The sequence below is a fragment of the Amphiura filiformis genome, chromosome 12 (assembly GCF_039555335.1).
Source record: "Amphiura filiformis chromosome 12, Afil_fr2py, whole genome shotgun sequence".
Classification (NCBI taxonomy): domain Eukaryota; kingdom Metazoa; phylum Echinodermata; class Ophiuroidea; order Amphilepidida; family Amphiuridae; genus Amphiura; species Amphiura filiformis.
Window position 1 is genome coordinate 25,618,935 of NC_092639.1, and position 226,429 is coordinate 25,845,363.

At 36.2% G+C, this 226,429-nt stretch overlaps 7 protein-coding genes across 7 annotated transcripts; 6 read left to right on the forward strand and 1 right to left on the reverse strand.

The window, feature by feature from the left end:
• Positions 1-1,619: 1,619 nt before the first annotated feature.
• On the forward strand, positions 1,620-20,485 carry LOC140165978 (uncharacterized). The gene is made up of 14 exons (XM_072189339.1): positions 1,620-2,010; positions 3,124-3,383; positions 4,837-5,024; positions 5,808-5,923; positions 7,102-7,361; positions 7,685-7,846; positions 8,370-8,410; positions 9,196-9,305; positions 10,224-10,479; positions 12,232-12,464; positions 14,489-14,910; positions 16,185-16,290; positions 17,190-17,364; positions 19,246-20,485. The coding sequence occupies exons 1-14, from the start codon at positions 1,882-1,884 to the stop codon at positions 19,407-19,409; spliced, it is 2,622 nt and encodes an 873-aa protein (XP_072045440.1). The 5' UTR covers positions 1,620-1,881; the 3' UTR covers positions 19,410-20,485.
• A 15,196-nt stretch (positions 20,486-35,681) lies between these two features.
• On the forward strand, positions 35,682-43,629 carry LOC140165979 (glutathione S-transferase omega-1-like). The gene is made up of 5 exons (XM_072189340.1): positions 35,682-35,994; positions 36,742-36,847; positions 37,785-38,010; positions 40,343-40,469; positions 42,106-43,629. The coding sequence occupies exons 1-5, from the start codon at positions 35,970-35,972 to the stop codon at positions 42,342-42,344; spliced, it is 723 nt and encodes a 240-aa protein (XP_072045441.1). The 5' UTR covers positions 35,682-35,969; the 3' UTR covers positions 42,345-43,629.
• Positions 43,630-46,009: 2,380 nt separating this feature from the next.
• On the forward strand, positions 46,010-51,212 carry LOC140165343 (glutathione S-transferase omega-1-like). The gene is made up of 5 exons (XM_072188673.1): positions 46,010-46,280; positions 47,638-47,743; positions 48,878-49,103; positions 49,487-49,613; positions 50,481-51,212. The coding sequence occupies exons 1-5, from the start codon at positions 46,130-46,132 to the stop codon at positions 50,717-50,719; spliced, it is 849 nt and encodes a 282-aa protein (XP_072044774.1). The 5' UTR covers positions 46,010-46,129; the 3' UTR covers positions 50,720-51,212.
• A 2,141-nt stretch (positions 51,213-53,353) lies between these two features.
• LOC140165344 (glutathione S-transferase omega-1-like) lies at positions 53,354-58,175 on the forward strand. Its single transcript, XM_072188674.1, has 4 exons — positions 53,354-53,475; positions 53,851-54,076; positions 56,290-56,410; positions 57,598-58,175. Exons 1-4 carry the CDS (start codon positions 53,408-53,410, stop codon positions 57,834-57,836), a joined length of 654 nt encoding a protein of 217 aa, XP_072044775.1. The 5' UTR covers positions 53,354-53,407; the 3' UTR covers positions 57,837-58,175.
• Positions 58,176-101,532: 43,357 nt separating this feature from the next.
• LOC140165981 (splicing factor 3A subunit 1-like) lies at positions 101,533-141,600 on the forward strand. Its single transcript, XM_072189341.1, has 17 exons — positions 101,533-101,741; positions 109,762-109,800; positions 112,155-112,324; positions 114,154-114,275; positions 115,679-115,838; positions 116,966-117,119; positions 118,281-118,429; positions 119,184-119,357; positions 120,706-120,850; positions 126,825-126,923; positions 127,559-127,731; positions 129,274-129,335; positions 130,239-130,322; positions 132,120-132,469; positions 136,474-136,703; positions 138,145-138,318; positions 139,676-141,600. The coding sequence occupies exons 1-17, from the start codon at positions 101,633-101,635 to the stop codon at positions 139,775-139,777; spliced, it is 2,496 nt and encodes an 831-aa protein (XP_072045442.1). The 5' UTR covers positions 101,533-101,632; the 3' UTR covers positions 139,778-141,600.
• A 7,227-nt stretch (positions 141,601-148,827) lies between these two features.
• LOC140165982 (uncharacterized) lies at positions 148,828-222,164 on the reverse strand. Its single transcript, XM_072189342.1, has 2 exons — positions 221,982-222,164; positions 148,828-150,407 (listed from the first exon to the last, which is right to left on the reverse strand). The coding sequence occupies exons 1-2, from the start codon at positions 222,095-222,097 to the stop codon at positions 149,192-149,194; spliced, it is 1,332 nt and encodes a 443-aa protein (XP_072045443.1). The 5' UTR covers positions 222,098-222,164; the 3' UTR covers positions 148,828-149,191.
• LOC140165345 (uncharacterized) lies at positions 163,753-212,876 on the forward strand. The gene is made up of 4 exons (XM_072188675.1): positions 163,753-164,086; positions 201,712-201,938; positions 206,457-206,633; positions 211,595-212,876. The coding sequence occupies exons 1-4, from the start codon at positions 163,966-163,968 to the stop codon at positions 211,748-211,750; spliced, it is 681 nt and encodes a 226-aa protein (XP_072044776.1). The 5' UTR covers positions 163,753-163,965; the 3' UTR covers positions 211,751-212,876.
• Positions 222,165-226,429: the final 4,265 nt, after the last annotated feature.

Below are 226,429 nucleotides of genomic sequence, written 5' to 3' on the forward strand. Positions count from 1 at the left end.
TGGTTTCTGTTGCGAATTGCAGGTTTTAAAAAACCGCATTGCGTATTGCTCTTTTTAGACCTGCTATAGGTGTGTTTACCTCAAGATCTGTAGTGACGTATTGTGCGTGTAAAGTTAATCGCGCAAAGTATACGTACATGCACGCGTACTTGAAGCGAACCAATGGAAACTGACCTTTTTTAAGGGGTATGCTATTATAGATATTATGGTAATTCAACTTTTCAAGTAATTCAGGTTTTCTCTTTCACCGACTTATAAATTAAGGTCGTCTTGATTTCTTCTTTACGTCTAAAGCGTCTCGCCTTTTAATTATGAAGAAGTATAAAACCTGTATAGTGTGGGTGACGTTGGAATTCAATGTTGATGTCTCAAACATTTTGAATGCTAAATATTAAAGAAATATGTTTTATATCTACTCCAAATATCTAATTCACACTGGGCAAGTTAGATTGACAGTGCGAGTGGCTAAAGAGATTTCTGAAATAGATAGACTTATGAAACTAAATTATCTTTGTTATTTTGACGTTTTTGACATTTAACTCCCTTGATAATGAACCGCAAGTCAGTTGGGATCCACATGCACGATATCTTTTAAAAAGTCAATTAATTGTCACAAATGTGTGCTCCACACGCACACCATTATTTATTGTGCTACAATTGGTGTACTTTTCAAGCCACTAATAATAATATAATTATGACAATAGCAAAACAATGCAAAATATTTGTGCATTATTTGGAACAATTTGGCCACGTTGGCATATAATTTTTTTAATGGATATTTTGAATAAGATCATAAGAAAGATTGTTCGCCAATTTGTAAAAGGGCTACGTTTACTTGATATAGTAAGTAGATAATATTGAACAAAAAGACGCCTTCAGTGGAAATGTATGACTATCACACGCAACATCTCAATTCCAACTTCAATTATTGGGTTTAATTAAGGGTCATTCTGAACTTCTGTGTAACCCCTGTCCGATCCTGGCTGGACAGGACCACAATGGCCTCATCCCAATGGCATAGTTCAATAACCTCAATTAAGCAATCATAGTGCAAAATTTGACCTCAAGTTGCAGAGTATGAGTTTTAATACCCAAATTTTTAAAAGCCATTCAACATGTTCAATGAATGTACAAATGTATTGGGGTTAAAGAACTGTGCCCCTGATAGATGAGCATGTTGTGGATCCCAGTGATTGACTCGTATCTGAGGAGATATTCATCACAAATCTTTATCTACCTAAGATCTACAAAATTTCAACAATTTGACTTAAATATTTTATTATTATTTTTTTATTTAAAAAAAAATGATCTTGATTAATCCTTTCATGATCTAAATCATCATCATGCCAATTAAGGCAATTGTGATTAAGATTCACCGTGACCTTGATGGTTCGGATTCTCGTTTCTCAAAACAACTTGCGTGACACCCTCAGACATTATATTGTCGTTGTTCCGGAATGATTTTCAGACGTTTCGGTCACTAAGTATTTTTAAGTGGGAGGGTGCGGAGCGTGTGGTTTCAGACGAAATAGGTAACCACACCTACCGTACTAGTGTCGGTGAGATCAGGTTGACGTTTGACAGGATATAAGAGCGTTGCGTTACGCTGTATTTCAAAACGCTCTTAGAATTCAAGCAAGTGGCAACTACTATATTTATGAGCAACCACGTCACTTGCTTTAAGTTTAGTTTTATGAAATATTGAGTATAGACTATCAGTACTTCAAAAAAAGCAATCGGTACTATAATATTTTACAATAAAATTATTTTCATCATTATTATCTTTCATACCACTGTTGAACGGTATTTTCAGAACGTAAACCGACTTCAAGTCAAGGAGGATATATATTTTTGGGGAAACGCCTTATATGAGCATCAAAGATGTGGTGGAGGAATTCTGAGTTTATTTTTGCTATCGGCAGCTTTTGTATTCTATTTTCTGTTGTATTCGGCAAACATTACAGAGGAGGAACTATTTATTGGAGTGCCGTGGATGATAATCCAGACCAGGTAAGATTCGAACTTTTTCTTCTATGTTTATGTGTTTGTTTGTACTTTGTTTTGTTGTTGTTGTTGTTGTTGCTGTTATTGATCCCGTGTTTCGCTTGTTTATTTGTTTGTTTTGTTCAGTATTTTTCAAATTGTCCGTATACCGTCAGTACTATAAATGTGAAATAAATAAAGATGTATGCAAATTGCGATCACAAAATTTCAAAATAAAATCATGTATTGGCAGCCAATGGTTTGCAGCATTTTGGTTATTTCAAATCTTGGCCGGTCGAACAGAGCATAGACTCTGAAGAGAGAGAGAGAGAGAGAGAGAGAGAGAGAGAGAGAGAGTGGTTACAGAGGTCACTATTGTAAGAAGCAGTTAGTTTTGCTTCAGCGACATGATCTAATGATCCATGGGTTCCAAGAAAATAAATTAATGCGGTAAACAGATGGTAAAGTTCTTACGACTGCAAAGTCACCTTCCATTTAATGGCAAAATATGCACTGATTCCTAGACAGGAATCGAACCTGTTACCTTCCGTGTTTGCTGAACTTGAGCTTTTTTTCGCGGTTGTCTAAAACAATCAAGTCTGCTCTATCGGTCGTAGAATCTACCTGTAGGCCCCCTATAGGACATCTTTTTTTACCTTTTTACTTTAAAAAATCACTTAATTTTGTATTTTTGGCGAGGTAGAGGCACTTGCATATTTTGTGACGCGAAACGAAAGATTATTTGTTGCATGCTTAACATTGCCCTCGACGTTTTCAAAAAAGGACTTTGACAGCATCAGACCTGTCAGCAAGGCATGGAGCTTTTATCAATATCGCCCAAAAGTGAAAAATCAATGTTATGAATATCGATCATCAAGTATAAAACCAAGCCTTGCAATTAGAACAATACTTGAAACTCAAACGGCTCTTTTCAGCGCCACTATATCTTCTGGCGTTCTCTCTTATCGACCTATTATAGATGAATCCTTTAAGGCTGTGCTGTAACTGACCTGTGTTTCTATTAACGTGTTTCACACAAAAACGATTAACTATTAACCCAACATTACGAGTATTTTCCACAGCTTTAATTCATTGTTATTATTTTCCCTTGTATTTTTTCATCAATTGTTCTCATAACAGGTTAAAATCACGTACAGATTGGGATTCAAACTCAACCACATCGAACCTGGCCACGATGACTGCACTGTGGACTCAAAAGCAAGCGGTGAATTATTACAAACCACTGGTATCCTCAAATGTGATGAGTGTGATGCTGATGGAAGTGACCAAAAAATCTCGGATTTAGAGTATCAATGTACCGATTACGACTATGCTGGTCAATGGGCTAGTGGAGTGAATACAATCATATATGATGCACCAAGGACGCGCTTTAATGTCAGGTAGGTCGTGGGTCATAAAACTTAATTGTATAAATGTGTTACGCTGACACGTACACAAGCCCTCAGCACACTTTTTAAAGCCATATATTGGAATTCCCCATTTCCCAGGAAAATGGTAAAACAGTAACATGAGTAGGTGTAAATTTAACCTTGAGCACATGGGTAGTCTAACCATTGGGGTCTGGTTTCCCCTATAGACGAATCCAACGAGCCAAGTCATGGTCAGAATTTGGTCGGCCATTTTCGGGTCCCCGCATGCACCAAACAGGTGTTGTGAGTGCCCAATTGGGTGGATTAAACCCGCTTAAAATTCGATGTTAGATTCTTTTGTGTTGTAAACTGTCATCATTCTTTTGTCTACGTGTAACACGGGTGAGAATGCAGTTTAAAATTACCCTTCAAGGCCGCATCATTTCACATTTTAGGTGAGATAGTTGGGTCCCCGTCGCGGCTATGACTGCCATTGAGGTGCAGGAATGCATGAAATTGGATTCGTCTAGTATAAGCCACCCAACTCTCACTTCCATGATCTGTGCTCGGTCTTCCAGGAAAAAACTGATCGATTCTTTCAAGTTCATATTGCTTGCCAAGTTAACTTGGAAAGCAACTTTGAAGTGCAAATGAGAAAAATTGTAGAGATGTTGATTCTTTTCAGGGAAAATAAAAAATGTTAAAAAAAACCAAAAAACGTGGCGGCCATAGTTCCATAACTCCTAATCATCATACTGAATCTCTTAATTCGGTGGACTCTTTCATCATTTGAAAGCTTTCCAGTACATTTAAGGTGCATCAACAAAGAATGTTTTTGAATAACATTGTCGGTAGTAAGTGGGTAGGTAAATTATTAATAAAATGTAGGACAAGGTTCAAAAAGGGCAAATGTAACAAGCAATAAGTCATAGTTAATATCCTTTGGATTCCATTAATAACCTCCGGTGTGATCATCCTCGACAGACAACAACCTCTTTCACCATTTTTGGTGCGACATGACAATGAACCATAGCCGGAAGTAATCTCTGTAAAACAAGAGAAGTTCAACTTATTTGAAAGCGTCTGATTTGGACGCGGTTAAATAAACTTAAACTTAATAAATAAATTAAACGGCTGTATACTAATAATGTCGTTACCAATTTGCAGATATTTGGATTATTTCTGTATAATTATAGAATCATTCATACTTTTGCAACAAAATTAATTTGGATGATGTAACAAATATGATTTTCGCTTCCAGGCTATTTATAAATCAGTTTTAAAGTGGTATAATGGCTGCATAAGAAATCTCACGTGTCGACGCACAAAAGCGGCACGTTGGTATACGTACGTACTGTGTGCATCGCTGTTGCCTAACGTCATCGCTCAGTGGAAGTAAAAAGCACCGTTGTGAGAATGCTTTCAAATCTTTCATGTCCAAATGTAATGACAAAAATATTTATGTTCTCTGTTTTATTAATAGTTACGAGAACTGCTGCTGGATAGCGCTAGTTAGTCATGATCAAGGCTCTGGAAGAGGATGGAAACTAACCTCAGCTATCGATCTCCAAAGACGCCCTGATACAGGCCGCATAAATTCATCTCCTATTTCTGAGGCTTTACCTATACAAATGATGGAGAAAGGGTGCCAATATGCTCTTCAAATACCAGGTAATTGTGGAAAGTTAATAGTGAATACGTTCTTGGCAATATTTTACATCCATAAACAAAAAAGTATTTGACAAGCCTATATAATAGCCGAACATAATGATGCAATTATGCAAATTAATATGCAAATGAGCCAATTATTTGAACCAGGGTCCCACTTACAGGGAACCACTATTGGTTCTTTGTTTTTATTATTATTATTATTATTACTATGACCGTAGCTGTCACTAGCTGTATAGCCTAGGATAAGTCGCTACACAATTGATGCGGAACGAAAACGTTCCGGGTATCTCTTATCTGGCCAGTCGTCACAGTTGAAAAATGTGTCTGTCCGCGACATGGGCCTCAGTCCCGCCTCACGCCGACAGTTCATTCAATGCATAAACGACTGGCGTGCTAGTCTAATGAAAGTTTACCGACACATCCGCGATGGAATTATACTCTCGTGGAAACTTGAAATAGGAGGCTAAAATGGTAGCATGATGACGAAAATATTTATGATTTGCCCGATTGTTTTTCCTTCAAATTTGCCACTGCAAACTGTTATATACCCAAGTGGATCTGTTGGTTGGGCTTTCGTCTCGCATACCACCACACGCAGAATAGGACCCGTCAATTATCTGCACAATGCATCCACACCTCCATATCACTAAAACTCGTTAATGTGCGCACATATCCTGAAAAGAAATTAATACTTGTTAGTATCAATGTGATTTTAATAGATTATAATTTATTGTTGGTGTAATGGGGCACTCATTATTACTCCATATTGTTTTTTCCTTTAAGTGATTGATCCTGATAATGATGTAGTACGGTGCCGATGGCCCGATGACGAGCATGATGAATGTAACAAAGCTAACGATGGAGTGTGTGGGGAAACACCAAAAGCTAGACTTAATAAGGTAAGAAAGAGTCAAACCCTATTCGAAAAGAGAAGGGGGTCCACCCCCCGGTTCTGATATCTGCAATCAATCCTAGGTTCCAGGATCGTGCATAGGAAAACTGTGCACGTTATAAGCCCGTGCGACAATCCCTTATTGAGGTATGCACGTATATAGACGAATCCAATTTCACGCATTCCTACACCTTAATGGCAGCCATAGCCGCGACGGGGACCCAGCTATCTCATCTAAAATGTGAAATGATGCGGATGCGGCCTTGAAGGGTATTTTAAACTGCATTGTATCACCCGTGTTACACGTAGACAAAAGAATGATGACAGTTTACAACACAAAAGAATCTAACATCGAATTTTAAGCGGGTTTAATCCACCCAATTGGGCACCCACAACAAGTTGGTGCATGCGGGAACCCAAAAATGGTCGACCAAATCCTGACCATGACTTGGCTCGTTGGATTCTTCTATAGGAAGAAGAAGAGCTATTGTTGTCAGTGGTCACAATGGAATTCAAACACAATTTAAATCAGAAGTTATAATGATAAACTTATAACGTTAGACGAAGACAGATCAGCTAACATATTAAGCCGAAAGATGGCTTCCAAATTCAATGGCACCACTACCGGTGTGTCAGTATTATCGGTTAGTCTTGAGTCTTGACGATTCATGAAAAATAACGCATTATGTCAGAATACCGAAATACTGACATTTCGACAATTTTCTACTTTTTCGGCAGTTGCCAAAATAATGAAATTTCGGCAATTTGCCAAAATGCCGCAATTTGCCAAAATACTACAATTTCAGCAATTTGTCAAAATGCCACAATTTCGGCAATTTACCAAAATGCCGTAATTTTTAAGCAAAACATCCTTGCTTTTCACTTTTTTCAGCATCAGTGAGCCTGTCTCTGCTCACGGGATGCATACACAAGAAAAAATAATTAAAGCGCCATCATAATATACTATGGTATTATTATGAGGGCGCAATGTGAATGTTGTCAGGGAATGTTGTCATTATCATTGGCAATATACCAACTGACAAAATTCAACATGATTGGCTTATGCAGTATTACCAAAAGACATTAAGCTGTCTGATATGTATTTATTTATTATTCATTTAGTGTTTTATCACTAAATTTTATTTCTATATTTTCATTACTGTTTGCTTAATTCTTCTTCGACAGAACCAATGCACCTTAAAATTCAACACAAAAAAGATGGATGTCGGTTGGCACGCAGTTAACCTAATCATTGAAGATTTTGTCAACGAGAACTCGACCACTCCTCTCAGTAAAGTGTCCCTTCAATTTCTTCTTAATGTACTGGACACAGCTACCTGTAACAAGCCAGAGGTTGTATCCCCGCCTGGTGGACTCTGTAGGACCATACCTGCCGAATCTGAATTCAATTTCCCGCTTGTTGTTAAGGTTACACCGGGCAGACGGTAAGAAATGACAAAATAGTTATTATTTGCTATTTTGATATGATTCAATTAGTGTTCAGACCGAATTCAAAATATATTTTTCGTTAATACGATCTGTGCTCCCCCCCCATTCAGTGGCGTAGCGTGGGTGGAGCATATTGGGGGAGGGGCTAGCAATCATGATGGTGGGGGGAATCGACCATTGGGCAATTTTCATTTTTAAAGCGTAAATCATGCATATTCTAAATAAAGCTAAATGTGGCAGTCTTAAAAGACATTTTCATTCAATGTATCGTTATTTAATAGCTTTTGTTATAAAATATCCATTTTTCTTCCATACACAGTGTCAATTCATTTACAACTTTGAAACCACAAGGCATGAGAGCATCAGAAGTCCGTCAACTACCAGGAACCTACAACCAATTCTACACAATCCTATCATGGACTCCGACAGTGGCCCAAATCGGAAAGCATACCCTCTGTTTCCAAGCTACTGATAATTACAAGTGGGTTTTCTTAATTTATAAATTTAGAAAACTACTACAAATGTCAATTCAATCTTTTTTAAAGATCCTTTACTGGATTTCATGTATAATCGTTATGAATTCGACAGACAGCCGAATCTGGATTCGGCTTTTGGTATTTTAATGTTAAGGGATCAATGTTTTACATAATAGAGGGCAGTATATCAATTTTTTACTGAAGATCAGATGATAACAGCATAATAAATAATCAAAAGAGGGCGACATACAGGGTTAGCTAACGGTGCATCCTAGTACGGCCTACGATGATAAAGCATTGATCCCTTGTTCTCTAATTCAAATAGAATGCATACGTAATATGAATTAACCAAAAGCCGAATCCGGATTCGGCCGTCTGCCGAATTCATAACGATAGGCCTATAGGAAATGCGCATGCGAAAAAAAAAAAAAAAAGTAAAAAAAAAAAAAAAAAAAAAGAATCGCTATATTTTAATGATCCACATCCATGTCTATTATTGCTCATTGTAAATCATTTGTTTCCTCATAGCTCACCGACAGACATGACATGTATGCATCTGAACGTAATGGGTAAGTATGCCTTTACATTCCGTAAGCATTTTAAAAAACGTCGTTACTGATAAAGGGGTAATTATTCTTTAAAAGTTACTCGGAAAATTAGGGCCCACGAACTGTGATAACAAATTCCGTGTAGAAATAATTATGCTCAATGCTCATCAGTACAATAGTTGCAAACTGTTGTTCTATATCTGCCTCGTATGGCTATTATCTATTTTAAAATCACTCCTCTCGTCTCCATTGCCCTATAGACGAATCCAACGAACCAAATCATGGTCAGGATTTGGTCAGCCATGACTGGGTCCCCGCAGCACCAAACTGGTGTTGTGACTGCCCAATTGGGTGGATTAAATCCGCTTATTAGATCTCTTGTGTTGTACACTGTCATCGTTCTTTTGTATACGTGTAACACGGGCGATAGAATGCAATTTAAAATACCCTCCAAGGCCGCATCATTTCACATTTTAGGTGCACCGGTGAGATGGAGCCGACGGGGACCCAAATATGGCTGCCAAAAGGTGTAGGAATGCGTGAAATTGGATTCGTCTATATAAGAGTGAAAATATTTGTGTTTCCTTAGCGTTTTACTATATTGCAAGACAAATCTGCATCCTGAATGACACGTCTCTTTGTGCTATGGGCATATGTTAAAGTAGGCCTAACTCATTCCTCATCCAGTGCCCCTAGCATAACACACTAAATATTTGCTAAGCATGTTGCAACCAACCATGCATTAACTAATAGAATTGACACTTACGATAAACTTTGTATATAACTTTGTATATATAACTTTTCAGAGGGTTCATCAATCGGAAGACTGACCGCTGAGTATATGCCTGCCGTAACAACGGAGAGAGGGGATTTTACTACCAGCTCAGATAGGCTGCGATTCAGATTCAGCGGAGAGGTAAGGCTAATGAAAGTTAATTCCGAGTTTATCGTCCCTTTTTTTTCCCAGGTTGGTGAGGTGACTTTTTCATTTTTCATTTTTCATTATTTCATCAGATTTCATTATTGACCTAAAATGCGTGTTGATCATAAAGCCACACTCATACATGTTATTTATAAACATGTTTTTATATGGGTAGGGACTAGAAAAGTTAGAAAAGAGCCTGGTTTTGCTTCCAAGTTATGAATTTATATGTTTTACAAACAAAAATATATGTTTCCAATTGCTAAAACTGGTGAAAACACTGATACTTTGAAAATAATGAATTATTTTTGGCATTTTTGAAAATTTGACGCGGGTGTTTTTGGTTTCCAAAAAGTGACGCGGGCGGGGGACGATAAACTCGGAATCGACTTTCACTAGCCTAAACGTCATGAATCACAAATGCTCATTTGTCCGATTTGCATATTTACAAAAATAACTCTATTTTGGAAGTTTATCGTTTACGCGTTAGATTAGCAATTTGTCAGTTGGATATTTATGCGAATGTGGCCAATTCCACCTGTTCTCCTAAAATTGTAAAATTAAATTCCTACGACCAAATTTTAAACCATTGTAAGCCTACTTAGTGACAAGTAATATGAAACAATTTGCACACTCAATAGAAAAGATGGTTCTTGACTCTTGTGAATTGAAAGAACCTCAAAATGGTTCTTTTGGGCCTTTCCAGAGTTCTTGTCATGTAGATTTAAAATGGTTCTTTATATATCGCCTTTCAGAACCCTTTTCTATTCTTTGTAAGCCATTTAAGGTTCCACATACAGAGCAGCTCAAGAGCCATTTTAGGTTCTACTAAAGAACCATTTTTTTCTTCTATTAAACTATAGTGCATGTCTGCTACACACCTTCACGCAATTGTAAATTTGAATATTACAGATCCAACAACCGAAAGAAACAGCATTCATCAAAATCCTAACTTCAGACGGATCCGAGCTATACAGAATGGACGTATCTAACAAATCAGCCGATATATCATACAGAGGCAGAATCCTTGATTTTGGATTTCCAGTTCATTTGCTATACAACATGAAAGGGTCTGGTTATCGGTTTGTCTTCGAGGAAGGTGTAGCCAAAGGAGTAGCGAAATGCGGTCTGCAATCAGAACCTATTGAATGGGAACTCAGTCAATTGGGTAAATAAATTTTAGGAGCCAAGCCACTCACACTCAGTGGCGGCGCCATATGGTGGCATGTGGTAAAATACCATATGCCCCCTCCCCCGTTCAAACTTTTCCCCCATCCCCCAGTAAACATGGTAAAAACCCAAAATCACTCAATTGTCCAGTTTCTGCTGCAATTTTGCGAACAAATTGGTTGACTTTTGCAACCCCCATCAGTTCACTTTTCCCTCACCCCCTCGAAAAAAAATGTTGGCGCTGCCAACTGTATTCATTAAAAGCCAAAATGCTCTCATCTCAAATGGCAAAGTTCGTTTAACCTCTATAAACAATCGTAGTTCAAAATTTGACCTCATGTTGTGGGGTGTGAGTTTGTGCGAAGGTCATTCTATGAATGTACACATAATGGGGTTAAAGAACTGTGACCTGGAAGATGTGCATGTCTGATATCCCTCTAACTCTCTCCTTATCGTCATTTATCTATCATCATTTCATCATTATTTATTTATATATTTAAATCAAACATACAAAATATAAAAAGACACCAACTTTGAATGAGGAGCCAGTGCTCAAAAAGTCTGAAGCGAGCATCCCTTACAACATATACAAACAGTGGCGGCGCCACGGGGGGGGGGCATGAGGGGAAAATGCCCTGGTCAGAACTCTTGCCCCCCTGTTGCCCCCCCCCCCCAAAAAAAATTACGAAAATTTCCACTTTTGCTGTAATTTTGCGCAAAATTTGTTGATTGTGCCCCCCTGAAATTCACTTGACACTTTGCCCCCTCAATGCCCCTGAAAAATTCCTGGCGCTGCCACTGTACACAAAATTAAAAGGAAAAAGAAAAGGAGAAACATGTTAATTTTCTCTCTTCGTGTTCTTCTTTTCTATATTTTAGATAAATTCGATTTTAATTATTTACCTGAACACTGCATGGCATCGTTTTCTTAGCCATCGCATCCCATCCGTCATGCGCTTCTCTGCTATTTGCGATGAAGAGTTCAGAAATAAGTCTACTCTTCAATTCGAAATAATGTTCATAAATTCATTCAACATATCCGACACAGTGTTTAAATCAATCTCCTCATGGCTTCCTATCTGCCACCGGGGGGGGGGGGGCTTCAAAACATTTTGTACGGAGGTATGCCTACCTACTTTTTGCTACCCACCCATCAGTATACCAATTTTCAACAAAAATCACCCAAACTTGCCTATAATTGGGCTATTTTAAGGGTACTTTTGCCAAATACGCCCAATTGGTCTTCACTAAAAACCCACCCATCGACATACCAAAATCGCTGAAAAGATACCCCCAAAACCATGGCACATCCCCGTATACCGCCAACCAGAGACCCCCCCCGGGATCTGCCACAGAATTGATCATATATTTATAGGCCTAAGCATTATCCATTATTGAAGTATTTTCTAGATTTCCATTGATACTTCACATCGTTATCTGAACAATCATCCAATCCCACTGTGATCCCAATCCCATTTCTTCTGTTATTTCTTCCTGATACTTCACTATGGACCACAAGAGCCTCATCCCAATGGCATAGTCCAATAACCTCAATTACCAATAACCTCAATTACATAATCATAGTGCAAATTTTGACCTCAAGTTGCAGAGTATGAGTTTTTGTACCCAAATCTTCAACGGTCATTCAATGAATGTACAAATGTATTGGGGTTTAAGAACTGTACCCTGATAGATGAGCATGTTGCGGATCCTAGTGCTTATACTTCATTTAACTTACTCAATTCCACAGACGTGCAACCTGGTAAACGTAAACCTCCAAGCAGCATCTCAGCACCCAAGGATAGAGCCGCTTTTCCAGTATGCTTCTCCAGTTCTATGACCATCTATGTATCGAAGAAGATCGTCGGAGAGATCGATCCAAATCGAATGCATCTAATCGATCCATCTTGCAGAGGAGAACTCCATAATGAGACACACTATGTGATTGGAACCGGGTATGGAATGTGTGGAACTACTTTCGAGGTATGTTTGCAGGCTGTGTGAGATGATACTTTCTGATGGTAAAAATTGATGCCAGGCAAGAGCCTCTGAAACCATTCGGACATCATAATTGCCAGGGGCGTAGCCAGCTTTCTTGGTCAGAGGGGGAAAAATAGTTTGGGGGACACAGACAAAAAACAAAACATACAATATACATATAGGCTACTGGTCTTGTTTTTTAGAGAGACTGCATGCAGGCGGCGGATGGCATGATCGAGCCGGCAACTTGTGAAACCGCCCGGCCGTACGGCATTTTCCAATATAGTCGGTTAGTTTTGTGGGGTTCATTATCGAACCCCAACGGTTTTAGCGTGTATTTATATTATTTATCAACATAGGCCTATTTGTTTGTGATATTTCAAGCGTTTTAAAATTTCAAAATAATCCCATTCAATTACACGGTTGACGATGACAATTTACTGAATTTAGAGAATCCAATGCGGCCACCACCTGACTGCATGTATATACATGTCTTTGAGCTTCCAAATAAGGCTTTATTGTGACGATGTGCGCGCACAGCGAGCAAAGAAATTGTATTTTACACTATTTTGGCCCACGATCGGGGTGCCCTTGCCCCTTATCTTTTCCTTTGCCCTCCAGATTTTCTCTTTCATTTTTTGTCAGAGGAGCACTTTTTTCTTTCATTTGTTGTCAGGGGGGCCCTCTGCCCCCCCCCCCCCCTTGCCACCCCGCTGGCTACGCTATTGATAATTACTGTTCCCACAATATTCCTGCGATATAAAAGTGCATGCTCGAAGTTATCGTATTTTATTAAAGTGTTAGCAAACTGCTTTGGTCGAGTTAATCGGTATATGAAAACAAGTAACTAAAAGTTCCAAATAGAGGGGCATCAAAGATCTCAGGCTTTTTCATACTTTCCTACATGGTCATGATGGTGGTGACTACTAGTGATCCATCCATGTTCTAAAATTCATTGGCTGACTTTCAATCAGATACTGCGTGCGTCAGGAACCTTTTGCAAAAAAAGTGACCTATAAGGTATTTACAGTATTTAAATTATAATATAATGAGTTTTATTCAACACTGTTAATTTTCATAATTGGATCAATTTAAAGATGGACATCTGCATAATTTTATACATAGGGACAAATAGTAGAAGTCCATCCTGTAGAGTTCGTGACCAACTCATAGAACAAAGATTTGAAAGTTATTTTGGGATCTTTGATTGATTCTGAATCAATTTAGCTTGGGCTCACCTCCTGAAACTTCCGGGCATTCCGGGGAGGGGTCATATCAAGGTTACATGGGGACAAATTTTCAGAATGCTCCAATTATGTCAAGTAATAGGGGCCTATATCAAATTACTCGCGTGGTCATGACTCATGAGGATTCCAAAAATGTATAGTTTGTTATGTGTCAGACCTTTCAAGAGGGCGCTATGGCGAAAAATGTTCATAGGTCAACGACCTTTTTGAATTCTGACCAAACAACGTGAAAATTGAGTTACTATAATTATTACATTATACTTGCAATTGGCTTTCATTTACTGAAATCACCAAAGGCCTAGCATACTTGGTTATGAAATTATGAAGTTTTTTGATGTCTATTTTCTTATGTATTTTATTGTTTTTTACTCCTTATTTTTACCTATATCTCAGTTTCAAATTTGCCGCCTTTGGCCCCCATGGACCAGATCGTGTCACATATATATAAAACGCAATAATGTAATTTCTTTGATTTTGAGAAAATGAACAATCTCTTGATTGATTATGTTGATGGATAAAGTGGAACACTAGAGGGCGGCTAATAAATAGGTAATCGGCACTATGCCGAAGTCATGGTGATGTAGCTTGATGTGTATGATTCATAGCCAGGACTTTTCAGGGGGCAAAGGGGTCCAAGAGGGGGCAAAGACTTCTCACATGGGAGACTTTTCAGGGGGCAAAGGGGTCCAAGAGGGGGCAAAGACTTCTCACATGGGTGAATTAACGCCAAATGTTCCATTCCAATACTTACTGTTTTCTTAACCGGCTTCCTATTTGCAGATAAGAAATGATAAGCAAGATGGCAGTCACAAAACTATGGGCAATATCGTATACCTTCCATCAGCACCATACACCAATGGCAGCATCATAACCAGAGAGCACAACATCGAAATACACGTCAATTGTACCATATCATCCGAACGTCTCACGCACGTTGAGTTTGACCCGGATGTTAAAACCCTAATCTATTACGAATCTGGATATGGACACTTTAATTTCTCATTGAAAATGTTCAGAAATCAAGAGTTTAAGAAATATTTCAAGCTTGATGATTTTCCCATTGATGTCAATCTTAAGCAAAGGCTGTACTTCGAAGCTCGCACATGGTCACAACCAGGAACTGAATTGATGTTGGATTCTTGTAGAGCGACCCCTACGGCAAACCCATTCGATGAGCACCAATACACATTCATCAGAGATGGGTAAGTTGTTACCAAGTGCCAACCCAGCAAACACAAAACGTTTTCGACATCATTCGCAAAAGGTTATAAAAGGTTGTCAGAAAACGTTTAAATGTCGGGTTATATAAAGGGTATATTAAGAGTATAAAACGTTTTCATAACCTTAAAAAACATTTTTGATAATCTACTGCTCAGCAAACAAAAATGTTTTACAGAAAACATTTAAATGTCGGGTTATATAAAGGGTATTAAAACGTTTTAATAACATTCCAAAAACATTCTTGAAAACTTGATACAAAACATTCTAAACAAAATGTTATTTTGGGGTTGAAAAAATATTTTGCGAAAAATGTTTGCCCAAAATATTTTCAATAACGTTTTAAAAACGTTTTCATGACCTTTATATAACCCGACATTTAAATGTTATTAAAAGGTTTTGAAAAAACATTTTAAGAACATTTCTGTGTTTGCTGGGTGCAAATATTTTAACATAATGTTATTTAAGTGTTGACAAAATATTTGGCCAAAAATGTTTGCAAAAATAGTTTACAATGACATTTCGAAAACATTTTAAAAATATTGTTGTAGTGTGTTTTCATACAAAACGTTTTAAAACGATTTCATGACCTTTATATAACCCGACATTTTAATGTTATTAAAACGTTTTTACCTAAACCAAAACCCAGAATATAACTAATTTAAAACGTTTTAAAAACGTTTTTGTGTTTGCTGGGAAGGAATCTCAAATCAAAGATCTCAAAGTGTGAGAATTATTATATCAAGCTCTGATCTTGATGGTTAGCATAAGCAAACTAACTGATTGCAGATAGCAGGATCTATATTTTCCAATTTTTCACGTTTTTAGTCATGTAAATATAAGAAATGAGAAAAGCAAGTCGCATTTGTGTTTCCATTATTTTGTCTTGCGGTTCTTGAATTAAGGCCTATATAACATATCAAAACGAAACACTAGGATCCACAGCATGCTCATCTGGGGAAGAGTTCTTAAACCCCAATACATTTGTACATTCATTGAATGACCTTTGAAGATTTGGGTACAAAAACTCATACTCTGCAACTTGAGGTCAAATTTTGCACTATGATTATGTAATTGAGGTTATTGGACTATATGCCATTGGAATGAGGCTCTTGTGGAAAGTTTTTGGGCGTTTCACTATCTATGAAAACAATTCTTGATATACACAACAAATTTAACAGCAAACAGCCTAAGATTTAATTTTACACACTCTTTATTTAATTGTTAATTGTACCTTTGTTTTTTCCTTCATATACAGATGCGAGGTTGATGATACCGTTAAGATGCATCCTATCCGATTTTCACAAAGGAAACGCTTTTCAATTGATGCTTTCGCCTTTCTGGGACATTACATGGAAAATTCGGTAATTATTTTAACATGTTCATGCCTGTCTGGTTTTTGAACACCTGACGCGTTCTGAACACATGTGTTCAAATTAATATTTTCCCCTTTTTATCAAAAATATGTATCGACATTTCTGTAGCGCGCTTTTTCTGAAACGTTTAATAACCGTTTCTAAAACGTTTATTAAACGTTTCACGTATAAATAGTTTTAATACCAAGCATATATATTTGTGGTATTGCAAGTTTTTTAAATTCATGATCTGCGAAGTGTTCAAAAGGTGTTGCATAAAATGCGATAAAGAACACGTTTGGTCACTCCAGAGTGTTGAAAGATGATCAAATATAGTGTTCCAAACAAGAACAATATACCGAAGTGCCAAACGGTGTTCCATACATCATCATGAAAGTGGTAAAAAAAGTGTTGGGTGTTCACTCCTTTAACACCAAGCGTTCAGTAATATGCAATTTAGAGTGCATATTTTAAGGGCATGTAAACGACCATCATTATATTGTTATAGATGGAATTGCTTATCTTAGAAGAGAACAGTTCGCATCATTAATGTATCATTTCAAACATGGCCTCCATCTGTGTGTAGCCGTACATCGTTCAATATTCCAGTTTTCCATTTCTTGTTGCAATCACACGGTGTAAATGTTTTATGCTTGTAATTTTAACGAATTGACACAATAAAATCTACAAACTTTAAACTACAAAAGATAAAAATAATACGGTTGCGTTCAAAATGTATTTCTAGACCCAAAACTCCAATGCGCGTTTTCCGGTTGCCGGGTTCACTTGCACTGTTATCTTTGTTGCGACGTTAGACGCGGAGTGAATTAAGTTATTTAGAAACTGGAATAAAATATTGTCATTTTGTCAGAGTCTAACAATCCGCTGTACCAATTCATATTTTGCAGGTTTTCGTACATTGTGACATGCGTCTCTGTAACCTATTAGACCCCAATTCAAGATGCGCACATTCATGTGCACCAATCAGCAAAAGAAGTCGACGTGACGTCATTGGTGAGGGAACATCGACATCAGCATATCAAGAAACAGACGGACCAATCAGAATAGTGGCATCACCAGAAGGTATATATGTACATTGTACATGTACAATTAATAATAATCTACTGCTACAATGTAGGCCTATATAATCATCACGTGTATAAGCTTGATCTGGATTTCATTTTCCTGAAAAAAAAATCAAACATATGTGACGTGTCATGTCAAAAGGAGACACTTTTGGGCAGGTTATCAATTTTAAGGTTTTTACATATCTTAAATATAGAGATATTTTGTTCCACAATGCCGTTTTCCCCAATGAAATCGGATATTCCTAAGTCAAGATATTGAGTTCGTAAGTTATGGTACTATAAAATTGGAAATTGAGATATTGGCCTTTAAAAATATTATTGACAATGTTGAGAGTAGGAATTACCTTGACATATTTCTCAAAAATACAAGATGCCAGGTATATGCTGGTCTGAAACTATCAGACAATATTTTAAACATTAATAACATCACAAATTCGCAACAATTTACGATCCTGCCCAAAAGTGTCTCCTTTTGACATGACACGTCACATATTTATCTGTATGTCAAATTTATCAGGTATTTATAAATAGTAAAAGTTAAGCTATAATGTCGCAATGCCTAAATGTGCCTTTTGTATAGCACTTGATGTTTTCATTAGCTCACTTTACCTGTACGTTCACTCTAAACACAAGCATGACAAGTGTTAAAAAATGGATAACACTTTTTAACACTTTTACATGTTTATAACTGTGATCTTCATGTAAAAGAAAATGAGGCGTTTTACGATTATTAAAGGCACATTCAGTGATTTGCTCATACGGACGATCGTAAAAATCATCAAAATTCAGATTTTGGTACCCTTGTCATTGTCATAAATATGTAAACATAGCCTGCTAGTGATTCAACCGAAAGCCGTGTATTTAAGACAAAAATAAGGAATTTACATCAATCTGTAATATATATACTGACAGTATCTAAATTAGCTACATGTATTCGAATGGGGCTTCAACTTTGTTAATACTGCTGGGTTTTTTGTGTGTGTTTTGCCAAATTTTTCATTTCAAAAATACCAAATGATAATTTGAATTAGGGGTTCATTCATATATTTTCATGACTAAACGGTTGTTTATGCCCGAGGGGCCGCTTGCATCAAAATAATAACAAAAAAATACAAGTAGCATTATTAAAAAACACGACTTTCCTTCATTTTCCCTATACCCGATGATCGCACATCCGGGATACCGGGCATAAACGCTGTTTATGCCCGGCTCTGGACCAATCACGCGCGCTGTTACATAGCGTGTATGTATGAATGACTTATCATTCACTTTTAAGAAATTTATAAACCATTTTAATTTTTTACACTTTCGTTGGGATCACTGAATGGTCTTTAACACGTTAATAATTAGTGGTAAAAAGACCCTGTAAAATGTGTTGTCCTGCATGTTTATTCTATGCAACGCCTCCCATTTTCACGTGTACACTGCAAAAACAGTGTTTAGAAAGTGAAGGCAAGAATGTGTTTAGAAACGTTGTGTTTAGAATATGGATGTCAGATATTTCGAAATTGAACACCATCACTGACCAATGTTCAGAAATTTGACACATGATGTTTAGCTTCTAAACGTGTTTACAAAGTGAAGGCAAAATTGTGTTTAGAAAAGTGTTTAATTTCTCAACACTGTTTTTGCAGTGTATAAAGTCGGAAAAATAAATGTGTTTAAGTGTTTAAAAAAGTGTTAGCCGTATATTAACACTTTTGTTTAGCGTGTAAATATAACTTCACTATAAACTAGGCTATTGAAGTTATCAGTGAAATTATCGACCAGATGAAGCCCAGTGCTAATGCCAAAAGAAACCTTCACATTTACCTACTTACCATTTTGTAATTTTTGTTTATTCTAATTATTGTACTGAATTTCTTTTACATTTCAGATTTTATAGAAACCAGCAGTGTTTTCAATGTAAACGCAGACCTTATACAAACCACCATGATTGGTGTGGCGATTCTATTGATTATTGTTCTGATGGTATTACATCTACGAGGAATAACATGCAGAAAACCTAAGGACCAAATAAATAGTCCACATTATATTTAATGACTGTAAAAACAATTCCAGTATGAACTATTTAAAAGTCAATGTGGACAAAAACACCATAAAGCCTTTCTTAAGGTCTTTCATTGCCTTTGGTGCTAGAGGTCTTGGGTTCAAAAACTCCGCTGGACCAAATCAAATCAAATTCGCTCTCCCCATGGCTATCTGGAAGAGGCTGACCTCATGACACGTGGTTGAACCATTGTAAAGACCCCATTACAGTAATGCCCGACCTGCTATATAAATGTACATCAGCTAAACCCCCTTCACCAGGTCACTTGGGCTGTTGGTCGAAGAAGTCTCGTTGGCCTTATCTCCCTGATAGCTCCTGATGTCAGCTATTAATGCCTATTATCATGATTGTGCTTGGAAAGGATTTGTTTGTGGGCGATCAAGACCTCAGTTCCAATCTCAATCTCCCCTTTAGGATTTGTTTCAGCTATCGACATTATAGCTTGATGTCATGTCATGGTGAAAGTATCAACAGATTTTACACCGTTCACGAACCCGGGACACAAAGCTTGATGAATGAATCAATGTGAAATGTTCATTTTGTTCAAAGCTGACTTTCTCCCCTTTTACAATTGATATTGGAGCCTATATTTTAGACAAATTTCACAGAAATTTCATAATTTAGGTAGATTTATCTAAAATGTTGAATTTTTAGGATCAATTTTGCTATTTTTTTACAGACTAAGTAGACCTCTTATACCGATTGGGGTGCATTCTTCTCGCATCCCGGCACCCCTGACTACGGGCCTGTTTACATTCCACGTGTATTCATGAAATAATGTCAAGATCATGATGACAATGTTTGGATGCGATAAGATTACAATTTATTGTGTCTTACCTCCGCGTTAAATAAATTTCTATACCTTGATACAATTTTTATGTTTATAATATCAATAAAATTGTATGAGATCTCCAGGAAATAAAGTCCCAAATATTAAATCATAATTAATATGTCATTCTAGATATAAAAATTGTCGACTTAATCGGCATTGCATAATATAATTTATTGACTATTTGATTGTGTGACATATTACTGATTGAGGTATTAAATGATGAAAAAATATGAATTATTTGACTATGTGTCTGCCTTAAGTTATCTTGACCTATTTTATTGGCGGCGATTTTTTTTTCTATTTCAATGTATATTTTTTTTTTACTTATCAGTAAGGCAAATTTATTTTCTTCATCTCACTAGTGGGCGTCTCACTACGTATTCCAGAAAAATACTTGGGGATAAAAAAAACCATTATTCTGTTTTGCCAAATAAAACAGCTAAATCCGAATCCTTTAGGTTGCTCTAATTGGCAATCAAAGTAAAATTTCAATATTTGGCAAATTTTTGGAAATAAGGGCCAAAAACACGTGTTTTTCGCATGCTGTGAAAAACTTGTACTAAGACTAATTTCAGTTTATGCATTCCAATTTTTGGAAAGAATGTTTCATTTTTATAACCAATCAATTTTAAATGATTAAATTTTTTAAATAATTAAAATTATTGTAACACAAAAAGTGAGAATTAGAGCAAAATTTCAGCATAGGCCTACTCAAGATTTTGACTCGATTGTTAGAAAACATGCTAAAATGCATGTTTTTGGCTATTTTTTTTCAAGAAATTAATAAAATAGTGTAGTGCTGTATTTTTCTGGAAGGGGGAGTAGTGGGCGATTTTTTTTTCAAAAAACTCCCATGCCACCCCCTGGAAATCTAATGGTGCGCCCCTTATATCGAATGTCGTAACCAAAGATCCCGGGCCAAAGATATCACAGAGCAAGAGCACCCGGGAACAGGAAAACGCACCTTCGAGGTTTAGCCATTTAGCATGGTCTCCGTACAGTGCGTACGGCCGGTTTTAGGGACCGTTCACAAACACTTGTAAGGGGGGGGGGTCTGATGCAAAAAGGGGGCCCTGAAATTTTTTGACCCTCCTAAGGGGGGCCCTGAAAAAATGACCACAAAGTTTCCTGGGAAAATTGAGTTTATATGCTTTTCTATGGGGTTGACCCATAATTTTCATGTAAAAAAAGGGGGGGGGCCTGACATGTTTGAGGTCTGTAAAGGGGGGGCGATAAATTTTAGCGATATTTTTTTTTTTGCATCAGGCCCCCCAACAAGTGTTTGTGAACGGTCCCTTAGTATCAAAGTGTTCATAAATAGGTCTACTTTGGTATGGAGTAGAAGAATAATTATGTAGGGGGTGCGAAAAATTCTTAGCAAAGAAAAAGCTGGGATCAACTTTTTAACAGTTCAAATGGGGGTCTGTGATTCTTGTTTTCAGTATTATAGCAATGGAGGAACCACCCGGGGAACACACCATGTCCGAACGAGACAAGCCTCCGTCCAGTAGGCCCTACTATGGACTTGCGTATTTTGGCCCATTTTATAACTTTAATAACTTTGTACACAAATTTGTTCCATTCAAGTAATTTTGGGGCTTAGCCAGTCACCAGTGCGATTTTGCTATTTTGTTCCCTTAGAAATTTTGCCCGGATGGCTATACCCAGCAAACATTTTTGAAAACTTGATGCAAAATATTCGTATTCATTATTTTGACAAAATATTTTCGTGCAAAAATGGTTGCAAAAAAAATATTTTGCAATAACACGTTGACAACAAAATGTTTTTGTGGTATTTTTTCATATAAAACGTTTAGGAAATGTTTTCATGACCTTTATGGTTATAATGCGTTTTGGAATTTGTCAAGACGTTTTAAAGGAGGGCGACCTGATCCCGGGACCTGATATGCACGTTTGGGAGTTTTTTCATTAGTTTTAAAGAATTTGATTTGCCTATATCAGGTCGCCCATACCACAGTTAAGATTAATTCAACACTTTTTTGATGATTTCTTCTGAAATATACCGATTTGGAACGCCCCTAATTTCAATATGTTAATGAGAAAAATAAGCTAAAATATGAGCTTTCATCTGTCACAAAATCTGCAATTTTGTTGGGGTTGAAAGGGGGATGAGGATCATGAGGCAGTTAATCAGGTACCCATGCACCTTATTAAACGCTTACGGTGTTTGCTGCATGGGATATATATTGCACAGCCCCTAAGTGGCGCATCATGTGATTTCCAGGGGTGGGAGTTGTTTTTTTCGCCCCATAGTGAGATGAAAAAACATCGCCTCACCTGATGAGTAAAAAAAATCCCCGGAAAAATTCCCACCCAACTCTGTATAAAGGTATACATTAAATGTTAAAAAAAAACCGGAGCCAAAGCGAAAAAAAACTCCCTGACCCCCCCGATAATGTGCGTCGGTCCCTAATAGCTCGATGTATGTAGCCGGGATGTGGTTTCACCTTTCACACATATATGACAAGGCATTTTCTTTCGTTTGCAGTAGGCCTAAATGCGTTGGAGGGGGTGTAACTCTCAGAACACCAAATAAAAAAGGGTCTCCTTCTTATTTTTATTGTATACGCTATAAAAACAGCTCTAAGTAGGAGTATTTACACCAATTTTGCGATAAAAAATAGAAAATAAAAAGCCCCCTCCTCCTCCTTTTTTTCGAAAACCCGGACGTGAAACATGTTTTATTTTTTACTTGGCCTTATATTGTACAGCCCCAAGGGCGCATCATGTGATTTCCAGGTGGTGGGTTTTTTTTCTCCCCCTAGTGAGATGAAAATAAAAAACCCTTTAAAAGGGAGCGCTCAGGCACGATTGGAAAACATGGTTGTGGAATGTAGGTCGGTTGTAATTCACGTTTGTAGGTAGGACGCAGTTGGTCAGTGTGGAATTTATGCACCCTTGTGGCTGTTATGATGGATGTGCAGGCATCGCATTTATTTGAGCTGGAATGGGTATAGATTGAATGAACAGTTGGAGACATTGTTTTTTATCTACTAGGGCGATATTATGTATATTGACGCAGTAAAATGTTTAATTATATAAGGTAACAATAACATAGTCTTTTAGAGTAAAGCAAGAGGCAATGTATCATATGAGGCAATAGTGAAGTAGAATACAGTTATAATAATATGTATGAATTACCTACCTAGAAGAATGGACAGGGTAAATATTCTTTAAAGTGAAACTAATACTAGAGGCAAATGGTGGTCATAGACCACAAACCTAGCTGGGGCATGTTGGTGTTGTGGAGGTATCTGACCCCTGCAAAATGTTCCAAAAATGTTCCCCTGTCATGAGGTTTGTTGTCACCGAGTTTTGAGTCCTGTACTCCTCACAGATGTCCAGAAAATGCAATTCTAAGATTTGACCCAGATGACCTTTGACCAGACCCCTGCAAGATGTTCCATAATTCACCCCTGGTCATGAGTTGTCACTGAGTTTGAGCCCTGTACCTCTTACAGATGTCCAGATAACGCAATTCTAAGATTTGGCCCCAGAACTTAGTGATGTCTTTTGAGCTGACCCGTGCAAAATGTTCCAATATGTTCCCCAGGTCAATTGCAAATCCACAGTAGGGTTGCAAATATACCATATGTCACTCGGAGTGCGACAATTTGTACAGATAAATTTATCACAGGTATTTTTTTTTGTTCTTTATGACCAGAGGAAAAGTTTGACATATCGCACAACTCTGTGGAATATTTGGTTAAAAAGATAGAGGGTTAAGTACACAAAGTACAAAAAGTCACTATATCTCATTAACCAATGATCCTACAGAGATGTGACCACTGACTTTTTCGTTCTTTATGACCAGAGGAAAAGTTTGACATATCGCACGACTCTGTGGGATATTTGGTTAAAAAGATAGAGGGTAAGTACACAAAGTACAAAAAGTGACTATATCTCATTAACCAATGATCCTACAGAGATGTGACCACTGACTTTTTGTTCCTTAAGACCAGAGGAAAAGTTTGACATATCGCACAACTCTGTGGGATATTTGGTTAAAAAGATAGAGGGTTAAGTACACAAAGTACAAAAAAGTGACTATATCTCATTAACCAATGACCCTACAGCGATGTGACCACTGACTTTTTCGTTCTTTATGACCAGAGGAAAAGTTTGACATATCGCACGACTCTGTGGGATATTTGGTTAAAAAGATAGAGGGTTTGGTGCATAAAGTACAAAAAAGTGACTATATCTCATTAACCAATGATCCTACAGAGATGTGACCACTGACTTTTTTGTTCCTTATGACCAGAGGAAAAGTTTGACATATCGCACAACTCTGTGGGATATTTGGTTAAAAAGATAGAGGGTTTGGTGCATAAAGTACAAAAACATGTGCAATTTCACTTAGTTGCCAGCGGAAGAAAACGGGAAGATTACAGTGGTTTGTTGCCAGCGGAAGAACCCGAACGATTACAATACCTAGCTGGGGGGTGTAAACCCCCAGCTAGGTAATTAAATGCGAATGCAGGAGACAGAGTAATATTCAAGGCAATTTTATTCTGTTATAAGCGTGTACTATAAGTCTATTCATGACATTATTTTACTGGTGAACTGTTCAAGAAAAAGTTTGAAATTAAATATATTTGATGACTGATCATTTTTTTCTAGTGATACTGCATTTTGATGTGAACATATGCAGTGTTTTATTGTAGTTGTTCATGTGCTCACATGTTTGAATGAGAATATGATTTTTGTTTAAATAGCGTTACTAATGTGATGCATGCCTCCGCACTAAGCTCCTTTGAATACTGAAACAATATGATATTATTAATAATATCATGCATAGGTGTAGTTTCGCATACCTTCAACTGTTACCCTCCCTTTCATGTTGAAAGGCAGTGTCAATTAATTTTTAGGTAAAGGAACTTTGAGGAAAGGAGTCTTGAGGCAGCTGTCATTCTTGTTAGATGATAAAAATATAAATTTGGGCTGAGTTGTGGGTGAGTAAAAGTTGAAGGTATAGAACTGGGCCTGTTCTACAGTCCATGGTTAATTATTACGATCCACAACATGCTCATTTATAGACGATTCTTATAATTGGCACCTTTTCGCCGTTGATGGCGTTTCCGGCTCGGCTAACTCCAATTTAGCGGAACGGAAAACTGAAGGCGAGGCAGATTGACCTGGAAGAATCAGGTGGTGTATGACGTGCAGTCCCTAAATTCAGTAAATTTTCATCGTCAACCGTGTAATTGAATGGGATTATTTTGAAATTTTAAAACGCTTGAAATATCACAAACAAATAGGCCTATGTTGATAAATAATATAAATACAAGCTAAAACCGTTGGGGTTCGATAATGAAGCCCACAAAACTAACCGAGTATATGGAAAATGCCATACGGCCGGGCGGTTTCACGAGTTGCCGGCTCGATCATGTCATCCGCCGCCTGGGAAGAATATAAACAAAAGTTTCTGGTGAACATCAGTTTCAGAAACGTGAGTATGTTTTAGTACTTTTTAGATATGTGAGCTGCAAACGAATATGCGCAAAATGAATTTTATGTTATCAAGTTACGTACACATCGAAAATTAGTATAAACGGAACTGCCAATCATTCATATGCAGTGTTTTCTTTGTGAATTTGCGAAATGACACGGGTGTCGAATTCGGCAGTTATACTTCAAAGCGATCTTTTAAACAATTGAAACTTCCTTATTCTGTGTGGAATCAACGTCATTAATATCTGAAAAGAGTGATTATCAAGTTCCGATTTAAGGTTTGAATTGTTGATAGCCTAGTGCATGTCAAATTCCGCTTCAGCCAATAGTCAAAAAGAGTTTGCTCAAGTCTCAATCATGTCAATGCGAATCTACCACAGTATAGCACTACCTGCAGGCAGTGAGTGCAGTCATAATGCAGAGCTCGAGAATTGATTTTGTAAGGGTGTAGCTAGCATTCTAGGGATCATTTTGGTACATCACAATATAAGTCAGCTATTACTATAGTTACGCATTCGATGCTAGAGTATGTTTGCTGTCGTTTTTCGGACAGACAGCGTTGACATTATGTGTTAGTATTGTATTAATGTTGACATTTGGATGAAAGTTAATTTAATGAGTCATCTGTATCTTTTGATTAAAATTTGCCTAGATTTTGAACAGTCTAAAATTTTGTTGCAGTGCAATTTAAGGTGGTACTACACCCCTTGCTAAATTTGTGACTATTTTTGCATTTTTCTCAAAAACTAATAAAACACTGGTAACAAAAGTTTTGTATATTATAGGGGCAAGGAATCCAGTTACTACACTGAAATTTCAGTGACTCAAGACAAGTAGTTATTGAATTATTGATCAAATATTGGTTTTCCCTCATTTTTGACTGTAACTCCACAACTGTTGTCTAAGCTAAAATTAAATTTTCAGTGCAATAGTTGTAGTCCTTGCCCCTATAATATACATATCTTACTTGTCACCAATGCGCTTTAATTTGTGAGAAAAATTCAAAAATAGGCACAAAATTGGCCAGGGGTGTAGTACCACCTTAAGCAACATTTTTGATGTGATCGCCCGTCGTGATCGCCCGTCGTGATCGGCTGTATTCATGGGTGTCAATCCTCAATCTTGGGGACAGAGGGAGATGGGGGCGTGTTGCCAGTCTTTTTACTTGGATTTTAAATTTTACTTGGATGATCCAGTACCAATGTATAGGCAAAGTACATTTTTCAGGAAATTTTTTGCCATTTCAGGATTTGTTGACAGCTCTGACTGGCATCTCTGCCCCCCTCAGCAAAATGACCAATTTTTAGTTATTTTCCGCCACTTTTTGACAATTCAGGCCGATTGTCCCCCCCCCCACACACACACACACTTTAAGCCGGATTGGCGCTAATAACTGTGTTTACTTCTGAACTTCCATTGCTTTACACGGTGTCATGCTTCAGCGAATCCAACTAGATTTTGAATACAATGGTCTCGAGCCTCGAATGTGAAGATATCGGTGAGCAAATTCATGGCTAGACTTCTCGAGCAAGTCTGCTTTAATGATAAGTTGTAAATTTTCTTGGGTAAATGGGCATGTTTTCTGTTGCATGTGTATATTAAAAAGAAATAATTTTTTCACTCTCAGTAAACCAAATGTTGGGACAGAAATATGACAAAAAAATGTACATGCAATACACATGTAGAACTGAGGCTGATAGTCACAAAATGTTTTTTGTGTTGTCAACATGCAGCATGTGACCAGTGAAAATGATATTTTCAATTTACACGTAAAAAACTTGTTTGACAATGTTAAAGAATAAAAATATCTTGTTCTATTTCTTTTCAAATTTACAGGTTGCTGTGGTATATTAGCCAAGTGGTTGACTGAAGCCCCTTTTTTTTTGTTCAAGACTCTCTTTACAGCCATGGATTTTGAATACATGTTCATGAAAACCTTAATATCTGCAGCTATCTTTGACGTACAGCCATAGCTAGAGAATCTCCGATAACTTCAGCAGCAGCACTATGCCGTTTACGGGGTTGAGTCTTCAGCTACCTTTGATTACATGTATATCTGTCACCGATAACTTCAGCAGCAGGCAGTGACATAGAGTATGTGGCTCTGGGTGAATACAGGCTTGAATCAAGACTAACCATTAACAAAGACCAGGAAACTTACAGGATTCACCTGGGAGTGAGCAATATGACTATGAAGTCCTGTAAAACACTTTAATTTCACGGCAACTTAATTTCGCGAATTGACAAGAAGTCATGTTTTTGTGGCAATTTAATGTCACAAATTTGCAAATTAGAAATGAACTATTTAGCAGCAATTTAATTTAGCATTTGAAGGCGCTAGTGAAATTAGCAAAATTGCTTGCAAAATTAAATTGTTTATTATGTGTACACTGGTGTACAGCAGTGTAGTGTCATGTGTGGCAACAATAAACAAACAACTTTTGAATTAATGTATTCCAATCTAGAAACTAAATCTAAGCAGTGGACATTATTATAATTACTCAATTGCATTATTTGTGGAGCAAATCAGTGTTTTTGGGTCCAGTTACATTTTTGGGAAAAAAAATCACTTTTTTTTTGCTGAGTGATATGGAGAGCCTATCTGGACTTAGAAACAAATGCTAAAAACAAATGTCCAGAACATGCAGAAAGGGCAACATCGCAATTTGTGTCCAAATTTTAAATGTTGCCCTTTTGAACACAAAATTATAATTTTTGGCATTTTTTAAAATCAATCACTAATGATCCTAGCATTTGTCTCTAGGTCTAATGACTCTGCAAATCGGAGGAAAAATAAAAATATTGTGTGACTGACATTTCTGGCAAGTTTTCCCAGGAATGCGCTTCCTAAGTGTCGCTTTGTATAGATTGGATAGACACTAGCTGAGAGCATTATATCATGCTTATGTTCTTTTACTAGGCTGGGATTGAGCAATTTGTTTGCGCCTGGTCCTATCAGAGCCCATGCATGTCTCTGTCTAGACTGACTGGTTAAATACAAATGTAGAACAAAATTTGTTCTCGGTTCAAGAAAAATCAAGAATCCATCCCCAATTTGTGCCTACTGGGAACTCTTTTAACATAACTCCTTGCTACATAGTACCACCTGTAACTTGGTACAAAAATCACAGCAAAACCATTTGACCATTGTTGGCTCTGTTTAAAGCTTATTTCTATTATTGTAAAGGAAAAGAAAGAAGTATATTCGCAAGTCATACAGCAGAAAAACTCAATGTGGGGTAAAAAGGAACAAAGCGGAGGGAACTCAGTTGCCAGTGGGGTAAACTTTACACAACCATGGTGCGGTACAGCTTTTACAATTCAGTGGGGTATATTTTTTACAACACTATGTTTAAATTACTTTACACCAACTTAATTGCGTAAAGTTTACACAATGATGACCGAGTTCCCTTTATTACCCCGCTGTGTTGTTTTTATATAATTCTGTGTAAAGTTTACACAACAGTGTCCAAGTTCCCTTTTTTACCCCATTGATGTGTAAGTGTTATCAATTCATGCATGCAGGGTACAGTTTTACCCACTGTTGTGTAACCAGGTTTACTCAGAAATGGGTAAAAACATTTTTACACAATATGGTTGTGCAATTATTTTACCCTCCATTGTGCTGTATTTTTAAACGATTATGTGTAATTACTCAATCTGCAAAAGACACAATAAAGATAAGAATACAATAACTTGTGATAAACTCCAGAACTTTTATTTTGCTTCAAAACTTGAAAAAAAGATCATATAGGAATATAACATTGACAATAAGCTATTGGTGGGTCAAACAGTGCCCAAAATTTCATGGGGGGCAAAATCAACAAATTATAATTTTGGGTTTTTACTGGGGGTAACAGGGGGGACAAGAGTTATGACTGGGGGGCCATTTGCCCCCTCATGCCCCCCAAATAAAATTGCAAAGTTTTTGGCTGACTCTGGTTTAATTTCCGGGCGATTTTGTTTTTAAAAAAGCATAGGTATCATACAAGTGCAAATTTGGTGTATTTGCAATTTTGGCAGTGGCGGGGCTACAGGGCAGAATTTTCCCCCAATATTTTTCTTGCCTTCTCCCCACTTTTGAGGCAAAATCACACAAATTTCCACTTTTTGTGGCAATTTTGTGCAAAATTTGTTAATTTTGGATCAGTTCCATCTAATAATACCATAGCATAATTGGCATACAATTACAATGTATTGTAAAAATAAACACACTGTAAAAAGTTCCAAGCCATGTCACTCTCAAGATATTTGAAATGCAATGCTTGTGGAAAGGGATGTGAAACATTGCTCCTAGCTTGGGCTGTTTGGTGTGTAGGGGTGGGTTGGTAGAAATATGTGTGGGGTGTGTATGTGCACAAAATACCTTGTCCACCACAAAATAATAGTTTGCCTGAAATCCTTGTGAAGTAGCTTTTGATAATAAATTGTGCATCAGTATTTTTGTACTTAAATTTGTGGCTTTTATAATATGAAGTTTTTTTGTACTTTTGTGTCTTTTATCCTATAAAAGACACACAAAGTACAAAAATACTGATGCTCAGTTTCTAATACTCATATGACTCTAGAATTTTGCGCATTCATCTTAAGGAACATTTTTGTCATCACCCTTTTACAATTATCACCAAGCATGTGGATCCAATACTTTGGAGAGTCAGTGGATCAGGAAGATAACACTCTGACTGAAATAAGTGAAAATCTCACTCTCCAAACTCATGGATGGCCCTTAAATCATACCTTGAACACTCTTTCAGGATTGATTTTCACTCTTTAACGAGTAGTTTTAACTCTTTTAGGAGTGATTTTCACTCCCTTTGATCCTTGTCACTTTTTTGGAGAATGAGTTTTCACTCTTTCACATTAAGAGAGTAAAAAACACTTCTAGCTTTAAGAATGCTTAGTGAATTACATATAGTGTCACAAATTGATGGGGAAAAACAAGGGTTTACCTTTCATGACAAATGATTCTTTATGTCTTCACTCTTTCATGATTTGCATTAATGTAGTCCATGAACAAATTTCTCACATGATGCCATGAAACAGTCACTCTGCTTTATGTTATAATTTAGAGTCCACTCATTTTAAAAGTTCACCTGCAAAAATGCACTGTTGCAAGCCCATTAGCCCAATATCACACCACATGTAGGCTACATGTATCTATTTGATAATGTCCATGTCCTTTACACCACAGATACCAGGTATGTAGGTAGTCCACTTGGTTCCTTTACCCATCAGATCCCAGGTAGTCCAACTTGAATGTCTCTCATCCAAGCTATACATGTAGTTGCAAAACTCTCTTCCTGTATAAGATCAAAAAGGATATAAAAGAAACATTGTGAGAACAGGGCTCTTGAGAGAAAAACAAGTGAGTATGACAATGTGTGGATTTTGAATGGGATTTAGCAGCATATCCTCATACTCACTTTTGTACTGAACGCTAATTTACCCCACGGGATGCTGACAACACAACTGAATTTGATGTCTCATTTTCCCACAGATCTTGATGATTATTAAAATTCAAGGCAGCATCAAATCGCCACATGTAACATGAAAACACAACATTTTGAAATGTTGCAGGGGCAAGAGTGATTCTTTGTGGTAAAATTGGTTTTTGTGCAAATTAGCATGATTTTTAACAATTTTGCACGCTTGCGCAGAGAAGGACAAAATTTGTGGGATTTCGCCTTCTGATAGCTGTGTAAAGATCCGCAAAAATGTGTTTGCCAGAGAACGAGCGCATAAATATCGCGAACCATTTGACGCGAATGAGCGTAGGAAGATCACAAACATGCGAAACTGCGTATGCCGCAAATGAGTGCAGATGGATCGCAATCTTGTGAAAGATCAGCAAACCCTCATGTGAAAACCATGTGGCCGTACTTTGGTATCCAATTGATACTACATACAAATACACAAACACACTACACACTGAGCGCTGTTCTGTATATAATACACTAAAGTGCAATAATTATGTGTTCCCCCGGGTTGGTGAATTCGCAAAATGACCAGATGCCAAAACTCACTTGCCCCCCCCCCTTTTGGCTCTGCCAACAAATCTTTTCCCCCCTTTTGACATGCAAAAAAACCTTTGCCCCTTCCCCCTTTTGGCGTACGATACCAAAATATCTCTTCTCCGGGGTACACTAAATTATTGCATCACCCCTAAGGAAGAAGAAAAGATGTGCACACTGACTAGCCAAGGTGAAAAATGTAAATAATCCCCTAATAAGGCTTGCTCGAGAAGTCTAGCCACAAATTTGCTCACCGATAGCTTCACATTCGAGGCTAAAGACCATTGCATTCACTTCAGATTTGCTGAAGCATGACACTGTAAAGCAATGGAAGTTTAGAAGTAAACACAGCCAATCACGATGGGCAATCATATCAAAAATGTTGCTAACAAAGTGTTAGATTCCCTTTGTTAGATTGTTCCGGGGATTGTTCAAAATAGGCATTTTTACTCGAAAGATACAGTTGACTCATCGAAATAACTTTTGCAAAAAAGTGTCAACGCTGTCTCATCCTGACCGAAAAAACGATAGCAACGTACTCTAACATTGAATGCGTAGTCGTGTGCACATTTCTCTAGAGTTCTCCACGAGAAACATCCCAATCCCACCGTCGCATTGCGTCCTTTATCATATGGGTGTCTCTGTCGCTACAGTGGGAATTTGTTGTGTACATTTCTCCGATAGCAGACAGGCACACAAATTCAATTACTGCGGGTAAAACCTTCCTGCAGTTCGCCATGTTGGCTCTCAATCTCCAAGCATGCTGTACGGATCATACTTACTGGGGACCATCACGATCTTCCGCTACGTGTTTCAGGGCTATTTATTGTTCAACTTAGTGGAGAGTCACACCGTGTTCCGTTTAAAAAAAAAATGTCAGTGATAACAGTCAATGTCTGCAGACGAAACTAAGTTGGACGTGGACAACTAGAGTTCTTAAGTAAAATAAGGCAGGAACTATTAATATTGTAGGAAACAGTTTGACAACTCTACAATTTTCTTTTATTCAGTCAGCCATCGCATTGGGAGGCTAGTCCTGACTCTCAATCCATACAATACTTTAAACCAATGTAAGCTTGTCCCAGCAGCTTGTGAATGTGACTAGCCAGGGGCCCTGTGATTTCCACATGATTTGACCCTAGCCCTATTCAGTATCCGTGGTTCAAAACCAAGCATCAAAACATGCTTCCGACCCCTTCAGTTTTAAAATCACTCTTTACCGATACTAACGAGGTTGATTTACGTTGATTCCACACAGAATAAGGATGTGGCAATTGTTTGAAAGATGGCTTCGACGTATAAATGCCGAATTCGACACCCATGTCATTTCGCAAATTCACAAAGAAAACACTGCATATGAAGCATTGGCACTTCCGTTTATTCTAATTTTCGATGTTTACGTAACTTGATAACATAAAATTCATTTTGCGCATATTCGTTTGCAGCTCACATATCTAAAAAGTACTAAAACATACTCACGTTTCTGAAACTGATGTTCATCAGAAACTTTTGTTTATATTCTTCCTGGTCAATCTGCCTCGCCTTCAGTTTTCCGTTCCGCTAAATTGGAGTTAGCCGAGCCAGAAACGCCATCAACGGCGAAAAGGTGCCAATTATAAGAATCGTCTATTAGGGCACTGTTCTTCAACCCCAATATGTTTGTACGTTCATTGGATGACCTTTGAAAATTTGGATACCAAACTCATACTTGGCAATTGGAGGTTGAATTGGACACTATATTGTTTAACTGAGATTATTGAAGTATGCCTTTGGGATGAGGCCATTGGGGTATAGTGAGTGCTGGGAAGTTCATTAGTGGCCACTGTTCCGCTATAAAAAGTGAAGGTCTCCAGTGTGTGATGCTTGTAATTTTATGGATCAGTAATTGAGCTAAATAGCCAAAATTGTCTTGGGGCTTTTCTCTCTGACACACAAGACAATAAATTTGGTTCTGGTTAGTCGGCTTGTTCTGTGTATAATTCCCAGGTTAAAGTGTATTACCAATTAGTTAAAAACACAAGTATTGACAGATTTGGCAAATTTTGCATAAATGGGAAGGAAATGGGACCTTGGCAGTGGGGTTAATTTCAACAAGAGAGGGATACATGTAGTAAGTTGAAGGTCTATGGAACTATACCTATTCAGGTATTGCATGTGTGCAATATAATGGAGAAGATACTTAGTAAGCTAAAATATATTGAAACAGGTAGTTTTAGAATTCAATATAATTAAGAATGTTGTTGTATTGGGCGGATCCTGCTGCGAATTTGCACTTCAGCCTATTCAGAATTTTATACCACTGGAAACCTCTGGCAAAATAGTTTCTGTATAAAATAATTCTTGCCGATTAATTCGTTTAACAAGCCTATGGTCAAATTTGTTCCCAAAATAACACAGCAAGTATATGGGCCATATATAAATATACATAGCCTGTATCAAAATGCTACCAATAGCTAGCATACATGCTTATTTATTTATTTATTTATTTGCAAACAAACAATCTGATCCCGGGAATCTGATCAACTGAAGTTGTGAGATTTAAGTTTTTGCTTGTGGATATAAATCTACTTACAAATCTCATAAAAAGTGTATGCTAGGATTGTGAAATACCCCTTTAACATGTCACATTTAGTGATTCGAAACAGACATGTATGCACTTGAATGTTACCCATGAAAATGAAAAGTAAATTTTAAGTTGTACATGTTATAACGATCTGAATAATACAATTCAATTAAAATGTTCCACCACTTTTAATATCACCAATGCATCATTTTCACAAAAAAACAGAACAGTCAGAACACGTCTACTTACTTACCTCTCAATACAAATTTAAGAAGTTCACGGACATTTGGTAAACTTGGTATACCATGCAGGCTGACCTAGCTTGCTGACATTGTCCATAAAACAAAAATCTGTTCATGGCCAATATGTAACTTGCTAACTTCCACACCACTATCAATCTGTCAACATGGTCAACGCTCATAATTATTGAAACTGATTATCATTCCCAGGTAACAAAACCCTCCACTAAGGGCAACAGAACATAGTTTTATTAATAATTTCATGGGAAATGAGGCTAATATTTCATCCCCACCTCTGTTTAAAATCTCACTGCTGCATATATTTATGAACTATGTCATGAGGAGTGAGGTTAATTTTGGAGCTGGCATTAGTCTGCATGTAGTGCATTTCTATTACTGAGATACCATGCATTATTCTGCAAAATATTTTTAGTGATTACAAAGCAAAAGCATTTGCAAAAGAAGCTCGACTTAAAGCTACTTAGGTTCAGAGGTCGATTTTTTTGATTTTTATTCCAAGGTCTAACCTGAATGTATATATTCACTCAGGTGTACCTGAGCGAAAAAACATCGCCTCACCTGATGAGTAAAAAAAAATCCCCGGAAAAATTCCAACTCTGTATAAGGCCAAGTAAAATAAAAATCATGTTTCACGTCCGGGGTTTTGAAAAAAAAGGAGGAAGAGGTGGCTTTTTATTTTTTATTTTTTATCGCAAAATCGGTGTGAATACCCATAATTAGAGCTGTTTTAGCGTATACAATAATCATGAATAATGCCTGGAAAAAAGGAGGAGGCCTCTTTTTATTTCTTGTTCTGAGAGATAGGCCCCCTCTAACTATCACAAAACCTTATAAAAGTGTTTCTTGTATATTAGCAAGGCTATAGAAAGCATCTCTACTTCATAGGCATATTTTTTGAAAAGTTATAACTGAATTTCAAAAAATAAAAATAAAATTGAAGAAACTCAAAAAAGGAAGCGGGAGGGGACGTGAAACCTGTTTATTTTTTTATTTGGCCTAAAGGTATACCGGTACATTAAATGTAAAAAAAAAACCGGAGCCAAAGGCGGCCCAAAAATCTCCCTGACCCCCCCCGATAATGTGCGTCGGTCCCTAATAGCTCCCCGTATGTAGCCGGGATATTCAGCCGATATTACCCTTACCCGCCTCATTTGGTCGCGTGGTTTCACCCTTCACACATATATGACAAGGCATTTTCTTTCGTTTGCAGTACTATGCGTGACATAATGGTACAAAGGTCAATGTCACGGTACCATACACAATCATCAGGCTTTCATCATGATCATAACTAATTTAATCAAGAGAAGAGACGTACTAGCAATCAGCATTTAGACTGGACATTTTTGCACTGGATATTTTGCACAGGCAACTCAAATTCGTCACAATACATACGCAAGTAACATTAAATCATGTCGACTAAACATCTCACTAAAGGTAAGTCGCTTTATACCAGAGAAGATATAATTATGTCAATAATTATCGGCATCTTCTCTGCTCGTATCACCAACATACACGGTGCTGCATGACAACTGTAAAGCTTACGGAATTAATAAAGCTAATAAACACCATGGTACGTCCAAATCCAAGTGTTTCTAAAATGCCTTTAGAATAAAATTTAATTTTAATGCTAATTTATTCAAGTGCACATGTTTAAAGGAAGCCTGGTTACCTTTTTGAAATAGCCGAGTGCGAGGGTTTTCAATGAGATATATTTTGTGTAAAAACTGAAGTATCATATTCATAATATGAAAGGATATGAATATTATACTGTACTTCATGTAGGCCTATAACGATTCGTGATACCCAATTGTGGTACAGTTGATGTGGTTCAGAAGGCAGAGATAGTTAATTTAGTAGAGAGTCAGATGGGCATGTTTCTCCTATGTAATTGATAATTCAAGCTCATGCCGTGTAAAATCTACGGCGATCGATATTTTTGTATGGGTCCCATTTAAAAAAAAACCTGTTTAGGGACCGTTCAATATTTACGCCAGGGGGAGTCTAGTTTTGACCAAAAAATCTGCAAAACAATTCGCGTTCCCACTTTTTCTCCATTTAAAAATTAAAATTCTCCCCTCATGGTTCAGGTAAAAATAAGTACATTCGCCTTAAGAACCCCTCCCCCTCCACTCCATGGACGTAAATAATAAGTCCCTTATTATATATTCTTTATTCTTTCAGGGGACGCTTGTCCACCTTTAGAAGCAGGTGTGCTCAGGATATATAGCATGAAATTTTGTCCATACGCAGAGAGAACTAGACTGGTTTTACAAGCTAAAAATATTCCGTAAGTATTTCTGTGACAGATTACAGGTTCACAACTTAAGGAACCGTTCACAAACACTTGTTTAGGGGGGGGGGGCTGATGCAAAATGGGGGGAATTAACCACAAATTTTCCCGGGAAAATTGAGTTTAAGCTTTTCAATGGGGATGACCCATAAATTTCATGTCGAAAAGGGGGGGGGGGAATTTTTGAGGTCTGAAAGGGGGGGGGGGAGCGAAAAAATTTCGCGATGCAATTTTTTGCATCAGCCCCCCCGCCCGCTAACAAGTGTTTGTGAACGGTCCCTTAATGTATCATATTTCTCTTTAAAAGAAGATCGTCCAACAACCTCATCTCCACATTTTTAAACTATCTTTGGTACAGGACCATTCTGTTTTTGATATCAAAAACCTCAATAATTTTAGAGCCTCAAATACTTGCGTTGACTCACTCACAAAATTAACCCTGAATAGTGAGACATAAAGAAGTTGTGACTTTCCTTGAACCTATAACCTTCAAGTTAGGCCTATTATACGCTTTGTTGGCTTAGAATTATTCATAAATGTATATTTTCCTGGATTAGGCCACGAAAAAAAACCTGTTCTATGGGCCCAACCGACCCAGAATTTGCGTTTTTTTGTTTGTTTTTTTATTCTACTAAAATCATGTAAAATCAGCCGTTTTGGGGCCAAAATGTATTAATTTTGGCAGCTCATTCTTAAACATATACCTTACGCGTGTTGTTTGTGTATTTTGGGCGTGAAAGTGATGGGGTTTTTACTCTAATTTGACCTCAATATAGTCGTCAATAGTCGATTATTATAGTCGCGACTATTTGGTGCCGACTATATATATATAGTCGATTCGTGCAGCCCTAATTTTTTTGTATTTAGTTGTGTGATTGAAGAATTTCATTTACATTGAATATCATATTTTTATTCATCTTGATAACACATGCAGGTATGAATTGGTCAATGTAAACACATGGATTAAACCAGAATGGTTCGTAGACAAGAACCCCAGTGCCTTGGTACCCGTGTTGGAAAAAGATGGTCAAATTGTCTACGAGTCTCTCATCACGTCAGATTACTTAGATGAATTATACCCAGACCAAAGACCAATGTACCCTAAAGATACGTACCAAAAGGCAAAAGATAAGATGGTCATTGGTCTCTTCGGAGATAAGGTAGAGTGCTTGTAAAATGTATTTAAATGCACCGACCCGCAGTGTCATCGCCCCAATATCTTCATGGCAGAAATCGCCATGGTAGGTTGAATCCACAGCCACGCATGGCCATTTTGTTCCGACCTGTTTAATAGTTTTGAGACGCATAATGGGTCGAGGGACATCCGACTAACCTCTGTGTGTGTGAGTGAGCATGGTATACGCCATGATGTCATCTGCTTTTAGACTGCCTCCACGAGTGGCCTACGCTGCGCTGTAGTTCGGCACATATAAAATCAGATTTTTTGTCAGTTTTTGAGCTCAATACGCACGGCTCTTTCTCAATACGCAAGCTAACGACTATCATATCCTTTCAACACATATATTCAAGTGCAAGAAAAAAAATATGGCTTCTTTACAATAAAAAAAAATCCGGGAGATATTCATCATTTTCTACCCCGGTATCCAAAGATTTATCGTCTGAATATCAAATCGTGCATAGCACATTCAGATGTATCGATCCCGGATATAGATTTTAGTGTCTCTGCTGTACAATGTAATTATTAACCAGGCGATGTCGGTGTGACCCAACCTATGTGCTGTCATGAGAGTGTCGAAAAACAAATACGAATAGTTTTGAAGAGTAGCCCTAGACTCAATAAACCCTTCTTTTTATCACTCGAAATTTAAACATGTTAAATCAGGCATTTGCTGCAATATGCCTATAATAATAATTTGAATTTAAAAGAAAACGGCAATGTTGCATGCAAAAGGTAAATATTCATAATTGCATGCAATCACGCGACCGCGGCCTGTTAATATCCATGCATTTTTATTGTACGATTTTTTTTACCAAGTCACCATGACACTGCATTTTCATCATAGTCATCGTACCATGAAAAGTTCAAATGGATGCAAATTATTATTCTTATACAGCGTACAAGTGGCACAAATGCTATTTCTTTTCTTTTTTCCTAAATATTGTACTCGAACCTTATCCATATCGTCCACTTCATCAAGTCACCATGACATAGCATTTTTAGTGTATCGTACCGTGACGACTTTGGAAATAAACTAGATAAACTAATTCAGAAAAAAAGATCCATTGCTTAAATAAGGACTTTTCGGTTCGGATTGTGGGGTTATGGTTATTATGTTTTCTTATTATTTGTAGATTTCCATTTATTACATATGCACAAAACTATCCTTACACTTTGAAACAAAAGCAATTTCTTAATCTAAATCTAAATTACCAAATAAAGTGGTTGATAGATGGGTAATTTTTTTCTGCGTATTTCGAAACCTCATTCGGCACGATGCGACTTAATTTCCCAATTCCCAATTTATACCACATCGCTGAACGATAGCGATTGGTTTTTAGCCAATGAGGTAGCGCGCTTTTTGTTGCGTTTTGTTTCATTGGTCAAATACCAATCGCTCGTCGCTCAGCGATGGAGTATAAATTCAGCTTTATATCTATTTGAATGAACAAAGCGAGTTTTTCAAAGTGACTAAATTTGCATTGTCGTTTCCCTAAAGTACGGATATAATGGACACAGGGCGGCGCATTAGTTTGTCAAGCTGTACCGAGCCCGTTACAAAAGGCGATGGGAAATGCACTTTTGTCACTTTTGAAAGTGGGGGGCGCACCGGCCATGATGGGGAGGGGCACCGGGTCTGATTGAGGGCACAAGCCCCCCCATCAGATTTTTTTTATTTTTTTTTTTTTGAAATTCGCAATTTAATACACATTTTATGTCAAATCATTAAAAATTGATATTTTTGATATTTAAAAGTACTTGAAGTAAACTTTATAAATCTGATGATTTATACTTAAAGTGTATATAGGTGGGATGAAAGCCGACGATCAATTGAAAATTTTAACCATTCGTATTGAAGATATGGATTTTTTTTCCCAAAACACCAAAAAAATTAGGTCTTTTGGGAAAAAAATCCATATCTTCAATATGAAAGGTCAAAATTTTCAATTGACCGTCGGCTTTTCCTCCCTGCTACATACCCTTTAAGAATATGTCATTAGATTTATATAATTTACTTCGAGGACTGTTATATATCAAAAATTTGAAAAATATCAAATTTTTATAATTTGTCATAAAATTTGTATTATATTGTGATTTTCAAAAAATGAAAATTATTTGATATCAGAAAGACATGCTTCGTATTCAGAATGCAATTCGATAGGTCTGAGGTGCTCTCATGTCCCACAAAAATACTGTCGAAACGCAATAAACGCTCATTTTAGATCCCTTAAGCGCAACGCTCTTTGATAGTTGAATCGAGGCAGGTGGTTTTATATAATATAAGCTTTATATCTTGTCAATCCATTATATAGATAAGTGGTGCGTTTTGGAAGTCAGCAATAGGGAGGGGCAAAGACCAAGAAGCAAAGGAAAAACTTATAACAGAACTAGGGAAGCTCGACGCTGAACTCAAGCAAAGAGGGACCAACTTTTTCGGAGGTTTGTTTTGAATTTTCTTTCATTCTCATTTCTTTCTTTTCTCGTCACACAAGCCAGCGTGCTTATAAGCTTTTAAGCTTGGCTTGGGTATTTTGCTTGAGCCAGGTCCCATCAGGACCCAAGCTTAGCGCTTGTTTCCGCCCGGATCGACGGCATAGTTAAACATACAAATATGAAGGAAGAATGCCAGACCTCCAAACTAATTTTGACTGAGAGAAGACGCCTCGCAAAATTAGCAGCAAACAAACAAACGAAGAAGTAAAGAAATAAATCTATAAAATCCTACACATTTTTTGAAAACGATCTTTGGTAGGCCTATATAGAGATTAAAAAATCAAGTCCAATGTCCAAATGAAGTGATATGTACCCGTATATACAGGGTGATTTAAAATGAACTGTACCCAACTTCAAAAATTAAAATTAAATACTTACCGACATTTAAATAATTTGTGTTTATAAGCTGTAATAGGATAGTATGTTTCCTATTATTGGTGAAAAAATCATGTCTTTACCTTAAATGGTTTTGAAGAAAAGTACATGTTTATAAAACACACCAAAAACGATGTTGCACACGGATGAGTATTTTATTCAAACTATCTGTTCTACAGCATTTTGCCTACTCAACTGCCCTCAGACACTTTCAGTTCAACATAAATGGCACATGTTTATTTAAAAATGAAAAAAATTGATAAATAAATACAATTAAAATTAAATACTTACCGACATTAAAATAATTTTAAATTGCAAGCTCTAATAGGGTAGTAGGCTATGTTTCCTATTATTGGTGAAAAAGCAGGTCTCAATAACGAGCGAATGGATATATTTGCACCAGCACCATTTCTATTTGAATTCAAATTTCCCTCTACAATTTCAAATCAACGGGTTTTTGTTCTACATGTATTATTTAACATGTAATCTTTGCAAACCTGACATTGTAATTGAATATCAATATTATTGATTTAATAATGCGAAATAACATTTGTCTTGGTTTTGCTGTACATGTAGGCCTACGTAGTCATGGTAGTTGCATTTTGTTACTGCGGTAGAGAACACGGATAAACTTAGTGCCGTGTGTTGGTCTAAAAATGGGATGATAAATTGAAAATGCGATATCTTCTGACTAAAACCACTTATTATCAAAATCCAAATTTTCTACAATAGAACACTTATAACTGCTTTCTACTATAGTTTTTTGATATGTACAATCTCCGCAAATATATATAAAAAATTGGTTGAAGTTATACAGTTCATTTTAAATCACCCTGTAGTGGTTCATTTACCTTCGGAGGCACATCAACAATTTTTGTGGGTATGCCTAATGTTCCCCCAGAATTTTGTGGTGGTGGGTATCACCTGAAAAACCAGAAATACGAGGAATGGGCAATTTTGGGGTCTTTTAGAGCTGAAATGATCAAAATCAAGGGTCTTTCGGAGCTCCGATATAGGGGGTCTTTCAGAGCTGCAAAATCCAAAAGGGTGGTCTTACCGGGGAAGATACCCGTATGGTCATTTGTGTTAAGTGCCCCCACCGGGATTTACCCTTTTCAACAAAATAGGTATAGAGAAAAGTTAAGACACGCTACTCTTTCAATAAATGAAACATAAAAGAATTATTTAATTATTTTTGTTTTTACAGGGGAACAACCTGGAATGGTGGATTATATGATATGGCCTTTCTTCGCTCGCTTTACAAGTCACTTCGTTTTTGGTGACAATGCAGACCTACCGGACTCTTTGCCTGTCTTACAAGCCTATAAGGCTCGTATGATGGAAGATCCAACTGTGAAAAGTAGCATACTACCAGATAAGGCGTATACCGAATTCATCACTCACTATCGTACGCCTACCACAAAATTTGATGAGATTGAAACCTAAGCGGTTTACGATTCATGATTATAGAAAATAAATAGATATTCTAAATTATTTTTGATTCTCTACACGGTGTAGGCCTATTACAATATATTTTTATAGGCCTGCCTCAAAAATGTTGCAATATACAAACATTGTGGTTTTTTTTCGACCAGAAGAAAATGACCGGTATTGTCCAATCAATGATTGTGATGATGTCGGTCATATTTTTGATGTGATTTCGTGCTTTTGGTTCAAAGTGATATAGTCAATGTATTGATAACATATGCATACCACGCTAATTATACCGGGAAAAGTGAACCAATTTTTTGTTTTTTGTTTTTTCATTTGGTTATAGCCTACATGCCAAAAATTATTACGAAATATAGTCACAACTGTCAAGGTTTTCTGATAATTTTAAGGCGGAATAATGAGGTATAATGAAAGATCTAGATAGCCGCTTAACCGTGGAACTTTATGAAGTAATTGCCGAATAAAACCGGGGATCTATTATTTAAAAAAAAAACACCTACATTTTACTGTATAATAAGCAATCAGACTTAGTCTTTCAAATGGTATTTTAGTACACCATTGGGCATTACAATCATACAAAAATTGAGGGCGTCGCTCTGGAGCAAATCACACATAATGGCTTTCGACTGAGGAATCGAATATATAATTATATGAAAAAATTTCATCAACGACTGCTGATAGGAATCAATCTAAATAGATTGAAAATGTTAGTTGCTGTCCTAGCCTGTAGAAAACACCTTCAAGAGAAAAGGGTTCTCGAACATTGAAAGAACCCCAAAATGGTTCTTTCTGGCATTTCCAGAACCCTTTTCATGTCTAAAATGGTTCTTTCTATCCTTTCCAGAACCATTTTCTCTTCTTTGTAGAACCGTAAGGTTCCACATACAGGACAGCTCAAGAACCATTTTAGGTTCTACTTAGAAATGTTTTTCTAAGACTAAGAGTGTATAGACCTATATGTGTGATTATGTAAAGCAAAATTAATAAATAAGTGCCTCCAACATGTCCAAACGATACTCATGTGTAAGGGGGCTATCATTTTCTTCAGAGGGGGTCCCAAATTTACAAAATGTCGGCATCAATAAAATTGTGACCCCTCCCCTTATTTCGGCAACAACAATTTTATGACCCCCCCCCACCACCGATACACCTTATCCCTAAACGGGCTAAAATTGTATTGAAATCAGTCTTTTTGAATAAAATAAACACTATCTTTTCTTTCCAAAAATGTATGACACCCCTGTATATTTGGGACCCTCCCCCTTCCGGAGAAAATGATAGCCCCTTATATATGGGTTTAAAATAAAAGAATGAAATTACACATTTTACAATCAAACGGCATCTTGGTGTAGATTTTTCATCCAGTAGTTAAAAGCAGTATTTTTTTAATTAATCTAACACTGGGACTAAAAATTGGAACTTACTTTGCTATTATAAACACTTAAAAATAGGTAGTCAAAATTTTGACTAATTTAGGGGGTCAATTTGAAATAACCCTGATGAAGTCAAATTTGACCACCTATAGGGGTCATTTTCAGTTGTTGACATCACATTAAATTGACCCCTAAAAGGGTCATATTAAATTGACCCCATAAAAGGGTCAAATTTAATTTTTTTGACCCACGTTCCGGGGTCATTTTAAAACCGGGTCCCCTGAATGTAGTCATTTCAACTACGTTAGGGGTAATTCTCTAATAATGACCCCCGGATATAGTCATTTTTTGACACTAATAGGGTTATTTTTCAACTGACTCTGTTAGGGGTAAAATCATTTTTTGACCCTAAATGTAGTCATTTTTAACTACAATTGGATCAAATCATTTGACTTCATGTAGGCCTACTGGGTCAAAATGACTTCAATGGGTTTGGTGCATAGTTGACCCTGCATATGGGGTCAAAAATGACTACTTAAGGGTCATTTTTGACTACCTATTTTTAAGTGTGTACGTTGCGTCCGATGATACCACCCGGACTCCCAGTTGTCTTGTCTTCTTACGCCACATCATCATCAATTACATCCCCGATGGTATCGGACTTGATGTAGCAAAGTGCTAACGTTTTAAAAACTTTTTCTGTTTGCTGCACTGCAAATAAAAATGTTTAGGTTTCTGAACACTTTTTAAACACACGAACGCGTTTATTAACGACTGAAAATAGTTCACATCCACATTATCTAGAAATTGCTGGTATTTTCAGAAGCCTCTACTCCTACATATTAGTATTATTACACATACAAAATAAAACCAAACACTTTCATTCCCTTCTTAAATAATAACACTATAAAGTTTATACTTAAACACGGCACCAAAGTGTTATAAACGTTATAAATACTAACGATATAAACACTTCCTTAAACACAATTGTTAGTGTTTAGAGTTAATCTAAAAGTGTTTACATTACAAATGTTTAGGATTTGTCTCAAAGCTCATGAGTGGTTTGAAAATGCGAGTTTTTCTTCTTTTTTTTATTCCCGACTTTTTTATGGTATAGGCCTATGTTGAGAAAAAAGTCTGGTTTTTGCGGAAAAAACATTAAAAAAATGTATTATTAAATAAAAACAATTTCCGCATTTCTTTTTTGTCAAATCGCACGATTTTGCAAATGCGCTCGCAAGCTTTGAGACATCCCTTTTTGGGCCTAATTAGTCCAATAGAATCCCGTATAACCAAGAGTTCCCATAACCATCGTGCAAATCGTGTTAAATTTGCCGAATTTGGCAGAGATATAGTACTATAATATCGTTGCCTTGGTAACACATTAAAATGGGACAATACCCCTTTGAGTTCTGTTGAATCCATAGTTCAAACTATCATTCTTTAGACATATGACGTCACAATGTTACTCTTTTGCCTATAACTTCATATTATTAAAACCGTAGGCCTACATCATAGATAGGTCAAGTAGCCCGTAGCCCTATACTTTTTCTGAATCCTATATATTTGCCAGAGAAACACGATGGTGTGAATAGCTGTGAATTTTGAACAAGTTTGAGTAAATTTTGAACTTGACCTTTTACGCAAAGTTCAATGACCTTCTTCCACTGAATGGGCCAGCTGATAAAATGCCTCCATAGGCAGACGACGGTGGTCGACGTTATTTTAATGTGGCAACAGCCAATATCGCAACCAAAACAGACAATGTGACTGCAACACTGCCTGGACACAATATTTTTCACAGAGCCGTGCGTTTCTTTAGCCCTGTTATAAAACGTCCAGTTTTATTTAAATACGTTTTTACTCCCGGGTTTTTAGGGACCGTTCACAAACACTTGTTAGGGGGGCCTGAGTTTTGACCCTCAAATTCCTGGGAAAATTGAGTTTATATGCTTTTCTATGGGGTTGACCCATAATTTTTCATGGGGCCGGGGACCTGAAATTTTTGAGATCAAGGGGGGCCCTGAAATAAATTTCGTGATGAAATATTTTGCATTAGCCCCCCCAAGTGTTTGTGAACGGTCCTTTACCATAATACTGTACATTTTCATGCGCGAGTTTGTTTACATTATCTCAATAACAGCACGTCACCCAAGCACAATTATAGACTTTCCTGACAAATCCTTGGTTACCTGACCTGTCCTTGTATATATGATAATATATCGCACGATTGTTTTGGTGCTGCATGCCCTTGGCTGGACATCACAGTACAGATCGATCATTTTCTCCGCGCATTTAATATCTGTGGATTCATCATAGCCTAATTTACAACAGGAGATCCTCCATTCCATCACTTGGAGCGTTGACCAGTAGGCTACATGTAGGCCTATAACTCCAACAGGTTGAATGCAGTCAGTGTTTAAAATACTGTTTGGTGTTGCAAAACAAAACACTAGTAGTAGTACTGCATACTGCAAGTACCACATAATATTCTCTTCCTTGTGCACAATATACAAACACAATCGTAAAACCATGTCGGCTAAGCATCTCAAGAAAGGTAAGGGCCCGGGGTAGGCCTAAGGGCAAGACGTTTATAATGCCATAATAATTTTTTATAATAAGTTTTATTCAGACAAATAAAGCTTACACACAAGAGGAATTGTATATGGGTTCTGTGGAGAACCCAAGGCTTGATATTAGGGTGTCATTTATGATTTTACGTAGGCGCTCCACATTGAGGTAAACAACTTGAAATATTTGGGCAAAAATTTGATATTTTCTCTTTAAATCGCACTATTTTGTGGTAATACACAGCAAAAACACTGTTTAAAATGTCGCTGTTTAAAACGATGTTGTTCAAACTTTGAACAACATTGTTTAAAAGACAGTCCTTGAATTTTAAACAGTGCGTGTTTAATTCGTGAATAATACCAAAAATGGAACTTTTAAACAACGTTGTTTAAAAAAGATCGAATTTTGCAAAAGAGGGGTTTCCTTCCTTGAAATCAGGGTAAGATTCATCATAATGGCGGATGACTATGTGATTGACTTGCTCCAAAAGTGGGAAATGCCAGACCTAATTGATACATTCAGGGGTAAGTGTTTGGTTTAAATATTGTTTGATGTGATAGAGTATTATATGAACACACAGTTGTGTGTTGTACTTGTTACAGCTAAATGATGCAAGCTGTGCAGTATATGCAGCCGTGACAATGAGTGTAAGCTTAACCACATCAAACAATATTTAAACCAAACACTCACCTCTGAATGTATCACATTCACACTGCTCATGCAGGGGTGCATTGGGCTGATGTGCATGTTTTACAGTTAGTTCTTCTTGCCCATTCTCCCAAGTAAATTCATTTCAACAAACAAAAATGTTAAAACTTTTAAACAACAAGTTTAAACAACTATGTATGTTTTAAACAATTTTTTTAAACAACAGCCATAAACAGCTTTAAACAACTGCTTGTTTTAAACATTTGTTGTTTAAAATACTTTAAACAACTGTGTACATTTAAACAACTAAAGTTAAACAACCCAGATGTTTAAAAACTGTTGTTTAAAAAATTGTTTAAAATTTTAAACAATTGGATGTTTAAAGTTTAAACAACCCAAGGTTGTTTAAACTTTAAACAGAAGTTGTTAGAGTGACCGGCGTAAACAGTGTTGTTTAAAATTTTTAAACAGTTGTTTAAAATATTTTTACTGTGTAGAATATAGAAATAAAGGGTGCAACATTATCCTTTACACGCAAATATTGTGTCATCGGCAGTAAAAACGTTTAAATAATGGGTTCGGCTGCGCCTCGCCCATTATTTACGTTTTTACTGCCTCGGACACATTATTTGCATGTAAAGGATAATGCATTAGGCCTACCCTTTATTTCTTTAATATTTGTTTATTCGTCACAGGCGAACCATGTCCACCATTAGATCCGGGTGTGCTCAGGATATACAGTTGTATATTTTGTCCATTTTCAGAGAGAGCTAGACTTGTTCTACACGCTAAAAATATTCCGTAAGTAGGCCTAGATGCTTATTTTCTTATTAACAAGAACTGTCTTTTAAAAAAGACAACGTGTTAAGGTTGGTCTGAACCCTGGAATTATGGAAACTTTCGGGCCTCATAACTTCTGAATTGTTGGTCTAAAGTATATAAAAGTATACATATTTAGAATGGCAAAGACTTGATAAGTTCATCTGTGAGGTCAAATTTGGGCCAAAATGGCACTTTTATTTAAAATCCCAAAAATAACGGTTTTGGTCCACTTCTTTTTTTTGCACCATAACAAAAAAAAATTCTTGGGCCAAAATTTAATTTTTATAAAATTTAAAAAACAAGATCAAATTATCTAGGACCCGTTTTTCATTTTTTTGAATTTCGACTAACTTTGAGAAATTTGCGCCAAAAATCGTCAAAAAATGTTGATTTTTCAAATAAATCATAAAAAGCCCGATTTTGGCACAAATTTCAAATATTTTTGGTGAAATTGGTCAAAATTCAAAAAAATGAAAAAACCTTAAGATCATGTTTCATAATAATTTTGCATGCCTAGAATGCTTGCTGGTAATTTGTTTTGTGTGTGGAATAATTAACCGGGTAGGGAAAATTTGACCGTAATTTTTACGTTACCTGGCAACTAAGTTGCCAGCATTCTACTTTAAAAACGACGATTTGGCTAGTATTTCACCGAATAATTAGCATATACGGTATATTACAGTAAAATACGGTAGAATGCCCATAATGCTGTATTAAATACGGTAGAAAGCACATATGTTTTGCGGTAAAATACCTAGCAACTGGGCTACCGTTAAAATTACAGTGCCATATACACTGTGAACTTTTTTTTTATGTTTCTGTGGTTTTTTATTTTTACAAGACTCACACAAAAAAGAATTACAAAGCAATCATAAAAAAAATCACAAAAGATCACCAAAAACAAACAAAAAATTACAGTCTTACGGTAGGCCCTACCGGTACAAACATGCCTATTTTCAGTAAAATGGTAAATCAATTTTACGGTAAATAATCGTGACGTTTGCGGAAAAATAAAGGTATTATATTTTACAGTGTATATAGCATCGGACAGTCCTCTTTTTTATGTCATTGTTGATATTGATGCCATAGGCCCTACTTTTTTCTTGTCCACAGTCATGAACTTGTCAATGTTAACTTATGGACCAAACCAGAATGGTTCGCAGACAAGAACCCCAGTGCAGCAGTACCAGTGTTGGAACAAGATGGTAAAATTGTCTACGATTCTCGTATCGTGGCAGATTACTTAGATGAATTATATCCGGATCAAAGACCACTGTACTCTAAAGATGCGTACCAAAAGGCACAAGATAAAATGGTCATTGCTATCTTCGAAGATAAGGTATAATATAAATACATTAGGCCTACGTTATATCGCTCGCTCTTAACACGAGTGTTAATTCTCGATAACACTATATTAACACTTCAACGCGTTTATTTCCATGATACTTCAAACGTAAAAGTGGAGGCGTTGCTTATACGATTAACACTACAAGGTGTTTACAAGGTGTTTTCTAACAATTATTAACACACTAATATTTTTATATTGCTGATAATAAGATGTTGGTATAATAATTAGTATGAAAAATACACTGCAAAAAGAGTGTTTAGAAATCGGGGACAGAGTAGTGCTTAGAAAGTTAAATGTTTAGCATTAAATTGAATTGAAGCAAATGTACACACATGTTTAATCAGGCTTATTTTATCAATCCATCTTGCATATAGGTGCACGGTGCGTTTTGGAAGTCAAGATCAGCGAAGGGCAAAGACCAAGAAGCAAAGGAGAAGTTTCTTACGGGACTAGGGAAACTCGACGAGAAACTCAAGGATAGAGGGACCAACTTCTTTGGAGGTTGGTTTTAATATCATAATCATTAATCAAAAGGAAGCTAAAAAACAGCAATACAATAGTTTGACTTAAACATTGTTAAAACAGAAATAACTTCACAGAATTACCCAGCAAACACAAAAACGTTTTAAATAAGTTATATTTTGGGTTTTGGTTTAGGTAAAAACATTTTAATAACATTAAAATGTTGGGTTATAAAGGTCATGAAAACGTTCTAAAACGTTTTGTATGAAAACACACTACAACAATATTTTTAAAATGTTTTTCAAAATGTTATTATAAACTACTTTTGCAAACATATTTTGTCAACACTTTAAATGTTAAAATATTTGCACCCAGCAAACACAGAAATGTTCTTAAAATGTTTTTTTAAACGTTTTAATAACATTTAAATGTCGGGTTATTATAAAGGTCATGAAAACGTTATTAAAACATTATTGCAAATATTTTGGGCAAACTTTTGCAAAACATTTTTTCAACCCCAAAATAACATTCTGTTTAGAACGTTATGTATCAAGTTTTCAAGAATGTTTTTGGAATGTTATTAAAACGTTTTATACCCTTTATATAAAATTAACCCGACATTTAAACGTTTGGTGAATGAGTGCCAGACTGAGATGATATGATTCATATAAGATTTTGCCCAGTCTCACGGAAAGACCCCATTTTTGGGCCTTCCCATTGAACCCCCCTTTTTTTTCGGTGTCTAGGCTCACCGAGAGACCCTAGTTTCGAACTGCTGTCCGCACATCCCGTCACTTCCAAAGTCGAATCCCCCCGGGGGAGGGTTACATAGGCCTACAAAAAACCAAGAGAAAAGATAAATGAATAAAAATATTCGTTAATTCTTTGTTTTTATCATGTTTGTAGGAGATCAACCTGGAATGGTCGACTTCGTGATGTGGCCTTTCTTCGCTCGCCTCAAGAGTTACTCTGTCTTGGGTGAGAATGCAGACCTACCGGACTCCTTGCCAGTCTTACAAGCCTGGAAGGCTCGTATGATGGAAGATCCAACGGTGAAGAGTACCATACTACCAGATAAATCGTACAGTGATTACGACTACTATTACCGCAATCCTAACACAACTTTTAACGTTGACGATTACTAAAAGCAAACAATTCTGCCTCTAAAACATACATCTTGAAATCAGTTAATCAGATCAATAACAGTTGTATAAAATGGGAACAAATATATATTATATATATTTAAAGTTTAGATTAAAACCGTAATCAACTTTTTAACGTTTGTCTTCCGTCTGGATGAGACACCTAAATGTCGTCTGGAAGACACCTAAATCGGCGCATCGTGTAATGGGCTATTTCATAAAATAGATGCACAGGAGTTCGGATTTCCGGACTTTTTGTCCAGTAGTGATTGTTGGAAATTGTTGTGACGATAATTCATTCGATAATTGAATATTGATCATAGTGCAGTAAACCATGATAACCATTCATCAAGTGAACGTTTTTATCCGTGCATCAATTGCACGGAGTGAAGCGATATTTTGTTTGTGCGTTAATAAAGACTTCACTCCTTGTTAAGGGATCTAAAATGAGCATTTATTGCGTTTCGACAGTATTTTTGTGGGACATGAGAGCACCTCAGACCTATCGAATTGCATTCTGAATACGAAGCATGTCTTTCTGATATCAAATAATTTTCATTTTTGAAAATCACAATATAATACAAATTTTATGACAAATTATAAAAATTTGATATTTTTCAAATTTTGATATAACAGTCCTCGAAGTAAATTATATAAATCTAATGACATATTCTTAAAGTGTATGTAGCAGGGAGGAAAAGCCGACGGTCAATTGAAAATTTTGACCTTTCATATTGAAGATATGGATTTTTTTCCCAAAAGACCTAATTTTTTTTGGTGTTTGGGGAAAAAATCCATATCTTCAATACGAAAGGTCAAAATTTCAATTGATCGTCGGCTTTTCATCCCACCTACATACACTTTAAGTATAAATCATCAGATATATAAAGTTTACTTCAAGTACTGTTAAATATCAAAAATATCAATTTTAATGATTTGCCATAAAATGTGTATTAAATTGCGAATTTCAAAAATTAAAATTATTTGATATCAGAATGACATTCTTCGTATTCAGAATGCAATTCGATATGTCTGATGTGCTCTAATGTCCCACAATAAATACTGTCCAAACGTTCATACCCCAGCCCTTAACCCTGCAAACGAATCAGACGTGCTTTGGATTGGCTCATGATGATTAGTTAGATTGGTCAACATGATTGATGACGATTATATTGTCATCATGTCTTGCACGTGAATCATATTCAATTATACTAAATATTATGATGCGATGTAACTCTGGTATTAGACTTATACATACATTATATTATTTTGATCAGCTTGTCTGATGATGCAAATTCATAATAAATTGTTATACTTAATTTCTGTTTCATCTGGTTCATTTCGTGATAGTCATTCCCGTTCCCGTTCATTCCCTCATCCCTTGGGACTCCAAATCCTCACTCTCCTTTCCAAAATCCAGACTTAAGTGTTTAAAGCCGAATAAATCCAGTGGAAAACTAGTTCAAAGTCAGAAATCCATAATGGACATGTCCGTGATTTTTCAGTCATTTAATTGCATTTCCAAGCTTTTTCAAGTGACATTGGCAACTGGAATTCCAGTCGTTTTCAGAAAGCAAACTTAGAAATCAGAAAGCAAACTTAGAAATCCAGACATTTCTTTTATTGCGAAGTTACTCCTCTATAGGGGTGCATTTATTTTCTGGAATGGATGTACAAATTGCAATGAGACAGTTCAGTGTCATTGAAAAGATTTTGACCAGCATTTAGAAAAATATTCACCAAAAATGGTTTAAAAAGCTTTAAAATACTTAATTTTTGGTTACAAACAGGTTCTAAAGGTGGAAATAACCAAATAAATATGTTGTCCAAAAATATTGTTAAAATCATGCATTCTTGAACTTTTTTACATATATCTGACGTCATAGTTGAATTCGTCATATTATTGCCATTCTAAATATGTAGGCTATAAGGCCTACTTTGTAAATTTATATCAACAATTTAGGAGTAGTGCGGCCCAAACAAGTTCGCATAATTCCAGGCTTGATATCAACTTTAGACAATTCCCGTATTGTATTATTTTGTGATGAAATGTGTAATGTTTCATTTTATCAATTTCACCTAAAAGTGAATTATTTTTATGCTGACATTTTTGCTGCTTCATTTCATCGTGACTTTGAAAAATTTGAATTCATATATTTTCTATAATTCCCTTTTTTCTGACCAAAATTGTGCCGTATCTATATATCTATTGTTCGTAAGGTCAATGTCAAATCAGCTGAGCATGGTATGTCTATTATATAATTCACAACCGAAGATCCTTCAATCGAGATTGCACAGTGAATGAAAGGCGTTGTTTGGACTGTTTAGTATTTGGCAAAACACTGCTGGAGTTTATACCATAAAGATACCTATCCTTGTACAAAGTCATGTCGGTTAAGCATCTCAAGAAAGGTAAGGCGTGGCGCCAATGTCGTATTATATTAACGTTTATTAAGACAAATAAAGCTGACACACAAAAGGAATTGCATGGGTTCTATAAAGGATATCCCAAGGCTTGAAGAGGTGTATACCTGCCACATGTGCATGATTTTTCTCGGGAGGGGGTGGAACGCTGAAATCTTCGATTTGCGAGTGATTTTGTGGTCTGGACCATTTTTTAATTGTTAATCTAAATATTTCTTTATTCATGCAGGGGACGCATGTCCACCTTTAGAATCGGGTGTGCTCAGGATGTACAGTATGAGATTTTGCCCATTCGCAGAGAGAGCTAGGCTTGTTTTACAAGCTAAAAATATTCCGTAAGTAGGATTATACATTTTATTCCGTAATGTCCGAGGTGTTTCGTGCAATTTGTAGAATACAGAATATGACAATCATCCTTTATGTATGTTGCAAGTCCGTATATTTATAGCCGGACTATCGGTTTTCGTTTTCAGGCAAGAAAACCGAAAAAGACCCGCTATTAAAAAAAAAAAAAGCGCAGTGATTTATAGGCTGATTGCGTCATCACGTCGTGCATGCACGAGCAATAGTTTTAATAGTGAGATTCAGTCAGGGTTAATTAATATTAAAAACAAAAAGGGGCGAGGGGCATAAATTGTTGTTAAGTTGGAAGTCATTCATATGCCATACTGTTTTTTTGTTTTGTTTTTTTGTAATTCTTCATAACACAGATATGAACTTGTCAACGTTTACTTATGGGACAAACCAGAATGGTTCGCAGACAAGAACCCAAATACCGTGGTACCAGTGTTGGAACAAGATGGTAAAATTGTCTACGAGTCTCTTATCGTGGCAGATTACTTAGATGCATTATACCCGGATCAAAGACCACTGTATTCTAAAGATGCGTACCAAAAGGCACAAGATAAGATGGTCATTGCTTTTTTCCAAGATAAGGTAATAATTATATATAATTTTTTTTGGCAAATTCGTCAACTAAAGTAGAGGAGCGGCTGAGCCCCCGGCCGGCCCATTCTCTTTCCTCTGGTTCCGCCCTTGGGCCCTTTGGATCACGGCTGTCTACAAACTTATTACTCTGAAATAAATAAGGCATTTACTGCAACAAACAAGCGTGGCATGGCATGGCATGGCATGACATAATATCACTGTAAAATTAATTTAGAAAAGAAAAATATTCAAAGTTGCATCAATTCTTTTTCCAGGGTCTATGGTTGCATGCAAAAGGTACTGACCTCAGCCCTATTCGGTACCTACAATAGGCTCCCTATTGTTATATCGTGTACTTGTAAATTGACCAAGCAAAAGTATGACACTGCATTTTTAGGTTATCGTACCATAACGGTACATTGTTCTAATGATTTGAACCCTTACTTACTTATTTTCTACTTTATTTATGCCATATTTGTGAATATATATAGTGGATTCATATTTAGTACTTTGTTGTTAAATGGTTTATGGAATGATGTGGGGCCGTAGTGGTCAGCGACAAACTGTAAAGTGTGCTGAGGCTTGTGGATCAACGTCTAGGCGTTGTGCCTGTGTGTAGCGCACTATAAATCGCTGCGCCTTTTTTTTCCTTTCTTTTTTCTTTTACAACTCCCGAGGTGGAAACAACCATAATATGGAAACAGACATAATTATTGGTTCATTTAAAGCAATAGGGCCTACTATATGATTTCGGGCAAATTCTAAATGTTTAACATGTTTAATATTCTTTGCCAAAATTATTATATAATATTAGTAACAACTGTCAATGAGGTTTTCGATCATCTTAAGCTGAAATAATGAGGTGAAATGAAAGAAACCCACCTAGTTGCTTTTACTGTGGAGCTCTATGAGCTTCTATGCGGAAAGTGGCGAATAAAATCGGGGATCCCCGGCCCGGTTTTGTTATAAAAGCTCAAAATTTTATTGTAATAACATGGTATTTTAGTACACCATTGTACATTGCAATTATGCAAAAAGTACAAATTCGAGAAAAATTGAGGGCGTTAAAGGCTTAAATGGCTTTGCTTTAAAGACACTATCAGTAACTTGCAATATATCTAAATCATCAAAAATCAGATTTTGTACAATATAACAAATTTATCAATATAAATTTATTTATGTATTTTATTAGTAGGCCTATATCTTATTTATTTATTTATTTATTTATTTATTTATTTATTTATTTATTTATTTATTTATTTATTTATTTATTTATTTATTTATTTATTTATTTATTTATTTATTTATTTATTTATTTATTTATTTATTTATTTATTGCACGCGCTCTGTGACGAATTGGGCACATATTTAATCTAGACTTCTCCGTAGTCCACTTGCCCATTTTGCATATTACATTTAAGCATAAAACTCTGATTTATATTGATTTGTGTGCAACTGATAGATTTTCACATCTGTATCTGATCTTTTCAGTCACCGCACTCCCTCTGTTTGTTAGCTTCCCAACTGGACTACTGACTTTGCCTTGCGGTTAAGATTTTTATCACGGGACTCTATGGAGAGTTAGGCCAATTTCTGGCCTAACTAAAATTGGCCATGATGTAATGCATCTTTAAATGGATCTGCCTTGTGATTGGTCGCCCATATCTCGCTATGGTTTACATCTTCCGGGCCCGCGCCATTACCATTTAACTACACCGTACACAATTATCTGTGGTATTTGCGGCGCTTTCGCAGTGTTGACGCGAAAGTTAATCTCTCATCAAACATCTAGCGCGTCTTGTACTATACCATGCTTAGTACTTGTGGTTAATGGACTGATAAACAAGTATGCTTGACAGTGTGTTTTTAGAGAGCAAAGTCCCGGGGTAAAGTTCTGCTAAAAATTCAAAGTCCATAGTCGGATTTTCGGGGTTCGCTATCAATAAACTGGTAGATTCCAAAATCAGAATTGTTCAGTATTAAAGTGAGCAATTATAATTGTGCAAGATAATGTTGCATTCAATTACTTTTATTGTCACTAATCATCTGATATTTTAAACTCTTTATGACCATTTTACTATTGAATACTTTAATTTTAATAAACATCAGTATATTTTCGAGTTCAACGAAATGGGTTCATCATGACTAATAATATATTTTAAATAAAATTCGACTATGGCATAGTCTATATTTAATCAGGCTTTTATTCTGTCTATCCATAGGTGATGGGTTCGTTCTTGAAGTTATTGAAGGGCGAAAACCAAGAAGCAAAGGAGAAGTTACTTACAGAACTAGGGAAACTCGGCGAGAAACTCAAGGATAGAGGGACCAACTTCTTCGGAGGTATGTTTTTAATACTATAATCATGAACTTGGCAGAACGATGATACTTCAAGAAAAGGTTTTGATGGATACCAGAGGATGATTTACGGAAGCCACATCATGCACTGCAAAAGTGTTATCACCGAAGATTCAACTGCCACTTAACTTTTCAAATCCCATTGAACTCTGTGCAAAAGATGTTGTTTTAGAATTGTCAATTGTGTGTGTGTCATTATTACTTGGTCGATTTCAGAACAAAAGTGATGTGTGTATGAAGGATAATTCACACCTTCTATAGATAACATAAAATGTGAAATCGACCAGCAAATTAACAGTGTTTTTATTGTAAATATAGCAGTACAAATTCAAATGTTACCATGCATGTCTATGCAGTATAGCAGAGCAGTGATTTCATGTTACTCATACAGCTCTACTCACTGCACATAAACCCCGTGGGGTGTTGGGTAGTGCTTAAATCATCCTCTGGATGGATGCTGTGCACATGAACTTGGCAGAACGATACATCAAAAGAGACCCTAACACCAACACTCACCCTACGCTAGATATTTCTCAATGTTAAGTAAAAAGGGAACAGAGCAACAAAACGAGTGAATAGAATGATTATTATCTTAAATTAATTAACTCAAATAGAAATGAGGGTACCATGATGTGCGGCAAATTCAGGTGCATTTTTAGCCATTTAGACTCGGAGTGCATTTTCAGCCATTTTGGTTCATTTAATGAAAATTTGGTTTAAGAATTAAAGGTGTGTGTTTTTTTTTCAATATTTCCATAATTTCCATAGAGTCAATTTTTCATAGCTTTTTATCAAAATTTTCCCCACAATTGGTATAATTTCGGGTCTGAATTTTTTTTTTCGTCAATTTTGGTTAATTAATAGTCGGATAGTTTTTCAGCGTTCCAGTCGCACATCCTCACCCAAACCGAAGTTGAGACCCCCGGACCATACAGAAAAATGTACAGGTGCGCCGTAGGTTTTGAGGCGCTATAGGTGTCTATGCAAACGCCCCCCCCCCTCACCTGTGAATGATGTTTACCCCTTGTCGCCTCGACGATTGCGAAGGGCTATAGATACTCAATTATGAGAAAGCCACATTCATGATACATAAGTTTACACAGAACAAGACACGACAATTTTATGGATATATAAATATTCGTCAATTCTTTGGGTTTTTTTCATGTTTGTAGGAGATCAACCTGGAATGGTCGACTTCGTGATATGGCCTTTCTTCACTCGCTTCAGGAGTTTCTGGGTCTTGGGTGAGAATGCAGACCTGCCGGACTCCTTGCCAGTCTTGCAAACCTGGAAGGCTCGTATGATGGAAGATCCAACGGTGAAGAGTACCATAATACCAGAAAAATCGTTGAACGCATACGCCAGCAATTACCGCTCGTCTAACCCAACATTTATGGTTGACGATTACTAGTAGAGAAGAGAAATATTTCGACTCTAAAACATTGATCTTAAAATAAATTAATCAGAGCAATAATAAAAGGTATAAAAAGGGGGAAGATATTATATATTTTTATAGTTTAGATCGAATAAATATCGTACTCACCTTGTCTCCGTATGGAAGAAATCTACATCGGTGCATTTACTGGGTGTGCATTGGCTCGGTTGAAATCTTTGGTAGATTATCTTATTAAATAATAAAGCTTGTCATAATTTATTTAATTGTTCACATGTGCACATTAGGCCAATCAAATAAAGGAAAATCAGGGCTTAAACCCATGGCCCACCACAAATTGCCAACAGTAATCATTTAATCACCGTTCATTTCATATATTAAAGAAAATATCAAAAGTCCCCAAAAGTCCAAGTAGTGGAACAGTATCTAATTTGCATTAATTCAAAATGGTCGCTTATCCAGGAATGAAATTTCAAAGTTGGTCAAATCTAATTTAAAACCATACCAATGTCTTGCTCTCATCATAATGATTCAGAAAAAAGTATAGTTTGACCAGATCCGATATACAGTTCTTGAGTTATAGGCAAAATGTCAAAGGTCAAAGTTTGGGGTCCACAGCCATGTTACCAAGGTAACAAACCACTTGAGATATGGCAAACTATTCTTTTTTTAAATTTTCTGCAAGCGGAGCAATATGAAACCATTTTTTAAAATCAAAATCGGAACATTTTTCAATTATTTTCCCCCTGTGGAATCCAAATTTTGACATTTGACCTTTCCCCATAACTCAAGAAAATTAATGTATATCGGAGATAGGTCAAACAATACCTTTTCTGAATCCTTATGACGAAAGGAATACATTAGTATGGGTTTTTAACAACAATTGACCAAATTTGAAATTTCATTCCTGCATAAGCGGCCATTTTGGATTTATGCAAATTAGGCACTGTTCCACTAATTGGACTTTTGGTGACTTTAAAGTTCTTTAATATTCTTTTTTGAAATGAATGGTGATTAAATGGTTTCTGTTGCAATTAGTGGTGGGTGCTTTTTTTTATTTGATTGGCCACCATGGTCATATTTTTGTAAATAAATGGTTCCCCCCCCCCCAAAAAAAAAAAGTCCCCCTAAGAATTGTTGGTATAATCCAAAAACGGCTCGATCAATTCTCTTGTTTTAAATTTTGGAACATAGACTGATTAGTTATGCATCATGTGAACGGGGTTATGTTGTTATCTTTTATCATCTTCACTGAGAAATACAGCCATTTATAAAATTTTCGGCCAAAAAAAAAGTTGCACTTTTCTACATAGGCCTATAGGCTTTTTATGCATGACTTTTGGTTTCAGACCTCTTTCATTTGAAGAAAATTAATCAAAAGGAATGTTTTTATATATTTTTTTGTTTTTTATTAAAATGATGTTTGGTACGGTAATTGTTAATATAGGGAGTTGTATCACCCCCTTAGAAAAGCGTGTGATCAGGAAATATCTCAGCATGGCAAGGGTTAACTTAGGAAGCATAAAAAGTTAGGTCTAAAATATTGTTATATTGTCAAATCGTAACTCGACGTACCCTCATTTTGAAAATGGTATATCATTGATTTACAGAATAGAAAATATTCTCTATTGGAAAATATGGCGAAAATTAACATTTTCTGATTTGTAACGAAAGCAAGATAGGCCTACTGTGTTAAATGACATTGTACATCAAGACGGATAATTACATAATATAGATCATTCCTATAATTGGCATTTCCTGCTGTTGATGGGGTGAACATCGCTGGGGTAAACATCGACACCACATAACGAAAGCGAGGACAAGAATGGTATATATCACGAGTTCACGACTATCACGTGGTTATAAAATAACGTAAGCAAAGTCAAGAAGGGCGTGATATATCGTTCACCCCACAAATGCAGGAAAATAACATAATAGGAATGATCTATATATCATAAATATCTTAAATTAATCTACCTCTTGTGTTGTTAATGTTATAACATTAATTTTATTAATAACATTAATTTACATTAACTTCCATTAATGTTATCAATTTAATAAATTATTGTAATTAATGTTATTAATAATTTTATTAGTTAATGTTATTAATAAATGTAATGCTATTAATTTACATTAATTTTATTAATTTAATAACATTAATGATACTAACATTAATTTTAATTTCACAGTCATATACTTCATTTATGTCCAAAATTAATAAATAAGTGCCTTCAAACGATGTTATGTATAACAGAGACCGGTGTGTAAAATAAATGAATGAAATTTATACATGCAAATCTAATTCCATGAAGTTCGTAATGACTTAAAGGAGTATTTCGTGATCCTAGCATCCTCTTTGTGACAATTTTCAATGATATCCACGAAAAAAAAAAGCTTATCCGATGAAAATGTTTGAGAAAATGGGGGATGAGGCTGTGGATCACAAAATGCCCTTATTATTATTATTTAAATGTATACAGTTTCAGGTAAATAAAAGCATGTTGGCTTATTCTGATATTATGTAACCATTGGTAACAATAAAAGATCCTCAGAGTGTTAAAAGATAGTGCAATCATGGGAAGAATATTATACTGTCTCGGGGTGTTTAAAACCCCTAAACTTTTACAAGATAATACACCAGCCATGCCAGCTTTTCCATTTTTTTTTGGAAACTATTAGAACAAATTCGTTTATTTTGGCTCGTATAATAGATAAACGGTTCAAAACAGACCATTACCATAAATAATCGGTGTCTTGTTGAGGTATGGTTCACATGTTAGTCGCTCGGAAGGCGAGACCCCGGACCCTTTATCTACTACGTAGATGTTGGTAAACAAATCTGCTGTAGGCCTATAGGTAGGTAAACTAATAAGATAAATAATCACGAGATGTTACGTACTAAAACTTGTGAGTCATGACTAGTAGTAGCGCATCAGGGGTCAGTATACACTGAGAGAGTACGGTAGTCCTTTACACCACATTTCGCCATACTGCATTCTAGAAACGCTTGCTGTTAGAATAAGAAAAATTTTAATGCTAAATTATTGCACATTAGGGAAGCGTGGTTACCGTTTTGAAATAACCGAGTGAGAGGGTTTTCAAGAAAATATTTTTCCTGTCAAAACTGAAGCATCCTCTGTATAAAAGAAAATTAACTGCACATCATATATAACGATTCGTGATACCCAATTGTGGCACATTTGATGTCGTTTATGAGGCAGAGAATTTTATTTCAATTTTATATAAAATATTTTTTTAATTGAGCAAGAATAAGGATAGAAAAAACGTTGAAAATTCTATGTATAAATAACATTAGACCCGGCAAAAGATTACTGTTTCGTTTTTATGGTAATCTAATCTTTTATTTCCTGAAGAAACATTTGGGGTCTAAAATGGATTTTTTATGTAATTGATAAAAACATCGAACGTGTATACAAGAAAATGATAGGTTCCTCTATAGTATTTTACTGACCATGGAGATGTACTGACACCGTGCGAGCACATGTCAAAATCGATAAATGTATTGTCCATATAGACGCGCATTTATCATGTTTATTGTCGGATTAACAACAATTGAGCGCTATTAATACACATTAATGTTTTTAGGCAAATAAAATTCCAAAATATGGTACGTTTTCTTCTTTTTCTTGTCACGTGGTAGGCCTATATTGAAGTTGCGATTATATCTTCAAATAAGTTTCAAATGGATTCCATCAAGACAAGTGGCCGAGTGGTCTAAGGCGCTTGGCTCATAGAGTATATCCAAAGCGGGGTGGTGAGCCGTGAGTTCGAACCTCGCCTCTGCCAAACTTTAAAAGAAGTAAAATTAAAATTTAACTTTTTTAAATTTCATTTGGGGAAATGTGACTGGGAGAATTTATGTATGGCGTGGAGTGGTGTGGTAGTCCTTCAAGAATGACTCTCGGCTGACAGAAGTTTAAAATATATCGAGAAGAAGCCGATCGGCAAAATAGGGGGTATTTAATTCGCATGCACTGTCCACGAAATTTGAATAAAAGGGGTACTCTGCATTACATATCAGATAAATCAGATTGACCTGATTGAACTTGTCCTTTAAAGCTTCAAGTGAAAGAATACAATTTTAGTGTTTATAGCAGGCTATCAAGAAATCTCTCATTCGGGGTGGACAAATGCGTCTCCCTTCTGCCCTTTTACCTGTATAGGTCTGGGCATCCTGCACGAGATAGCATAAAGCAAGTTCCGTTTTGTTAATATCGGGGTTAATATGTCACTTTCCGTGTTTTTTCAGTCTTCTTGTGGCTTTGACGGTTTACCATGTTTTGTCCGTTTTACAAGAAATTAAATAAGGATTTATTACAAAGCACTTTTTACACATGTTTTTTTTTTTTTTTTGAACAAAATTCACTTTTTTAATTATTTCAATTTTATTTATATGAAATCATGTTTTCCGTTTTCTATCTCCGATTCTGTGGAATTCGTCCGTTTTCCGTATCACGGAAAACTTAGGCCTATAGGTTTAAAACAGATGATTCTGTTGCCTGTTAATTAAGCATGTATGATTTTATTATAATATAAATATGAAATTGGTTCATTGTTTTCAAACTTCAACAGGGCAATTTTGACATAAAGTCATGACGTAAGTCCCCCTCCGAACTCCATGTACGGCCAAAATAGCCAGTGGGGTTTATTACACTTAAAAAGGGCATTTCGTGATCCACAGCATCACCCCCCTCCCACTTTTCTCAAAAAAAAGTTGTTGAGACTTTTATTTCACTGGAAACCTCTGGATACATAATATTTATGTACAAAAACTGTCTTGCAGATTAATTCGTTCAGCAAAGATATCGTGAAATTTGAAATTCGTTCTAGTATACCAAAACGAAATTACAACAGTGGCCTATGGAGCAGTGTAATACACATAATCATGCAGAAATCGCAAACGCAAAATCGGAATCAACTGAATATTTGGGAATAAGCTTTTTTCGTGAATATCTACTGAAAAATGTCATAAAAGAGGATGCTAGGATCACGAAATGCTCCTTTAATCATCTTGTTATTTCAGCTTAAAATAGATAGAAACCCTTCACTTCAGTTATTACCCAAATATTATTTCAGCATTTTGGGTAAAGAAATTAAAATTTGAAGCAAATCGTACGTAGGAAAAACAAACAGAGCATTTCATCAGAATCGCATTCCTAATGCTTATGAAATAATGTAAATAACAAAGCATAACAATATTTGAATTTCCAACCGCAAGAATTTCAAATTATTGAAACAGCTAGTTCTTTCCACTTTATAATGATATTGACGATAATACATTTGATTATGAAATACTGTAAATTACAAAACATATCAATATTTGAATAATTAATCGCGATAGCTTCAAGTTATTGAAACAGTCGATTATTCTGTTTGATACTGTACTGACTATTATTACTGGGAATAATATCGGAAGTGCATTCCGGGTACAATGACTCTACATGATCTATACAAATTTTGCCGCCCTAGCAAATAAAAGTTTCAAAGTTTTCTATCTGTTGCCCCTCTACACTCATAGAAATTGTTCGTTGGCATTACTCAGTAAGCATGGTAAGTTGATGTAAGTCGTTGCGTCAACTTTCCGAGTAATGCCAACGCGTACAATTTTGAGTAACGCTGACTCGATATCATTATATTGGTCGCGCTCATTTGCACTTACTTTATTGAGTTGTTACAACTCAGAAAATGAAACTAGCCTAGGTTAGCATAATTTTCTAGAGGTGTGCTATAGTATACAAAATTTTGCACTGATTACAAAAATAAATATTTGAATACTGCTAATTGTGCAGAAAATTATCCAATTACGTGAATTAAGTAACAAAGTACCAAATTGGAATAACTCAAAACAATAAGTACCAGTAACTTAATATGAACGAGTTACATCAACTTACATGTTGAGTTACAATAACTCAACTAATTGGTTCTTTGAACCTTGTTTATTTTTCTAAGTTCCCTGAACTTGAATTCAGAAGTTGGCATTACTTAAAAGTTGACGCAACGACTTACATCAACTTTTTAAGTAATGCCAACAAAGTTGATTAGTTGACGGAACTTTTGAGCTTTTTCAGCATTTTTTAAGTTCGGATAACTAAAATGAATTTTGTTTTGTATGGTGTATATCAGCTGAAATGACTAAATCTTACGATCTGCGCATGCTCATTATCCTCTTTAGGGTTGCTAACTCAAGAAAATTCGATTTTTCGAGAGTTTGTTTTCAAGACGCAGAGTGGAATTTCAATACGCACAGTAACGCTTATCATATTCTTTCAACACATATTTAACTGCAAGTCTTACAAATATTTTGTTCAAAAAGCAAACACAATGGTATATATTAAGGTTAGCCGAGAGTTTTTCATGCGCTTGATTTCAGAGGGGCGTAAGTTCATAACAGAAACAGTGAACAAGCGTACCGGGACGTAGGCCTACTATTAATTTAATACAATAGAATAGCGATCCACGGTCAAGACATGAAAAGGCTATGAAACTTGGCTTAGCTCGTGCCCGGAGCTCGTGAGCTCGGGGGGGGGGGGGGTCGGGGGGGCATGCCAGGTCGGATGCCGGGGGGCACAAGCCGTTTTCGGCAATTTTCATAAGGATTTTATACATTTTAAAATTGATTGGGGGCACTTCGTCAAGCTACGACCTGGTAAATGTGTTGATTTTGAATTTATAGCCTTGATATCTTTGATGAAATAAATCAATGCTGCTATTCCCCTGATTACAATGTAATAGGGTACAACAATAACATCAACAACAATATCAAAAGGCAATTATTTGCAAATCAAATTTGGGAAGAATATTCATTTCTGAATTAGGCCTATATAAAGTGAAAAACAATCAATCACGATTCACTGCAGTCAGCGAATCAATCAAATAAAACTAAAACGAAAGGAGCAAGAAAGAATAAAGAAATACGGTAGTGAAAAAGAGAAAGAAAGAGAGAGAAAGAAAAGGAACAAAAAAGAAAGAAAGAAATGAAAAAAAAAAGAAATGTAAAAAGAAAAGGAGAAAAAAAAGAGGAAAGAAAAGAAGTAAAAATGAGAAAAGAGAAAAAAGAAAGAAAATTCAGCCATACGGGGACTCGAACCCACAAAAATGTTTCATAACAGAGCTCCAGTCCAACGCTCTATCCACTCGGCCATACATCAGCTTACGAAATTGATTGTTCTCGAAGCGGATATATAACTATAATTGGATGCAATTACGTGATTACAATCGCGTCCGCACAATGGCTCTTCGAATAAACACACATGTCGGAGCTGAAATTTTGAACGAACTGATGGAGGAAAAACCTCGTTTTTGCAATACTAGCTTCAATTTGGAGTAAAAATCAAATGGGATATCAATTGGCAGGATGTTGAGAAATAATGTAGGTATTCAGATGTCTAAATTAACGTCCCGTAATCAAGATATCGATAATTTCACAAAACAGTTTTTTCTCAGGCAAGATTCTCGAAAATGTTCCCCAAAAACGGGCTTTTAAAATTTAATCGGTACTGTATTTGGTTCTTCCCCATGGCAACATTATTTCTTTAATCGATTTGTAGTACAATACAAAAAAGAAGAAAACAATCACTCGGCGTGGTTTTATACGGGGCGCATATTTGAAAAAAACGTCATGGAACGTGTTTTTGATCTTGTGAACATGGTGCGTAACATGGTGCGTAAAACGGCTTTAAACGAAGGATTTTAAAAATTTATTCAAAAATTTTGTATAAACATACAAGAACAATGTTAAGCTACATCCAATGCACCAACATTTCACTTGCTGCGATATTTAATTACTGAGAAAACTCTGTTTTAGAGAACAACTTTATACGTCTTTTATACGTTTTTTATACGTCTCTTTGTGTAACCTTAAAGGGTTTGAGAATATAATCACATCAAAAGAATCTACACCATCATAGCACAACATGAAGTCTATTTTGATTATAGGAATAAAATCAATTCATCTCAATATGCAACGGAGGAATGTGATCTTTTTGTCACTGAGTTAACTATTCTATACAGACCATTAAAAGACTCGAACTTCAACGATACTGTGACAATAGATTTAGCTTTTTTATTTTGAAAGAAAACGCATAGCCGAATCGCTGAGCTATTAGCGATTGGCAAGATTGGTTCTTAGCCAATGATGGTACCATATCTTGTCGGGCCTTAAATCGGCTACGAAACGGACCTTAAATCACTACGAAACAGTGAAATTCTAGGTTGAAATTACGTACGTCAGGTACGTGTGTCGGTTTTTTAAGTTTAAAAAAAATTTGCATGTAATATATGAAGATAACATATTCAAGTCAATATTAATCATGATATTTTCGCCTAAATACATTTGTTTAGCAAGATACGGCTTTCAAAAGGAGTTGATACGTGCAGTTAGCCTATACCGATGAGTGTCTGATTCTATTAACCACACACGGTGAATGGGAGATGTCATAGAACTTTTTATAATGGTCGTTGTGCTTCAAAAGGAGGTACTATTGTACTTGCTGGAGTCTGGTTTATAAAACAATACATCTGTCAATAAAGTGGAGCAGTGCAGAAAGGGGTCTGTTTCCTGGCGGAGTTATTTGGATCGGAGCGCTGCGCAAGGCGTTAAGTGTTTGGAGAACTGCGCAAGGAGTTATGTGTTTGAGGAACAGTCCAAGGAGTTAAGTGTTTGGAGTACGGCGCAAGGAGTTAAGTGTTTGGAGAAAGCGGCACCATTTCTGTGCGAGGGTTTTATACGCAAAGGATTTTACGCAGAGGATTATAAATGCAAGTGTACAGTACAGTGGACTTCGCTGAACAGTGATTTTCACAGGACAAGTAAATAAAGATATATACATCAGCCATCCAGAACATTGCAACAGAACTCTATGATCACCAAGAAGAAGACTGCCGGCTAGTAAATAGTTAATAAAAAAAACCTTTCTCAGAAACATATTTTACTTTCAATTAAGACTTAAATTTTGTTATCTTAATCAAACAGTGTATTTTTGTTGTGTATTCGTGTGAATTCGGGTAAAAGTTAATTTTGGCCTTGAATCATTAAGCTCGTAACAACTTAACAAGTGACGTAGATTTCTTTTTGACATGGGGTGATGGGGTTGGACATTTATTTTTTCTTGAAGTACAGTGCATCCAGCACCTTTTGGAGACAAACTAAGTTTGTGGTACAAATGGTGCCATATTGAAGCTAAGCTGGTGAAATATGTTATAAAAGTGGACTAGTATAGGTCCACGCGAAATGTGCAAAAATTGTCACCTTTGAGGTCAAAATGGCCAAATATGATGCTAAATTTCTTCAGAAAACCACAAACAGACATAAACATTAGGGGATGATTGTATGGACCACCCCCACTATGACAACATTTGGGGGGGAGGGGGTCCCCCCGAATGTACGCCTATGGTGACGAGTGTATGCTTACCGGCGACGCGACGTATAGTAAGGTCCTTTTGGTACAAAACGTTGCTTTAAAAAAGAGGGGTCATTGGGTATACAAACTTAATGAAAAGGGGGTCATCATGGTCATGGGTATAATAATATTTTGGAAAAAAGGGAGCAAAATTATATTCTTGGTCCAAATTTCCCAAATGTACTATACAAATTTGCTGAAATAAGATAATTTAAGAGTTCCCTCATTGTTTTGTGGCATTTTGATGAGACTATTCTTGACAAAAAGGGGGTCATTGGATATACCCGCACCTAAAAAAGGAGTCAATGAGTAGCCGCACCTTAAAAAAAAGTGGGTCATCGGGTATGACATTAAAAAAAAGATCATACCGTATAACTTCTAAAGTTGAGCGCCCCTGTGGGTTTTTATAGAGTCACAAGCAAGCAAAAACATTGGTGTTCCAATTTTTTCCAGCTCAAAGATAAATGTACTCGTCTACTGTAGCCGAATCAGTTGACCTCTGATCTCCTGGAAAAAAATGCGTAGGCACCACAGAATTAGAGAATTCTGTGGTGGGCCCACGGATATCGTATATCCGTAATCCAACGTAACAGTACAATGCAGCTATACTAGCAGTGACTGGCAGTTTATTTGTGATTGGCTAGTTGAGTATAACCAATGAGAAACCGATAATAATGTTTGGTAATATTTCCCCATCGATTGTTGGTGGAAAACGTTATAAATAAAAGCAAGACTTTCTCAGGATCAGTTTACTTTTGTCAAAACTGCCTTTGCAACCAGAAATCGTCAGAAAAATTAAGATTGAGCTAGCATATCGAGGTAAGTTTAATTTTGTACTTTCATTGAATTGTTGAATTTTATCATGTTTATATTCATATTTCATTTTGTCTATTTTTCTCACAATTCCCTTCATTATTCATTGTTCAAGTTGCAATAGAGGCCCTGCATGTTTTTATCGATTGGCTCCAAACAAAGGATTTGAACCAGTGTCCTCCCGGGGTGTCCTTCACCGTAATCATGACGCAGTGCAGTCCATTCAATCAAATGTTGTCATCAACCTATTTGATCGTAGTGCATTTTGTTATGTGTGTGAGACGAACTGTCGCGATAGATTGCAATCATGCTTTTGTTGAATGCATTTGAGAAGTCCGCGTGATACTAGACTGCGGAACTCAGTCCTCAATGATAGTCAGTAATTTTGAGATATGTTTATTTAACAACGAAAGGGTAAAATCACAATTGTGCCACTTTTACTAGGAAAGAGAGCTGTACATGTAAATCAATGTTGATGCGTCTAATGCACTCCCCCTTCGGGGCTCGTGCATTAGACGCATCAACATCAGCATCAACGCATCAACATCATTTTGTCTAATTTCTCTCCCAACAAGTAATACGCGTTCATTAAAGGCTTAATGTACGATTTCCTTCAAATTTTAAATTTGTCATTATATACTCAAAATGCTGAAATAAAACTAAAAGCTGAAATAACGAGGTAACGTGAAAGAAACACTGCTTGTTAGTTTGGCCGTTTAACACGCAGTTCTATGGGCGGACATAAAGTCATAATTTCTTGAATTATGACTTTATGTCGAACTTTGCTCTGTTTACCTACAAACACAACAAATTTGGCTGATTCCATTTAGGTGCAAGTTGTGACATGTGTAAACATTACAAATATGCAAAAAAATCAGGTTTGAAAAAAATTAACCAAATTCATATTATAAGATCGTACATTATGACTTTAACCTATAAGTGTGCAATATTTGTTTGTCTTTTAACATGTCTTAAGGGAAGGGGTATGAACGTTTGGACAGTATTTATTGTGGGACATTAGAGCACATCAGACATATCGAATTGCATTTTGAATACGAAGAATATCCTTCTGATATCAAATAATTTTGATTTTTGAAATTCGCAATGTAATACACATTTTATGGCAAATCATTAAAATTGATATTTTTGATATTTAACAGTACTCGAAGTAAACTTTATAAATCTGATGATTTATACTTAACGTGTATGTAGGTGGGATGAAAAGCCGACGATCAATTGAAAATGTTGACATTTCGTATTGAAGATATGGATTTTTTCCCAAAACACCAAAAAAATTAGGTCTTTTGGGAAAAAATCCATATCTTCAATATGAAAGGTCAAAATTTTCAATTGATCGTCGGCTTTTCCTCCCAGCTACATAAACTTTAAGAATATATCATTAGATTTATAAAATTTACTTCGAGGACTGTTATATATCAAAAATTTGAAAAATATCAAATTTTTATAATTTGTCAAAATGAAAATTATTTGATATCAGAAAGACACGCTTCGCATTCAGAATGCAATTCGATACGTCTGAGGTGCTCTCATGTCCCATAAAAAATACTGTTGAAACGCTCAAACGCTCATTCCAGATCCCTTAAGTGACTAAGAGAACAGTATTTACTTACCATGATAAAATCATTGACATGCACATGTATTTAATTTTACAGCAGAATGTGAAATATCTATTCCTCATTTAATCTTTTTAAGTGGAAAAAGAGAATCATTATTCTTGCATCATGATAAACAGTAAAAACAGTAAAAAATGTCTTGCATTGTGTAATTGATGCATTCTTTTGATTTCACGAACGAACTCTTGATATACTTGATTTACATGTAAAGCCCTCTTCTTTAGTAAAAGTGGCACAATTGTGACTTTACCCTTTCGTCGTTAACATATCTCGAGATTAAAACAAGCAAATTGAACAAAACAAACGGCATTTTAGAGCTAAGACTACGCTCTTGACGTTGATGCAAGCATCATGTCACAACGGTATTTTCTAATTGCCACAGAGGGCACTTTTCACTTGCACAATTTTTTTTTTGAGCGTTTATTGCGTTTCGACAGTATTTTTTATGGGACATGAGAGCACCTCAGACCTATCGAATTGCATTCTGAATACGAAGCATGTCTTTCTGATATCAAATAATTTTCTTTTTTTTAAAATCATAATATAATACAAATTTTATGACAAATTATAAAAATTTGATATTTTTCAAATTTTGATATATAACAGTCCTCGAAGTAATTATATAAATCTAATGATATATTCTTAAAGTGTATGTAGCAGGGAGGAAAAAGCCGACGGTCAATTGAAAATTTTGACCTTTCATGTTGAAGATATGGATTTTTTTCCCAAAAAGACTAATTTTTTTTGGTGTTTTGGGAAAAAAAATCCATATCTTTAATACGAAAGGTCAAAATTTTCAATTGATGGTCGGCTTTTCATCCCACCTACATACACTTTAAGTATAGATCATCAGATTTATAAAGTTTACTTCAAGTACTGTTAAATATCAAAAATATCAATTTTTAATGATTTGCCATAAAATGTGTATCAAATTGCGAATTTCAAAAATCAAAATTATTTGATATCAGAATGACATTCTTCGTATTCAGAATGCAATTCGATATGTCTGATGTGCTCTAATGTCCCAAAATAAATACTGTCCAAACGTTCATACCCCAGCCCTTAACGATCGAAATAAAGACGGGCGGGGTTAAAACATATTAGAGAGATTGCGAAATTTACGTGAAACGTGATACGGGAACGCCAACGGCAAGCTACATTTGTCGAAAATCGGTTAGTATGCCCTCTAGAGGGTGAAATCTATTGTGAGTATGGGCCTATACGCTGGCGAAGTTACGTAATAATCGGATTAACTACCATAGCAATAGGTGAAAACAATTTTTGAATATACCGCGCTGCACTGATACGTTCACGCGGTACCTCTTCATTGAACCATATCATGCTGATTACTTGCACCTGTAAGATTAGAATCTTTGAAAAGACCAGTATTGTATTCAATCTATGATTGCAGACATACACAGTTGATGAGTGTAACCTGCTTGTAGTGCAGCGCGATATGTTCAAACTTGTTTGCACCTATTGCTATGGTAATTAATCCGATTAATTACGTAACTTCGCCAGCGTATACTCATTTTCCAATAGCTCTCAAAACTCAAATATCGCTAATCTGGACTGAATGCTCAGAGCAATTATAGATACAGCCAGTCGTATTTGCATATCAATAGGACCTACCGAGGAAAGTGGGTTTGATGAGAGAAGATAATCTTCTCTGGTTCGATGCACCCAAGGTGAATCAATGTGTGCTCCCTATATCTTTAGATATATTTGTCTCAGCATAGCGCCACCATGAGCTTTTACATGTACTCTTGGTTCAGACTCTATGCGGCTATCACAAACATACTACGAACGACGAGCGTTAGGACCGACACAAACTGGCTGTGTAGGAGGCTAGTTTGGATGTGAACGGCATTATCACGTTCTACCGCATAATGCCGTAATCAGTATCCCGTATGGCGTTTGCAGTGAACGCCTCTTCGCAATCTCTCTAATATCATGAAAGTAATTTAAATTAAACTTCAACAATACTTGTTTATTTCACCGGGAGCGCTTTCGAGCTAGGAACTTCCTCGTCGTCAGCCGATGTTGTTAGCTCTTAAGTTTTCTTGGAAACGGCTAGAGACCAACCTGATCAGATGACATCGCACTCGATGACGTCCCCGAAGTCGGAAGTTTCCTGCCCCTGGTGCCGCTGGGTTTGATCAGGTTGTCCCACACAGGATCTAGTTCCAATCCTGTGTCTCGGTTCATTGAAGGTCCTTGCTTCTTGATCTGGACTTAGCTTCCAGGACACTCATACTGCAGTTACTGTCCGTTTTCCTATACACAATACACAGTGCTCTCACCATTGAGGTGTGACCTCTACAAATAGTGTATGTTAGAAGTATAGACCATTGCCTAGTTAACGTCACTGTGTGAAAAATAACCGGCCAATATTTAAAGTTCTCTCTGAAATTCTAGAAAATATAGTTTTGTGACATGTCCTAGATTTTTAGCTAATTTAGGTGTTTGGAAATATTCGCAATTTGGTGTTTTAGTGTATGTTGTAGGTAATAGGACATTGCCTAGTTAACGTCACCGTGTGAAAAATAACCGGCTAATGTTTAAAGGTCTCTCTGAAATTCTAGAAAATATAGTTTTGTAACATGTCCTAAATTTTTAGCTAATTTAGGTGTTTGGAAATAGTCGCACGCACTTTGGTGTTTTAGGAAGGATATTCTAACGACAGATAACACCAAAAAATATGAAATTATTTCCAAACCATGTTAAGTTTACAACCATTATGTTTATCATTTTCAAGAATGCTGGTTAACAATATGCAGACAATTGTCTCATTTCGTAAACAAAGGCCTACAGAGTATTGTTACCTTGCTTTTGCTTTATAATCGGTTACCCGACTGAAACTATAATACCAGCTCATTGCAATACCGCACAGGTAAAACAGAAACATATGTAGTGTGGATTTAACCAGAGAAGATCTGATTTAACATAGTTGAGCTGTTTTCAATGAGTGTTATCTTGGTTTAATAGCTTTTAATGGGGTTTAAGTCCTGCAAAGGTCGTGGTGAATTCTACTGTAGACATGACTGCATAATGTCCTGGGAAATTCTTCTGTTTCTTTCTCCAGTCTATTTGGTGCGTACTAGCTTTTACATGTTCTTGTACGGCCGATTTGGAGCCAGCGGCTTTGGATTTGTGTTCCACAAGTCTCTTTTCCAGCTTCCTGTCTGAATCCCCGATGTATGTGGCGTGACAATCTAAAGAAGCAATTTTGAAGACTGTTCCCGACTGTTTCAACTTATCTATCATGTCTACCTTGTCTGCTATTCCACACTGCAAAAAATTGTGTCTTACCTGAGGACACTATAATTTTAAGACGCGACTTTGAAGCCACTTTTTAGCCATGTCCTTATGCAAGTCATGTCTTGCATGTAGGCATGGCTTATGGAAAGACAGGACTCTGAGCTATGTCCGTATCCAAGACATGACTAGCTACAAGATATCAACAAAGTATGTAGCTAGCCTTAAGTCATGTCTTAATTATAGGAGCAGAATGGGACATGTCTTACTTCATGTCCTAATTAAAGGCACATTATTGAATAAGTGACTTCTAACAAGTCACCCATTCTTCGAGTCGTGTCTTATCACAATTTCATATGTCTCTAAACTATACATGACTCATATGCATAAAGTAATGACTAACCACAAGACATGTGGTTAGGATATGTGACTTGCACAAAGGCACTAAATTAAGACATGTCTACTGAAGACATGTCTCCATGCTAGACACAATTTTTGCAGTGATGCATATATTTACCAAGATTTAACATTGTGATCTCTTCAACTTTAAAATCATACACATGTTTTCTGAATTTGTTTTTAATTTGTTTTTTTGTTTGTTTTTCTTTTTCCAACAGATAACAATGGCAAGTACCAGTACTACTACTACTAAAGAGAAAAAATGCGCCTTTGCTGTTTTTAAATCAGACGCGCAAACAGCAAACGCAGATAGAGAAGCCGTTACCTTCCAAGGAGTACACGTCAATGTGGGTAATGATTTCGACCTGAAAGACGGCGAGTTCACCTGTCAGTATCCAGGAATCTACTTCTTTGCTTTCTGCGCTCACGTCAGTGCTGGTGGAGGTGTCATCCTAAGAAAATCGACATCGAGTGGTATTTCGGATATTGCTAATGCATATAGTCAAAGCCGTGATTCCACGCAAGTTGCTGGTAGTACCATCCTAGAGTTGCACAAAGGAGACCAGGTATGGTTGGCCATTCCTAGCAAGTCTAATTTCGTCGACAGCAAGGAAAACACTCCACGGGAAAACACGTGCAACTTATCGGGCCACCTGATTTTTCAAAAATAGTAACTTTTATCATGTTTATTGGGACATCATTCCCATTACTTTAGCCATGCATATCAGCATAAGATAGATGATAGAAACCAATATATTAAAAAAAACTCCTAATCATACCTTATCCTTATCATATCCTAATCTGCAACCTCTAACGTCGGATGTACTGACAATCAGACTATAAATTATAATACATTAAAATGAAAATGAATACCAAAAATGTCCATCTTCGCAAGGAACAACTTTGAAAGTATTGACATTGACGATACCACCCCACCCCTCACACCCCATACACAGAAATGGTGGACATGTACACGATCGAGCTTGATGAAATACTTCCGTACCAACCTGCATGACTTCTACGACAACTCTATTGGCAATAAGCTATTACAAAAAATATTCTTTTCTGCTTCCTGACATCATAAGCTTTCCATTGATATATAACTTTATTTTCAATGAGGTTCACCTTTAAAGGTGAACCTCATTGAAAATAAAGTTATATATCAATGGAAAGCTTATGATGTCAGGAAGCAGAAAAGAATATTTTTTATTTGCCTAACGTACCAGGCTAGACATAATCTCCATGCAAAGATTGGATATTGGCACCCCCCCTAAATTACAAAACGAAATCGTTCAAATTGGGCGCTTTCGTTGATGACGTCAGCCCGGGGACACACAGTTACTTCCGGGTTCGATTGTAAACACAATGTCCATGCATTACTGTGGCATGCATCGGGCCAATGCACGAATTCAGTCATTGTCAGCTTACTTTACATGAAAAATATCGTCAATAAAATAAGAATAACTGAAGGAAACATCATGATCAAATCAAGAATGAAGTTCCTGAATAAAGTGTGTGGATTTAAAAATGGGAAAAGTGCTGGCCGGGGTGATTTGGGATTGGCCAAGCCATCCACGATATCACTGATATGCATAGGGAATATTACAGTAAAGCACGAAGATCAAAGATTCGCCGAAGAACCGGAATGAAAACAGATTGCAAAAAATAACTGCTAGTGCTACCAGTTCAGATCGTCACACCAAGTTGAGATGAACTTATCACAATGAGAAAATGAAGGAATAGAATAAGGTACATGTACAGGATTTTTTAATTATTTCTTAGCTTTACAACCGGTCATGTGTGATAGGCGAACTCGTACATACATACGGGATGAACTCAGTGCGTGACTGACCGAGACTCAGTCGCCGAGTCCGGTGCCGAGTGTTCAGTATCCGCGACTGTACTGTATTTGCAGACAAAATGACCGATTTTATATTCACATTCTGATATTTCCAAGTTATTGCTACTTCATCAGCAAAATGTATTCCTGTAAATGTTCCAAATATAAGATAACGATTGATCAAATCTGCTGAAACACACGCAAGCAGGACGAAGCGAGTCGCTGTGTTTGTGCATAAACCCTGGAACCACCTTGTTCGGGTCCCTGCCATTTCTTCAGCATCAATTTACGCATCATGTGCGGTAATCCATAAAACATGAATGTTTCACTTTTCAGTACCGTGACCGTATATACTGATTGTACTATCATTAAAGAATCGTGACACAAGTGACAATATTTTAATTTTATTCAGATTTCAGAATTCCATCAAATAATGGTCTATCAAGTCCAAATTGTATTTATTTTATAATAAAATATCTGTTTCTTTCAATCGTGATTGTGTGGAAAGAATGTATTACCGCAATGCGCTAAATATGAAACCAAGTTTATATGGGCTGGGTTTGATAAAATCGGCGGCTTTTTTATTAATTTTTTGATTACTGCAAGACGATATTTTTTTAATCAGATATTTTAAAATGAATCAAGAATAGGGAATGTCACAAACAAGTATTTAATTTTGATTTTGATTTAAACTTTTGATCCAAACACAAGGAATTAATTCCTACCTCGGAATTTTCAGATGGTACTCCATCTTTCATCAGCGAGTGAGTGACTGTATCACTCGCTGATGAAAGATGGAGTACCATCTGAAAATTCCGAGGTAGGAATAAATTCCTTGTGTTTGGATCAAAAGTTTAAATCAAAATCATGATTTATACCAACACAGACATGACAGATGAACTTTCATGAAAGTATTTAATTTGTTATTCGATCGTGTTTATTCAGTCCACGACATGAACGGCAGCAGCAAGCATTTGCGCATGGAATTGATCCCAGCGCGCAATTCAAACTCAATTACCCAATTATACCCAGCTAGTTATGACTGATTTTGTCAAAATTTACGGAAAATTTACGTGTTGACAATAATTCTATTATTTCTAATATATATAGAAGGAACCAGCAACTTGAAGATTCCTCTAATTTCAAGCTTTATTGTGAAAATCAGACTTGCCGGGCAGCTTGCAAAGTACAGGAAGCAAGTCTTGTTTACATGTTTCCGAGTAGGATCACGTGACTGCGAACCCTGAGCTCACGTCACGAGCATTCCCAAGGTCATAGACGATTGATTTGGGTGCTTTTTGGGCGCCTTAAAAAGACAAAAATGCATTCGTTTTTTAATTTTTCAGCTTTATTGGCCATCAAAAAAAATCGGAAAAAATAGTTTTTAGTATCCTGACATCATAAGCTTTCCATTGATATATAACTTTATTTTCAATGAGGTTCACCTTTAAACGTAAGGGACTGGTATATAGATATGCTTGAGGGAACTACATACAACCACTACACTGTTCATTGGCCTTATTGTGATTTGGCGGGAGTTTTAACAGCACGTGCCCTGAAAAAAATATGATGCGCGGGCATATTGTTGTGCAATGCCGTCAGAAGTCAACTCATCTATAGAGGCCCTGCATATGACGTATCATCCCGTAAATATGGCGGACTACTCAAATGCATTCAACAAAAGCATGATTGCAATCTACCGTGACAGTTCGTCTCACACACATAACCCTGCACTACGAACAAATAGGTTGATGACAACATTTGATTGAATGGACTGTACTCCGCCATAACTACGGTGAAGGACACCGGTTCAAATCCTTTGTTTGGAGCCAATCAATAAAATAATGCAGGGCCTCTATTCACCATAGCCATGAATGATGCAACAGGATAGGTGAAAACAGTGTTTTGATATATCGCCTTGCGGTGGTACATCTGCATTAAACCATAAAGACATGGATCGTAGTTCTGTAGAATATTCAGATCGTGCTAATTCACTCCCATCGTGTTAATCACTCGCGGTATACGCTGTAGAAGTGACGTCATAATCGGATTAACTACCATAGCAATAAATAAATACAATTTTTGAATATACCGCGCTGCACTGCAGCAGGTTGCACTCATCACCTGTCTTCAATCAAATAATAGATTGAATACAATACCCCGGGACAATACCACTCTTTTCAAAGAGACTAATCTTACAGGTGCAAGTGATTAGCATTTCTTTGAAATCTATGGTTCAATGCATAGCTATGCATCGGTACCGCATGAACGTTGTAGTGCTGGGCGATATTGCCAAAATTGTATTCATCTATTGCTATGGTAGTTAATCCGATTAACTACGTCACTTCTACGGCGTATTGTATAGACCACTTGACATCACTGTTTATCAACAAAGGCGAGGGACTCGTCTATCGATATGCTCGAACGAGCCACTACACTGATCAATATTGCTTTCTTGTACTGTATGAAATGCGGCGGGCGATTTAAAATGCACGTGCCCTTAGCAGACTACGATGCGTACGCACACTGCAGGGTAAAGAACAATGTAAATTGTCATAATGCGCACGCATACTGCCGGGCAATGACGTCACATGCCAAGTGGTCTATTCATTACCTGCTTTTCACACACTCATAGATAGAAAGAACCAATCAGAAGCGTTATAGTAAATTACTAGCCGTGCATAAATATTGTAAATTTTATTACGCGAAGCTAGTGCTTTAGGACAATTGTGTTATAAAAATAGCAAAACATTTTAGTCGTGTATGAAATAGGTTTGCATATATCACTTGTAGCTCGGGAAATTGGACAAAGAATGCACTTGTTCTGATATGTCGATGCGTCTAATGCACCCCCCTTCGGGGCTCGTGCATTACATCTCCTCTGATTAGATACATCAACATCTCAGTCTAATGCGTATAATGCACTCCCCCTTCGGGGCTCGTGCCAGGGCTCGTGCATTAGACACATCAACATCTCAGTAGCGTGCATTGTTTTGTATTCCGGTAGTATCTTCTGTCAAATTGTCGGGAATTGGATAATTTACTTACAATCTACGGCCTTTATTCATTATATCCCAGTCAGTATTCTGTTTTCTTCTTTCATTTCGGTAGGGTGCAATGATAATGACCTCAGGGGGAAATGCGGGGTTTTTTCCCTTTTTTTTGGAGGGGGCACTGAATCCAAAAGGGCCAGGGAGGTGGAGGAGGCACTGAATCCAAAAGGGCCAGGGAAGCATGAGCTAGGTCATGTTTTTGTAGCCTCCACAGGTAGTACTGATAATGAATTGCACGCTAATTGAATGTCAACATACTAAAAAACTGCTTATTTTGTAAACTCTGTGATTATATGTGATGCGATCAAGCAAAATCAGTCGGAACTCGGAAATATTAAGTTTTCAGTTTCTTACAGGATAGTAAAAAACATAAACAAATCTGGATTTTGCAGAAAACACCATTGAAATTTAACAACCAGTTCCAAAGATAAAAGCAATTAAAGAGTATCCAAAACAATAGGAACAAAAGAAAATCTTTTCTTTGTATATGGCTATATCTCAAAATCAATATTTCCGAGTTCCGACTGATTTTGCTTGATCGCATCACATAATGGATGAAAGCTAAGGAAAATGCTATCAATGAATAATCAATATATTAAACATAATTATATTAAACCTATAATCATGATAATATTTGACATTACACTCTACTGTTGCACAATAATCAATTCATACAGAAAATTCAAGATTGGATAATGTGCTTGTTTCTAAAGGACGGCATACACGATGCAATTTTCCAAGCAATTGCCTGTTGCACAGACCTTGGAAAAAGATTGCTCCGTGTATTTTGGATTTGCAAGGAATTAATCCCCAAGCATCAGGCAAATTAATCCCCCGAGCAACAGGCAAAAGGTAGAGACATGCTCTACTTTCAAGGTTGTTGCATGCAATCTAACCTCCTTCAGCCAATCAGCTGAGTGAACACCAGCTGGTCGCTGCATTAATTTGGGAAATGTAGGGACCAACTTGATTCACCAACATTCCCTCATTTCAAATCATTAGTTTTGGTTTCTCTTTTGTTCAGAAACCAAAAATCAAGGGATTAAAAAGTGGAGATGAACTGGTCTGCATTCATAACACTATTGTGCTGGGAGGACACAAGAGGGTATATATAATCAAAAGTATAATGGCCTATAACCATACGTATATAATAGCCTATTGTGCTAACATTTTCATTATCGATATCTATCAACGCGGGCGACAGTTGATGCTCTCTGCCGTAGGTGGCACACTTCCATGGCACCTTATAATTACACCCGAGTTTTATATACGAGGCCTACATGTAGAAATCATGTGCATATATTGAGGGGGGGTGTTTTGTTTATTTGTCTGAAATATAAACGATGCATGATGATGTAGATGATTTGATTATGAATTAGATTATTCCCCGGAAAGCACAACCCATACCTCTTACCTATGTTCCCTCCGCCACCTATATATAACCTCCTCCCTCCCCCTCCCCACACTCGATATCGACTCTTCCCTATTATTCCACTCCACTCTTCAGCTCCCCTCTCCCCCCTCCTTCCCTTCCCACTTCCACTTGCTCTCCCCCCTCTGTTTCTCTTTCCCCCCCCCCCCTACCCCCCCCCCCCCACACACACACATACACCCCCTCTTTCCCTGGCGATCTCTTCTCTCTCTCTCTCTCTCCCTTCTCCAATAAATAAATTGAATAAAAGTCAGTTTAAACCAGCTTTCTATGATATTGATCTTCCGTCATGCGACATGCACATAAATAGAGTTGTGTATAATAGTGTTTATATCCATCACTGAAGTCATAATCTGTCAAGTGTCTATTGTAATGTCTGTGGAAATATTTCGATGGTCTATATATTTTCACAGTGAAATCAGCTTAGGCTATTTCGTAGTCTCAAGTCAATGCTTTCAAACTAAATCAATGCTTTCAAATGTAGACTGCTTTGTACTTCTCTGCTCGTGAATATTGCACTGCGAAATTTAAACATTTCTTTTGTATACTTAGATCAGGTAACTCGAAAATCCTGTAATTTTATTCGTCACACCACTTATAAGAAACTGAAACCAAAACCGAAACTACCTGTCACAAATGTTTAGTTTTAAACAAAAGGTAGAAACAATGAGTTCGATATCTTGTGATTCAAGTGGTTAGGCAGGACAATAGGAAACCACGTGACCAAAACCAAAACCAAAACTAAAACTAAATATTTGAAATGAGGCATTGTAATGTGTGCACATGGTATGCTACATTGTATACCTATGCTGTTGTTATCCCTGGGTTGTTGCTGTCAAATTCTTGCTAGTCAAAATACAAGCAACACCTATGGCCCAAAAAGATGGTGCCATTTTGATATGATTATGAAAATCATTAACCACTAAATATGTTTTGAGTATATCCCCAAATCTATGAGCACGCCCAAGGAATTGCAAGGCCATACATTGCATCGTATATTTTGCTCAATACGCCGTAGAAGTGACGTAGTTAATCGGATTAACTACCATAGCAATAGATGAATACAATTTTGACTATGTCGCCCCGCACGCGTTATTTCTTTCTGCAACCATAATGGGCCGCAATGCGATAACACGTAGTACATACATGTAATTATAGGCCTATGAGGCGAGATATAACACGAGTTTATTACCATTATTATTTCCTCTTACTTAATAAAATAAAAAGAAATCGATAGAATTAAAATTATACAAAGGTTTACCTGGGGTTCGAACCCACAACCTATGTATCCATAGTCTAATGCCTACACGACTGTGCTATGATTCGTTGTGCCAGAAAGGTGTTTGTTTATGATACTTATTGATTACGGAATAAAGTGCATACACACAATACACTATTACTAGTATATTAGTACTAATAAATACGAATATAATCCTAACCCTAACCCTAATCCCTAACCCTTACCCTAACCCTAACCCTAACCCTAACCCTAACCCCCTAACCCTAAACCCCCTAAACCCTAACCCTAAACCCTAACCCTAACCCTAACCCTAACCCTAACCCCAAACCCTAACCCCAAACCGCCTCGGACGATGCGGTTAGTGATATATTGCGGCCCATTATGGTTGCAGAAAGAAATTAAGCGCCCCGCACAGCAACGTTAGTGTGATACCGATGCATTGAACCATATATGTCAAAGAAATGCTAATCTATTATATGATTGAAGACAGGTGATGAATGTAACCTGCTTGTAGTGCAGAGCGATCTATTCAAAAATTGTATTCATCTATTGCTATGGTAGTTAATCCGATTATGACGTCACTTCTACGGCGTATTGCTTAGCTTCGTGGTCAGTGAGCACATAATCTCACCCACTAAGTAATGGACCTTGCAATGTGAATTTGTGTTGAGAACTTTGATGTATTTTTAACTTGCAGGTCTATTGCAAAAACAACATCATATCATTGCCAAGCTAATATTATGAGGACAATGAAAATTACTCCTTTTTTGAGAAAATAAGTCGTTTAAAATTGATATTCCGCAAAAACCAACTTAAGCGGTGAGTTCCTTCGAACGAGACAGATTTGGCCTAGAAAAACGGTGACGTCATGAAATGAGATGTGCCCACTGTGAGAAATGGGACTACAAACGCTCTCAATGGACAGAACGTATACTGTTGTTGTTCACAGAAAAAAAATTCCAAATTAAGTATTACAAATTTAATAGTTCTTAAACATATGGATAAAATCAGCCGCATCTTTTTTATATATATATTAGACAATTGTGATATTAGTCCAGGGCCGGATTTACCATAGGGCCACAAAAATTGCCCTGTGCCGTGTGCATCTTCCATTTCAGCCGAAAAACACCATGTTTTGGGCCTTAATATGGCCTGTTATATAGCAAAATACCATGTTTTGGGCCTTAATATGGCCTGTTATATAGCAAAATATGGCCTGTTATATAGCAAAATTCAGCACCAATTCGGGCTAAAATAGTCCAACATTGAATTTTTCGCGCGCAAATGTCCTAATAAAATCTAAAAACTTGGCCACTTGAGTTCGTATGCCTTCCTCACGGTGCGTTTGGGACCTCCAAATTTTGGCCTGGCCCAGGGCCCCAAGAAAGGTAAATCCGGCCCTAGATATTAGAATTCATATGTATATCAATATCATGAGAAATATTAGGCCTAAAAAATAAATACATAATTTGAGCTTAGAATTTCATCTGAGACTAGCATATAAACCGTGTCAAGGCCACAAATTCATGTATCTGATTTCCCTGTATATTGCAATGCTATAGTTTCAGTTGGATGAAATATTACAAAGCAAACGCATAGTAACAATACTGTGTAGGCTTTGTTCCCGAAATGAGAACAATAGTGTGCATATTGTTATGCAGCATTGTTATGGTAAGTGATAGTACAACTCATTATTGCTTTTTTCAAACTTGTTAAAGTGTTGTATGATGAGAGCACGATAAAGTGCCCGCTTCTTTTACCTACGTCATCAGCCAAACGGGGGAGAACACGTACGCTTCAAACGGGGGAAGAACACGTACGAGGCTGAACTTTACCCACACAATTTCCCCTTTTTCAGGAGAAATACGCACAAAAAAATTGCAACAAGTGTCAACTTGTAATGTAATAATTCATTCTCTTCGAATAGAGATAAACTTGTTTTTGCAATAGACCTGCCCTTTAAAATGACGAAGCTGACCAAAACTGCTATCTTCAGAAGATAGCAAGCACAAAAAATAATAATATTTAAAAAAAAGAAGAAAAAAACATTGCCTAGCACGCGTTGTAGATGATGATTCAGTACGGCCCGAAACGACAAAACTGCATTGAACGGGGTTGCGCGCTCAGAGAAAAATCAGCATTTTTTCTTTCTAATACATCAGTCCCGATCAGAAAGTTTAAAGCGATATTACAGATTCATCACTTTCCGCATCTGCCTGTTTCTCTATTTTTACCTCCCCCCCCCTCCATTTTTTTAATAGCGCGGCATATAGGCCGAATGCCGATTTTGTTAATTCGCGCATAGTAATCGTGCGCGTTTTAGGATTTTTTCGCAGAGCTATGAAGAAATGTAAAAATGACGAAGCTGACCAAAATTAATTTAAAACGGCACTTATCAAGCAGAGATTATCATTTCGCTATATCGCTACTCTAGAAGTAATGTTTTACATTATTTTCTTTAAATTTTTACTTCATTATGTAGCGGCTAGTTTTTTCTTTCTAATACATCAGTCCCGATCAGAAAGTTTAAAGCGATATTACAGACTCATCACTTCCCGCATCTGCCGGTTTCTATTTTTTACCTCTTTCCCCCTCCTTTTTTTTTAATAGCGCGGCATATAGGCCGAATGCCGATTTTTTTTAATTCGCGCAGAGTAACCGTGCGCGTTTTAGGATTTTTTCGCTATAACTACTGAAGATTGTAGGCCTAGCATTTAGAATCTCATATAGTCCATAAATTAACGCCTATAGTCCCAAATTAAACCAAAACAAAACGTCGCAACATTTGAAATTTTAAATAATGAAAACATAGGCCTGCATTTTATTTCAGCTATATACTAGTATTCAGTAGGTAGAGCAAAAAACCACATGCAATTAAAATTATAAACCAAAACAAACATGATTCTATAAAACATCGCTTTAGGATTCATATACCACTAAATTCGCCTTTATCACGCACGGTCCCAAAATTTGCATAAAAATTCTGGAAAGCGGTATAATATTAACAATTTTAGTGTTGAAAATTGTGTTTTACTAGAGCTTGTGAATGTTATCTCTACAAATTTGAAAAGAAAATGCGAAAATTTGAGTGGTATTTACGATTATGTGCGCATGAACAAACGAGGTCAGAACGCGGTTAGCAGTCGGATGTAAACACGGGTAAATGTGGCCCTTTTATATAGCACTAATTTTCTCAAAATTCGGACCTAAAATGTAGTCATTTTCAGAAATGTTATACAGAATTTTGTTTCGATTCGAAAATATATATCTCGCGCAGGGGACAATGAAAACATATGCCTGCATTTTGTTTCAGCTATATAGGGCCTATACTAGTATTCAGTAGGTAGAACAAAAAAAACACATGCAATTAAAATTATAAACCAAAACAAAATGTAGCAACATTTGAAATTTTAATTTGATCTTCAGAAGATAGCACACCAGTAACATGATTCTATAAAACATCGCTTTAGGGTTCATATACCACTAAATCCGCCTGTAAAGCGGTTTCCGGTAAAAGTTTATCACGCATATAGTTCCAAACTTTGCATAAAAAATCTGGAAAATCGGTACAATATTAACAATTTTAGTGTTGAAAATTGTGTTTTACTAGAACTGAATGTTATTTCTGCAAATTTGAAAAGAAAATGCAAAAATTTGAGTGATATTTACGATTATGTGCGCATGAACAAACGAGGTCAGACGCGGTTAGCAGTCGGATGTAAACACGGGAAAATGTGGCCTTTTTATATAGCCCTAATTTTCTCAAAAATCGGACCTAAAATGTGTAGCCTTTTTCAGAAATGTTATGCAGAATTTTGTTCTAGTTAAGATGATGTCAAATATTTCTTTCAAAGTTGGACGTAACTCGATTTACGGCCAAAACGCGACTTCTATTTAGCACGTAAAGTCGCTGGAAAGCTTTTTTGTGGTATACAACCTTTATCTCGTTCAGCAGACAAAAACGACAACCAACGGGCATTTAAATTTGAGCTATCTGCAGTTGATAGCAATATCACACGAATCCGACAAACACTAAAATTACATAAAACAGATAGAGAAATGTAAAAGCTTTATTTCAAAGTTTGTTTCAGCGTCATACGGTATTCGGTTCTTGAGATATTTCAATTTTAATATTACCCATGTAAATCAATGCAGGAGCTCTATAGACACCGGCACCAGAATCGAGCAAATTACGGCATGTCTCGCCACATTTTCTTTTAGTATAAAAATCGGCAATAGGCCGAATGCAAAGCTAATTAAGCTATAAAGAAATGTTAAAATGACGAAGCTGACCAAAATTGCTATCTTCAGAATTAAGATAGCAAAAAAAAAAATAATAATATTAAAAAAGAAGAAAAAAACATTGCCCAGCACGCGTTGTAAATAATGATTCAGTACGGCGCGAAACGGCAAAACTACATTGGACGGGGTTGGGCGCACAGAGAAAAGTCGGCATTTTTCTTTCTAATACATCAGTCCCGATCAGAAAGTTTAAAGCGATATTACAGATTCATCACTTTCCGCATCTGCCTGTTTCTCTATTTTTACCTCTTCCCCCATTTTTTTTTTTTTTTAATAGCGCGGCATATAGGCCGAATGCCGATTTTGTTAATTCGCGCATAGTAATCGTGCGCGTTTTAGGATTTTTTCGCTATATCTACTGAAGATAGGCCTAGCATTTAGAATCTCATATAGTCCCAAATTAACGCCTATTGTCTCAAATAAAACCAAAACAAAATATCGCAACATTTGAAATTTTAATTTGATTCTCAGTAGATATAGCACCATGTACCAGTAGGCCTAATTCGATTCGAAAATATATATCTCGCGCAGGGGACAATGAAAACATAGGCCTGCATTTTATTTCAGCTATATAGGCTACTAGTATTCAGTAGGTAGAACAAAAAACCACATGCAATTAAAATTATAAACCAAAACAAAATGTAGCAACATTTGAAATTTTAATTTGATCATCAGAAGATAGCACACCAGTAACATGATTCTATAACACATCGCTTCAGGGTTCATATACCACTAAATCCGCCTGTAAAGCGGTTTCCGGTAAAAGTTTATATAGTCCCAAACTTTGCATAAAAATTCTGGAAAATCGGTACAATATTCACAATTTTAGTGTTGAAAATTGTGTTTTACTAGAACTGTGAATGTTATCTCTACAAATTTGAAAAGAAAATGCAAACATTTGAGTGATATTTACGATGAACAAACGAGGTCAGACGCGGGTAGCAGTCGGATGTAAACACGGGAAAATGTGGCCTTTCTCGTTCAGCAGACAAAAACGACAACCAACGGGCATTTAAATTTGAGCTATCTGCAGTTGATAGCAATATCACACGAATCCGACAAACACCAAAATTACATAAAACAGATAGAGAAATGTAAAAGCTTTATTTCAAAGTTTGTTTCAGCGTCATACGGTATTCGGTTCTTGAGATAGGGGAGACCGGGGCAAGTCCGCCCTCGGGGCAAGTCCGCCCACCCCATGTTTCTGATCTCGTGACTGCTGGAAAAGTACAATGATGATGTAATTAGCTGGCACACGTCATAGCTAAGTACCCAAGAAAACAAGACAGTCCAACACATATCGCAACAGAAATTATCGTCAAAAAACGTTTTCGAGTCAAGGAAGTTTACATTTTTGAAATTAGTAATATTGTAATAATGTCAAGACCTTGCAGAGACGGTTTTCGTTCTTATATTTATTTGGAAGGTGAACGTTTTGCCCAACATATTATGCAATTAAAAGATCGACATATTGTGTTTAGTAGGCATAACACGAGGTAAAGAAAAAAAGTAGCGTTGGGGCAAGTCCGCCCTGTATGTGAAGGGGCAAGTCCGCCCTGTGTTTTCCCCAGACGGACTCCCGGGCCGATTCGCCCCATTGGCGTATTATGCAAAATATTGATAATAATACCTTTAAGAAGAGTAAAACTACATGCAAGCATATTTTTTTAAAGTTAGTGGTATCAGTATTACCCATACCACCGTTTATGCCCTAAAATCATAAATGCCGAAGTTGTAAAATAAAAGTTTTGCTAATTTTGGACCCCTACATTTATTAGCTTACATTATACCCCTCCAATAAATTTAGTAGACTCTTTGCAAGAGAATGAGTGCCTAATATACCCTTTACTAAACGTTTGCATTAAATTTATAATTGTTTTGCAATATTATAACCTTTTCTTTTTATCAGGGCGAACTTACCCCACCATAGGGGCGGACTTACCCCAGCACGGGGCAAGTCCGCCCTGTCATTGTGATTTTTATTTTCCCTTCTCCTGCCGTTACTGAAAGCTCAATGTCCTTACAAATGTGGTAGTATTTAGCTATAGTATACAGCTTAAAAATGTAAAACCTATAGCCTCCTAACATGAGAATTGTCCTTTCTAGGCGAGATTGAAGAAAATAGGGCGGACACGCCCCGGTCTCCCCTATTTCAATTTTAATATTACCCGTGTAAATCAATGCAGGAGCTCTATAGACACCGGCACCAGAATCGAGCAAATTACGGCATGTCTCGCCACATTTTCTTTTAGTATAAAAATCGGCACTAGGCCAAATGCAAAGCTAATTAAGCTATAAAGAAATGTTAAAATGACGAAGCTGACCAAAATTGCTATCTTCAGAAGATAGCAAAAAAAAAATAATAATATTAAAAAAAGAAGAAAAAAACATTGCCCAGCACGCGTTGTAAATAATGATTCAGTACGGCGCGAAACGGCAAAACTACATTGGACGGGGTTGGGCGCACAGAGAAAAATCGGCATTTTTTCTTTCTAATACATCAGTCCCGATCAGAAAGTTTAAAGCGATATTACAGATTCATCACTTTCCGCATCTGCCTGTTTCTCTATTTTACCTCTTCCCCCCCAATTTTTTAATAGCGCGGCATATAGGCCGAATGCCGATTTTGTTAATTCGCGTATAGTAATCGTGCGCGTTTTAGGATTTTTTCGCTATATCTACTGAAGATAGGCCTAGCATTTAGAATCTCATATAGTCCCAAATTAACGCCTATAGTCCCAAATAAAACCAAAACAAAATATCGCAACATTTGAAATTTTAATTTGATTCTCAGTAGATATAGCACCAGTAGGCCTAATTCGATTCGAAAATATATATCTCGCGCAGGGGACAATGAAAACATAGGCCTGCATTTTATTTCAGCTATATAGGCTACTAGTATTCAGTAGGTAGAACAAAAAGACAACATGCAATTAAAATTATAAACCAAAACAAAATGTAGCAACATTTGAAATTTTAATTTGATCATCAGAAGATAGCACACCAGTAACATGATTCTATAAAACATCGCTTTAGGGTTCATATACCACTAAATCCGCCTGTAAAGCGGTTTCCGATAAAAGTTTATCACGCATATAGTTCCAAACTTTGCATAAAAAATCTGGAAAATCGGTACAATATTAACAATTTTAGTGTTGAAAATTGTGTTTTACTATAACTGTGAATGTTATTTCTGCAAATTTGAAAAGAAAATGCAAAAATTTGAGTGATATTTACGATTATGTGCGCATGAACAAACGAGGTCAGACGCGGTTAGCAGTCGGAGATGTAAACACGGGAAAATGTGGCCTTTTTATATAGCCCTAATTTTCTCAAAAATCGGACCTAAAATGTGTAGCCTTTTTCAGAAATGTTATGCAGAATTTTGTTCTAGTTAAGATGATGTCAAATATTTCTTTCAAAGTTGGACGTAACTCGATTTAGGGCCAAAACGCGACTTCTATTTAGCACGTAAAGTCGCTGGAAAGCTTTTTTGTGGTATACAACCTTTATCTCGTTCAGCAGACAAAAACGACAACCAACGGGCATTTAAATTTGAGCTATCTGCAGTTGATAGCAATATCACACGAATCCGACAAACACCAAAATTACATAAAACAGATAGAGAAATGTAAAAGCTTTATTTCAAAGTTTGTTTCAGCGTCATACGGTATTCGGTTCTTGAGATATTTCAATTTTAATATTACCCATGTAAATCAATGCAGGAGCTCTATAGACACCGGCACCAGAATCGAGCAAATTACGGCATGTCTCGCCACATTTTCTTTTAGTATAAAAATCGGCACTAGGCCAAATGCAAAGCTAATTAAGCTATAAAGAAATGTTAAAATGACGAAGCTGACCAAAATTGCTATCTTCAGAAGATAGCAAACAAAAAAATAATAATATTAAAAAAGAAGAAAAAAACATTGCCCAGCACGCGTTGCAAATAATGATTCAGTACGGCGCGAAACGGCAAAACTACATTGGACGGGGTTGGGCGCACAGAGAAAAATCGGCATTTTTTCTTTCTAATACATCAGTCCCGATCAGAAAGTTTAAAGCGATATTACAGATTCATCACTTTCCGCATCTGCCTGTTTCTCTATTTTACCTCTTCCCCCCCAATTTTTTAATAGCGCGGCATATAGGCCGAATGCCGATTTTGTTAATTCGCGTATAGTAATCGTGCGCGTTTTAGGATTTTTTCGCTATATCTACTGAAGATAGGCCTAGCATTTAGAATCTCATATAGTCCCAAATTAACGCCTATAGTCCCAAATAAAACCAAATATCGCAACATTTGAAATTTTAATTTGATTCTCAGTAGATATAGCACCAGTAGGCCTAATTCGATTCGAAAATATATATCTCGCGCAGGGGACAATGAAAACATAGGCCTGCATTTTATTTCCGCTATATAGGCTACTAGTATTCAGTAGGTAGAACAAAAAAACACATGCAATTAAAATTATAAACCAAAACAAAATGTAGCAACATTTGAAATTTTAATTTGATCCTCAGAAGATAGCACACCAGTAACATGATTCTATAAAACATCGCTTTAGGGTTCATATACCACTAAATCCGTCTGTAAAGCGGTTTCCGGTAAAAGTTTATCACGCATATAGTCCCAAACTTTGCATAAAAATTCTGGAAAATCGGTACAATATTAACAATTTTAGTGTTGAAAATTGTGTTTTACTAGAACTGTGAATGTTATCTCTACATATTTGAAAAGAAAATGCAAAAATTTGAGTGATATTTACGATTATGTGCGCATGAACAAACGAGGTCAGACGCGGTTAGCAGTCGGATGTAAACACGGGGAAATGTGGCCTTTCTCGTTCAGCAGACAAAAACGACAACCAACGGGCATTTAAATTTGAGCTATCTGCAGTTGATAGCAATATCACACGAATCCGACAAACACTAAAATTACATAAAACAGATAGAGAAAAGTAAAAGCTTTATTTCAAAGTTTGTTTCAGCGTCATACGGTATTCGGTTCTTGAGATATTTCAATTTTAATATTACCCATGTAAATCAATGCAGGAGCTCTATAGACACCGGCACCAGAATCGAGCAAATTACGGCATGTCTCGCCACATTTTCTTTTAGTATAAAAAATCGGCACTAGGCCGAATGCAAAGCTAATTAAGCTATAAAGAAATGTTAAAATGACGAAGCTGACCAAAATTGCTATCTTCAGAAGATTGCAAAAACAAAATAATAATAATATTAAAAAAAGAAGAAAAAACATTGCCCAGCACGCGTTGTAGATAATGATTCAGTACGGCGCGAAACGGCAAAACTACTTGGACGGAGTTGGGCGCACAGAGAAAAATCGGCATTTGACCGACTACATAGCTATTATATAAAGAAATGTAAAAATGACGAAGCTGACCAAAATTTAAAACGGCACTTATAAAGCAGAGATTATCATCTGCCTGTTTCTCTATTTTACCTCTTTCCACCCCCCTTTTTTTTAAATACCGTGGCATATAGGCCGAATGCCGATTTTTTTTAAAATTCGGGCAGAGTAATCGTGCGCGTTTTAGGATTTTTTCGCTATATCTACCAAAGATAGCATTTAGAATCTCATCCCGATTCATTGCATCTTTCTACTCTAGAAGTAATGTTTTACATTATTTTCTCCAAATTTTTACTTCATCATGTAGCAGCGAGTTTTTTCTTTCTAATACATCAGTCCCGATCTAAAAGTTTAAAGCGATATTACAGACTCATCACTTTCCGCATCTGCCTGTTTCTCTATTTTACCTCTTCCCCCCCCTTTTTTTAAATAGCGCGGCATATAGGCCGAATGCCGATTTTGTTAATTCGCGCAGAGTAATCGTGCGCGTTTTAGGATTTTTTTCGCTATATCTACTGAAGATAGGCCTAGCATTTAGAATCTCATATAGTCTCAAATTAACGCCTATAGTCCTAAATTAAACCAAAACAAAATATCGCAACATTTGAAATTTTAATTTGATTCTCAGTAGATATAGCACCATGTACCAGTAGGCCTAATTCGATTCGAAAATATATATCTCGCGCAGGGGACAATGAAAACATAGGCCTGCATTTTATTTCAGTTATATAGGCTACTAGTATTCAGTAGGTAGAACAAAAAACCACATGCAATTAAAATTATAAACCAAAACAAAATGTAGCAACATTTGAAATTTTAATTTGATCCTCAGAAGATAGCACACCAGTAACATGATTCTATAAAACATCGCTTTAGGGTTCATATACCACTAAATCCGTCTGTAAAGCGGTTTCCGGTAAAAGTTTATCACGCATATAGTCCCAAACTTTGCATAAAAATTCTGGAAAATCGGTACAATATTAACAATTTTAGTGTTGAAAATTGTGTTTTACTAGAACTGTGAATGTTATCTCTACATATTTGAAAAGAAAATGCAAAACTTTGAGTGATATTTACGATTATGTGCGCATGAACAAACGAGGTCAGACGCGGTTAGCAGTCGGATGTAAACACGGGGAAATGTGGCCTTTCTCGTTCAGCAGACAAAAACGACAACCAACGGGCATTTAAATTTGAGCTATCTGCAGTTGATAGCAATATCACACGAATCCGACAAACACTAAAATTACATAAAACAGATAGAGAAAAGTAAAAGCTTTATTTCAAAGTTTGTTTCAGCGTCATACGGTATTCGGTTCTTGAGATATTTCAATTTTAATATTACCCATGTAAATCAATGCAGGAGCTCTATAGACACCGGCACCAGAATCGAGCAAATTACGGCATGTCTCGCCACATTTTCTTTTAGTATAAAAATCGGCACTAGGCCGAATGCAAAGCTAATTAAGCTATAAAGAAATGTTAAAATGACGAAGCTGACCAAAATTGCTATCTTCAGAAGATTGCAAAAACAAAATAATAATAATATTAAAAAAAGAAGAAAAAACATTGCCCAGCACGCGTTGTAGATAATGATTCAGTACGGCGCGAAACGGCAAAACTACTTGGACGGAGTTGGGCGCACAGAGAAAAATCGGCATTTGACCGACTACATAGCTATAAAGAAATGTAAAAATGACGAAGCTGACCAAATTTAAAACGGCACTTATAAAGCAGAGATTATCATCTGCCTGTTTTTTTATTTTTACCTCTTTCCACCCCCCCCCTTTTTTTAAATACCGTGGCATATAGGCCGAATGCCGATTTTTTTATAAATTCGGGCAGAGTAATCGTGCGCGTTTTAGGATTTTTTCGCTATATCTACCAAAGATAGCATTTAGAATCTCATCCCGATTCATTGCATCTTTCTACTCTAGAAGTAATGTTTTACATTATTTTCTCCAAATTTTTACTTCATCATGTAGCAGCGAGTTTTTTCATTCTAATACATCAGTCCCGATCTAAAAGTTTAAAGCGATATTACAGACTCATCACTTTCCGCATCTGCCTGTTTCTCTATTTTTACCTCTTCCCCCCTTTTTTTTTTTTTAAATAGCGCGGCATATAGGCCGAATGCCGATTTTGTTAATTCGCGCATAGTAATCGTGCGCGTTTTAGGATTTTTTCGCTATATCTACTGAAGATAGGCCTAGCATTTAGAATCTCATATAGTCTCAAATTAACGCCTATAGTCCCAAATTAAACCAAAACAAAATATCGCAACATTTGAAATTTTAATTTGATTCTCAGTAGATATAGCACCAGTAGGCCTAATTCGATTCGAAAATATATATCTCGCGCTGGGGACAATGAAAACATAGGCCTGCATTTTATTTCCGCTATAGGCCTATACCTATTCAGTAGATGGAGCAAAAACACATGCAATTAAAATTATAAACCAAAACAAAATGTAGCAACATTTGAAATTTTAATTTGATCCTCAGAAGATAGCACACCAGTAACATGATTCTATAAATTAGGGTTCATATACCACTAAATCCGTCTGTAAAGCGGTTTCCGGTAAAAGTTTATCACGCATATAGTCCCAAACTTTGCATAAAAATTCTGGAAAATCGGTACAATATTAACAATTTTAGTGTTGAAAATTGTGTTTTACTAGAACTGTGAATGTTATCTCTACATATTTGAAAAGAAAATGCAAAAATTTGAGTGATATTTACGATTATGTGCGCATGAACAAACGAGGTCAGACGCGGTTAGCAGTCGGATGTAAACACGGGGAAATGTGGCCTTTCTCGTTCAGCAGACAAAAACGACAACCAACGGGCATTTAAATTTGAGCTATCTGCAGTTGATAGCAATATCACACGAATCCGACAAACACCAAAATTACATAAAACAGATAGAGAAAAGTAAAAGCTTTATTTCAAAGTTTGTTTCAGCGTCATACGGTATTCGGTTCTTGAGATATTTCAATTTTAATATTACCCATGTAAATCAATGCAGGAGCTCTATAGACACCGGCACCAGAATCGAGCAAATTACGGCATGTCTCGCCACATTTTCTTTTAGTATAAAAATCGGCACTAGGCCGAATGCAAAGCTAATTAAGCTATAAAGAAATGTTAAAATGACGAAGCTGACCAAAATTGCTATCTTCAGAAGATAGCAAAAACAAAATAATAATAATATTAAAAAAAGAAGAAAAAACATTGCCCAGCACGCGTTGTAGATAATGATTCAGTACGGCGCGAAACGGCAAAACTACTTGGACGGAGTTGGGCGCACAGAGAAAAATCGGCATTTGACCGACTACATAGCTATTATATAAAGAAATGCAAAAATGACGAAGCTGACCAAAATTTAAAACGGCACTTATAAAGCAGAGATTATCATCTGCCTGTTTCTCTATTTTTACCTCTTTCCACCCCCCCCTTTTTTTTAAATACCGTGGCATATAGGCCGAATGCCGATTTTTTTTATAAATTCGGGCAGAGTAATCGTGCGCGTTTTAGGATTTTTTCGCTATATCTACCAAAGATAGCATTTAGAATCTCATCCTGATTCATTGCATCTTTCTACTCTAGAAGTAATGTTTTACATTATTTTCTCCAAATTTTACTTCATCATGTAGCAGCGAGTTTTTTCATTCTAATACATCAGTCCCGATCTAAAAGTTTAAAGCGATATTACAGACTCATCACTTTCCGCATCTGCCTGTTTCTCTATTTTTACCTCTTCCCCCCCCTTTTTTTTTTAAATAGCGCGGCATATAGGCCGAATGCCGATTTTGTTAATTCGCGCATAGTAATCGTGCGCGTTTTAGGATTTTTTCGCTATATCTACTGAAGATAGGCCTAGCATTTAGAATCTCATATAGTCTCAAATTAACGCCTATAGTCCCAAATTAAACCAAAACAAAATATCGCAACATTTGAAATTTTAATTTGATTCTCAGTAGATATAGCACCAGTAGGCCTAATTCGATTCGAAAATATATATCTCGCGCAGGGGACAATGAAAACATAGGCCTGCATTTTATTTCAGTTATATAGGCTACTAGTATTCAGTAGGTAGAACAAAAAACCACATGCAATTAAAATTATAAACCAAAACAAAATGTAGCAACATTTGAAATTTTAATTTGATCTTCAGAAGATAGCACACCAGTAACATGATTCTATAAAACATCGCTTTAGGGTTCATATACCACTAAATCCGTCTGTAAAGCGGTTTCCGGTAAAAGTTTATCACGCATATAGTCCCAAACTTTGCATAAAAATTCTGGAAAATCGGTACAATAGTAACAATTTTAGTGTTGAAAATTGTGTTTTACTAGAACTGTGAATGTTATCTCTACAAATTTGAAAAGAAAATGCAAAAATTTGAGTGATATTTACGATTATGTGCGCATGAACAAACGAGGTCAGACGCGGGTAGCAGTCGGATGTAAACACGGGAAAATGTGACCTTTCTCGTTCAGCAGACAAGAACGACAACCAACGGGCATTTAAATTTGAGCTATCTGCAGTTGATAGCAATATCACACGAATCCGACAAACACCAAAATTACATAAAACAGATAGAAAAAAGTAAAAGCTTTATTTCAAAGTTGTTTCAGCGTCATACGGTATTCGGTTCTTGAGATATTTCAATTTTAATATTACCCATGTAAATCAATGTAGGAGCTCTATAGACACCGGCACCAGAATCGAGCAAATTACGGCATGTCTCGCCACATTTTCTTTTAGTATAAAAATCGGCACTAGGCCGAATGCAATGCTAAGGGGCTGTGCAATAATTATGAGCCCTGGGGGAGGGTGAAATTGGGGGAAGAAATTTTGGCGAGACGAAAGGGGGGGGCAAGCAATTTTTGGCAAGCCGAGAGGGGGGGGGCAAGCGATTTTTGGCATGCATTCACGGGGCACCTTTTTAATAACACGCTCTAAAATGGCTTAGGAAAACGGTACGGAAACGCTTAAATATGCAAATTTTCCTGCTCGCTGCGCTCGCAACATACATCTAGACCATTTAAAGTTTGGAATTTGGGATCCCAAAAATTTGGCATGTTCAAGGGGGGGGGGGCAAAGAATTTTTGGCGGGCCGAGAGGGGGGGGCACGCGGTTTTTGGCGGGCCGAGAGGGGGGGGCAAGCGATTTTGGCGAGCCGTTCGGAAATTTTACCCCCCCCGGGGGGGCTGATAATTATTGCACAGCCCCTAATTAAGCTATAAAGAAATGTTAAAATGACGAAGCTGACAAAATTGCTATCTTCAGAAGATAGCAAAGAAAAAAAATAATAATATTAAAAAAGAAGAAAAAAACATTGCCTAGCACGCGTTGTAGATGATGATTCAGTAGGGCGCGAAACGGCAAAACTACATTGGACGGGGTTGCTCGCACTGACAAAAATCGGCATTAGACCGACTACATAGCTATAATGAAATGTAAAAATGACGAAGCTGACCAAAATTTAAAACGGCACTTATAAAGCAGAGATTATCATCTGCCTGTTTCTCTATTTTTACCTCTTTCCTCCCCCTTTTTTTTAAATACCGCGGCATATAGGCCGAATACCGATTTTTTTTTAAATTCGGGCATAGTAACTGTGCGCGTTTTAGGATTTTTTCGCTATATCTACCAAAGATAGCATTCAGAATCTCATCCCGATTCATTGCATCTTTCTACTCTAGAAGTAATGTTTTACATTATTTTCTCCAAATTTTACTTCATCATGTAGCAACGAGTTTTTTCTTTCTAATACATCAGTCCCGATCAGAAAGTTTAAAGCGATATTACAGACTCATCACTTTCCGCATCTGCCTGTTTCTCTATTTTTACCCCCCCCCCCCCCTTGTTTTTTAATAGCGCGGCATATAGGCCGAATGCCGATTTTGTTAATTCGCGCATAGTAATCGTGCGCGTTTTAGGATTTTTTCGCTATATCTACTGAAGATAGGCCTAGTATTTAGAATCTCATATAGTCCCAAATTAACGCCTATAGTCCCAAATTAAACCAAAACAAAATATCGCAACATTTGAAATTTTAATTTGATTCTCAGTAGATATAGCCTAGCACCAGTAGGCCTAATTCGATTCGAAAATATATATCTCACGCAGGGGACAATGAAAACATAGGCCTGCATATTAACAATTTTAGTGTTGAAAATTGTGTTTTACTAGAACTGTGAATGTTATCTCTACAAATTTGAAAAGAAAATGCAAAACTTTGAGTGATATTTACGATTATGTGCGCATGAACAAACGAGGTCAGACGCGGTTAGCAGTCGGATGTAAACACGGGAAAATGTGGCCTTTTTATAAAGCATTAATTTTCTCAAAAATCGGATCTAAAATGTATGAGTCTTTTTCAGAAATGTTATGCAGAATTTTCTTCTAGTTAAGATGATGTCAAATGTATATTTCAAAGTTGGACGTAACTCGATTTATGGCCAAAACGCGACCTCTATTTAGCACGTAAAGTCTCTGGAAAGCTTTTTTTGTGGTATACAACCTTTATCTCGTTCAGCAGACAAAAACGACAACCAACGGGCATTTAAATTTAAGCTATCTGCAGTTGATAGCAATATCACACGAATCCGACAAACACCAAAATTACATAAAACAGATAGAGAAGTGTAAAAGCTTTATTTCAAAGTTTGTTTCAGCGTCATACGGAATTCGGTTCTTGAGATATTTCAATTTTAATATTACCCATGTAAATCAATGCAGGAGCTCTATAGACACCGGCACCAGAATCAAGCAAATTATGGCATGTCTCGCCACATTTTCTTTTAGTATAAAAATCGGCACTAGGCCGAATGCAAAGCTAATTAAGCTACAAAGAAATGTTAAAATGACGAAGCTGACCAAAATTGCTATCTTCAGAAGATAGCAAAGAAAAAAAATAATAATATTAAAAAAAGAAGAAAAAAACATTGCCCAGCACGCGTTCGTTGTAGATGATGATTCAGTACGGCGCGAAACGGCAAAACTACATTGGACGGGGTTGCGCGCACAGAGCAAAATCGGCATTAGACCGACTACATAGCTATAAAGAAATGTAAAAAATAACGAAGCTGACCAAAATTTAAAACGGCACTTATAAAGCAGAGATTATCATCTGCCTGTTTCTCTATTTTTACCTCTTTCCTCCCCCTTTTTTAAATACCGCGGCATACTTTGACTTTGACTTTGACTGGTTACTCTGCAACTCCTCCTGATGAGCTGATGAGGTCACCCGCAGAGGGTAGTGAGGGCGTACAGAGGAGCTTTCTAGTAGTCTTTTGGTGGTGTTTCTCTTAAGTGTGCTGTTACTTGCTGCTTGAAATTGTCAGTTGTGGCTATGTTAATCAAATGTTCTGGGATGTAGTTCCATTCTGCAATGGTGCGTGGGAAGAATGATTTATTGAAGCAGTCTTTCTTAGCGTGTGGTCTTACAAAGGCTTTACTGTGTTGGAGACGAGAAGGGCGTTGGACTGGCAGCAAGAACTTCGACGCCGGTATGGCCACGCGATCATTCACGATCTTGTGCATCATGGTTAGTCTAGATGCTTGCCTGCGTAGTTGTAAACTATCCCATTCTAGTTTGGTAAGCATCTTGGTCACGCTACTGTATGGTGAATAATCTCTGCAGACGAATCTCGCTACCCGTCGTTAGACAGCTTCAAGTTTATTAAATTGCATAGATCACCGGTGTACGGATCCCAAACCGTTCCTGCGTACTCTAGGTGCGGTCTTACAAGACTTTTGTAAGCAGTAGATTTCAAATCAGTGGGGCAGGAGTGGAAATTCCTGCGGATAACACCTAACACTCTATTAGCTTTGGAAATGGCAGAATTTATGTGGGTACCCCATTTCAAGTCATGAGAGATATTGACACCCAGATATGAGTGGGATTTAAGTTCTTTAAGGATTGATTGACCAAGTCTATACTGATGAGTAGATTGTGTCTTGGCGCGTGATATTTTAAGTACAAAGCACTTATCAGGGTTAAAATGCATTTGCCATGAGTGTTGCCATGTGGATAATGCATCAAGATCAGACTGTAATTCTGAGATATCATTGTTGTTTTTAATTGGCCGATATAACACGCAATCATCGGCGAACAATCTGATTTCAGAGGAGATGTTGTCAGGGAGATCATTCAGATAGATCAAAAACAAGAGGGGTCCCAAAACGGTGCCTTGGGGCACTCCCGATTTGACATGGACCCACTTGGAATGTTCTCCATTGACAACAACCCTCTGAGTACGTTTGGTTAGAAAGTTCTTTATCCATGTGTGTGCACTACCTGTAATACCACAAGATTTTAACTTATGGAGAAGACGTTTGTGAGGGACAGTGTCGAACGCCTTTGAAAAATCCATGATTATCATATCCAAAGGCGTCCGACAGTCCAGTGATTTGGCCAAGTCATGAACGGTGAGCAACAATTGGGTTTCACATGAGTGCATGGACCTGAACCCGTGTTGTCTGTTTGTAAGAATATTATGTTTGTCAAGGTGGCGCATTATGTTGCTGTGTAGCATATAGGCCGAATACCGATTTTTTTTAAAATTCGGGCAGAGTAACCGTGCGCGTTTTAGGATTTTTTCGCTATATCTACCAAAGATAGCATTTAGAATCTCATCCCGATTCATTGCATCTTTCTACTCTAGAAGTAATGTTTTACATTATTTTCTCCAAATTTTTACTTCATCATGTAGCAGCGAGTTTTTTCTTTCTAATACATCAGTCCCGATCAGAAAGTTTAAAGCGACATTACAGACTCATCACTTTCCGCATCTGCCTGTTTCTCTATTTTTACCTCCCCCTTTTTTTTTTTTTAATAGCGCGGCATATAGGCTGAATGCCGATTTTGTTAATTCGCGCATAGTAATCGTGCGCGTTTTAGGATTTTTTCGCTATATCTACTGAAGATAGGCCTAGCATTTAGAATCTCAGATAGTCCCAAATTAACGCCTATAGTCCCAAATTAAACCAAAACAAAATATCGCAACATTTGAAATTTTAATTTGATTCTCAGTAGATATAGCACCAGTAGGCCTTATTCGATTCGAAAATATATATCTCGCGCAGGGGACAATGAAAACATAGGCCTGCATTTTATTTCAGCTATATACTAGTATTCAGTAGGTAGAACAAAATACCACATGCAATTAAAATTATAAACCAAAACAAAATGTAGCAACATTTGAAATTTTAATTTGATCTTCAGAAGATAGCACACCAGTAACATGATTCTATAAAACATCGCTTTAAATCCGCCTGTAAAGCGGTTTCCGGTAAAAGTTTATCACCATAGTCCCAAACTTTGCATAAAAATTCTGGAAAATCGGTACAATATTAACAATTTTAGAGTTGAAAATTGTGTTTTACTAGAACTGTGAATGTTATCTCTACAAATTTGAAAAGAAAAATGCAAAACTTTGAGTGATATTTACGATTATGTGCGCATGAACAAACGAGGTCAGACGCGGTTAGCAGTCGGATGTAAACACGGGAAAATGTGGCTTTTTTTATATAGCACTAATTTTCTCAAAAATCGGACCTAAAATGTGTAGTCTTTTTCAGAAATGTTATGCAGAATTGTGTTCTAGTTAAGATGATGTCAAATATATATTTCAAAGTTGGACGTAACTCGATTTATGGCCAGAACGCGACCTCTATTTAGCACGTAAAGTCTCTGGAAAGCTTTTTTGTGGTATACAACCTTTATCTCGTTCAGCAGACAAAAACGACAACCAACGGGCATTTAAATTTGAGCTATCTGCAGTTGATAGCAATATCACACGAATCCGACAAACACCAAAATTACATAAAACAGATAGAGAAGTGTAAAAGCTTTATTTCAAAGTTTGTTTCAGCGTCATACGGTATTCGGTTCTTGAGATATTTCAATTTTAATATTACCCATGTAAATCAATGCTCTATAGACACCGGCACCAGAATCGAACAAATTACGGCATGTCTCGCCACATTTTCTTAGTTTAGTATAAAAATCGGCACTAGGCCGAATGCAAAGCTAATTAAGCTATAACGAAATGTTAAAATGACGAAGCTGACCAAAATTGCTATCTTCAGAAGATAGCAAAAAAATAATAATAATAATATTAAAAAAATAAGAAAAAAACATTGCCCAGCACGCGTTGTAGATGATGATTCAGTACGGCGCGAAACGGCAAAACTACATTGGACGGGTTTGCGCGCACAGAGAAAAATCGGCATTAGACCGACTACATAGCTATAAAGAAATGTAAAAATGACGAAGCTGACCAAAATTTAAAACGACACTCCTTATAAAGCAGAGATTATCATCTGCATGTTTCTCTATTTTTATCTCTTTTTTTTTTCCTCCTCCCCCTTTTTTTTTTTTTTAAATACCGCGGCATACTAGGCCGAATGCCGATTTTTTTTAATTCGGGCACGAATATTTAGCACGTAATTAAGTCTCTGGAACTATTTTGTGGTATGTTGGGCTATATACCCTTTTCGTTCATCAGCAGACAAATTCATTAAAATAGCGAACAGTATCTTTAAAGTTTATTTAACGCCAGTAAATATTACTAGGAGACAAACACAAAAAGTGTGGGGTCAACATTTTCTTTTCTTCTTCTTTTTATCTCTTTAGAACTTTTCAAAGAAATAAATAAATCTAGTACATTTGTAGTCCAAGGAATCGTGTCTGAATGTGTGCTGAATAGCTTGGCACAACAGCGCCATCTTATTATGTTAGCGTTTTTAATTTATGAATAAATAGTTAAATGAAAATGTCACTTTTTAAGAGCTTTAAAGATATTAGCATGTCCTCTTCAACTAAAAGGAACCGAGGTGTATTGCCAAATTGATCATTTTGATATGTGTACAAAAGGTTAATTACTCAATATCAACTATCAAGTAAAAGATTTTCTCAGGGATGTGTTTCTAGAAACTTTTCATTTCAACATGGCGTCTTGATTGAGTTTTTCGTACAACAAACGTGGGCCAAAATATAGATAAAATACCTTCCTTTTTCGACTAGCAAGACGATGCCAGAATTAATCAAGCCACCGGAGGAAGTAGAGGTGAAGAATGAAGGGGATACACCAACATCAAAACCCATGGTGGGTATTATTTATCCTCCACCAGAAGTCAGAAGTATCCTTTAAAATAGATACAAATTTCTGTAATGAAAACATGCATGCTAAACAATGGCATGTAGGGCTGCACGACTAAGTCGCCAATAGTCGAGGTCGCGACTATTTGGTGATAGTCTAGTTCCAGTAACTGTAACTCGGTATCTTTATTTAACATTATGACATTATCGGATACCGAGTTACAGGTCGCCATATTTTGGTCCGTTTCGCAAATACGCTAGGTTAGGGACAGGCATAAAAATTTTAAATTAATTCTATTAACATGAATTGTTGTTTATTGGAAGAGAGAACTTCTCAGAAACAATTTGACACCAAAACCAATCTTCTACTGTATTGCTAAGTGAAGTTATGACGAAATTACTGTCGGAACATTGGGCCATTTTCTCTGATATTGCTTAGCCTTAGGCTTAGTGCATGACTTGATAATTTTTGTGCCTCCCTGTCAATTTTTTGTTTTCACTGTAATTTAATCTAATTTTTGTTGAATATTATGTATGTTATCATTTTCAACACATCTGTGAAGTTTTGTATGAAAATTCAAATTTAAAGGTGGTAAAAAAGTGATTTTTGTGCTAATTTTGGTCAAATTTTGCCATTTTTCGGCCATTTTGGGCCCATTTTAGGCTAAAACAATGATTTTTCCCAAGCGATAACAAAAAGTGCTTTCTCCCAGCAAATAAGTAAACTGGAATTGGTATGTGAAAAGGATGAAAGTTTTTGTCAAACCATGTTTCCCTTTTGTCAGAAGATGAATTTTGGGTCAAAATAGAATTTTTTCCCAAAAATGCCCCTTTTTGACCCCTTTTTTGACCAAAACGGTGATTTTCACCAAGGCATATCTCACAGAAAAAAATATTCAAAAGTGAAGTCAATGTTGCATTCTGCTTCCTAAAGCATTGAAACTGTTGTCAATGCAAACTAGAGCATCTGAAACAGATTAATTTTGGTTTTATTCATCATTTTCTCCAAAAATGGTGTTTTCAGTGGCACAAAATGGCACAGATTTACATAGGGCTTTATTATCAAGTAAAATAAATAGCGCCCTCACTCAGATGTGCCTGTCCCTAGCTAGGTTGCGCTTATACTGGCCATTTGCCGATTGCCAAAAACTTAACATTCTTCTTTCTCTAAAGCACATAAATAACTTACGCAAATGTAGTGCAATATGTGATCTTCAGACACTCCGCAAACTATCCGCATATGGATGTCTTGATATATTCATGTAAATTAGTATAATTTGATGGGTTTTTTCAGACTTTCCACTTTTCGTTCCACACTGTTTACATGCTGTGAATTTTCGTGACGTCATTCTGACGTCACTCCGACTGTAGAGGGCGGGTGGGCGTAGAATGCAGCAGTCACCAAGAATTGATTTTACACCGAAATTATTCATTATTCAAGACACATAATTATTATTCATTATGCAAGTAGCCCAAGCGCAATCTTTGCTAGTCTCCTGCTCGAAGTATTGAAATGAATTGAAATTTCAGGTACATATTTTATACAACAAGTGTATTAACCTGAAACCATTAATACGTAGGTATTTATGGTCTCAGGTATCCTAAGCACCCGGGATTTGAAAGAAAGAAAGAAAGAAAGAAAGAAAGAAAGAAATAAGCATTTATAGGTACAATGCCAGAACAGGTGTCGGTTTATATAGCAATATTCATAGGCACAATGACAGCGCAGGTGTTCATTTTATCTTCGTGCAGCCATATGGTGCAGCTATAGAATGATATAGAATCATAGACTCTGAAGAGTCTATGATAGAATGTATAATATCATCATAAAGTCTGCACAAAAAGTAACTCACCTGTTATAAATACGCCTATAGATTAAGAACTAATAATTGTTTACACAATAGTTCAACATCAAAAGAAGGATGATTTATTTACGCGCATTTTGATACCCCATTTGTCCAATTTTGTTCAATATTGACAATACAACAGTGTTTTGAAAGCAAAATGCCCAAATTTAAAAGTTGCACTTTTGTATTGATTTGAAGTAAGCGCGAAGATAATGCCGGGCTTTACATGCTTTACGTGAATACAGTGCTGGCATTATCACCATTGATCGGTGTGAACTGCAACTTTTAAATTCGGGTATTTTTCTCTAAAAGCACTACTGTGTTATTAATATTGAACGACATTTGACGAATGGGGTATAAAAATGCGTGTAAATAAATCATCCTTTTCTCTATGTTGAAATATTGTGAAAACAATTATTACTTCTGAATCTATATGCGTATTTATAACAGCTGAGTTACTTTTTGTGCAGACTTTAGATTATCTATGAATGATATAATACATTTTGTAGACAGAAAGTTGACGAAACACACATACTTTAACTGGATCTGGATATAATACATGATGCATAGTGACAAGTTCACATTTTGGGTGGTATATCAAAATAAATGGAATGCCCTAAATGTTTTACGCTGGTAGGCCTTTTATTACCCTTACGGCATTGAAATCGTAAATGGGAAATTGATAAAATGCCTATAATAATATAATATAATATAATATAATATAATATAATATAATATAATATAATAATATAATATAGGCCTAATATAATATAATATAGGCCTAATATAATATAATAATAATAGGCCTAATAATATAATTGAATTAAATAATGATACACCCCAATGTAGTATAGTAATAAATTATAAATAATAATAAATATCATACGGATCAAGTGAAATAATAGGCCAAAATGTGAACGTCACCCCTTTGGACATAAAGTGCTTGCAATAAAGTTTTTTGTATTTTTTTGGGAGAAAAGGCTCAACTCGTTAGCGTAATAGCAGGGCGTTTCTTTATTGTTATTATAAAGAGCATGGATATAAATATTGAATACCGTGGGAGCATTATTACATAAATATACTATTATAAAATCACGTACGTACTGCTCTGGGAGAGCCCAAGGTGTAAGTTGGTAAACACGCCACCACGTGTCGACTAATTTGACCTTTAACCTACCTCTTCTCGACAACTTTCCACTTAGAATATAACTGGACTAAAAAGTGCTCCTGAAATAATTGCTTTTACAACGAAATGAAGAATGCAGTGAAGTGGCAACAACAGCATATGAAAGGTTGTAGTTTAGAGGTAAATATAAGACATGATTTCGGTGTATATTTTTTATATATCATATTTTATGGGCCGATGAAGAAGCCAAATTTATTTTGCGAAAAGGACCAAAATGTACCGCAGCATGTCGAACGGGCCAGTAAATGTCAGTATGTTGAAGGATAGGACCGAAGACATGCAGGCAGGTCTAGGTGATAGTCGCGACTACGACTAATGATTACCAATTGGCGACTATTCCTGAACATTCAACAAGTAACAAAAATGAAGTAAAGACGGGTTCTAAAAGTGCTAAATCCAGGATCTGAAGGTCGGGATTGGGCCGATCTGGGCCTGAATCTGAATCGGGAGAAAATCCCTATGTTGCCGATCTTCATACCAATCTACCAAAAATAGATTTTCCAGTGTCCCAGCGTAGATAAGCTTGTGTAAATTCCATAGCATTGGCAGTCAATACCCCGAAAAAGACGCAACCAGGAATATTAAGGTCATCACACTACATTGCCACAATAAGTTTTAGTGTCGGAGGTCATTACAAATTATGTAGTCCTTGTCCATTTATTACGTAAATTACTTACATTACTGTGCCCTGCATGTGAATATAATAATGTGATGTAATTATGAGACTGGCCGAGTCCTGACAATTGAGGGGGTATCAAATATCAGTAACCTACATGAATAATGGCATGGTGAGATCATCACCCGGCCCCCAGAACCCACGAGGAAAAATGCCCAGGTAGACATACTTCCAAATATGGTGTTGATACGCATAGATTGGTACTTTCCCACGGTCGGTTTGAATGAACTTATGAATATTTAATGAGGTACTACCCCGGGAAGTACAAGGTCAAATGAAACATGCAGGAAAAATTTACAATAATTAAATAATAATAATTTAAAAAAAAATAATAATAAATAATAGGTAAAGTTGTAACTAACTTTCATGAAGATTTTAAAGGTGGTAGCACAAGTTCTTAGACAATTTTTTGCACTTTTAGAACTCGCCTTAACTTCATGTTTGTTGCTTGCTTTGATAGTCGCCAATAGTCGTAGTCGCGACTATTTGGGTGGCGATTAGTCGACTACTAAAAAAGCCTATATGTCGTGCAGCCCTAATGGCATGCATATGTAAATATAAGTGAACAATGTATGAATATGGTCTAGGTCAAACAGGTTGTTAACTTAATTTGTGGTGTCAATATTATTATTAATATTTTTATATTTTAATGAAAAAACAATTAAGTTATAACACTCATATCATAACGGGCCGCGACAAATTTTATTTTTTAGCTTACCCGATCGGCCAGGCAATATTCAAAAATTGGTTGCCCAAAATTAACCCCTAGTCCCGGCAACAATTGTCAACATAGTCACAAACTCACGTCCCGTACGTACTCATCATTGCAGTGCAGTGCATAGTCAGCGTTCGAGTTAAGAATTTTTTTGAGGTTGTCCGTCGGACAACCTCAGCTCAAAAAGATGTTTGGTTGTCCGAAAATATTTTTGGTTGTCCGAAATTTATATGAACTTTTTGTACCGTAAAAAATTAAGTTGCAAGTTTAAAAAAACATACACTGCCGCCAGTATTCACATATCACACACCTTTCCCAAACTCACCTTGTTGCTATTATAAAATATCAAATATATCCAAGAAAATACAGGTTTTATGTTCATCATTTATTTATCATCAATCAATTCATATTTGTGTCAGATTTTATGCTTAAAAGCATCAGAATTCATTCTTTTCAAGAAGTCAAAAGACGTAAACATCTCCATTGATAAAGTATCTCATTAATTATTAATGAGCGCATTGGGTTTTCCCCGGATATCAAAATGGGTATTTTGAAACTAATTACATTATTTGCTATGCTTCAGGGGGTCTTGAAAGCCGTGATGTCAGAGACTTGTGTCAGAGGTCAGGTCACTCTGGTCAGGTCATGAGGTTTTACCAGGGGCCCGGCCATGTGCTAGCTAGCTTGTTTACCGTGCACCGATTGATATTGCACACCTGCTAGGCCAAGGTTATCATGATGTTTATAAAATACTTGCTACAAATTTATGGGAAAACAACATTTTTAGTCATGATTTCTTCTGAACATTTCAAGATTAATGCAATGCATTTTATGGTAAGCTTACTCTGTAATGTTAGTACACATCTGCCGTCAGCATTTTGGGTTGTCCGACGTTCATTGTGGTTGTCCCGGACAACAGGACAACCACTTATTTCGAACGCTGTGCATAGTTAGTACCGTAAGTGTGCCGAATTTGGCAGTTTCATTCTTACGGAAATCTTTTCTCACTCAGTGATGTTCTCAGTGAAATGAGTATTCATGAAATGCACTATAAAAATAAACATTTCATTCGCTAACTGTTTGTTGCTTGTCGAAAATAATGTGTGAAATATGTCAAATTTTGTCAGTAAAGTCACGGCGATTTACGTATTTTGCCAACCACTGCTATTTACATCTTAATCTCAATCATATGCAAATACATGGCGAGCTGACGTCATAATATTTTATTTGCATGAAACAAGTTATATAATTGGCCAAATTATAGTATAGTACGGTATTAGTAAATTCAAAATACTTGCATGATGTTCCTCTGTACCAGAAATCTTAGTGGTGTCAAGCCATCTTCATGGTTAAAATAGTGTATCTCATTGAAATACACAGTAAATTGATGAACATTGGCATTGCATTCTGGGTATTTGAACATTAATGTCAATTACTGTGTCCCGGTACTGTGTATTTCAATGCAAACTCCGAACAGTCATTTAACCATGAAGATGGCTTGACACCACTAAGATTTCTGGTACAGAGGAACATCATGCAAGTGTTGTAAATATGTGTGAGTTTGGTTATGGTGGATTATTTCCCACAAGGTCAAATGGGATCGCGAACTGGGTCTTTGGGGGGGGGGTGGCTAAGGAGCCATCTTTGAGCCCAGGTTTATGAAGCCAATGAGTGGTCTACCCTGTAAATACACACCTGAATCTAGTATAAAGAGGAGGGGGGGGGGGTCAAAAATGGCAATTTGTCATGTACGTCAGCACGAACAAATGTCGAACATGCATTTGTCTGCATCAGCAAGTGAGGGTGAGATACATTTTCTGGGAGTTCTGTAGCTTATCCCTAGGGGAAGATATGGATACATGTCTAAACTCAGAAAGAAAATTAATGTCGCGACATGCTCGCGCAAAAAGGGGGTGTCCGACCCAATTTTCAATAGGCAGGTTCTCGGAAACGACAATGAGTAGAGACCCACCGTTTGAAATTTGTTCATTTGGCACATATGGCTATGATAGAAGTGATTTTTTAAAAACAAAATCTGAGAGGGTGATCAGACAACCCATTGGCAGACTACCCCGTAGTCCACTTGCCCATTGTGCATACTCTGGATATTGTATTTTGCTTAAAACTCTGATTTAATTAATGTGTGCACAATTGATAGATTTTCACATCTGATCAGTCACCCTACTCCCTCTGTTTGTTAGCTTCCCAAGTGGACTACTGACATTGCCTTGCGGTTAAGATTTTTAACACGGGACTCTATGGAGAGTTAGGCCAGTTTCTGGCCTAACTAAAATTGGGCATGATGTAATGCATCTTTAAATGGATCTGCCTTGTGATTGGTCGCCCGTACCTCGCTATGGTTTAAATTGTCTGGGCCCGCGGCATTACCATTAACTACACCGTAAACAACTGTCTGTGGTATTTGCGGCGCTTTTGTGTTGACGCGAAAGTTAATCTCTCATCAAACATCTAGCGCGTACTCGTGGTTAATGGACTGATAAACCAGTATGCTTGACAGTGTGTTTTAGAGAGCAAAGCCCAGGGGGGTTCTGCTTACAATTCAAAGTTCATAGTCGAAATTTCGGGGTTCGCTATCAATAAACTGGTAGATTCCAAAATCAGAATTGCTCAGTATTAAAGTGAGCCGTTATAATTATGCAAGATAACGTTGCATTCAATTATTACTTTTATTGTCACTAATCGTCTGATATTTTTAACTCTTTATGACCATTTTACTATTGAATACTTTAATTTTAACAAACATCAGTATAATTATGAGTTCAACGAAATGGGTTCATCATGACTAATAATAACATATTTTTAATAAAATTCGACTATGGCATAGTCTAACCCATTGGGTGAGTTGAGATGGACTGACCCCTGTGCTAGACATGTCCACATTGCTTATTATAGAGGGCTCCCTTCAACTAAAATGTTGTGACCACAGTAAATGTCTTAACTGTGTAATCCCCATAGAGAAATACACAAATTTGGAATTTGGACACCATGAAACTTGAGGATGAAGGCTAAAAAAAGTTCTGGTACTTTATCAATACAAATTGATTTGTACCACATGAGGTATCCAAAGACAGTGTACATGGATTGCCATGGAGCAACTGTCAAAAGATAGGCCTACATATGGTATTTCAAAACATGGATAACTGCACCCATGCACAGCCTTACATTTAATAAATTCTAAAAAGTGACATTTGGCCAAATAGGTTACTACAACTGTACAACTTCCTCGAATTGGTAATTTAGGTATATTGTTTTTTATTGTGTCTCTAAATGAAATGATGAGAAGTATAAAAGTATTCATTTTCAGAAAGGAAATGATGCAAATGAATCCAACTAGCATTTTTAAAACAGAATCCTGCAAAAATTAACAATTTTTGAGAAAATCTCAAAATTTAATTTTACTTGACTGACTCAAGGAAGGTATACGGACTATAGTTGCTGTGTGTTGGGATGGTTTTCCACAAAGTAATTCAACATACTTTTGAATGCATGAATTTCTTAGCCCTCTCATTTTAATGAGTGTAATCAAGAAATTGATGCTACCCGTACTTTCATTCAATACAACTGTTAAACCAAGTTTGAGTTTCTTGTAGTTACCTTCCTGAATCAAGATAAACAGATATTGTGGACAAAACTGCTGGATTCGTAGCAAGAAATGGTAAGTTGTTCAAAACAATGTATAAGAGTTCTGAAGTAAGGCCATCTTAATTAAATCCTGTGTCTCAAAGCTTGTGAGAAATTGAAAACCTAATGCGGAATGCGGTATTTTTTATTGTTTAATTTTTTTGTGTCAGTACAGGAATTTGGACAAGGATTCTGTGCAACAAACAATCAATGTTGCAAATGTTGGAATAGCAGATGAAAAAGTCACTGCTACAAACTATCACTCTTCTCTTTTATTATTTTTGTGTCCAAAGTTTGCGAAAAAATAGAAAACTTGAAATCAAATATGAATTCTGAGTTTTATTTTCGCCTTTTTGTTTGAAAAAAATAAAAAGAGATAAAAAAATGAATTTCTTGATTTTCAAAGAGGACTACGCGCATGATATTACTAACGCGCGCGGCAGCTTTGAGACACAGGATTTAATTCAGATGGCCTAAAGTCTGTACAGCTTTGTTAATCCATTGCTAAGGTGTCAACAAACAACACTTTGACACTCCCAATCGCTGTCTTTGGTTTGGTGACTGATCGATAAAGGGTAGTATTTTTAATCATTGTTTCTGAATTTGTGCGAATCAGGAACTTGCACAAAATTCTGCAATTGAATCCAAATGGATTTGTGTGCACTGTCATGGATTTCTAGGCCTGGAATGGAATGAATAATTGTGGCAAAAACCTGTTTTTGCCAGTTTTTGCCCGGTTTAAATCGGCAAAAACTGGAAAAAATTCACTAATAGTCACTTAAATATTAAAAAGTAACACAGAAAGCTCATAAACAGTAATACAAAACTTTTAATGTATCATTCAACATATTTTTTGTCTCTTCAAGTCCTTAAAATGAAAAAGTTTTGAATAATATATGCCACATTTCGGTTAAATGCACTTGAGCAATTAAAACGCATGCCTTTAATTTCTTAATATGTTACTTAAATAATTACATAATCTAGCCTAAGTAGTTACACTCAGGAAATTATTTTTGTAACTTAAGGGATCTGGAATGAGCGTTTTGAGCATTTCGACAGTATTTTTTGTGGGACATGAGAGCACATCAGACATATCGAATTGCATTCTGAATACGAAGAATGTCTTTCTGATATCAAATAATGATCATTTTTGGAAATTCACGATATAATACAAATTTTATGACAAATTATAAAAATTTGATATTTTTCACATTTTTGATATATATAACAGTCCTCGAAGTAAATTTTATAAATCTAATGACATATTCTTAAAGTGTATGTAGCTGGGAGGAAAAGCCGACGATCAGTTGAAAATTTTGACCATTCATATTGAAGATATGGATTTTTTTCCCCAAAAAGACCTAATTTTGTTGGTGTTTTGGGGGAAAAATCCATATCTTCAATACGAAAGGTCAAAATTTTCAATTGATCATCGGCTTTTCATCCCACCTACATACACTTAAAGTATAAATCATCAGATTTATAAAGTTTACTTCGAGTACTGTTAAATATCAAAAATATCAATTTTTAATCATTTGCCATAAAATGTGTATTACATTGCGAATTTCAAAAAATCAAAATTATTTGATATCAGAGAAGGACATTCTTCGTATTCAGAATGCAATTCGATATGTCTGATGTGCTCTAATATCCTGCAATAAATACTGTCCGAACGTTCATACCCCACCCCTTAATAATTTGTTTTGAGATGAAAAAACTGAACTATAAATCACTTTTTTAGTTTTTGCCATTTTTGCAGGCAAAAACTGTTTTTGCCAAGTGGTTAAAACTGTGGTTAAACCCGCGTTTTTTTCCACCTGCGGCAAAAACCTGCGAACCCTGCTCACAACCAATTGATTGATCCAATGTGTGATACCTTTGCAGATTTGCACTAAAAATACAAATATCCAAAAAAGTAGCAAAGCATACAAGTTTACTTCAGGGGGGTACTACACTACACCCCTTGATAAATTTGTGACTATTTTTGCATTTTTATCAAAAAATAATAACACACCGGTAACAAAAGTTATGTATATTATCGGGAAAAGGAATCCAGTTACCACACTGGAATTTCAATGATTCAAGACAAGCAGTATGTTATTTATGATAAGAAAAGAGGACAGATTTCTTAAGATATATATTGAACCACTTGTCTTGAATCACTAAAATTTCAAGAAGTAATTATTCCACTATTCCACTATTCCACTTAAAAGTAATTGGATTCCTTGCTCCTATAACTTTTGTTACCAATGTGTAGTTATTTTTTGAAGAAAAAAATATGAAATTAGTCACAAAATTTATCAGGGGGTGACGTAGTACCACCTTAAGCTTTTTAATATAGTTGTTATATTTGATCTAATATCTTTGTCATTCAATGTACTTATACAGGACCCGAGTTCGAGACCAGGATTCGGCAAAATGAGATCAACAATGCCAAGTTCAATTTCCTCAATCCGGGGGATCCCTACCATGCATACTACAGGCATAAGGTCAAAGATTTCCAAGAAGGCAAATTTCACGATCCTGCGCCAACAATTACAAATATTACTACTCCAAAGGTAAGTTTGAATGCACAGAAGTTAATTATCTTTTTGAAATATTGGCGTATGATTAAATTTATAATAAACTGGCCTCAAAAAGAAACTTATAAATTTTTGCAAGATCATATCTTAAAACCCTGTCCATAAAAATGAACCAAAATTGAACGCAATACTCTACTCTAAACACTGGTCAGTAACCAAACAGTTGTCCAACTGACACAACAGCAAAATGCACTGACATGAAGCAGCTTCCTGGATCACATTCACAGCCCAATAATTGGCACCCAACACAAGAAATCTGTGAGTAAGTGGAATAGTGGGGAACAAGACCTGGTTCTTGAAGAAAGTGTGTGAAAAGCAGAAACAGTACCGTTCCACACTATTCCACTTACTCTTTGGAAATAATCACCTGTGTAAGGATTTTGAACACATTCTCACAGATTTATTTTGCTGGGTGTCAATTATATTTGTGAAAAATTATAGGTTTCATTTTGAGGCCAGTTTAGTTTAAAAAGCTAAAGACAGCATCATATCCCCACTTTTTCCTATCAAAATGGAGATTTTGGCATCAGAAGAAAGCTCGTATTTTTCTCATAATCCCAGTGAAATTTTAGAACTAAAAAATATTCCATTTAGATGTTATGAACGAAAAAGTGATTGCCTCATCCCCAAATGTGGTAGCGGTATCACACATACAATTCTATGGGCCATGTGAAACATGTTTTTACTTCTAATATCAAAAATGGCAATTTGATTATTTTGGTACAGGCCTCAATGTGAGGTACAAAACACAATATGAAAAAAAATCTGATCACCTACCTTTAATAGAAACTAGGTAGAAATAATGGGCTATTCCAGTTGAAATCAGGGTTCGCAGGTTTTTGCCGCAGGTGGAAAAAACCGCGGTTTTAACCACGGTTTTAACCGCTTGGCAAAAACAGTTTTTGCCGGCAAAAATGGCAAAAACTAAAAAAGTGATTTCAAGTTCAGATTTTTGATCTCAAAATGAATTATTAAATTTAAAAATTATTTTCCGGAGTGTAACAAGGCCAGATTTTGTAATTAAAAATAACATATTAAGAAATTAAAGGCATGCATTTTCATTGCTCACTTAGTGCAGTTTAACTGAAATCTGGCATATATAATTTTTAACTTTTTCATTTTAAGGACTTGATGAGACAAAAAATATGTTGAATGATTCATTAAAAGTTGTATGTTTACTGTTTATGAGCTTTCTGTGTACTTGTTAACATTTGAGTGACTATACATAAGTTTTTGCCAGTTTTTGCCATTTTTGCCGGTTTAAACCAGGCAAAAACTGGCAAAACCTGCAGTTATTGCCACTTTGCCCAGGTTTTTGCCGGCAAAAACCGAACCCTGGTTGAAATCCATCCACCCTTTATGGAAGACATGACCTTAATCTCCCACACAAGGGGTGTAGATTTTAAATGGAGTATCACATTCAGGTAACTCCCTTTTGAAATTCACATCCCCTGTGTGGGAGATTATTGTCATGTCTTCCATAGGGGGTGTATGGATTTCAACTGGAATTATATCACAATGTCACACTAAAGGCTTCAGAATTGTATATGTTACTAATGTAACACAGTTACACCCCCAAAACAGGGGGTGTAGATTTCAAATGGAGTCGCCCATTCAGCTAACCCCATTTGAAATACATACTCCCTGTGTGGGAGATTATGAGCATGAATGTCTTCCATAGGGTGTTTGGATTTAATTGGAATTGTATCCCAATGTCACACTAAAGGCTTCAGAATTGTATATGTTACTAATGTGAATTGTTCTTAAAACACAGTGATTGATTTTGTTTGTATCATTATCTGCAGATCACCCCATCACAGCCCAGCAGCAAGCCAGCAGTGCAGATATCAGAGCCCATTGTACCAAAGGAACCACCAGCAGAGTTTGAGTTTGTTGCAGATCCACCATCAATATCTGCATTTGAATTGTAAGCAGTATTTTTTTTAATTGTCAACTTGATGGTGGAAACACTGCATATAAAAATGTTATTATAAGAGCAAAAAAATGATTACTAAAATATGACCCACTCTGACAAAACCATGGACAAGTACTACCTCTGTAGTGCCTTATGCAATTTGGCGAGAACAAGTAATGACCATGGCAAAAGTGGCCTCATACTGACAAATTAAATGTTGCCCATGTCAGTCAGAATGATACAAAAAGACGGTTTATACTTATCTGCGGTTAAACAATATGTCAACAATATAAAGTACAGTCAGCCAAAAAATTTAGGTACCAGTTGTGTTCACCCCTGTTTATCCTAAATAAAGACAAGTATGTCAAAACTAAAACAAGCAGCCAATACCCGTACTCTTTAGCTCCGATTTAAAACCTTATTTGTTGAAATTGGTTGAGAATTAAAGAAACGGTGATCTAAAACCTAATGAAGAAACAAAATCAAAAGTTGCACTTTTGTGTTCTATCAATGAAAGCCGCTAGTTTTAACGTGCTTATCAATGGAAGCACTGCGCTAGTTCTCTTGTTCGCGAACGCTTTGTGTACAAATCAATAGGGCATGCAATGGAGCAAACTGCAACTTTTAAAGTGGCATCTTCATTGGGTATTTTGATCGCCGTGTTTTTATTTCTAGAACAATTTCAACAAATGAGGTCTTAAATACGAGCTAAAAGATGCAGCTATTGGCTGCTGGTTCCAATTATGACATACGAGGGGGGTATCAAAAAGTTTTAGAAATCGCCCAGAAGTGAAAGAGCTATATCAATGAAATTGTGTCAGTGCAATCACTGGTCCTTATGTACACTATGGTGCAAAAATGGTCTCATAAGTATGTTTACTTTTTTTACAGGAGCTAGATGTCACTATCTGCCTATGTAACCGCATAACCAGCAAAATGGAGAAAATTGAGGCATGCAGCATGATTAAATAAAATTCCATTTCAAAAAAGCGACAGTGACATATCACAATCACCACCGAAGATAGGTTTCTAGGCACTGCAACCCTTCAAAAGCAGGATCTTAATAATGCTGCTTGCCTCAATTTTCTTGCAGTTTATGCGCAGTAACTGGGGCAGCGGGTTATTGGCATCTAGTGCCACCTGTAAAAAAAGTAAACATACCTATGACACCATTTTTGGACCATAATGTACATAAGGACCAGTGATTGCACTGACAAAATTTCATTGATATAGCTCTTTCACTTCTGGGCGATTTCTAAAACTTTTGATACCCCCTCAGATTCTGTCTTTGTTTAGGATATACAGGGGGACATAACTGTAGCTTAATTTTTGGCTTACTGTATGTTAATACTTTATAATCCTTTACATTTTCCAATATTTATGTTTTAATCTGTATCATTGCTCTTCTTGAATAGGGACGTTGTCAAACTGACAGCCCAGTTCGTTGCCCGTAATGGCCGACAATTCCTCACCAACCTGATGAACAGAGAACAGCGCAATTACCTGTTTGATTTCCTGCGGCCACAGCATAGTATGTTCAACTACTTCACAAAGCTTGTGGAACAGTATACTAAGGTAAGCTTAGTAAAAGGCTGTTCCAGTTGCAATTTTCACTCCCTGTGTGGAAGACCCATGTCTTCTGTAGGGAGTGTATGTATTTCAAGGTAATGGGCTGTGCAGTTGAAATACATACACCCCACACAAGGAGTGTGAATTTCAAATGGGGTTACCTGAATAAGTGACTCCACTTTTAATCTACACCCCCTGTGTGGGAGAGTAAGGTCATATCTTCCATAGGACCTTGTGTCAAAACGGCTTCTTACAGTGACAGGGTCTGTGCAGTAGCTGCCCACAATATTCCAAACAAAATTCGCTCTCCTCAGACAGGCCCGTAACCAGTGGGGGGGGGTGCTGGGGGCAGTTGGCCTATCCCAAAATGCCCCTTTTTGGTCAAAAAAGGTCAAAATTTTGGGGAAAAATCCACCTTTTCACAATTAGGACCTCCCAAATAAATCCTGGTTAAGGGCTGTCTTCAGACAATTGAACATTTCAAATCTCAACTGAAAACTCACCTGTTGAAATTATGCAGTTTTTCTTGAATTCAGGCATGAACATTTTCAGCGTTTTAGCTGATTTCAGCGTTTTTTGTTATTGTTTTCAGTGTTTTTCAGCCTATTTCTGAATCAAATTCACAGAAATGGTTTTTTTTCAAGACCAGTTTTTATGAATGTGAAATGTAAGTTTTGGAATGTCTGTCTGAGTCTCAGTATCCCTTGATATTTTTTATAAGAAAGATGGGTGACCTGATCATCCGCCTCAAAAAAATCTGACCACCCATCTTGAATAAAGAAGAGTATGCAAATGATGACATTATGTTCTTCTGAATACTTGTGATGAATCTAGAACTCTCTCTTCCTGATGCATATTCTTTTATGTAACTGATTTATCTTTTGTTTGAACTATGGTCTATGTTTGTGACTTTTAACATAGCATTATTGAAGGGCTAGTAGCTGAGTGAAGTAAAAATCTTGAAATTTAATATTTTTCAACATAAGACTCGTATCCCTTGATCGTGTCGCATATATGATACACTGTTTTTGCAATGAACTATTTTCATGTACATTTATCTTTCGGCGCTACCATAACTTGTATACAAATTCAAATTATTTGCCAAATTTTCTTTTGTTTGGTGTTTCTCGTAGGTGTTGATCCCACCCAAGGATTTGGCCAACAGATTACAGAAAGCGAGTGACAACAATAGGTCTGTCATGGATAAAGTTCAGTATCGAGTACAGTGGGAAAAACATCAGGAAATGCAGAGGAAGAAGGAGGAAGAACAGAGGGCAAAAGAACGAGGTAAGGTCTTACATAGAATTCATTATTTATCATTAAGTAGTAAAATAATAGTAAATTGTAAATAATAGTAACTGCTCTGATCACTTTTTGGCAGCAGCAGCTGCACCTGTCTTTTGTGATCGCTTCAATGTTGGACAAATTAGATTTAAATGGAGATGGCAGAGATGGGTTTGGTTAGTCGGGCATATCACTTAAGATACCCAGTGATGGCACTTTGACGCTCTGCTAGAGTGAAGTGAACCGGTGTTATATCCTGTCATCGACCCTCCTGTTGAATTTCTTCAATCCAGATTAAATGGTCAATCTGACCACCCATCTTGAATAAAGAAGAGTATGCAAATGATGACATTATGTTCTTCTGAATACTTGTGATGAATCTAGAACTCTCTCTTCCTGATGCATATTCTTTTATGTAACTAACTTATGTTTTGTTTGAACTATGATCTATGTTTGTGACATTTAACATCGCATTATTGAAGGGCTAGTAATGGATTGATGTAAAAATCTTGAAATTTAATATTTTTCAATCTTAGATTCATTAATATCCCTCGATCGTGTTGCATAAATGACACTTGTTTTTGCAAAATAAACTATTTTCATGTTCATTTATCTTGACCATCTAATCTGGATTGAAGAAATTCAACAGGAGGGTCGATGACAGGATATAACACTGGTTCACTCTAGCAGAGCGTGAAAGTGTCTAAGTGCCATCACTGGGTATCTTAAGTGATATGCCCGACTAATCAAACCGAATCAAGATTGGAATATTGTTATCCAAATTGCATAACAAAACAACATTAATACTCTTAGCTAAGGTGACGAAAAACCCCTGTTCGAAAGGGCGGACGGGCCTTTCAAGTAGGGCCGGTTGGGCTTCTTTTTTTTTAAATGACCCAAAAAAAATCACCCAAATCTGTAAATATTTGCAATTTGGGAAAATACACACAAAAAATTTGTTCCTGAAATTGTCGAAATTTGGCTCGGTAATCGGTGTTCATTTGTACAGGGATTTTTTTTCCAGATTTGTTCAAAATCTGGGTCGGTCGGGCCCGTAGAACAGGGTTTTCTTTTTTTGTCTCCTAATAACTTAATAAGAAAAAAAAACGTTTGTTGTTTTCGCAATTTGGTTTATATTAATTGCATGTTTTATTGTCTCTGCAGCTGCATATGCGTCCATCGACTGGCATGACTTTGTGGTGGTAGAGACTGTTGATTTTCAACCCGGTGAGCAGGGTAACTTCCCTCCTCCACTCAAACCAGAAGACATTGGTGTCAGGATATTGGCCGAGGAGAGGTTTGAACAATTTGGGGTAAGTCATAATATTTTGTGGCATGAACTTATTCAAACAGACCGAAGTCGGTAATAATGAAATTGAGATATAGGCAAATTTAAGTTGTTAAAAAATTTGAAAATGCATAAAAAGTTGATAACTCCTTACAACCAAGTAAGCCATGAACTTACGAAATCCAAAATCGGTTTACAAGCTCTATAGGTAGGTACTGAGCAATTTATTGTCTGGGTATGATAATATGATTGTATTGAAGTTCAAATGACAAAATTCAATGCACAATGCCCTCCCCTTCAATGTTGTGTATTCTATAAGAAGAGGTAAGCCATTTTCTGTCCAACCAACTGTCAGGTGTTTGGAATGTCTCTCTGACGCAATATTTCCCTTGCTATTTTTGTAATTGCAAGCAAGTTCAATTATAGAAGAGTATGCAAATGATGACATTATGTTCTTCTGAATACTTGTGATGAATCTAGAACTCTCTCTTCCTGATGCATATTCTTTTATGTATGGTAACTGATTTATCTTTTGTTTGAACTATGGTCTGTTTGTGACATTTAACATAGCATTATTGAAGGGCTAGTAAGTAGTTGAGTGAAGTAAAAATCTTGAAATGTAATATTTTTCAACATAACCTTGATCGTGTCGCATATATGACACTTTGTTTTTACAAAATGAACTATTTTTATGTTCATGTATCTTGACTAAGTCAGTGATAGTATTTACCGCACTACCATAACTTGTATACAAAATATTTTCCCAATTTATTTTGCAGGAAATTGAAGAGGAAGATGATGTACGGATGGAAGTGGAAGAAGAGGAAAGTGAAGAGGAAGAAGAGGAGGAGGAAGAAGAGGAGGACGAAAGACCGCCTGGGACGGAGAAAGAGACAAAGGAAAAAGAGGCTCCAACGGATCAAAATACAGAAGTCCAGGATATGGAAGAAGGGGTAAACCAGTTTTATTATTATATTAGTCATATATTTGGACTGTCTCAGTTTTAGGTCTTATCCTTTATTGTAAGTCTACCCCAGATTAGCCTGTTGTCAAGACCTCATTGAGGGATTAGACAAGACGGGTTTATTCTCTACACTGTATAATCCCTGTCTTGATGACAGGCTACATGATACTAGACTTACATGTGAAGGTAATACCCAATTTTCCATCTACTGTGCTATTCCAGTTGAAATCCATACACCCATGTAAGACATGACCTTAATCTTCCACACAGGGAGTGTGAATATATCAAATGGGGTTACCTGAATGGGTGACTCCGTTTGACTCCCTACACCCCCTGTGTAAGAGATTAAGGTCATGTCTTCCATAAGGGGTGTATGGATTTCAAATAGAATTGCCCAATGTTTATGCAAGAGTATGCAAATGATGACATTATGTTCTTCTGACAAATTGTGATGAATCTAGAACTCTCTCTTCCTGATGCATATTCTTTTATAAATGAAGAGCTTTGTTTTCAAAACCCCTTACATCCACTTGAGCAATTTTGAGAACACATCACAAAATCATCAAAAAAAATACTGCTATAAGGGGGGTTTCAACAGAAGCAGTTTTTGGCGGGATGCTCATCCTACCCAAGCATCTCGCCAAAAACTGCTTCTGTTGCAAACCCCCATATATCAGTTGTTTTTTTTGATGATTTTTCGATGTTTTCTCAAAATTGCTCAAGTGGATGTAAGGGGTTTTGAAACAAAGCTCTTCAAATATATCATTTTTTTTCACGTACTGATGAATATGTGGTTACTATAAACCGTCCTTATATAACCCACAAAGTGCCTCATGTGATTTGCCAAAGACGGCCTTGTATACAGGCAGCGTTGGCCATGATTTCTACATATTTTGAAATCGCCATTGGTTTTCATATGATTTTGAAATACAAAGCCCAAAAATCTAAGAATGTGGTTTGTTGTGATGAAATATTTTTTCCATTCTTAATCCAGTTGAGTTCCAAAATGAAATTTAATTGATAATGTACTATTGTTATCAGGGGGAGTATGAATTTCAAATGGAATTTGTGAGTTATCCAATTTCATTTCAAACCCACCCGCCCTCTGTGAAGGATTCTGGTTTAATCGTTATCAGAGGGTGTATGGAATTCAAATGGAACTGCATGTGTTCATTCCATTTGAAATTCATACTCCCCATGTGGAAGATATCTCCAAAATCTTCCACAGGGGGAGTGTGGATTTTAAATGGAATAGCCCATTTGTTTAACTAAAACTTAGGGTAGGTATAGGTGCTCTTCAATTATGCTAAATACATGTTGTTATCACGCTTCCACAGGACTCCGATATGGAGGAGAGTGACGAAGAAGAGGAGACCCCTGCAGCGCCTGCACCAGCTCCGCCAAAGGAGGGCGCACCAATGCCACCACCTCTTCCTCCGCAACCAGGAGAAGTACAGATTAGGAAAGATTATGATCCCAAATGTAAGTTATGTTGTGGAGTGTGTGGAGTCTCTTTTCATTTTTTGATTCAGTGATATTGTGCACTAGTAAAAGATGAATTTCTGAGCCAACTCATTGTAGACATTGGTACATAAACAGAAAATGGTCACCGAGGGGCTAGGAGTAAGAGACGAGAATAATAAAACCAAACATCCATATGCTGTTTCTATAACTCAGTACGTATTCGAGTTATTAAGGTGGGTCGGAGGGGAGCACAATCTAGCGGTTGTTTGCACTCAAATATTGAGGCAACTACAGATGACACACAATTGTACAGGTTCTATAAAGGAGACTTCCAAGCTTTGATATAAGGGTGTCATTTCCACACCCAAAACGTTTAACTTTGATATATCATTGGCCTAAACTCAAGAACCGCAAAACCTCTGGACATAAAAATGCAATTATTGGCTTCCATGACTCATTGATCAATGTATTAATATTGAAAAGTTTCCTGTAAGATTTTTACAGGACAGGACACAGATCCCCAGTGTGAAGGTGACAGCGTAACCCCACACGGGCATCAGGAAATGGGCGATGCCGTCAATTAAATCCGGACTGTGGACTAAAAGGTTGTCCACAGACGGACATCATCGTCCATTTCCTTTTGTCGGGTAAAAGCTAGTGTGGGTGCCAGCTTGTGTTGTGTCTATTCTTACCTCCTCCTCTTCATCTTTTCTTTCTTCCTGTCCCAATCATAGAGTTTTGTGTAGAAATGTGGATACACCTCACTGCCTTGTGAGCGCCTCGGGAGAGGCAAAGGCTAGGGAGTAAACCTTACACAAATCCGGAGTGGAGCCCCTAAGGCGGTCTGGTGAATGAACTTCAACACCTCCCGGGAGCTCCTGCATCCAAGTTGATGCCAAACGTATTGCTTCGCTCTCCTTTGGACTACATCAACGAGGCCAAGAGGGGGACTCTGATTACTGGGCAGCTCAGAGTCTCCAAAAAAAAAAAATATTGGAGTAGCCTATCCCAATGGCTCTAAACCTTCATCATGGGCCAAAGAGCGGAAGAGGAAGATTTACTTCTCAACGGTCATTAGGCTGGTGTTGAACATGTCATCATTGGTCAACCTTCCAACACTGGCCAACATGTTCCAGATCAGGGCTTAACTACTACATATTGGTAGATCTCGGCTGCTGTGTGTCCAGAAATAAGCTGAAACAGGGCTGATCACCCGTAAAGCTGCTGGGACTGGACCAAAATAATTCCCAGCAAAATTCATGATTACGAAAACTACAAGCAAATCTTGAAAATACTGAGGGTAGATGAGCGGCAGTCTACTGTTGACTTCATGACGGACCAGCGGGAACTCGGCACACCATCACGAACTGTTGGCCCTGATTATTGTCGCCTGTCTACCTTCAAACCTCTTGTAATATCTACTTATAATGTCCGTACTGTAAATCAACAAGGGAAAATGCATCAGCTTTTCATGGGCTGTGCTGATGCAGGTATTGACATTGGCGGAATTCAAGAACATCGTCTCATTACACCAAGCCCAACCGATGAACTTTGGTCAGATGATAGGAACTGGGTTTTATCATTCAGTTCTGCTACCAAGCAAAGGCACGGAGGAGTTGGTCTGGTCATGTCCAAGCACATTCACAGATGTCTTAAGAGTGTTGAAGCTGTTTTCGAGAGGATACTATTTGTAACATTCCATGGCAACCCTCAGCTCAGCATCACTGTTGTATATGCACCCACTGAGTGCGCAACATCTTCTGACAAGGAGGAATTCTATTCATCTCTATCTGACCACCTGGATGGTATGAAAAGACACAACATCCATCTCATCCTCGGCGATTTTAATGCCAGAATAGGAACAGACAGTCATCTTTCCCATCCTTGGGTCATTGGTCCACATTGCTACCATGATTCAACAAATGACAATGGTGAGCGTCTGGTCAACACCTGCCAGGAGTACAATCTCAGACCGGCCCAGATGAGATTCCCGCAACCCAGGAACCGTCTCTGGACTTGGACCCATCCAGCTGGATCAACCCATGCACAGCTAGATCACATACTAATAAACAGCAAGTGGGTAAATTCTCTCCGCAACTGTCGAGCATACAACTCAGTAGAAGTGGACTCCGATCATCGTACAGTGAGCATCCGTCTAGCTGCCAGTCTGCGAACTAGCAAAGGAAAACCTTGCAAGAGACCAAAATTCAACTGGAAGAAGTTGCAAGATCCTGATACAAAGGAGGAATTTCAGCTGGAGCTATCAAACAGATTCCAGGTCTTGAGCATGGATGACACCACACCCGTCTCTGACAGGTATGAAACCTTCGAAACAGCGGTCCGTGAAGTTGCAGAGAAAGTTATTGGAAAGCAAGAGCCATGCGGACTACCAAGTTGGGTATCAGATGCAACCATCAGACTTAAACTTGAAAGGGATGAGGCCAAAAAGCGGTACTCCATTTCAAAGTCTCATCAATCTAGAGAAAGATGGAGGAACTTGAACACCAGCCTTAACAACTCCTATAAATCTGATGAGCTTGCTACCCTCAATAAGCAGATGGAAGACCTGAAGCTGGCCGACGAGATGGGGAATTATACCACCACCTGGAAAATTATACACTCGCTTTCTGGGAAGAACTCAAGGAAAGGGGTGAAAGTCAAAAGAGATGGATCAGCTCCAACCAGTGACCATGAACTGCTTGAGGAATGGAAGGAATATTTTAGCTCACTCCTTAACAACGACAGTGGCACAGCAGCTTCAGAACTTCCTGCACCAGCTGTTGAAGATCTTCCTATTATCACTGAGCCCCCAACTCGTGAAGAAGTAGTCAAAGCAATAGCAGCCATGAAGACCAACAAGGCAGCAGGATTGGACTGTGCTATAACTGCAGAAGCACTTCAGGGAGGAGGGGATAGCATGATTGATATGATTCTCGAATTCTGTATGGAAGTATTCTCAACGCTGACACCACCACGTCAATGGGTTACTGAATGTAATCATTCCTCTACCAAAGAAAGGTGACCTCTCTCTCATGACAAACTACCGTGGTATTTCGCTTATGTCCATTGCCGCAAAAGTGTACAACAAGATCCTTCTGAACAGGATCCGACCCCACATTGATCCTTTACTGAGAAGCAACCAGGCTGGCTTTAGATCTGGTCGCAGCTGTGCTCAGCAAATACACATTTTGAGGATCATGGAAGGCTTCAAGGAGTACCAACTTCCCTTAACAGTCACTTTTGTGGACTTCAAAAAAGCCTTCGACTCCATCAACAGGTCCGTCATGTTTTCAGTGCTGCGGCATTATGGAATACCAAAGGTTGTGGTCAATGCCATCCAGGTGCTTTACAAAGACTCCAATAGTGCCGTTATGGTAGATGGCAGTATCTCAGAGCCTTTCAAGTAACAACTGGAGTGCTTCAGGGTGATGTGTTGGCACCATTCCTGTTTATTATCCTGGTAGACTACCTTCTGATGAAATCAACTTCTGGAATTGACGCTGGAATTGTTACCTACCCACGCCGGTCAAGCAGGTATCCTGCCAAGATGCTGAATGACCTGGATTTTGCTGATGATATTGCCCTGCTGGAATCTTCCATAGACCGGGCCCAGTCACAGCTTACTAGGACTGCAACTGCAGCAGCAGATCTAGGCCTTGTAATCAGCGCACCTAAGACAGAATATATGACTGCTAACTGTAACGCCTAACCAGCACTTGAAGTCTATGGTAGTACCATCAACCATGTCACAGACTTCAGGTATTTGGGTTCCAAGATGGGCTCTAGTGTTGGAGACCTAAAAGAAGAAAAGCACTAGCCTGGGCAGCTTTCTGGAAACTGGAACGCCTTTTTGGAGAAGCCCGTCCCTGCCAATCGAAACAAAAATCAAGCTGTTTCAGACAACGTGTGTTACTGTCTTTCTGTACGGGTGCGAGTCATGGGTAATTACCAAGGACATGGAAAACAAGATCAATGCATTTGCAACATCTTGCTACAGAGTCATGTTAAACATCAAGCGTGTGGATCTCGGATTCCAAACGAAACCATCTACAACCTGACCAAGTCCAACACCACTCCACTGGTTGCCAGAGTCAAGATTCATCAACTCAAATTTCTCGGCCATATACTGCGTCTTGAAGATGGCGAGCCTGTGAAAGAATATGCGCTTTATATTCCACCACATGGGAAGAGGAAACCGGGACGGCACAAGACACTGTACTTACAGTATGTCCAGCACCTCCTGGGAGATACTGAAGGGATGCTGCAGCCAAACAAAATTGTTTCGCTTGCCCAAGATCGCATTAGTTGGAGAAAGCTTGTAGTCGCCTGCTCCGCAGCCGACTGATGATGATGAAGATTTTTAGTTAAAGCCATATTATAACATTTGCTGAGGAGAACGCCTTAACATTTTTTTTTAAATTCTGGTTTTTACATGATTGTAATGTACTTTAGTCAATAAAGATACTCTGCAAAAATCAAGACTTTAGGTGCTGTAGTTTTGTAAAATCCAAGATTTTGAATAAAACGATGGAACCGGCGTTTTATTATTACGATGGAAATATTAGTCGAACACGTATGCACAGTACGTACATGGCGTGCAGGATACACATACACACACACACCCGAGGATCATACCATATTACAACCATGGGAGTAACATGCATGGGCGCTACTAGTAAATTCCAATTTTATATGCTTTACCTCACTTGTTCGGCTCAAAATTAAAAGGGGACATATCTGACAGTAAAAGCTAACATTTTATGGAAAATAAATACTAATCTATTTTTACAGAAATGTTATAATATGGCTTTAAATGGCTAAAACTGGAAAAATATGCACCCGCCATCTAACTTGCCTTAAACCTCTGTAAATGTTTTGATTACCTACCGTAGAGAAACACCTGTTGTGTGCCCATTGTTTAGCAACAAACATAAATCTGGGTAAACAGGAAAACTGGCTTTCATGGTCAGTTATTGAAGTTTCCACACTCCAACTCCTGACACACATGTTTGAGTTTATTCACACCCTTAAGTTTTCACTAGCCATATGCAGACTTACCCTGTGCCACCACGATTCTGTCATTTTTTATCATACATACATACATACATACAAAAGTACATTTGATATAGCGCTGTTACATCAAGATCAAAGCGCAGTATGAACCAGTGAAAAACGGCAATAAGAGAAAATGGCAAATATAAATTATACAATACAAGCAAAAACATTATTCATCATTTGGATACAAGTGTGTTTTCAGACATTTTTTGAACTTGGAGAGTGTGTCACAGTTTCTGATTTCAGCTGGTAAGTTGTTCCAGATGTGCGGAGCGATATATGTAAAAGTCCGGGTATGAGCAGATATGAGTGTTTTAGTAGGAGTGCGTTAGGATAGCAGGGTGATGTCAGAAGCTGAACGAAGACTAGCCCGTAGCGGCTGGTACATAGTCAGACAAGAAGCTAAATAGTCGGGCGCAGCTCCATGGAGGCACTTATAGACGAGTACAATGATCTTAAATGTTATATGTTATCATGCATTTTTTTTATATGCATCTTGTGTTACACTGAGATTTCTCATTTGTGTGTCTTCATTTGCCAGTGTTGACAGACATACCACTCTTTGTAAATAACTGCAAACGAGGACCTCATTCTGCATATGATTTGATTCTCTCTAATCGAGGACACCCACACCCAATTTCAATCGACACACCGTGGACCACACACCCACCCCCCAACTTACTATCCCACTGCGACCCATCCTGAACCCCCTCAACATTGACCACTTTTAAATGCATTTTTGCATTGTCCTGGTTATAGCCAGCAACTGTGGACGTCCGTGGTTCCAGGTTTGTCCACGTTTGTGATATGTGTATCCTAATGTAGGTCCACATTTGCAGGTAATTACAAAATGCACACCCAAACACATTGCTGTATAATCATTGTTGGCTAAAATGAGATGGTGTATTCATTTCTTGAATGTTTTCTTTTGTTACAGCTGCCAAGACAACGCCGGTATCAGATGATAACTTCCTCATCTCACCCATTACTGGAGAAAAGATCCCTGCTGATAAGATGCAGGAACATATGAGAATTGGTAAGTTTGTGTTGTGATCTTATCTTCCAAGGAGGATGGTCCTATCAACAACTTCATCCACACTTCTTTTTACTACAATAACATCACATGACAAGGGCGTGCCGGGACCAACTTGCAATATGCAATACAGTGTCCAATAGGGAGGTTTCATGTACGCCACGGGTCACTAGCCCTGGAGGCACAACAACGATATTGGAGCACGTGAAAATGAAATATCACCTACAGAGTGCTAATATTCCTTACAAAGCATGGGTTTGAATAACGCGCCAAAGATGCACAGAGGATGATAATAGTTTGTTTGTCCTCCACCGCACTTGACTGACTCTCAATGCAGGTCATTTTTATCAACCTTTTATCCTTTCGTGCAAGTGCCCTATGCCACTAGCACTTATTGCTAAAATGGGCCAAAATTTGAACAATTTGGACCATTACAACTTTTCAGCAATTTTGTCCTGCTATTTAGAGCCTTTTTGTCCCAGTATTTCAAACCAGGAGAAATCAACTTCCCCCTCCTCCCAGGTTGTTACGCCTCTGCACATGACATTGAATGAGGCAAAACGTCTGGAAAACAGAACCAGAATGTTATCGGTATAAACAGTTAACAAAAATGACACCCATGCATTATGCCATTGTAGGTCTGTTGGATCCACACTGGATAGAGCAGCGTAATCGTCAGTTAGCAGAGAAGCAGGGTCATGAGTCTGTGTTTGCTCCTGGTGTCGCCATTGAGGAGAGCTTGAAACACCTGGCTGAGAGACGTACCGATATCTTTGGTGTAGGAGACGTGGAGACACAGATTGGTAAAAAGGTAAGCAGTCGATTTGTCAAGTAGAATTTGACCCTTTCGATGTACATGTCTCAAAAGGGGTTTGCAGGAACGAGTCACAATTTGTGATGGTCGTTACTTGCTTTCAATATACTGTTGAATATTACAAACACAACTGGAAGATTTGTGGAATCATCAGTTCACTTCTTAGACATGATCCAGATAAATTAATTTCATGTTCTGCAGCATTTAGAAGAATCTATCAATGTTGTACGTCACTCACATTCATTAGAGAATGAATTTGGAGAAAACCTTCTGATAATTACAAACACTCGCTGAGCAGCAAGACCTTCCCTCTAATCTTTTAATCCGATAAGCTGATTATCTATTTGTTTTCATGAATTGGAAGACATTCTTTGGTGTATTTCTGAGCTCAATCATCTGAAATAACTGGAGCGTGAACCACCCAGGCTGGTGGCTCAGCATAGTATTTTATTAACAGAAGGTTTTCTCCAAATTCATTTCCTAATGTGGCTATTCCAGTTGAAAACCATACACCCCCTATGGAAGACATGACCCTAATCTCGCACACAGGGGGTGAAGTTTTCATATGAAGTCGCCCATTCAGGTAACCCATTTGAAATTCACACTCCCTGTGTAGGAGATTTAGGCCATGTCTTCCATAGAGGGGGTGTGTGGATTTCAACCGGAATAGCTCAATACCGTCTGCCCGTGTTATTTACCATTATTGAGTGAGGGATGAAATCAAAACTCGACTGGCGGTTAACCACCAGTTCCGCCCGGTTTCGATTGTTTGGAATAATAGAAGCCAGACGGAACCAGCAGTCAACAGCCGTTCGAGTTTTGATTTCATCCCTACTCATTTGTTGTCTGGAATTGATCATTTTGGACATTCAATGCAGAAGAACACATATGTCGCTTGTCTAGTTTTCACTTAGGCCAAAAAAAAATAATGGTTTGTCTCAAAGCTCATGAGTTGTTTGAAAACAAATGCGAAATGCGATTTTTTTTTCCCCCGACTTTTTTCATGGTATTTGGAGAAAAAAATCTGAATTTTTCTGGAAAAAGTAAAAAAAAAAAAAAAAAAATATTTGAAATAAAAAAAAATTATGCATTTCTTTTTTTCCAAATCTCACGATTTTACAAATGCGCGCGCGAGCTTTGAGACAAACCTTTTTTTTTTTTTTTTGCCTTATCCATCCAATGCTTGGTCATATCATGGCCAGATAAAAGAGGTTCACTACAAATTCACAACTGGCTTTAAAAGATGATAGTTAACCCTCCACCTGTGGATGTTGAGTGGAGTCAACAATTTTACAAAATTTCAAAATTGTTAAGTTGCAATATGATATTTGGAATCGGCACGAAAATTGCATTAAAATGAATCCAAACAAGCATGGTGTTGGGTCAGTGGTTCTTGAGACGGCCATTCACATTTCACAAAATTCCGCAAAAACCTGCATTTGTGTATAGCCAATAGCCGTGTGGAAAATATTAACATGATATACTAACATTATCTCTATTAAATCCAATTCTCTATTGCGATTCTCTCTTTTATTCCAGATTGGTGAAGAAGAGGACACATCAACTAAACAGAAAGTAATATGGGATGGTCACACAGCCAGGTAGGTTGCTATCCCTCTCCAGTCACACAGTTGACGAATGCAGACTACAAATTCTAAATAATCTTTTAAAAATCAACAATTTCAGAATTGTACATTTTCATATTTGGAATCAGCATGAAAAATGTATTAAAATGAGTATAAACAAGCCCAGTGTTGGTTCTGTGGTTAGATAGCTCTTGGTATTTTGAGAAAATATCTCAGAACTTATGTTGAAGTCTATGGCCAGTACGCAGATCATTAACATGGATAAATGAGAGAGATTTTCTGCTTAAAGTGCTGAAAACCCACAGGTTATCAGCTACTTATTGTCTGTAATAAACGGTTTGGGGGCATACAATTTCCTAAATGGGGTGGTTATTAGAAGCACATTTTCAATGGAAACTCTTAAAAATCAGGGTAAAAATCACCACAAAGTATGGCTCACTTCCGGTTTGTTTCCGGGTTCAAATCCAATATGGCGGCACCCAGTAAACAACATCTTATCGGTAAAAACTACAAAATTGCAGGTGCTTTTTTATGCAATAATGTGATTTACTATAATTTGGCATTGAACTGGATGGAAGTTGCTTTTGGAAAAGGTTTTGTCCATGTCAGTTCTGAGCTGAGTTTATTTGCATGATAAGGCATGGACATTTCTTCATTTTGGTCACTTTTCCATTGAAAATAATTGATGGGAGGAATAGGTCCTGATTGGCTATTTGAATCATGTGATGAAATAGGGGTTCTTTTTACGCCATTAACAGGGCATACACAGGTTGAAAATACTTTTTTGATTACAAAGATTGCAAGGAAAACACCATGCCAAGAAATGTAAAGTTGATTTCAGACTCAAGAGTTGGTCTTTACATGTTGGCCTATAAATAATATAAAACTAAAAAATGCTTTTAATCCATTTGTCCACAGTATGGAAGCAACTACTCGTAAAGCTCAAGCCAATATCAGCATAGAGGAACAGATTGCAGCACTGCACAAAGCCAAGGGTTTATTGTAAGTACTGTAAACAAGACTATTGGGCTATTCCATTTAAAATCCACACTACCCCTGCGGAAGATTTTGGAAATATTTGCCACAGGGGGAGTATGAATTTCAAATGGAATGAGCATATTAAGGCAGCTCCATTTGATTTTCATACAGCCTCTGAGAAAGATTCAATCTGAATCTTCCACTGAGGGAGGGTGGGTTTCAAAATGGAGCTGCCTAATTTGTTCATTCCATTTGAAACACATACTCCCCCTGTGAAAGATATTTTGAAAATCTTCCACAGGGGTAGTGTAGATTTGAAATGGAATAGCCCATTCTTTGATTCACCAAGTTCGGTATTGATGTCAATGTTTTTTCACGATTGCGCTGTAAGCGAGCCAACAAACCACGCTTGTACATATGCGTGTATGCTCTATGTGGTTAACTTTACACACATTATTTGATACTACTACGCACAGCGAATACGCACCTACGTCTACCAAACTTGAGGCGAACCAATTCATTGATGGTCACCAATAATAATAATAATACACATTAAAGCCTTAATCATACGATGTCCATCAAATTTTTAATTTTTTTATTCTTCATTCAAAATGTTGAATAATATTAGTAATAACTGCCGGGAAGGGTTGCTGTCCATTTTAAGTTGAAATAAGAAGGTAAAGTGAAAGAAACCCCACTGGTTATTTTGGCCATTTGACATGCAGTTCTATGGGAGGACATATTATCATAATTTTTAAATTATGATAATATATCGAACTTTGCTCTGTTGCCCTACAAAGACAACAAATTTGGCCAATTCCATTTAGGTGCAAGTTGGGACATGTGTAAACATTACAAATATGCAAAAAAATCAGGTTTGAAAAAAATTAACCAATTTCATATTATAAGATCGTACATTATGGCTTTAAGTGATAAAAATGTCCATGTTGTTTTTTCATACGCATGAATATATTAGACGCCTGTTTATGTCAAGTCTCTTGAGTGAGTGTATTCACATTCTCTTGGTTGGGGCTGTTCCATCAATTACACCTACCTGCATTTCTCACGTCTTTCAAAGGGGAAACCCTCACAAAATCCCTATTGGTTTGTGCAAGACCTTTCAGTTCCAGTTAATTTTCTCAGTATAGAAAATACCAATTTGCCTTTTCTTTTATAATTATTGGAAGTTGATTTCCCTGATAAAAAAAAAATCCAACTTTTGGAACTGTGTCATCAAGAGGTATTTATTTTATGGCATGTTTTGTGGTTTCACCCATTGAGTGCAACAGTAAGCATCCCCTTCATGTCAGAGGGTGCAAGATGGAGCAGCCAAATTCCGACTCCAGTTCTTTGAGTCAATGCGCATGATTTAATACAACGCACACTGGAGCACGCAGTGACACCACACTCTTGAGGAAGTTAAATGGACTATAGGGGTGTTCTAAATGAACTATTAAATTTTTTGTTTCTCAAATCTTTCCCTTATTCTGCCAAGAGTTAGCCCTCTCCATACTCGTGTAGACTGCAGACAAAAAGTTTAAAATTTTCTGTAAAAAATTTTAAAAAAGAAAAAAATGAATTGTTCATTGTCATGACCATATTTGGAATCAGCATGAAAAATGCATTAAAATGAGTACAAAAAAGCAAACAGTATTGGTTCTGTGGTTCTTGAGATAGCTTTTGATATTTTCAGAAAATATCTCAAAATGTGCACTTTTGTATATTGAAGCATATGGCTGGCATGCATAAGCATTAGTTATGTGATTCTGTTGTAAGTGGTATGGCTATTTATCAAGTTATCACTGTCTTTTCCAATCACAGGCCAGATAAAGAGAAAGAGAAGATAGGACCACAGCCAAAACGAGGTGTGAACATTCCTCCACCCCACCAACAACAACGCCATCCTCCACGGCACCCCAATATCCCAGTATCAAAATCTGTACCCAAATTACCACCCCCACCCCACCCACCAGCCCCTCCAAAACCTATCGCACCTCCACCTGCCCCTCCTGCTGTGCCCTCGATGGTTGCGGGACAGCAGCGTGGTGTGCCTGTGATGTCCAGGGGACCACCTCTGATGGGAGTCCAGCCTCGTGGTATGATGCCTATGCAGGTTAGGCCTAGGCCACCTATGCCTCAGATGATGCAACAAAGAGCTCAGTTTATGCCTGGTAAGTTTATATCGTGTTGTCCCCATGTGCACTACTGGCCAAATTTTCGGCCTCTAAGAACTAATTTGATTGGTTACAAATCGGGCTATATCATGTATTGAGCCAACCAGAGATGTGGTAAGAATAGTCAGCAGGGCTGAAGCAGATTAAGCTTAAAATTGCTAAAATCTCTAAAAGCTCTAGTTTGATTGGTTACTCAGATGATTATATCATGTAACTAACCAATCAGAGACACTGTTAAAAAAGGGTAATAGTACCATAGGGTTCAACTCATTTGAACTCATGCCAATATTGAGGCTAGCGGCTATTATGTAAAATTTGGAAAACATGATCCAAGAACAATTTCTTGTCCGTTTATGCTCATGAAATACCATAATCACCATGTACATGTAATTGAAGAAAGAAGGAAAATAGCTGGACAGTTGATTCAGTTTACATAGAATAGTGTCTTTCATATACAATTATTATGACAGTGTTTGTGAGGACAGCTTCTCTATAGTATGAGCAGGGTTGCCAAAAAATTTCAGCCCCAATCGCGGGTCAAATAATCGAAAAGTCACCCAATTTTTCTCTTAAAGGGCTAGATCGTTGTGCGCCCTAGATGGAATGTGTGTCTGGTTTATGTACACTGCAAAATTCCTGGCGACAGAGTGACTACATCGCACTTGAACTCTGAAGTCACTACCGCCGTCACTCCAGAATAACCTACCCTATGGTGGCCGACAGAGTCACTACAGGAGGGTGACTGCATCGGAAACAAGGCAGTAGGGTATTATGCGGCAGTGTCATCACGTAGTGACTACAACTGCTAGCCTCCGATGTGTTACCTGCTCGATGCAAGATCGGCGACTCATGATGTACACCACCGACTAGATTCCGACAGTGGTCCACATCTTGTAGTCACATCAAAGTGACTTCCGTAGCCAGTGCCCCATGCGTCGCCTGCTCGGTGCCCAGTCGGCGAACTTCAAGGTGACTACGCTGCGAAGGTCGTTGACCGAACCCTGTTATGAGTTCGAACACTCTGGGGACGCGCGCGTATATCTACAAAATACGCGCTGGTGATGACAAATACGCGTATCATGCTTGTTTACTGCTTGTATACGCTCATGAATGGAATGAGTTGGTTTTATAATTAATTGATTGATGCATGCTGTACAGTGGGTCTGTGGTTCTACTGCAGGCTTTGTTTTTGTTTTGTTTTTATCGTGCTTTTGCATTCTTTATCATTTATATTTCAACTGTGAGACTTCCGATTCATTTTGTTTCATTTATTTATTGTTCTCTTTTTAATATAATATTTTAATTCTTTTCGTGCTGCCTGTTTAATAATCTCATCAACTGTGTGTGTTTTATTTGCAGTTCTTGTTCTTGGTTTATTTGTTTGTTTCATTTCAAACATTTTTATTTTGTCTATTTGTTTGCTTGTTTTCCCACAAAACTTATATCATTGCTTTGTTTACTTCAGTGGTTAGATGACATGTTTTGCTATCAAATTAGGCCTGTTTTTTCATATTTTGCGATAACGTTAGGCCTATACAGGCCTATTGAAACTTTTTTTATATTTAAAACGAATTGTGTTTTTAAATGTTTTAAAAGAGATATTAATTTTCAGCCGAAGTTCGCAAAGTATGCCTATTATAGGCCTAGCATTTTCAATTTATACACTTTTATTTGCCAAAACTTTACTTATTTTGAAGCAAGAATTTTTCTGTTATTTAAAATTGATTGATAGGCCTAGCATGCATTTTGTTTTACTTCTTGTCACTTTCCTGAAAGGTCTACTACAAATTTATACTTTTACTGCCGTAAGTTCATGCAAAACTTTGGCTTGTGCTATTTTCTTTTTCCGTTTTTCAAAATGGTGTTTTTATAGGCCTATATTAGTTTGATTTGTTTTTCATGTTGATTTTTTTACGTTATCAAATTATGCCTATAAATCGGTGTCACATCAATATAGGACTGTTGCAATGTTTGTTTGAAATTGTCTTATTTTTTATCACGCAAATATTAATGCTTGTTAAGAATTATTATAATTATTTATTTATTTTACACATTTAATATTTTAATTCATCAATAGGCCTACATGCTTCTTATAATATTCCTACTTTTAACTTCTTTATTTGCAATTTTTCTCAAGTTGCTTTCTTTAGAAGTGTTTCTTTGTTTCTTCCATTCTTCGCTTATTGGTTTCTTCCTGTTTATTTATTTCTTATCTTTTTATTCATTTAGGCCTAGTTATTCAAATAACCACCAATTAACAAAAATGTATTTTATTCATCATATTAGTTTATTGAATTATACTTTGTTTACTGATCATGTTTATTTCTTTTACTAACAAATTTATTTTATTCATCTAATATTTCCCTTATTTTTAAAGTCCAGTTTTCAATTTGCCCTCCCTAATCCCCTATAAAAAGCAAGAAATAAAGAATATTATTTGAATAAATCAAGAGAATATAAAAATATGGCAACAAAAGCAAAACCGCAACCCAAAACCCCGATACTGATCACCCAGGTCCAGTCGGCGTAGTCACACCGGTGTGACTCTCCTGCGAAGTCACCGCTACCGTGAAGTCACTCTGTAGAAACCTAGGAGGCTGGCTACCCGGCTATTTCGGACCGGCGATATGGAAAACCGAGGTGTAGTTTCCGATGGAGTGACATTCTGGTGACATCGGCGTCACACAGATGAGAATCTTGCAGTGTAGTTACAATAACTAACTGATGACACAAATCCGCTACAAAGTTGCTAACCCTTGACACTGCCTAATGGATATACATTTATCATTTCTATGGGTGGGTAGTATTTACCTCAAGGTGACCACAAAATTTACTCAAACACATCACCTGTCATCATGATGTTTCCAAGCGCAGTCTAAACTTGATATTTTCCAGATTTTTACCTGGCGCTTTAACCATTGGTTTCTATGGGGCAGGAAATTGTTAAAAAGTCGCAGGGAAAATCTTCAAAAGTCGCTCAATTGGGCTACCAAATCACAGGTTTGGCAACCCTGAGTATGAGCTCAATTTGGTGTATAGATTACAATGGGGATTAGGAGCTATTTTCTTTGTTCTTTTGTTAATCGGTTTACACAAAGGATACACTGGTAAATAAATGTTTTCAAATTTGTCAGGAAATTGGCCCAACTTTTTGAACTTGAGTCAAAATTTTACAAAACATACATAAATTTTGAGAAAATTGTTCAAACCTGTGTTAAATTTGGCCAAAAAATTGGGGATAGAAATGGGTTGAAATATTGGTAAAAAAAACTATATAATTATGGATTGCACTTCCAGACTCTTGACATATCATTTTAAAGCTTATGATATATATTTTCTAAACACAAATTAAAACAAAATTGACCAGGGGCTGACTTTACGGCTCATTCGTGGTGCACAGTCACAATTAGGTTGTCTGTAACAAAGAAAAAAGAAACCATGTTCTACGCGCCCGAGTGACCCACATTTTTGAAAACTAACACGGAAGAATATCAACCATGCGAGCGGAGAACCGCACAATTTTGTAGTTCAAAAGAATATGCAAATGATGACATCATGTTCTTCTGAAAAAAAAATCTGCTGAATCTAGAACTCTCTCTTCCTGATGCATATTCTTTAAGAACCATGAAGCAATATCTAGACTACACAGCCACGTTAAGAGCTATTTTCCTAGCTCTTTTGTTAATCGGTTTACACAAAGGATACACTGGTAAATAAATGTTTTCAAATTTTTCAGGAAATTGGCCCAACTTTTTGAAAAACTTGAGTCAAAATTTTACAAAACATGCATTAATTTTGAGAAAATTGTTCAAACCTGTGTTAAATTTGGGCAAAAAATTGGGGATAGAAATGGGTTGAAATCTTGGTAAAAAAACCGATATAATTATGGATTGCACTTCCAGACTCTTGGAGGCACGACCCTAACAAAAACAAACCTGCTCTAAAGGTTACAAATGAATAAATCAGAATGTTACACTTGTTTACTCTTTTGTTATTTATAGGCCCACCAATGGGTATGCCACGTATGCAGAGACCACCCATGCCTGGCCCTCCAATGATGGGTGGTATGCCACCACGCCCTGGAATGCCTCCGGTACCCGGTGGTATGCCTCCTATACCAGGTGGTATGCCTGATGCGATGAGGATGGGTGGTGATGATGGACCACCTGCAAAGAAAGCCAAGACGGAGGAAAGCCTGATACCAGAGGACACTTTCTTGGCCAGAAACAAGGTAAAGGAGTTACAAAATCAAATTCAGTGTTCAGAAGATGATGAAACCTACACCTAGCATGTAAAGTAACTATACCATTTTTCACTTTGTTGTGGCAGTGACATCAGTGCCTATTTCAAATTGCTAGCGTTCACTCAAGGTGCTGACATGCACACGCTTAACAACGCCACATAGAAGCACGCACAAAACAGCCACCTCATCTCGTTGACGCCATGTCAGGTTGAAAATAGAAATACTTGGGTTTTATAAGCCGCCATTGTTTGTGTAAGTCATTCAGTGAAAACAAAAATCCAAAATAAATATTTTGTTATGGAAGATGTTATCTTTGATTTGACACCTCATGTGTGACAATTAAGCAAGAAACAATGCAGATCTCACACCAGAATGTTTACCATTCAAATCAGAAGTGACACTTGATGAGATTGCCAATGGGTGTTCAACCAGGACACTCCACAAGGTCTTACTTGTATTTAAATTCCAGTCAGATTCTCAAATGATAAAATCGAATGGATCCTTTTGCACGATATATCTTTTAAAACTCACAGCTTGACCAATATCTTTGTGTATCATGCTCAATCCATCTGTTTTGTATCAAAATCGGTGTAAGCATGTTAATGCTAGAGCAAATGTAAAGGTCGACAGAAGAAGAAAGAAGATCCTGTAAGAAAAAAGACAGCCGTATGTCATGGCTGTGTAATTTGTCGGAGGATTGGAGAATGCAAGTTAGATTGAATTACTTTTGAACAACTTATAAATCTGAGTAGTTACTTAATGTATACTAGGTGTACTTTGTTTCCACTATTTAGCCTATGCATTGCATATTCATACATGATTGCAAATCATCAGTGGCATAGCTAGGGGTGCTCCCCCATTCGCAGCTTAAAAATTTGCACAAATTTTACCACTAATTTGGTTACAATCAGGTTGAATTTTGGTCTTAAAACAGTTTTTCAAGTAACTATTTCTTGTCAAATTTTGCACTTGGAGGGGATGCAGAATTGATATACATGTAGGTGGTGCTAAATTGATTTGTTCAGCACCCTCTAAGACAGTGCCCAGGGGTCCATTTCACTAAACTTTTAACCCTTGGTAACTCAAGTAACCATTCAGTAAAGTAATGAATACCAAATACTAGGCGTAACTTTACGAAGGGTCCCTATAGTAAATTCCTATTACTTACGAAGGGTACAGTTCGTAAGTAAGTTTAGTGAAATGGAACTTACGACTCGTCGTAACTTACGAGCGATTTCGAGACTTCATAAAGTTCAGTGAAATGGATCCCTGGACATGCATGTGCCCTCCCTTTCCCCCTAGCTACACCACTGCAAATCATAATTCATAATAAAACTGGTAGCCAGCATTCAAAAGAAGAAAAATAAACTCGCAGAAAAATTTGTTTTTCTGTCGCAGTTATTCAATTTTTATTTTTTTTAACTTTCAGGGACCGGTCACGTTCCGCGTAGCAATACCAAACCTTGGTGACAAACCTGAATGGAAGTGTAATGGTCAGCTGCTGACCTTCACCCTGCCACTGACTGACCAGGTGTCGGTCATCAAGGCCAAGATATTTGAGGAGTTAATGATGCCTGCTGGTAAACAGAAGCTGCAATACGAGGTGAGATTTATAAGATGTGTAAATTAGGAAAGATTGTCTGAAAAAAAGAAACCATGTTTTACGGGCCCAAGCGACCCAAATTTAAATTCATTTCTGTACAAATGAATATCGACCGCACAAGCGGAGAACTGCAAAATTCTAGTTTTGTGGTTAAAAAGAATATGCAAATGATGACATTATGTTCTTCTGAAAAACAATCTGCTGAATCTAGAACTCTCTCTTCCTGATGCATATTCTTTAAGAACCATGAAGCATGTTTTTACGCTTCCATTCAAATATATCGTAAGTCCTTTTACCCAATCGTAAGCCAGAATCCCAAAAAAATATCTTACACTTCCCACAATGTATTTCTTCCCTGTACTGATTTGCTATTCGGTGCAACATGGGTTGATAGTGACAAAAAGTACCTCAATTCACAGAGCTCTTCCAGATCTTGCAATTGAGGTATTTAAATTTCTTTAAAGAAATGCATTGTGGGAAGTACAAGATAATCTCCTCTCTGACCCAAACCCATCATAAAGCTTACGTATAAATTATATGGGTGGGTTAACATTAGTGCTGTTGTCAAGATTATTTTTTTATGTCGACATGTCGGAATATGTCAACACAAATTGGTTCACATTAATCACAAAGTGAAAGAAATCCATCATAATTTGTTTGAATATCCAGAGTTTATTAAAGTATGCCCGGCCCTGGGCTACGTAGGGTAGGTATATCTAGATCATACACATGTGCAATACTCGTTTGGAAAGATTGTAGGCTGTTTTAAACGTTGTGAAATTACTAAGTGCAGCACTGCAGCTTGGGAATTTATTTAGCACTTCTTAGTTTTGTTTTTTTTTATGTTGAGATATCCAAATTTATGTTGACATGTCCAGTTGTTTGTTATGTTAACATATTGTCGACATAATGCATGTCGACAACAGCACTAGTTACAATGTGTTTGGGGCGTTCGATGCACTGCACTGTTTGAGTGAAATGCAGTCATGGTCAGGCAAAATTAATTAAGGCCTAAAAAAATTGTTTGATTGGCGTAACATTTTAGGGTAGGTAGGTCAGGATTCTTTTCTTTTTTTTCTTCTTCTTTTTTTTTTTACTTTTTAAGCTGTAAATTTCGTTTGATAAAGGCTTTGGAACTTTTTTTCTTCTTTTTTTTAAATTTATTTATTTATATTTATTTTTTTAAATTTTATTTTTTTATTTTGCAAAAAAAAAATAAAGAAAGTTAGGGTCGGGCCTAATTTTAGGGTAGGTCGGGTTACGCCAATCAAACAATTTTTTTTTAGGCCTAAGATGTTACTCTTTCACAGCCATAATGTAATCCAATGTATGTGATATTTTGTTTAAATCTTTGCAGGGCCTATTTATCAAGGATTCCAACTCTTTGGCATTTTACAACTTCACAAACCACAGCACAATACATCTTGGACTCAAAGAAAGAGGAGGTCGTAAGAGATGAGTCTACTGCATTGGCTTTTTGGATATTTTTTACTGGTTTAAAAGCCTGAGAGGGTACTCAAGTTTAGTGGGTAGGGATGTGCTACTGATAATTTGATGGTGGGCCCATCCATGTACCAGTGTAACAAGACAATCATTTTGACCAATGCTATACCATAAGTCAACATTTACGGCAACATTTTCCCAATTTGTGGCAAATTTCAAAAGTTTTGGTTAGAGTTGGCAAAATTTTGCTATTTGGTTGTTGTTTTTTTTGGGAGGGGGGAATTGGGCTAATTCCAAATGGCTGAAAACACAACCCATGTTTGCTGCACATCCCGTTTATAGTCAACTGTACTGAGTACCCCCTTCCTGGGTTTAAATGAATAACACTAGCTTAATGTGTCACGGGAACATTTTTCTTAGCCACTTTTATTTAAACATCAAGGAGCCTTATCGGTAAAGGAAACATACACTGCTAAGGTTTCAAAGCTTTTTTAGTCAAATTAGTCGGGTTTATTTAGTCAAATTAGTAGGCATCAAATATCACAACTACAATGACTATTTGCAGGCAAAAATCTGAATAAAAGTTAAAAGCAACCTTTCACCCAAATGTCAAAAATAAACAAATTAAGGCATGGTCAAAATAATGATCAATGCTGCAAGCAGCATATTAAACATATTAAAACTCAATATTATAACAATATTTGTATCATGGACATATAATAATTTTGCCAAATTTCCCTTTTTAATGCTCTTTGAGGACACAGGAAATAGTCGATTATCACCAGGTCATATTACGTAGTTGTGATTATTAGTTTAGCCATGCATCCTTCATAGATACCTACTTGACCACCCTGTTCATACCAATATTAAAGGGGTCTTTTTCAAATTTATTTGATGTCCCCCCACAAAGTGCAAGCAGGAAGCCAGGGAGGCTAACGCTAATCATTACTGGCTTTTATATTAAACTGGAAGTACTTTTGAGATGTTCACCCCAAATAGCCCCCATTTTCTGATTTGGTCATACTGTAAACAATGAATATTTCCCATGAAGAACTTCATGAGATATTTATTATGAAATGGTAAGTATCATGGGCTATTCCACTTCCAGTTAAAATCCACACACCCCCTATGGAAGACATGACCTCAATCTCCCACACAGGGGGTATAGATTTCAAATAGGAGTCAATCACCCATTCATGTAACCCTATTTGAAATTCACATTCCCTGTGTGGCAGTTTAAGGTTGTGTCTTCCATAGGGGGTGTATGGATTTCAACTGGAATAGGTTTTTCTTATATTTGGTTTGTAGGACCTTAACTAAGTTGGTAATAAACTTGGGAGACGCATCAAATTGTTGCAAAGTCTGCAGTTTGTATTATGCTGCACTTTTGAAATTTCAAGAATTATTTGCTTGCACTAGATATGTTTTTAATATAATGAAAAAATATGTCGCGCATCATTCAAGTGTTTAGCAATTGTTACAGCTGTCAACCTGATGAAGCATTGTGCACTTTGTGATAGAAGCATGAAAGTTTCCTTGCTTGTAAAAATACAACTTGCTCCGATTGTGAAAAAAAAGTGCTGTGAAAACTTTCACGCTTCTATCAAAAGGTGCACAATGGCTCCCAGTTTGGGAGTTAAGCAGCTGTACTATTTGGGGAACTTTGGATAAAGTTCATGTCAGTAAAATGGAAAATAAATATGTGTTGAATCATGACATTTCAATGTTATTTGCTGTAAATATGATTGTAGATGGCAGTTTTCATATGTAAATGTATAAACAAGTACTGTTTGAATCAAGTATTCATATGGATGGTGATTATTAAAATACTGAAGTACAAAACAAGTTGTATATGATTGATTCTATCTCTGTGTTGGGGCAAGTGTAACAACATGTATATGGATGTTGGAAAATGGTAATGATAATAACTTTTGACTTTAATTGAAATTTCAAATGAAATAGTTATGTTTCGAACTTGTTTTCACCAAATTTTTAATGTGACAAAGACAGGTACAGGCTTTATCAAAATGATTGGTACCCGTCAATTTTGATATTTATTGAAAAGCCTGCTTCTTCCAAATGCAACATTGAATAAGCGGGGGTATGTGCATGTCCAGAATGTATATTTTATGACTTGTTATATATACAATTTTTGGCTCCTGGTGTGTCCAATATTTTACACTACAAACTATAGGCCCAGGACCAGGAGGTCATTTTAGCTCCTGGTCCAGGCATACTTAATATAATATAAGGCCTGTGTCATCCATTATCAATGAAAACTGATGGGTACCAATAATTTCAATACAGCTTGTATTATACAGATCAAATCTTACTACAAAATATTAATTCACTTTTTAATTTCATTGTTTTATTCACATACTGCAACACAAGGTCAGTTAGCTTGACCGTTACAAAAGACAATACGACATAAAAATTATATAGCAAATAAGTGACTTATTTTGTGCGACAAGATATACATATTATATTGCACAGCACATCATTAAGTGACCTATACAAAATACAATACAAGATGCATAAAAAAATTATATAGCAGTTATATGACATATAAATTCTGTGCGACAAGATTAGCTTTTCTATCCACGCCGTTTCCGACGTACCAAATCTGTATTCGCTTTAACCAACACATCTTAACAATCAAATATCACATTTTAATCAAATAACTTTTATTTTGTAGCCATAATCATGGGTAATTTCAATATCCTGGTACGTAAGATAACAGAGTTGTGATAATAGAGGTAGAACTTTTTGAATGACCCTCGTACAATATTGCACAACACATTGAGGTAAATGGAAGGGAACAGAAATATCATAAAAAAATATAAATTCGAAGTTTTATTCCGTATGCCGCATGGCCGGCTATATGAAATATAAAGTCCCGTTTAATAGTAATCAACAATTTGCAACACGCAGAACATCAATAACATTCAATCAAGTATTTTCAAAATATAGGCTAATTTACAATTTTTGTATGATAGTGTAAGAATTAATGAAACATTTGTCCTTACTGGGTTTTATACAGTAGGCCTACATGTTTTTTTCACAAATAACGAGTTGAATGAGAATGTTATCATCGGTAGGATTACTTTGCACAATTCTTCATAAATCGAGGGACATTTTTATATCAAAATCCGAGGTAAAGTATCCAGTTCGAAGTTGGGAATAGTGAAAATGTGTAAGTGAGTATGAATTTCAAATAGATGACTATTTGAAATCTACATCCCCTGTAAGGGAGAAAAAGGTCTTGTCTATCATAGCGGGTGCCTGCGTTTCCGGGCGTTTCAACTGGAATAGCCCATTAAAGATGTCAAAAAGAATGGACATGTAGCCTTAAACACTCAGTTTAATTTCATTTATTTTTTGTCATAATGGCACAAATATTGTACATTTTATCAGTGATGCGCCAAATCAGAAAATCATCAAAAATCAGATTTTTGTAAAAGTGCGCTAACATTCTGCTAAGTTATAATACCTAATACCGTTTAAATAAGGCTAAAATGACAAATTTGTATCAACGTTGGTAAGTTTTCCGGTATGAACACTTGATTGTAGCGACTGCCGTTTTCTTCCGTTCGCCCATTTTTTATCATATGAAAAAAAAAATCCAGAATGACAATTGTATTGACTTAGGCCTATCCGGCATGCACTCTTAAGCCAATTTTGCAATTTTCATTTTTTAACACTTTCAATTCCTGGGATCACTGTAGGGGTTTTATTTAGATCAAGATATCAAAATTCGTTTTACTTCGTTCTGCACAGCACATCACTGAGTACCATATGACCACCACATTTTGTAATTATGTTCTCTAATTAGCGATGTCCGCTTCATCTTGTGTTACTGCACGCTTGTCTTAGTACGCCAAACTTAATTTATAGCTACATTAAGATCAGCCTGTCGTAAAAAAGGCACTACGTACATACAACTTAATAGAATAATACGCATGTGATAGATATTTGTAATGATACAACATTATGCGCATAAAAGTACGAGCACCTTTTGGTTAATCTTAATGATAAAAAACAACAGCTCTGCGACATTGAATATTTTTTGGCTTTTATTGTTAGCAGTTTTAGTATGTAGTAAGGCTAATCCAATAACCTTACTGATTCAAAATGTCGGTAATTATTTGAACAAAAATAGCACCATTTGTACCTAAAATGCAACAAAAAAAATGATTTGATTCATCGGATATATTCGCTGGCGAAGTGATGTAATAATCGGATTAACTACCATAGCAATAGGGTTAAACAATTTTTGAATAGATCGCCCTGCACTACAAGCAGGTTGCACTCATCACCTGTGTATACTGCAATCATGGGTTGAATACAATAACGCTCTTTTCAATGCTACTAATCTTACAGGTGCGAGTGATCAATGCAGAGGTGCTACGTGAACGTACCAGTGCAGCGCGGTATATTCAAAAATTGTTTTGCCCTATTGCTATGGTAGTTGTCCGATTATTAGGTCGTGTCGCCAGCGAATAGTCGTACAGAATGACTTGAAGTTCACCAGTGCAAAAATCGGATATTTTTTGGCCTTAATGAAGTGCTAATCCAACAGCCCTTAATTCAAAATATTGGTAATTATTTAAGGGATCTGGAATGAGCGTTTTGGGCGTTTCGACAGCATTTTTTGTGGGACATGAGAGCACATCAGACATATCGAATTGCATTCTGAATACGAAGAATGTCTTTCTGATGTCAAATAATTTTCATTTTTTGAAATTCACGGTATAATACAAATTTTATGACAAATTATTAAAAGTTAATATTTTTCACATTTTTGATATATAGGCCTAACCGTCCTCGAAGTAAATTTGACAAATTTAATGATATATTCTTAAAGTGTATGTAGCTGGGAGGAAAAGCCGACGATCAATTGAAAATTTTAACGTTTCATATTGAAGATATGGATTTTTTTTCCCAAAAAGACCTAATTTGTTTTGGTGTTTTGGGAAAAAAATCCATATCTTCAATACGAAAGGTCAAAATTTTCAATTGATCGTCGACTTTTCATCCCACCTACATACACTTTAAGTATAAATCATCAGATTTATAAAGTTTACTTCGAGTACTGTTAAATTTTCAAAAATATCAATTTTTAATGATTTGCCATAAAATGTGTATTACATTGCGAATTTCAAAAAATCAAAATTATTTGATATCAGAAGAACATTCTTCGTATTCAGAATGCAATTCGATATGTCTGATGTGCTCTCATGTCCCACAATAAATACTGTCCAAACGTTCATACCCCTTCCCTTAAACAATCTTGTAAAATAGCACCATTTTGTACCTAAAATTCAAGAAAACTGATTCGTCGGATATACGAGTCGTACGTGATGACGTGATCACATATCCATCACTGTAAAAATCGAGCCTTTATAGCAGTACTATTTATGCAATGTAGACATCTTTAACAATATCATCATCAGTCGGCTGCGGAGTAGGCGACTACAAGCTTTCGCCAACTGTTGCGATCTTGGGCTAGGCTGCAGCATCCCTTCAGTATCTCCCAAGAGGTGCTGGACATACTGCAAGTTCATTGTGCACGGCCGTCCCGGTTTCCTCTTCCCATGTGGTGGAATGTAAAAGGCATATTATTTCACAGGCTCATCGTCTGTGTGACCCAGTATATGGCCAAGACATTTGAGTTGGTGGGTCTTGGCTCTGGCAACCATCAGTGATCAGTGGAGTGGTGTTGGTCAGATAATAGTAGATTGTTTCAACAATATACAAACATGGAATTACAAACATGGAATTACCTGAGTATACTGTGATATTTAGTTCGCACCAAATAGTTGTGCGGAAGATTCTTTTCGTGCACATTCACCTGTACAGAAACGGCCTGTAAGCCACTATATAAGATTAGACACGATGGGGAAAGGGAAGAGCATTCGAACATACAATGCAATAGCTTATAGGCTAATCTTCAGCCAAGCCATCGACATATGTGATGCGATCAAGCAAAATCAGTCGGAACTCGAAAATATTCAATTTTCAGTTTATTATAGGATAGTAAAAAACATTTACAAAGCTGCATTTTGCAGAAACCACATTGAAATAATTGAACTACGGAGTTCCAAAGAAATGAGCAATTAAAAAGTTTCCAAAACAGGAGAAAACAAAAGGAAATATTTCCTTTGTTTGGCCATATCTCAAAATCAATATTTCCGAGTTCCGACTGATTTTGCTTGATCGCATCACATATTGTTCCTATTTGTTACGTTTTCTATTGTTAAAGACATGTCTCCATGCTCAGACACGTCTAAGATGTAGGCTAAGTAAAAGCCGACACATGATTTTGTATTATACGTGACTTGCTGAATTAAGACATGTCTAAATTGAGCATTATACAATTTATAGCTTTTGTCTTCAGTCCATGTTTCTAATGTATTTCGCAAGTTGTCTTAAGGGGGTACTACACCCCTGGCCAATTGTGTGCCTATTTTTGCATTTTTCTCAAAAATTATAGCGCATTGGTGACAATTAAGATATGCGTGTTGTAGGGGCAAGGACTACAACTATTGCTCTGAAAATTCAGCAGCTCAAGGCAAGTAGTTATTGATTTATTGATCAAATACTGGGTTTCCTTCATTTTTGACTGCAACTCCACAACTGCTGTCTGTGCCGAAATAAAATTTCCAGTGCAATAGTTGTAGTCCTTGCCCCTATAATATACATATCTTACTTGCAAATATATGCAAATATAGGCACAAAATTGGACAGGGGTGTAGTACACCCTTAAAGACGTGTCTATTTTCAAGACGCTATAGGCTATAGTAGCCAAAAGCTTGTCAGGCACTGATAATAACATATCATGGATGAGATCATGAGGGTCGCAACCCAAACTAGATTTGTCGTAGCTATTAATGGATCCTGATATAACCATCGGGAAATGTTGATTTAATTATTCTATGCCTTTAATTCAATCACTGGTCAGAGTTAAGCAGGTACAGAGAGGAGGCATGTCGACAAGCACAACCGACATCGCAACATAAACTACTTTTAGAATACACTAAGAGCCGAAGTAGTCTCATTCACCGATGGCGTAGTTCAATAATCCTCTTATAACTATCATAGGTCACAGTTTGACATCACGTTATGGAGTACTGTCGAAGTAGTCTCATTCACCGATGGCGTAGTTCAATAATCCTCTTGTAACTATCATAGGTCACAGTTTGACCTCAAGTTATGGATTACTGTAGATTTATGTACCTTAAAATCTAAAGCAAGCTCATTACGAATGAAACATGTGACCAGATCTGATCTAATCAGGCTAAAGTCGGTAATAATGAAACTGAAATATTGGCAAAAAGAGAGGAGAAAAAAACAATAAAAAATAAGAAAATGGAACTTTGAAACCACGTATTCAGATGGTGATTCAACATCAGTAAGTGTAGGCACTGCAAATTAGTATTGGTAGTAACTCAATGTTCAAAATCTCCGACTTTAGCCTGAGTGGATCAGATTGGGTCACATAGGCCTAATGGTTTAGAACTGCGTCCTTACGCAGCTTCAATTTGTTTCTGCATAATGCACACTTTCAAACGTATCGAGTAGAGCGTACAAATGTGATTCTTCAAACAATATACTTTTGAAGTGCATTTTGCAACTTTCAAAATTGTATATTTCAAGTTTTCAAAACCAGAAAGCCAAAACTCACTATAACCAGCTCTCACAACATGAGCATAAAGTTGGCTCCTTGCTTTGCCCTTCAAATATCAATATTTCCTTCACAATGTCTTTTGTTTTCTATTGAATGTCATGATTAAAGGACTGTATCGTCTATATAGTGCCCAAGCGACTTTATGCTCATTTTGTGGGAGCAGGTGATTGTGAATTGAGGCTTTCTGGCTCTCAACCTTCGATTTAATTTTTGTATAAGAAGACATAATTAAAATATACTCAGGCACGTACAGTTCTTAACAGATAAATGTAGCCATATTAGTAACACATTTTTGTAATAAAAAATATTGAATTTTAATTATACAAATAGGTAAAACAAAAAGAGGAGAAAGTATTATTTTAAATGACATTAATGCACCCGTTTATGCGTCACCTAAGACACCAATGTAATGCAATACAACAGGTAGTTATCACACGTTGGTGCTCTTCACTTTGTTAAGGGGTACTACACCCCTGTGGTAAATTTAGACTATTTTTGCATTTTTCTCAAAAATAATAACACACTGGTAACAAAAGTTATGTATATTATTGGGGCAAGGAATCCAATTATTACACTGAAATTTCAGTGACTCAAGACAAGCGGTTCAGTATATATGATAGGAAATGAGGTACATCCTAGCGGTACCTCATTTCTTATCATAAATAACGAACCGCTTGTCTTGGGTCACTGAAATTCCATTGTAGTAACTGGATTCCTTGCCCTATAATATATACATAACTTTTGTTACCAGTGTGTTATTAGTTTTTGAGAAAATGCAAAAATAGACACAAATTTATCGAGGGGTGTAGTACCCCTTAAGAGCTGATAAGGATTTGGTATCACACGAGGTTCATCAGAGCTCATCAGTATTGTAACACTGTAACATATCAGGAATAAAAATATTCGACTTTTATTTCTGCACGTACATTGTATACCTTGTTATTAATTATACCATGATATAAATGTAACCTTGAATTATACGATAACAAAGGCAAATTAAAGTACAACCATGGAATGATCTATATACACAGCATTTATTACGTCAAAATCTCAAATAACATTAATGATTTACAAAATATCCAGTATCTGCTGTAAGCTGTACTGTAATTGTAGTATTTTACAGTACATTCCAACAGCAAATTTGGCGGAACTGTTTCGTACATACTTTCCGTAAGACGGTGGAACTTACCGTCAGATATGGATAATTATCTGCATTCTTACAGAGAGTTAAGTAGTATACGGGACAGTTCCGTAAAATAGCGGCACATGCATATTTTAACGTGTACTTTTGCCATGTTTGTAATATATTTTAATTCATTGTAAAAAAAACCGTGCAGTGATCTATAGACTATAGTGCCTTACCACATATTACAGATCTTAGTGGCTCAAGACATACCATAAAAAAGCAATCAGGGACTTGTCGCTAAGGAGCGCACACCCTATGCACACACTAAACCATCGCAGCCGGAATTAGCTCCCTGAGTTGGCGTACCCTGGCAATAAAGACAATAAACAGGTTAGGGCCAACTTGCTTGCCCAGGAAAAGTTTTCAAGTTCGTTCAATTATCACACGAGAACATATACATGGACAGGGTCCGGGCTCAAACTAGCGTTACCACACACCAATGCACTGCAGTCTGACGCTTTACTGACATAACTTGACTGCTAGCGCTAGTTACGTCATCTGAATCAAACCTCAAAACAAAGTCTTAAGTTTAGACTTGGATTCCTGAACAATTGCGTTTACAAGAGTGGTGTGCTATAATCAAGTCTTAACCCGTCACTTGCACAATAAGGACACGAAAAACTTTTCACACTCCACTCACGCTTGATACAAATTTCTAAATGATCCAACTGAAGCCTGGTTTTATTGAACTTTGTCCAATCAAAATCAGTCCGACTTCGAAAACTCGTCAGAGTTAGTTTCCGAATTCGTGGAATTGTTTCTATAGTCCGTGCTATGGCGTTGTACGTAACTCTGCAACACCCTGAGATATCGATAACCTCTAGACTAGAATGACCCGTTAAAGACAAAATTCCTTCGTCCGATATGCTAGTGCATCCAGATAAATCAAGATCTTTCAATTTATGGAAATTTCTTGCGATAAGACACGTTACAACGTCATCCACTTCATCAGTTCCCGTTAATCCAAAACTAAAGAGGGAATTACCCAATCCAAGACTCAAAATTTCGAAACTTTGAGGGCTGAAAGAAAGCGTACCATTTTGAGTACGAAGTTGTAGACATTTCAAGTTTGTCCTCTCGCTTAACAACTCAAAAAATCTGTCCATTTCGAACTGAGTAGAACACGACGAACGATCGACGTGTAGTATTTCTAGATTCGGAAAAGCAGTTGCTACGATCCCAAAGGTGTCTCTTAACGCTAGGCTGGATTCGAACCGGCAACCTGAAAGAGTAAGGCGCTTAATTCCACAAGTGGTCATACATAGTCCTCTGAATACTTTACCGTCCAAGAAGGCCCAACCTAAAGATAAATCCTGTAAATTTGGGAGAGGAATGGAAGCAAAGTCAAATGACTCGATCGCGCGTTGTAACGCATGACTCTTTTTATGAAAGTAAGTCCACATAATACCGTTGTCCCAACGCTTCACTATACCTCTCTCAAGATGTAGTTTCTTTAACTGTTTACTTATAATCCGAAGTTTGATGTTTTCATAATGTTTGATTCCAAGAGTATCCAGATTTGGGCAACGATTGCGTAGTAGCCTAAGTATTCTATCGCTCGCTAAATACAGACGTATCTCTCTTGTCGCTTCACATGCGTATACGTTGAGATACCAAAGAGTCTCTTCTTCCACTCGTGAGAGTTCTTGGATGTTGATGTGTCGGGGTGTGTGGGATTCTGTCGGGAGCATGACACGCAGCAAGGGACCAGCAATATCGATACAAAGCCAGAATCGGCCATCTTTAGCCATACGATTCCATCGTCTGCAAACGCTGAAATGAAATAAAAGAAAAAGTAAAGTATAGTTATTACTCCACAAATTGATTATGTATTGTTATACTTAGACACCTTATATAACTGTTTTTTGGTATTAATTTAGTACTTAGGAGGTGTTTTATTTCATTTGAGTGTTGGTGATGGTATGGTATAGAGTAGAAAGATAAATTATTATACACTAAGCCAAAAAAGAAACTTATAATTTTTCACAAGGTCATATCTTAAAATCCTGTCCATCAAAATTATCCAAATTACACACATAATTGCCTCAATACTCTAAGCACATATCAGTAACCAAGGGTTGTCCAACTGACACAACAGCAAAAATGCACTGATATATGGAACAGCTTCCTGGACCACATTCACAGCCCAATAATTGGCACCTAGTACAAGAAATCTGTGAAAATCGTTGAACAGATGATAATTTACAAAACGGTGCTGCTTTCCGCTTTCCACACACTTTCTTTAAGAAACAGGTCTTGTTCCACACTATTCCACTTTCTCTTGGACAACTGCTTGGTTACTGACATTTGTTTAGAGTAGAGTATTGAAGTAATCCTGTGTGTAATTTTGGTTCATTTTGATGGACGGGATTTTAAGTTTCTTTTTTGGCTTTGTTTATAAGCAAGTTAAGTATGCAACATTTAACAGGGCACATCACATTGCAGGGTATATGATCACCGAGACGATTCAAGGAACCCGGAATAGTATAATCTGATGCCGAGAGTGTGTGTAGAGTATGGTAACTAGGGATTAATGTTGCGAAACGTCATGAGACGTGTTTGGAGTTTCAGAGATAGATTAAATTAAATGACACGCAAACAGCATGCACCATGACACATCACATTGCAGCTAGGGCATATACTCTCACTTGATACTTTACAATCCCAAAAAGATTCAGGAAGCACAGGAACCCGCTGAATAGCATATTACGGTGCTCAATATCATAGTGCAATTACAACAATCATTTCAAAATATTCTACTTGTACTAACACAAAATTACCCAGGTAAAAACATATTCAGAACTGAGTGTCTGGGTGTGTTCTAAAACATTTGAATAGTTTTTAAACTACTTTGCTGAACTCGGGAAGATTATTCCACTTTCTATAAGTCAGGGGCGTGATTCTTCAGGATTTTTCCTGATTTCAGGATTTTTTTGTGGCCAAAATACACGCTATTTTATTGATTTTCAGCCCGTTTTGGGGGTATTTTAGCCCAATTTCACGCTGTTTTACAGGATTTTTTTACTATTTGCAGGATATGTCAGAAGCTTTGAATCACACCCCTGATGAGTAGATGAACAGAGATATACACGGAAACAGCTCGATCACCACAATTATCACGGAGTAAACTCTCGTACACGTTACTGAATATTCAATATCGTCTACATGAAATGTTGCACTTCAGAGTACTAAATTTCAACTTCCCATTGTAATTACCATCTCAATTTAATACTGATGCAAAATCACACCAAGCCGGTGATCTTTATTAGGAATTTCTGTTTTTTAATATAGTTTACCTAGAGTTTTAACAACTGCCAGGCCTGTATATCAAATTTGGACATTGTAATGTGAAAGCATGATCCAACCCTGTAATTACTTTTCACACCTCATAGACCTGATGCATAGAGTGTGTGGGTAAAGTACAGTAACTACGGATTAATGTTGCGAAATGTCATAAGACGTGTTGGAGTATCGGAGACGGGATCGGAGATTGATTTATTAAATGACACACAAAAAGGACGAATTTAATGGAAGGGGTATGAACGTTTGGACAGTATTTATTGTGGGGCATAAGAGCACATCAGACATATCGAATTGCATTCTGAATACGAAGAATGTCCTTCTGATATCAAATAATTTGGTTTTTTGTTATTTGCAATTTAATACACATTTTATGGCAAATCATTAAAAATTGATATTTTTGATATTTAACAGTACTTGAAGTAAACTTTATAAATCTGATGATTTATATTAGGTGTATGTAGGTGGGATGAAAAGCCGACGATCAATTGAAAATTTTGACCTTTCGTTTTGAAAATATGGATTTTTTTCCCCAAAACACACAAAAAAAGGTCTTTTTGGGAAAAAAATCCATATCTTCAATATGAAAGGTCAAAATTTTCAATTGATCGTCAGCTTTTCCTCCCAGCTACATACACTTTAAGAATATATCATTAAATTTATAAAATTTAATTCGAGGACTGTTATATATCAAAAATGTGAAAAATATCAAATTGTATTAATTTGTCATAAAATTTGTATTATATCGTAAATTTCATAAAATGAAAATTATTTGATATCAGAAAGACATTCTCCGTATTCAGAATGCAATTCGATATGTCTGATGTGCTCTTATGTCCCACAAAAAATACTGTCGAAACGCTCAAAACGCTCATTCCAGTTCCCTTAAGGACACAGGGCTCATACCGTACACCTATGGAGACTGCGTGCATCTGTGGGTGTGTACGTGGGTATTGGTGGTAAGGGTGGGCTTGGGCCTCTTAATGTGAGCGGTGTGGTTGGGTAAGTGTTCACGTATGTATGTTGGTTTGCGCGTCTAGATTCTTGTGGGGTTAATTGAATAGTTGAAAAACAAATGAGGCGGTATATAAAATGTATACTTTGTGGCATTCCAAATAGTAATAAGACAGAATAAGTCGTACATTTGCTTTACATTAGTGGTATTGCAGAAAGTGGTAAGACAGCATTACTCGCATATTTGCTTACATTACTGGTATTCCAGAAAGTGGTAAGACAGCATTACTCGCGCATTTGCTTTTTAGTGGTATTGCAGAAAGTGGTAAGACAGCATTTCTTGCGCATTTGTTTTACATTAGTGGTATTCCTGAAAGTGGTAAGACAGCATTACTCGCGCATTTGCTTTACATTAGTGGTCTTCCAGAAAGTGGTAAGACAGCACTACTCGCGCATTAGCTTTACATAAGTGGTAGTGGTAAGACAGCATTTCTCGTACATTTGCTTTAGCCTTTACATTAGTGGTATTCCCGAAAGTGGTAAGACAGCATTACTCGCACATTTGCTTTACATATTAGTGGTGTTCCAGAAAGTGGTAAGACAGCACTACTCGCGCATTAGCTTTACATAAGTGGTAGTGGTAAGACAGCATTTCTCGTACATTTGCTTTAGCCTTTACATTAGTGGTATTCCCGAAAGTGGTAAGACAGCATTTCTTGCGCATTTGTTTTACATTTTTGGTATTCCAGAAAGTGGTAAGACAGCATTACTCGCACATTTGCGTTACATTAGTGGTATTTCAGAAAGTGGTAAGACAGCATTACTCGCGCATTTTCTTTACATTAGTGGTATTCCAGAAAGTGGTAAGACAACATTACTCGCACATTTGCGTTACATTAGTGGTATTCTAGAAAGTGGTAAGACAGCATTACTCGCGCATTTTCTTTACATTAGTGGTATTTCAGAAATTGGTAAGACAACATTACTCGCACATTTGCTTTACATTAGTGGTATTCCAGAAAGTGGTAAGACAGCATTACTCGCGCATTTGCTTTACATTCGTGGTATTCCAGAAAGTGGTAAGACAGCATTACTCGCACATTTGCTTTACATTAGTGGTATTCCAGAAAGTGGTTAGACAGCATTACTCGCACATTTGTTTTACATTAGTTGTATTTCAGAAAGTGGTAAGACAGCATTACTCGCGCATTTGCTTTACAATAGTGGTATTCCAGAAAGTGGTAAGACAGCATTACTCGCACATTTGCTTTACATTAGTGGTATTTCAGAAAGTGATAAGACAACATTACTCGCACATTTGCTTTACATTCGTGGTATTCCAGAAAGTGGTAAGACAGCATTACTCGCACATTTGCTTTACATTAGTGGTATTCCAGAAAGTGGTAAGACAGCATTACTCGCACATTTGTTTTACATTAGTTGTATTTCAGAAAGTGGTAAGACAGCATTACTCGCACATTTGCTTTACATTAGTGGTATTTCAGAAAGTGATAAGACAGCATTACTCGCACATTTGCTTTACATTAGTGGTATTCCAGAAAGTGGTAAGACAGCATTACTTGTGTATTTGTTTTACATTAGTGGTATTCCAGAAAGTGGTTAGACAGCATTACTTGCGCATTAGCTTTACATTTGTGGTATTCCAGAAAGTGGTTAGACAGCATTACTCACGCATTTGCTTTACATTAGTGGTATTCCAGAAAGTGGTTAAGACAGCATTACTCGCGCATTTGCTGTACATTAGTGGTATTCCTGAAAGTGGTAAGACAGCATTACTTGCGCATTTGCTTTACATTAGTGGTATTCCAGAAAGTGGTAAGACAGCATTACTCGCACATTTGCTTTACATTAGTGGTATTCCAGAAAGTGGTAAGACAGCATTACTTGCGCATTTGCTTTACATTTGTGGTATTCCAGAAAGTGGTAAGACAGCATTACTCGCGCATTTGCTTTACATTAGTGGTATTCCAGAAAGTGGTAAGACAGCATTATTCGCACATTTATTTTACATTAGTGGTATTCCAGAAAGTGGTAAGATAGCATTACTCGTACATTTGCTGTACATTAGTGGTATTCCTGAAAGTGGTAAGACAGCATTACTTGCGCATTTGCTTTACAATAGTGGTATTCCAGAAAGTGGTAAGACAGCATTACTCGTACATTTGCTTTACATTAGTGGTATTCCAGAAAGTGGTGAGACAGCATTACTCGCGCATTTGCTTTACATTAGTGGTATTCCAGAAAGTGGTAAGACAGCATTGCTCGCGCATTTGCTTTACAATAGTGGTATTCAGAAAGTGGTAAGACAGCATTACTCGTACATTTGGTTTACATTTGTGGTATTCCAGAAAGTGGTAAGACAGCATTACTCGTACATTTGGTTTACATTTGTGGTATTCCAGAAAGTGGTGAGACAGCATTACTCACGCATTTGCTTTACATTAGTGGCATTCCAGAAAGTGGTGAGACAGCATTGCTCGCGCATTTGCTTTACAATAGTGGTATTCAGAAAGTGGTGAGACAGCATTACTCGCGCATTTGCTTTACATTAGTGGTAATCCAGAAAGTGGTAAGACAACATTGCTCGCACATTTGCTTTACATTAGTGGAATTCCAGAAATTGGTAAGACAGCATGTCTTGCTTGCAATTGCTTTACATTAGTGGTAATCCAGAAAGTGGTAAGACAGCATTACTCGCGCATTTGCTTTACAATAGTGGTATTCCAGAAAGTGGTAAGACAGCATTACTCGCGCATTTGCTTTACATTAGTGGTATTCCAGAAAGTGGTAAGACAGCATTACTCGCACATTTGCTTTACATTAGTGGTATTCCAGAAAGTGGTAAGACAGCATTACTCGCGCATTTGCTTTACAATAGTGGTATTTCAGAAAGTGGTAAGACAGCATTACTCGCGCATTTGCTTTACATTAGTGGTATTCCAGAAAGTGGTAAGACAGCATTACTCGCGCATTTGCTTTACATTAGTGGTATTCCAGAAAGTGGTAAGACAGCATTACTCGCGCATTTGCTTTACAATAGTGGTATTCCAGAAAGTGGTAAGACAGCATTACTCGTACATTTGGTTTACATTTGTGGTATTCCAGAAAGTGGTAAGACAGCATTACTCGTACATTTGGTTTACATTTGTGGTATTCCAGAAAGTGGTGAGACAGCATTACTCACGCATTTGCTTTACATTAGTGGCATTCCAGAAAGTGGTGAGACAGCATTGCTCGCGCATTTGCTTTACAATAGTGGTATTCCAGAAAGTGGTGAGACAGCATTACTCGCGCATTTGCTTTACATTAGTGGTAATCCAGAAAGTGGTAAGACAACATTGCTCGCACATTTGCTTTACATTAGTGGAATTCCCGAAATTGGTAAGACAGCATGTCTTGCTTGCAATTGCTTTACATTAGTGGTAATCCAGAAAGTGGTAAGACAGCATTACTCGCGCATTTGCTTTACAATAGTGGTATTCCAGAAAGTGGTAAGACAGCATTACTCGCGCATTTGCTTTACATTAGTGGTATTCCAGAAAGTGGTAAGACAGCATTACTCGCACATTTGCTTTACATTAGTGGTATTCCAGAAAGTGGTAAGACAGCATTACTCGCGCATTTGCTTTACAATAGTGGTATTTCAGAAAGTGGTAAGACAGCATTACTCGCGCATTTGCTTTACATTAGTGGTATTCCAGAAAGTGGTAAGACAGCATTACTCGTACATTTGCTTTACAATAGTGGTATTTCAGAAAGTGGTAAGACAGCATTACTCGTACATTTGCTTTACATTAGTGGTATTCCAGAAAGTGGTAAGACAGCATTACTCGCGCATTTGCTTTACATTAGTGGTATTCCAGAAAGTGGTAAGACAGCATTACTCGCACATTTGCTTTACAATAGTGGTATTCCAGAAAGTGGTAAGACAGCATTACTCGCGCATTTGCTTTACAATAGTGGTATTTCAGAAAGTGGTAAGACAGCATTACTCGCACATTTGTTTTACATTTGTGGCATTCTAGAAATTGGTAAGACAGCATTACTCGCACATTTGCTTTACATTAGTGGAATTCCCGAAATTGGTAAGACAGCATGTCTTGCTTGCAATTGCTTTACATTAGTGATATTCCAGAAATTGGTAAGACAGCATTACTCGCGCATTTGCTTTACATTAGTGGTATTCTAGAAAGTGGTAAGACAGCATTACTCGCGCATTTGCTTTACATTAGTGGTATTCCAGAAAGTGCTAAGACAGCATTACTCGCACATTTTCTGTACATTCCAGAAAGTGGTAAGACGTCAGTACTCGCGTGTTTGTTTTACAATTTAATAGTGTTTTTTCAGAAAATGGTACCACTATATTATTCGCGCGTTTGCTTCTACATAACGTTTTTGCAGAGTTTCTGCTTTCCTAATCAGACGCACATATGAATAAATTTTATTTTTATTGACATAACACAAAAATAGCATTGGTTGGTCAATTAATTTCATTATAAGGTGTTAAAATCTCAAGAAGTGTCCAAGTTCAAAGTTACGCAAAATCTCTATCCGGAGAGTCAAACACTTTGGGCGTGATTTTTTTCTCAGTTTTGAAAGATGAATTCTATATTCCGGTACTAAGTCAGACCAATATCAACCCCTATCTCATTGCAGCTGCTTCTTCCTTTATCCACATATCAATTAAAATCTATGGTAAGGGAAAATCATGTTGATTGCATTACAGGCAGATGCCTTAATCAAATCATTCGGATCACATGAAACTAATACAATAGTATATACGTTACGTGAGCGTGTATAAGGTATCGATGCACGTACCCCCAATTTTCAATGGTTTTCTACAGTTTTTCAAATCGGAATGATTTTGATTAAAATTGTAATATGGTTAATATCCGGAGAGTTATATCAGAGCACTGTATAGTGCTGCCCTTTCCAAGTAAAAGTGCAATATCTGCAAATGTATTACAACATGTATACTGCCTTTTAGCTTGACGCGTGTGCCTACAAAGTGAATTTTCAAGCAAACAACAGCATAGCAGGTAAATATTGTGAATAAGTTTGTTGCGGTGCTGCCAAATTAAAGTTAAAAAAGTACCATCAAGAGCGATCTCAAGAGCCTCTGAACCAATATTGGGCTTGTTTGTACTCATTTTAAAGCATTTTTCATGCTGATTCCAAATATGGTCATGAAAATGTACAAGTCTGAAATTTTTAAATTAAAAAAAAATGAATATTGTCGTCTGCTGTCGACACCCGCGTGCATGGATCATGGAGAGAGTGAAAGGAACTTCATGATCCACATGTGGTCTTATCCTCCACCTCCCTTCTACACTGTTAAAAATGCATGTAATATTACCAAGTGAAATCGTAACTTTACAGTAAGTTTGGTGTCAAAAAACAGCCGACAGGATTAATTAAACAAACCGAACGTTTTTTGCAGTGATATATGCGGTATAATTACAATTTAAATGTAAAAAAAAATATGTCGGTAAAAATACCATCGTATTTGAGAATAGATCGTGATTCTACGTTGACCGTAGTATATCTCTCGTAATAATAAGTGCTTCTATTTGTAATTTTACAGAGATTTTCATGTTAGGATAAAGAAGATACTATTTATACTATTTTTGGGCGGTAATTTTACGAAGAATACCGTAACTGTTAAAAATGCATGTAATATTACTAAGTGAAATCGTAACTTTACAGTAAGTTTGGTGTCAAAAAACAGCCGACAGGATTAATTAAACAAACCGAACGTTTTTTTGGCAGTGATATATGCGGTATAATCATAATTTAAATGTAAAACAAAGTAAAAAAAAATGTGTGGGTAAAAATACCATCGTATTTGAGAATAGATCGTGATTTTACGTTGACCGTAGTATATTTCTCGTAATAATAAGTGCTTCTATTTGTAATTTTACAGAGATTTTCATGTTAGGATAAAGAAGATACTATAATTTTTTGGGCGGTAATTTTACGAAGAATACCGTAACTTTTAAAAATGCCCGGTAAAAATGCCTGTAATTTTACTATTACTGAAATCGTAAATTTATAGTAAGTTTGGTGTCAAACAACAGCCGACAGGATTAATTAAACAAGCCGAACGTTTTTTGTTTTTTTTGTTTTGTTTTTTTGCAGTGATATATGCGGTATAATTACAATTTAAATGTAAAACAAAGTAAAAAAAAATATGTCGGTAAAATTACCATCGTATTTGAGAATAGATCGTGATTTTACGTTGACCGTAGTGTATCTCTCGTAATAATAAGTGCTTCTGTTTGTAATTTTACAGAAATTTTCATGTTACGATAAAGAAGATACTATTTATACTATTTTTGGGCGATAATTTTACGAAGAATACCGTAACTGTTTAAAATGCATGTAATTTTACTAAGTGAAATCGTAACTTTACAGTAAGTTTGGTGTCAAAAAACAGCCGACAGGATTAATTAAACAAACCGAACGTTTTGTTTTGCAGTGATATATGCGGTATAATTATAATTTAAATGTAAAACAAAGTAAAAAAAATATGTCGGTAAAAATACCATCGTATTTGAGAATAGATCAGGATTTTACGTTGACCGTAGTATATCTCTCGTAATAATAAGTGCTTCTATTTGTAATTTTACAGAGATTTTCATGTTAGGATAAAGAAGATACTATACTATTTTTGGGCGGTAATTTTACGAAGAATACCGTAACTGTTAAAAATGCCCGGTAAAAATGCATGTAATTTTACTATTACTGAAATCGTAACTTTATAGTAAGTTTGGTGTCAAACAACAGCCGACAGGATTAATTAAACAAGCCGAACGTGTTTTTTTTTGCAGTGATATATGCGGTATAATTACAATTTAAATGTAAAACAAAGTAAAAAAAAAATGTCGGTAAAATTACCATCGTATTTGAGAATAGATCGTGATTTTACGTTGACCGTAGTGTATCTCTCGTAATAATAAGTGCTTCTGTTTGTAACTTTACAGAAATTTTCATGTTACGATAAAGAAGATACTATTTATACTATTTTGGGCGGTAATTTTACGAAGAATACCGTAACTGTTAAAAATGCATGTAATTTTATTAAGTGAAATCGTAACTTTATAGTAAGTTTGGTGTCAAACAACAGCCGACAGGGTTAATTAAACAAACCGAACGGGTTTTTTTGATGCGGTATAATTACAATTTAAATGTAAAATAAAGTAAAATAAAATTCTGTCGGTAAAAATACCATCGTATTTGAGAATAGATCGTGATTTTACGTTGACCGTAGTATATCTCTCGTAATAATAAGTGCTTCTGTTTGTAATTTTACGAAGATTTTCATGTTAAGTTGGACCAACCTTAATATGGCGGTCGGAATGCCGACATGTGACATGAAATAAAGACTATAATAGCCCAGTAGATAAACTAATAATAGTAATAATAATTATTATAAATTAAAAAAATAATAATAATAAATAATAAAAACAATACTAATAGGCCTATTAAATGATAACAATAATAATAACACTAATTAATAATAATAATATTAATAATAATAATAATACTAATACTACTACTACTACTACTACTACTACTACTACTAATAATAATAATAATAATAATAATAATAATAACAATGACAATGCTTAGTAGCCCTAAAAATAATAATAATAATATAACCCTAATAAATGTAATAAATAGAATTAATATTTATAGCATAATAATGTTATCAATATTTACAGTAAATTTGATCAATATCCCTCAAAAGATGCACTTTAGCAGGTTTAGTTATAAAAATATTGCTTATATTAACTTAAAATACTTCATCAAATATAGAAACCCCGTTAGCTCAGTCGGTAGAGCATCAGACTAATGACATAGAGGTCCCCGGTTCGATTCCCGGTAGGTACCCTAAGGTAAGTGACAAGTATTTAACAGTCCCAAACACCGTTATTTAACAGTCCCAAAAACGCCTACCGTTATTTAACAGTCCCAAACACCGTTATTTAACAGTCTCAAAAACACCTACCGTTATTTAACAGTCCCAAACACCGTTATTTAACAGTCCCAAACACCGTTATTTAACAGTCTGAAAAACACCTCGTACCGTTATTTAACAGTCCCAAACACCGTTATTTAACAGTCCCAAAAACCGTTTTCTTACTGCTTTGTTTTTTTAACAAGGTTTTACTGTAAATTAACAGTAACCCTGTGGTTATTGTATTTTATTGCCAACTGTTATTTAACGGTTCGGGACGGGTTTTTTTCTTACAGTTTTATTAGCCGCCTGTAAAAATACCGTTGTTCAGTAGTTTTATTTTTCACAGTTTTACTGTAAATTAACAGTTATTCAGTATTTTTATATAATTTACACCCCATCGTGATTTAACAGCGAATCGTATTGTGAATCCCAGCTGCCAGCGATAAACGCTGTTTTTTTACGGTTTTATTAGCCGCCTGTAAAAATACAGTTTTTCAGTAGTTTTATTTTTCACAGGGTTTTACTGTAAATTAACAGTTATTCGGTATTTTTGTATGTTTACACCCCATCGTGATTTAACAGCGGGACATATTTTGAATCCCAGCTGCCAGCGATAAACGCTGTTTTTTTACATTTTTTATTTTAACAGTGTACTTAGGCCCTATACTCCAACTAAAAGTTGAGATTTGTATACAGTCAAAAATCTAGAACTATAGTAATCTTTGTTTTTATTATTTATACCCTGTCTTGCGGATTCAGTCTGCAACGACGGACAGAAATTGCATAACGCGCAAATTCAATATCCGATTCAATTAACTAAAATCAACTGAGCTTTTTTCATTGATATCTTTTGAACCACGTTCAAAAGAATTGCCGCTAGAATCACGTAATACCCCTTTAACAAAGCAGGTAGGCCATACTTCGTTTATTCTTGGGAGAGCAGAGTAGAATACAGCCTATAGAGCTGTTAATCAGTAAATGTGTGCAATATACTGATGCCAAGATGGTACAGGTTTTAATTTGATTGACCCAGTTCCAGGGGCGTAGCCAGCTTTCTTGGTCAGGGGGGGCAAAATAAAATTTTGGGGGCACAGACGAAAAAAATTGCAGTTGCATCATACAATACATAGACACTGTATGTCTTCGAGCTTCCCGAAAAGGGCCTTATTGGGATGATGTGCGCGCGTAGGGCGAAAAAAATGGTATTTTACACTATTTTCGGCCATTATCCGGCTAAAAAAGGGCTTTATTGTTACAATGTGCGCGCGTAGCGCGGAAAAATTTGTATTTTACACTATTTTGGCCCTGAATTTTGCTAGAAAAGGGGCTCCTTGCCCTTTTTCTTTTCCTCTGCCCTCCTGATTTTCTCTTTCATTTTTTTTTTTTTTGGCACTTTTTCTTTCATTTTTTTGTCAGGGGTGGCACTCTGCCCCCCCTGCCCCCCGCTGGCTACGCTACTGCCCAGTTCTCAAAAATCAAAGACGTTTAGAACTGTTAGAGCAACGTCTATGTAACATGTAAGCCTATACACCAAATTAGCCTATTGTTAAGACTTCATTTAGAGAATATACAGTTTTATTCCGTAAGATGTATATGATTAATCCGTCTTGATCATGATGGGATAACTCTATGGAGACTTACATGGATGTAATACCTAGAGCCATATGTGTGTTTTCGTATGGATGGTGTGTTATTTACTCTTATAATCTATAATAAATTACTGAGTTTGGCGAATTGATAAGGCTAAAAACTTTTACAGTTTACATTATTTTTGAAAACGGACTTTTGCGAGGTGAGGTGCAAGGTTGTCCGCACCCCAATAAAACATCAAATTTTGTTTTTGTTTACGTTAAATGGTGTCAAATTAAGTTAAAGCACCTGACCAGAACATTTATAAAATATATATATATATATAATATCAGTACCGCAAAAGACGGTGACCGCGAAAGACGGACCGCGAAAGACGGGTGACCGCTAGTAATACTAAATATTTTGAGAAAATAACAATAACGTAAGCGAACGTATCTTTAATACTTGAGACAAATAGCCTTCACAATCACCTTAAGAAACCTATGTGACTCAGATCCGATACGTCATGTCATATACGACTTCAGATATCCCCTTATGACTTTCATTTGTGTCTGTTAATATTTTGATTTCGCGATCACTTAAATTTCGTTCCACTTTGAAATATTCCGTGAATTGGTCATCTGGACGATCGTAAAAAGCATCAAAATTCAGATTTTGGTACCTTTGTCATTTGCCATAGATGTGCTAACATATAGCCTGCTAGTGGTTCAGCTGAAAGATAAGGCATTTGCGTGAATCTGTAATTTATATACTGACAGTATAAAAATTTAGATATACATATGTATTTGAATGGGCTTCAACTTCGTCAATACTGCTGTTTTCTTCGTTTTTTGCCAAATTGTTCATTTCAAAAATACCAAATGACAATTAGAAAGACTTATCCTTCACTTTTAAGCAATTTATGAACAATTTTAATTTGTTTACACTTTCGCTGGGATCACTGAATGGGTCTTAAACATCATATTCCAGTGGCGTGTGTGAATAACCATATTGTGACATGACTTACTGCGTGATTTAAATCACAAAAATTATCTACCGCTGAAGAGGCTCTCTGGTGTATTCGCGAATGAAAATTTTCGCGTTAGTAAAGTGCATTTCTGATAGTGTCTTACGCATACAGCATCCTCAGGTGTATTCGCGAATGAAAATTTTCGCGAAAGTAAAGTGCATTTGTGATAGTGCCTTACGCAGCATCCTCACTGAGAAGTGATGAGCGCCAGCAAGCGTTCCCGCTTAAATTGTTCAATTAGCAATCTCAGGAGAGATATGCTATAGCCATAGATATGTTGTTTCATTATGGTGTTCGATTATAGGGCTTCGCTGAATAATAGATGATATATACTCCAGAGTGATATAATGTGAGAGACACTTATATAGTCATATTACATACAGGAATAATGATATGATGCGATTTCGTGGTTTGAAACTATTTTATTTTATGCAAAATAAGCTCAAATATTGGAAGAAAAAAGTGACTATTGGCGAGAGAGAATCGACTAAAATATGGCAACTGATGGTGGTGAGGAGGCCGGTGGAACTACGGTTGAGATGAATGGGGAGTACGCGGGGACCGCCCCGTGCTATGAACCACTTATAACTCGACAGCCTATATCTCACACGGAAGGTACGTTTTAAAATTGACATTTTCGTTTAAAGTTACAAAAAAGATATAATTTAATTATGTGAAAGACTATAAACCAATATGACACTTGCTCGAGATATTATTACCGTTTTAATTAATTTTGAAACTAAAACTGTCTTGAAAATGAAAATTACTTTTCACGCATTTTGCACAGAATATTTCAAACTTTAATTTTGGATTTAAGGTAATTATTGTAAGTGTTAGACTGAATAATTAATGCAATTTGCAAAGTACTCTTTTCGCTAATTCTGCATGGTTAAGCTTACAAGAAATGCAATCCTACTGTGCGGAAGCTAAATTAAAACAAATGTATGTACAGCAAAATTTATCATCAACAAAATACAAAATTAAAATAATTGAGTAAAATATATTCCAGCAAATTGTTCATCATACGAATATGGATCCAAGGAGCTGACATGCTTAATTCAATTGAGAATATACTTAATTACGATATAAGGTACTTTATCATATTTCTCTAGTGACATTGGCCTTTTAATATGACTTGCAGAACTAAGTACAGAAGACATTTATTGGATTTTTGCACAGAAGTGCGCAACGCAGGGTTGATTTAACTTTTCATAACAAGATGATGCAAAAAAGTATCGCAAAATACCATCAAATGAGCTCACCTTCGTAAATTGTTAGGGATAATTTTTCAATCTCGTCGACTTTGTGGATTAATCATAACAAAACCTCAGATTGAAATCGAGAAGATTAAACATTCAACCACATTTTCCTCTAGACTGTTTATAGGATTGAACGAGAATCCGTTATTAACACAAATGTATCTGATATATTCATTCTTGTAGCGAATTGGATGGTGAAGTAAAGGGCATTCTTTGGGAAATACCTGCACAGTTAATTAAACCACGTCCTTTGGAATTTCACGAGATTCTTTGATGTTTTGAAATTCTTTTATAGTCATATATTTTGTAATAAATGGCATACAATATACAATCCAATTGAAAAAGCTAAAGGTATTAAATATATCTAAGTATTTTTGCGTTTATTGTCGGTAAAATCACTCGAATGATGTACACTGTTAGAACACTGGGAAAAAAACCTGTTGGGTAAAACATTTTACCCAACATTGGGTAAATTTTACCCAACTTTGGGTTATTTTCAGTAATTTACCCAATGTTGGGGAAAATATTCCCGGGAAAATTTTACCCAACATTGGGTAAAAGACTTACCCTACCCATGATGGATGTTCATAATGGCACCCAGCGGTTGGGAAAAAAGGCAATTTTCTACAAAGTCTCAACATTGGGTAAATTACTACAAATAACTCAATTTTTTGGTATTTTTGCGTTTATTGTCGGTAAAATCACTCGAATGATGTACACTGTAAATATCTGTTGGGTAAAACATTTTACCCAACATTGGGTAAATTTTACCCAACTATGGGTTATTTTCAGTAATTTACCCAATGTTGGGTAAAATTTTCCCGGGAAAATTTTACCCAACATTGGGTAAATTTTACCCAACTTTTGGTTATTTTCAGTAATTTACCCAATGTTGGGTAAAAATTTTTCCCGGGAAAATTTTACCCAACATTGGGTAAAAGACTTACCCAACCCATGATGGATGTTCATAACGGTACCCAGCGGTTGGGAAAAACGGTAATTTTCTACAAAGTCTCAACATTGGGTAAATTACTAAAAATAACCCAATTTTTGGGTGAAATGTTGGTCAATTTTGGTCCACCGATTTTTACCCAGTGTTCTAACAGTGTAAGCTCTGTGTAAAAATGCGGTCGTAAAGAATTCTTATTCTAAAGCTGAATTGAAACTATACATTGCTGACCGATAGCGATTGCTTTTTAGCTAATGAGCGCTTTTTAATGACCATACTACGGGGATATGCCGCAAATATTGGTCTCGTGTTCGGACCTCTGGAATATAATTAGCCCACTTTTATAAACCAATTTGTTTAAAAAAATGTAATTTTTCAATTTATTAGAATTAATATCCCAATCTCAATTTTACAAAAACCGGGAACAAACTTGTTATTTTTTAATGAAATGTTGTAATTTTTTGCATAATAAAATTCTGAGCCTCTGATATAAACATAAAACATTGGTCAAATTTTCTTGAAAAATTGGTATAAATAGGAGTTAATTTCTAGCTCGCTCGCATAGCCACTTCCTACTCAAACTAAAAACTTGAATACCCCTCGGATTTCAAGTTATTACCACATGACCGTATTGACGTACACAGTAGTTAATTTTTGAACGAATCTCCGAGCTTCAACCGACTTTATATTTTATAGTACAGTTAATTATGTAAAGAAGTACAATTGTAGCATGACCATGACATTTTGTCTTACAAATTTAGGAAAAAAAGAAGAGAGAAATCAATGGCACATTCTCATCGCAAAGAAAAGCATCTCTATACCAGAGTCAATAATTGCATCAATGCTTTTTCAGTCCTATGGCTTTTGAATAATTAAGGGCGACCATATGGAAAACTTGCGTGTTGTCTTAATTTTTGAACCTCTAGCTAGACCTAGACTATATGTGATGAATACTAAAGCTATTTTTGGTTCCTTGAAGTGAGTTTCTAGCTTAAAGGTGACGTGATTTCATTAGTGCTTGTCTTTGATGAGATGCCCTCGAAAAAGAAGATGCAAAGTGCAAAAAATTGTCTTATTTTTTATTAACCTCTAGAATAATAAGGCTGCTGGGCTCCTTAGAGTTGATCTGTTTGCTGCTTGTGTCATTATGCTTGCTATTTTGTTTTCTAATATTTCGTTTATAATCTTGAGACAAATTTAACACCAGAATTAACAACAGTTTTTTATCAAATGTCCATTTAGTGTCCGACCTTTAAACAACGTTGCTTCAGATTTTGAATTATCACATATGTGATGTGATCAAGCAAAATCAGTCAAATATTGATTTTGAGATATAGTTATACAAAGGAAATAATTTCTTCTCTTTTCTTTCCTAGATCCTATTGTTTTGGAAACCCTTCAACTGCTCATATCTTTGGGACCAATTTCAACGGGGTTTTCTGCAAAATGTAGCTTTGCATAATGCTTTATACATCATTTTCCTTAATCACTTATAAGTACACTGTTAAAAATATTTCCGTAAATTTACGGAATTTTCTGGCAACAAAATTTCCAGAATTTTTTTGTTTCCGTTAAATAACATTTTATTTCCATAATTATAAGATATTTTCTGTAATGTAACAGACACTTTACGTATATTTTACGAAAATTCTTTATGAATCACAGAAAATGTATGTATTTCTACGGAAAAAAATAAATACAGTGGAAAACGGAACTTCTGGAAATTTTGCTGCCAGAAAAATTTCAAAATTTCCGTAAAATAACGGAAATATTTCCGTCAACAAAAGTTATTGAAGCACATTTACTGTATTTAACAAAATGTTTAACACTGTAAGTATGGAATGTATGTTGGAAAATAAGAATATTTTAATCATAATCTTAGGTCAGTTGATATTTCTTTCATTGAAATGATTTTACACTAAAACAGTTTCCGTAAATTTACAGATTTCTGTTAGTTTACGGAAACTGTTTTACGGAAATTTTTTTCATGAATAAACACTGAACCAAATTAGTAATTTGCTCAAAGTTGAATCATGAAAGTAAAATGTTAATAGTGTAACTTGAATAGAGAAGATGGGCTTTCTCATCTTCCACTATGGACCACAATGGCCTCATCTCAATGGCATAGTTCAATAACCTCAATTAAACCCTCACAGTGCAAAATTTGACCTCAAGTTGCAGAGTATGAGTTTTTGTACCCAAATTTTCTAAGGTCATTCAATGAATGTACAAATGTATTGGGGTTAATGAAATGTGTCTTGATAGATGAGCATGTTGTGGATCCTAGTGTTCTCTGCTTGAAGGCACAGATCTTTCTCAAAACACAAGTTTCTATTTTCGTACAATTGTATGGTGTGCAGCAGTACAGGTTTAAATAGGGGTGTAGATGGTCATGTGTTTGGTGTTAGCTTTGTGGATTCGTGGATTTTTTCGACAAATAAAAAGGCTTACCGACAATTTTCTGAAATTTTTGATTTTTTGAATGAACTCTAGCTAGACCGATAAAGCTATTTTTGGTTCCTTGAAGTGAGTTTCTAGCTTGAAGGTGACATGATTTCATTACTGCTTGTGTTTTATGAAATGCCCTCAAAAAGAAGATGCACAAAGTGTCTTATTTGTATTAACCTATAGAATAACAAGTCTGTTGGGCCCCTTGGAGTTAGCTTCTTTAAGATGAATTCATTCTTTGCTGCAAGTGTCATACTGTTTTATTTCATTCAAAGCTCACTACCATTTGCAAGATGTCGTGAACTACCAAATCGCAACAGTTTAAAATAGTTGCTAACCTTAATAAAAATCCCTTTAAAAGGGAGAGCTTGGCCTTGGAATACCCAAACTTAATAAAATATATCAAAAAATAAATACCAAGAACATACTACACTACAGGAACTCACATTGCAGTAGGCCTCTTGCCTATAATACTCAGTTATATGAAACGATCTGATGTCCAAGTCAGCACTGCACTGGCCCTTTACACACCTGCTCCAACAGCAACTACCATCTAGGCGTACCTGACCTATGCATTGTTACCTTCCCATCTATAGGCCATATCTACCTACCTATAAACATAGACACGTCTGTCCTATAAAAAACCTTAAACCTACAACCTAAATACCCACCTAACACTACCTATAAAACAGTAGCTAAGCTATCCATTCTCCCAAACGTCAAACATGACTGACAAACACCACATATTAAATCAAGAATTTTGCAGTACCATAGGCCATGAAAGTAAAACACATGAATAGACTGTAGTATTGCACTCTCTTATAGTGTGATGCGAAAGTTCATTAACCTCCAAAATTATTCTTGGTCAATTGTTCCATGTCCAAGGACATGATAATTATTGGAATTTGGTTATAAAATTTATCTTGGAAACCAAGCAGTTCAAGATGTTATATTGTACACCTGTCAACAGTCATTAAAACTCATCATCCCCAGCTAGGTCAACACATGGAGGGTCAATAACAATCACTATAGCCTACTGAGCACTGCTTTATGAGGGAAACGGGGTTACCTGGGAGGTTGCTGTTTCATCTCTGGGTCAACATGGTCAAATCAAAGAGTGCACTGCTGAATATATAGCTAAATGAATTTTGTCATGGGGGAGTGAGGCTACTCTTTAGCCTCCAGCAAACCTACCACTTAAATTTTAAGTATTATCCTACAACATTGTTTTACTGAGGATGAAGCAAATGCATGTTAACAAGACTAGTCTCTTACTTCAGTTCAAAGGTCGAGGTCACAAACGAATGATAATATGGCTCGGCTTGTAAGCCAAGCCAAAAAAAGGCTTACGGACAGTTCTCTAAATATTTCATATTTCATATGAAAAACTGCCGACGGTAAAAGCTCTGCGTGCTAGCCATGCGCTTCAACCGAAAAAGTTGAAGTTTTGAAATATTTTCTCAAAATATCAAGGGCTATCTTAAGAACTACTGGACCAATACTAGGCTTGTTTGTACTCATTTTAATGCATTTTTCATGCTTATTCCAAATATGGTCATGAAAATTTACATTACTGAAATTTTGAATTTTAAAAAATTTGAAACACTTGTCGTCTGCAGTCGACACCCGCATGAACATGCTTACAGTACTACATCGACTGCTGAATGAGTTCTTTTGTATACTTTGTTATTCCCCAAGACTCTTCGACCTGAACTGTAGCTGTATGGTTCATCAATCCAATCATAAAAGTGTACAATTATTTGACTTCCTCACTGGATTGTTAATCAAAAATTTCATAATCTGTTCCGTATCAAATTTTGCAGTGACCGGATCAAATATGTCTGGATCTAGAATGGCCCAATCTATTTGAAATCCATACACCCCCTGTGGAAGACACGACCTTAATCTTCCACACAGGGAGTGTGGATTTTAAATGGAGTTACCTGAATTTGAAATATAGGCTTCGCCAGTGTGGAAGATTAAGTTCATGATTTTCATAGGGGGTGTAATGATTTCAACTGGAATAGCCCTGTGTAGGAGTAAAGTCATGTTTTCCATAGGAGGGGTATGGATTTCAACTGGAATAGCACGACTGAAGTCCAAATGAACAGAGAGTTTCAAGGGTGTCAGCATGTCTCAAAAGATGATCACTTTAACTCTCTTCACGCGGGTGTCGACTGCAGACGACATGTTTAAAAAAAAATTTAAAATTCAAAAATTTCATAAATGTAAATTTTCATGACCATATTTGGAATCAGCATGAAAAATGCATTAAAATGAGTACAAGCAAGCCTAGTATTGGTTCGGTAGTTCTTAAGATAGCTCTTGATATTTTGAGAAAATATTTCAAAACTTGAATTTTTTCCGTTCAAGCGCATGGCTGGCACGCAGAGCATTAATATAAACCGGGAGACGCACTTATGGACTTCTAAATTACAGTTCTAATGCGCGTAAGAGCCGTCAATAATTTTCACCAACCAGCGGAAAAACATTTCTAATATATAAGACCAAGGTTGATATGTTCGATTTCCAACAAGGCTATCGTACCAATCAATTCAGAAAACCGTCATGCACCTCAACAAAGATGTAAATTGACAAAGAAGATCTGCATTCTACTTTAGGGATTCTATTCTACAGAATCCAATTCTTAAAGTCTACAAATTCAAGAAAAGATAAAAACTGCCGGAGAATACTGACTTTGACCTACAAATCTGTAAATAATTGTTGTGTATTTTGAAGAACTAGTGATGAGTATATGAATATGGCAAGATTGGACTGGCGCCTTTCTTTAAAAGAGCTGGTATATATAAACATTCGAACTGACATATCATTCGCGATCCCATGGCACAGTTCGATTAGGCGGATCCAAGCTGAATTGGGTTTAGGAATACCTGTAATATACCGCACATGTACTTTCTTTGGGGTATCCGGCCCCGTCAGTCAGAAACAGCGTCAGTCCGAACCACCATCAGTCCAAATTTTTAGGGTTAGTTAGGGTTAAGGTTAGGTTTAGGTTTAGGATTAGGGTTAGGGTTAGGCTTAGCGTTAGGGTTAGCGTTAGGGTTAGGGTTAGAAACCCAAACCCTAACCCTAAAAATTTGGACTGACGGTGGTTCGGACTGACGCTGTTTCCGACTGACGGAATGTACCCCTTTCTTTGATACTTCAAAGTAATGCACTTACGATATAAACCTGTAAACGATTTCCCGAGTTTATAGAACAATGTTATACATAATTGAACACCGAACAGCGCCCTGGAGTATTCGAATTAGGAATGGCGACGACAGGATTACATTCTCGGCACGATTTTCTTTCACGTTAGTTTCTTTTTTTATCAAACTCTGACTTCGATGCTGATGTGAGTGGTATTTGAATTAAACATCATTATCAGCAAACATTATATCCGCTCATTAAATTACATATAACACTGTAAATCCCTAGCTGTAAGACTTTTAAAACAAGTTTTGCCTCTAATGGTTATTTCCTAGTATGTCATTGGTGGTATTTACCAATAAATGCCAATATTTTGCACTCGGTTAGTTGTGCCAAACATTCAAATTTACTAGCTTTCCAAAATAGTTGCAATGCAAAATTATGAAACATGATCTTCATCCATGGCGTTGTCTTTTTAAAGACATTTCTTGTTTAACATGTTAGGCGTTTAGCCAAATTGTTATACGTTTTCAGCAAAAAAGGTTTCATATATGAAACCTATCCTCCTATATACACATCACAAATCAAAAATAAAATCAACACCGTTCCTTCAATTTACAAGTTGCTTCTGTAAACAAAACAAACAATAACAACAACAACAAATGGGCGTTATCCCTGCCCCTCACACGATATATATTAATTTGTATGTTATAAAATTATTATTCTAATACCAAGATCATCTCCTTCCTATATACAATAAGAACATTTCCAAAATCGCGTGGAATCGTTTTGTTTTTTACATGAGCATCCTTCTATATTTATTCACTTTTTTGTTTTTGTTTTGAAGGGGTTCAAATCTGTGATTTCCACTGACGCCTCCAGCTCTAAGTGGTCGAATGGCTCTTGAATAGTGTTGTTTTTGACTGATTTAGACCCATGAGACCGCCGTTTAGTTTATAATGTTGAAATATCCACACCATTATAGAGTATGGTTTCTCTCGGATTTACGTGTTGGACATTGCTTTTTCAGGACCTGAACAGGACAGTACGGTTAAGGGGGTACTATACACCCCTGACCAATTGTGTGCCTATTTTTGCATTTTTCTCAAAAATTATAGCGCATTGCATTGGGGACAAGTAAGATATGTATATTGTAGGGGCAAGGACTACAACTACTGCACTGGAAATTTTATTTCAGCACAGACAACAGTTGTGGAGTTAGGCTAGCTTCAGACTCCGCATTGTACGTACAATATTGTATGTACAATACTTTTCGTGACGTCAAAAAGTATTACACGTGCAATAAATATACGTGCCACGACTAGTTGAATCAGATTAAAACGCGCTATAACCCTGACGGTTCATTGTTTGCTAAATCCAAGCGAGGACACCAGAAAATCTATGCAAGATAAATTTCTACTGCTGCTGATGAAAAATCCTAGAGTGCGTTTTGAGGTTTTTTCTGCACTTTACCAGTAGGCCTAATACTAGTAAATTCATAAAAAGATAAAAATCAAATAAAGATTTAGGGCGAATGCTTTTACTCACTGCTCATCTGATCCACTTTCCCAGGAAACTAAATACCGATGCTGCTTAGTTTTTCCCTGACTTTCCAGACATAATTATGAGTAAACATCAAATTTAATGTTTACAAAACAATCAAATATATATACATTCGTTTGCATTTTGTACATAAATATTAATATTAATAATGTACAAACATTAAAAAAGGGGCCTAAGAGTATGTCTATCTTTAATCATATACTAATTCCGCCATGCCCAAACATATTTTATATATATGAAATCGTGTAATGGCACCCAAATTCCAATAAAAAATAAAAACAAATTTGTTATCAAATACACTAGGTAATATTGTATTACAGGAATTTAATAGATGGTGCATTTTAATTAATAAATAGATTAACACGGGCAATGGACGAGAAATATTGGGCAATACCGGATTTACCACAGAGCCAGTGGACAGAGAAATTAATTACAATTAAAACAAATTAAATGAGAAAATGAAAGCAAGGACATTTGGTGTTCGAAGTATTGTTTTAGAATGCGAAGGAGTCCTAAATGTTATCCTGGCCCAGGACACTGATTAATGTAAATTCGACCCATAGTTATTTTATCTACTTTTGCCAGCATTCAACCTGTTTTCAATGTGATTTGTGCCTATTTTTAATACAATTCCGAAATCTGACGTATCAATGTTGTATCGTCCACAAACTATGATCCGAGACTATTTCATTTGACACGGTTGTATGGATTTCAAAAGATCGGTCCTATAATAGATATCGATTAGAGAATTACAGCAAGAGGCTTTGAGGATGCCGTAATCCTCTTGACAATCAACCAATCAGAGAGACATATTTTAGAATTATGTCCGTAGTTGAAACTCTTTCAACTCTGAAATATATATTTCAAGTAATCTCGTTTCACATTAACACGTTTATGGATGTATTGGGATGATCATAAGTAGGTCTATAACATACACCATCATAACATGCCTCAACGATATCAACATGTAAAAAGCTGTTGCAAATTCATAACACAACGTGTTATAATGTATAATGTTATACTAGTATGCCAAAACTTTAAAAAAACAATAAAAATATCAGTATCAATCAAATCAAAACCAGAATAAATACATAGGCCTACAAATAATACTTAAGAAACTGACTAAATCAATATATGACTAAATGTCAGTATAAATGAATCGCTAAATCAATTAATCAATCAGTAATCAATCAATAAATAAATACATAAATAAATAAACAAATAAATAAATAAACAAATAGGCCTAAATAAATAAATCTATAAATAAATAAATAAGAAATGAATGTGCCATTTATATTATTATTACAATTTTAGTATTATTAATATCGTTAGTATTAATAGGCCTTTTAATATTAATATCAATCAATCAACCAATCAATCAATCAATAAATAAACAAATAAATAAATAAACAAATAGGCCTAAATAAATAAATCTATAAATAAATGAATAAGAACTGAATGCGCCATTTATATTATTATTACAATTTTAATATTATTGATATCGTTAGTATTAATAGGCCTTTTAATATTAAGTACAGTTGAATACAAAAGACATAAAAAGATGTTCATCATTCCGTGCACGAACACTCACTAAATTTACCACTCTTAGAAATTTGGCAACTACGTATCAATTAAGCAACCAACGATTGTAGCACAATATATATTTTCCCGGTACATACTATTTATTGCACGTGCAATACTTTTTGACGTCACGAAAAGTATTGTACATACAATATTGTACGTACAATATGGAGTCTGAAGCGCGCTTAACAGTCAAAAATGAGGGAAAACCAATATTTGATCAATAAATCAATAACTACTTGCCTTGAGTTGCTGAATTTTCGGTGCAGTAGTTGTAGTGTTTGCCCCTATAATAAACATATCTTACCTGTCACCAATGGGCTATAATTTTTGAGAAAAATGCAAAAATAGTTACAAAATTGGCCAGGGGTGTAGTACCCCCTTAGTAGTATCAACATGACTGGGCGTTACTCTAAATGGGCTATTCCATTTCAAATCCACCCTCCCCCTGTGAAATATTTTGGAAATATCTTCCACAGGAGGAGTATGAATTAGCACACATTAGCAGCTCCATTTGAAACTCAGCCTCCCTCTGTGGAAGATTAAGGTTGAATCTTTCTCAGAGGGTGTATGAAATTCAAATGGAGCTGTCTAACGGCTAATTCTATTTAAAATTTATACTCCCTCTGTGGAACATGTTCCAAAATCTTGGATTTCAAATGGAATACCCCAATGAATTCTGCAGCCCTGAAATGTACTAGACCTAGTTACTGAAAATATTAATTAGTCTTGAAAATTGTCTTATTTGACTAATCAAAACAATTAGTCATTACAAGTGGTAGGTTTATCATTCAGATGTCTGAAAAAATGATTTATAATGCTGACAAAATAATGTGCCGTCTTAATCATAAAACTAATCAACATCGTAAAGTTAACTGGTCGAGAACATTACACCTATTTTTCATGTGCATGAGTTTGTCGTGCAATTTAGATTACCCGTGTAAACATATTTTTTACGCGGGAACAATAATTTGTCATGTGACATGACATAGTCGCCTTTTTCAAATTGCTACACCCCATTATTAACTACCATCATTGACACATTTAATGTAAATTAATTTTTTGGATACATACTTTCCAGCAATGCTTGGACGGTAAGTCCTCCCTCTGTAATGACTAATTATTAATTAGTCAACTAGGGCACATTTCATGACTAATATTTTCAGTGAAGATGCTCATAAGTTAGCTATTGTAGGTGACCAATATGTAGGTCAAAATAGTCATTATTGTTTAACATAACACTCAGTATAATAAATAGAGATGGTTCAAAATTGTTTACTCGGTTGCCATACCTTTGACTGCGAGAGCCCAATTAATTTCGTCTTAACACTGATTATGTTTATAAATTCTACTTCACGCCTAGTAATATTAAAAAACTGTTTTATATTATGTATAGGCCTATATATAGGCCAAAGACTTTTCATTTTAAAGCAATTTGCATCACCGAACAACTAACGTTGTGATACCTATTTGATGTTTGATCTATATTCCAAACAAAAATTGAAGACCTGAGCGCAAAAAGACCGTAAGTCCACTTGGCCCCTCAACATGTATACACTAAAGTATAGTTTGTATAGTTTGGTAATGTTTTATACATGTTCAGGGGTCACAACATTTCATGATGTTTTCACCCTGGAACATGTATTAAACATTATAAATCCCTAAGAAACTATACGTAACTTTAGTGTATGCCCTATACATGTTGAGGGGCCAAGTGGACTTACGGTCTTCTTGCGCTCAGGTCTTCAATTACGAAATTCAAAAAAATAAATAAATAAATAAATAAATAATATTTTTCAGTGCTTGTACAGTCAGTTTATATAAATACTTCTTTCATTTCACAGCATATTTAAATTATAACCCAACCCGTATTTAGATCCAGACAAATATATATAAGCCTAAGCCTACTAATTTTTGATGGATTAAAAATATTATCCCGTTTTGCCAAATAAGATATAGCTCAATCCTAATCCTTTAGTTTAAATTATAACGAGCAATAAAAGTCCAATTCTGATATTGAGCCAATTTTTGGAAATAAGAGCCAAAATACATGCATTTTGGGTGTTTGTGTATATGCTGTGACAAACGAGCCTAAAGACTTGTACAAAGTCTAATATCAGTCTATGCACTCTTTTTTTTAATATCAAACGCATTTCTATTCATCTTATAACCAATTATCACAAACATCAGGTTCTTATGCTTTTTTTTTTGTCCAAAAAGGTTCAAATTTTGAGAAGAAAGACCACTTTTCACCCCCCCACCCTGGAAAAAAGGTCCAATTTCTTAAAATCAGCACCCCACCAAAAAAAATATCTGTGTACGGATCTGGTTAGATACTGAGATATTTTTCCGTCTACTCAAGATTATGTCAGCTTAGACTTGTGTCAAACTGCAATTGTTAAGATTTTCACCTTTCCAAAAAAACAAAAAACAAAATCCCTAAATATAAAAATTTGACTTTTATTGCCAGTTATAGTTCCAAACGATTCGGATTGGGCAAAACATGAATTTTTTTTAATTCCAAAAAATAAGTGCTTTATTTTTCTAGAATCAGAAAGTAGACTTAACCCAATTCTAAAATGAATATTAGAAGAAAATTCTGCAATGCGTATAATATTTCGATGAACAAAAGTATATTTCTCCAATAATTCTACCACGCAAATATACCTGACAAAGCTGGTACGTAATTATTACCATCAGGCGCAACATCATGTTGAAGGTCATTTCTTGCACTTTTCATCTATTATAATTATTGGCACTAAAAGCTACAATAATTATTTCTCTCAATATCACGGTATACATGCATTATCGCTCCTGATGATGATGAGCCAAAGATTTAAATGCGCACCCATAATGCACCGCAAAAGTTTTCTGCAAACTTTGTTGAAGGGTGGTCTTAACCCTGGAATTATGGGAACTTTTGGGTAGGCTATAGAAAACTATACATATGCAGAATGGCAAAGACTAGAGGAATTCATCCGTGAGGTCAAATTTGGGCAATGCTCATTTTTGAAGAAAATCCCCCAAAACGGGGTTTTGGTCCAAACATTTTCGGAAAAAAAAAAAAAAAATATTCTTGAGTCAAATTATTTTAAATTATTTTTTTAAAGATTTGATAAAAAATATATAGGACCCGTTTTTATTTTTTTTTAAACCAAAATGGTTTTTTTGCCCCAAAATTTGACTCAAGAATTTGTTTGTTACGTTGTCCGAAAAAAACGTTTGGGGATTTTGTCCAAAATTAGCATTTTTGCTAAATGTTTTGACCTCACAGATGAATTTATCTAGTCTTTGCCATTCTAAATAATGTAAACTTTTATATATACTTTAGATCAATAATTTAGCAGACCATCCGATCAACAAATTCCTCCTCACTGTTTACTCCATCAAAAAAACACATATTTTTCTTATTGATTCAAGAAGAATTTTGTTACATTTTGTCAATCAAACCTAAAATGGGTAAATCCGTTTAATGTCACAGATTATGGATAATTTCACAGATTCTTTTGTAAGAAAATTTGCGAAAGTTTGCAACATTTTATTTCTTGTAAAATATAGATTCTAGACCATTATTATTTTGGTGTCTCTTTTTTTGTTGTTACATTTGGTAAATGCAGGGATCAGTACTCAGAATCAGCCAAACTCAAAAAATCCCTCTTTTACACGAATTTCTGAACAAACAATCTGGCTCCAACGTCGTCATGGTCGTTTGTACACAACTCCCGCGCGCAAAGCATTATGGTATATAGACCAAACCAATGCCAAGATAGGCATCATTAACTCATTATCATGTTGTTATTTAGCTTTAAATCTGCATATCATCATGTAGAATATCAAAGCTAATTCTGTATACATTTAACTTGAAATGTAGTGATCATTAAGAAAGCTATTTTGATATATGATTTATTACTGGGGACATTTAAAAGCTTTAAAGCGCTGTTACGAATGGGATGGTTCATTTAGTTGTCTGGTATGCTCTCTGGAACCAGTTACCGGCTACCATTCGGACTAATAATCTAATCTAATATATTTTACTGATGTTATTTTTTGTAAAGCCCGATCTTAATTTTTTGTTTATGTTATGTTATCAAAGATTAAGTGCATCAAATACAAGGAAAGTTTTAGGGAATTATATATAGATAGAGATGTGACTAACTGTCGTTTTAAAGGGGTGCCGGTGCCCCCCCCCCCCCCCAACCCGCTCATCATGGCCGTCGGTTCATCCAAGGCCGTCGCGTCGGTTGACGGAAGGCGTCGGTTGAAAAAAAAACATGGGTGAATACGGTAATGTACTAATTTAATATGCATGGTGAAAGAAAAAGGGAAAATTTGTTTAAAATGTTTAAAATTATACATGAAAAGGTCTTTTTTTGCTCTTCACTTTTTCAAACCATACAAACAAAATATTTCCGTCGGTACATTTACAAGTTGTCCCCCTCCCCCTGTTCCGAAATTCCGAAATCCTGCCCAACGCCACTGGTCTCTTATAGGAGACTGCTTAGAATCACCAATTTCACCAGCTGTCTTCTCAATAAGTCTTGAAGAGCATTAATCCAAATATATATGTTATTTATTTATAACATTCGGCCGAAGCCACACAAAACCTAATAGTGGTTGAACTGTATAACAAAAACTGTGTCATTGGTTGTTACGCTGTAAATGAAATAGATGATATGGAATTCCCAACAATACAGAATTTACAGAAAGGGGCCACAACTCTACTATACTACTATCAAAAAATAGCTTGTCTTGAAGCCTTCAAAAGGAAGAGTCTCTGCAGAGACTACAGAAATGATTAAGTTTGACACTTGGATAATGTAAAAGCGTTTGACCACGGCATTGCTGGATGGGTAAATCTACATTACTCTTGCGATTGATTGCTTTTTATATATTTTATAATACCGTGATTCATTGGGTATTTAGTATCTTGTCTCATGGCTTAACAGTGGCGTAGAAAGCTAAGGAAAAGGGGAGGACAGCCCGGGGGCACTAAACACAAATGACCATACGGGTATGTTCCCCGGAAAGACCACCCTTTTTGGATTTCGCTGCTCCGAAAGACCCCTATTTGACCAAAAAAGAGCTCCGAAAGGCCCTTGATTTTGATAATTTCAGCTCTAATAGTAATAGACCACAAAATTGCCCATTCCTCGTATTTTTTTCAGGCGAATTTCAACCAGGAAGCCAAGAAAGACCATTGGTTTTGACTTTTTGCAGCTCCAAAAGTCCCAATTTTTCTTGTTCGCAGCCCGGTTGGTTGTCGATGTGATATTTTTGAATTTAGGCCGTTTTTGACCATTTCTTTATTTTCAATTTTCGTCAAATCCCCCCCCCCTTTGCCTACCCCCTTGGCCCGCCTCTGAAAAAATCTTGGCTACACCACTGTGGTTTATGAGGAATTATCCACGAGCTAAATAAGAACCTGTGTGATATTAGCAGGGCTATATAATGAATATTGCCTACCTGTATATATTATGCAATATAAAATTTGGTACATTTCCGACTGTTACATTCACTCGGCTGAAATGGAAAACGTCAAAATATGACCTCATGATTATTTTTACTGTCCCACTGATAGACAGTCAATATTTTGTATGTCAATATTTGTATAATCTATACAAAACAACGTATAATGTAATGCAATTTGCGGAGTATTGGCTTAACTATATTATAAACGTAAACTATATATAAAACTGAACTACATATAGCCTATGGTAAAATACGTGAAGAAAACATTCAATATATAGGTATTATACTTGTATATGTGTTTTCTTGATATTTATTTAAAACTATATGGGATTGCCCATATCTATAGATGTGCGGTTGAGGGGTGGGTGTTTGTTTGTGGAGTCTATGTGCCCGTGTATCAATGAGCTTATGAAGTTTCACGATACCACGATATTCCGGGAAATGGAAAAACTACATTACCAAATGTACACCGAGTGAAAAGAGTGGAAAAAGAAGAGTGAGAGAGTGAAATGGAGGACAACCGCTTTTTGAGTGGAAAATGTTCACTCTTAAAGGATTGAAAAAAGTAGTCTGTATACATGGCGTATATACTCTCAAAAGAGTGAATATTGCCTAAATAAAATGTACCTTCTTTCATTTTAGAGTGTTGTCCACTCATAAACGGGTTGTCCTTCGTTCAACTCCTTGAAAGAGTGGAAATTCACTCTTTTACATTTAGAGAGTAACGCGCTTGTCATTCTTACATGCGACAAGGAAATATTATCAAAAGCAAATGGTAGAAGTATACGTTACCATGGTTACTTCAGTAATTGATTTGTTTTAGTAGATGCATTGGAAGAATGTATATCGTTTATACACTGTAAATCCAAGTGTTTAGATTTTCTGTAACACTTTTTAAACACTGCTAGGCGTTTAATTTTTCATTTATACAGTAACGGTATAGGACACTTAAACATCTAAAGTAAACACATAAAGACATAGAGTAAACGCATGAGAGTATTTAGATTCTAACAATCAACGTGTTCACGTTCATATTGTTCAAAAAGTAAATGCTTTTTGTAAACATTTGGGGTGTTTACTTTCTAAACGATTTTGAAAGTAAACAAGTTGAATGTTTAGAATCTAAATACTCTCATGTATTTACTCTTTGTCTTCATGTGTTTACTTTGGTGTTTAGGTGTCCTATACGTTTACTGTTTAAATGAATAAATAAACGCCTAGGAGTGTTTGAAAAGTGTTACAGAAATCCATAACACTTGGATTTACAGTGTTCCACGGTTTTGCAGCAGGTTAGGAAGTAGGAAGTTTTTGTGTGGTAGAGAATTGAAATTATTACCATTTTGAAGAGTATAAACTGAACTAGGCTACACTGTTTTGTTTGTTATTATGCTTATACGGGTAATTGTCAATTCCGATGAGCCTCATAATATAAAGTTTACTTTTTTCAACGATTTATAAACACGATTTCTATGAAAAAGAACCATGTTAGTGTGTTTTGGTTGGTTGAACGTATAGTATGGTTTACAGTCTCAATAGTTCTAAAGCGAATGTTATGATTTAGGTGGCTGAAAATAAACACACACAGTCATCCGTCCGGGAAACACACTTTAAACGTCGGCACTTTTACCTGTACACTGTAATAACAAAAATAATTTCAATACAAATGTCAGATTTATTGGATAGTTCAAGTGGATATTGAAAATGCCTGAGTTGATTCATCTCTCTATTCAAATATCTTTTCAAGTATTGCTCCGAGCTAATTCCCTGATAGTCACACGCGACGCCTTACACCAGTACACCCATTCCCATCATGCATTTTTGAAGAGTTGTATCACGTGATTCCACGATATACGACTTATACAAATGCACATGCTCTGGTACGCAAATGGAGGGGTGCATGATGGGAATGTGAAAAAAAGTGTACAACAGGGGGTTATTTTATGGAGATTTCGTAGTATAAATCAAGGTGATCTGAAATTAGAATTTAAATTTAATAAATATTTCTCGTGAGACACTACACTAATATGCATGTCTGCACTCGAATTATTAATAAATTTCCAAAATTGGTAACATTCAAATAAAAAAGTTGGCGTTTTAGCCTAATTTTAATAACAAAATTGTTTAAAAATTCGTGTATCAATCTCTTGAGGATGTCAAGCGCAGGTGGGTGGTTAAGAACTCTTTTCACGCGGGTGTCGACTGCAGACGACATGTTTCCATTAATTTTTAAATTCAACAATTTCATATTTGTTTGTTACGTTGTCCGAAAAAAACGTTTGGGGGATGTTGTCCAAAATTAGCATTTTTGCTAAATGTTTTGACCTCACAGATGAATTTATCTAGTCTTTGCCATTCTAAATATGTAAACTTTTATATATACTTTAGATCAATAATTTAGCAGACCATCCGATCAACAAATTCCTCCTCACTGTTTACTCCATCAAAAAAAACGCATATTTTTCTTATTGATTCAAGAAGAATTTTGTTACATTTTGTAAATCAAACCTAAAATGGGTAAATCCGTTTAATTTCACAGATTATGGATAATTTCACAGATTCTTTTGTAAGAAAATTTGCGAAAGTTTACAACATTTTATTTCTTGTAAAATATAGATTCTAGACCATTATTATTTTGGTATCTCTTTTCTTCTTTTTTTTTGTTACATTTGGTAAATGCAGGAATCAGTACTCAGAATCAGCCAAACTCAAGAAAATCCCTCTTTTACACAAATTTCTGAATTTTAATACCAAACAATCTGGCGCCAACGTCGTCTGGTCGTTTGTACGCAACTCCCGCGCGCAAAGCATTATGGTATATAGCCCAAACCAATACCAAGATAGGCATCATTAACTCATTATCATGTTGTTATTTAGCTTTAAATCTGCATATCATCATGTAGAATATCAAAGCTAATTCTGTATACATTTAACATGAAATGTAATAATCATTAAGAAAGAATGAACGTTTGGACAGTATTTATTGTAGGACATCAGAGCACATCAGACATATCGAATTGTATTCTGAATACAAAGAATGTCCTTCTGATATCAAATAATTTTGATTTTTTGAAATTCGCAATGTAATACACATTTTATGGCAAATCATTAAATATTGATATTTTTGATATTTAACAGTAGCTAACAGTACTCGAAGTAAACTTTATAAATCTGATGATTTATACTTAAAGTGTGTGTAAGTGGGATGAAAAGCCGACGATCAATTGAAAAATTTGACCTTCCGTATTGAAGATATGGATTTTTTTTCCAAAACACCAAAATAAAATTAGGTCTTTTGGGGAAAAAATCCATATCTTCAATATAAAAGGTCAACATTTTCAATTGATCATCGGCTTTTCCTCCCAGCTACATACACTTTAAGAATATATCATTAGATTTATAAAATTTACTTCGAGGACTGTTATATATCAAAATATGAAAAATATCAAATTTTAATAATTTGTCATAAAATTTGTATTATATCGTGAATTTCAAAAATTAAAATTATTTGATATCAGAAAGACATTTTTCGTATTCGGAATGCAATTCGATATGACTGATGTGCTCTCATGTCCCACAAAAAATACTGTCAAAACGCTCAAAACGCTCATTCCAGATCCCTAGCGCTTTTACGAATAATTGGTGATGGTTCATTTAATGTGTGACTCTGGTCCTACTCTCTGGAACCAGTTACAGGCTACCATTCGGACTTCTCTCACAGTTGAAACTTTCAAAAAGAGTCTTAAAACATGTATTTTCTAATAATCTAATCTAATGTATTTTACTGATGTTATTTTTTGTAAAGCCCGATTTTAATTTGTTGTTTATTTTTAATGTTATGTTATCAAAGATTAAGTGCATCAAATACAAAGACATTTTTAGGAATTATATATAGATAGAGATGTGACTAACTGTCGTTTTAAAGGGGTGCCGGTGCCCCCCCCCAACCCGCTCATCATGGCCGTCGGTTCATCCAAGGCCGTCGCGTCGGTTGACGGAAGGCGTCGGTTGAAAAAAAAACATGGGTGAATAATGTACTAATTTAATATGCATGGTGAAAGAAAAAGTGAAAATTTGTTTAAAATGTTTAAAATTATACATGAAAAGGTCTTTTTTTGCTCTTCACTTTTTCAAAACAAAAAAAAAAAATATTTCCGTCGGTACATTTACAAGTTGTCTCCCTCCCCCTGTTCCGAAATTCCGAAATCCTGCCCAACGCCACTGGTCTCTTATAGGAGACTGCTTAGAATCACCAATTTCACCAGCTGTAATATCTTCTCAATAAGTCTTGAAGAGCATTAATCCAAATATATATGTTATTTATTTATAACATTCGGCCGAAGCCACACAAAACCTATAATAGTGGCTGAACTGTATAACAAAAACTGTGTCATTGGTTGTTTCGCTGTAAATGAAATAGATGATATGGAATTCCCAACAATACAGAATTTACAGAAAGGGGCCACATCTCTACTATATACTATCAAAAATACAGCTTGTCTTGAAGCCTTCAAAAGGAAGAGTCTCTACAGAATAGAAATGATTAAGTTTGACACTTGTATAATGTAAAAGCGTTTGACCACGGCATTGCTGGATGGGGTAAATCTACATTACTCTTGCGATTGCTTGCTTTTTATATATTTTATAATACCGTGATTCATTGGGTATTTGGTATCTTGTCTCGATAACAACAGTGGCGCAGAAAGCTACAAGGAAAAGGGGGAGGACAGCCCGGGGGCACTTAACACAAATGACCATACGAGTATGTTCCCCCGGAAAGACCGCCCTTTTGGATTTCGCAGCTCCGAAAGACCCCTATTTGACCAAAATAGAGCTCCGAAAGGCCCTTGATTTTGATAATTTCAGCTCTAAAAGACCCCAAAATTGCCCATTCCTCGTATTTTTTCTGGCGAATTTCAACCAGAAAGCCAAGAAAGACCCTTGGTTTTGACTTTTTGCAGCTCCAAAAGTCCCAATTTTTCTTGTTCGCAGCCCGGTTGGTTGTCGATTGGTTGTCGATGTGATATTTTTGAATTTAGGCCATTTTTGACCATTTCTTTATTTTCAATTTTCGTCAAATCCCCCCCATTTGCCTACCCCTTGGCCCACCACACAAAAATTCTTGGCTACACCACTGCATGGTATAAGAGGAATTATCCACGAGCTAAATAAGAACCTGTGTGATATTAGCAGGGCTATATAAAATAACTATTGTTATATACCTATATATTCATGCAATAATAAAAATATAATTCGGTACATTTGTGACTGTTACATTCACTCGGCTGAAATGGAAAAAATCAAAATATGATCTGATGATTATTTTTACTGCCCCAGTCATAGACAGTCAGTATTTTGTATGTCAATATTTTTAATACAAAACAACGTATATAATGTAATGCAATTTGCGGAGTATTGGCTTAACTATATTATAAACGTAAACGATAAATAAAACTGAACTATACGTACGTATAGCCTACGGTAGATACGTGAAGAAAACATTCAATATAGGTATATGTGTTTTCTTGATATTTATTTAAAACTATATGGGCTCGCCCATATAGATGTGCGGTTAAGGGATCTAGAATGAGCGTTTATGGCGTTTCGACAGTATTTTTTGTGGGACATGAGAGCACCTTATTCTGAATACCACATTCTGAATACGAAGCATGTCTTTCTGATATCAAATAATTTTCATTTTTTGAAATTCACGATATAATACAAATTTTATGTCAAATTATTAAAATTTGATATTTTTCAAATTTTTATAATATATAACAGTCCTCGAAATAAATTTTATAAATCTAATGATATATTCTTAAAGTGTATGTAGCTGGGAGGAAAAATTCGACGATCAATTGAAAATTTTGACCTTTTATATTGAAGATATATGGATTTTTCCCCCAAAAGACCTTTTTTTTTTGGTGTTTTCGGAAAAAATCCATATCTTCAATACGAAAGGTCAAAATTTTCAATTGATCGTCGGCTTTTCATCCCACCTACATACACTTTAAGTATAAATCATCAGATTTATAAAGTTTACTTCAAATACTGTTAAATATCAAAAATATCAATTTTTAATGATTTGCCATAAAATGTGTATTACATTGCGAATTTAAAACTATTATTTGATATCAGAAGGACATTCTTCGTATTCAGAATGCAATTCAATATGTCTGATGTGCTCTAATGTCCCACAATAAATACTGTCCAAACGTTCATACCCCTTCCCTTAAGGGTGTGTGTGTTTGTTTGTGGAGTCTATGTGCCCGTGTTACGTATCAATGAGCTTATGAAGTTTCACGATACCACGATATTCCGGGAAATGGAAAAACTACATTACCAAATGTATACCGAGTGAAAAGAGTGGAAAAAAAGAGTGAGAGAGTGAAATGGAGGACAACCTTTTTTTGAGTGGAAAATTTCACTCTAAAACAAGTAGTCTGTATACTCTCAAAAGAGTAAATATTGCCTAAAGAAAATGTACTCTCTTTCATTTTAGAGTGTTTTCCACTCAAAAACGGGTTGTCCTTCGTTCAACTCCTTGAAAGAGTGGAAATTCACTCTTTTACGTTTAGAGAGTAGCGCGCTTGTCATTCTTAAATGCGACAAGGAAATAATAGGCCAAAAAACCAAGCTTGTTTCCTGTAGCGCACGCATTAGGTTTTGACAGCTTATTAGAATTTTTTTTTTTCACTTACAAAGAAAAAAACCCCGAAAAAACAGAAAAAATCGAAAAAGTATCTAAAACACTAGGCCTACAGGAGTAAACATTAACATATCACACAACAAACGAGCGTAGTGAAAAACTACTGGAGAAAACATCACACATTTTTTTAAATACCTTTTTTAATCTGCAGGTTGAAAGGGGATCATTAATATTCTTGAATATGAAGAAATATGATTTATTTTTTGTGTGTGTCGGAGAGACCCACTGGAAATTCTCATTCCAATTTGCAGCAAAAAACGGTGTGTTTTTTTTTTCATTTTGAAGACATGGATTATAAAAAAATAAATAAAAATGAAAAAACGCCTAGCAGTGTTTTAAAAGTGTTACATAACCCTAAACACTTGGATTTACAGTGTACCACGGTTTTGCAGCAGGTTAATAGGTAGGAAGTTTCTGTGTGGTAGAGAATTGAAATTATGACCATTTTGAAGAGTAAACCATATAGAACTGAACTAGGCCACTGTTTTGTTTGTTATTATATGCTTAAGGGTATTTTGTCAATTCCGATGAGCCTCATAATATAAAGTTTACTTTTTTCAACAATTTATAAACGCGATTTCTATATGAAAAAGAACCGTGTTAGTGTGTTTTGGTTGGTTGAACGTATAGTATGGTTTACAGTCTCAATAGTTCTAAAGCTAATGTTATGATTTAGGTGGCTGAAAATAAACACACACAGTCATCCGTCCGGGAAACACACTTTAAACGTCGGCACTTTTACCTGTACACTGTAATAACAAAAATAATTTCAATACAAATGTCAGATTTATTGGATAGTTCAAGTGGATATTGAAAATGCCCGAGTTGATTCATCTCTCTATTCAAATATCTTTTCAAGTATTGCTCCGAGCTAATTCCCTGATAGTCACACGCGACGCCCTACACCAGTACAACAATTCCCATCATGCATTATTGAAAGGTTGTATCACGTGATTCAACTATTATGGCTTAATACAGATACACATGATCTGTTACGCAAATGGAGGGGTGCATGATGGGAATGTGAAAAGAAAGTGTACAACAGGGGGTTATTTTATGGAGATTTCGTAGTATAAATCAAGGTGATCTGAAATTAGAATTTAAATTTATTAAATATTTCTCGTGAGACACTACACTAATATGCATGTCTGCACTCGAATTATTAATAAATTTCCCAAATTTGTAACATTCAAATAAAAAAGTTGGCGTTTTAGCCTAAATTTGATAACAAAATTGTTTAAAAATTCGTATACCAATCTCTTGAGGTTGTCAAGTGCAGGTGGGTGGTTAATTCTGCACGGACCCGTGTCAACTGCAGACGACATGTTTCAAAAAAATTGTGAAAATTAAAAAATGTCAGAAATGTAAATTTTCATGACCATATTTGGAATCAGCATGAAAAATGCATCAAAATGAGTACAAACAAGCCTAGTATAGGTTCAGTAGTTCTTAAGATAGCTCTTGATATTTTGAGAAAATATTTCAAAACTTGAACTTTTTCCGTTGAAACGCATGGCTAGCACGCAGAGCATTAATAAACCATTGGATATTACTGCATACAATACCATCTTCCGCCCGCACTGATTACGATTATTAACTTCTATAGTCAGAAAATATTTATTACAAAATCTGCTTTGATCAAGCTAAACTTGATGTGCGTTGTACAACACGCCCTTCTCCTAAAAATCAATAACATGGTATAAAATAGCAAAGCGTACTTGACTCTTTTTTTTCCGAATCACTGTCAGCAATTTGCTTATTTGTGTTTATTACTGGTAGTAGACCTAATTTGGTGATTATTAAACAGCATTGATACAGAACGAACGAGCACGTGATGTCTAGCCGTTACTAAAATAATTTTATAGTCTAAAATCCCATTTAAAGGAGTATTTTGTTATCCAATCATCCTCTTTATATGACATTTTTCAGTAGAACTTGATAATAGTATTAAGAAACCAGTAACATCCATGTTCCATAGAATTTGAATACATCTAAAGGAAAGGTTTTATTTCAAACTCTAATGGTGACCCGCAGGTCAAATTGCTAGAATTGTACAATAAACACACCTAAACAGACACAATGCAAATTGCAGGCAGCAGCTTAATCAGCGCCAATATTGCAAACAACTATGCAAACATCCAATCCAACCCAACCCCATCCCCCAGAAGGCAATGAGGATAAAGTGCCTTGCCCAAGGATACAACACGTTGGCACGAGCGGGGCTCGAACTCGCAACCTATGGATTATGAGTCGGGCGCCCGGGGGTGCCAGTTGAACCGTCAATGAAGTCATCACCGACCAAAATTTCGCGGTAAAGGGTATCTTTTTAAGCATAGGCCACGTCCCGCGCGGGACGCGAAAAGGGTCTCAATTTTGGTGTTTTCTGGAAAAAGGGTACCTTTTTTACAATAGATATGTCGGCGTTTTGGGTTCATGAAAATCAAAGTCCAGCATTTGACGTCAGCCGCTGTTTTCGTTCCTGATTGTAAACAACTTCTTACTTCCGGGTCTGTAAGTTTAATATATTAGTCTTGTGCCCGGTCTTGTACCATGATTAAAACTCGGTGATGTTTGTGCATGCTGCCGAGCGGGCTGCGTAGAGACGGGCGTAGAGACTACGAATTTTGTACAAGGTACAGATACTGTGTAATCGGAATGGATTACGACATACGTTTGACTGCTGAACCAGATATGACAGGAACCATGCCTTTTGGAAATCGTGAAGTGACATTTGCCATCGCTGTTTGTCACCCGCGCAAAACCGAAGTTAAACGGGGAAAAAAAGTGCTTTATATTTCAGATTTCAGAGCTTAGCGCGGATGTACTTGTACTAATTGGATACCAATGAAATGATTGCAGCTTGTTTGTTGTGTATGACCACAATTTTGTGTTAAGGATGATATTCCAGGCTATTTCATATTATAACAGAAATTGTATGTAAAGGGATTGGAAATACACTAGGTAAATATTGCTTTCTACCTTCGTCAGTGAAAAGGGTCATTGGGACATGTAAGGTCAGTGATATGGGTACCTTTGTTTGCACCATGGCTGTGGTCAGTGATTTGGGTATCCTTTTTTCATAGCAGGTCAGTGGTAAGGGTTACCTTTCAGCCCTTGGGCATGTCAGTGTTTTGGGTGAAAAATAAAAGTGTCTGGTCAGTGATGACAACATGCAATGGTATATGAGTGGCACCCCCGGGGTCGGGCGCCTTATCCACTCGGCCACACTCGTGCTCCCAAAAATGACCCTACCTCTACCTCTATCTCTACCCAGTAATACATGTATAGGCCCTAAGTATCTTATCAAGGCTTTATCTGCATGGTATAATTGAATATAATAGTGATATTTTGTTTGAAGGATAATATAAGCGACTGGTTCTTTTTGCATACTGTATAAGTTCTAGAGTTTCTCAGATTAGGTTAGATATGAAATTGAAAGTTATAGAACAAAATACTATACATATCATCCGTGACCTTTGTCTTTTTAAAGACAATTCTTGTTTTAATATATCCTCAATTGCACTAATATTGACTTCTTTGGTCTGACTGGATTAGATCGTGTCACAATTTTCAGATTCGCCTTGATGCATATCGCCTAGAAGATTCAGTGTGGTTTTATCAGCAAAACCATTGTTCAACCACTACATGTAGTATACTAATTTTATTTTAGCACGCATCCCATATTCCTATGCGCGAATTGCCATTTATACACCGGTAATGTCGTTTCACCAATCCTGAATCACACTTCCCAGTCAATACAAAACATAATGTTTTATATTCAAACCTGATGGAGCTATAAACGGAATTTCAGACACGCTTTTAGAGAGAAGAACAGACTATTATTAGATGTACAAAAACAAACGTGCAATGAGAAATATTAGATAGACGGGTAGATGTAAAGACAGACAAACAGAAAGACAGACAGGCAACGAGACGGGACGATTCAAACTTATTTGGTGTCAATTTTTAAGAAATATATTTGGAAGAAATAATAGTCGTTCATGTCCAATTTCCTCGAAATTTACGAAAAAATGTTGACCCAAAATGAGCATTAAATTTTCAGAAAAAATAAAAATCGATATTTGTGAGCAAGGATGTGTGCTTGATTAATTTTGCAAGGGGGTCAAATGTCACAAAAAACGACAACTTGCCCATATACAGCGAAGATCAATTTTTTTGGTTTTTTTTTTCTTTATGGAATGTAATACTCTGACCAAAGTTGACCCAAATGCGGGGTAACTTTGGTCAGGCTATTTTGAACCCTAAGGCACCCGTACGAAATTATTTAAAAAATCTTTTTCAACTTCAAGGTGTAGAAGGGAACCCTATTGTCATAAAAAAAAGGAGTTAATTAGAAATATAATTGGTCTTATTTGGAAGCAGTGATTTAAAAACTCTGAAAAGTGCCCAAAGTTACCCCATTTTACGGTATCCCTTCTCTCATGCCCCACCTCTCCACCTACTTCTCTCTCTTCTCTCCTCCCTCTATGTAATCCCTCTCTATCTGTCTTATAAATCTTAAAATTGACCTAAAATTTGAAACTATAAAAATTTAATGAATAATAATACAAGAATATACAAGCGTATTATTCAAAAAAAATATGCCAGCACAATACAAGTTAATTAATTTAATTGTTTGTTTTTTCTGTATTACCAATCATCGTAACTGTGACAACAATAATTATTAAGAAAAATAATTATTAAGAGTGCAAGCACGTAATATTTGTTTTAATTTGGCCGGTACGCAACTATTTCATTATTATTTTCTGTCATAATATTGGTTATTTTTGGCAGCAACGCATTGAGTGAGGAACAAAGCAAATAAAAGCGTAGGCCTATTAGAAGATCTCGAGGCTCTCGAATAGTTTATGAATCTCCAGTGTTAAAAATTTAAATTTTACATTTCTTTGACTTTGGTTTAAGAACATTAAAATTTTATTGATATAAAAACGTCAGTAGTTAGATTACTCTTCGACAGATTACGAGTTTAGTATGGTGCCTTAAGGGGGTACTACACCCCTGCCCAATTTTGTGCCTATTTTTGCATTTTTCTCAAAATTATAACGCATTGGGGACAAGTAAGATATGTATACCGTATTATAGGGGCAAAGACTACAACTACTGCACTGGAAATTTTATTTCAGCACAGACAACAGTTGTGGAGTTACAGTCAAAAATGAGGGAAACCAATATTTGATCAATAAATCAATAGCTAATAACTTTGAGTTGCAGAATTTTCAGTACAGTAGTTGTAGTCCTTGCCCCTATAATATACATATCTTACTTGTCACCAATGTGCTATAATTTTTGGAAAAAAATGCAAAAATAGGCACAAAATTGACCGGGGCTGTAGTACCCCCTTAAGCATGTTAAGAATTCTTTACTGTCCATGAAAAACAGAAAAGAAAAACAAGACAAACTGAAGAAAAAATAACAAAAATGTTAAAAGTGAGTAGCCTTAAATTCTTAAAAGCCTGACGCCGGTCAAATATCATCTGAATGCACTTTAAAACATGCACAATTAGCAATGATATGTTTGATTGTAGTATTAGCGACTAGAATGATTACAGACCATTAAACCATTTGACCCTTAAATCAACTCTTAAGTGTTAGTAAACACACTGGGTAGGACCAGTGATATTAGTTGTATAGACATTGTGGCATTTAACGTGCGAGTTTTTATTGCTATCAGCAGTAGATAGCATCATCAAGAGTATAAAGCGAATGCTGAATCAACAACTACTATATCATTCAAAGACTGGTTAAATTAACACATGATGATGAACAATAACATCATGTGGAAAGAATGAAGTTTGAATGTTGCTGGTTTATTTGATATTTCAATGGATGGCAGAAATTGTGCTTGAAATTCTATTACAATATAATACTCCAATACCGGTATATCACCACTACACCATAGTTTTAAAAAAATGCGAACTATACAAAATACGAGTGTTTGCGGCAAAAAGGTGTGACATTTCATAAACTTGTCTGAGTTTGTCTAAAAATTAAAAATAACGAATTATTTTGAGAGGTGTTTAAACATGTTTAATGGATTCACAATAATTGTGTTGTATCTCACTGAATCTAATATGTGAAAATCTTAATTTTATTCTGCATAAATACGACGAATCATCGTCTTCTGGGAATAGTCGAAGGCCTCAACATAAAAGTCCCTCAACTTATTCTCAAATCAGTAATTACTCATCGGCAGATGTTGAGTTTTATAATGGTGACTTTACAGAATGAAAGGCAAAAGCAAAACAAACGAATATACAGAAGGAGAAATAACTGAATTATTAAAAGTGAGCAATCTTTACATCCTTTTAAGCATGTTAAACCCTGACGCCGGTCAAGTATATTTCGAATGCACTTCAGAACATGTGCAATAAGCAATAATGTTTGATTGTAGTATTAGCGTCCAGAATGATTACAGACCATTAAACCATAGGCTACATCCTATTGACCCTTAAATCAACTCTTAAGTGTTAGTAAACACACTGTGTAGGACCAGTTATATTAGTTATATTAGACATTTTGGAATTGTTAATGCGTGTGTTTTTATTGCTGTCAGCAGTAGATCGGGCATTTATGAAGTATCTGCTATCATCAGTAGATAGGGCATTGATGAACTACTTATTATCAACATTAGATAGAGCATCGATGAACTACCTGCTATCAGAAGTAGATAGGATGTTGTTGAACTATTTGCTATAGGCAGTAGATGTTACAATGTTGAAATACTTGCTATCAACAGTAAATATAGGGCATTGATAAATTATATACTTGCTATCATCAGTAGATGAGGAATTGATGAACTACTTGCAATCAGCATTAGATAATGGTATCGATGAACTACTTGTTATCCGCATTATATGGGACATTGATGAACTATACTTGCTATCATCATTAGATATGGCATTGATGAACTACTTGCTATCCGCAGTAGATAGGATATTGATGAACTACTTGCTTATCAGAAGGAAGATATGGCATTGATGGATGAAGTACCTGCTATTGGCAGTTGATAGCGCATTGGTGAACTACTTGCTATCAGCAATAGATAAGTTTTGTTGAACTACCTGCTATCAGCAGTAGATAGGGCATTGATGAACTACTTGCTATCAGCAGTAGATAGGGCATTGATGAACTACTTGCTATCAGCAGTAGATAAGGCATTGTTGAACTACCTGCTATCATCAGTAGATAGGGCATTGATGAACTACTTGCTTATCAGCAGCAGAGAGGGCATTAATGGATGAAGTACCTGCTATCGGCAGTTGATAGGGCATTGATGAACTACCTACCTGCTATAAGCAGTAGATAAAATATGGTGATAAAGCAGTAGATAGGGCATTGATGACCATGGTGAACTACCTGGGCATTATTGACCATGATGCATGGGCATTGATGACCATGATGAATGACCATGATGAACTACCTGCTATCAACAGTAGATATGGCATTGAATGAACTTCCTGCTATTAGCAGTAGATATGGCATTGATGAACCACTTGATGAATTACCTGCTATCCGCAGTTGATAGGGGCATTGATGAACTACCTGCTATCATGGCTATCTGCAGTAGATAGGGCATTGATGAAGTACTTGCTATCAGCAGTAGATACGGTATTGTTGAACTACCTGCTATCAGCAGTAGATAGGGCATTGATGAACTACTTGACGAATTACCTGCTATCAGCAGTTGATGCGGCATTGAATGAACTACCTGCAATCGGCAGAACTACCTAGGGGTATTGATGAATTACCTGCTATCAGCAGTAGATAGGGCATTAATGTACTACTTGCTATCAGCAGTAGATATGGCATTGATGTATGAACTACTTGCTATCAGCAGTAGATATGGCATTGATGGATGAAGTACCTGCTATCGGCAGTTGATAGCGCATTGAGGAACTACCTGCTATCAGCAGTAGATAAAGTATTGTGAACTACCGCTATCAGCAGTAGATAGGGCATTGATGACCATGATGAACTACCTTCTATATAGATAGGGCATTGAATGATCTACCTGCTATCCGCAGTAGATATGGCATTGATTAACTACTTGCTATCAGCAGTATCAGCAGTAGATATGGCATTGAATGAACTACCTGCTGTCAGCAGCAGATATGGCATTGATGAACTACCTGCTATCAGCAGTAGATAGGGCATTGAATGAAATACCTGCTATCAGCAGTAGATAGGGCATTGATGAACTACTTGATGAATTACCTGCTATCAGCAGTTGATGCGGTATTGAATGAACTATTGATGAACTACTTGCTTATCAGCAGTAGATAGGGCATTGATGAATTACTTGCTTATCAGCAGTAGATAGGGCATTGATGAACTACTTGCTATCAGCAGTAGATAGGGGCATTGATGAATTACCTGCTATCAGCAGTAGATAGGGCATTGATGAACTACTTGCTATCAGCAGTAGATAGGGCATTGCATGAAATACCTGCTATCAGCAGTAGATCTGCTATCAGCAGTAGATAGGGGCATTGATGAATTACCTGCTATCAGCAGTAGATAGGGCATTGATGAACTACTTGCTATCAGCAGTAGATAGGGCATTGCATGAAATACTTGCTATCAGCAGTAGATAGGGCATTGATGAACTACTTAATGAATTACCTGCTATCAGCAGTTGATGCGGTATTGAATGAACTATTGATGAACTACTTGCTTATCAGCAGTAGATAGGGCATTGATGAATTACTTGCTTATCAGCATTAGATAGGGCATTGATGAACTCTTAAGTGTTAGTAAACACACTGTGTAGGACCAGTCACCAGTCTTAACTAGCTCATTTTTCCCGCCGAATTGAGCTAGTTAAGACTCTTATATGGCCAATGATACATGTGGGCTGCGCTATGAGTTCAATTTGAAATGGGCTATTCCAGATAAAAGATGCCCACTCCTATGTCGAATTGTTGGATGTTGGAAGTTTTGAGGACCGGAATTCCAATATTTTTTTAGTTTCAGCCTGGATTTCAAGGTATTTTTGTTATGTTTTCCACAATTTCAAAACAATTTTCACGATTGCCGGGTTGGTATTTGTTTACCATTTTGACTGGATTCCTACACTTTCTATTACTATCACGGCTCTTGGTGTGTGGAATTTCAAACATTTATTACATAGAGCTTTCACATGTGGTATCTTCTAAAATAGCGCAATCGCTACACTTTTGATTTTTTTTCAAGAAATTGCAGAAACTGTATATAGTAAGCGTAAAATAACCTTTGACAATTACTATATTACAAGTGCCCATAGATAATAGGTTGGTAAGAATGCAAAATATATGAGCGTTTACAAAAAGGTGTGACATTTTAGAAACTTGTGTGACTTGGTCTCCACGGTAACGAGGTTATTTTGAGAAGTGTTTCAAAGGATTCAAAATTGCGTTGTATCTCACTGCATATAAACATGAGAAATTTGAATTTTATTGTCATATGAAACTGCGACGAGCCACCCTCGACTGGGAATACTTAAGGTATAATTTCTAAAATCTTAAGGCTTGCTCTATGTACGAATATGCCTCAATAAGATAAAAGCTAAAATATAATTTACGTGTACAAAATATGTAAAGGCATGCAAAATATCAAGGACATGGACTCTCATGTAAACCTGAATGAATGAATTTATGCCTAATAATTTAAAAATTATGTGTAAGCTTATACCCAACTTTGAAAAAATCTTCAAAACAATTAAACATGTGTTCAAATAGTTTCCGATGATAGCTATAGACGAATACAACGAGCCAAGTCAGGGTCGGTTCATAGTGAATATTCGAAGGCGAATATTCGTTGTCGAATACTTTTTGTGACGTCAAAATATATACGGCAACGAATAAAATATGATGACACGCCGAGTTGAGTCGGATTAAATATCGCGCAACTGATAGCGAGATACTATTGATTTATATGAAAGGCTCGAGGTCACCTGAATATCGTTCGACGAACGATGATTTCAAAAATCCCCAATGAAAATTAACCTGCACAGTTGTGCAAAATACGTCTGGATAGTTCCAAAATGGCTGATAACGAACTGAAAGAAAACGTTATTAGTGCGCTACAAGCGTACCCATTTTATATGACATAAAAGTAAGGGACTATATAAAGACGTCCTGAAAAGGAAAATGCCTGGCAGGCAATAGCATTCAATGCTGTAGTGATGGTAAGTTATGTTTTATGCAAATAATATGATATTTAGGCTTACAAACATAACCTATAAGTGAACGGTTCATTGTTTGCTAAATCCAAGCGAGATCACCCGAAAATCTATGCAAGAGAAATTTCTACTGCTGCTGATGAAAAATCATAGAGTGCGTTTGGAGTTGTTTTCTTCACTTTACCAGTAGGCCTAATAAATTCATAAAAAAAATAAAAATCAAATAAACATTTAGAGCGAATGCTTTTACTCACTGCTCATCTGATCCACTTTCCCAGGAAATATCGATACTCCTTTTTTTCCTGACTTTCCAGACATAATTATGAGTAAACATCAAAATTAATGTTTACAAAACAGTCAAATATATACATTCGTTTGCATTTTGTACATTAATATTAATAATGTACAAACATTAAAAAAAGGGGCCTAAGAGTATGTCTATTTTTAATCATATATTAATTCCGCCATGCCCAAACATATTTTATATATGAAATCGTGTAAAAACTGACCCCTTGTAAATCTATGGAACCCCAAATTCCAATCAAAAATAAAAACAACTTTGTTATCAAAATACACTAGGACTATACATTGTATTACAGGAATTTAATAGATGGTGCATTTTAATAAATAAATAGATTAACACGGGTAATGGACGAGAAATGTTTGGCAATACCGGATTGACCACATAGGCAGTGAATAAAGAAATTAATAAAATAAAAATAAATTAAATGAGAAAATGAAAGCAAGGACATTTGGTGAAGTATTGTTTTAGAGTGCGAAGGAGTCCTACATGTTATCCTGGCCCAGGACACTGATTAATGTAAATTCGACCCATAGTTATTTTATCCACTTTTGCCAGCATTCAACCTGTTCAAGGTGATTTATGCCTATTTTAAATAAAATTCCGAAATCTGAAGTATCAACGTTGTATCGTGCACAAATTATGATCCGAGACTATTTCATTTGACACGGTTGTATATGGATTTCAAAAGGTCGGTCCTATAATAGATATCGATTAGAGAATTACAGCAAGAGACTTTGAGGATGCCGTAATCCTCTTGACCATCAACCAATCAGATAGACATATTTCAGAAATATATTCGTAGAGTTGAAACTTGTTCAACTCTTGAAATATATATTTCAAGTAATCTCGTTTCACATTTAGCAGCAATAAAGTCACGAAGGGCCCGTAATGGTAATATACGATTTCAGTCAAATATTGGTGCAAATATACGATTTCGGTCAACTATTTGGCTATTCTTTGCCGAAAATTATGAAATGTATATCAGTAACAACTCTTAGGAGGGTTTTCGAGTAATTTTAACGAAATAATGAGGTAAAATAAAAGAAAACCCACTTACAATTTTGGACTTGACGCTTAACTGTGGTGTTCTAGGGAATTAAAATATCACAATTAATATGTTTCATTCAAAATCGTTGTCCTACAAGCACATGTTAAATGGCTCGATTCACATTAGGTATAAGTTGGGACATTGTCAGATTGTGTGAACATTACAAATACAAACAATAAGGTTGAAAAAGAAAAAAGCCATTTGTTTGTTTGTTTGTTTGTTTACCCAGGTTGGTCCGTGAGGAACACATGCTAATCCACGGAAAACCATGGACCGTTCCAAGCTCATACAAATGCACAAGCCTGAATAGCCAGTGTAGGCTAATATATGCATGCTGGCCTAGATAGCTTTGATCAACAAAGCAAGAAATGGAAGAAAATAGCTAGGAAAAAGAGAAAAGAGAGAAGGCCACTCCCAAACACAAATTTAAAAATGAATTTAAAAGATCGTCTATTTGTAGCTTTATGACACTGAATAGACCAAATATCTGCCTCTGACGAAAAAAATGTTTTCCATGCTGATTTGTTTTTGTAACGAGTATGTCATTTCAAAAAGAAAGAAAAAATATTACTTTTTAAAAACTCAACGCATTACTATCTAGGCCTATAATTATAATTATAATGTTATACTTGATTAGATAACAATTAGCCATGTGTTTGATAATTACAGAAAATTAAATATGTAAAATTGCTTCTCAAAGCAAATTAAATTACCTGGAATATGATTGTATGGTGTTAAAGTATGCAGTTTAAAGTGAATTGTAAACAAAATGTGAAAAAATAAATGGCCCTCTTGCATTATATGACCACTGGGGGTCACTTATATTCAATTTGCTCCTCCTGATCATCCTCCACCCCGCAAATTATGCAAATGTTAATAATGTTTACAATATTTATTATGCTTACTGTATTGGTCTCATCACAAGCTTTAGTTTGACACCAAATTTAACTACATAGGCTGTAGGCCTCCCCGGGGTAGGCCTAGCCTATATTATGAACCCCAAAATGTTACATCTCCACTTAAAACGCATGGTCACTTATTGACTTATTTATTTCTTTATTAACTTATTAATTTATTTATTCATTTTTATTTTCAGACATTAAATCATGACAGTAGTTCAATATTGAGTTGACTTTACTTAAGTTTATTTTATTGACTACGTTATAGAAATTCTCTAATTTTTGCTTACCTAGGTCAACGGGCAATACTTGTTAACAGTCGGGCAACGCTGTGAATTGTAGAAATATATCTTTCTCCGGTTCATAGTTTTATATTCGAAGCCGCATATATTTTGACGACCAAAAAGTATTCGAAGCCGAATATTCGCCTTCGAATATACACTTTGAACCAGCCTTCATGGTCAGGATTGATTTTGGTCGGTCATTACTGGGTCCCCGGCGCACTAAGCTGGTGTTGTGACTGCTCAATTGGGTGGATTAAAGTCGCTTAAAAAATCGATGTTATATTGTATTGTGTTGTAAACTTTCATCATTCTTTTGTCTACGTGTAACACGGGCGATGGAATGCAGTTTAAAATTCCCGCCAATGACGCATCATTTCACATTTCAGGTAAGATATACTCAGCGGGGACCCAGCCATGGCTGCCACTGAGGTGTAGGAATGCGTGAATTTGGATTTGTCTATAGGCTGTAGTCTGTATACCTTCCTTGAGTCAATAATTTAGATATTGTTTTTTATTGTATCTCTAAATGTAATGATGAGAAGTATATAAAAGTATACATTTCCGTTTAGTTTAGAAATGGCTAAAACTATGGCGCCTGCCATCCCACTCACCATCAATGAAGATAGTGATATGTATTTAGAGTTCAAAGTACTTTTACAAGTATGCTCATTCCAATGTAACAGAAAAGCAGCCCCGGTAGTCTCTTGTTTAAACACTAATCCTGCGTGACAAATTAATATTTGCGATGGTTTTTTTGTTTAATTTGTCACAAGGACATATAAACGAGTTCAGATGCCCGGTTCAGATGCCAAACGCGATAAACGCCATTTTAAAAAGTTTTTGCGTTAAGGCCACCAACATCTGCTTAATAATGCTAGCTTTAAATTAACACTCCAGTTTTAATAAAATCCAATGTATATTTTTGAAACTATGGTCAACAACTAGCACAAATTTTCTTTTATTTTCGTTATAGTTGACTACCGTATATTTTATGTATATTTTTGAAACTATGAAACAACAATATAATATTTTCTTATTATGTTCTTTGTATTCCTCCAATCGCCTCTGAACTTTTCATATATACCGTGCACATAAGCATGATAAGATTGACTCCAATGGGTAGATAAAGAAACAGATTAAGAGATCAGATAACCATCAATTTTAATAATTTGACATAAAATATGTGTAATATCGCTAATCAAAAAAAAAATCAAAATTATTTGATCTCAGAAGCACATTCCTCGTATTCAGAATGCAATTTAGTGTGTCCCATGTACTCACAGGTCCCACAACATAATACTGTACAAACGTTGCTGTCCGATTTCTTAAAGATTTTTAAAAAATTGTATTTACAAAAATGAAGTTTTGCCTATTTTTCCTTGCAATGTTCTCGTCACGTCAGCTCATTGCATCATTTCTTGCTGTTGTGCTAATAATGCCGAATATTTTTTTAAGCTTATAACATTACACGTCTAAGATTGTATATCAGATAAGATGATTGGTTGCTTCTGTTTTTTGCCTTTGTGGTTCGTCGATTTAACTCTCTCCACGCGGGCGTCGACTGCAAACGACAAGTTTCATTTTTTTTTTATTTCAGAATTGTACATTTTCATGCCCATATTTGGAATCAGCATGAAAAATGCATCAAAATGAGTACAAACAAGCCTAGTATTGGTTCAGTGGTTCTTAAGATAGCTCTTGATATTTTCAGAAAATATCTCAAATCTTGGATTTTTTATGTTGAACCCCATGGCTAGCACGCAGAGCATTAAGCATCCCACGTGGTTTTAGACGGAATCTAAGACGTCTAATGGTAGTCGTAAATCTTTGCCGTTTTTTGCTACCATATAACATTGAAACATAGATGATAGAATATACTAATTTTCATACTGTAAAAACTTGATAGTTAGCATATGTACTTACTATCAAGCGCTTTTGAAAACATAAAATTGTACCATAGTCCGGCGCTTTACCAATTGGAACTAATGGGGTTGAGACACAAATTTGCAGGATTACTTGTTCATATATAACTATTATGTGTATCGATGATTTGCTCAAAACAATTTGCACTTTTGTGGATGGGGCTCTTCATGTCTGCATGTTTTAAAAGTGTTTGATACTAAGCACATATGCTAACTATCGAGTTTTTACGGTATTGTTATAACGTAAGAGTTAATATATTTGTCTATCTCCTTCTGCTAGATTACTTGTTCATATATAACTATTATGTGTATCGATGGTTTGCTCAAAACCCTTTACACTTTTGTGGATCGGGCTCTTCATGTTTCATGTTTTAAAAGTGCTCGATAGTAAGCACATATGCTAACTATCGAGTTTTTACGGTATTGTTATAACGTATGAGGTAATATATTTGTCTTCTGCTATTCTATCTTACAGCTGGACCATCGTCAGTAGTACTAGACATATCATCATCGTCGTCATCATCAGCATTACTACACCATACAGCGCCACATACAGCCTCTGTGTTCCCACCCGCATACACAGACCAGTACCCACCACCACCGTACCCAGGACATGAGTCTTCATTATTACAACAGCCTTATACAGACCTTAACGCACCGTACACAATACATACCAATGACCCACCCAAATATTTTAACCCGGTAAGTGAACGCACGTTTTTGAAGCATGTGTTATTTGTTTATAAAATATAAATTTACGACACATCTTGCAAATGTGTCAGGGTGTGGATAAATAATCAGTGTCATATCTACTGCTGATAGTAATTACTTCACCAAGGCCACATATGCTGGTGTCAATGCCCTATCTCATGAGCTATTGCTGATAGCAAGTAGTTCATCAATGCCCTATTTACCGCTATTAAACAAGTAGTTCATCAATGCCCTATCTACTGCTGATAGCAGGTAATTCATCAATACCTTTTCTAATGCTAAAATCAAGTAGTTCATCAATGCCCTATCTACTACTGATAGCAGGTAGTTCATCAATGCCCTATCAACTGCTGATAGCAGGTATTTCATCAAAGCCCTATCTACTGCTGATAGCAGGTAGTTCATCAATACCCTTTCTACTACTGATAAGCAAGTAGTTCATCAATGCTGATAACAGGTAATTCATCAATACCTCATCAGCTGTTGATAGCAAGCAGTTCATCAATGAACTATCTACTGCATGCTGATAGCAAGTAGTTCATCAATACCCTATTTAATGCTAAAAGCAAGTACTTCATCAATGCCCTATCTACTGCTGATAAGCAAGAAGATCATCAATGTCCTATCTACTGCTGATAGCAGGTAGTTCATCAATGCCCGATCTACTGCTGATAGAATAGTTTATCATAGCAAGTACTCATCAATACCTTATCTACTGTTGATAGCAGGTAGTTCATCAATGCCATATCTACTGCTAATTGCAAGTAGTTCATCATTGCCACATCACTAGTTCATCAATGCCCTATTTATTGCCGATAGCAAGTACAATTCAATGCTATATCTACTGCTGATATCACGTAATTCATCAATGCAATATCCACTGCTATTAAAAGGTAATTTACCAATGCCCTATTTACTGCTGATAGCAGATAGCTCATCAATGTCCTATCGATTGCTGATAATCAGTACTTCATCAATGCTTATAGATATACTGCTGACAGTACAAGTAGTTCATCATTGCGCTATTTACTGCTGATAGCAAGCAGTTCATCAATATCTTATTTAATGATGATAGCAAGTAGTTCATCAATGCCCTATCTACTGCTGATATTCAAGTAGTTCATCAATGCCCTATCTACTGCTGATATTCAAGTAGTTCATCAATGCCTTATCTACTGCTGATAGCAGGTAATTCATCAATACCTTTTCTAATGCTAAAAGCAAGTAGTTCATCAATGCCCTATCTACTGCTGATAGCAGGTAGTTCATCATTGTACCGTATAAAGAATAATGTATAGAATGCAATTCGCACACAAACAAAATGCTTAGTATGCGGCTATAAACTATACGTTTTGGTCACTGTTACCTTAACATTAAGAAAATAACATTTAGTACTAATTATAAAAATAATCAGAGTTAAAAATAAATATTGCTCTTTCCATGCAAAATAAAAAAAGACTGACAGTTTGTCTATACCGTGTCAAGGTGAGTTTAAAATAACGGGCTATTCCACTTAAAATCCACACTACCCCTGTGAAAGATTTAACTGAAGTCTTTCACAGAGGGAGTATGAGTTTCGATTAGAATAAACAAATTGGGCAACTTCCACTTGAAATACTCATTGCAGTTGTGGAAGATATAGGTAAAACCATAATACAGAGGGAGTATAGGTTTCAAAATGATCAACCCTTATCAATTACATTTGAAAAACATACTCCCTCTGTGGAAGATATTCCCAATATCTTCCACAGGGGGAGTGTGGATTTTAACTGGAATAGCCAAGAGGATGCAAAACTGTCGTCCTTTATTGCAATGTTCATTTTATTGCATATGGGTGTGTTTCAAATACAAAAATAGCATTTGATTAGATGCGCAGATGAATAAATTTAGAAGTAATTTGCACAACCTTGCTTTCAAATTTAATCAAAATTGGGAAAAACAATTTATCAATGCTTATTCAACTGTGCTTATTGTATAACTGGCAACTGTTCGGTACTTGAAGACCTGAGCGCAAGAAGACCGTAAGTCATCTTGGCCCCTCAACATGTATACACTAAAGTTACGTATAGTTTCTTAGGGTTTTATAATGGTTAATACATGTTCCAGGGTGAAAACAGCATGAAAGGTTGTGAAAGATTTGTTTACGAAACTATACGCAACTTGAGTGTATACATGTTGAGGGGCTAAGTAGACTTACGGTCTTCTTGCGCTCAGGTCTTCACTTGAAGTTAATTTTCTTTCATCAGGCCTTGAACAAAAATCTGATTACATGTGGGTTATGTGAGTTGAGATTATTTCTATTACTTTCAGGATTTTTGCAAATTGAACCATACCAAAATTATGGCTCAAGAGTTGTGGTAAGGTTACGATTTAGTCAACGATAATACATATATGATATTAAAAACGATTACACTGTAAAAACAGTGTTTAGCGATTAAACACTTTTCTAAACACAATTTTGCCACCACTTTGTAAACATGTTTAAAAGCTAAACATCATGTGTCAAATTTCTCAACATTGGTCAGTGATGGTGTTTAATTTCTAAACATCTGACATCCATATTCTAAACATAACGTTTCTAAACACATTCTTGCCACCACTTTCTAAACACTGTTTTTACAGTGTAGGCCTAGATGGCTTTTCCAAAGAATTTTTCATAGCACACTGACCCAATTAAACAACCACATCTGAAGACTACGACAAAAGGTTTTTGTTCTGATTAAGGGATCTGGAATGGGCATTTTGAGCGTTTCAACAGTATTTTTTGTGGGACATGAGAGCACATCAGACATATCGAATTGCATTATGAATACGAAGAATGTCTTTCTGATATCAAATTATTTTTATTTTTTGAAATTCACGATATAATACAAATTTTATGACAAATTATTCAAATATTTTTCACATTTTTGATATATAACAGTCCTCGAAGTAAATTTAATAAATCTAATGATATATTCTTAAAGTGTATGTAGCTGGGAGGAAAAGCCGACGATCAATTGAAAATTTTGATATGGATTTTTTTCCCAAAAAGACCTAATTTCATCAATGCCCTATCTACTGCTGATAGCAGATAGTTCATCAATGCCCTATCTACTGCTGATAAGCAAGTAGTTCATCAATGCCCTATCTACTGCTGATAGCAAGTAGTTCATCAATACCATATCTACTGCTAATACGGTATTCAAAATGTGACGGATATCGTACATTATGGCTTGAACTAAGCAAAGCAAAAGACAACGCCATTGCTACCCCCTTCTTAAAAAGCAAGACATGTCTGTCAGTGACGTCAAGGGTATTATGGTACTGCCGATAGCAGGCAGTTCATCAAAGCCATATCTACTGCTGATAAGCAAGTAGTTCATCAATGCCCTTTCTACTGCTCATAGCAGATAGTTCATCAATCCCCTATCTACTGCTGATAGCAGAAAGTTCATCAATGCCCTATCTACTGCTGATAGCAGAAAGTTCATCAATGCCCTTTCTACTGCTCATAGCAGATAGTTCACCAATCCCCTGTCTACTGCTGATAGCAGAAAGTTCATCAATGCCCTAACTACTGCTCATAGCAGATAGTTCATCAATGCCCTTTCTACTGCTGATAAGCAAGTAGTTCATCAATGCCATATCTACTGCTGTTAGCAAGTAGTTCATCAATGTTTTATGTATTGCTGATAGCAAGTAGTTCCTCAGTAAACTATCTACTGCTGATAGCAAGTATATCAATGCCCTATCTACTGCTAATATTCAAAATTTGACGGATATCGTACATTATGGCTTTAACTAAGCAAAGCAAAAGACAGCGCCATTGTTACCCCCTTCTTAAAAAGCAAGACATGTCTGTCAGTGACGTCAAGGGTATTGGGACAGTCCATAATAATGGTACTGCTGATAGCAGGCAGTTCATCAAGGCCATATCTATATACTGCTGATAAGAAAGTAGTTCATCAATGCCCTATCTACTGCTAATATTCAAAATTTGACGGATATCGTACATTATGGCTTTAACTAAGCAAAGCAAAAGACAGTGCCATTGTTACCCCTTCTTAAAAAGCAAAACATATCTGTCAGTGACGTCATTGGTATTGGGACAGTCTATAATAATCAGGTGGTGGCCGCATTGCATTCTCTAAATTCAGTAAATTTTCATCGTCAACCGTGTAATTGAATGGGATTATTTTGAAATTTTAAAACGCTTGAAATATATAAATACAAGCTGAAACCGTTGGGGTTCGATAATGAACCCCACAAAACTAACCGACTATATTGGAAAATGCCATACGGCCGGCGGTTTCACAAGTTGCCGGCTCGATCATGTCATCCGCCGCCTGATAATAATTATGGTAACGGTGTCGTGAATGATGCACATGCGTCCAGGGCAAGCTGTTTTACAATTATATAACTTAACAATCCAATGTAGCTCAATGTAACCCTCTTTATTATAGTTTTAAATTATAAGATAAATAAAACCGATTTTGCATAATTATTATATCTTTCTATATATCTCAGCCAGAAGCACTGCAAGTTCCCAACCATCAAGCTCCTCCTAATGTGACTGTTGTTCGGACTCGTGATGCCGAGGCTGATGTAGGCCCTAAACCCTATACATACATGGTGTGTTCCATCCTCTCTACCGTGTTCTGTTGCCTAATATTTGGCATTCTTGCCATCGTATTTTCTGCAAAGGTAAGCTATTTATTGGGTTGTCTTTTGTCTTGTATTTATTTTGTTTTATTTCTGTTTTCTTTTCTTTTATGTTTTGTTTTGCCTGTTTGTTTGTTTTGGTGTTTATTTGTTTGTTGGTTGGTTTTGATTTGTTTTTGTTTGTATTGTTTTCTTTTGTTATTATTGTTGCTGTTGCTGTTAGTTTTAGTGCTATTTTGATTTTGATTTCTGTTTGTTTGAAAGTTTCTTAAGTTTAGATTTGTTTACATGTTTGTTTGTTTGCTTGTTTGTTTATCTGTTTGAGGAGTTAAAATTTGATTTGTTTGGACTCTTGGATTTAAGACTGTTGGATGAGATAAATGAAGATTTTAGAAATACCTGTCTTCCACGGGGAGCCTGAATTTCAAATAGAATTAACACATCGGGTAGCTCCATTTGAAATTTCATACACCTTTTTAGAAAGATTCAACCAGAATCTTCCACAGAGTTAGAATGAGTTAAAATTCATACTCCCCCTGTGGAAGTGGAAGATATTTCCATAATTCTTCAGAGGGAGTGTGGACTTTACATGGAGTACGAATGCACCGAAAAAAACACACACAAAATATTTACAACAGAAGGTCTATATAAATATATCTATGGCTATACAAGTCCTTTTGCTCTACGATATATTAGGTCTACGTAATGCCTATTCTGTCGTACACTGTAAAAAATATTTTACTCAACACTGAGTAAAATGGTCACAGCTCAACAGTTGAGTAAAAAATTACTCAACATTGAGCTCATATAGGTCACAACTCAACAAATGAGTAAAAATTACTCAATGTTGAGTAATTTTTTACTCAACAGTTGAGTTGTCTCCTGGGTAGCAAAGGAGAACAGTGTTGGTCACTGATTGCATGTCCCAGGTTAAAGAAGAAATAAATAAAATAAAAGTTGTGACCTACGAGGGCCGGTCAAAAAGTTCGTAGAACTCGATATGCTACTTTGTCACACGGTATTGAATTTGGTCTCATTTGAAAGCTTGTTCCTTCAAAACATTACTGCAAAGATATTATATTTTTGCATCACTATATATGGGCAGGACACTCTTCAGAGGAAGCCTACCTCCATGAATTCACAGGTACTACCAGAAGTGAATACAGAGTCATCATGGAAATTTCTCCCGACGGTGGTGAAAACTCAAATGAACTTTAACAATGTACAGTTGCTGTAAATGGTCCTTGGTATTCAACAGCAACGAAATGGTTCTTAGAGTTCAAGAATGGAATGAGCGTCCTTGAAGACCATCCAAGGTCCAAAAGACTTGCTGACGTCACCACTAATGATATACGTGCTGGTACAGTGGCATTGATAATGAATAAAGAGCCAAATAAGAAAGATGAGATAGCCACAAAATATGACAACTCTGATTAATGTGTTTTCAATATTAATCCATTAACATTTGGGTATTCCAGGGTGTCTTCTAGATGGGGTCCCGGAATCTTCATGTACAAAGTTGATACCACCAGTTGACATATTCAAATCCACACCTTTTTTACACTTAGAATGAGGACCAAGGCAAGTTTAATCTAAATGTGGCTAAAAGTGTTAAGGCATATATTAATCACTGGAATTATGAGCGAATTTAGTGGAAGCACCTGGACCTCACACCCCTAAGAAGATCATCACTCGGTCACCGTATTGCAAGGTCTTCATCGCTGTTTCTGAGATCCAGGGATAGTCTTGATGACAGATCATTTGCCAAACGAAAGTACAATCATAGGCATATATCATACAATTTTGATAGCAAAATTGAGGCAAGCCATCATGTGAAGAAGGTTGATAATGTGCCTGTTCTCGGATTGTGTCCTGTACGCTATTGTCAAGCTGCCATTCTCGACAGAGGGGTCAGTTAACTAAAGTAACCATATTGTGGTTCAGGCATGACCTCCAGTTAGTGAAACCTATTTTAGAATTTTAAGTCCTACCTTCATAATATCAGGTTTGCTGGTGATCAATGCTGGTGAGCCTTCACTGAAGAGTGGTTCAAGGAGCTATCGGAAGACTTCCATTTTGTTGACATAGGTTTTAAGAAAAATTGCGACGGGCCCATTAAGGTATGTGACCATGCTCAAGAGCGAGATAGAAAGAATTTGGCTAGTACTCTTTCAAGTACCTTGTTCTACGAACTTATTGACCGCCCCTCGTATAATGAGCTCAATGTTGAGTAATTTTGTACTCAACTGTTGAGCTGTGACCTTTTTACTCAGTGTTGAGTAAAATATTTTTACAGTGTATTCTGTCGATATCAGATTCTGCTATATATCGTTTTTATACGGCAGGTATAAAGTAATCAAAATAAAACGGCAACCTTGAACTTGTTGAGTAGAATTGACTTACTATAAGCCACCTGCCTCGTACATTTACAATACAAAAGGTCGTATCCTACAAATAAGATCCTACAGCTAGATACTTTTTTATGTCACTATTGCAAAATCGAAACCAACATCCTATAAACTTCCTGTAATTTCTTAAAACCTACATCCTCTCGACCATGCACTAGGATCCACAGCATGCTCATCTATCAGGGTAACAGTTCTTAAACCCAATACATTTGTACATTCATTGAATGACCTTTGAAGATTTGGGTACAAAAACTCATATTCTGCAACTTGAGCTCAAATTTTGCACTATGATTATGTAATTGAGGTTATTGGACTATGTCATTGGGATGAGGCTCTTGTGGGCCATAGTGATACACCAATAATGATGTGCACTATTGCTTCGGGTTCAGGAATTGGATAATTTCAGAAACGCATCTTTTGACATTTCATCGACCAAATCAATTTCAACCGGGACGATTTTTGGCGTAGGCTGTGAGACGTTTTTTTTTAATGTTTGTATTTTTTGGGATTGTTAAGATATCTGCTGCTGATTTATATATCTAAAGAAATAAACTTATATACTATTATTATCACATACTTTGATCTTTTATATTATATATTAAGGCGAGTTGGAATGGAGCTAGCGGTATTGCACACAGCCTCATATGCAGAGGCGTAGCCAGCTTTCTTGGTCAGGGGGGGGGCAAAATAAAATGTTCGGGGCACAGACGAAAAAAAAATGCAGTTGCATCATACAATACATAGAGACTGTATGTCTTCGAGCTTCCCGAAAAAGGCCTTATTGGGATGATGTGCGCCCGCAGCGCGAAAAAAAATGGTATTTTACAATATTTGTGCCCATTATCCGGCTGAAAAGGGCTATATTGTTACAATGTGCGCGAGTAGCGCGGAAAAATTTTGTATTTTACACTATTTTGGCCCTGAAATTTGCTAGAAAAGGGACTCCATGCCCTTTTTTTTTTCCTTTGCCCTCCTGATTTTCTCTTTCATTTTTTGTCAAAGGGGCACTTTTTTCTTTCATTTTTTTGTCAGGGGGGCACTCTGCCCCCCCCCCCGCTGGCTACGCTACTGCTCATATGTTGACATAAGGGGCTGTGCAATTAATTATGACCCCCCCGGAATAAAATTTCCAAATGGCGTGCCAAAAATGCTTGCCCCCACCCTCTCGTCTTGCAAAAAATGTCTTCCCCCACAGGGTTGCACAGCCCCTAAGTAACCCGCCAAAGAGGAATGGCACGGGAATAATTATATCTCAAGGCTAAGTGGTATCATTTCTGCCTCGTGTGCATGATTTTTTGCGGGAGGGTTAAAAACAACCAAAACGTTCGTTTTGGAATATTATTGGTCTTAATTCAAGAACCGCGCGACCTATTAAATATAAATGCGATTATAGACTTGTTTCCTATAAGATCAATGTTTTAATATATTAATATTAAGAAGTACACTGCATTTTTAGTTAAATGGCCAAAACATGAAAAATATGGATCCTGTCACCTCACTCGCCTTAAACCCATTTAGTAATATTGTTGCACTTTATTGCTGATTCCTTGTACTTTTGCGTTATCTATGTACAATATGTAGGCTATTTGTACATTGTGTTATCTACTGCTGATAGCAAATTGGTTGGAAACAGACGATGGTATACATGTACGACGTAAATCAACCTTTTCATATATGATAAAATGATATTTAATAGCATCTAATTATTTGTATTTAACACGTCTGTCAGCTTGCGGACAAACGAAACCAGTTATTACATTTTAAAAATGCTATTGTTAATTTCAATTTAGCACGAATGATCATGATTGTCTGGGCATATTTAGTCCTAAGTTATTATTATATAATATACCGTAGAATTCCACCTACAAGCATATAGACGAATCCAAATCCACGCATTCCTACACCTGACTAGCAGCCTTTAGTTGGGTAGCCGTCGGCTACAATACACCCAAAATGTGAAATGATTCGGCCTTGGCGGAAATTTTAAACTGCATTCCATCACCCGTGTTACACCTTCCCCGAAAACACAGGTGGACAAATGAATGATTATACAACACAATACAATTCCCTTCGGCAAAACACACAGCTTCTACATGGTCTATTCGCTGTTGAAGTGCCATATAATAATCGGATTAACTACACGCGGTATCTATGCATACACCATATCAAAAACGACTTACATAGCGCAAAGTATCATTTTTTCTGATTCATCACAAAAGACCAATAATTTTGGACCATTTTCAACTTACAAAATTGGAGCATTTTTCAATTTTGCGTCATGTGGTGCAAAAATTAGACATACGACGTCATGATGTTACATTTTACTTGTAACTCCACAATTGTACATCGTAGATAGGTCAAACTATACTTTTTCTGAATCCTTATGACTAGAGAAACACATTGATTGTATTGTTAACCAAGTCAGAGCAATTTTGAACTTGACCTCTGTGTAAAAGTTCAATGACCTTTTCCCACCAAATCAGGATGCTGTTTTTAATCAATTTTGCAAATTTAAACATCATGAACATCTTCAAGTCGAACTCAAAAAATCAACCTGTTTTTGTTTTTCCTCTCTTTTTGTATTTTACTATACAGGTGTCTTCACACTGGTCGAAAAGAAGATATACGCAAGCCCGATTAGCCTCGTCACACGCACGATCCTGTAACGTCGCAGCCGTCACAATCGGCTCTGTCTTCATCGTTTTCAATATCATAAGAATATTTGCCTTATTTATATGTTCATGTTACTAGTGTATATAAAGATGGACTTATTATTAGATATTATATGCATATTTTACAAACGAATTGATGTATATGCAACACTGTAAACGTAAGTTAGTCAAAAAAGTTAGTTTCAAAAATCTGATTTTCGATAAATAATCAGTCATTTAATTAATCATTCAATTAGTAATGCACGCAATGACTAATTAAATCACGATAAATCACGAAGTCATAAATTCGTCATTATGCAATTTCTTATTCTTTACAAATTGAATATTAATATAAGTCATGAAAATATGTTGAAATGATGCAAATTAATGTGAAAGTATATTACTGTTCTTTTAGCATTATAAATACATAATTTCAGCATTATTTTCCTTGAATAAAAAGATTATATCTTGTATGACTGATTAGAGTTAGTCAAAATTAGTCGAATTATACCTTTTTTACTAACTTAAGTTTAACAGCGAATATTGTACATAACTTTGAAGACTTTTAAGTTACTTAAAAGTAACACTTTGAGATTGGTGTATGCCCGGGGTGTATGGTGAAACAGGTCTTGAATTAAAGAAGACAAAAACGTGATAAATTGTGTATTTTTGCCTTTTAGTTTAACACATGTGGCGACGGGGTTACGAAATATGCTCTCATAACTGTTTACCGGTTAACGCTTTTTCTATCACTTTGTATGTCAAATATTATGCGAGCGAATTTCTACCCCGCAAACACAAAACAATACACATCACTTCAAAAACTGTTTAGTAAACAATACGTGGGTAAAAACTGGATTATAAGGGGAAATTGACTATAGAGGGAAAATAATTTCGCCCTAACGTTTTTATACTCTGTGTCCATTTACATTAAGGTTATACTGTTGGTCAATGTTAAATTAAAGTTACTCAACAAAAAAAATATCAAGGTCGCAGGACCGGCAGGCCCAAGGCCGGAGTTTAGGAGCAAAACATTACGTTAAAATGGCTAAACATTATCTATCAATAAATACTTTATAAACATGTTTAGTATTTAAAACGTTTTACAAGAATGTGTTTAGATAAGTGTTTGATGATAAACACAGTGTTTGCAGTGTAACGTTTTCAAATGTGCTACGAACGTTGCATGCCACAAACCATTTAATGTCGGGTAATTTATAGGCCTGACACCTCATTGTCAAACCATTTTCAAAATGTTTGCAACTATAGGCTAATAATGTTATTTGAAATGTTGACAAAACATTTTGTGCAAAAATATTTTACAATAACGTTTTGTCAATATTTATTATGCACACATTTGGTAGGGTTTTTTTGATATAAAATGTGTTGGAACTTTTTTGATGATCATATTATAACCTGACGTTATTTTAGTTTTTAGCATGTTTGAAAAATCATACATGCATTTTTGCTAGGATGATATTAAAGACTACAGTGCAGTGGACGAAGTGCTCAAGTGCAAATATATCGTTTTTAAGAAAATGTTTTGGGAGGCATACACTAAAGCTGTGGGTAGGAAACTTATGGGGATAGCAGTTTATATATCATATCTGTTTGAGCACAGTGGCGCGCGTATGGCGCACCGGTAAAGGCTCTGACGGAGGATTGTAGGTTCGAACCCCGGCGGTGCCATCATGTTGTACACTTGGCCGGCTAGGCACTTTACCTCATTTTGCCCCGCCAGCAAGATGAAATGGGAAGCTGCTAGAGGTAGGCCTATTTAAAGTCAAAGTGCTGAGAGAAGCTGCACTACGGTTGCGCCACTGTGGAAGCGAATTGATTCTGATTCTGCCAGCTGAATAAATTGTTGTAAAGCACTTTGCACAAGTTAGAAAGGCGCTATAAAATGCTGACATTTATTTATTTATGTCATATACAAGTCCTTTTTTTAAAAACCTGAATGTTTACGACCTAAAATTGGATCATGAAATTCATAGAACAATTTCCGAACACGTTGACTCTTCTTCCACTAAGTCTTCAATTGTTAAACTCTGTCTATTAATCCTCTGCATGCTAGCCATAGCCTTCAACATAAGAAGTCCCAAGTTTTGAGATATTTTCTCAAAATATCAAGAGCTATCTCAAGAACCACTGAACCAATACCAGGCTTGTTTGTACTCATTTTAATGCATTTTTCATGCTGATTCCAAATATGGTCATGAAAATTCACATTTCTGAAATTTTTGACATTTAAATTTTTTTTAAAACTTGTCTGCAGTCGACACCCGAGTGAAGAGAGTTAATATCTTGACTCGAGATATGTTGAACATTTTAACATCTTTTCGAACTGATAGAAAGCATAATGTTTAAAAGTGTTTAGTTGCAGTGCATACAAGTTATATTTTTTCCTAGAGTGCAAAAATGCCTTAAAAGCCATTGGGCTATTCCATTTAAAATCCACACTACCAGAGGGAGTATGAATTTTGAACAGAATAGACAATTCGGTAACTTCCATTTGAAATACTCACTCCAGTTGTGGAAGATAGGTGTAAAGCCACAATACAGAGGGAGTATGGGTTTCAAAATGATTAACTCTAACCAATTGAATTTGAAAAACACACTCCCCCTGTGGAAGATATTTCCAAAATCGTCCACAGGGGTAGTGTGGATTTCAACAGGAATAGCCACGAGTCAAGTGACGACCTATATTTTGAACATCTTTCCCTCGGCATGTATGTGACTTTCGTAGACACTTGTTTTCCTAAAAGACATGTCTCAAAGCTGACTTTGAGAAAGTCTATATTTTTGTTATCTGTATAATATACTTATTTATAGGAGAGGCACAATTTACATAGAGACCTACCCGGAACAAAACTCACCGTAAACGGCAATTTGAGTTTTTGTTATTTATAATCTTAATGTCAGGTGTACACTGTAAAAACAACGGATAACACCTAATAAACACTAAAATGCGGTTTTTTTAAATATTTTACACGTAAAAGTATAGGAGGCGTTGCATTCGATTAACACTATAACACGTTTGTAGTGGTCAGTCTTGTGATAAAAATATAAACACCCCAACACGTTTTATCACCAAATATAAATGTTAAAGTGCTACTAATTCATTAATAAATTCTTCTATAAACGTGTTATAGTGTTAATCGTATGCAATGTCTCCTATACCTAATATAAATATAAACGTGTTTTAGTGTTTATTAGGTGTTATCCGTTGTTTTTACAGTGTATGTAATGTATGTAATTTTTATAGACGTATTATTATATAGGCCTATGAAATTCTAGTTTAACTTAGGCTTGTGTAGGCTATACACAATTTTTGAATTGGTTAAATTAATTGATTAATTCAGAAATGAGATGAGATTTACAGTTATATAGCTTAAATGGGTATATAAACGGTACAACTTCACATCTAAAAATCAGATAATGAGCGTATAAAGTCATTTCAAATCCCTTGGTTTCCGGTGTTTCAAAGAAGACGGGATGTTAGAATGAAGATAAATATTCGAACACTTTTCGACAGCTTCATCGGTTTCCGTGACAACGGAATGTTTTAATGAAAATATATTAATTTTTTAGATAGCTTGATCAGTTGCAATGGGCTATTCGATTTTAATCCACACAACCCCTGTGGAAGATTTAGGAAATACAGGGGGAATGTGAATTTCAAATGGAATGAACACATTGGGTAGCTCCATTTGAATTTCATACACCCTCTGAAAAAAAATTCAGCCTGAATCTTCCACTGAGGGAGGGTGAGTTACAAATGGAGCTGTTAATGTGTTCATTCCATTTGAAATTCATACTCCCCCTGTGGAAGATATTTCCAAAATCTTCTACAGGGGGAGTGTGGATTTTAAACGGAATAGTCCAATATGAAAACAGGATGTGGTAATGAAAATATATAAAAGTATAGCTTGGTTTGTTTCAATGAAAACAGGATATTTTAATGAAAGTAAAATATAAAAGTAAAAGTATAAAAAGTAATAACTTTTTAAAAAGAAATTGATAAAAATTATAAAAAGAAATATAACAGTAATAACACTTTTCAGACAATTTTACCTTTTGCTGGAATTAAGGTTCTAAATAGAACATTTTTTGTCCTCTCATGAGAACCCTCCCTCTTGAACCTCTCAAAAAGGTTCTTTAATTTTGGAGAACCCTTACAGGTTCTCTAAAGAACCGAAAACGGTTCTGTATCACATTTTTGAGGCCATTTTCGACAGTTTTGGAACCATTTTTGGTTCTTTAGAGAATTTATTCGGGTTCTCCTGAGAGGACAACTTGAGAACCTTTTTAGAACCTTTATTTCTTAGAGTGTATACATTTTACTTTTGATCATTATAGTAAGGTATACCAAATGTTAAGACAACAAATAATAAGAAATAGAAGTCAAACGTCATCAAGATATAACTAATTGTATACCTCTTGATGTGATTCCTCAAAAATTTATATGAACGTATGTATAGGCGTATGATATTGTTAATGTATGTGTGTGGATCGAACAAAGAAACTAGTGAGAACATTAGGCCCGATTCGTACTTTAAATTCGACGTTGACGGGCCAAATATTCCAAACAACAAAGTAGCCCATGCAGCAAAACACAAAAATGTTTTTAAAACGTAATCATTAGGAAACGAATTTGGAGAAAACCTTCTGTTAATAAAATACTATGCTGAGCCACCAGCCTGGGTGGCTCACGCTCCAGTAATTTCAGATGATTGAGCTCGGTAATACATCAAAGAATGTCTTCCAATTCATGAAAACAAATAGATAATCAGCTTATCGGATTAAAAGCTTAGAGGGAAGGTCTTGCTGCTCAGCCAGTGTTTGTAATTATCAGAAGGTTTTCTCCAAATTCATTCTCTAATATAAACTACTGGTATTATAAACGTTTTAATAACATTTAAATGTCGAGCTATGTAAATGTCACGAACACTGCAAAAACAGCTGCAGAGCAACACTTAATAAACACTTTAACACTTCATAAACACTTGTTTGTACAGTGATGGTATAGGGATGTTAAGTTATAAACACCAAAACACGTTTTGAAATATAAAGATGTTTCTGTTTTTAACACAAGATAGTGTTTTTAAAATATGTTTTTAAACACTATATTGTGTTAAAAAACATAAACATCTTCAAATTTCAAAACGTGTTTTCGTGTTTATAACTTAACATCCCTATACCATCACTGTACAAACACGTGTTTATGAAGTGTTAAAGTGTTTATTAAGTGTTGCTCTGCTGTTTTTGCAGTGAAAACGTTTATGAAAATATACCATAACATTCTAAAAATGTTGTCAAAATATTATTGTCAAATATTTTTGGCAAACGTTTTTGCAAAATATTTTGTTAACTCTCAAATTGAAGCAATAATATCATAAAGAATAGATTCTTATTTGTTTTCCACAAAACGTTAGTTTTCACTGATCAAATTATGTCACCTTTTGATTTCGAGCCAAACAAATGAGGTAAAACAAAGAAAATTGCTATTTCATTCCAATACCTATAGGCCTAATTATCGTCAATGCATGTATAAGCTCGCCGATCGTTATTGAGCGGAGCTTCATGTAGCTGGGATGTATAAATACGACGTATATCTATCTAAAGGCGAATAGCGATATACACAGTTTATACGTCAATGATTCAATGATACACATGCACAAGACGTGTCATCCATGCATCACTCGATGGGTTTGCAACGAATGTGAAGTGTTAACAAAATATTTTGCAAAAATGTTTGCCCAAAATATTTTACAATAACGTTTTAAAAACGTTTTCATGACTTTTATATAAAAACCCGACATCTATATATGTTATTAAATCGTTTTGAATAAACGTTTTAACAACATTTTTGTGTTTGTTGGCTAGCTACTGCGTTTGCTGTCCTGCTCGAATGTTTGTATCACATTAGAAAAAAATCGGAGAATATTTTTGATTATGTATATAACGAAAGAAACTTTTATGAGAGTACGTATTTGTATAAATGACAATGATAACTCAAAACCTTGAATTGTGCAATTATTGTGCAATATCTTTTTAAAAAGAAAAATATCGTATAAGGACAATAACCTAAAATATATTGATGACTATACTGGAAGAAATGCTCACACTGCAAAAACAAGTGTTTATATTTAAACACCATATTGTGTTTATCAGAGCAACACTTAATAAACACATAATTCATGTTAATGGTCTAACACTAATGTTAATTTTTCTAACACTAATGTTCATAAATTAACACTTGGTGTTATATTACAAACATTAGTGTTTGTAATATAACACCAAGTGTTAATTTATGAACATTAGTGTTAGACCATTAACATGAATTATGTGTTTATTAAGTGTTGCTCTGATAAACACAATATGGTGTTTAAATATAAACACTTGTTTTTGCAGTGCACGCGTGATAGCTGCCGCGAGACATTTTTCAATTTCTTTGCTTTCATGTTGCGAATCTGTCATATCATAGATTTTGTTGCCTATACTCTTTTAATTCAGACTAAATTTGACCACAAATTTACTGAAATGCGCACAATAATGATGACATGATAAGTGTAAATTTAAAACACAAATCCGTGATATTGATATAAGCAGGGATTTTGTCTCATTGTATATCCCTGATATAAGGCAATTGGTGCACGTATAGCGCTTCTTCCACACCGTCAACCTTTAATTTATACAGATCTTAAATTTAAGTCGGCAGTCCTTTTCTATACTGCCTGTTGACAATGTTTTAAAAGAAAATATTGTTTGAAAAATATAGTGGCAGCCATGGGCGACATAATACAGGCTATATCAAAATTCAAAATCAGCTTGCAGTATAATTATGGACAAGATGGGCATATCTTAATGTAACTTAAACATGTTAAAGTTCATCTAATTGATGTTTGAAAGGCCATACATTCTCATAAAAAAGTTCTAAAATATGTTCTCTATAGAACCCTCAACGGTTCGGTAGTGAACCAAAATGGGTCTATAAAGGCCAAAATACAAAGGGTTAAAGAACCCTTTGAAAACCTAAAAGGGTTCTTTAAGTTTTAAGAACTTTTTTATGGTTACTTATCGAGGACAAAAAGGGGGTCTGTAAGGCCCATAAATTTTAAAGAAACATAATTTTCACCAGGTTCGCCGTCGCAGATAATAAAGGAGACAAGTAGAAAAAGTGATCCCGCTTGTGAATCGAACACAGGACCTCAGGTTTACGTGACCTTCATGATTAGGCTGTTTGAAATTCGAACCCATAAGCGGTTACTTAAACTTATCTCCTCCCCGCAAATTGTGAGGTCCTGGGTTCGATTTCCAGGCGGGATCTACTTGTCTCCTTTATTATTTGCGACGGCGAAACCTGGTGAAAAATTATGTTTATTTATATAATTCCCGTCAAGCATGCCACTGTTTTTCCATGTTATATAAATTTTGGTAGTTTCAGGATAGCAGCAGGCTTTGTAATAAATTTCCAAACTAGTATCATTTTGATAAAGCTTAGCTGCATATAGAATGGGTTATTCCCGTTGAATTCCATACACCCTCTGTATGTATGGAAGACATGACCTTAATCTTCCACACAGGGAGTGTGAATTTCAAATGGAGTCACCCATTCAGGTAACTCCCTGTATAGAAGATTCCGGGTCATGTCTTCCATATGGGGGTATGGATAGCCCCCGGGGATAGCCCAATGGGGTTCCAATGGTGCATTAGCTGATCATTATGATATACTGTAATTTGATTTTTTTACCCAATCATTGGGCGACACAACGCTCTGTACATTATCCATTATATTCTTCCTGAGATTTTTACCACTTCTTTTTGTACTTCACCAGCTCAAATTAGGCCATTCCATTTAAAATCCACACTACCCCTGTGGAAGATTTTGGGAATATCTTCCACAGGGGGAGTATGAATTTCAAATGGAATGAGCACATTAGACAGCTCCGTTTGAATTTTGTACACCCTCTGAGAAAGATTCGACTTGAATCTTCCACAGAGGGAGAGTGAGTTTCAGACGGAGCTGCTAATGTGTTAATTCCATTTGAAATTCATACTCCCTCTGTGGAAGATATTTTTAAAATCTTCCACGTGGGTAGTGTGGATTTTAAATGGAATAGTCCAATACAAGATTGTGTGACAAACGGTTGACTCATTCTGCACGATCAAGCGGATTTCTTACTTCTATATTAACCCCATGAGAACTACCTGCCGATTGGCCAAATTAAGTTTTCATTATCAATTGGACCAATCCGCAACATTGTTAGAATAATTTCACCACACAAAAAAATTGGGGTGAATTATTTGCAAAGCTCCATTCTGATTGGTGATTAAAGTGAAGATATCACATAATTGACCAATCAGAGGCAATGTTAGATCGGCAGGTAGTGCTCAAGGGGTTAAAGCCTATACTAACATGACTAAATACATTTCCAGCGTACTTCGACTTTACTAGAAGAAATGTTTTCACAAAGGTTTATTTTTTTAAACAGTCATAATAATTATTTCCAACATTCTAAAAAGTGTTTTTTGCACGAAGTAAAACACAGCAGAGACCTGTACTTTTCAGTTTTATACGCAATAATCTATAAATTTTGTTTCCAAAGATTATTTGCACATGTCCAATATTTCTCGAAATTATAGGGTTTACATCGTATGAGGATGACAATTTCTAGAATTACTTATTTTGACAAATCTAAGTGATTTGATCAAGAAAAATGAGTCGGTTGTCGGGAATATTGATTTTGAGATATAATCAAATATAATCGCTATGAAATGAGCTATATTATGTAGTTTTTGCCAAAGCTCACTACCTTTCGCAAGATGTTGTGAACTACCAAATCGCAACAGTTTGAAATAGTTAATAACCTTAATGAAATTGCAAACTGAATTTTGAATTGGATCGACATCATATCAGACTCATTTTGCTTGATCGCATAGCAGGAGCGTAGCCAGCTTTTTTGGTCAGGGGTGCAAAATAAAATTTCGGGGGCACAGACAAAAAAAAATTGCAGTAGCATCATACATAGAGACTGTATGTCTTCAAGCTTCAAAAAAAGCCTTTCACTCTGCCCCCTGCCCCCCCCCGCTGGCTACGTTACTGTCGCATAGGCCTATATAGTCAATTTGTTCATTCCAATTATATCCGACTTTTGACTCATGACAACCCGACTTCCATTTTATTTATGCGTTGATTATTTATATATGTTATGTAAACCTGTTTAATGTCACTTCATAATGAACTTTTGAGTCTATAGACGAATCCAAGGAGCCTCAGCCAAGTCATGGTCAGGATTTGGTCGGCCATTACTGGGTCCCCGCAGCACCAACTGGTGTTGTGACTGCCCAATTGGGTGGATTAAAGCCGCTTAAAAATCGATGTTAGATTATATTGTGCTGTAAACTGTCATCATTCTTTTGTCTACGTGTAACACGGGTGATAGAATGCAGTTTAAAACCCTTCCAAGGCCGCATCATTTCACATTTTAGGTGAGATTACGCCGGCGGGGACCCAGCTATGGCTGCCATTGAGGTGTAGGAATGCGTGAAATTGGATTCGTCTATTGTGCAACTCTGCGCATGAGTCCGTATCCTCTAGGTTATCAATAGGCCTAATTATTTATTTCTCTAGCTAACTGACTTAATTTCCCGAATGAATTTTTCACGGATTCCTATAGGCTACCGAATCATTCATCACACTCACACGACTAATTCTCAACTTCAAACTTATTTCAACTTGCTGACTTGAAATTTTACTTTAGAGTCATCCTTAACTTTCGACTCATCTGCATCCTATCTCCTGACTCAGGAAACACATTTCCCAACTTGTGAGTCATCTCACGTGACGGCTTGTCCCTCAACTATCCCGACTATAACTCACTGTTGACTTCTCATTCATTTTGACATTGACACAGCTCGTTTCTTTCAATATTTTGCTCATACACCTGACTCAAGACTCATATTATATTTCGACAGCTCTGCAGAAGTGGGTAAGTGCAATTGCTGCCATGTGAACATTTGGCAATTTACACACAGTATATTTTACTCATCTAGCACTTCTAGCACTGAGCAGTCGATTTGTTCGGCGTTTATCTCCATGTTCAGACTCGTTACTGTAAAAACAGTGTTTAGAAAGTGGTGGCAATAATGTGTTTAGAAACGTTATGTTTAGAATATGGATGTCAGATGTTTAAAAATTAAACACCATCACTGACCAATGTTGAGAAATTTGACACATGATGTTTAGCTTTTAAACATGTTTACAAAGTGGTGGCAAAATTGTCTTTAGAAAAGCAACACTGTTTTTACAGTGTATTCAATCGACTCACCTGCCCGCTTTGACTCGCTCATTGAATGTGAGCATAGAGAAGATTATAAACAGCGCGTCGTCCGTCAGCATATCGATGGGTGGACCATCCTCCTCTGATGACGCTTTTTGACCCATGTTGATATCAAATATAACCGTTACGACGCAAACAGATGACCATTATAGCTGATGACATCATCTAGAACGAGACCTGAAAATTAAATTTTGCCTGCAGTGCATTAGTTAATAACGACAGTTTAATGACCTAGTGACAATTAAGAGTATTTTTTTCATGATATTCAAAGAAACTGAAAAACTACATTATTTAGTTTAATGACATAGTGATAGGAGTATATTCAGAAGTGGTAAAACTCATGATATTATTTCTAAAGTAATTTATATTCATAATAGGCCTACAGCTAAATGACCTATACACTCTTAGAAAAAGGGTTCTTGGCTCAGTTGGCTGTCTTATATGTAGAACCCTTAAGAGAAAAGGTTCTTAAAAATGTCTTAAAATTTAACCCAAAATGATTCTTTCTGTCCAATCCAGAGCCCTTTTCAGGTCGAAAATGGTTCTTTAACCTTTCCAGAAGCGATTTCTATTCTTTCTAGAACCATTTAAGGTTCCACATACAGGACAGCTCAAGACCCATTTTAGGTTTTACTTAGAACCGTTTTTTAGGGTAGTGATAAGAGTATTTTCCCGTGGTAATCCAAGGAGTGGTAAAATGACATCTAAATGGATTGCTATGCTATTTTATGATAGACTTACTTGCATGCGTATTCCTGCGTGTGTCCATTTTTTTGGCTGTGTGTGTCCTTTGTGTGTGTATTTATTTATTTTTAAATTTATTTAGGCATATTTTTTTATTATTTTTAAATATTTTGATGTGGATCACCCTGTTGTAAATAATCATTTCCAGAAACTGTATTGCACTTCCAAACATCATTCCTACTAAACTGTAAAAACCTTTGTGTACTAACTTATTAATAAACTCACAAGAAATAAATCAACACTGGATATGACAATTGTGTGTTTTGCTTTATGTTGTATTCTATTCTAAAAAAAAAAAAAAAGTTAAACAGATCTTTATAAGATAAAAAAAAAACCTACTAACTTCGTATATATAAATCTTGAAAGCTTCAATCAACTCTTTCGAGTTACTACCGTGCTCCCTATTCCAGAAAAATACAGTACTATTTTTTGGAATTTAAAAATATTACCTTGTTTTGCGAAATGAAACATGTATCTAAATCCTAATCCGTAAGTTAGTTCTAATATAGAAATAAAAGTCAAATTTTGATAATATTTGACCAATTTGAGGAAAATGGGCCCAAAATTGCATGTTTTCTTGCACAATTGTTGTAGTCACAAAATTCTAAGGCTTGGAACAAGTTTAAGCATTCAAAAAAAAATTGAGTATATAGGCTAATAGCTCATAATTTGAATAGTTTATGTTTTTTTTGATATGAAAAAGATTAGAAAACGTGTTTTCTAAAAATCAGAATACGTAACTTAAAATTAGTCTCTGTACAAGTCTTTGGGCTTGATTATCACTGCATACGAAAAATGCCATAAAAACGCATGTTCGTCTCAGGTTTTTGGCCCTTGTTTCCAAAATTGACCAAATAGTAAAATTTATTGACAATTAGAACTAACTACAGTATTAGGATTTATCTATAAATGTTTCATTTGGCAAAACAAGATATCATTTTAAATCCAAATAATTAGTGCTGTATTTTTCTGGAATAGGGAGCAATAACCCTACCGATCGGCGACATTAACATCAGCTGACAATGATACACGGGAATTACAAGTACGTTGGAACGAAGCATTCCCTTACGCGTTAAGGGATGGGGTATGAACGTTTGGACAGTATTTATTGTGGGATATTAGAGCACATCAGACATATCGAATTGCATCCTGAATACGAAAAATGTCCTTCTGATATCAAATAATTTTGATATTTTGAAATTTGCAATGTAATACACATTTTATGGCAAATGATTGAAAATTGATATTTTTGATATTTAACAGTACTCGAAGTAAACTTTATAAATCTGATGATTTATACTTAAAGTGTATGTAGGTGGGATGAAAAGCCGACGATCAATTGAACATTTTGACCTTTCGTATTGAGATTGAAAAATAGGTCTTTTGGGGAAAAAATCCATATCTTCAATATGAAAGGTCAAAATTTTCAATTGATCGTCGGCTTTTCCTCCCAGCTACATACACTTTAAGAATATATCATTAGATTTATAAAATTTATTTCGAGGACTGTTATAGATCGAAAATCATATCAAATTTTAGTATTCATAAAATTTGTATTATATCGTGAATTTCAAAAAATTCAAATAATTTGATACCAGAAAGACATGCTTCGTATTCAGAATGCAATTCGATATGTCTGATGTGCTCTCATGTCCCACAAAAATACTGTCGAAACGCTTAAAACGCTCATTCCAGATCCCTTAACTTTAGCTGACAATCAAACACAGGAATTAAGATATAGCCGTAACAAGTAGATACCGTTGCAACGAAGCATTTCCTTACGCGTTAAGGTGAATTTTGACTAGATCCTGTCCTATTTTAAATAAGCTAGCATTTCACTCTTTAAAAAGCACTCCTATAGACAACGGGGATAAATCTAATTGTTGTTAATCTGAAAGAAAACCCGTATTGGAAACAACCCCACGGTTCTTTTTTACTCTTTTCTTGTATAATTCCTTGGCTTAGTTCAATGCACTGGAAAAGTTGTCGAATTACTGCCTCGCGGTCGGAAACGGCAGCTTGTGGCATCAATTTAAGGTTTGGGCACGATTGTATGTTTATAGCATATTATTCAGAAAACATTTGGATATATTGCTTATTAGTATTACTTCTAATAAATGTTAGATCAATATTGATCTGGCTGTCGTCTATTCTATACGTATTCTCATGTCAGATAATCGTACGAGATCTATTTTTTTCCCAGTTTGATCAACTTTTGCCAAAATAAAATAAAATGCAACTGTCTTCATATGTAATGAGAGTTTACGTTCATACTGTTACATCAGCATATACTATGACATTATTCCACAATAATGGGAAAATTCAAGTCTGAAAGGATACTAAGCATATTTGTAATAATTTTAATACATTTTTTATAGATTACAAAAACGATAATAAAATTTCATCCAGCATCCTAGGGGTTAATGAATGGATCGCAATTATGCGATAAGGCAAGAAATATGTTTCAAAGCTGCCGCGTGTTGCATTTGCAGTGCGCATTATTTTGTCTCGGAAAAATTGGCTGATTTGATTTTTTTTCTCCACTTTTTTGCTTGTTTTACAAAACTACCTACAAATATCAGTAAAAGCATTTGTTAGCAGAATTGTGGGTTTAAGGGATCGGATAACAACGTTTGCACAGTATTTTTGTGGGATATGAGAGCGCAACAGTATATCGAATGGCATTCTGAATACGAGGAATGCCCTTCTGATATCAAATAATTTAGATTTTTTGAAAGTCGCGATATGATCATACAAAAAGACCTAAATATTTTCGGTGTTTGGGGAAAAATCTAAATCTTCACTACGAAAGGTCACAATTTTCATATGATGGTCGGCTTTTCTTTCAAGCTACATACACTTTAAGTACATTATCGTTATGTAATTTACTTCGAGGACTGTTAAATTTCAAAAATATAAATTTTTAATCATTTGGCATAAAATGTGTATTATATCGCGAGTTTCAAAAACAAACAAACAAACACCCCCAAACAAAACACACGTGAAAACGTCGCTATCCGAGCCCTTAACACTTTAAATGAGTGGAAATATTCATTTCGTGTATAAGAATGTAAGTTGTGAAAGTGCCGAACATCTGAAGCTTATTTTGACTGAGTTTGAATCGGCGGAAAAAGAGGGGAAAATCGAATTGCCCATTAGATTTTGAAATCTTCGCAAGTTTTGAAACATCATACTATTTTTTGTGCCATGCCATCACAGGGCGACAAAGTAGTAGCTATACGGCTCCCTCGGATGGTTAACAATTTTAATTTGCAAAAACTGTGTCTATAGCCATTAAACACATCATGCCTTCACTTTTGTAAACATGTTTAGAAACCAACATTACCAGATGGGCCCGGGCCCAGGGTCCCCAGATTTTGGGGGCCCACAAAATAATTATTGCCCTGTGCAGTGTGCAAGTCTTCCATTTAGCCGAAAAACACCATGTTTTGGGTCAAATAATAGGGTACACAAATTGCAAAATTTTGCGCGCTTCGCGCGCGAAATGGCCTGTGTACAGCTTCAATTTGGGCCCAAATAACTTAAAATTGAATTTTTTTCGCGCGCTTCGCACGCAAATGTCCTAATACAATCAAAAAACTGGCACGTGCCTTCCTCACGGTGCGTTTGGGCCTCCAGATTTTGGCCTGGCCCAGGGCCCCCAAAAAGGTAACTACGGCCCTGAACATTAC

What these genes read in the sequence shown, in the direction of transcription:
- LOC140165979 (XM_072189340.1), top strand. Translation starts at nt 35,970, where the DNA reads ATGTCGACTAAACATCTCACTAAAG. An exon ending in GACTAAACATCTCACTAAAG is followed by an intron (nt 35,995 to 36,741) that starts GTAAGTCGCTTT and finishes TTATTCTTTCAG; the next exon opens with GGGACGCTTGTCCACCTTTA. An exon ending in AGGGACCAACTTTTTCGGAG is followed by an intron (nt 40,470 to 42,105) that starts GTTTGTTTTGAA and finishes TTGTTTTTACAG; the next exon opens with GGGAACAACCTGGAATGGTG.
- LOC140165344 (XM_072188674.1), top strand. Translation starts at nt 53,408, where the DNA reads ATGTACAGTATGAGATTTTGCCCATTCGCAGAGAGAGCTAGGCTTGTT. An exon ending in TTACAAGCTAAAAATATTCC is followed by an intron (nt 53,476 to 53,850) that starts GTAAGTAGGATT and finishes TTCATAACACAG; the next exon opens with ATATGAACTTGTCAACGTTT. An exon ending in TTGCTTTTTTCCAAGATAAG is followed by an intron (nt 54,077 to 56,289) that starts GTAATAATTATA and finishes GTCTATCCATAG; the next exon opens with GTGATGGGTTCGTTCTTGAA.
- LOC140165982 (XM_072189342.1), bottom strand. Translation starts at nt 222,097, where the DNA reads ATGGGTCAAAAAGCGTCATCAGAGGAGGATGGTCCACCCATCGATATG. An exon ending in GAGCGAGTCAAAGCGGGCAG is followed by an intron (nt 150,408 to 221,981) that starts GTGAGTCGATTG and finishes ATTTCATTTCAG; the next exon opens with CGTTTGCAGACGATGGAATC.
- LOC140165978 (XM_072189339.1), top strand. Translation starts at nt 1,882, where the DNA reads ATGTGGTGGAGGAATTCTGAGTTTATTTTTGCTATCGGCAGCTTTTGT. An exon ending in TATGCATCTGAACGTAATGG is followed by an intron (nt 8,411 to 9,195) that starts GTAAGTATGCCT and finishes ATAACTTTTCAG; the next exon opens with AGGGTTCATCAATCGGAAGA. An exon ending in GATTCAGATTCAGCGGAGAG is followed by an intron (nt 9,306 to 10,223) that starts GTAAGGCTAATG and finishes TGAATATTACAG; the next exon opens with ATCCAACAACCGAAAGAAAC.
- LOC140165345 (XM_072188675.1), top strand. Translation starts at nt 163,966, where the DNA reads ATGGCAACTGATGGTGGTGAGGAGGCCGGTGGAACTACGGTTGAGATG. An exon ending in GCCTATATCTCACACGGAAG is followed by an intron (nt 164,087 to 201,711) that starts GTACGTTTTAAA and finishes TCTATCTTACAG; the next exon opens with CTGGACCATCGTCAGTAGTA. An exon ending in CACCCAAATATTTTAACCCG is followed by an intron (nt 201,939 to 206,456) that starts GTAAGTGAACGC and finishes TATATATCTCAG; the next exon opens with CCAGAAGCACTGCAAGTTCC.
- LOC140165343 (XM_072188673.1), top strand. Translation starts at nt 46,130, where the DNA reads ATGCAGTCAGTGTTTAAAATACTGTTTGGTGTTGCAAAACAAAACACT. An exon ending in TTGCTATCTTCGAAGATAAG is followed by an intron (nt 49,104 to 49,486) that starts GTATAATATAAA and finishes TCTTGCATATAG; the next exon opens with GTGCACGGTGCGTTTTGGAA. An exon ending in AGGGACCAACTTCTTTGGAG is followed by an intron (nt 49,614 to 50,480) that starts GTTGGTTTTAAT and finishes TCATGTTTGTAG; the next exon opens with GAGATCAACCTGGAATGGTC.
- LOC140165981 (XM_072189341.1), top strand. Translation starts at nt 101,633, where the DNA reads ATGCCAGAATTAATCAAGCCACCGGAGGAAGTAGAGGTGAAGAATGAA. An exon ending in GCAGGAACATATGAGAATTG is followed by an intron (nt 126,924 to 127,558) that starts GTAAGTTTGTGT and finishes ATGCCATTGTAG; the next exon opens with GTCTGTTGGATCCACACTGG. An exon ending in CACAAAGCCAAGGGTTTATT is followed by an intron (nt 130,323 to 132,119) that starts GTAAGTACTGTA and finishes TTCCAATCACAG; the next exon opens with GCCAGATAAAGAGAAAGAGA.